Raw genomic sequence first — 243534 nt, 5'->3', positions numbered from 1 at the left:
CATGCAGTGATGAAACTGCTTAGTGCATAACTGGTAGGGGCTCTTTGCATGTTACAAAGGAGAGATTTTGCTGTAATAGACTGCAGATGTTAACGTTCATCAGGATTTTTTCTTGCTTTTTGTAAACAAAAAAAAAGTAGATCTTTATATGATGCCAAATGCTGTTCTGAGATATCCTTACTCGAGGCATTTTCTCCCTGGAAAGTGCAAAATAGGTAATACAAAAGAGCAGAAGAGATGGAAGCTAATCTTCCACTCACTACAATCCTGTAAAAGGATAACACTGCCTGTGTTTTCTTGTTGCCCTAATAATTTTGATGTATAGCAATTAATATAATTAGTTTTTAGGTCATAATGTTCGAAAACTCTGTTGTTTATTGTAATCGTCAAATTTAAAAATCAAAGCTAGTAAAAGCAAAGTATTCATGATGATGCAGTAAAAACAACATGGTAAAAATCTAAAATACCTCTAAAGCAAGCATTTCTCTGTATTACCTTTCAAACTTACTACCTAAATATGATAATGTGAAAATGAGCACTGGATTTCTAAAGTAAAAGTGTAACAATTTGTGACAATGTATCGATTTCAGAAAAATATGTGTGACTACAGAATAAAAAACACGGTACTGATACAATTTAGGGAAAAACATCTGAAATACTGTTTGCAAAGCCTCTAGAATACAATTTAAAAATGCATTAAAGTGCGTTCTGCACCCACTGAGTTTAACGGGACATTCGCTACTGTTCCCAGCATCGGGGTTTTGTCACACAAATGCTGTAACCACGGTCCCCAAAACAGGAGCAATTACTGTGTCTGTTCAACTTGCACTGGGCACACGCTGCATTAGCATTTCTGTGTCTCAGACTCAAGGGTTTCAAAATTTGCTTTGAGAATAATGAAATTCAAAGATATTCTTGTGCTACATATCCTGACTGACTGACAAGGGAAACAACCTGGCGCAGCAGTCACCCGAGCCTGATGTTCAGATTTAGTATTTTGAGCCTACAGGGTAGTAAATACTTCCAATTTCCAGGTGCAGATGGTTTTGATGCATACTTAATGCCCGCTTAATGCTTCCAGTGCCTCAGTAAGATGAAATCTTCAGTCCTGCCCTAAACGGCAGCTCCTTTTTCCCAGCAAGTCCTATGTGCAACTGCCACAGCTCCTTCAGCAGAACACAAAGTACCAAAATAGATACTAATGGAGCCATTTGCAAAAATGCATAGAAAATCCTCTATCTGAGGAACAGAGGAATGAACAGGATACTGATTTTTGCCCATACTCCAGGATAAGTACTCTGGATGGCTGTGGATTTTTCTACATGTCCTTTTTTACCACACTTCTCATGGTCTTGAACCTCAAGCACTTCTGCAAATCCGTACGGCTGGATAGCATGAAGCTGAAATTGTTTTTTTTGGCTCTTGAAACTAAAGAGGACTCAAAGACCAAAGATGATAAACATGAAAAATTAGGTCCTATGCAGAAATGCTGGTACTAGGAGTCCTATTGTGAACTGACTGGTTTAGAGCCCACTCTGTTGGAGGAATGAGATGGAGATGAAGATATTTGCATTTGTCTGATGCTGAGTGATTGGAAGTGGCTGGACAACAGCTTTATTTGGCACCGCTATTCGTGAGCCGCGTGGACTCCAGTGTGGCTCTGCGGAGGATATAGGTTAAATCAGGATGGAATTTTGCGTGCCAGCATTAGCAAAGCTTTCACAGCACCTGTAAGCAGACATAAAGCTGCTTAATTCAACCTGGCGTACTTTCAATCTCCACACTTTCAAACACAATTTCTCCTTGGAGTAAGTCAGTGGAAACCCTGTGCGAGCTTTTAGGCTCCTGGTGCATCTAACCTCACGTTTGGTATGTCTTAGAAACTTAGAATCTTTTATGTGGCTCCTTAGACCTGATCCTTGTGTTAAAGCTGCTGCCTGAGCATCCACATTCCATCCACGGAGTCGCAAACACACCACCCAAGTCTTTTGCTGCTGGGACCAGGGTCCCTTCACCGTGGGCAACCCCCAGGAGCTGATGGGTGCCCCTTCCTCACACACACATTTACTCTTGGATATGCTCCCTCCTTCTTCAGACTCTACCCTTGGTTTCCTGCAGCAGAGCCTCAGGCATCGGGTTTTATGAAAATAAATAATTTAATTGAAAGATACATCAGCAGGGTCAGCCTGGGCTGGGTGCCTCCAGAGAGGGATGTCGAAAGAAATCCCTGGGCAATTATACCCTTGTGCTCTCTACACCCCTTAGGTGCTGTTCATGCATCTTTTAGTCCAATGGTGGTTTTTGGTCTGGGGTCTTCTAACACCTTGCTGGATTTTTTATTGTGTCCAGGCAGGCAGACCATTGACTGCTCTTATCTTGTTGGTTTGCAGTCTCTGCTGAGGGTTGGAGCCTCCTTATCTCCTGGTTTAGGCTTCTTGTGCACCTGCACTCACTGGCAGAACATGGGGAACTGAAAAGTCCCAGGAAAACACTACCAAAACATCAGTGTGTTATCAACATTTTTCTTATACTAAAAGACTAAACACTTCACTATACCAGCTGCTAGGAAAATTACTAAGAAAATTAACTCTATTGCAGCATAAAGGCTTCAGCAAATCTAGCTACTCATGCTAAGTAAAGCTGGGCACACAGCATAAATCACACCATATCATAAACCTAAGTAATTTATTCTAAATAAAATTTACTTATTTAAGCTAAATAACTAATATGTCTCAACACTTGCTCTTAAGCATTTAAAGACTGGCCAGCGATGCTGGACTACAGTTAGAACTATTAGTTGAAGCACACACCTAAATCATAGAATAATAGAATGGTTCGGGTTGGAAGGGACCTTAAAATCTTCAATCTTTATCCTTCTGCTTTGTAGAATGTTGTGGATTGCTGTATTTTTATATTTTTTTTTTTTGCACTGTGTGTAAGTCATGTCTGATGACTGCTGGAAACATGGGTTTCCTTCCCTACTGTCTGTATAGGAATATTTTTAGTTTCATTAACTAATAAGGAAAGTCAGGCAACTCTGGCAGTAATGTGGCAGCTGTATAATCCTGCAGTGTGCTTGACTCCAGAATGGAAATACTTCCTTTAAGATTGCTTATTCTATGGCATTAGATTTCATTTATCAGGGGTATTGATCAACTGCTCGTTTGTCAGTTTGTGGCTTTGAGACATCTCTACGCTCTGATTTCACACGCGCAGGGATATTGTTCCTGCAGCGGACAGCATCTGATAGGCCCTGCCAAGAGCAGATCACTCTTAGAGATCACACAATTCATGCCCAAAGAGTTGGCAGTCTCATTGATGATGAGATAGATTAAAATAAATAAAATTCTAAGAATAGTGGCAAAAAGGGGGAGAAGTTACGTACACTAATGTACACTACAACATTTTCCATTTTTTTTAATACTGAGATGAACAAACCAGACATGAACAGCCACTAACATTTCCATTTAGGTATTTACGTCTGACTTGCTATGTGAGTATGGAGACTCTGCTCCATCAGTCTTTACGTTCCTGGTTACAGAACCTACTCTTTGCTCTGAACAGAGTATATATAACTCTCAAATGTCAGATACACTGAAATTTCTTTGGACATCCAACCGATGGAGGCTTCATAGTCTGGTTTTCAGGATGTCACCTGTGCATGAATCTATTTATCCATCCCAATACAATAAATTATGAACCTTTGGTTCAAAACCAAATGAAACAGTAGCATATGTTTCAAAAACAATTGTCTAAATATTCTCTAAGTATGTGGTTAGGCTCAGGAGATAGGCCTAAATTAATGCTGCCTTTAAGAGAAAGATGTGTTGAACATTGTCTTTAACAGCAGTTGCCTGGTCATTCAGCACACTGAAGCACTCTCAGTGCCTTTTCTCGTCTGGTGGGAATGTCATGGTAGAGAGAAAACTGGAAATACGGTTCTTGGTTTTGGGGGAAGCAAGGATATAAAAGATTCATCTTTGGGGGGGAAAAATTGCTTGTTACTTCTGCTGGTTGTGAAATGACTTGATTCTTTTTTAAATCAGTCTTCCTCAATTACCCAAGGTAAGACAAACTTGACCATGAAGGTAGGAGTGATTGAGACCCATCACTCCCACACAATTGTTCCCAGTGTGGTAATACAAGACACCAGTGAGGACCCTGGACCCGCGGACAAAGGGGAAAACAGGTATGTTAAGTTTGCTGTTTTGTGTCTGAGTTGTTTTTTTTTTTTATAATTTGCATAGGATTAACTAAGAATACTTGCTATCATCTAATTTTCTTCACCCTCTATTAATAAATTAAGTTTTTAAGATTGTGATATATTGCTTATTGTAAATATTTAGATTAAAATCTGTGCTCTTTCAGTTTCCTTAGATTACCTAGTACATGAATAAAATGGTAAGAAACAGTCTGTGACAATTTAGGTTAAGCGTTTTTTTGTATTTCAGCAGATATCACATAACTGTGTTGTCTTGCTGTTCCCTAGGCAACGGTATCTACCCGGTGCGTTTGCACGCTTCAATTTTAACAACAATAGTAATAAAGACGAGTAAGTATCTATCTTTGTCATTTCATAAAACGAGAGTACTGCAATATTGATTGTTTAAGCAGCAATGAAAAGAATGATAAATATCTAACCATTTCTTTATAAATATTTACGTCATTCAAGTAATTCCAAAAGAGACTGCATGTACTTTTAAACTTCATGCACAACAATTATGCTGATCATTCTCAATACCAAAGTTACTGGTATTATATCTATTAATTTAAAATAAAAGTAGTTCTGTGTGAATACAATAAGCAAACCATTTTTTTTTAAGCCAAAGGCCTAAGTATAATGTTATCCTTATTGAATTCAGAATACTCTAATAAATAAATGTGGAAGCAATGGCTATGTACATCCCACGAGCCTATCATATTTTTCCTTTCCTTAGAGAGGAGAAGAAAAAGAAAAAAGAAAAGAAGAGGTAAGATAAAGAGTGATAACACTATTTCTAAGACATTTAATTTCTTTCCAAATATGTTTTAACTTAGTCCGCAACAACTGAAAATGTAAATCTATTTCTTAGCAAGTCAGAAAAAAAAAAGGATGGAGAAACACAAAAGAACAAGGAAAAAAAGGAGAAAAACAAAACCAAAGATAAGTCCAAGAAGAAAGAAAATAAAGAAGAGTAAGTATTTTTCATTTAAGTCCTGCTGTGTTAGTCTAATAAAATTGCTTTTGATGAAAAACCAAATCCATTAATGGACATCCTGTAACCAAGATGCTTATACTTGTAATGAATGAGTTTGCAGACTGCTGTTCTCCCTGGAGTGGAGTTGTTGTGATTTAACTTCGTAAGTGGACAACAGAAATGTGCACACAGGAAATTGATATGAAAAAATTAATCAAGAAAAATCTCCTTTGGATTCTGATCTTCCAATATTTTTGGGATAACACCTTGCAGCAAAAGATGTGCCAGTTACCTTGGTAAATTTATAATTTTCTGGCCAGGGAAAAGAAACTTAAAATAGTGCATTAGGCACTTGTGTTGTATGATTTCATGTTCTTTGGTTTCTTTATCTAAACGATGCCAATGTTTCATCTTTCTCAGAGCTAGACTTTTCCCAGTGAAAAAGGCATGATTTGCCTCACTTATTTAAGCATTAGTAGTCACATAATCATGTTATTTTTTTGAAAGATGATCAAATCAATTATCAGACAAGACAGCTAATTGGGTAAGAAACAAGTTAATTTAAAAAGGTTGAAATTACATGTGCCACTATAAACTGAAGTGGGACTGCCAAGCTGATTTTTCTACAGCAAAATTTGAATTCTAAAGTTTGCATCCCAAGTCACACCTAACAAGCAGCTTCATGTTCTCCATGCATTCAAGCAAAGAAGCTTAACTTTTAATAAAGACCATCTATTTTATGGTAACAATTTCTGGAATGCTTCATTCCTCAAAAACTGTTACGTGTATTTTAAGACTCTCATTAAATCTCCTTTTTTTTTTTTTTTGCCTGCTTATCACTTAGGAAGAAGAAAGATATTTTCATTATTGATCCAGCAGGAAATATGTACTACAACTGGTTGTTTTGCATCACAATGCCGGTCATGTACAACTGGACCATGATTATTGCTAGGTGATGTACTCCTTTAATGACTATATAAAATTTCTGGCAAATCTTAATATCCCTAAATAGACAAAAATTAATTTTTATTCATGCAAGTATTTAATATTCATTTCATGGTAATTTAGTTTTGTCTTTTCCTATTCAGAGCCTGTTTTGATGAGCTTCAGCATGACTACTTAGCCATATGGTTTATTATTGATTACGTTTCTGATGTCATCTATATTGCTGACATGTTTGTACGGACAAGAACAGGTAAGTATACTCCATGGTTAATTACTGCTCTTCATATATTTGTGTCAGGTGGTTTAAAATATTCAGAATAATGCTCTTATTACCTGAGGACCCTTGATGAGGTGCAATATTGAAAAAGACATCGAGACAGATCTCTGAATGACTGTAGTCTGTGACCTGTAAAAATAGGAGAACCTTTGATGTATTACTCAAAGAATACATAGAGCCTGAGGTAAGCTAGGCGTGAGGTAAGCGAGATACAAGCTGTTCTGCCCCCAGCTGATTCAACAAGACAAAATAAACATGCAATGCTGCCAAGTGAGGCTCCGGGGTTCTGAAAAATTAGCACCTAAATCTGGATTTTGTATTTAAGGAGATTCAAGTATTTGCTTGATTTCAAGATCATTGCACAAGAACGACATCCAATTAACTTCAGCTGCATCTTTTAAAATCTTACCCTCCATCCAGAGCTACTGAGTAGATACACTCAATACGGAACTGAAATTCCCATGTTCAAATTCTTTCCCTCACATTTACCACCCTTCCTATAGCCTGTGGAGTTTTGGGGACATTTGAGGTTTTTTTTCAGATGGGGAAAAAGTGGAGGGAAAGAATCAGAGCTAGAAATGTTTAATTTTCAAAGCTGTATAGTTTAGCTCTAGCTGAACGATATAGCACTAAGCTGAATATTTGGAAATAAGAAATTGCTTATCAAAAAGTAAGAGAAGTTATGTACGATCTGGAACTTGCACCCAAAATATTTTTCAGAGTAGATTTGGATTGACATTAAACACAACACAGTTGAAGACATAACACTTTTTTATTATTTACAATTTAATTTTAGGTTACCTGGAGCAAGGTCTTTTGGTGAAAGAAGAACAAAAGCTTCGAGAGAAATATAAGACATCTTTTCAATTCAAATTAGATTTTCTGTCAATCATACCCACGGATCTCTTATACTTCAAGTTAGGACTGAATTACCCAGAATTAAGAATAAACAGACTACTCAGAGTAGCTCGGATGTTTGAATTCTTCCAGCGAACAGAAACAAGGACAAACTACCCAAACATCTTCAGGATCTCTAACCTTGTCATGTACATTGTGATTATTATTCACTGGAACGCCTGTGTGTACTACTCGATCTCGAAAGCCATCGGATTTGGGGCTGACACATGGGTCTACCCCAACACCTCCGATCCTGAATTTGCCCGTCTGACTAGAAAGTACGTCTACAGCCTCTACTGGTCAACGCTGACCCTGACTACTATCGGTGAGACACCCCCTCCTGTAAGAGATTCCGAGTATTTCTTTGTGGTGGTTGACTTCTTGGTTGGAGTATTGATTTTTGCTACCATCGTTGGTAACGTGGGCTCGATGATCTCCAACATGAATGCTGCCAGAGCCGAGTTTCAAGCAAGGATCGACGCTATCAAGCAGTATATGCACTTTCGGAATGTGAGTAAAGACATGGAGAAAAGAGTTATAAAGTGGTTTGACTACCTGTGGACAAACAAAAAGGCTGTGGATGAAAGGGAAGTCTTGAAGTATCTGCCAGATAAACTAAGAGCAGAGATTGCAATCAACGTTCACCTGGAAACACTAAAAAAGGTTCGTATCTTTGCAGACTGCGAAGCTGGTCTGTTGGTTGAACTGGTTTTGAAACTCCAGCCGCAAGTATACAGTCCTGGAGACTACATCTGCAGAAAGGGAGATATTGGACGAGAGATGTACATTATCAAAGAAGGGAAGCTGGCAGTAGTCGCTGATGATGGAATTACCCAATTTGTGGTCTTGAGTGATGGCAGCTATTTTGGAGAAATCAGCATTCTTAATATCAAAGGTAGCAAAGCTGGCAATCGAAGAACAGCCAATATTAAAAGTATCGGATACTCGGACTTGTTTTGTCTGTCTAAAGATGATCTCATGGAGGCTTTAACGGAGTATCCGGATGCAAAGGCTATGCTGGAAGAAAAAGGCAAGCAAATCCTAATGAAAGACGGGTTGCTGGACATTGAAGTTGCAAATTTAGGAAGTGATCCTAAAGATCTGGAAGAGAAGGTCACCTACATGGAAGGGGCGATGGACAGATTACAAACCAAGTTTGCCAGGTTGTTGGCTGAGTACGAAGCTGCACAGCAGAAACTGAAAAAAAGACTTACACAAGTCGAGAAAATATTGAAGCCCGTTATAGAGCAAGAATTTGCAGACTTAGAAGAAGGAGATCCATCCACAGATAAACCTGGAGTGTCAAAAGCGGAATAAAAACACTGGAGGTTGCCAATAAGACTTGGGGTCAAATCCTGCATGGGGCGGACTACATTCATTTCTAATCTTTGTAGGACCTGACTATTAATTATGAAAAAATATTTGTTCAGGTAATGTCACTAATTTCTTACAAGCAGCATATACTTGGCAGGTTTTTGCAAAGAAAAAGAAGAATCAAGAATGAGGGTGGAAGATAATACCTTGCTCTCGCACAAGGAGGTGGTATTATCTGCTAATGCTTTATGTACACTGCTCTGCAGCAAACGCATTCAATCTCTGTACAGTCATACACTGGCAAATATTGGAAGTTTTAAAATAATTTCTTTGTGTTGACTTACAGCAAGAAGGAAGGGTTTGGTAACAATTATATTATCTAAAGTCAATATAGGCATGAACCACAGAATTAAATTTGTGTATAAACAAACACATTTTAATATCTGTTGATTAACATAAGATTAATTATTATTATATAAAAATTAGGTATATCTACAATGCAGATGTGAACACGGAAGGCTGTAAGATTTGGGAAATATTATTACTTTATTGGGTCCACCTTGGCTGATTTCTTGAATTCTAAGTGGGCAGTTTTAAACAGTCCTTTTTTTCGGGATATTACATGCAAAGGCTGGCATAGAGAGGGGAGAAAATAGAACTTTTTGCAAGCATCAGTATGACAAATATGGATGGCTCAAGATATAGCTGTTCTTTCCACAATAATAACAAATACATAATATTGGAATCTGTTCTTCTCCACGTAATCATATGGCTGCTGAAAATGGACTATCAAGTTTTTAAGATCTGTGCTTAAAATTTTTATGCTGGCAGAGTGCAAGGGGCAGACACAACAGAAAGAGGCCAAACTCTTCCTACAGTGTCTTCTGTAGCTGCTGTTGGGGAAAGAACACAATGACTAAATAGGTTACTTTTTTCATTGATGGGGTCTTCTGTTCATAACTACTACTAATATAGTAAAATCTACTGTTTCGTACGTTGTATATATTTTCAGTTGCTTTAAGAAGCATTATCTCCTTGGATTTTTTCCCTAATTTATGTCTTGTTCCATGGGTGAAAATTGGTTTTATTAGTTATGGTCTCAGCTGGGTGTTTTCAGCTGTGTATTTTCAGTAGACTTTGATGATAGCCACTTAACGTTGAAAAAGTCTGATGACAGGGAGTGAGGAAAGGGACTGCAAGGAGAGAATTGTCCATATTCTGTATTCAGGGCAATTTGACTATCCTGGGCAATTGGACTGCCACTCTTTAAAAATACACATGTAAATGTAACTGTCACTTGATAATATCTCCATGCTTTCATTCTTCTCCTTAATAAGATGGAGATATTATAAATCAGATCTTTTGTAAAGTGCATTCATTTCTTGTTGCTTTATTTTTCTTGTAATGTTGACAGGTTTCCAGAATGCCAGAGGTCTATAAATAACTCCTGGTTTCACTGCAAGGATTAAATGTTATGAAGTAATTAATGCATAGGATATATACAGAACAACAAAGATAAATGTAAATATGAAACAGCTGTCCATTGACTGTTGATCCTGTGCTTTGAATGATGAAGGGCGTAATGTGCTGGTGAGGGGAAAGATATTCAGTTTTATTAAAGTTCATTAAAGACTCTGTCAGTGCACACAAGCACAAGCGTTACTCTGGCATTTAACTGTATTGTGAACGTTGGACTTTGCAGTCAGCATTCTTCCAATGTAGGTCTTGAATATAATTTGCATATAATCTGCATGGCAGCAGCATCCTGCAGCGCTGCGTCATATTTCACTAGGCACTTAGGAGCCTCTTTTCTCCTTTGTTGAAGGGTTTTAAGACTTTGTATTAAGAGAAACGTGTGATATGAGTTTTAATTAATAAAGGCAGAGATCTATTGTCCATATTTTTTCTTTTACTGATCCCTCAGTCTACGGCACAAGTTGTAGTCACTAGCTGCCTCTTTCTTGAGAAAATTATTTTGTTTAAAACACTTCAAAATAAAGCAGAAAACCAGAATTGACCTCCAGCAGTTCACTATTTTGACTCATTATTTGGTATCTTGTACAATTTAACTTTGATAATTGTGTATTTGCTGAAAAAAAACCCTAAATGCAGAGTTCCCTGGGGGCACAGCATGAACATTAAGTGCTATCAGAAAACATCAATCAAATTTAAATTATTTAAAGTTGCATTTATCTATCAGTACTTTTTCAGGAGGCACACAGGTTCCTCAATATGTACCTCTGCGCAGCACAACCTGGATGTTACTTCAGCAAAGTTTCTAAACGCGCTTTTAAAATCGCGCCCCCTCTGAGGAGCTGTGCGGAAAAACGCGCCCAACAGCCACACGCCGCAGAGGCGGCTGCCAGAAACACAGCCGTAGCCATCGCTTCTGCGGCCAGAGCGGCAGGCGAAAAGGAAATTAAAGCATTAAGTAATAAAACGACGCCGACCTGGGTATTATCAAACACGTTTCTGACTTCCACGGGCGAGCCCGGCCCCCCCAGGCCCTCTCCACAGAGGGGGAGCGGCGTTCCGTTGAACTTCCGGTCCGCCCGCGCGAGGAGCGCTGGGAGTTGTAGTCGCGCCGCCGCGGGAGCTCACCGGCGTCCCTGCCACCTCCGGACGGAGGGGCCGGGCCTGGCCGGGCTGGGCGGGAGAGAGACAGAGGGAGAGAGAGCTCACTCGCTTCGGGGTTGCTTCAGCCGGGGGTGTGAGGGGTGGCCGGCCTCCCTCCACCGTCCTTCGCTCACTGGCGGGGGAGAAATGGAGGCGCCCTGGCGCCAGGGCCGGGGCCGGGGCCGCGGCAGGCCAGGGGACGGGCTCGCCGGCCGCGCTGGGGCGGCTGCCCGGCCCCCGGCCCCGAGGGCCCGCGGCGGTCCCGGCGTTGCGGCCGCGGGGACCAGCGGCGAGGGGCCCTGCGGTGAGTGTGGTGTCCGCCCCCCTACCCCGGTCCGGCCGGGGGCTGCGGGGTGCCGGGCCGGGCTGGGGGGGGCAGGGCAGCTGTGGCCCGGATCCCGGCCGGGCCTTGGGGAGCCCCTCGTGGAGCCCCGGCACCGTGGGGGAGGGAGGCGGCGGGCCGGTGAGGCGGTAGCGAGCCGGTGTTTCGCCATGTGCCGTCTCCTGCCTGCAGGTACCGTCGGGGGGAGGCGCGGGGGCCGCGGGCAGCGCCGGGGCTTCGGGGCTGACACACACCGGCCCCCCCCCCGCCCCGGGGTGCAGGGCCCCTGCGAGCAGGAGGGTAAAGGGTGAGGTACAGGATGAAGCTGCTGTTCTTCAGTAGGGCTGGAATCCTTCAGCAGGGTGCTGCCCGCTAGGGACAAGCTCTAGGTAGCCCGGTCAGCGTGCCACATCGCCCCGGGCAAGTTATTACCCATGTAACACTGAGGGGCAAATGCTGATCTCTTTAAGTGGCAGCATAGTTTCTTAGGGAAAGCCTTAAAACTAAACTTGACCAAACCCCTGGAAATACGTTGGGTGCAATAGTCTCATACGGAAAACTAGGAGGTACTTTAAGACCTGTGGAAGGTCTTAAGGAAGACTTTTATATCTCCACGGCATGTTATCTTAAAGGCACTTTGGTTTATTATGAACTCTGTGAAGTTATATAATTATTTTTTTTCTCCATGTGAGAATCTTCCTCTATTTCATGTGCAATAACATTGAAAAAAAGCTGATTTTAAAGTACACTGTCACTTTTCATGCTGCCACGTTTGAAATAGCATGAACCCACTATTGCAATAAAATCTTTTTGGATGGAGGAAGATCAATAAAAGTTGTAATTTCAAAAATACCAAATGCTGGGAGAGGTACCTGTAGGGTATCAGCAAATTGTAACAATTGCTCATATTAAGAACTGCCTGATTTTTTTTCCCCTCCTCAGGCCCTGAGAGTTGTGTTTGTGTGGGATGGGTGTGTGGTGGTTTTTTTAAGTATCCTTTTTGTAAAGCAGCATTATAGATAGATGTATTCTAGTATATTTGGTTGGATTTGTCAGCAGTAATTGACAGATAGTAATTCCTGATGTGAATTTTATGGATAATGCACAGTTAAGAAGAAAATACAATTTATCTCATGTGGTATTGAAAATATAGCAATGTACTGCCCTTAAAAACATAAAATCAGCAAGCTCTTTAAAAAGAGGACAGTTGAAAGTGTATAGAACTGAATGTGGTGTTATGATTAACTGCCATGGTATTAATCGTTATTAATTTGTTCTCTTAATAGAATTATCTTCACAGAAGAAATTTGATGAAATTAAGAAGGCTAATCAGGCTGCAGCAAAAAAGCTAGTTGAAGACCAATTTAGTTCCTCATCTGAAGATGATGATGACGACGCTGAAATAAAACAAGGAAAGATTTTGGCCAAAACATTTACCATTTACACCAGTCAAACTGGTAAATTTTTTTTCATTTATCGACTTTTATTTCAGTATGAAAGCATAAGCATGTATTATTGGCTGTGTAATAGCTTTTTTTTCAATAATTTGAGAGAAAGCACTTTATTCTGATGTCTTGTATAAAAAATATTTGTTCCCAGCAATGCATGCTGGCAGTACTTCCTGCCTTTTTATTGCAGAATCAATGGCATAGTTTTGAAACTGTCTTAAGTACTTCTAGTAATGTGGTTTTATAGTAATATACAACTGGCCTCTGTTCAGAGACAAAAGTAAAAACCAACCTTTTACAGCAGTCTCAACATGTACAGAATAGCAGATCAAACATTACTGATTGCTTTAAAAATCCTTATATATTAAAGATGGAGATGCAAGTGAGCTGGAACGTACAAGACAGTACATGAATGAAGCTTTTCAGTCAGGGGCCATGACATGTCTGATCTGCATTGCTTCAGTTAAAAGGAACCAAGCAGTAAGTATTTTACAGTAGTCTTTGTTTACTTAACGTCTCCTGTTTAGCTTTAGTTTTGGGAAGTTAGTTACTGTGCTTTTAGAAACTTATGTTATTGACTTTGTCCTCTGTAAGTTAATGCGGAAATTATCCTTGTTTTCACAGTTTAATAACTTTCATAAGTTATTAAAAATATAAAGAAATTAAAACTTAAATTTTCTGCTGCATTTCTGATGCCAAATTGTTATAGTCATTCTGCGCTGACAATATAAGATGTCGATATGTGGAAAGTACCAAAGTCATAAAACTTCATTTCTGTTACTTAAATTGCTTTTCAGCAGCAGGCTGATACTCTAAGCAAAGTATTGTCATTTCACTCCAGGACTGACAGAAAAGGACACTGGAAGCAAGATCATAAAGGTTTAGTGATAGAGACAGGATACGGGCAAAATCAGCTCTCTCTTAAACATGTTTGCTTTTAATTCTGTTCCGTTTTATACCTCTCTTGCTCTTTGAACAGAAGACACTATGTTGAAAGCCACGCTTCTAATAAAATGTTTTTTCTTACAAGCATTGTATGTGAATCCTGAAGTTTGAAAGAGGGGGAAAAACCCCCATTTTTAGTACTTTTATTACCAAGATGTCTGGAGACCTAGAGTGTGGGATGGAGAGAGGTAGAGGGAGAGCTGGGCTTGTTTAGTCTAGCAGAGAAGCAGCTAAGGGGTGATACGATTGCAGTTTCTGTCCACTTGGAGTTGTGAAGGTGGCTAAAACCAAAGGCATCTTTGTGGTGTAACAAGGGGCAGTGGTACAAACTGGGGCTTGGGAGGTGCAGATTGGCCACTAGAAAGTTAGTACGACACCTGGACCAGGTTGCCCAGGATGGTTATGGAGTCCCCATCCTTCAGGATTTTCCACCTTTGCCAGGCAAAGCTGTGACTGATCAGTTGGCAGTAGTCCTACTCTGGGTGCCAGGTTGTGCTACGTGACCTCCCACAGTGGAGGGAGTGTTTACATCAACATTTCTATGATTATATGAGTATTTTGGACTCCATAAGCCTTGGCAAAAACTTCCCACGGCAGCAGGAAAAAACATTATAAGTATGAATCTGTAACTGTGAAACTGCCTGTATTAATCTACCAATAGGTATAATCTATCTTTGAAAACCCATTTTTTTTAAAGGAAAAATAGCGTGCTTGTATTTCTTTAAATATTATGGATGTTCATCAATGGAAAGAGAAAGAAACCTACTAAAAAGCAATTGGCACTTAAATCTGCTCTGTAGGTCTGGAGCTGTTGTGGATGCTTTTGTATATTTCACCTGGTGTGTATCCAAAAGTGGGCCAAGGACAGCCTTTTCCTTGTGTCTTCTCCTTTGACGGATGATGATTTTGGGAAGAAAGATTATCCCTGGCCATGGTGAGCTATTCATGGGACATTTAGAAACATACTTTTATTGTGAAAAACATGTGAACTGCAGTTACTTTAGAAAGGAATGGTACTTGTAAATAACATGCACACCAAAAAAGAAAAGTTTAGAAGACCGACTTTTCTATTGTTTTTCTGAATTATCTTTAAGTTTTCATTAACGTGATTCAGGAATATTTCACAGTGGTGTCAAAAACCTGCTGTATCAAATTTGTTTTAACCTCTGAGAAGGTAACTTACCTATCATGTGCCTCAACTTCTAATATTTATTTCTGAATGGCTTTACATGCTTGTCACTTTTAAAATTGGCACAGTGAAATAAATAAATTTAAAAAAGCAGTTCTAAAATAGCAAGACTTAGGGATTTATTTAGTTAGTTATTTTTAGTCTCTGTATAACTCGAGCATTAAAGCCGGTCTTGCAGTTTTACATGAGTTTGTATAAAGGAGGAGGTGATATTGTGGCTGCATGAATACCGAAGCTCCCTTTTTCAGTAGATTTGTATTTGAAAGTTCTGTCAAGGTGCATGTTTGTCCTATGCTTTATTTGCCCACCTACTTTCATGCGGAAACTTGTAGTAATATCTTTTAGATGCAATCCTCTGTCAAATTTGGATTCAAAAGCTCTATTAATGTGGGATCTCAGAGAGCAGGTTTGCTTAGGAAATAGGGTGTAAAATTATTGGCTCGCAGTCTCTCAAGTTGATAATGCTTATTCTGCTACAAACTAGTTTTGTGTTTAAGCATAATGTTTATAATGAAAGAACTTCACAGTGAATGGTATTTTATTTAAGTACATGATAAAACTGTGTAGTCACTATGGAGAAATGGTTTATGGACTGTAATTATATAGGGGCAAATTGACATTTTTGATAAAAATAAATACATAGATCTGTCAAAGCCTCTATTATTCTTCGAGGAGGAGCTCCTTGCTTGCTGTCTTTTCCCAGTGTAGCCAGAAATGGGAGCTGCTCCGTTTCTCCTTCCTCGTGTTGCCTCCCTTGTCCATGGCTTTCACCTGAAAGTCTTTAGGGCCTGTGGGCTAACAAGTTCCAGACCTTTGATGCCTATCTACTTTTACTAGTAATGTATTTTTTAATATCTGTCACTATCAAGGATAACAAATAAAGGTGTGCATCTTGTAATATCCAAGATACTGAACTGATACAATCTAAAATCTTTCAGATAATATTTTAATTATTATACATAGTTTTAATAGCATCGTTAAATCTTGCTTTGCATAGCTTATAAATTGCTACTGGTAAAAACCTGGGTTTTAATCTCTTTTTTTTTTGATTGGTTCTTTTTGATTGTTTAAGTAAGTTAAGTCTTTGTTGCATGCACTCCTTTAGACATAAAAATTATTCTGCATGTTTACTAACTCTTTTTTTTTTTTTTAATATATTCTTAGAGAAAAGACTGCAGTGATAGGACAATTCCTTAGACATTCTAATGAATGTATTGTAAAATCTGGCATACAGCAAGAACTTTGTTGTATATGATGAATTTAGTTAGGTTGTTATTGGTTATAGTAGTTGTAAAAATGTTAATTGGTAGCCTGGTAACAGTCTTGGGAAACTGAAATGATAAAAACTGCTTTTCTTTTTAAAAAATTCCTCAAAAAATTGCTTTGTTTTTCACTCCCTTTTTCTCTTGTTGTAGTCCAAAATGTAGGTTTGAATACAAACGGTCTGAAACTCCCAGTAGGTATTACTGCTACTGTGGAAAAGTGGAGAATCCAACACTGGACCCATGGCTGGTACCTCACTCCTGTGGCCAGATATGTGAGAGGGAATTCAAACCTTCTTGTGGCCATAAATGTTTGCTGCTTTGTCATCCAGGTAAATCCATCACGTCTCTCGGTGGTATGACCTGTATTTATGTAGCTGTCACACAGTTTTACTTAAAATCTGCTAACTATGTTTAAAATTCTCAAATAAAACAGACGTAGTCAAGGCTGCATTTGCTGAGTTGATGAGGTGTTGTTTTTCCTGTACTTAGGACCCTGTCCACCTTGCCCAAAGATGGTGACAACAACCTGCCACTGTAAGAAAGCCAAACCGGTGCCCCGAAGGTGCAGTGCCAAGGAATGGTCCTGTCGCCTGCCCTGTGGACGGACGCTGCTGTGTGGACAGCACGCTTGTGAGAATTCCTGTCACGCAGGTAGACCTGCCGCCTTAAACTTCAGAGGGGGAGTTGTTTTAATTGTTAAGATACGTCCTTCTTTTGCAATTCCTACTCTCAATGTCTCTTCGTGATTACGTACAGGAGACTGTCAGCCTTGTCCACGAGTCAGTAAACAACGGTGCATCTGTGGCAGACAGACAGCAGAAAGGCTTTGTGCGAGTCCTCAGTGGCAGTGTGATCAGGTATGTTGAGGCTGCCCTTTTTACCTTACTTCTCATCTTTATAAGATTTGAATAATCAGTGTATTCAGGATTGGAATAGCTCCTTCCGTAGGAAAATAATTTTATTTTTTAGGTTTTGAAAGTGCAATCAAAAACGTAAGCAACGGTGTTTGGGAATGGATCTACTTGGTGTCGCAAGTCATTTCTGACACTAGTTAAAATGTCACCGCTCTGGAATTGTGCTAGGGTTAAGCTAGCAGTGAATTTGACCTTGTATGTTCTGCTTTCTTGCACTTGAGGTTGAAACTTCAGCTGCTATCTTCAAAAATAAGCATGAAACCACAACTTAGTAGATAAGAGTTTCATGCTTATTTACTTCTAGTGACTGTAACAGAATGAAAGCTTTGTGATTCATTCTTTGAAGTAGATTTGCAGCTCATTCTTAGGACCAAGGCCATGGATTTACTGAGTGTAAAAAATAATTAAAAAAATCAAGTGATGGGAGGAGGTTGCACCAGGAGGTACTTGTTCATTATGATCCCAGTAAGAAAGGCGCTCAGCCTCTGTAAAGTGTCAGTTAGAATGTGATTTATTCCAGCTAATGCTATAAGAAAGGGAGTATAATGTAAATAATAGTATGGCCCTTTAGGTGCTGAGAACCCCAAGCTGTGCAGCACTGAATGGGCCTCTGATCCATGTGCAGCATGTGGTGCAGACCCCGCCTGTAAGAAAGGGTTACCCCGGTTTGCTCGCTGAAGCTATTGTAGGATTTTGTTACAAGAAAGCAACTCTGTTCATCGTTTCTACTGTCAAACAGAAAGGATGTTCTCATGGGAACTCCTTGCTGTGCTCTTAGATAAAGGCGAGGACATGCAGGTGGCATAATCACGGGTACCAAGTGGGAGCTGCCTCCAATCTCCTCTGCTACAGTATGTTTACCCTGTGGCCAGGGGGTACGTGCAGCACAACACAGGCCTGAAGGCCAGACTGTACGTGCAGAATGTCACGGGCCTGGGACTACTCAGGCTAACTGTTAATTGAACCACTGGCTTATCAGTATGCAGTGGTCTTCCAGTCAGGATCACTGCACGGGTGATCAGTTTTATTTGGGAAACTCAATGAACATAATATTTGTTAATAAAATTCAGAAAACCTTAAATTCCATCAGATGTCTCTACCCGTAGTTTTTCCCCTTGAGTTGCTTTGTCTTGGTACGTAGTTCCATTACATTGCATTTACTTGGTTTCTCTGAGTTTTCCAGGTGTGTGGGAAACCTTTGCCTTGTGGTAATCACACATGTGAAAAAGTTTGTCATGCCGGTCCCTGTGGAGACTGTCCTCGTTCTGGGAAAAGGTCCTGTCCATGTGAAAAATCAAGTAAGCTGCACTTTTTTTCTCTTCTATTTTTTTTTTTTTTTTTTAAAAAAAAAAAGTTAAAAAGTCATCCAGTCTTTGACAGTGAGTAGTTTAGGTCAGTTCTGCAGGGCAGGGTCCATAAAAAGTTCTTCCAAACAGTGAACTGTGGCAGTTTATATGTATGTTTTTCCTTAATTCTTTCAAAGCTTTATTTACTACCACGGGTTTAATTGGCAAAATGAATAATTGAGTAATTCTAGAGAAGCTTTTAAAAAAATGAGGGAGAATTGGCATTTGAAGTCATAGTATACAGTGCATTTTTTTTTTTTCTAAATATTTTGGCTTTTTTTCTAAATGTTTGCTTGTACCTCTCTATCTTCATCCAGAGTTTACATTGCCTTGCACAGAAGATGTGCCCACTTGTGGCGATAGTTGTGACAAAGTTCTGGAATGCGGCATCCATAAGTGTTCACAGCGCTGTCATCGAGGTCCCTGTGAAATATGCAGGCAGGTTAGTCTTACTGAAGCAGGTTCACTATGTGCCGGGAACAGTGCAAGTCTCCTAAGGAAAATGAAGTCATATCTATCACAAAAACTACGATTTCCTGTTCGTTAAAAACAACATTTTCCCCTTTTCCCATCCCTTGCCCCAACACCATTCTGAATTAGCAGTTGAGCATTATGTATCTGAATTGAGGCACGGGTGAGGGTTTTACTCTTTTGGGTAGCTTTTGTTTTGTTTAATTTATTATGCCCTAAAGAGACTTTTATTTTTTTCCCCAGCGCTTCTAGCTTCCTTCCTGCTTCATCTTACTCTGCTATTTCTTCATTAGTGAAATGGAAGATGCTGTAACATAACTTTATTTCCTTGTTAGTAATAAACTAATATTTAGCTCTGCTCCAAGTATCTGTGGAGTTCCTGTGGTCTGGCCTGTAAAGCTGTTGCTCTATCTGCTCTCACTTGTCTCTTCCTGAACCAGCTTTGGCTACAAAGTCTATGGTGAAAGTACTTAGCACATGATAGCTGGGGTGAAGGTCAGATAAACCTGCTCACCTACTTCTTAAATTGTCTGTATACGCAATGGATGAATCTAGTTTATTATGCAGGAGTGGTACTTTTTTGTGTGAATTTGTTTTGCATTTATGCCTGACATCTTGCACCATACACTTGAGTGGTTCCCTTGAAGTGACTTCCCTCTTGGTGAGACCAAGGCTACAGTGAGGTGCCACCTGGAGCACAGTGTTTGCAATAGAATCATTGAATCATAGAATGGTTTAGGTTGGGGCTTTAAAGATCGTTAGCCCCCTTGCTAATACCGAAAAAAGTTCCCCAAATTGTTGTTGCACAGATAGGTAATCTGCTCAGAGCATGCGATTTACTTCCTGTTGTGACACAATGTTGTAATGTTGCTCTTCCATGAACATTCCTTTACAGCTACTAGTAGAACATACTATTTTCCACTTTTTTTTTCTTTTTTTTTTAAATTAAAAATACCCTGCTTTTTTCTCTATCTTGCTGCCCAGGAAGTTGAAAAACAGTGTCGTTGTGGAAAGCACACTAAACGCATGCCATGTCATAAGCCATATCTGTGTGAAACAAAGTGCACTAAAACTCGTGATTGCCAAAAGCACCAGTGTAGGAGAAAGGTAAGTGTCCCAGAGATGATTTTTCTCAAATGAATTGTTTAGATAACTTCTTTTTAATTAATATATAATATTTTGTATTATATATAAATCAATCCATTGTTCCACCTCATGTTATTGTATAGAAAGAAGAGTTTTATTCAGTGTCATTCAAACTAGTTTGCCGTGTGCCTGAATTCTCCGAGCAGCACGTCACTCAGGAAAAACTCAGCAGCCTTAAAACTGGGAAGGGGGTTTTAACAACTTTCCAGCTCCAGAAGGCAGTTTTGCTTTCAGATACTTTAGTAGTTCTTGATGCTTTATGCATTCTGGAGTAGTTAAATCAATTTATTTCCTTGCTTTGTAAGAAGAGCTGGAGATCTTTCATAGTTTTGTAAGGGACATACTCTTACTTTTGACAACACAGCATTTCATCCCACCTTCTAAAATGCATCACTGCAAACAGCAGTGGTCTGACAACTGGGAATCTGAGTTTTGGTTCCCTGCTTGTTTGAAGTCAAAGGAATAGCTGATAGCTCAGACGTATCTTTTCAGTTTCGTGATTCATCAAGGCCTGGAAGTTGCCTGCTATGTGTGAATTAAGACATCACAAAAGTTGGACTTCTTACCACGGAAAGCCATGAGAAATACAGTTTCATTCTTAGGTATTTTTGAGTATTGAGTATATAACGGTGAATTTACTTTATGTGAAAAGTCGGCAAAACAAGTAAAAGCAATCTTGACGTCTTATGCTAAAAAAATCCAGGTTTCTCTTCCTAATTGCCATCCTTTCTTATACAGTTTGGAAGGAAGGTACCTTTCAAGTTAATAGAAAAAATGAGGTTCTCTCCTGACCTGGCATCCACCATTCAGGTGGTGGTGTGATGCATTGTGATTCTTCCATGTTACTACTTTATGTAAGAACAGAAAGTAGATCCTAAAGCTGTCTGACCTTTACTCAAGGGTAAAAGATATGTTGTTTGTTTTTGTGTGGTTTGGTTTTTTTGGTTTTTTTTTTGAAGAGAGTGCAAAATAATGGGGTCAACTTGGATATCCTGCATATAATCTTCTGAAATTATTTCGGATTAAAATATTATTAAAGAATTTGAACTTTTAAAATGTTTTTACGCTTTTTGGAAGCCCTCTGCCTTTTTAGTGTGTTGAAATGATGCTTTCAAATGTTCGTTGTCTTGTTATTTTATAATTTGAATTTTTAAAAAGAACTTTATAGATGGCCTCCCTTCTATATCTGGCATGAATTTGAGGACATTTGACGAAATAGTGTGAAAATTGTTTTTAAGAAATACTGAAAAATGAGATAGAAGAATGCAGATTTATACCAGAAATGTCTAAGTTTTCAGTTATATAGAGTATTTATGTTTTTTTAATAGTGCTGTCCTGGAAACTGCCCACCTTGTGATCAAGTCTGTGGGCGGACTCTGGGCTGCAGAAATCACAAATGCCCTTCAGGCTGCCACAGAGGTAAGAACAGGTGAAAGATCCCTGTAGTGATGGAATACTGTTTATGCCAGTAAACAATATTTGTGCTTGCATGACTCTGTGTGGTGCTTCATGAATTCTTGCCCTTGTTGCATGTGGGCTTTTTGTGTGGGCAGTGTGTTTGAAAGCTTTTTAGTGCTGGTTAGAGATTAAGGACTTGCATAATGACAACCTGAGTTTTTACCTGGTAATTTTGCTTCATATTGTTCCTCTGAAATTGCTCTGTCCTCTTTCCAGCTGCTTAATTCAAAATCCATAGCTTGACTCTTTTTCCCAAATAATTCTGTTCACTAAATATGCATAACAAAGTCCAACTATGTATTTAAATGACTGTGTTCATTCAGTCTGGATGGTTTTTAAAAATCCTAGAATACAATATGTGATACGAGTGGGCTTAAAATAATAATAATAAAAAAAAAGTTGATGGAATTGAATGTATTTTTGTATCTTACCAGTAAAAGAGAAAATAAGAACTTGTTACTGACTATATGAAGGATAGCAAAAAAGTTTACTTCTATATCCAGTGACCTTGGTTCAAAAGATGCTGAAAATGGCCAGAATTGCCTAGCAGCTTTTATCCTGGCCAATTGCTTTGACATTTGCTTGGTAGGGGATTAAATTGGAATGACTGAAAAAGTGGCAGCCCTCTCAGCAATTTTCCCCCCAGAAGCTGCTGCCCTGCTGAAACGACTGACTACCCTGTGTAATTTCCCTTAGTATTTTGGACTTTAAATTGCAGCAGCTCAGGAACTAATTCACAACTTGTTGGGCCAATCTTGCTTTTGAGGCAGTGATTCTTCAGAGGACAGGATAGGTGGATGTGGTAGTTGGCCCAGTTAACCTGCTATTAAACCTGTCACCACAGACTAGTGGTTTGGTTTTTTTCTCTGTTAACTATCCCCCTTTTCTTCCCCTTCCTTTCTTCTCCCTACCCCATACCCCTCCAAAATCCTGGAAAAACATGATTTTTTATTTTTTTTTTATTCTGTCAGAAGAAAACTCGTGACATTGTTTTTGTACATTAGTTTGATAACTAAATCATAGAATAAAATTCTGGTTGGAAAACGAAGGAGCTAATGCTGCATTATAGGATAAACTTTTAACTTGAATAGCTGTTTATATTTGATAGTGCTTGCATCTTACAGCCTGGCTAAAAGTGACAAGGATATCTAATAACTAATAACAGTATAAAAAAATAATCAGTGCTTATATGAAAACAAAAGCAAAGTTTAAGAAGGTAAATATCAAATATACACACTTTAAAGTGTATGTAATTTATTTAAACAGTACCATTGTCAATATTTAAGTGCTAACTCTTGCCAAAAGTTGCATCTAATGAAGTGAATAACTATGGTATCAGATGGTAAATTTAGAAAATAACTTGTGTGCTTTAACAAATTACAATCTATTACAATTTGTAATATCTTGTCAGAATGTTTGAAAATATTCCTAATAAAGGGAATAATTTTGATTTCAAAATATTTATATTCATGTGTTTCTCCTTATGCTTGAATATTTTAATAGGTGCTGAAAAGTTATAATTAATTACTTTATCTTCAGTATGTAATACCGGGTCAGGTTAATTTTGCAGTGACCTGCCAGGTCTCAGTGAGCACTGATTTCAAAGGAAATAGTGTGAAAATCACTTGCCAGATCAGGTCTTTTAAAAGGTACCTGATCTTCGAATTATTAGAGCTTGCTGATAATAAGCACTTGGCCTTTAGCCGGGGTCCCCAGAAAAAGGTAACATAATCTATTCTGTTTGTGGTTTAATTTTTACATAACTTTTTTTCTTAAGTATTTAGCCATGCTTGCTGAAATTTAGAACGCAGTGCCGGGGAACAGACATGTTTTGTTTCCTACTGTAGTACATTGTAACACTTGATTTGAGAACAGTGTACTCTCACCTTAACTTCAGGTTTATATGCGATCTCTGCCCTTCCATCTTTTTGAGAATGTTGGCAGTTGTCTCGATTAACAGAATATTTAAGTAAATTGTACACGTATTAGCCACTCTGGGCAGCATAGCTTTAGACCTTCAGTTTATTTTTGTAAAAGTAGCTGTTTATGTGTGCTGATAATATATTACAATTTAATTTACATTGCAGTATAAAGACTGTATTCTTCCATCCTTTTTATTTAAGGAGCTTTTTGTCATTGAGAGATCTGCTTCTTGAAGTGTTGCTTCTCAGCTCCTGCTAAAAAGTCAGAATTGCTTAAAAGGTTGTGCTGCCGAGAATGCTTTCAAAGCATTGCTTTCTTTAAAATTTCAGAATGCAACATGAGTAGTAAGCCAGAATCCCTTTTCTAAATTTGCTTTTTTTTTTTTTTTTTTTAGAGGATGCATATTCTTACTGCATATTACTCAATAATAAAATTTAGCAGTTAGCACATGATGAAGAAATAGAGTGGGAGACCTATAAATTAGAACATAGCTATTTTACAAATATCTTTTTAAATATATCAGGTTAGCAGCAGGAGTAACTTTTTAAAGGAAGAAGATCTCTTCAGAAAAGCATTCGTTATACCTAGAATATTAATTTTTCTTTAATATCACATAAAATCTGCAAAACTTTATTCTACCAGTTTTTCAATGTCTCTTTTTCGTCTTTTGAATATGGATGTCATGTCTTCGTATGTATGAAGGCTGAAATATAAACAGCAAATTCTTAAGTGTTGTGTGATCAAAATTTCTGGGTTTTAATAATGCTGACTTCTTTTTAAACTGTGAGAGAGGGATTGTTTCTAACTTGATACCAGTTAACAACTGTAGAATAATAAAGATTATTATTGCTGTTCTTTAAGAATGGTGAAATTCTTTCCCAAGAGGGATTTGAAACTAAGCAGAAATAAAAATTAACAGCCATCTATTGTTTAGATCAAACAGAATAGGACAGTTATACCGTGTGCATATTCAGAGTTACGTTAGTTACCATTTTTTATAATCAATATCTTATTGAGATTATCATGTTGTTAATATATTTATTTCTAGGTAGTTGTAATCCATGTCCAGAGACTGTAGATGTGAAATGCAATTGTGGAAGAACTGTCATTAAAGTGCCCTGTGGCAGAGAGCGCACCATCAAACCTCCCAAATGCAAGCAGCTGTGCAGGTCAGTATAGACACTGTGTGTGTTTCTACTTCCTCAGTGAAGTTTAAGGTATCCTTAAAGAAAGTAGTAAAATAAAAATTTAAAAGGCAAAAGTTATTCCTTTCATATGATTGCAGATATTACTGCTCAGTTTTCTGTATTCTTGACTATGCAGATGGAGTTTAGCAATAATCCTTCCTATCGGACACCTCTCTGATGCTGTGGTTTCATGAGCAGCTTCCTGCTGTCAAGGGGGAGGTTCTGTCCCACTGAGCACTTCTAATTCTGTAGTCTCACTCCCTTCTTCAAGTTGTGTCTGCCACGTTTTGAAGTACCTCCATGAGGCAGTTTACCTAGAAAACTTGATTAGCAGAAGGAAAAAAGAGAATATTTTTTGCTGGGGTGTAGCAAGATGATTACTTGGTGCAGAGCAGAATTAGGAGTGAAATTGCTGTTTGAATGTGCAAACCCAACTTTGATTTTAATTCTGTTTAGAATTCCTGTATAATTTTACTGTTGAAATTAACCACTGCTGAAGGTGAGAAGTAAACTCATTTTTAAAATAATAACTTGTTTGTCTCAGTTCTTTGTGCTTTGAGCATAACTGTCCAGTGACTGGAACTTTCTTGCTGTCATGTTGATTCATTCTTGGGTTTTACTTCAGTCGACCACCTACCTGTCACCACTCTACCCAGGAGAAACACTATTGTCACTTTGGTCGGTGTCCTCCCTGTCGTCAGTCCTGCCAGAAAGCATTAGCCTGTGGTCATCTGTGCCCTGTTCCCTGCCACGATGAAGCACTTGTGAAGCAAACTGGAGTAGTAAGTAAATAGTGAAAAATAGTGTGTTATCTGTGTTCTGAAGAATGAGCAACAGTTGTTTGACCTTAATCTTGTGTTGGAGGGTTTTGGAGCTCAGAGTAAATAAACAATCAAGCACAGAGCTATGCATGTTGCTTAACCGAGAAATTAAGTGGTTCTAGCACCTCTGTTGCAATCTAATTAACTTTGCAATATTTATAATGAACTGGGCAGTTTTCAGCAGCAATAATTACTCAAGAAAGTATAAGATTTTTGTTAGAGGTGTATTACAAATGTTTAATTTCAAATATAAGCAATTATTTTTAACATAAGAATACAAAATAAATTTTAACTCTGATACTTACTAAACCATCAAAATCTGCACAAGTTAGAAGTGAGAATTTGGCATCTTTAAACATGACGCATGCATGCACTGCATGATGATAATTTCACTTGTTTAGTAATTGAAATATTTTTATATTTTTACCTCTATTAAATGCTTGGAATTGTTTTCCTGTTTCTTTTGTTTAGCTTTGGGCCTCGTTTTTAGGAGTCGGGCCACAGGCCTTCATTTTCCTATCCCTAACCATGCTACGGCTGAAATTGTAACTTTTTGTGTGTAGGGTGTGTTGAGATTTCCATTAGTATAAACTTAGTTACTGGAAAGTGGATTTGTTAGAACTGGGATCTCTTTAGATGACATGTTTGTTTATGGCCAAGCAGATAGTACCGTTTGTGTTTTGTATTCAACTAGTGTTGTCTTGTGCTCTCAGCATCAGTCTGCAGGTCCTTGGGAGCAGCCATCTGAGCCAGCTTTCATTCGAACTGCATTACCGTGCCCTCCCTGTCAGGTTCCCATACCAGTGTAAGTATTAAAAAGAAAACAAATAAAAGAAAGTTTTGGTACAGAAAGAGACTTTTTTCTTTGTGTGCTGTTGCAGAGATGGACGTGAGAATAACCATATTTTCCTCTTCAGATGCAACGAGCCCATGTGAACACCATTCTCATAAAACTGGGAGTGCTGGTGGTTGTTCAATAGATATTTTTGTAGTGTGTGCTCAGTGTATGAAAGGACCGATAGTGTTAGTGAAGATTGATTGCGCATGTTTGTGCAATGCTACCTTAAAAGAAAAATATGAAAATTGCAAAGACAGCCACTGTAATTTGATAGGCTTCAGTGGCAGACGAGTTTTTCCATGTAGTTTCTATCTTGTTCATCAAGATGATAAAAAAATATCCATTTAGCTGCCTATGTAGATGTGTTTAGAACTTAATTTCTCAGGGATTGTACTATGTTGTACTTTTGTACCTACAACTTTTTGTACTTCAAAACTGTGACCACTCAGTACTTCTGATACTTGGGCTCAAAGTTCAAAGACTCCCAAAAGGTGACAAATGTCTAGTTATGAACAGTCTAGTTACAGTGTTTGGGTAGATGCGTGAAGAAACTGTCTCATGTAGGTATTCAGCAGAGGTCATTGTGTAACATCATACATTACATAGGGCACAACTCCTAGTTCCTCTGAATTCCAACCTCAAAGTCACTTCCTTTAGTCTGAAGACTCCTCCCCAGAGGAGGTAAGTCTGCTAAGTGAGAAGGAAACCACGCTGAAAAAGTTGTACTTAATTTTCTAACTAGAAGAAGCATTGTTACATTCCATAGTGCTCAGGGCAAATTAAGGTTTTATTAGCATTAGATCACATTAATTCTGGAATATCCTAACTCTTGATTGATCTTTGCAACTTTAATGCTCTTTTTTTCTTTACTTTTTTTTTTTTTGAAAGTGGTATGAGACAAGTTTCCTGAATTAACAAAATAAGAATAGTAAAGAAAACCATAGATATAAAGTAACGTGGCACTACAAAGCGAAATAACTGACACCTCCTTAGATCATTAGATTTTAGATCACATCAGGGCTTTTAGAATCATTGCTAGAACAGTGGCATTTGAATGAGTATGATAATGGAGAATAGTTTCAATAATCCTGGATGGATGGATGGTTGTTAGTGGGGATTCCATCCTTCACCGCTGAAGTTTTGCGATACTTTTTGATGTTTTTTCTAGTAATTTGGACATGAGCAGTCAGATTTGGAATGGTATTTTTTTTGCTGTTTGTTTCTGTAAATAGTTAAAAGGGAGTTTCTGGAAAATTATTTGCTCAGACTGTTTCACAGAACCATTGAGGCTGGAAGGTATATTGGGGTGGCATCATCTAGTCCAGCCTCCTGCTAAAAACAGATCAACACTGAAGTTAGACTAACTTGCTCCAGCTGGACCTTGAAAACCCCGAAGTACATAATTGATTCTACAGCCTATCTGGACAACCTCTTTCAGTGCTTGGTTATACTGATTTTTATTTTTATTTTTTTCTGAATGGCATCCCTGCCCTCAAATGTATTGACTTCAGTGTCCTTTAGTGTTGTCTGCAAAATTGGTGCATTTTGTCTCTTCCAAATTACTGGGTGAAAAAAAAAAAACCAAAAACTAAAACAAGATAGATCTCAAGTTGAAGAATGCCACCTGCAACTGGTGTCCAAGTAGGATACAAAAAAACCTAGCCACTACCCTTTGAGCCCAGAGGTCCTGCCAGTTTTTCCTGCATCTGGTAGTTCATCTGACACCAATACATGTCAACTTGAATGCAGGGTTCCCGTGGGGAACCTCCTATCCGCAGATTTAGTAGTTATGTGGCAGAAGGCAATCAGGCTGGTTAAGCAGTTTCCCCTTACAGTGGAACAGAAATGTGCTACAATGGAATGCAGAGGTCCTAGAAGCCAAATTAACTGGTTATAGGAAGATTATAGCGGGTATAAGATAATTGAGCTGTGTAGAGTGAAGAACAGATTTGTGCTATATCTGCTTCTTATACTGGGTGAAAGACCGATTGCTCTTGTTAATATCCTGCTGTCCTAAAGACTGATAGGTAGCTATTGGTAGTTTCTTTATGTTAGAGAAGTTACCAGGGATATCTATTTTTTTTTAAATATTCTTATAGAAATTTTTAGGAACTGATTTACAGGTATTTTAGCTTGAATATTAGTAATGTTTTCATCACTCTCCCTTACAAGGTTTCAGTAGAGAAATCAAAATAATACTTGAGAAGGAGATGACAGATAAGAAATCAGAGGTAAAAAGAAAAAGATACTTTTCAAAATAAATTGAGCAAAAGATTGATTTAATTTTTAGGAGATCAGCGTTTGAAGGAGTCACCATGTAGTACCTTCACAGTTCTGATCAGTGTGCAGTTTTTCTTTCCTAGGGATGGTAGACCACTCTAAAAGGGATAGAATGGTAAACATAAGAGTAGACTAGTAGTTCTCTGAAATAACTGAAAAATATGAAGTGGTATATTAGTAGAGCCAAAGGAGAAGATATTTGGAAGGAATTCAGATAATTTTCTAAATAAATTTTCTAAAATAAAAATGATTAATTTCATATACAACTATAATTAAATCTGCACATGAAACACTGATTTTGGAATTACTATCATAAAATACAGCAATCCAAACAACTGTTGAAAAAGAAGATCTGCATAGCTAAATTATTTTCTCTTAGTGTGCACTTTTTAAAAATAGATTGCATTATTTTTGTGTTTTACGCTGGTTTAAGTTTTTTTATTAAATAAATGCATGTTTTCTAAATCTCTGATTTTTCTCTCTTTAACAGGGAGTGTCTTGGGCAGCATGAGGTGAGTGATGAAAACTGCCTTAAGCGGAATATGAATTATATCTCAGTCTGCAAAAAAGAGTATTAAAGAGAAATATTATATGGCTTGTTTGTGTTTTAAAACCAGTGAAGTACCTTATCACAAGGGCCTACCTATCAGAAGGTATTTTAGTTCCTTTTTGAAGAATATATAACTGCTTGACTTTTTAGAATTCTTGGACAGAAATGTAAACTCATGATTTATGAAGCTGTTTGTGTATTCCTGCAGTTGTTCAAATAGTGTTTAATTTTTTTGGGGGGTGTCTTTTTTCATTATATACTTCTGGGCTCTTTTTTCCTCATTGTATTGTTATTCTCTCCCTGTCACACAGTTCTCCTAGAAACTGTTGTGTTTATTTTAAAAGGATAAGGAACATAGTGTCATACAAGAAATTTCTCATGTGACTTTCATCTAAGCACGCGTGGATGAAATCAGACAATGTAGTACAAACTTCTTTAGTGTTACTTATTAGCTTGATCTTTTTGGTGTGCCGCCGCCTCCAGTTTTGGATGAAGTAATTGTCTATTTTGGCTTACATGAGAAGAAAATCTAATTGACACTTGAAGCTAAACAATTATCATCATTATTGACAGTCACTTCTAAAAGTCATTAATTGCTAAACTAATTTTTAAAAAAACCCTATTGCTATTACAGCTTTGTCTATTAGTAAATCTTGCATAAATTCACTATCAAAGTGCAGGTAACAATACTGTAACATTGTTACATTTTAACATGTTACATTTAGTTACATTTTAAGTTAGTAAAAAATTATAGAAAACAGTGAATGCTTAAAAAGGGGGAGGTATCTTTAAATATTTTGGTTTTTCTTTGGCCTTATTCAGTAATCTTTTGGTATGTTTTGTAATGGAGGATTGATTATGTGGTGGCAACACCTACAAATGTTGTTAACAAAGTTTATATATCAGCAGTCTGTTTGTGCAGCACATTTATTAATCTGAGCAAGCTGTGAATACAGCTTTCACGGAGCTGCTTTGCAGCTTGTCAGTTGCTAAAGAAAAATGTGCTGTGAAAGTGGATAAAAAGAACAACTGTGCCTGCTTGTTTGTTGTTGAAACAGCTGGGGTTTGGTTTTGCTTTCCAGAGTAAAACTTGTAAGTGTATCATCAGCCAAGGTTTTATCGAGTCAATGAGGTGTTTTGGGGTAGGTCTTATGGAATCTCGCCCTAACTTCTTCATGGATTTATGTACAAACAAAATATCAGCTGTGGTATATCACTTGCTGTAGACAATGTTACTGGTTTTGGTTTGGATGTACGTGGGCATGAAGTTTATATCCCTCCTCATGGCTCTTCTTATTAGTGATAATGGTCCCAATTATTACATATTACTACATATACTCACTACAATTACTACATAAATTCACGGGGAGTATAGTGGTAGGACGAGGGGTGATGGTTCTAAATGTCCCCTCTTTCAGTTTAAATTAGATACCAGAAAGAAATTATTTCCTGTGAGGGTGGTGAGGCACTGGAACAGGTTGCCCAGAGAAGCTGTGGATGCCCCATCCCTGGGAGTGTTCAAGACCAGGCTGGATGGGGCCTTGAGCAACCTGGTCTAGTGGGAGGTGTCCCTGCCCATGGCAGGGGGGTTGGAACTCGATGATCTTTAAGATCCCTTCCAAATCTAACCATTCTATGATTCTATATTTATAACTACTTACTTCAGAATAAGAATTAAAAAAAAAAAGATAATCCCTTCTCTGTTGCCTACTAGTCTTAGAAGAACCAGTCAATGGCTTTGGGTCATGTTTTCTGTATGAGTTAGTAGAGAAAATAAGGAAAAATCCCAGGGAGCCTATACCTAACTTTTATTATTCAGATTTATTGATATTCTAGATTAAACCTTCCTTCTCTCGGCCAGCAGAGTGCAGTGCTTCCTTCCAGCTGAAGTTTAGTGGGTTCTGGAGTGGAATGAAGTGTCCTAACCTTTGAGATTTTTACAGCAGTCAAGGAAAAGAATGATTTGTTAATGTGTGTGTGGGAAGGGGGTGTTTACAGGGTGTGTTCTGTGCATTGTTCGTTTTTTATTTTGTTCTGAGATCCCTAAGAAAACCAAACACGTAATGTCTGTTCAGTGTTTTACAGCCACATTGGCTCTTAACAAGTAATCTCACCTCAAAGTAATTTATTTTTGTTAACAAGGTAGAACACTTGTATATATTTATGAACACTTCCCTCCTGTAGAAGCTTCCTGCCCCTGGGGGATTTTCACTGGCAAATGTGAACTTTTTACAGATGATGAAAGTAGCACTTATCTCAAACAAAGTTTTTTTTTTCTGTGAAGAGGGGCTGATTGCTGCACGATGGTACCACTTAGGTTGGTTTGATTTAGTTCAAGCTCTTACATCAGTTTATCACTTGAAACAGCAGACTTTTCAGACTACTTTTCAGATTATGTAATTCTATAAAATCCATGTTTAGTGGAGGTATGATTCTACATGATGTTTAATCTAAAATAAGATTTTTTTAGTTACGTTCTACAGCCTTCTTTTAAATAATCTTACTGTGTAAGTTTTGGATGTTTTTACATATATTTAGAAAAATTAATAACTCTTCATTCTTTGATTTGTAGGTGCTTAAAAGTAGCTCTCAACTTTGTTTCAGGTTATAGGTGAGAAAACTCACCTATCATCAACAGTTGCTGCCACCCTAAAATGAAAACTTGGTATTTTACTTTTTCTTTGGTTTGCTGTAAGCACTGGCGTTTCCCAAATTATGAGAGCTAATGTTTATATTCAAAATCTTTCTTTATGGGAGAACATTATTTAAAGTCCATACAAGGTAAATGAGGACAAACAAGGAAATCTTAACTGGATGTGGTATTAATTTATCTGCTTTATTTAATTCTCTTGTAGTTGCTTCATTTCATTAACTGTTCTAGGGGAAGGGAAATGTTCTGGTTTTGTTGCTGTGATGAGTACTTTGAATAGCCTGTAATATCAGTCTTGCTGTTCCCAGGCAGATAGAAGTCTGTCTTCTTCTTGGGTTTGTTTTGGGTTTGGTTGGGGTTTTTTTTTTGGTAGGAATTTGATGCTAGGTTTTATTATTCTAAGGTTTTTTTCAGTTGTGGTTCGGTTATAAGAGGAAGACCCATTACTCTGCCTCTAGGTAATAAAATTTCATGTAAAACTTGGTGAGATTAATCTTTATGGCTAAATACCTTATGAATATTTCCAAAATTCCTCTGCCCTATTGTACTTGACTTTTCTTTTCATATTCCAATGGTTGTATCTTGTTAATTGCTTTTGTGCAATTGGGAGATGTGCTGGGAAGCTTCTGAAAGTTGTCTTGTCCTTTTTTCCTTGCCTTCCTTTCCTTATCCTGTGGAAGACCTGTGGTCTGAAAATGATGCCTCCTTATTTTCTTTTTTCCAATCAGCTTTCATAAAATACTTCTGGTTCTCATTTATGTTCTTTATTCTCCAGCTCATCAGCCTCCTGGAGTTTGTGGCTTCTTTGATACTCGTCTTTGTAGCAAGAACAGCGACCTCCATTTAGCCATTTCAAAATGCATTCCAACTATAGAAAGTAAAACTCCTCTGCTTTGTCCTTTGGATTTATTACTAACATCCGCGACAGCTTGACTTGTCAAGAAACGGAAACAAAATTGGAAATATATTGTAGGTTTAAATTAATTGAAATTCTTTTGGTTTTGGCTACAATGTCAATTGATTCCAGAAGGCTCTCTTATCTTTTGTTGGAGTCAAGACTTGGGAAAGTCAGTGAGTGGGGTGAGCTGAAGCTGCGCTGGATGCAGCCAGAGGGCTGGGATGTTCTCTGCAGTTGGCCAGCTGGGAGCTGCTACTGCTGTCTGCTGCCTTTGGGCTTCCCTCCATGGCTTCATTCAGCACTGCAGCTCAGCTGGTGTGCTTTCCCCTGTACTGGGCACCGGTGAGGCCCCACCTCGAGTGCTGTGTCCAGTTTTGGGCCCCTCACTACAAGAAAGAGATTGAGGGGCTGGAGCGGGTCCAGAGAAGGGCAACGAAGCTGGTGAGGGGTCTAGAGAGCAAGTCTTATGAGGAGCGGCTGAGGGAGCTGGGGGTGTTCATCCTGGAGAAAAGGAGGCTGAGGGGAGACCTTCTCCCTCTCTACAACTCCCTGAAAGGAGGGTGTAGCCAGGTGGGGTCGGTTCTTTTCCCAAGTCACAGGCGAATAGGACAAGAGGAAATGGCCTCAAGTTGTGCCAGGGGAGATTTAGATTGGGTATTAGGAAAATTTTCTTCACCAAAATGGTTGAGCATTGGAACAGGCTGCCCAGGGAAATGATGAAGCCTCAGTCCCTGGAGGTATTTAAAAGATGGGTAGATGTGGCACTTAGAGATATGGTTTAGTGATGGTTTTTGTCAGTATTAGGTGGATTGTTGGACTAAATGATCTGAAAGGTCTGTTTCAACCCAGGCAATTCTTTGATTGTATGTCCTTATCCGATGGAAGACTTAACTGTCGTTAAAAGGATTCTCAGCAGCATATTGAACTCTGCAGCCATCGAGCTAGTCTGTTACTGCCCTGATCCGCTGTAGCTGCATGAGCCACAGCAGAACCAGTAATCAAAAAAAAAAAAAAAAGAGTGCAAATCAGGGAGCAAGGAAAAGTATAGAAGTGGGCAGTGGCAGATCTTAATGTTTAGTACAGCTTTTCATTCATTCTTTTACTTTCCAGCATCCTTTGTCTACTTGTGCTGCTACTGAAAGGAAGTTGTGGTTCTTAGGCAGGAGGAGGAGGGAGTTGGAGGAGGATGAGAAGGGACAGGATATTAGGAATGATAGAAGCTTTGGTAATTGGTGTGTGTTTGCTGGGTGTAGTGCTGTTCTCTGCTTCAGACCCACTTTTTATTAGCCTTATTGCTGGTTTTTGCTCATTCGGTCAACAGAAACGTAAGCCATCAGAGACTGAGTTGAAGGATGTTTGCATGGGGAGTATGACCCAGGCGTTTAGAGTTCTTGCTATGGTTGTGTGAGTGTTTTGTGCAGCGCAATGACCTTCAGCTTTGACACAGGGATGGGAGAGTAGTTGGACACGATAGCCTCATGGTTTTCTCCTGTGTATTCCATGTGTGGTGTTCAGCCTGCCATGCAGACTCCTCCTGTTCAGAGTCTCTGTTGGACAGAATGAGAATAGGAGGAGTTCAGAAATTTTCATAGAATCATAGAATGGTTTGGGTTGGAAGGGACCTTAAGGATCATTGAGTTCCAACCCCCCAGTCATGGTCAGGGACACCTCCTGCTGGACTAAGTTGTGAATGAATTGTGTTTTGCGATGACTTGATGTGGAGCACAGTCTTTTTTTGGGTGAAGCCCCGAAACATTTCTATAGGCAAGTAGATTCAAATCCCACTTTGTATATTTTTGCTTTAGGATTGAGGGAAATCAACATGGACGGTGCTGAAAGGGAGAAGGTCTCTCGCTCTGCCCTGTGGGGGAGCCCCCCTCTCTTCCCTTGTTTCAGTTCCAGTGCTCAACTGGTTGTACGACCAATCAACTCACAAACCTAGCAAAAGACAAGGGACTTTTTTTTCTCTTAAGTCCTTTTCCTCCGATTTGATTAGTTGGACTGTCTTGCTCTAAAGACAGGTGTGAGGTAGGACTTGTTCAAAGTAACAGGTAGGAGCGTGCGATTGGGGATTGTAGAGTCGGAAGAGAGAAAAGGAAGGGGGTGCAGTGCAAAGCTGTTCAGTCAACTTAAGCCGTAACACAAAATCTCACCCTCAGTCCAGTCAAAGTGAGTTATGTCACATTATCCTATTGTGTAATAGCATCACAAATAGTTTCTATTTTCCTCTGCGAAATGATCATTATATTAAGAAAAAAAAATCAATTTTTTTGACAGCGTCATAGAAACAAATTTTTTCTCATGTGAACATTATGTAACGGTTGGAAAATGGGAACAGCGAGTTTCCTCTAATACTCGTGATATGGAGGGACTTGTACTATATTCAACTTCAGGAAAGTAACCGAGTTAACCAAGTTAGGAATTTACACTCCATTTCAGTACCAATGAAGATTAAAGGCTTCTAAATAGATGCTCTGAATAGTACTACAGAGCTGTGTTGACTGGAGTGTTAACCTCAAATTAGGAAGCACAAATAGAAGACATCAAAATTTAGTCCTCTCATAAAGCCATTTCTTCTTCCCCTCCGCACTCCTAGGAGTTAGACTTGATATAGTCAGTATTTGGTTTTTAGAATTTCTGGCTTGCAGGTTGTTTTCGTTTGTAGAATTATAAAATGCTTGGGGTTTATGATGACCATAACACAATTAGCCCTATGAAAGGAAACTGTAACTGTCTTCTGCAATAACTATAAAGCAGATTAGGAACATTTAATGGAAGGCACGAGTGTAATTTGGAAAGAAGGAATGAATCACACTAAAAGATTTGAAGAATGTAATAGTCTGTTACAAAAAAACTCCAAAATACTATATTGCAGAAGTTAAGACAGTTTGTTTAATTAATAAAGTGGGGTTTTTTTACCTGGTGTAACCAGTGTAAAACTGATGTGTGTGGTTATGTTGGAATGGAAACCTAAAGGCTATGAAAAAAAAAAAAAGACATCTTTCTGGTTTTCTTCTTTTAACAAAGATACTCAAGAACCAAAATTTCTCTGTAATGGTTCTGTGCCTCTGTGTATGGGTATATATACATAGTGTGTGTGTATATACATGTAGCACACACAGCACACGTGCCATGTGCATATAGATACACTATCTGTATATATATATATATACTTTTATAATGGTTTATTTTTAACTTTTAGGTTAGTCCATTACCGTGTCACTCTGCAAATCCCTACTCGTGTAAAAGATTTTGTGGGCGACTTCTTGATTGTCAGAATCACACCTGTATGAAAGAATGTCACCATGTTACTAAATTGAACGGTAGTGCAGACGGAAAGCAGGTAGGTTGATTTCCTTTTTGTTTTTATTTTTGTGTATTTTATACAATGTCTTCAGTTCTAACTGGAAAATTAAGAATTTGCAGCTGGAGGGCACAGGATCTATTCCAAGTTCCACTGGGAGACTTGCATGTGTTCTGTTCCCATTGATGCAACTCCTTAGCAACTCCCAGCTTAGGTATACCTAAGCTATAGACTTTTTGGAATGTTATACAAATTATCCTACACGTATGGAAATGGAATGACTTAAAGTTTGCTTCTTAAAATCAAGCAAACAAACCTCCCCGCCCCTGTATTACAGAGCAGGATGTCATGACTAAAGCATCACAGTAGCATGGCGGGTGGGAAAAGTTAGTTCTCGATACGAAATTACTTCTTTTTCTAACAGTTTTCTGTTGAGAATTAACAGGTTTAATGGCAATTTTCCAAAACACTAATATTAAGAGGTCCTTTTATGCCCAGGAAGCAAAATAGAACTCTGTGTCTCTGACCAACAAACAGTGGCATTTTTTCTTTTCTTTTAAAAGCATACTGAATAGCTTGATTCCCTTAGCAAAACCACCCCAACTCTTTCTTCTCTATTAAAGCTTGTCAATGGCATCTAACAAACAAATGCTTGGCATGTTCTTTAGTACTTTGTTTTGATTTTGTTAGGCAGGTCCAGAATGTTCGCAGTGTGAAGAGGAGTGTACCAAGCCCCGGCCATCTGGCTGTCCTCACCGATGCGTTCTGCCCTGTCATCCTGGGGATTGCCCGTCCTGTCTCCAGATGCTTAAAATAAAGTGTCACTGCAAACTGTCTGTACTGTATATTGAATGCCTGTAAGTGTCAGAACCGAACCCAGTTTTTCATTTGAATGCTACTAACTGGAAACCATTTGAAATGTCTGGGGATAGGAGCTACTCCTACAGCAAGTTATAAAATTTCTTTTGAAGGCTATAATTTGTAACATAATGCTTTCTCTTTTTTTTCTATTTAAAATTTGCCAGTGTTTTATATGGTATTACTGCTAAAATTATTATGAATGCATGGAGTCTCATGAGCAGAGCTGTTTTTATAATACAGTAATATTTTGAATATTTTGAATTATGCAAATATGTAGTGATCTACGTAATGTTTATCTATATGGGTTTCTTTTACCGTATGTGAAGAAGAATTTTATAACAAGAATTAGAATTAATGTAGTTAGTGTAAAAGGTCTTTACAAGTTATGTCCTTCAATTGTTTTAATTGGAACTGTTTTAATTGGAAAACTTCTTAGTAATCATTTGTACTTCCTTTTTAATCATTTGTGTGTGGATAGAGCAAGCTAGGCTTTACTAAATATAAAATGGGACTTGTGGGTTTAAGCATTATCATCTGCGTATTGCTCTGAAAACCTTCACCCCATGCATGTATGCTCTTTTTCATGGATTTTTTTTTTTTTAAATCCTCTACATTTATGTATTTTTGTCTGAAAAATAGTGCTGTTTGTATTAATCCCCCAAGATGTGGACAGATGAGGTCTACTTTTCTTTACAGAGAGATATACTTAAAATATACCCCTAATTGTATTGATTAATGGTATTGACTTTTGTTGCTTTAAATTCAGAATTTATCACAAATAAGTCTTTTCTTTTACAGAAAACTCACATGTGCTGATGTACAAGAAAAGGAGCTTCTCATTTCCTGCAAAAATCAGTGTCCAAAAGAGGTAAGCCATATTAGCAAAGAAATACATGATTCGATGGATGTGTGGAATTTTGTGGATTTTACTTTCTTTGTAAGATTTTTGATACGGTTTCTTAGGCCAAGCAAACTAGAGAAGCTCGGTCTAAGTGAATATGCTAAATGATAGATGCGCAGGTGGTCAGTGACCTGTACTCGGAGGACAGTTATTAATGTCTTGCTGTCAAATCAGAAGGTTATGTTGAAGGATCAGAGATTTATCTCCAAGGCATTAATGGCTTGAATGTGGAAGCATGCAGATGAGGTTGAATGCGGAAGAGTGTGTCCTCTAACATGGTTAAAAACTGGTCTTGAATTCGTGTCTCCAGAATAATGGGATGCTGTTCGATTAGGAAAAAAGCTGAGATTTGTGCTTGTGATTCTTCTTGTCTTAAGTGCAGGTCTAGTAATCCCTGTCTGTGTGACAATTTGGGGGGAAGGGAGGGGATTTTATACTTAACAAGTGAGATGAGTTAATAATGCCCCACTGCGTTAGTGAAATACATGTTAAGTAGCCTGAAATAGAAGACAAGCCAGTTAATCTTTCTATTGCGTCTGGGTATATCTAAAGGGTTGCTGTAAAGAAGAGAAGAATAATATCCTTACTGCATGATTCTTAGACCATGAACCCCTGTATATGGGCACCAGTAAGGAAGAGTCACGTTAAATACTACTTTTTGAGTTGTAAAGCTTGTGGAGCAGGGGGAGAAGCAGTTGGAGAAGCTGCCAAATTTTCATCCATCACAGCTTAGACGTGTATCCGGATTTGTCCAGTTGTGGATAATACTGCTGTGAGACATGAGAGATGGGCCAAATGACTTCTTCCTGGTCCCTCCTAGTGCTGTTTTCATGGGCTGCTTGTGTGCTTTCAGAAATCCATGCATTAATTACTGTATGTGTGTTCTTTAGTTGTCATTAGTCGCTGTGTGGGTGACAGCCCTTTCTTCACTCCGTTCCCCACCATAGGGTTAGCAAATTTATGAAGTAGGAAAACCGGAATAGTCTGGAATACTTTGGAAAGTGTTTCTACTGCTAAACTCTCCAGCATTTCTGAGAAATTCTCCTTCCCTGCAATAAAAATGCATGTAGTAAAGAAAAATATTTTTATCCCATAATCACTTATTATTTTATTGTTCTGGTTTGGCCTTTTACTGTATAGCTGAGTCTCTTTGTCTCACGCAATGTTTAGTTGTCACTCATAAATAATTTGATTCAACCCATTCTCCTTCCCTGATTCCACTTGGGGTTTATGCGTTGTCTTCCCTCATCTCTTGTAGTTCTGAATTCTGCCTCAGCCTAAAGATTCCGGCTTGTTCCTCTGTTTTTCAGACAAAGTTGTGTTAACCCCGCCAGGAAGGCTGTGCTGTCTGCCTACTTGTGTCTTCCACTTTTTGCCCTTGTAGATGCCTTTCCGATGTCTTTTTTTCTGTAAATGATGTGCCTGTCACAATTTTCTCATCTGGATGTCTGAAAGCTCTCTTCCTGGCAGGGGAACACTTTCGGATATTATTTCATTGTCCTTTTACCTCTTAATTTTGTCCTTTAATTTCCCTCTCTGTTACTTTGGTTTTATTTGCTTCAAGACTTCTTCCTCTTTATTTTCAGGAGTGTTTATAATCTCTTAACGTGAACTATGTGTTCCTGTACTTCAGCTTCTCTTCAAAGATATTTTTTTTTTTTTTTTTTCAGTATCTCATCTTTGACTTTGATTAATGTAACTGTTGTGATTTTTCTGGACATATTCCCAAGACTCAGTCTGGGGTTTAAGATCCATGTAGTAGTGGTACTTAATTCTAGTTTGCATTTCAGAATTGCCTGGTTCCACGGATGATGTCTTTTTTACTTAATGCAGTGTGATGTGAAAGAAAGCTTAGGACAACAGAGCCCACTTCAGGTTTATAAAGCTTTTATTTAACTCTAAAATTCTCATTGCCATAGATGCCTTGAAAAATAAGGTTTTGTGCAACTTCTGCTATCTAGAGAATCCTTTTAGTGTAACTGATGATGTAAAAATGCATGGTCTTCCCTGCCTGTGATTCGAGCTCTTACTGGCTTTTGTGAAAAATAAAAGTATTAGTAGAGTCCTGTTTCAGGTAGTTCCTGTCTTTGTGTTACAGTTTATCCTGCTTTCCTGCTATCCTGCTTTCCTATTATTTTTTTTTGTCTAAAAAAATCTGTTTCGGTTTCTCTGAATATTGAAGAGTGCTAAGGATCTTTTGTCTGTTTTATAAAAATACAATATTTGTCTGCACCTTTGGGAGAATCAGCTACCTGTATCGTAATGCAATTTGTACTGATAGTTCTCTTTTAAAGGAATCATTGATAAACACAATTTGAAGGAGCAGCCTTAAGAGATATAACCCTGCCATCCCCCCTCCCAGCCCCCCTCTCAGCAAATACAAATCAAACCCATTGAGGGGACCTCATGACAAGAACTTACAAACCACTTGCCCAAAAGATGAGATGGATAAGACTACTGAGTTCAGAATGCTTAAAGTTTACAAATCAAGTATGTCTGCTCAAAACTAAAGTGAAAATGTTCTGTGTGTAGTCCTGACAGCCTCGAGTAAATTTCAAATTAGTGTTTTATGAGAGTTTTCTTACTCAGTGTCAGAAGCTGACCTTGGGGCATTAGCAGAGCTCAGCGAAGTTGCTGTTTGCAAAAAATCAGCGTGCACTGTCACAAGCTCAGCACAGTGCAGCTTCAGTTCAGGAGAATACAGTATTTTACTGGAGCCTTAGTTTTGAGATGTTTTTCTTTTTGGTTAATGGAAATTGTTGGTAGACAGTATACTACCATGTTTGAATTACAGGTAGCATGGTACATTTGGGGATGATGAAACTCAGTTATATTATCTGGTGCCTTGAAAAAAAAAAACAACGGGAACTTTGAAAGTCTCGAAAGGTTTCATGCTTTTGTTCTGGCTCTGGCAGTGTAAAACTATAAAAATGACTTCTAGTATTATACAGTACAGCTCACATTTCCTTTCTGCTTTAGGGAGAAGCAGTGTCTTTGATATTGCCACAGCTGTGAGATGAGAAGCTTTAATTAAAATGTTCTTTCTCTTGTTTGGTAGCAATAACAAAATATCCTGTTGAAGGAAATTTAACTTTTTTTTTAATCAGGGGTGATTAAATGCTTGTGATCATGTTGCAGATGTTTTGGGACAATTCTTACGTAGAAGTTTTAACATTCTATTAGTTTTCATCGTTTACATATTCATATCAGTGTTTGTAGATCTGTGTTTCACACTTTATTCTGTGTAGTTAGTATTTTTTTTTGACAAAACTGTACTTCTACTGTGCACTCTGCTACTGTGTTGATGTGAAAGATGGGACCCCATTGTGATAAATTTATTTTAACATGATAGCATAGCAGAGATAATGTCATAAATTTTAAGAGTACGTGAGCTATTTTTTTTTAATAAATGAAATAAAATTTATTTCCAGAATTCTGTAAACACACCTTGAAACTGTGTGTGTGTTGCAAAATGCACAGCTTTGGTCCATAATGAGAGGATTTTCTTCAATGCCTGGCTTAAGCAGTGGAGGTTTTTGTAAGATCCCTGGAAGCAGGGCCACCCGTTAAACTGAAGAGTCTACCCCTTTGGAAGTGATAAACTTATCTTTTGTACTTGGGATTGCTGCTCAAAGGTGCTGTTTTCTTTATTAACAGGGTATTTTCTTTATCGTCGGGTATGTATTAACTACCAGGTTGTGTTTATTACCTTCTGGTGGAAATCAGTTAAGCCTCCATAAATGTTGATGGATTTTATCATCATCAGACATAATGTTAAGACTTAAATGCGTTGCCTACAGGGAAAATACTTGTAGGATTATTCTTGTTCGTGTATTTTTTGTTTTCAGAGCTGTGCATTAAATCCCTTTCTTTTAAAGGTCTTGCCATGTCAAACATAAAGCCTGTTCATTTTGGCCTGTAGTCCACGAGCTGTTGACAGGAGATCTTGTATGGTAAAAAAGATCTATAGGGGCACACACTTTCTATTTTAGCACCAAGTAGCTCAGCAGGGACGCTTAAAAAAAAGAAAAAAATCATTTCCCACTACATTATTTATCCAGCAGAAGAAAGGATTTTTGTTTCTTTAGATCATGTGGCAACGTTTTGCCATTCATTTCACTGCTGCTCCTCTTGATTTTTTTTTTTTTTGATTTTTTTTTTTACATATTGGTTTTGCATTGGAGGGAGTAAGAAGAAAGTTACGCTGCCAGCTTCATTCTTGCCCTGCATCCCTGTGGATGTAAACTGTGCAGTTCTACGTGGAGAACTAAATGTGTAGATTTGGGTTTCAGTATTGGATTAAATGTATTTCTGTGCTATACAAATTGGTTTTGCAAAGATGGTGGTCCTTGGTGAGGAGACTCAGCTGTTAGAGGCCATGGTCCTGGCTGGAGTCCGACCTCAGGAGCGTAAAAGGTAAGTTTCTTAGGTATAAAAAAGGTATATAAAAGGTAAGAGCGTTTAAAGGCAAGTTTCTCCCTTCAGCTTTTCAAAATGAGGCAAAATGCAAGATAGATTTGCTGATGATCAGTTGTGCCTGAACAAACCTAAATTCCTTCTTTGATAAGATGACCAATTTATGTATATTTTTTCCCCACTCCAGATAAAGCAAATAGGTTAGTTCTGCTACACAAGGTTTCAGCAGAGCAACTGAGTCAGTGCCACTTAGCGAACAGCTAGTTCTGATACAGAAGAGGATTAATACAAGGATGAGGGTGGTCTAAAGGAAACAACTGCTTGTATTTTATTATTTAAAAAAAAACCCAGTCACTCCCCCCTCAAAAAAACCAACAACAAAACAAAACCAGCAAAACTAAATGAAAAGTTGGAGCAAGAGATGTTAACAATAAGGAAATTTTCCCAAGGACTGAATTGACACCTGACCTCATATTGTTTTCAGTAGTGACCTTGGCACCAAAAAAAAGTTTGGAATTTTCTGATGAAAATCTGTGGAGCGTTGTCAGTACATGACAATTGAGGAAATGCATCTGCAGTACACATGTATTTGGGGCATGTTATTAGATACAAAAAAAAAACCGGTAAAACCGTGCATGTCAAGGCTAATAATAAGCTCTCGGGAAATGGCAGAAATTCGTATTGTCACAGCGTGATTAGCTGGGGAGAAATGCAAATGAGAGTTGAAGATGTATTGGGGAAGATGTTCTGTTAAGAATAAGGTGCAATTAAGGCATTGTACAAAGTCCTTCCTGCTGAGATGTCATTTGGAATATTACATGCAGTTCTGGCTACCGTATTCAAGAAACACTGATTTAAGCTGGTTGAAATTCAATGAAGGGGGTACTATGGGAATAAAGAGCCTTTTATGAAAGGACAGTAGAGAAATATTTCAATATGAGGATAAGAACTAAGAGGTTTAGACTGGCTAAAATAAACATAAGAAATTCAGAAAAAAGCTCTTGCGCCTTGCAGTGAGCTCCTGGAAGAGCCTCCTTAGGGAAGCAGTAGAAAGGGGGCAGAGTGGGGGACTGTTTTCGTGGTGAGACTTTGTCCAGTCCTAGAGGGGTCACAGGAGGTGCCTGCCTTTGGGAGGACTGGACTTTAGGACTGAACGTGATGACTTACACAGGACTAGAAGGAGCCTCTGAAATGTGCTGAAACGGTGACTGAAAAAAACAACCAACCAACCAACCCAAGCCTAAACGGCAAAGTCTCTGTCAGTGTAATTATAATTTGTGACTGGCATGGACATGAAAATATGTACGTCTGTTCCATAATTTTTAATGGGAAAGTTCTGCATTCTGTTTAGGTGTGTGTTTCACGATACGAGCTCAGAGGCTGAGCCAGTTCCAATGGACTTCTGAGGACCCAAATTTACTAATCAACATGAAGTGTGTACACCTGGGGTTTATAATTATCTTATGTAGTACTCTCATTCTTGTGGATGAAGTGATGTAGTATGTATACATTTTCCAATTTTTAATAAATGGGGAAAAGTGTACCTTAAAATTGTATGTCTTGCAGCATTTTGCAAGTTGTGTTAATCCCTTGATGGCGGTGAAGAGGTGAAATTTCACTTTTAATAAAGAATACTATCCAAGGCCATTTAAAGTAGTTTGGGGATTTTAAAGCTACCTTTATAAATAAATCAACTGGATGTCGTATGGGATATTCCACCTTCAGTTATTAGCAGTATTGGGTTATGTAATTGAAAATGAAAAATCATTATTGTGAAGATTTCTTACGGGTATGTGTATGAGCAAGGTATATTTTCAGTCAAGTTCTTAGCAGAAAGTGAAAAAATGTGTTTGCTTTCTTATCATTTTTATCTACTATAATGCTGGGAGCGCAGCTACATTCCTAACAGTCAGCATTTTTTAATTAGTATCTCTGTTCTTAACACAGCAATCGAATGATAATATTTTCATTATAAATGTTAAAAATTGCACTGGCAGTAAAAAAATGCTCTATCTCACAGATGTCAGAAATGGGATAATCTGCCAAATGCAGGAGTTTAGGATTCTGTGAAATTATTTTGGACATGAAAAGAATACTGGTGACCTGTATTTGACTTTTGCATAGTTCAGAAGGCTCTTGCTTGCAAAAATTTTTTGTGGTATTTTTGCTTCTGATTCTCCCCTATTTCTTTGTTGACTCTGATCTACAAGTCGCTACAGTACACTTCAGTTTTCAGTTTCTTTTTACCTTATCTACTTTTATCCCCCCCCCCCCCCCCCCCAAAATATAGATAGCTAAGGTAATCGTTATATAAATTATTGTGGAGATGACTTGAAACACTTAAAAGGAGAAACTGTTTTTTAATCAAGCTGGGCCAATAACAGATAAATCATTCTACAAGAACCAAAATACAGTAAGTAACAAGCAAACATTTGCCAAAAAAAAAAAAAAAGAAAAATCAAATATTTCACAAGTGGAAACACTGATAAGCTGAATGAGTTTTCTGTTAAGCTGCTATGTCTGAAATAAAACCGGTTCATAGATTCTTTGTAATTTTGCAATCATTTATTGGTGTGGGGGTTTTCTTTGTGTTTCTTTTTGTTCTTTGCAGTTGCCCTGTGGTCACCGGTGTAAGGAGGTTTGCCATTCAGGTAGCTGCCCTCTGAACTGCAGCCAGAAGGTTAAACTCCGATGTCTCTGTAAGAGACTGAAAAAGGTAAATTTTTAAGTTACAAATTTGAGAACAGTGTATTTTCTTTGCATGTTCCTAGGCTTGTATGGATGGATTGTCTCTGGTGCAGATTAAAATAGGTCCAGTTACTCCAGTAGAGCCATAACAATTCACATCAGCTGAAGATCTGGGCTGCAATATCGAAAGATTCAGTGGAGAATATAAAAAATCCTGTTGGTTCTAAACTCTGTTACCTGCCTGATTTACAACGGCTTTATCTTCAAGTGCGCTGGAATTTTTGTAGCTCCATTGGGAGAATAGCCAGATGACCTGGAGTAATTTGAGAAGAAAAAAAAAATACTTTTTTCTGATGGTATTTGGAAAGTTGATAATTATGTAAGCTGGAACAAGCACAGATGTTGTGAATCCCAAACTAAGGTAATCAGTTACGGTTCTCTGCAGGCCTAAAATCAGCGCCCTTAGCTTCTTACCAAGATAATGGACAAAGTCATGTAACAAGTTCATTAGAGCTATATAGCATTACAAGGGGAAGAACAGAAAATAATGTTAAGTCTTGGCAAGTAATAATGACTTAATGAAAAGTATCATTATCTGGCTTAATTAAAAGGTGCTTAAGTTATTTTTCTGGACCCAGTTAACTTCTGAGCCTTCCAAATGGGCTACAGTTCCCCAGAGTTCTCAGCTTCTCCGTGACTTGTCTTGTGCAACCAAAAGTCTTGCAGGTGGGGTGTTGAGCAGGAGAAGGGATGACTTGCACAAAACAAGTGCTTCAAATTCAAATCTCTGCTTACAGACAACCACTTTTTTTTTTTTTTTTTAATTTTTACTGCAATATTAGGGGGAGGGGAGGAAGTGTGACTGATAATTATTTTTTAGCCCATGACCAGACCTTGCCCTGTACTCCCAACCGGTTAAGAGAATGTATATGAAATTCTGGAGTCTCTGAATGCCAGCTTTTTCTGCCAGAGGGCGGAAGGTTATCTTACTTTGTCTTAGGCAAACAACTGAGAAAAGAAAAGAGAAGAGAAATTAAACTGGACTATTTGATTTATTTTTGCTGTCAGCTTAGCTTATCAGGAAGAAGGAAAAGAGAAAAGGACAATTTAATACAGAATTACAGGTTCAAATAATGTTTAATCATTAGCTTTATTTTCTGTGTAACCAATGTTTGACTAAATAACAATGTTTTGTAATTATTTACATAAAGAAATGGACATTATAACTAAAATTTTATATAGGGGAAATTATTATAAATGACTGAAATTATACTTAACAGGAAGTACAGTGCAGCAAGATACGAGAAGGCCAAGTTTCACTGGAATGTGATGCATTATGCAAGGAAATGAAACGGAAAGCATCTGAGGTAATGTATCCGTTGGAGCTATAATTTTGTCTGGGCGCTTCAAGAACCAGTAGGAAAAAATGAGCACAGAATTATTTTTCAAGGCAATATGAGAAAAAAAAAACCAAACAAGAGAAGTAGATGTGCTGTTTACTAGCAGTTGCTTTTTCAGACTTGCATTTGGCTTAGTGGGGAGAATGACAGTGTTAGTAGACAGTGTTAATTAACTTGGTGAAATACTATGTTAAAACAACATTCTGTTAGTTTCCTTTTTTTTTTTTTTTTTTTTTAAAATTTTTAATTTGTTAGAACTGGTTCTTTCCTCTTTGGCTGAGAACAAGTGGTGATTGGGGGTGAGAAAGCGGTCGTTGCTGATGATGAGTGCTGTAGGAGCAGGGCCAGGCCACTTCCCAGGGCATTGTTAGATCTGCTCTTCCCTGTGAAAGGTTTGCAGCTGTCAAACGCTCGGCGTGTCCAGTGTGAGGAGTGTAACCCTGTCACCCTGTCACGCTGCAGGAGATACCCTCTACCAGAAGAATGGAGAGTTTTCAGCAATTTACAGTACTTTTTAGCCTGCTGTCAACATGGCTTCTAGTTCTGCTGGTTTATGAAGTGAAGAAATTGGTGAATGCTGTCACCCAGAGAGAAGGAATATCACGCTTGCTTTTATAAGCCTTTTGTAAAAACATAAGCAAAAAGAATTGGTGCACAACTTGCTTGGGTTTTATCAGCCACTGGTGAGGCCCCACCTCGAGTGCTGTGTCCAGTTTTGGGCCCCTCACTACAAGAAAGACGTTGAGTGGCTGGAGCGGGTCCAGAGAAGGGCAACGAAGCTGGTGAGGGGTCTGGAGAACAAGTCTTATGAGGAACGGCTGAGGGAGCTGGGGGTGTTCATCCTGGAGAAAAGGAGGCTGAGGGGAGACCTTCTCCCTCTCTACAACTCCCTGAAAGGAGGGTGTAGCCAAGTGGGGGTCGGTCCCTTCTTCCAAATAACGGGCGATAGGACAAGAGGAAATGGCCTCAAGTTGTGCCAGGGAAGGTTCAGATTGGGTATTAGGAAAAGTTTCTTCATCGAAAGGGTTGTCAAACATTGGAACAGGCTGCCCAGGGAAGTGGTGGAATCACCATCCCTGGAGGTATTTAAAAGGTGGGTAGATGTGGTGCTGAGGGACATGGTTTAGTGGTAACTTGGCAGTGTTAGGTTGATGCTCGGACTTGATCTTAAAGGTCCCTTCCAACCATAATGATTGTATGATTCTAGTTCCTATTTCTTGCCCCTGCCGTTGTAATCCATGGGGAGGAACGGTCTCGTGCAATGAGCAAAGTTTCTTCTATAAACAATGCTACAGACGTGTACCTTCCTCACAGAAGAACATGGATTTACTTGTTTGACATTTTTTATATGGAGTTAAAAAGTTCTATTTAAATTCTTACTAGGCACTTGGTGTGGAGAAAAACTGCAGAAGGACCCTCCCTGGTGTTTCACTGCCATCGACTAGGCCTGTGTTGACTTGTAAATGACATACTAGAATGATCTCCTATTATATGTACTTGACAGAAGTAGTTTATTATGTCAATTACTGTTAATGCATCAAGACAGGAAAAAGTCTGTTCAACACTGCAGACGTTTCCAAGGATATTTTAGTTTGCACAGTTGCAAAATAACCATTAATTTCCAAAGACAAAGTGTGTTAACTCTTAATAAAACTCTTCGTGTGTGGCGCCTGGTGAGTATGCACTTCTCAGGAATTGAATACATCTTTACTGTACATTTTATTAAAGAAATAGTTCTGAAAATGTTTGTCCATAGTGTGATTATAATCGCAGGGTAAGCTTCCCTCTGCATATGTATTTTATACCTATGTATCTTATAGAAACATGACCACAGTGGTGTAAAAGGAAGCTCTTCTGTGGCTTTTTTCCCACATTTGTGGGTCACTTTTTCTTTTGGAGCTGAAGTTCTGCCATTAGATGGCAGTGAAATACCAGGATGCTCGTTGTGCAGGTTTTTCCACACCAGACTGGGATTTCCGGCTGTGAGTGGCTGAAAAGGTCTTTAATACACTTTTCTAAAGAGAGATTCTGCCATTGTGTCTGGGTTAATGAAATTCTCAGTAATGGTTTTATTTGATAGATGGTTTAGCAATTTAAAAAAAAAATTGTCTGAAAACCTGCAAATAGGAGGGTTCCATTGACCCTGTCCTCAGCGCACACTGTTTGAGCGCCAGCGCGCTACAGCACATGTGTGTGTTTCTCCTTAGTCCTCAAGAGCTCTTGAATTACAAATTGTTTGGAAAAAATTCCACCTGCGCAAACCACATTTAGTAAATTACTGTCACGGTTAGTATGCAAATCATCCGGTTATTAGAATTCAGACTGTTTTTCATTTCGAGTTATCAATTGTATTTTTACATCTAACTTTTCTAAGGTAGTCATTCAGTGGCTGCGGCGCTAAAGGAGCAAGAAATGTATACGAGAAGGCAGCAGACACATACACATATTCCCAGTGTACTCTTCCTGCTGCTACTATTACCCTAGTGATCTCTGACTATGGGAATTCTAGAGATCGAGCTGGTGTCGTTCTGTTTAATGGTCTTTGCTGGATTTATCTCCTGTTAGAGTGCCTAATTGTTTTTCAGTCGACATAAACTTTTGGCAGCTAGAAATGTCCTGTAGCGCTGAATTTCTAGATTTAGCCAAATACTATGTGGGAGTAGAATACTTCCCTCTGTTATGAACCAGCCTCCTGGTAATTTCATTTTATGCTTTTGCTTTTGTCTGCTGAAAAATAATTATTGATGTTTTATCCCTATTTGGCATCTTCACACTCTTCAGGATTTTATGCCCTGTTATTTTCCTGATGAATCCTAGTTATGCATCTCTTTAGATGAAGCCACTCCACCCTCTTGTCTTTTGTATATGTTCAGGCTTTACATGCTTTTGTTATTGCAGAACCAAAACTGAACACAGGAACTAAGATTCAAGTGCATCATGTGTTTACATACTGACACTTTTTTCTGTACCATTCTTTTCCTAATAATTTCTAGCAATTAATTTGCTTTCTTGAACACTACACAACACTTCTATAGAATTATCAGTTTTAACTCGCATGACTTCTTTTCATATGACTTTCTGATGGTGGAACATTTTTAATTACATTTGGTTTGCATTGCACCAAGAGCTTTAAAGCAGTTTGGTTGTGCGTTACCTAATATATGTCGTATTTGGTACAGATATAGAGCTTTCCTTTTGCTCTAGTAATCAGGGAATATTTAAAGTACTTGGAATGAAATATGTATGTGTAAATTATATATAGGAATTACCTGTGTGTGTAAAGTGGACTGAATTGAGAATAAAGTTGCTGAAAACTTAGAATAAATGTCTGTAGGGATTTTCCTGGTTGTTTGTGAAACAACTATTATTTTTAGTCTTTATCTTTGTCAGTTAAGCTTGTCAAGTTGAAGTCAGAAGTTCAATTTATAACCTTGTAGCATCCACTATATGCTTCATGTTTTCCAAACATTAGAAGATGCAGCTTTTTCTGAGAATATTTTGTAATCTGAGTAAGTTAAGAGCTCACTTGTTGGAAGTTTTGCTCGCTTTTGCTGAGTACTATTCTATAGGAGTAACTATGACCCTGTAAGAAAATGGTTTTAGCTGCTGTTTACAATAATTGCTTATCACTTTGTATGTCTGGACAGATAAAAGAGGCAGAAGCCAAAGCTGCTATTGAAGAAGAGAAACGAAGACAACAGGTACCAACCTTTCTACTTCCTCCCCCACCTTGTTCCTGTTAGTAAATCATTTCATTTACATGCAACTAAAGATGCATTACATCTTTAATAATATAATTTGTAATGCGATATGCACAGTCATTCCTGTCAGCTGTTACCTTACTCTCATGTGTGCTGTGGATGATTTGCAGTAGCTAAGAGCCCACGTTGTCCAAAACAATTTTCATAATTTTCTGCAAAATGATGGTTAATCAGTTTAATCTTGCATTGCTATACCTGTGTTATAGTATAGTTTGGTTTTAAAATACTAAGCAGTCCTGATTTTAATCCCTTTATAATGCCATAAACTCCACAGAACTGCTGAATAGCCTCCATAGAGATTTAAATATTGGGTGAAGCTTCCCTCCTGCGTCCCATCATGAAAGACTGAAGAAGCCTAAATGAGCCTTTGTCCTTTAGGGTCTCTGGGCGGGGGGAGGGAGGCTGAAAACGTGTATTTACTGTAGCTGCTGTTGTGGTGACCCTATGTTGTCAGAATTGTAATCCAAGAAACTTCTGTGCCAGCTGCCTGGGGACGCTAATACTAATTGTATTTGAGGCAATAACGTTAAGCGTTGGTGATGGGTAGGTCAGGTTTGTCATCTGGAGGCTACAGCAGTAATGCATTCCCTCCAGCCAGTTCACGCGTGTGCCTGCGCCTCAGCTTGGGACACCAAATCATATTCTAAATCTAGTGTGTGCTTTGTGACCCTCCTTTTACTCAGTTATCCCAACAGTTCTGTAGTAGGTCATACTTGTGTTTTCACCTGGATGTCACACTCCATTTTTACCGCAGTGCTGCTGCTTGAAAGGGGGCACAGGACGCCTACTCACAGAGCTGATCCCCATGTACTGTTCTCCCGGTCTCATTAGGGTAGACGGTTTCTCTGTGGGTCACAACTTCTGTTATGCATGCTTTGATTAATTGCCTAGAGATGTTAATAAAGCTTAACATGAGCCCGCAATCTGTGCTCACATCCTGGAAAGCCAGCCGCATCCTGGGCTGCATCAAAAGCAGCGTGGCCGGCAGGGTGAGAAAGGGGATTCTGCCCCTCTACTCTGCTCTGGTGAGACCCCACCTGGAGTACTGTGTCCAGCTCTGGGGCCCTCAGCACAGGAAAGACTTGGACCTGTTGGAGCGAGTCCAGGGGAGGTCACAAAAATGATTAGACGGCTGGAGCCACCTCTGCTGTGAGGATAGGCTGAGAGAGTTGGGATTGTTCAGCCTGGAGAAGAGAAGGCTTCAGGGACACCTTATTGCAGCCTTCCAGTACCTAAATGGGGCCTACAGGAGAGATGGGGAGGGACTCTTTATCAGGGAGCGCAGTGATAGGACGAGGGGTGATGGTTTTAAACTGAAAGAGGGGACATTTAGATTAGATATTGGGCAGAAATTCTTTACTGTGAGGGTGGTGAGGCACTGGAACAGGTTGCCCAGGGAAGTTGTGGATGCCCCATCCCTGGAGGTGTTCAAGACCAGGCTGGATGGGGCTTTGAGCAACCTGGTCTAGTGGGAGGTGTCCCTGCCCAGGGCAGGGGGGTTGGAACTAGATGATCTTTAAGGTCCCTTCCAACCCAAACCATTCTATGATTCTGTGTCTCCCAACCAATGCTCTAGCGAGGCTGGCTTTTGTTTCTCAAGGGGGAGCGTGTCTGCTCGTTGTGCTGGAAAAGTGTGCAGTTACGTCCCTGTTGTCCAGCAGCCCCACACTGTTTCGTGATCATCTTGTAATGTTTATTGTTACGTTCATGCGTCAACCGTCTACAACATCGCTCACGTATTCCCTCATACAACTCATAGACAGTCCATCTAATTCCTTGTGTTCTTGCGGTTGGCCTTGGAGGTGTTAATTCTGGGAGAGGGGTCTGGAAGTGTAGCTTGCACACAGATGGCTGAAACGTGGTGTTAGGCAGAGGTAATCTGTAACGGATGGTTCTGCAAGCAAAGTACTGAGGTGTACTAATGGGCATTTACACATGTAAGGAACAGGCTTGCAATTCTAGAGCTAGAAATTCAAAGTTGCTGGTGTTTGTATTGCACTGATTGTGTGTTCATGCATTCCAGAAGGCATCCTGCCTCAAAATCCCTTTAACTTACAGTCCAGTAATGAGGCTCCTCTCAAACTGCAGCAGATTTGCTCCACCAGCATAGCGTGCAGCGTTATTTTTGTCTTGGTTCTTCAGCAGTGACTGCTTCTCTGCAATTGCACCACTGTTGCTTTCTAGTGTGTGTTGGCTGAAGTCTCATGGTCAGCAGTTCTGTTGTGCAGGCAATGGCAACTGCTTCTGCCTACATGTTTTGGGATGGATGCAGCTTCAGGGATAGAAGACATTAGGACAACAACAGTAAAAATAAAAATAGGACAAAACCAATAAAAAAATAGGGCAGCAGTAACTAATAGATAAGCTCTAGAACTGTACACAAGTACTAACCTCGGCTACTGCTGCCTTTTATCTGGAATGGATTCCTTTCCAGTTTGATCTTGTAATCTGCCATCTGGTGATGCAGGCTGGAGGACGTCACTGTCATAGGGTGTCGGGTCACATTAAGGGTATATATGTATTGAGTAGACTCCCTTCTGACAAAAGTTTGCATCTTGTACCACCTTCCTGATCTCATTAGCACGTTTTTATATAGAGAGTCCATCTGTTTCTCAAAGCTTCTTGAGACCTGTTTTGATTAATACTTCATTAAATCCTTTAGATACAAACTAGTTAGTGCTCTGGTAGGTCTGCACATTTGTATTTTAGTATTTGCTATATTTGGTAGCAGCTTCTGTTAATACCATTTACAGATGGAATCACTTGTTTCTTAGTGGAAGGGAGAGGGTTTGGTTGGGCTTCTCGTCATGGCACGAGCAGCCAAACTTTCCCTCTGCTTCCAATTCAGAGGCTCCGCGTGAGGCCAGGGTGTTCAATTTTCGAGCCAACGAAAATTCGTAATAGCTGAGAGTTTCAATACTGAAAATGGAGGTCTCAAACCTGATTCTAATTTAAAGAGTTGTATGAAAGATTTTATTTCCTTTTTTCATAGAAAGAAAAATGTTTTAACAGCTCCTCAGAAGTTACAAAAGTCGACTGCCCCCTCCCCTTGCAGCCCCCTCAACCCCTGTGCAGTGCGAGAGCTGCAACTCCAGGATATATGCTTTGTGTCTGTACAGTCACTGTTACTTGCGGTCATTTTCCCATGGGGCTGCTACACCTTCAAGTGCAGAAAGAACACAGAGAATATCATCACATGGAGGAGCAAAATCCAGTAGCCGAGCAACATTAAACTAGACATTACCTAACATAAAATTGTTTTGAGTATACAGTTCAAATAAATGCATTTGGTTTCACTTCTAATATGTATATACACAAAGAAGTTGAGTTCTTACTCTAAACAAAAAGCTTGAGCTTGTTTAGCTTGAAAAATTAAGGTAGTCTGAAAACTGGGCACAACCATTAACTTCATTATTCAGAGATCATTGAGGTGACACTTTGGGAACGGTGACAGTTATATAAAATCCGTAGGTAGCTTTTCAAGGATAGTGATGGCTTCTTTCTCGTATTCTGTGCCCACGAACCTTTTTTCATTCTGTGTTTTGTTTTTTTATAATGTATTTATTTTTAGCAGGGTTTTTATAAAGAGCACTAGGAAAGCAATTCAGTACCCATTATATAATTGTTCGAGCCCTATATTTTAATTCCAATTACTGCAATTCATGAAGCACACTGCTTTTAAAACTTACAGATCGCAAGGTATATAATAACTAGAGAAGCCCCAATTTTTATTTAAGGTCTGTGTAAAATGAAATACTGCCATATTATCTGTAAAACCTTAAGAACTCTGCACTAGCCTTCAGATTTTGGATTTTGAAAAACTGTTTCATTAAAATACTTTGCTTTTCTAAAAGAGGATTAGCGGGTTGAAAGTAATCTTGTTTCAAATAGCAGGCTGTGGAACTTTGTCTGAACTCTTCTCCCATATCGTCAGAGAAACGCCAGCAATTTCTGCCTTTATTAGGTACAAAGGAATAGACATCAAAATGGGTCCCTTTCTGCTGCTAACAGTGGTGTCTGGCACGAGAAGGGAAGGAAGGTCTGCTTTGTGAAACGAGTATTCTGACGAATATTTGCTGTCAGTAAAGGAAGGCCAGACATCGGGCAATCTGGAGTTCCAAAGGAAAATTGTATTTACTGAACGACTTCTCTGCCCATTTCCCTAAACAGTCTTATTCTTGTTTTTTTTAACACACGCGCCTTATTGTCTTAGTCCCGTTCCTCCTGGCAGTGCTGCAGGAGTGGGGATGTGCATTTATTTCCTCTCGTGGCCAGGCTTTGTCTTTCTTCACTCTCCACGTTTCCTCAGCTCAATCTTGTGCCTTTTGCCCAGCCAGTCCTGCTGCTCCCATCTCTCCGCTCTGCTCCCCAGCTCCTTGTTCCACACCTTCTCTACTTGCTGGCAATTCTACCCAAAAATCCAGGCAATCATCAGACTGACCTTTTCTGGGTTTTGGTCTGTCTCATCTCTCCTTTAGAGTATCTTTTCTGGTTCTCCCTAGCAGTTAGATGGCTCCTCATCGGCCTCTTGTTCCAGGCTGCCTAATTCCAGTTTTATTTCAGCTTTTTTTATTGTCTGTGTTCTCCCTTTTAAAAGGATGCGGAGAGGGGTGAGGAACAGGGATCAGAGGATCCTACTGTTCTTTCCAGGCATCACCCTGAAACTGCTGCTCTGGGTGGAAGCTGCTTGTTTTTCCAGTTGCTTTATTTTTTTGCCTAAAGGCACATGATTTCTTTTAAAGGATGCGATGTGCCTACTGCAGTTGTATGTGAGTGACTGTTAAGTTACAACACTTAACAAAAGGAATCTTTTTGTTCGTGTCTAAGATGATAACTATTAATCTAAAATTCAGCTGGGGATGCAAAAATATAAAGAATTGGGGGACAGATTATTAGATTTTTATTTATATTTATTATAATATATATTATATTTTATTTAGATTTTTATATATTAATTTATTTTTAGCAGAGAGCACATCCATATTATAGGGGGAGGTCTGAAGATTTCAGTGTATGCTCTTTTATACTTTATTGTAATAGCTTAAATACTTATGAGTGCTTTTCTTTAACAGGAAAAATAACTAGTTTTAATGTATTTCATAGAAATAACAATCTCCCTTTGGCTTAATGTATTCAGCCTGAGTTAAAAGTCTAATGTAAAACTCCAGTTGGTTGCATTTTTGGCAATGTTTTTTTATAGAAAACTAAACAATGGTTTAATACATGGAAGCAAAGTGGTTTGTAGCTGTGGGATATAGTGCTCCCATCTCATCTGTAAGAGATGTGTAACTTCCATTGGCTGCCAGTTATTTTTATAAAATGTTTTTTGGGGTTTTTATTTAAAATCTGCACAATTCCTTGTTTTTAATTCTGAGACAGATGTCAACCGCTTCTATTTTATTTCATCTAGGCTGAACTGGAAGCTTTTGAAAATAGATTAAAAGGGCGAAGGAAGAATAAGAGAAGAAAGGACGAAGTGGAAGTTGAACAATCATCGTGGCAAAAATACAAGAACCTCATTATGCTGCCAGTGTTGGGAGTTGCTGTTGTGATGGTCGCGTGGCTCATGGTCTACAATGACTGAAACAACTCAATATTTAATATACCTCAGTCGGGCTGTAGGTAGCTTACTCCTAGAATGTTAGTCTCTGTGTAACAGATCTTCATATGCATAGATGATGTATGGATGTATGTGTGCTGTTTGCCTAGAAAAGTGCAGAGGAGGGAAGAAATGTCACCTTTTGTATTAGTACATTCACAGCACAAAACTGGATTCAGACACCGACAGTAATAGTAGATTTTAGTCTACACTGAAGTGCTGATGTAATCCGTCTGACTGAGAGCCGTTAGCATCTCTTCTATTTTGTTATTTTTCCTTGTCTCCATTTCATAATATTAAAAATAGCTTAGTATAAAACGCTTTATTGAATATTTGTTTCCTGTAAAATCAATTTAGTGGTTTATAGAAGATTAGTGTTCTTATGCTAGTCTTTATGTTGTATCATACAATAATTTCTGTGCTTCCTGTCAGTCTTAATTATAACAACTAACGGGGAACTTCAGATCACTGAGGCTTGAATATTCTGGGGCCTTATGTCAGAACTTTGTTCAGAGAAAGGAAATGCGACCTGGCTTTCAAGTCAACTGTATCACAAACAATAAAATGGCCCCTTTACAGGCTGTGGGTTTGGGGTTTGGTTGTTGTTTTCCCCTGCCCTCTTTCCTCAGAATCCAACCAGTTGAAAACTTCACGTAATGGACACGCTGCATACGCTGAGCGTGGATGTGAAGTAGTTCCAGGGTACGGGGCTGTGTTCTCATCGCTGCCAACAGCAGAACAGCAATTTGAAATTGAGCTTAGAGCATCGCTTGACTGTTTGTATAGATAAATAGCACGTTTGGATATTTGCATAGGTGTGCGAAACCATAATTGAATAGCCTAACAATACGATTATATGTTGTCCTGAAGCCATCTGGATGGTGCTTGCTAATCATGTATAAACTCTCTCTAGCTAATATTTTAAATGTTTAAATATTTTCTTACTGACGGTTTTGGAATACCTTGCTTTTTGGGGTATCAGTGTTGGTTGGTCGAACTGAGAGGTTTATTTACACAGCTACAAGATTATTTGAGAAGCTACACTCCCTCAGCTGAGGGGCTGCAAGTTAAATTCAGAAAACTGAATTTTTAAACCTGTGCTGGGAATTTTATGCTGATTTTATACTTAAGTGGGTAACGGAAGAAGTGCTCACAGGATCCTGTGACAGATGAGGTACAAAGCCAAAGGGCATTAGGTTGCCCTTGTCATTCAGGCATACAACTCATCGCAAACCCTGCAAAAGCAGTGGGACTGTTTGTGTGATAGAGAGGACTGCAGTTTGTTTGAAAGCTCATTGGGTTGATTTTGGCCCACTTGTCAAGGGACCCAGTATTAATTTGAGCTGATATCCAATTGTAATTATGGTTCAGCAGCAGACAAAAACAGAAAAGCTGCAAAAGGCAGTAGCTTTTAGATTGCGTAGATTGACAAAATGGGGAGAAAATAACTTTCTTTTCAATTTTTCACTTAAGTTTGGTGAAAAAGAATAAAGGTAAGGAAAACTTGGCAATATTTAGCATGGATTGGTGCTATTTGATAGTATTTTATGGGGTTTTTTAATTGATTTTTAGAAATGCATACTGCTGTCATGACGTGTCATACATTAGTATGTAAAGTAGAATTAATTGAAATTGCACTAGGCAATCATAGTTGCATCTCTGTTGAGTTCTCTTATTTTCTAGTATAAGGAATAAACTGTTTTCTCTATTGTTGCTTTAACTCTTTTCTATAATATTAATGCCTGGAAGATAATTCCATAGAAGTGTTAGTTTCTTAGTAAGTGAGGTGACGCTGCTGTGTGACTGCTTATGCCAGTAACTCCATCACTAAGAGAAAAGGAAGAGAGATTTTTGTTCAGATGAAGTAAAACGTGATACATTGTCCAAAAATACAACAAAGATACCTTTATAGGTGAAATACGCAGATCAACATGAATAAGACCATTGTGAAAACAGCTTTTATCTTACATGACTATAACTTATTTTTCTATTTACTGCTAGCTTTTTCTTTAAAACAACTACAGTGTAAAGTTTCTCGTGGCCTCTACAGCAAAGAAAAGAAGTGTCCAGAGCTATAAAAATGAACTGCACTTGAGTTATACATTTGATGTAGTTCTTACTGCTCTTTTCTGCATATTTTGTGTATTTGTGTGAAATATTGGAGAGGAAAAGACTTTCTTCTCAGTGATAAACTTTATTATAATAAGAAAGCACACCAATCTTTAAAGATTCGTTCCATTCATACAAAAGCATGTATGAGTAGGCATATTCCCGTTCTTAAAGGATTTGTACCTCCCATATGTGAGACATACCTATTTTTGAAATGTTATTCAAAATAGCTCTGTGTATCTTACCCAACCATCTGAGTCATTTGCACTCTTGGTCTGCCTGCTGAACCAGATATTTGTTTCTTGGCATTAAGAAAGTGTGTGGGTTCGAGCAATCTGCAGTTTCATAAATCACTGGTTTCTATTTGCTTTTTAAAATTATTTTTACAGTTAATTTTTTGCCCCCTTTTTTTTTTTTTTGGTTGGAGCTGCATGTTGCAAGCACGACAACCTTTGAAGTAAAAGCTGCATATAAGCTTTATACATATAAAGTTCAGTATACGTGAAAAATTGTAATTCTAGAAAGGAAATACTGAACTGAAGGTAGGGGTTTCAGCAGTTTAAATGTAATATACTGTTACATAGTGTAATGAGCAAATATTTTTTAACAGTTTACCAAAAAATGTATACGTTAAAAGAAATCATATGATCTGACCTGCTGTTGAAGGGCAATTATAGAGCCGTGGTGAGGATACGTAGCATGCAGAATATTTAGCTATGTATAAAACAAACAAAAAAAAAAAAATTGGGGAGTTTTTCCTTCTTCTGAATGCATTCTGGTGAGCGTTCATCTTTCCGCTGAACCAAGGTGCTTTCAAGTTGTCAATATACTGTGGATTGGAAACTCCTTGGACAAGTTTGTTCCCTGTAACAATAACAAAGCCATTGTGTGTGTTAATTTAATGTAAAAACCGAGTCAGACAATAAACGCATCAAAACCAACTTGAAAACCTGTTTGTTCTGAAGGACTGGTGTAGCAGAGCAGCAGACTTCTCCCGGGCAGGGAGGAGAGACATAGTGCAGCGGAAGTTTTAGGCATGTGTTTTGTTCCCCTCTCTGGCGGTGATGGCTCTTACTGCTCGGATTAATGCTGGGATTACAGAATCCCGTTCCTTCATGTTACTGCTCTGACAAAACTGCAGGAATGGGTTGGGGAAGTAGATTAAGATGAAGCAAATGGGAATGGACTTAATAGATGGGGTTTTCTGGCCTCGTGTAGGGAAATAGAGCTGATTTATTAAACATTTGTCCTGGCCTTAGCTACTAGAGAGGGAAAGGTTATTATCCAGATAGAAGCTTTTATGAACAACTTTTGGTGCGATGCTTGATTGTGGTGTTACAGCACTGAACTCTGAATTTACAATCTCAGGAGTTCTGGCTCACCTGCTATATGCCCGCCTCTCTGAGAGGGATGAGCCTGTGCGTGGTGGGGTTAGAGCAAGCCATGCTGGGTCTGAATGTCATTCCTGTGCCAGGCAGCAGAAGCTTGACGCGTGTGGTGGCCGCTCTCTGGTGTGTGCTTCAGGGTGGAGCATGTTTGTGTGGATGGTCTCTGGGGGACCCCGTTCTCAGTTGCATTTAGTTCAGATAAGCCCTCTTCTGCTTTCTTTTCATCCCATTACCAGTTGTGATCTATGGGCATTTAAGTCGCTCCCTTTTACTTGCTTCATGAATGTAAATTTGTATTCATGTCTGCCCTTATCATTCAATTAAATCAACTGATTTCTCTAAAGAGTTATAAAATATAGATACTGTAGCGGTCTGCATTTACTAGGAAGGGAAATGCAAGGTAAAAATTAGAGAAAAATCAAATTAAGTCAAAATCAGTTAAAAGATAACGAGACATGCTTGCTTCTTTCCACTAATGGTTACATGTTAATGAATTATTTGGACCCTGCATTAAAATGTTTATATGCCATGCTACCAGAAAACAAACTTCTGATATGGGTAGTGTATCAATATGAGCTCTGGGATATATTAAAGTCAGTCATAAAGCAGGCTAAATGGCAGCTGCCTAGAAATAAGTCATACTCTGAGGGAACTCGGGCTTAATTCAACCAAGTATTATTTAATCTCAAGAATTGTTTCTCATGCAGTGATTTCCGTAAAATTGCCAACAAAACCAGAACTGGGTTTGATTTCTCTGTGCGCCGAACACTGGGGCTGGATCTTGTGGCTGTGACACTGCAGTTTGAGTGGCTCCCCCGCTTGAGGGAATCAGTACGAGATTAGGAGTCGAGACTGGTTTGGGGTCTGGAATTCACAGTGTTACTGCTGAGGAGAATCATATCACAGAATATCATAGAATGGTTTGGGTTGGAAGGGACCTTAAAGATCATCGAGTTCCAACCCCTAGCCCTGAGAGGGGGTTGGCCATCCGAGGCCAAGTTGACTCTGCAGTCTGAGCCATGCGCTGCCCCTCAGGTTTCAGTTGCTCCTATTTGTAACTGTTCACAAGGCTTATCTCTGTAGAATACTGTAATAAGTAATGAATTATGGTTTGATTCCTCTTTTTATCAGCATTACATCTTGAAATATTTGTTGGTTTGCATTAAGCAATTTGAAGGCTTTGCGTAAATGCTCTTGCTTCTGTCTCTTTCCTATTTGTGCAATTGTTTTAAAAGAATTGTTTTAAAAACAAAACCACCGCTTTCCTCTAGAGTGGACTTTGCTTGGTTGGGCAAGAAAACACAGGACCGAATTAGCCTGAGCTAACTGATGTACAGTGGCACTCCAGAAGCACAGAGCACCCAGACTCTGCCCCGAAAAGCTTGCGCACAAACAACTAGTGACAGGGCCTAAATCTGAAGGTATGGAAATAAGAATAGCTGGAGAAGCAGCTGGAAAAAAGCTGGGAAGATGTACTTGTCTTAGACATATATAAACAAACTCTATATATGAGGGGTATCATCCTTACTGATAGCCGCAAGTGGTGATCAGGGATAGAAGCTACATTCTTGTCGAGGGGGTTGTTCACATTTTTGGGGTGTCTTCTGACTCACATTTTGAATGACAGCATTTCAGAAGCACTGAAACATGCACAGTAAAAACGGGAAGCCTCTCTGGTTTACACATGTCATCTCAGACCCCAGTGACAGCTCTCCGTAGCTCCTGGAAGGGTCCTGAACCGCTCCTGTTTTGGTAGCGCCCGCTTCTGCCCATCAACTATATGCTTTTTGTGCTGTTGACTTGATCGTTCTTGGATAGCGCTCGTGAGCTCCGTTAAGTGCCCAGACCCGGGCTTCGGTCTGACTCTGCATCTTTGGATGCGGTTACAGGGAAGAGAGGAAAAAAAATACATCAAAATGCGAGTCTTAAAAGCCGATGTCTCATGGGGGTGGGGCATTTGCGGTGTCATTTGCAGCTGCAGGCGGCACTTGCCTCCAGGCAGGAGAGCTTTGCTTCGAGAGGTTCGTAACAAGCAGCGCACCCACCCCTCCAGCTCTCCGGTCGTCGGGGTCGGTAACGGCCGGGACAGGTGCACTGTCCCCGCCACCGCCGTCCTCCGGCGCAGCGCTTCCTCGCGTGGGAAGGACGGGGCGCGACAGGCTCGCCTGTACCCCTGCCGGGAAGGAGCTGGAGAAACCTGTCGTCGGCTCCGAGAGCTTCCTCCTGCCGGAGCCCCATCCCCTCCGCTTCTGCTGTGCCGGCGGCAGCGCCCGGCGCCGCTTTCAGCCTTCTTTTTGGAGACAGGGGGGGATCGGCCGGGGAAAGGCGAGCCGCTGTCCTGCGGGGGAAAGCGCTGCCGTCCCTGTAGGCGCCGAACTTCCTATCCCCGGGGTGAAACGAAAGCCTTTGCATGACCGTAACGTAAAATAAAGATCATCCAGCGGGCAGGCGGGACCTCCGGCGCCACGGAACCGCGGATGGATGGACCCGGGAGCTCAGCCCGGGCTCGCCACCCCCCGCTCTGAACTCCGCGCACCATCCGACTCGGCGGGCCGGCAGCGCCGGTCGGTGCGTGCCCCGGGGTGGCTCCGGATCGCTTCAGGCGCAAAGTGCGCATCCGGGCGGCCCGAAGGCAGCCCCGGCGCCCGGCCCGCGCAGAGCCCCAGCGAGCTAAGGTAAGGGATGCGAAGGGCGAGCTCCGCCGGTGTCTGGCCCGCACATCGTCCCTGGCTCAGGCTTCTCTTGCCACCTGAAGGAAGCCCTTCGCGGCGTGACGAGGCGTCCTTCATCGGCGGCGGGGGGAGGGGGGGCAAGGGCTGTGCCCACCTCATCCGCCCTCCCTGGGGGACGGCTTTAGGGCGAAATTAGCAAGTGGGCTGGCTCTTAGCTTGATCCCCAAGGGGTAGAGCCTTGTGTGCAAAAGGGGTGGGGATGTGGCGGCTTTCTCGCCGAGGTTTATTATTATTGGGTGGAGGAGGGGGGAGGGGGAGTCTGCCGAGCAGACAAAATGCGGAGCCCCCCCGGCCCCGCAAGTGCGTGTGTGTGCGGGAGGCGGGCGGCCGCGGCTCCTCGGAGACCGAGGTAGAGAAGGGTGTTGGGGGCGGCCGAAGTGGAGAGGGCTCAGCAACAGCCAGAGCATGCTTTCCATGCAACAGTTCCCTGCCCTGCCTGCGGAGGAGGAGCGCTACCGGCAGGTCCTCTCCGCTAACAGGGTAAGGCGAGCCCGAGGGAGCTCCCCTCCGCGGTGGGGCCGCCTGGGGGCCACGGGGTCCGAGCCTTGCGAGGGTGGCTGCCTCCGCCGCTCGGCGACCCCCCGGTGCCGGACGGGAGAAGGGGAGCGCGGCCGCCGGTCCGGCGGAGAATCTCCCTGCGCTGCATCCCCCTGCGCTGCCGCCGCGGGGCCGAGGGGCAGGTTGCTGGGGCAAGCGGAGAAGGGGCGAGCCCCGCCATCTGCCCTAGCGAGAGCGGACCCGTGGCTCGTAGGCAGGGACGGTGCCGCGATAGGGGGAGGCCGGGGGGGGCGAGTGACCGCCGGCGCCCAACCTGCCCGTCCCAGGGCGCTCCCGTGGCGGAACTTGCGCGGGGATGGCCGAGCTCGGGGGCGCGGGATGTAGGTGAGTCGCAGTTAACAACCGGTCGGCGTTAGCGTTTCACCAGGAGCTTAGCGGCGCCCTCTCCCCTGTTCTCTCGCAAAGTCAGCGGCGAAGATCATCGGTACCGGTGTGCCTGTTCCTTGCTCTGGCGCTGGAAGGAGCGGGGAGGAGGAGTTGCGCCGAGCCCGACGGCAACAGGTCCGGCCGGGATTTGCAAAAGCAGAGTTTGGGTTTGACCTCCGGCAGGACGGCCGTGGCGGTTCCACCGGCGGTCGGGCTACCGGGGAGCCGCCGCACCGCCGCCTCGTCCCCGGCGCGGTAGCTGCCTCGCCTGGGATGCAGCCCGGGTTCGGGCGGAGGGAGCGGGGGGCAGCGCTGCCGGTGGCGGTGCGGTGCCGGGAGGGCGGGCTCCTCTCCCCGCCCGCCGGAGCGCTGAGCCTGGCGCTGTAGCACCTGGAGAGGGCGGCGGAGCGTCCCGCGATGTCACAGCGGTCCCCGCGCTGTCGCAGCGGTCCCCGGCGCCACCGGCCCGGCCCGGCAGCGGGTTTCACAAGTTTGCAGACACGGCACTGTATTTTGGGAGCGTCGCCGCTCCTCTTGATTTAAAATGCAGAATCCTTGGACGCGTTTCATGGCAGACGATTAATTAATTAACCTTTATTTTAAATTATTAGCAGTCTGGCTGAGATGGTGAAACTCTTAAGTGAAATCAAATATCTGGAGCTTTTAATGCATTCACGGGGTCTCTTGGGAAGGTTTAGCTTTCAGCAGTAAAAATACGGGAATGGATTTTTCCATATGGTCACTTTCACCCTTCCTGTGTTCCTAAAAGGTGGACCAGGCAGCAGGACTAAATTGTAATTCTGTAATTTTGTTTTTGTAATGGAGTTGGAGATCTCCGTTACAAGCTTCTCAGGTACTGCGACATGATGCTGGATTAATATATCACTGAGGTAACCCAAACAACTCTAAAGGAATTGCAGAACCCCTCTGCTTATGTGTCCCTGGGAAGGCTGGTGACATCTCCTGAGTGTTTTGGACATCAAGGTTCTGCAGGAAGCTGGGGGCTCCTCCAGGGGACAGGGGAACCCCGAACAATGTCCAGTCCTCCCGTAGAAAGGAAATGCTTGTGACTTTTCTTCCCTCTTCCACCAGCCACTTATGGGGTACCCCAACAGCCGGGTTTTTCTGTCAGTGCGGAAGCCCAGACCTTCAAACTCACACATAATGGTCACCCAGCAGGCAGTTTTTAAGCCAGCTGTACTCATTTTCCTGAGGAGGCTCTTGGGGTGGTGACCCAGGCAGCAGCGCTCACTTGCCCTGATGAGAGGAATCTGCTTGTGCTTTGTTAGTATCCCTGATGGGACCATCAGGGCAAAACATTGTTTTTCCTTAGTCTTTTGGAGCTGGGACTATAAAATACTGAAGGAAGCATTCGCTTCTTCTGCAGGGATCTTTGCTGGTGTTCGACTGTGTGCCTGTGGTAGATAACTTGGGTGTGCAGTAAACGGAAAGTGTAAGATGGTTTGAAATGTGTCATGATTAAAGGTGCTTTATAAAAAGTGCAGTGTGCACACAGCAATTTAATATATCTGTGTTATTGTTTAGCTGTTAACTGTGTATTAGATGATGTCTGCAGATACAAATGAAACGCCAGGACTGTTAACAGTGCCAGTAATTATTTAAAAATGCAGGCTTACTTGAAGGTAGGAGGGGTTTTTTTTGGTGTTTTTATTTTTTTCCTAAGCTGGTATGCATTTTTAGGTCTTAGCACTCGGCTCCCTCGAGGAACATGACTGTCCTGCTGTTATATTAGGTCCATGTATTGCCAGAGACATCGTTTCTTGTCATTACTTGCATGGCCAAGCAAAGAGCGTGTGCAGAGGCCAAGGTGGAAAAGCACCCAGACAGAAATCCTATTTACCAGTAGGGAAACGGTCCTTCCAGGAGAAAGTGGAACAGGCAAGGGAATGTTGGGAAGGGTACACCCAGCGGAGAAACCCAGTGGCTTCTGCTCTCACCTCTTCTCAACTGGTCTAACCGAAAAATGCCCTCCAAACAAGCCCTTTGTACACAAGCGGGACGACAGCGCTTCCATTGGTGTGGCTGTTCGGGCTCTGTGAGTCTTTGCCACACTGAGACCCAGCAGATTCAGGCCATCTCAATACAGCAGGCACGATATCAGCACTACAGGCACTTCCTTAAGAGATGTGAGCTGGTCCTCACCTGGACCAGGAGGCTGTGGATACCAGTTCATCTGCTTTCAGACTGAGCAGCATGCGCTGTGAGGCAGTTACACATGATGGCACTGTCTCCTGGTGTGGCCAGGCTTTAAAAGATGGTGGCTACTGCTACACCGTGTGGGAAGACCTGAATCCTGTCAGCATGTCAGGTATCCTCGGCAAGCGCTGTTTACAAGGCCAGATGAATGCCTTGTTTCTGAATGCCAGCCAGGGTTTGGCAGGGGTGGGTGTCAGCCCACTTGCAGCTGGGCAGTTCTAGACTTGCACATGTAGCCCAGGCCCTGCCAAATGTGGCGGCCAGCCACCTCCTGATTTTTAAATGCCTTCAGGATGAAGCAGCTGAGCAGCAGGGCTTGAGGGAGGAAGTCTGATTACAGTTTGAAATACTGATGTTTCTATCCTGTCCCAGTTTCTTTCCCTACTGAAAAGAAATGGACCTCATAACTGGCAGGCTGGGTAAGTACAGCTCTCCAATGCCAGGGGAGACCGGTGGATGATATCCCTTGGTGAAGTGACGGGTTGTCACAGTAGGACAAGAAAAGCTTAAATCCTCCTTGAAAAGGTCTTCACGCACAGAACAACCTCTGAAGACAGTGGCCAGACAGGCTCCAGCTTGACTACCCTCGTTGCCTCTGTATTTTCAATTCTAGTGATCCTTCGCAGTCAATTTTTTTCACGTGAGGAGGTGTGGTTTTGTCTTGAACTGTGCTCAGCCTCAGTCTGGGTGCCAGGGTGTAAGAGTCTCCCTCCCCTTGCTGGTATCTGTAACTGAAGCAGTTAATAACGTGTGTGAGGTGGGTCCTCACTTCCCGAGAGGAAAAATGGGGGGGAAAAGAGGGAAGGAAGAGCGCCGGGGCCTTGCCTAGGTGGCTTGCCTCTCTGGCTCAGGTCGCAGCCTCCGTGTCCTCCTGCCGGCCCGGGCTGCCCCCTCTCCCCAGGCGGTGAGCGGCGGCGGGGCGGGCTGGCGTGCCGCGGCGCTGGGGGTTTCCCCGCCACAGCCGCCTTGCCCGCCTGTCCTGAGGGAGGCGGCGGAGGGGGGAACTCGTTCATGGGCGCCTCTCCCAGCCCGCAACCCCGCGACAGAAGAATATGATGCCGGTCGCATCCCTTCCGTCTGTCCTCCGCTCCTCTATAAATAACTCTTGCTGGACTGACCTGTCAGATTCCCCCGGCAGCGCGGATCCCCTGACCCGGGGCCGCCTGCAGTGGAAAGTCTGAATGCAAAAAATACCGTAGTAAAAATAGAGCAGCCGGGGAGCCCCGCCGGCAGGTCCTAGCGCCGGGGCCCGGTGGCTCTCGGTGCCCCACCGGCCCTGGCACTGACGGCTCCTTTGGCGCGGAGGGCTCCCTCACGCTGACCGCTGTCCTCACGCGAAGGGCTCCCCTCACGCTAACGGCTCCTTCGGCGCGAAAGGCTCCCCTCACGCTCGCGGCTCCCTTGGCGCTGGCCACCCCCTCTCACGCCGATGGCTCCCCTCAGGCTAACGGCTCCTTTGGTGCGAAGGGCTCCCCTCAAGCTGAGGAGTCCCCTCACGATTATGGCTCCCCTCACGCTCACAGCTCCCAGGTGGTGACCACTCCCTGTCACGCCGATGGCTCCCCTCACGCTAACAGCTCCTTTGGGGCAAAGGGCTCCCCTCACGCTAATGGCCCCCCTGCCGTGAAGAGCTCCTGCCGCCCAGGCCTGTGCCGCCTCAGGTCTGCATGGCGTACGGCACTTCCCTCCCCGCATCCAAATCGACGTGCGCTTTAATACCCTAATGGTGACTGCTCTTCTCCTTTTTTAACTGTCAGATGGAAACATAATTCATTTCTGCTATTCTGCTTGGAACAGGTAGTTCCCTTCCAAGTAGTGTTTCTAATTTCGGCCTGTCTTTCTAATCAGCAAACACGAAATAGGGATAATGGTTTAATATCCTAAATGTAAAAATAATAATGAGACAACAATCAAGCAGGAGCTTGCTGTTCCAAAAAGAGATGGGAATCTTTCTACCTCTGAGGTCTGAATTAGATTACATCCTGTGCCTGCCTCGTGCAGAAGACTGTTCCCCTGAAGGGATAGATTCTTCTCAGCTGCAGTTTCAAGCCACTATAAGGTGATGCTTGTAATTATTTATTTATACATATGCTGCTGTTTCTGATTGTTTTACCTGTGAAATCTGAGTCTCTGAAGGTTAAAGCCAGTGAGAGATACCAGAAAGCATTGTCTGATTGCTGCCACGTCTTCTCCTTCTGGTGCCTCCATGTTGCAGCTCGGCTCCCACTGGAGCAGGGCCTTCTCTGGGTGTGGTGGTGGGGAGGCTTGCTCACCCTCCTCTGGCCTGCAGGATGGGGGGGAAAACAGGAGGAATGAGAGTGAGAAAGCTCATGGATCAAGATAAAAGGCTGGGAGACTGCTAGCCAGTTACTGTTGTGGGCAAAGCAGACTCAACTGAGGAGTTGAGTGAGCACCCCTGAGGAGAAGGACTTGGCGGATGAGAAGCTCAACATGAGCCGACAATGTGCGCTTGCAGCCCAGAAAGCCAACCGTGTTCTGGGCTGCATGAAAAGAAGTGTGGCCAGCAGGGTGAGGGAGGTGATTCTGTCTCTCTACTCTGCTCTGGTGGGACCCCACCTGGAGTACTGTGTCCAGCTCTGGAGCTTTCAACATAAGGACATGGACCTGTTGGAACGGGTCCAGAGGAGGGCCACGAAGATGCTCAGAGGGCTGGAACACTTCTGCTGTGAGGACAGGCTGAGAGAGTTGGGGTTGTTCAGCCTGGAGAAGAGAAGGCTCTGGGGAGACCTTATAATGGCCTTGCAGTAACCTGAAGGGGGCCTACAAGAAAGCTGGGGAGGGGCTTTTTTACAAGGGCATGTAGTGATAGAATGAGGCGCCATGGCTTCAAACTGGAAGAAGGTAGATTTAGATTAGATAGCAGGTAGAAATTTTTCGTTATGAGGGTGTTGAGAGACTGGAACAGGTTGCCCAGGGAAGTTGTGGATGCCCCATCCCTGGAGGTGTTCAAGGCCAGGCTGGATGGGGCTTTGAGCAACCTGGTGTAGTGGGGAGGTGTCCCTGCCCATGGCAGGGGGTTGGAACTCGATGGTCTTTCAGGTCACTTCCAACCCAAACCATTCTATGATTCTATGACTGGAAGAAATGAGTTTTTTACTGATTAATATAAATATTTAATTACTGATTCAGGTATTGTGAAACAAAACCAAAAAAAGAAGCAAGCATTAAAACACTTGTGTAAAACACCTCTCCTGCCCCATTCCCAAGCTCAGCTTCACTCTAGACTCCTCTTCTCTCGCGTTGTTATCGCTGCAGGTGGCACTCCGTCCCTTCAGTGAGGCAACCAGCGGTGCAGGGGAGGACTGTGGTTCTTCTCTGCTGCTCCTTCCTTCTCACTCTTCCTCTGCTCTGGTGTGGATCCTCCATGGGCCGCAGTCTGTTTGGGAATACTTGCTCTGCGATGGAGCACCTACTTCTCCTCTGACCTTGGTGTTTACAGTGCTATTTCTCACTCTTTTTCCACTTCTTCTGCCCATGTGGTGTTTTTTGACCTTTCTTAAATATGTTTTCACAGAGGCATCACCAACTTGGTTGATGGGCTCAGCTGTGTCATATGTTGTGGAGCCAGCTGGAACTAGCTGTGTCCAGCAGGGGACGGCTTCTGGCTTCTTCTCATGGAGGCCACCCCTGCAAGTCCCCTGACTGCCAGCAACTTGTCACCTACACCGAGTACAGATGTGCATGTAATCAGGGGCAGAATTCTCTAGAAGTGGTGGCCACCTCATCATAGCATCAGCTTGGGAAAGTATGTTTGCTCGCAACTGACCAAAGTAGCATTGTTACCTTTGTGATTGCTTGCTCACCTGTCCCTCTTCCCTGATCCCCAAATCATGAAGGGATGAAACGAACCCAGCCATCCTTTGGTTCCTTTTCACCATCTTTGTCATTAGAGTGGAACCCCTGCAGCACCTGCTTCTTTGGGTGCCACACAGTTTATAATTCTCTATTTTTGTTAGTGTTATTGCCAGCATAAGGTATTTTTTAGTGTGTTGCCCTGTAGAAAGTGAAAAGAGGCTGAAAATCAGATGCTGCCAGAGCTGCTTTGGAATGGTGAAGTTTATGCTTTGATGGCTCAAGACCTGTCCCTTGCTGCAAAGCATGTTTCCCACAGCAATATGCATTCTGTGGGACCTCAGTTTTTGCATATGTGCTAAATCAATGAATTTTTTTTTTTTTTTTTTTTTTTTAGAGAGGACACAGAAAATGACGCAGTTTTAAAAAACTTTTCCCAATAGACTAGTCCACGAGGGACAGCTCCTGTAAACCCATGGCAAAGCTGCCTGTCAGGTTGCATCATTGCAGGTCCTCCTGTAAGCTACTGCTCTTCCTGAATTCCAAGGCTCACTTTTCTTGCAAAAGAACTTTTTCTATATCGAACTTTTAAGTCATCTTCACCCAGCCCTTAGGGGAAAGGAAGTGAATGTAGACATGAGTTTCCTTCTTTGGGACGGCATCAGACTGCATTTATTCCAATTCAGGTTTTGTAGTTCAAGGTCAATGCTCCGTGAATGGTGCTTGTACTTTGGGACTGGCTGATCAGTGATGGTCAACGTCCGTCTTTCCCTCTTCTCTTCCTCAAACCTGTAACACTCACTTCTGCCATATACAGAATCCAGTGTTTTAAAAACTATTGTGCTAGAGTCTTCCATGTCTAATCTGTTTGATACCAGAGAGAGATGTAATTTAACAGTGATTTAACAATAATAGTAATTGCCCAGAGCAATTGCCGTTGCTCATCACCTCAAACATCTCCTAGTTTCAAAATAGCCTATACTGTCACTCCAATATTACTGAAAGTTACTTGAGAGCATCTCAGACTCAGGAAGCATTTCCTAGGAAAGGAGACTCATTTTTTCCCCCTTGGTGCCTCTGAATGAAGCAGTAAGAAATCACTTATGTGATTTCATCTCATTAGATTTCAGAAAGCAATCAGTGCATTCTCTTGGAAATAAAGCCACTGGTAGCACTGAGGAGCTTTCCATCCCAGGTGTCTCAGACCTGCAGCTTTGCATTCATGTAATAATGTAGTTTATATTTGTAATTTACAGTAATGTCTGCTCTGGACTTCCGTGGGCCAGTAGTGCGACACGGAGATTTCTTGTATTGCTCTTATTTCAATGTCAAATCTTTTTCTGGGTGGATTATTTTGCCTATGTTAAAGTTGTCCCAGAACCAGTGGGACCTGGAGAGTATAGAAGCAGGATATGCTACAGTTGTCAGGCTTTCCCCAACCCCCTGCATTTTCGCATCTTCAGAAAGAAACACAGATGGCTGAGTCCACCTTGCCTTAACTGCCTGTGCGTTTTTGCCATTGAACGGTGTTGAGGCACAGACATTGCTGAGAGCTTCTTGTTTGAAGGATGCTGGTTCTGTGCATGTACAAATATTGCCCAAATGGATAATATATCTGAAAGAGTATCAGGAGCTGTAGAGTAAGTAACTATTTTTTTTTTTCTTGCTTTTTTTTTTTGATTTCTAGCAACCACGTAACAAAAGAATTGAGTAGCAAATGCCTTATTTAAGCTTTGATTTTAAAGCTGCTCAGCCATTTTAAAGATGTAAGTTTAAATGTAAGTTTAAGTCTGAAATGACGACTGAATGTGTTTAGACATTATTAACAATTCTCCTTTTCCCTATAAAGTGAGAGTATATGGAATAGTGTTGATAGTGGTCTGGAAGGGCTAAAAACCCAGATGGCTTCCATTTGTTTTTTCCTCATCGTAGAGAGGATTATTATGTGATTCTTGGAGATTCCCAAAGAAAATGTGAATGGGAGGAAAGCTGGCATCTGTTCTAGGGATGACAATTAAATTGAATAGTCCTAGCGATAAATACAGTAGGATTTTTCTTATTTGACAAAATAATTCACCAGATTGTTATTGTTTCAGTGACTTAGATGGAAGTGTTTGTACTACAAATCCTTATGTGTTCCATAAACTTTTGATACTACATGGAAGTCATAGTCAAACATGTACACCAATGTGCCTTGTTAACCCACTTAATCTTGAGTTTTCTGAATTAGCTCATTGTTTCATAACTTTGAGACATTGTGTAAGTCCATTTTCATCTTTGGGAAGAGGACAAATAGCCAGCTATGCTGAACAGATGAAGCTTTTCTTTGACTGTAAACCCGGTCCTTTCCTTTCATTAATACTGCTGCTGCTCTTATCCTTGGTCCAAGGGTTAGTATCTTTTTATTTACAGTTCAGAAAAAAAGTCAGTCATGTAAAGTTAACATTACACATTCAAATCCAAAATTTTAATTTCTTCTAGGCAGATGTTTATAGTGTAAGCATAACCTATACATTTTAGAGAAAAATGAATAAGAAATGCGTGAAGCGTGAGGAGACAAATGCTTCTAAGAAGATTCCTGCCATTTGTTTAGCTTGCATTCCAGTTTAGCATCCCATTCATGTCATTGAAAGCTTCTGAGTTTAAATAGGTTAAGTAATTGTATAATCAGCAATGCGCATGGCACATATATAACGTAACAGTCACCTTCCAGTTCAGAAGGCTAAGCCTACTGATCAGGCATTAATGGCAAAAAAAAGGCATGTCCAATTATGAGGTCTAGGTGCCTTGTGTCGGATGGGGTTTCTAGTGGGATTTCTACACAGGTGGTCATTGATGCACATGGGAGCCACAGGGCAGACAGGATTTCTTTTTGTCCCTTCTAGTTTTCCAGGATTGAAAGCTGCTTTTTAACAGGAGGTTTTCCTCTAACTTTATCCCTTGACCCCCTCAAAATGTTTGGTTTTTTTTTTTTTTTTTTTTTTCAAAACCTTTTTATTGTCACAAATTGGGACACACAGATTTTTTTTTTTTATTTAGTTAGTTTTTTTATGGTTTCCAATTTTGCTTTCTGGTGCTAATGGCTCTTGTGCAGGCATCTGCTTACTGAATTCCTAGCAAAGCAGGAGCCTGAGGCGAGTACTGTGTTACTCCCCTGCCTGTTGAATTGTGATTCTCAGCAACATATAGCCAGGGACTTGCCATCGCTGCTCTGCTTGCTTAGCAGACCTCAATGCAGTGAACATCTGGGTAGTCGGGAAGGCATTAGAGCAGTCTCTGGGTGTGTTCAGAAAAACAGCATGGCACTGTTGAAACTTTCATGAGTAATTTTTGCAAGCCCTAGAAGCTTAAAGAAAACTAATAACCCCCAAAGCATAAATTCTGCATTCATTAAAGATTAATTTCCCCCAAACACTTTCCCACTGCCTGCTGAGGTGGGCTGAATGGATGTTCATGTTCTGGTATTGAGAAATATCAGATAATGCTAACCATAGTCTAGTTTGTAAAATTAATGTCTTCCATAGACACTTCCATAGACACTTCAGTCTTTGATATCTTCCATATGTTTACTAAATCTTGCCCAGTTTATGAGACATGGCAACACACACATCTTTGCCACCAGCTGTTAGTAATAAAAAAGAGCTTAGAATTGTAGCAAGTTTGCCATCAGCTGAACTATTTCTTAATCTGAATGTTCTTGAAGATTCAACAAAGTTCCATTGTAAATATGGGAAACGTTTATTGTTGTAGTTGCAAATTTACATCAGTGAAATTATAAATAATTGTAAATATGTTTGATACATAAGGAAGTATCTAAACAATTAACATTTATGCCAAAGTGGAATCATTATCCAGCAGCACTTCTTTTGAAAAAGGAAGAAATGAAAACATACTGCTAGAGAACAGATACTACTGTTCTCTAATAGTGGTAAATATATTTTTTTCCCCTCTCTTCCAATTCAAATTTTGAAGAGTGATCAGTACTGACCTGTACGATGGCTAAATGGTGTGGCTAATTCTCATTTTAAATGAGGTGGAGAGCATTATTAGTATCACACCAGATACATGGAATCAAAGACTGACACAGTTTACTTACTTTAAGTAAAAATTTAAGTTGGGAAGTTTAAAGGAGTTTCAGGTTTCTGCTTCAGCCAGAAGAATCTGGCTGAACGTGGCATCTAGCACCAACCAAATACTTCTTTTGGAAAGGTGTGCCCAGCTTTATATGACATCTCCCTTACTGGGATACTGTGTATTTCAGATTGGCATGATGACTCAATATGTTTGTATTTCAGTGGTTAAAATAGGGGTAAATCAGGGTATTTTATTTCATGGATGGGAAAGGAGATCTGGTCATGAATATGAACTTTGAATGAATTATGTCAGCAATTTGTAATTAGTCTGAGGATACGGAATTCCCTGGCAGAAGTTACAGAATTACAGTGAACTTTAACTATCAGGAAAAGTAGCACATTTCATTGTGCAAATAACAATTCACGTGATAATAACATGCTTCTCATGTTTGCTGCCTTTCTGTATGAAAATTGTTGGGTTTTTTGCTGCCTTGCTGTATGAAAAGGTTTTTTTCCCCCCTGAATTGCACTATTTCATTTCAGAATAACTATGGCACTTTTGTTCTTAAATTTGTGTACACTGGAATTTGAGTATTACTTGTATTTACAGACAAAAGCTGCTTAGTACCCAATTTCTTATGCTGCCTTAATGTTCATTTGTCAGTTGGTCCATTTCAGTTTGGCTCTCTGAATCCTCTAACACTGAAAATGAAAGATTATGCAAAACCTTGTTCCTGGTGACTTTTTGCCTGTCCCTGTTTTTAGCGTGTGACTTTGCCTGTACCTTTGAAGGATTTAATCTTACACTTCCTGCTTTTTACAGTGACTATTAAAGCATGGTGTTAATATTTTTTGGATGATAGTCAAATAGAAGTGCATTGCTGACTCCCAGATTTTCATGTGAACAGGACAGAACTGAGAAAAAATGTAGAACATTTGCAGCTTCCCTTACTCACTTCCAGGCGTCTGAATATTGTGAGTCAGTCAAAAGAAGCTGTAAGAATGAGTGCGTTTAAATTTCTTTATATATGCTGCTGTGTGTTTAAGCATTGGTACTTCACATGTTCAGTTTTTTCTCTGTAGCCATGAGAACTGGGAACCATCTTCCCTTACATGGAAAGGAAAGCTGCAATGGATGGTATAGTCCTTGTGTATCAAATATCTAGATGTCGTGGTCTTAACACCAGCATCATGAGAGTTGATAAAATCACAGGAGCTGACAGTAGAGCCCTGCTTCAACATTAGAAGAGGAACAATATCAAGGGTATGGAAAGAACTACAGATGGTTTTCATAATCTGACATTTTTTCTATACGTGAATATTGCTTGGCTGAATAGCAGATTCCTCAATGGAATTATGTGGACTTCTACAAGGCCACCTGTTTACTGCCCCCTAATGACAGTCTTTCTGCATTTCATGGTAGTACTTGCTGCCTTTCCACTTCTTTCTGGCATAAACACTACATAGTACTTTGGTGTATGGCTTGCTCAAGATATTTTGATGCTTCTGATCCAACAGTTGTCTTCTACATTTGTAGAGACCCATCATGCACAGAAGGTTCTGATGGTAGGCTGTTAGCCCTAATGGTATTTCTTTATTGGGAGAACATCTGTTAGGTTTGTGGTGACAACAGCAGGAGATATTTTTGTCAAGTGCTTATACCATGATTCAGGCTGTTTTATAGACTAGTAGTTTAGATACTTCTGCTGTCTAAAAGGAAAATTGCATGCTACCATAGGGTTTTCACCCGTAAATCTTAATGTAATTTGCCATTTCTGTGCTTTAATATGACAAGCATGTTATTGAAATGACACCCATGAGATCAAATTCTCCCCACATCTCGCAGAAGATAAGCTCTGAATTTTGGTCCAATGAATTTTTAGTCAGACGGGACAGTATTTTTTTCCATCTTACTTTTTTTTCTGCCTCTGTGGTTTCAGAAAATCCACTGTCAGCAGTCTGATCCAGAAGTCCTAGATAAGCCTAGGTTTTTTTAAAAAGTCTGCACTGAAATTAACTCAGACTTACTTCATGGTGTATTTCCTTTATTACAGTCATTACTGAAAGAATGGCACTCAGGTAAGCGGTGGTTAATGGCATTTCATTAGGGACAGAATTTTTTAGCTGCCAGAAGAAATTATCTGATGTTCTTACGCATCCTGTATTCTGGCTTTATTCTTCTTCAACACAAAACCTGATTGCATTAAAAGCAAATGACTTGCCTTAAAAACCAAGCACCGACATCTTCTAACTATAGCGCGCACAGTATTTAATTCAAAGAAATCTTTCTTGAATCAAGCTTTCTGACAGCAGTGGTATGAAGGGAACTTGCACCAGTATTCCACAAGTACTGAGAATGTTTTGGTCCAGTGCTGTGCTAAACCTGTCTTATGCCAAAATCTTCAGCATTTAGGGGTTGGTTTCTTTCAGTCTGCCCTCAACGATTCTGCTTCTAAGTCTTCTTGCCCTTCCCTTGTAAAGGGAGATAAATGTGTATCTACAAGGTACCTCAGTCTTACAGACTTAGAGAATGATTCAGAGAAACTATTGGCCACAGGGAGAGTTGAAGGAGACTGTTTTCTATCTTGGCCATTAATCTGGAAGCTTGAAGTGAGCCAAGTGAATAAGTAAGTAGCACCCCTGTTTTCTTCTAGAGGCCCATTTTTTTCTCTGAAGATTCCATTATTTATGTCTCTATTCCGTTGTTCATTAGAACTGAGAGGACAGAGTACTTCTGAAGTTTATGCAGATACCATTGGTATACTAGAGCACTTAAAACTGCTGCATATATTCTTTGTGTATTGCAATATTTGGTGGCAAGAGGAAGAGAAACAGTATCAGGGAATATATAAAAAACAAGTAGAATGCATTTATGCTTATCTATAGGACACTTTATTAAATTCTCATTGATGAGATAGGAATGATTAGCACTATCTCTAGTTTGATTTCATATTCACCACAGAAATTGATGAAAAAAACCTCATGTAGGTGTTCAAGCGATGGAAAACTGGCAAAATTGGAAAACTGTCAAAATTAAGTTTATGCTTGCTGAGTCACCGATGATGATTTTAAATAGGTTTCATGTTTTTCATGAGGTCTTTTCCTGTAGAAAGGAAAAATAGAACATGCTGTTTAGTTGCATATAAATATTTGTACAAAACTAGCAATTCATGGTGTTTAAGAGAAGCACGTCTTTCACAATCCAACATTCTTTTCTTGAGTAGTCACTGAAAGCAAATTTGGATACAACAGTCCCTTTAAAAATCTGTGGTAGTAGGTTATCAATGCAAAGACTGAAGCTTATTATTGCTTTCGGGAGTAGACAAGAAAGAATATGTTTGAGGTTCTCCTTTAGTATGATCGTTTGCCTGAAGTAGCTGTCTTCCCCAGTGCCAACACACTTTAGGAAAAAATTCTCCCAGAAGGAACACAAGCAGCTCACTCTTTTCATTGGCACATATTTAATGTTTCTCAAAGGTTAACTCTGAGGCATCTGTACAACAGTGGTGGTAACTGCTCTCAGTTACACATTTGTGCTCGGGATGATTAAGATCTCATGGATCTCCAAAATATTCAATATCACCTCCTTCTCACAAGAAGAGTCAAAAAAAAAGAAAAAAGGTGATGAATACTATTTCTGTGTGTTTTCTCAATTATTTGATAATACAATTTTGTTGTTTATAGAAAACAATGTTTTTTTATTCCTAAAACAAACTCTTTGTGGAGTCATTTACCTTGTATTAAGCTGGGTAGAGCTGGGCACTTTTGCCTGAGATTTCCAAGAAGCGCATCTTGATTGGTAGTTGTTCCTTTAGGAAAACGAGCTGGATCTTATGTTTGTTTGTCTTGAAGAAACTCAAGAGTCAGCTCCCGAGTGCCCTCATCACTGGGCTGTGTAATGATGGTCCTGCTCCCTATTTTCTGGTCCAACAGAACTGTGGGTTTTTTTATAGAATATCGTGACTTCAAGGGATAGTGTGCTCTAATTCAGGAGGAGTCTATGATCAGATGGCTGTGATACTCTACTGAGTAACAGATCTAATTTTTAACTGCTTCCGGCTGAAAAGGGAATTGAACTCAACAGCCCTATTTCCTGCAGGAGCACTGTAATCACTGCACTGTTAGAAAGAGCAATTTTATGCCATTTTTCTCTCTTTTTCTTTTTTTTTTTTTTTTTTTTTGGCTGCGCTTTCAAAAGTAGTTACAGCAGCTGTGTTTTGGGAGATCTGTATTCATAACAGAGTTGTGTTATTCCTGTTACCTGTGCGCTCAGACCTCCCAAGGGGGCCTAATACAGGCTGTATGAACCAGGGTTATGGAATTCAGGGAAGCCTGCCATGAGTAGCTGCTAAGCTGCTATGTTCCAGTGTTCCAGAAGCAAAACTTCAGGCAGACTTTGAAGACTTTAGTATGAAAATGTAGGCAAGTGTGGACTGCAGGAGGTTATATAGTCAAGTAGGGATTGTCTAAATGTCACCTAGATTTAGGTTCCTAAAAATCACCAAAATCCTTATCTGGATATGCCTGGATATTTTAGGTGTTACTTGCGGATAAGGGCAGTAATTTAGCTGAGATATCCTGAAATCTTGGATTGCAGCATTTGCAACTTCTGAATAAGCTTTTGATTAAGAAAAACACTTCTGACAACCAGTTAACTCAAAACCACTCTTACTGTTCTTACCCTGAGCTGGCTGTTTCAGATGTTCAGATAACTCCACCGTCTTTAAGCTGACCATCAACTTACATCCTGGTTGCTAGACCAGGCCCAGTAGGAGGACAGTGTTGAGGCAAAAACACTGGAATAGGAAGGTTATCAATTGAGATACTGCTAGCACCTCACTCCATACTGGTACCATATGCATTTTCAATGTGATCTGGTCTTTATTTTGAACAGTGGAAGTAGCAAAAAAAAGTCCTCTGGGACACTGCACTGGACAGGTCTCAAGGAGGTCAGATGACATGTGATGCTTAGCACTATCAGAACAGGTACATACATCTGCACAAATGCAGTTTGGTTTCTGCTGTCTGTACAGTGTCTTCAGTGTCTGGTAACCAGGGGTGTCAGAAATAGATGATAATTCTAATATTACCAGCAAGGCAAATTTCCTTAGAAATTGTCCTGCCATGCTGGAACAAGAGACATTGCAGAACAGTGGAAAATGATGCTCTAAATCACATTTATGCCTACAGTCTTCTCAGTCAAGGCAGTAAATTGGGCAGTGAGGTTGGGGGGGATATAAATCTAGTCTCTGTGCAGCAATTCCTTAAGAAATAGTTCAACTTCCATTTGTGCCAATCAGTCTGGTAACCTGTTCTTCACAGAAGGGTGCTTCCAGCAGAGCCAATCAAAGGGATAACCCACAGAGACTGGCATTTACAAGACTAATAATATATATGTTGTAGACCTCAGTCTCTTCACGTTCTTTGGGAGGGCTGTCAGGGTAATGCACACATTCATGCTCTTGTGTCCTGTCACGACCAACTTCAATGTGACTGATCTTCCTGACAAAGAGGTTAAACTATTAGTCTTCCTTTGGGAAGACATTATTTGGAATTAATAATTCCATTATCCAATTTCACCTTATCATAAGGAAAGTTGTAATTATTTTTTGAAGAAAGATGTATTAACTTCATAACAAATTTCAATCTTGCTATTAAATATTAATTTGGAGTTTTGTTTTTCTTTCTGTTTAAAAAGTATATTTTTCCAGTATGAGATCATAGTCTTAATGGAATTATGTTTAAAAATATATGTATTAAATACGTTTAGGCTTTTGCAAAGGTTTGAATTTTTGTACTTTGTGCAGCTCAACTGAATTACAAAAATAATTTTTCTCTGATCCTCTACATTCCATCTATAGAATAGAATATATTAATTGCAAACTTCACAGAATTCTGTGATGTTATGGTTTTGTAAAGTACTTAAAAAATGAAACAGCTTTACTGTGCATAACAGTGGAACGGTCCTTGTCACTTCTCTTGTCACATAAAACAAAGATTGTAATAGTTGCTTGATTCCTTAATAAAAGAAACTTAAGAACATGGAGCTCTTGAGTAATTAGTAATGGATTATTTCTAATTATAGAATAAGATGTATTTAGCCTTATTGCTTAAATTTATTATTTTACATTTTCTCAAATGAAATGCCTATCCAACTTCTACATCTTCAGAAACATTTAGAAATTTCAATGAAGGTGTAACTCTGTGTCTATTGGGTGAACTAAACTAAATTAGATGGATTACCCTAGGCTCTCCCAAAAAGAAAGTTTACATACAACTTCTCATTAAGAATCTAAAAGCTGTATGATTGAAATCATATAGCTGTTGTGTGTAATGGGAAGGACTGCTGTTGAAAACATAGGAGTTACTAGTTTACACGAGAATGATAAAACTGTGCTTTTTTGTTTTTCAGGTCTTAGGAACAGATGAGGATAATATGGGGGATGGTTGCTCTCAGAAACTGGCTTCTGCCAAGTTCCTTCGACTTTTGCTCCTAATTCTGATTCCGTGCATCTGTGCCCTTATCCTTTTGTTGGTGATCCTGCTTACTTTTGTAGGTGAGTGCTAATGGAGTAAATGGACACATTTTGAATTCAGGAGACTAAAATTGAGAATGCATTCTCAAATACTAATTAAAGATATATCATAGTACATATACCTAACAAACTAATCTCCCTTGTGGCTTAATGTTGTGGTTTGTGGCAGAGAAATAAGTATGCTATTTAGATTTATATATTTAGAATGAATTTAAGGCATTGAAGAGGAAACCATTTCTGAATTTCTCAAAACAGATTTTTAAGGAGCACGCTACCTTGAGCATGTAGTATGTAGATGGCTTTCAGCAGTCATTTTACAAGTACAAAAAGATATTTATGTTAGAACTTTAAATCACTATCACTTGAATGGCATATTTATGTCACACATTGATGTGCAAATCTGATTTTTATTTTTAAGTGAAAGTTAATTATAAATATATAACTATACAAATATATAAAAAAAAAAATATATATATAGCCACAAATCTTTCTGAACAGCCTACAAAATATTACTGTTTAACTACAAAAAAATATGTTTATTTCTTCTGAATATGAATTATGCATCAATGAAGAACCCCAAGTATTTTTTGAGGAAACTTGGTGCCAGGTATATTAGATTTCATAAAGGCTTAGTCTGTTAACTAATTCAGTGTTACAGAATTAAAAGATAATAATTTATTATAAAAAAAACCCCAACATTTAAAAAGCCTTCCTTTGTTACCTTTCGAGAAGCTGACATATCTTATCATTAAATTGCTTCAACTGTAACATGAGAAAGACAGTAATGTTAGGTTATAGCATTACTTTCTCAGGGAAAAAAAAAAAGTAAAAAATCATCTGTTCTGCTTTAAGTGCCAACAGTTTCTGGGATTTTTACTACTTTTTTTTGCTAATGAGAATATTTTTTAGTTGAACTTCTTTAAGTAATTCAGAAGCACATCTGTAACAGGTGGGGTAATGTGTGAGGTGTATAAATATAAATCTGTGTTCCTATTTTAAACCCTCAATTTCAATACACATCATACAATCAAACAGCAAGCACAGGGAGAAACCAAACACTTCTCAATAGCACCTTCAGCACTGTCAAAATCAAGACAATTGAAATCTGTTTTCTCAATTCAGTCTGTAAAGGATTTGCACCAAGACATTGTAGGCCTGTTTTTTTCATTTAGCTTGTTAAGGAAGTAAAAAAACCCACAAAGCTAGTGAATTTTGTGATTGACAAGTAAGTCTTGGGATGTATCTTTAAACTAAGAACAATCTGAAGTGGATTAAGATCAAGTAGGTCTGGCAATTAGGAAATATGATGCCATTCAATTTACTTTCCTTACGTTTAGCATTCCATTTGTATCCTTCATATCCTCTGCCCTAGATTTTTGTTCTTTGGTGAGAAAGCAGATAAAAAAGCAGGTGTATTTACGTCATCTCTACTCAAATCTCCTCCTCTGAGGCATGTTTCGACATAACACTCATTAAAATGTATGAAATCCTCTGGGGAAATGGGACCTGCTCTGATCCAGCTTACGTAGCAAAAATCAGGACTACCTCCTCTTAAGTCAATGTAATTGTTGTAGGGTGAAGAATAAGGCTTGGTATTATTACCCAAATCTAAAACTGGCAAAGCTCTCTTCAGCATCTTTTGATTAGCATGATTATAATTTAGTATTCTTATCTCTGTTAGAAGTTTTCATTTCATGTGCATTGATGGCCTAGAAACAAATATATCTGATGACTGGAATTAAATAAACAGATTCTGTGAGCATTTTTAAAGTGTATGTAATATAATATAGTCTGTTCTATTTATTGAGAATGCACTATATCCAGAAAAGTAGCTCATATTAATTTCAGATTAATAATAATTGAATTCTGTTACAGTCTAATATTGGTATGATGCCTTACAATGTAAGAAATGAGTTGATAGTCTTGACTGGATAACAAATTATTCGATATATAGGAAATCTTGTTCTCATTTTTTCACAAAATGGGTGAGTTAAATTCTGTGGTTGTCATTCTAGTATCTTTCACTGGTGCTTAAAACATAAATAGTGAGCTCCAGTATATCAATTAGAACCTTATGAACTTTTTTGATTTGACTTTGGCAACGAACTAATCAGAAAATTAGGCCATTTATATTTTGCAAGAAAATATTTTGTTTCTTGTGGGAATTTTGTAGGTAATTACTCTTTTCCTTCTGTAATATGTTTTAATTAAATGAGGTATATACACATGAAAAAGTGTGCATGCACCTTAGAACTTCAATTCACTTCTCTTAAATCTGCTTTGTTGCCCATACATGTTTGCAAGCTCTGATGTTGAAGAAACTGAAAAGTTGGTATGGGTGGAAGGAGACAGGTAGAGCAGTTATGTTCTAATAGAGAATATCCTACTTGAGGTGTGTCACGGGGGCCTGTTTTCAGAATATTTCATTAATCGACCTTTTAAAAATTACTTACCCTCAAAGTATTCAAAATGCAGAGCCCTTGAAAAATCTATTTTGTTAGAACTGTATACAAAGAAAGGACAAAGCAAATTCTCAGTAGAGATACACATTATTTTGACTAAAGATGATCTTTTACAGTCCGCAGAAGAAAATACCAAGCTGAATTGTTTAGCTTTGACTTCTCTTAAGTACTTAGACTCTGGCTTTGCATCCTCTTCTGTCTCTTACCAGGAGTATAGAATGGTTGTCAACCAGTAAAAGAAAACTTTGTAATGAATGAATGTTGTTTCACTCATTGAAGTAGAGGCAGTACCAGTTCCTATGGAGGAAGTCTAACCTTTAGACCGTGACCATAATAATTTGTTGATTGCCTATGTTACATCAGAGGACAGGAGGGCTTAGTAATGGTGCTTGCTTTGGACTGTTGATGACCTAACATGCAAGACCTTGACCACGAAGACCTAACTCAGCAATATAAATTTGAAGGGGTGAGAAAAGGCTAGATTATACATGACTAAAATTAATGATATATTGCCATTTCATCTGACCCTTCTAGACATCAAGAGCCTTCTAATAAGACTGTTCCATATTTTTCTGGGGATTATAGTATAGTAAATTTCATTACTTTCTAGAAGAACAAACAATGACTGAATCCATGGTTTGAACAGCTAAATCTTTCTTTAAAATGGAGACGGGTAAGATCACTTTCAACTTGTGTTGGAATCTGTAGTCTGTGTCCCATTTTGCTTACACAGAAAAAAAATCCTTAAGTAATGAGTATTATGCAAATATCACAAAGGTGAAAATTAGCATGTTTGTAAGAATGAAAAACCTTTGGCATTTTCATTCTTTTCCTTGCAGAGAGGAAATATTCTAAACCACTTGAAACACTGTTTTTAAAAAGTCCTTCATGGCTGGTGGGCGTTACAGCAAATTAGATTATATTTTTTTTTTTTTTTATTGTATCACAATTGCTTACCATTCCAGTTATTTATCTGGGAAAACAAAATGCTTTATAATTAAAGTTCCATAAAGGAAAATCAATTATATTTATTTTATAGGGATAAATTCGTTCCATGGTAGTTGTCCCATTCCTTCACACCAGTATCCTCAGTTCATACTTGTGTGGTCTTCTACCACCTCCCATTAACAGCCATTTACAACTACTGCTTTGTCTATTGTCTTCTGTAGAATTCAGAAGAAGTTTTGTGATTCACAGAAAGAATAGTTTCATGTATGTCAGACTTTTAAAGTCCAGATGTAATTTTTGGGCATGTGATCACACTGCAGGACCACATCAGATAAGGCTGCCTTTCAGGCAAGCAGCATACCCTTTTATCTATGCACAATGTTAGGCATTCATGCATTTTGCAAAATAGTATTTTAAAAATCTGTTAGTTTGTCACCACTGATGGGAATGAGGATTAGAATTAAAGTCTCTAAAATGCACTGTGGACTATGGATATGCAAATAATTGAGGTTTTGGTTCTCTCACCGTCCTTACATTATCAGCATGCAGTGTTTATATTTTGGCTCTGACATGTATTCTGAGATTAATTTTGGTTCTCGGTGAGAATTATTACAAGTGTTATGTGTGATGGGTTGTTTTTAGCATTTTCATCTTACTCTCCTTAAAAACAAATCTCACTCTAGTAGCTGCATTTTTATTATCCTTTATTACCCGTAAGTATGAGCCAGCCTGGGCAGTTCTGAAACCATTGTGTTGTTTGGGAAATCTGTGGCAAGATTCTGTCCCCCTGAGAGATCCTGCTGATGTTCTTGCATGCCAGTGGTTGAACAGTGATCATTACTACTATATTACCTGGAGACCTGTATTCTCTTTTCCCTTCCCCTTCTGAGAACACAGAAGGAGCTGTGTCTCCTTCACAGAATAAACATTGGGAAAAGTACATTATAGTAAAACTTCTAGGCTTAGCTTTGTGGCTGTTGAATCCTCCACATTCATAAGGTAACATGCATATGTTAAGAGTCCTGTATCAGTTTAGAAACCCAACTGTACTGGCCCATAAAGAACTTTTTGCCATGCGGAGGAATTTAAAGTTGCAGGGAGTTATACCCCAGAGTAAAAGGAACTTGATCCCCGAATCATTTGGAGGTGCTGGTAATTCTCCAAATGATTTCGAGCCTCAAGGCATATGATGTGTCCTCAAAATCTAAAGTGACTAGCAGCATGAAGATCCAAAAGTTATAAATGTGAAAGCAACATGAAATATTAATAATTCCATTGTCAATCAATGGCAATATTTGCTATAAGACAGGCATCTGAATTTAGGAGTTTAGCATATAAATAAACCATTAGGTCCCGGGATGTTTTCTGATGGAAGATGGTAATCATTGGCTAAATGATTTGCCAATTCTTTAATTTGATCTTGCCAACACAGCGATATTATGGGGCATGTCCAAAGGAGTGTATCCCAGAGCAGCCTGTATTTCACCCATTTCTAAGAACTGATATAGTCTAGCAAGCCTTCCTTCCTGATACACCTGGTATGTTGGGAAAAAAAAGATGCTGTGAATACAGCTCCAGGTCAGAATGTCTGCTGTGAGACATCACTGAGGTCAGCGGGGAATTTTTCTTGGGATCTAGAGAATAATAATGGACAGAAGGTCACAGTGGTTGAAGCAAGGATTCTGGTGCGGCATAATTGATTCTGAAGGAGCCCATAGAGCTTTATTCATTAGCTAGTGCTAAGTGAGTGTTTAACACAGGCACAGAGGATTGGTTTCTGAATTGCAATAGAGTCATTATGTGTATGTTACATTTAATTTCTTAGGTTAAGAAAAGCTTTATAAATAAAAATTTCTAGTTACATGACACATCTTGCTCAAGAGACAGGAAAACAAGAAAGACACCAGATAAGATTTTTTTTTTTATTAGACCACAGTTTTGTGACTATAACTGGGAACTTTCAGGCAACAATCATTGTTAATACAAAAGGTAGCTACTGTTTTCCCCTCCAGCCATTTAGTATGATGCTGATATTTTTGCTGAGACCTTGTTGCCTGAAAACCAGAAGTTGATGAAAGGGAAAACGTCTCCTTTCTGCACAGGACCTTAGGAGCCCAGTTTTGTTCTGCAGCTTCTTTAAAAGATGCCTTCCACAAAATCTACTTCGAGTTCTGTTTTATCTGGGAACTGATCCATCATTTTCATAAGCCACCTGTTAAGTTGAAAAAAAAAAAAAAAATTTACAATTGACGTCCTTCTTGGCCCCTTGGGCAGCTGGTAAGCAGTTTAAGGTAATGTCTTCACAGGAGGAGCAGGATAAAGTCTATTACTGCAGCTCAGATGATGTGCAATGGTTTGGTGTATGTTGTGGGACTTCCACGTTATCAGTGACTTGCTCATTTCCTCAGAGTGCAGAGTCACGGGGACAGACCCTGCAGAAGAAATCTCCGTGGGTACATGCTGGCTAGTTATAGTAGTGAATCAGTATTTTATTCCCTGTGTAACTAACTGCCTCATCCATTACACATGCTTTGGTAGGCAGCTTTACTCTGTTTCATTATCTTTTTAAACAAACTTGGTCTTTTTGAGATTTCCTGCTGTGAACTGCAAGAGATCACCCACAGTACACACTGCCAAAATCTCAATTTAATAGCTTGAACAGTGTGACTATTTCCTAGACCTCATAATTGTCCATTTCAGTCTTTAAATAAAACACTAATTCCCCCATAGTGAACAGGAACTGGAAAATGATCAGTAAAACTGTTGGCAAGGCATCGCTTGGAACTGAATGAGCTTGGTGCCAGTTCCTTGTTGTTGTAGCAAGCACAGTGAAGGCCAGCGTGCTGTTTATTTCTGTCGTCTGGACACGTCCAGCTGTAGCTGGAGACACAAATCCAAAATGGTTACAGCTGTTTCTCACTAATTAACTATCCAACTTATGTTTTACTGTCTACAGCTCTGTATGAACTCACAGATGAAGAATAGTTGGGTATAGTATGCAGTATACATGAATAATATGCATATTCTGTATGTGTTGTACGGCTGTTAGCAGACTGATGGAGAGTAATTCAATTCTCGTTACTGAAGGGATTAAAAAATAATTGTTTTAAAGCATCACACTGTTTCCTTAGATATCTAAAAAATTAAATAGTTCCTTCAGGGCTTTTGATGCTATAAAAATCTTCAGTAAGCTTAATTTAAGATTAAAGATATACAGTAGTATTTTTAGGGAAGGAAAAGGACGAGAATCAAAGCAAATGGGAGCCTAACTCAGAGAGTGGACTCCGTAGCCTGGAATTAAGTGCTTGAATTCCCTGCCGTGCATTGGGAAGACAAGAGGATAGGAGGAAAATGTGGGGGGAGAACAAGGTGACCCAGGAAGGTCATCCGAAGCCCTCCCCTACTAAATGGAAACAGAGTTACTGTCTAGAGCTGCCAGAGGGGAATGCCAAGCAGAGGTCTACACCTACCTCTCTCAAGGACACATGCATCAGAGCCCAGGCTCATGTTATTTTGTGGGGCAAAAAACTGTTAAAAAGAATTTTAATACTACTCATTGTCAGCTGAGCTGGTACAATTGGGAAGGTATTTTCTGTAGAAGAGGTTCATTGTGTGGTACACCTGTAAAGAAGAGAAGGGGAGCTGTTATCACTAGGAAACTGTGAAAATAGAAGAAAAAATATTATTGTTGGAAAGATGGGTTGAAGAAGCAAACAAGCATTTGGGGATCTCAGTGAAAGAAGTAAATGGCCCTATGGGTAGTGACAGACATAGCTGTTATTTATAGTTCCAGAAAAAAGAATGAAATAAGGCTGAGTGTGGTGAGGATAGAATCCAGTGGGTAATTTCAATATTTTCTTTAACAGTATGTATTGGTCCACTGTATTAAACCAAAAGGAATTTTTAAACTTCTTTCAAGAATTTACCTGTCTTGTAACATATTGCCTGCTATTCCACTGAGTGATATATAAATAGCTAATCGTTTTTACTTTAATTTTAAATCATTATTCATAGCTCTTTGGGACCAATGTTTTCCAGGCTTTTTCTATTTTTGTGTTGAGTGGAGGAGAAGAGAGGAGCCTGGGGAGGAGGAGAGAGAATGTGAAAAAAAAATCCCCTCAGCTATTCTTGAGTCTCCACAGGAGGAAAAAAGCTCATTTTAACTTTTTGAAAACTACAGAAGAAACTACTGAGGTTTGAAACTTGAAACAAAGTAGGCTTCTGAATCATAGAGATTCAAAGCTTTATTTGGAATCAAAGCATCCAAGTAAAGCTACATATGAGCGAGCACAATTTCTGAGCATGATTGGTCACAGTTCCTTAGATTTTAGCAAAGCATATTACTACTGGTCCCTATTTGTGAAAACAGAGCACATTAATTTTTCCCGTTTGGCCTGACCAGAAGACTCACACAAAAAAAATTGCTGCTGAAATAATTTGCAGGTGGGAGATTTTTAGTTGCTTCTGTAAAATATACACAGTAAATTCCTCCAAATCCCAGTGAATTACAACCATTTGCTGGTGGAAAACATGTTTAGATATAAAGTTCCCTTAGGTTTTTCCAGCAGAAGTTAGACACAAAGATTTACTTACAGTTAGTGACAGTGGAGCTGAAACAACCCAGGCTGGATAAATGAGGATAGGGTAAACCTCAAATGGTAACTGTTTCATTGAACCCCATTACATTTCAGGAATCTTACAATTTTTTCTTGCTGGTTCCGGTTGCTATAGTTAAAGATTACTCAATGAAAAATAAAATGCTAGTTCTTTTCTTACCTCTAAAGCTTTCCAACCCAAAGTGCCTTCAGATTGTAACTGGGAGTTGGGTTCTTCTGGCATTGTAAGTTGTTTGTAGCTGTGATTAATAAAGATTTCCTCCTGCCCAGTCCTTGAACTTCAGACCGGTAAACTGATTTAGTCTAGATAGAGAGCGCATGAAGGGGTGAGAAGAGGGATTCAGTAACAGCAGTGGGAAGGGGCTCAGGATACCCGAGTGGGCACAGTGTGGTGCCTGGAGCTGGCAGAGCAGTGGGTTTGGTGAGGGAGAGAGCCTGGAGTGGCGGTGGGGGACCGATGCCTGGCTGAGAGGTGATCATGCAACCAACCATTTTGGTAAACACAATAACCAAACTGAGAACAAAGTTCAGGAGCGATGGTAGTGGGTGTTGTGGGTACTCAAGAGTCATCTGTACCAAACAGCTAGTGAAGGATCAAGTCAATATGAAAGCCTAGGGAAAAAGAGATTTACACATCAGAGTGGAAAGAAAAATATGTGTGATTTGCCTTGAGTTCAGAGGGTTTGTAGAGAACAACAGGAGATGAATTCTTGCTAATGTGCTTCAGGTGTAACCATCTTTTTGGCTTGAGGGCCTGTAGGTAGCAGTAAGGGTGAGAGAGAAGAAAAGGAGTTGAAAGGATAAGCAGAAAACTCTCTTCTTTCCATACGGAGCCCAGCTGGAGGACACAGTGGTTTTTGCCTTTTCTTTGGATTTTGGCTAAGGAAAGGCTGTTGTATTTGTGTTGCATTGTTGAAAGGACAGATACTCTTCACTGCCTTGTTTTTATATTATTGTCTTGAAACAATGTAAGAGGAGTGCTTAAATATCACTGTTAGGAGCAGACAACATGAAAAGCTATTAAAATTATCAATTATTGCCAGGGTATTTAAAAACAGTTGGAAGATTTTATGTTTTGAGGGATTGCTTTTAATTATTTGTAATCAAGTTTATTATAATTTTTGAACTCTTTTACGTGACTAGCTGGTGGCAAAAATTGCTTTTGCTGTTTACCAGAAATTTCTTATATTGTGATACAGAGTGGTGCTTCTCTTGTAGCATTAAATATGGCCCTAATATATTTGGTTAAAGAATTTAAGTTAGTATTTCTAGTTTTTATTATAAATAACTAAGTTATATGTCCTATATATGTTTGAGATGCCTCCTTCATTATTTGGATTAACTAAATATTTCAGTAATAGTCACAGGTTAAAAATAGATTCTCTTACTATTCAGTTTGAATTCCCTGATGCCTATGGGATGCATCTCCTTAGTGTTATGCAGCTGGTTTGATTTGTGAACTGTAATTACTTGCAACTGTTCAACACATACAACTAATGAAGTCTGTGTCTATGATATAATAAATGAACAAACAAAAAAATACAGCAAGTGCCTAAAATCTTGGATACAAATACATATTTAATATCCAGTATCAGAGAAGAATGAAAAAGAACTCATGGACCTATATTTAGCAGTTGTAGTTAAATTACATAATCCTGCATAGAGAAAACAATACCTCTTTCAATTTTAAATGTTAGTGAATGTAAAATATATTAAAAATGTATTGATTCCCTTGAAGGTTCAGAATTAGCTGTCTGAAGATGGTAGTACTATGAAAACAAGAGATGATGCAATTTAAAAAGAGAAAAAAAATAGTATTGCCAATCTTGTTAACACTATGATAGAATGAATGCATGCTGGAGCTCCCAAAAATTACATTCTATAGTTATAAACATGTAAGAGTTCGGTGCTTACTACAAGTAAGATTAAAACATTTTTAGTTCATAGAAGTGTTTATTTATTTCTCTCTTTATATGTTTCTCTATTTATCCTACAGTAGTTACGGCTTTTGTTTCAATGTGCTACTGCTATTTTGCTGCTACATGAAATTCTTAAATTTAGTTCTCTTTAATTTTGACTTTGAAATAAATATTACTTTATTAATCTGTGCCATTATATTTAGAATCATAGAATAGTTTGGGTTGGAAGGGACCTTAAAAAGGGCATCTAGTCCAACATCCATTTATTAACCTTCCAAAACAAATTGGTGACACTTGTCCTTCCAGGTGATGGTAATTTTGGTTCTTTTTTTCCTTTCTTCCAGGGGTGTTAGAAAAAACATGCTTTTATTCAAATGGAAGTGAGGTCCTCACAGTTAATGGTGACATTGAAACATCTGGTGTTCTTTTGCCAAACATGGTTGAAAACAGTTCCAAGACTGATACCACAATGGATCTCAGCACACGGCCCTCTTCCTGGACCACCACGTCTTTATCCCACATTGACCAAATGAACAAGAACTCAAATATATTTAGAGAGACTTTCCAGGAAAATTCATTTGCTCTCACAACTCAAGCCACAGTGCTCAATCCTCATCCTACATATGATGCTGCTTTGGTAGAGGGCTCTGAAGACAGCACCCAGCTGTTTGCCACTGCAGAAGAGGCGACTTTGTGGTCTACAGATGCATCCTTTAACAACACAGAGAGGATGACCACTCTGCCACTAATAAGTTCTACCCACCCATCTGTGCCACAAAAACCGGATCAGACAAAAAGTAAGTTTACATTTTATTTGGCTCCATAATTCTGACTCAAAAAGTACAGAATGAACTCTTGGCAGTTCTAAGGAATGTGCTCCTTTTGATAATTTATTTTGTCGTGCACATTCCATGTTGCAAGCAACTGGTTTCTTATCAGAACGTTTGATCAACCCCATTGAGAAAGACGCATTAAATTCTTTCAGGTATGAATACTTACAGTATGTTCTTCAACTGGTGATAATCATGCATGTTTACGAAGGCTGAAAATGAGTTATTGCATACTGTATTCAGTTTATAGATTTAATTTTCTATGTTTCTTTAAAATTATGTATGTGGCAGGTACCTTCCTGATCTTGGGGAGGTAATTACAGTTACAACTCTTTCTGTTTTAATGGATAAATTTTTCTCAAATTTGAAGCCGTTTCTCTATGTAGCAATATAGTTCCAGTGTCATTTCTGAGGATTATAATCAAAATGTCTAGAGAGAATAGTAATTCACTGTGATCAGGGTTTTTTTTGGGTTTGACTATGAAAGTAGGTGCATTACACTAGTGCCATGGTAATTTTATTGATTCATCATGTCAGTGGTAGTGAAAGCTTCCCCGATACTGTTTTGTTAACAGCTGAAACACTAGGATACCATATTAAAATTGTTTCTCTTGAACTGCATATCATTCCTTTGCTCTTGATCCCACCAGAGCACAAAGCAAAACTTATTCCAGGTCATGGAGAGATCTGAAATAGATGAAAGGAGGTAGTCAGTGGCCTACAAGTAGCATACTCAATATTAAGTGTATTGTTAAAATTTCTTAAAAAGAAAATAAAGAAATGGTATCTGAGAGCGGTGATCACTTCTGAAAGGCCACTGAATTGTATGTTATTTTGGGGAGAAGGACTGTGTGTCTCTGGATTCAGTTAAGTTATAATACCTGATATTAGTTATCTGAATTTTTTTTCTCTGCTGTTTTTTGTTTTAAGCATTCTCCCTCCAGGAGTTTGTCTCCATCCGCCCCAACATCAAAAAGGCTGACAAAAATTGGGAAACATCTCTGATTATCTCTTTTCCTTGTTCTTTATGAGTGAACTAGGGAAAGCCTTTGAATAATACTTTCTTTTTTTAAAACCTGCTACACAGAGGAGATTGCTTTTGAGGGCATTTCAGTGATAGCTTATTTTCTCGCTCATAAATTAGCTTTCAAATATAATAACTTTCTGGGTATCAATGGATTTGTCAATATTTTCTTCTGTTCCCTAGACTGTAGTGACCCCACAGGCCATTTGAATGGTGCAGGGTTTCTGGAGGTTCTGTTTGGTAAATGGATTTTCTTAAACAGATTTATCTCTTATTTTCTCCCCCTGCACCCCAAATTCAGAACAAATGTATATAAATGCACACTTGTATCCTATTAATGATTCATTTATTTACTTCTTTTGGTAATTTGGTTAATTATCACGGTGCCAAGGTACACCATAAAAGCAGTGTACTACACTGCAAATAATTCAAACCCATAGGATTTTCAATAATTACTGTAGAAAAGGACACCTCATTTTAGTGGCCTGATGATTAATGTTGAGCAAAACTGTAGGGCAATGTACCGCCAGTTTTTCTTAACTGGGTCTTCTTTGATGCATGGTGGGGTCGAACTGTCCCATTTTAGAAGATGGTGTCTTTGCATTGCGGTCTTAGTAACTGGATAGATACAGTATAGATACACTGTGTAAGATTCTGTGTTTGTATTTTTATTCATCTGCCTAATCATCGTATTTGAGATACCTGGAATTCTAGGATATATAGATGAAACCAGTGTAAAACTTTTTACCCTTTTCTTGTCATGTGGGAATGAACTCTTTTGAGATGGATGCAGTATGTGTGTGTGTGTGTATGGGAGGTGACAGCTTTCCCTCCTAGGGTGCTGATGCAGCATCAGTGCTACAGTGGCTCAAGATGACCTTAGGTCTGGATTTCAAAACTTTCAAATATTTGGGGTTTGATATTAGGCACTTGTAGTCTGTGAAGAAATTTGTAAGTATGTGCTCTGTTATGGTATGTGCAGTTCATTCCAACAGCGTGCATATTCAGTAGGCATGATAATTTGGGATTCTACTGTGAGGTGTTTCTTCTTTGTAAAGAGAGAAGGATAAAAGATTTTCAAAGACAAATCTGAAATACCACAGGTTTCTTTAAAAAACAGAACACCAAGAGAAACCCCATCCGAAACCGAGATACGTCAGGTTAGGTTTTTCTCCCCTATGGGATACATCAGGAGCTGGTGTGTTACTAATCAATAACCTCAGTCTTGAATTCCACTTTCAGGTGTTTTGCTTATCTGTATTCATGTGGATGTTGCCTTGATTCTGTATGTAGATACATAGAAAATGTATATATGTTTTGGGGATGTGGAAGAATTTGGTCTCGGAATAACTATGTGTTCCTTCCCATGGCTGTCCAAGGCGTGGAGGACTAGAAAGCAGGGGATTTTGACAAGTTCACAGGGCTCCTCACTACCTCACTTGTCCTGGCCTTTGCAAATTAACTACTTACAGTCGTTCTCAGTCTCTTTGATCTCTCCTTTGCCACTAACCTTTGCTTGGAGAGAACTCTAAGGTAACAGAGAACATGGTCTGATGTCCACAGGAAGTTCTTATGTATTCTGATGGGGAGGGAGATGGGGAATAACTGGGAGATGAGATATGAATAGGTTTTGGAATAGTGAGACTGGAATGGCTTTTTGGAGTAAAAAGTGTTTTTCTGGGACAAGTAAAACTTAACAACCTCATGGGAATGGTGGTACTAGATCAAATCAAGTCTCTCTCTCTTAGTCTGGATCCAACTGCGATCATTAGCACATGCCTAAAGAAGAATAAACTAGGGCTAGCATACACAGACATTTCAACATTATATGGTAGCAGATTCCAGTGATCTGCAGTGAGTCCTGATGAGCATTCTCCCATGAATTTATGTAATGACTTTTGAACCCATGTATCGTGGAGGTTTGAGCTTTTTAGGCATATCTTATAAGGAAATTAATCTCCAAATGGAGTGTGAGGCTGATGTTCCGTCATTGCCAATGCACACTAGCAGATCATCCATCAGTACAAGTTTCGTCTGGTTCAATGCGGGCAAGCGAATGCATTTCTGTTGATTTAGTAAGCACGCATAACTTGGACTTTATGCTGGTTTTACACAGGGTGTTAAAAGACAAATGATGTCACACAACACAGACTGCCAGTGCAAAACCAACCAGACAAAATTCTCTGAATGCATTTGAACAGGCATTCATGTAGCTGTAATGTTTTTGGTCTGGTTTTAGTATCCCTAGCACTGGATTTGCTTTACTGGTGAACCACGGTTTCAATAAAGACTTTAGAACACATTAATAAAAGAAATGATAAACATTGTGACCATATGGTATTCACTCAAGACTTTAAAATAACACAAGTAAAATATTGAGAAGTTACTAACGGGAGAGGAATGAAATTTGGCACATATGACATCAATTATTTAAAAAGTCCTTGAAGCAGAAAGTTGTTCTTTGGCAGAAATTCTAGTAAAGAATAGATTAGTGGGTAAATGGAAATGCGTGATACAATAAGGAAGAGATGAAGAAGTTTATTTTCATTTTACAAGGGGAAGCAATGCCTCACAAATCTATTGGAAAGTTCTTTGAAGGAGTCAGTGAAAATGCTGGTTAATACAACATACTTGGCTTTTCAAAATGCTGTTAACGAGTCCTCACTGAGAAGCCTTAAAGAGACTCTTCTCACAGACTCATTAAAAGACAGAAGGATAAAGAAGAATGAATGGTTAGGCTCCACAGTGAAGAAGGCTACTGATGGAGTCTTACAGGGTTACCTATCTGGGAAAGCAGTGAATAGTCAAGTAACAACATTTCTGCCAATACAGAATTATCTGTCTAAAACGAGTAACTGGGAATGATTCCTAGGAATCGCATAAAGGTCTCACAGTGGAGAGAGTGACTGATGAAATGTTTAGATGACTTTGTGCTGATAGGTGCAAAAGAATGGTGGAGGGTGGGGATCAGCCCTAACTCTTATGTAATACAGTGCTGGACTCCCAGCTGGCTGTGCCACCAAAACAAAAGACCTGAGGGTTTGCTGCAGACAGCATTCTGGCTCTGTGACTGTCAAGAAGGTAAATGGAGTGTTAGGAATCATCAGGAGGTCTGCGAAGAACAAAACAGAAAATCTCATTACATCAGTGATGTTCAGAAAGGGAAGTTCAGAAAGATAATAGTAGAATTGGAAAAGGCAAATATCAGGCAACCAGACCAGTAGAGACGTGGAATGGCTTAGATGAGAGGAGGCACTAAATAGGAGGAAAACAGATGGCTGAGGACTAAGTGGTTGTGGTAGCTATCTGTACCATTTTGAGTGTCCTGGAGAAATGGAACAGGGAACAGTTACCAGTTACTCACTGTTACATACATCATGGAACTCATTGCCACAGAATTATGAGAAAACAAGAAAGTATGAAAATGCTTGGAGAACTTCTTAAGAAGTTGGTCTGTTGGGGGCTTTTAATCACAATAGTCCAACTGCAACCTCTGACTTGTGAAGGCTCAAGATTTTAGGTTGCCAGTTGTTTTTGTTATACTCCTAGGTGGTTGTTCCTTATATTTGCCCTAAATTCTTAGAATTTTTCTTGAATGTATAATGCTGGCCCCTACCAAAGACCACCTTCTGAGTTAAATGTATCCTGTGTTACATCTCTGATGGAAATCAAGTGAAGGAACCCACCTTTCCTGTTGAGGGATTTGAGATTGTGTGAGTTCACGTTTAAATGTTTGCTGAGGGCATGGGCCATGGTCCTAAGTCACTAGGATGGTTCATTGGAGAGTTTTCTGATAGCAAAAACATCAGGAAGGGGGCTTAGGTGAACCAATAGGTTCAGTAGTGTATATTCATGGAATTTAGAAGTATATGCAGTAATATTCTGTTCATCTGTCAATCAATGCTTAACAGAAAAAGAAACCTATACTAAATAGTAATTATCTTAAAGAATAAAGGATGTTTTTTCAAGATAAATATCAGTACAATTTTATTGATACTTTTTTCTTTTTGAAACAAAAGTAGGCTGCAGTTAGGCAGTAAAGCGGGAGACTGAGCAGGAGAGATCTCCAGTGTATGAGACTGAGTGGGATGTTTTCATTTCAAATGAAGCAGACTCCCTGCTCTGTAATACTGCTGATTTGAGGAGACAGGAAGAAGGAGAGCGAGCGAGGGCTGACAGTATTCCTAGAAAAACATCCTGTAAACTAATGGAATATGCACTGGGACAAGAGGTATTAATATCTGATTTTGTTTCTTCCACTCACTGATGTTTATGTATACGTATATTTAATATCCTTTTTTTTCTGTGCCAAGTCTCTCTTACTTCTCTCCTAGCAGACAGTCTAGTAACCCCTCTACAGGCACAGGCCTCATCTGCTCTGAGAGAAGGGGAAGTGGCAGCCGTGGAGATGGAGAGGGAGGCACCCCCATGTGTTAGTAGGAGATGGCACTGGTGGTAGAAGAGATGGTCCACAGGGGCTTTCATCTGAGGAGCAGCCTGACTGCATAACTCCAGGCCATACTGGGGAGTCCAGGGAGAGCACTGGGCCTCTAGATTTTTTCATTAGGAAAAGAACTGAGTAAAGAGTAAGGTGGATAGAAATAAGGTACATGTTTTTTCCAACTCTGGGTTGTTTTGAATGTGCTTGACAGAGTGCTAGGAAAAGGCACACATCCCAAATGAACATGGATGTGGTTCCTGTTCAGCTCCTCCCTGCACTTGTACAAATGTGTAGGAGGGTGAAAAAAACCCTAAGCCCTAAATGGTTGCTTAGAAGAATGAAGTAGAAAAGTGCCTTTGCAAAAGCGAGTCACTATATCAGAGGACTTCTTAAGCATTTCAAAAAGCATAGTGTTTATGTTTGCTTGTTTGCATCTTTTACTCTTTTCGTAAATAACAAATATTCTTACAATGCAGAGGACCCTTGGGTCTTTTCACATTTTGTGCACATCTTTGAAACTGAGCAATTTAATTTCTTTGCAATCCCCTGCTCAGCCTAGATGTTTTCCTAATCCTCTCTATTGTCATTTAACTAAGTTTAATTTATACATGAAATAAATCTCTTTGTTTCTACCCAGCATTTCTTACTTTGTATTTGGTGTTCTGCCACTGCTAGAATCTACAGAGCACTAGTCTGGCCCGGCTTTCTGTTTGGTAGAAAAGAGCAATATGAGAACCACTGTGGGAATAGCTGGACGGGATATGTCACATGTGGCACAAAAACAAGAAATTCCCTGCCTCTCTTTCCTGCCTTGTGCTGCTTGTACTAAAGACATTTTTCTTCTGCTGAAGCTAAGGTGTCCCGTAACTGCGTCCCAAGTCAGACCATAGGCTTGCATCTCCCTAATCCCCAGCGTCTCAAGCAGTGATCTAATAAATCAATTTGTCTTCTAGCTCAATTTATGTGTAATTACTCATAAAAGTTGGAATACATCCAATTATGTAAGGAGTAATAGCAGCAATAGACCCATGGCAGATCTTTAGGGGTATTCTTGTCCTCAAAAAAAATAATATTCAAAACGTCGTTAAAACATTATTTTGTCCTGAAGGGAAAATGGTTTTGGTTTTTCAGATTGCCACAGAAAAAAATAAACAGTTCTAAACAGAACTAAATCCCAGGCCAGGAGTTTAGCCACTCAGCTGTGGTTTTTTCATGCAAATGCAGGCATGAGTAGACTAACAGGGTATTTATTAATTTTGTTGGTGCTTGAGTTCATGCTTGAGAGTGTTTTCTCTTCCAGCAGTAGCTTCTGTTGCTTTAATCTCACCTATACTTAACATTTTCTCTCAAAATTGAAGAAACAAAGTGAAAATAGCTGCCCTAAAATTTTGGCAATGCAGTCCTCATTAAAAAATGCATTTTCTTTCCCTAGTCAAAATAGTCACTAGAGCCATTCAGGTTTTCTTGCCTAGCAGAAATTTAAAATTAAATTTTCAGTTGACATGGCAAAATTAGTGACTTAAAGGAGAAACACATGGTGGGTTTTCACTAAATTTGATAGAAAGAACCTGGTTTTCATCAGTTTGCCTATTCCACCATTGCTGTTTCATATGGGTGCATGGGCATATGAACGCCTTGGCAAGGAAACCATTAAGTTTCTGACATATAAGATGTATTAACTGGAATCCAAAAGATTCTTAAAAGTCATTATTCTCTATATAGAATATAGAGAGATGTTTTCATTACAACTTACATATATAAGGAAGAAAAACCTTACAAGTTTTTCTCACCTGGTGCATTGCTGCTCTTGGGTAACTGTAAGCTTGGCAAAAACTTCAAATACTTTTGTGAGAATTGTAATGAGGTTGCTAACACTTTCATACCTTCAGCTCTAGCTAAACTTGTGATTTCAATTCCCTTTAATAAATTAATCTTTCCTTATTGCAACTATTTTGTTAGGTTATCATCTTTGTATCATGTTTGTAGGTTATCACCTGTCCAAAATCCAGTTTGATGGAACAGTGCTCTGTATGAGATATCTAGCAGACCTCAAGTATCTGTTGGGATTAACATTGTAATGAGTACTATGAATAACTATCACACCCCCCTTGCAATTCCGTGTGTTTTCACTCCTCGGCCTTTCAGCAGCGTGGTTTACTTTAGAGTGGCAGATTCCCTTCTTGGAAATAACTACAAAGTCAGCTTTGTTCTAGTCTTTAAATGATGTGTGTGTCCTTCTAGAGTTATGGATGTGCGTACCTTCAAAACTTTAAAGAACAGAAGTCTTTTCAGCTTTATGCCTTTTATGCATCCATTATGTTTTTTTATGCTTTGTTGCTTGTAGTTTAAACAGATGTTTGTTGTCAAAATTGAACCATGAACTGACCAAGAGGCTGAGCAAGAAGTCATATGCCCAGCCTGGCATGAAGCTTTCAAGGATGTGAACAATGAAACAAGGCATATTTTCAGATAATTGGCTGAGAATTGCAGCCACTGACTTCCTTTTCAGAACCATCAGCTTCACTGAAACTCTTCTAAAAATAGTTATTTCTGTGGTTATTTCAACAAAAAGATGATGCTAATACGTGTTTTGTTCTATATTGTGATTGATCACTTTGTTTCCAAAGGTACACATCTGGTAGCAGCATGTGACTTTACATTTGATTAAAGTTGATCTGCTTTATGCTTCTGCATGGTCTGTTATGGTTATAATAGAGTGCAGCTAGGTGTGGGTATAAAGCCAGCATCAATATAAAATGATAAGATCTCAACTTTTGTCCAAAAACTGGAACGTCAAAGTATTGATACAACGGCAAGTGATTTACAGTCACTGTCATCTTTCGCAATCATGTGAAATTCAAGAACAACATAATGAGTATGGTGATTTGAAATAGTTATGGGGATGTGAACTGGAGAAAGTGGTAAATAGCCCAATACAGTTAAAGATTAATTTAGCTACTAATCTCACAAAATTTGTCTTTCTCACCTTTATTATGACTGATAATTTAAAAAATCCTAATGATATTCTCCAATGAAATAAAATAGTGGAAGTTCAGACTAGAAATTTGGAAAAGCCTTTTCACTGGATGGGTCGTTCAGCAGTAGAACCTGTTACCCATAGAGGCTGTGGGATCCCTATCATGGATGACAATGTGCTGATGGCAATTTCACTTGGAGCAGCAAGGTGGCTAGAGACCTCCAGAGGACTCTTGCAACCAGTATTTCTATGATTATAAGGTAAAAAAAAAATTATTTGCACATAAAGAGTAGAACGTGAGCATTTTGCATGGTTGAAAAAAGTTTAACATTACAGCTTGTTAACAGTATTTGAGATAATTTAGTCTAATAATAATAATTTTGTCAAATAATAATAATAATTATAATAATTATCTGAGATAATTATCTCAAATGGTATTTTCTTGGGGAAAATTATTGTTTCTAATACAGGCAATTAAACAATGAGCTATAAGAGAGAGCATTGTAGGAAGCTATCTGTATTTATTAGTGGAATTATGGGAAAGAAATTAATGGGTTTTCAATTCTGGGAAGAGCAATTGAAGTGTGAGGATTTAAAAATTTCAGTTTGCACAAGCAAATTGCAAGCATCATGTTCCTAAGATTTAAATGCAAGCTGAACTGACATACAGTTAGAGAAAATTTCATCATAGTTATGTTAAGCTCATAAACACCTGTATATTAATTCAATCCTTTTACACATTAAAAACCAGGGTGGTTTTTGACCTCTGATTTCTCAGGCTATGAAAGTTTGTCAGTGTTGTACTTTGTTCACACAACAATCAAATAGGGTAACTGGTACTCTAAGGAATAACACAGTTAACGCAGGTAGCTAGGCTTGTCTGTGAACAGAAACATTCGGACTCTAGTGGCAGAAACAGAATTAGGCCACCACTGAATATTTAAAAAGTATGATGCTTAAAATAAAATTCCAGTGTTATAGACAGGAGAGTCAGTAGCAGCCCCTCAGAATAAAGAAAAGGCCCAGGAAGTTGTATATCATGTTCTGCAACATATAATTTGCCAGACGTGCTCTCAAATTTAGAAGATCTAGGCTGCAGTATTTCTGACTAATGCAGATGATCTTTTACAGAGAATGCAGTAATGAAACAAGCACATACATACCTCTGAAAGACATAGTTGTGGGAATTTTCCATGTGGAAACCAGTAATTTTTTTAGTCCTGAGTTAGCCAACGCTTTACAGATCAACACCTGGATCTTAAGCTCCACCTGCAAACTGCCAAGCAGGAACTGCTGTTGCAAAGCATGGGTTTCAGGTACTTGCAGTGTTCTGCGTAGCAGGTGTGGTGCTGGGTTCTGCTCTTAGTTTCTGGACAGATTTCACAGGGATGGATTTGCTGTGTTAATTTTGTCTGAAAGTGAGGTGGGCATAACTTACCATTGTGAGATAGACTTGGAAAAAAAGGATCCTAATTTCTTACTGAACAGATCAGAAGAGTAATTTGGCTATTCTGGAAAGGTAGTTAATCAGAGACAACTAGGACAGCTCGGGTGCAGACTATTTCTATGCTGACCTATTCATAGCCTGTTGAGTGTCTCAACTATTGTCTTTTACAAAGCACTGTGTTTTTTTGTTTTGAACATAACAGTATTGGTGCATAATTAAATGTTGTCAATCAAGCTAGCATTCATTTTCACTTATTGAAAACACATTTGTTAAAAAAAGCCAAAACCCAAAACAACCAACTAAAAACATCTGGATGCCTGTCTGGGTCCTGTGGAAGCTACCATTCCTTTTTTTTTTAATAAAGCCTATCAAGGGTACTAAAGTCAGGCACATGTTTCAAACAATAGCAAAATCCTGTCCAACCTAATATGCCATGGAAAATAATCTCTAATGATAGATCTAATCCTAAAGTTAATTACATATTGTGCCTTTTGTTTATTTAATGGTAGGTTCTTAGAAATATGTCTCCAGTTTCACTAAAGAATCCTGTAATTAGGAAATGACTAATCAAAATACCGGATCTGGAATACAGGCCATCTCACACCTCATGGTGGTAGGTGTTCAGCTTCAGCTTTGGCTAATGAGCTTACCTGCTCTCAGCTGTGCTTGCCCAAGGGATTAAAGAAGCAAGTATGTGCCTCAGCCAAGAAGGGCAGCATCTGGAAGCACATTGGTTAAAGAAGTGGGGGTCCAAAAAAATGAGGTGGCTTGATGAAGCGTCCAGCCTTCCACAGGATTCTTTGGTCAGGAGAATAACTGAGCTAGAATTTATGACTGCTTTAAGCTCTAAGCAAGAAGTGTCTGGTGCAGACTGGATATGGTGTTCCACTGTACAGCAGCTGGTATAGATTGCCTTAAAAAAATTATGATAACACTTCAACTCCGATCTAAAATATGAGTTCTGTTTCCCTCATGGCTAATCCCCTCTCTGTGACCTGGGAGATAATGAATTGTTTTTCTCTTTACTGCAGGTGGTCAGTAGCCTTATCACCTCTCCCTTTGGTACCTGTGGAGCACAAGGGGGAGTTGAGAATCACTCATTCCTTTCAAATTGTATAATTCATTAGCTGAACGAAGTTAAATGCAGAGCAATTGTTTTCAGCTAAGTCTTGGAGTCTGACTTCTATTTCAGATCTGCAGATGGGGTTTGCTGTTCAAGAGCTTGTTTCCCACTTCCCCACATAAGATATTACGAGTCAGCTGGGCTTCATTTAGAGGTTAGTGGTGCTGAGAAGGTGGCCACATTCTCTTTGCTCACAGCCGTACAGTGCTGTACGTGTCTTTTTATGTGCTGGAATTTGCTGTCTCCTTGATGAGCTGACTCAGTTCCAACACTGGCTGAGTTAGTTCTTGGCTGGTTTGGCACCACAGTTGTTCTAAAGGAAACGGCAAGCACACATGGTTGAGAGGAAGCAGTATTGCGCCACTGCATCAGTTCAATTGTCTTGTGAAATGTTTTTCTGAATGTGTCAGTTGACCTAAGAAAAGTCATGACCTTCTGTTAGAAACTTACTCTGACAGTATCTTGCTTACATCTTTAGGCTACCATGGCTATTACTGAAATATGAGCATGAGCCCTTGGGAGACAAGAGTTTGTCAAATGTCTACCCACACATAAATGCAACAAACTTAATACTACTTCTCTTGAGGTTATGGCTACGTGACAGAATCGTTATGGTTGGAAGAGACCTTTAAGATCATCGAGTCCAACCGTTAACCTAACACTGCCAAAACTGCCACTAAGCCATGTCCCTCAGCACTACGTCTTTTAAATACCTCCAGGGACGGAGGCTCAGCCACTTCCCTGGGCAGCCTGTTCCAATGTTTGACAACCCTTTCAGTAAAGAAATTTTTCCTGATATCCAATCTAAACCTCCCCTGGTGCAACTTGAGGCTGTTTCCTCTTGTCCTATTGCCTGTTACTTGGGAAAAGAGACCAACCCCTGTCTCGCTACACCCTCCTTTCAGGTAGTTGTAGAGAGCGATGAGGTCTCCCCTTAGCCTCTTTTTCTCCAGGCTGAACAACCCCAGCTCCCTCAGCCGCTCCTCATAAGACTTGCTCTCCAGACCCCTCACCAGCTTCGTTGCCCTTCTCTGGACACGCTCCAACCCCTCAATGTCTTTCTTGTAGTGAGGGGCCCAAAACTGGACACAGCACTCGAGGTAGGGCCTCACCAGTGCCGAGTACAGTGCTAAGGGACAATCACTTCCCTAGTCCTGCTGGCCACACTATTTCTGTTACAAGCCAGGATGCCTTCTTGGCCACCTGGGCACACGGCTCATATTCAGCCGGCAGTCGATCAACACCCCCAGGTCCTCTTCTACTGGGCAGCTCTCCAGCCACTCTTCCCCAAGCCTGTAGTGCTACATGGAGTTATTGTGACCCAAGTGCAGGACCTGTCACTTGGTTTTGTTGAACCTCATACCACTGGCCTTGGCCCATAAATCCAGCTTGTCCAGATCCCTCTATAGAGCCTTCCTACCCTCAAGCAGATCAACACTCCTGCCCAACTTGGTGCAGACTTACTGAGGGTGCATTCAAAAGTGCTTACTTAAGTGCTTCTTAGTCCTTATTTCCATTTTGCATTGTACTGTAGAGCATCTCAGTTCTAGCAAAGGAGAAATTTCTGTTCCTCACAAATTGAAAGGAAGCTTCTTTTTACATTGTTTTCCATCCCTCCGTCATTTTTTGCATTTTGATACTGGAGGTATTGCTGTTTGTACACACTTCCTTTTGCATTAGCTGCAGACGCAATGTTTACCAAAAATTTATTGACTGTGGTAACAGCTTAAGACAGAAGTATTTTTCAGCTCGTTAATGACATTTTGGTCTTGTCCAGAGAGACTTGTAGAAATGGTGACACTGCTGTTGGCAGTTGTTAGTAATATTGTGCTTTTACAACAGAGTGTGGAGTCAAGTATTCCCATTGTCTTTTCCTTTACTTCCTGAGCGCTTAATGGGTACTTTTAGATACAACCTTTTTGTTTCCATGGTACAGCTAAATAGTTTGTCTGTTGCAAAGGAAATGGGAAGCATCACAGAAGTGATGATTCTGTCACTGATGAACTTGTTCCTATGCTAGCTGGGAATTAATTAATTTCAGTTTGGCAATTCTAGAAGGTCAAAAGGATCAAATCAGTGCTCGTGATACAAAATCTGTGGAATTTTTTTTTCTCTGAAATTTGGTTTTCAAAACACTTTAGATGATTCAAAACAAACTGGAATTAACCATAGGTTAGTTCTTATAGAAGCAAACCTACAAAAGATGTGCTGAACAAGCTCATTTAGCGTGACATTGCTTTTAGTTTTCAGAGGCGTCAGGAACTTAAAGTGTATGTTATCAATCTTGATTGTGGCATTTTTAGCATTTTTAATGGAGTCCAGCCCAACACAATTATTTAACAGCCCAAACTTACATGCAAACAGAGTCTTCTTTCAGCAGTTTAGAAAGGAGATAGATACCTCATTTTGAGCAAAAGATCTTACAAACCTAGTAGCTTTAAAGACATCTTGATGTGTCCCAGCCCTTGAATGGTGTACTTGCTTTCTAAATATAAATAGGATGAGCCATAATGTTCTGTCTTTTTCTGTGCTCTTATATCATACCCATTAAAGCTTTGGTAGACTTAGCACAGATATGGAGGATTTACTTACCTATCAGTAACAAAAAAATCGTCAAAACTAAGTTACCTAACACTTTCTACCATCTTAATTTATCTTATCATAATTTTTGGATAATAACTAGTTTTACATATTAATTCTACTTAACATAGGGTCTGTCATGATACAAATCCTTTTATTCTCGAAGTATATACTTAAGCTAACTGCACAATATTGTTGTGGATTGACCTTGGGTGGCTGCCAGATGCCCACCCAGCCGCTCTCTCATTCCCTCCCCTCAACAGGACAGAGGGAGAAAATAAGATGGAAAAGCTCATGGGCTGAGGTGAAGATGGGGAGATCATGTACCAATCACCATCAGGTGCAAAACAGATGCAATTATTTGAACGCATTGCTAATTAAAAATAGAGTTGGATGGTGAGAAACAAATACAAGAACTAAAACACCTTCCTCCCTCCCAGGCTTAACTTCACTCCTTCAATCCCATCTCCTTTACCTCCTCACTGGTGTGAGTGGCACAGGGGAGATGGCGACTGGGGGTTGTGGTTGGTCCATAACAGTTCATCTCTGCTGTTTCTTCCCCCTCAAACCTCTTCCCTGCCCCAGCTTGGGGTCCCTCCTACTGCCTGGAGTCCTTCCAGAGCAGCTCACATGTGGGTCCTCCCCATGGGCTGCAGTCCCTCAGGATAAGCCTGTTCCAGCATGAGTCCTCACGGACAAGACCTTGTTTCAAAGAATTGAGAGAGTACTCTCTTTTTTTTTGGTGTGAGACATCTAACATGTTTCACAGCAAAAACAGTTTGCTAAAGTTAAATTTGTGAAATCTTTCGACAAATCTTCATGTTTTAGACAGTAAAGAATCTAACCATTTTGCTGAGGTGTAAAAAGGACAATTTAGCAATATAGCTAAGTCAGACCATGGCATGTATGCAGTGTGGGAATAAATTTGTGGATATTTGAGTTCCAGTGATCTAGCGATAAAGAGTCAAAATGGATGGGTGGAAAGGAATGCTTTTGTCGTGTAAGAGGACCTTGGTTTTAGCTGTAAAACAATGGAAAATGTTGCCTGGTGTACATCAGTAAAGAAACTTTTGGGCTGTTTGGTAAATAGCTGGGGTGAGGTTGTAAAAGTAAACCATCACTGTGGTATAATCCCCCAGTACATTGTTTTAGCAGGAAAAAAGCAACTGCTGTAATTGCCTTAGGGATGTTGTAAAATGGCGATATGGCATAAGAAATAATAGTTGGGGAGAAAGGAGGTGTGTGTGATAATCCATAAAGATGTGGCCTCTATTATGAAAATGCTTGAGAACTTCTGCTCTAAGAAAGTATTTCTTAGCTGTATTTGTATTATTTCTCCTATTATTTACATACTTGGGTTGCTGTACGTCAGGATGGAAGCACCAAATGCATTGATTACACTGGAGCTGTTAATAAAACTTCTAAAGCCTGAAACTTAAGAAACAAATGCTTTTGAACCATGAGATTCTTATAAAACAAACTTCTTATTGACTACAACTTCTTTTTTTGCATGGAATCGCTCTTAAAATTACTCCTATCCAGATATCCTAAAATACTTATTTAGTACAGTTGCAGAAGTGAATTGGGTCTGCTTTCCTAACAGAAGTTTTGAGCTAATTAAAGGCAGATGATATGAATTATGTACATGATGTTCCTTTTTAATAGTCAGTTTGAGTGGAAGTTTGAAATAATAGTGTTTTGATCTTGTGCAAATGTACCTCAATAGATACAAAAGGAATACATGTATTTGAAGAGAATCCTAGCAGGAACCAGAGATGAGTAAATGGCATTCAGCTGTTATTCATTCATTGTGTTACTTTAATTTCTTTCAAGCCACTTTCCTTGTCATGAAGAATTTGGAAACTGCTTTGTTTACAGATGTCTCTTTAGCAAGCTTCTTATTTTTCCAGTATTATGGTGACAATATGCCTTGGCTCATATTAAATCTTAAGGAGCTACAGAGGACCAGAGAGCGACACATTTAAAAAGGGAAGGCAGCTATTTAGAACAACACTTGAGCATATGCTAAATTCATCCCTATTCAGAAAGCACTTCAGCACGTGCTTGAAAGATGTTCTCAATAGAGAAGCTCTCCAGCCTCAAGATTGAAATTCCAAATATGCAAAAGTTAGTGCTTTTCAAAAAGTAGTTGGCACCTACCTCCCCTGTTGATTTGAAGGGGGTCTGCTGGTGTGCAGTAGTTCTGAAAAAAAATGTCTGTTTATTCTGTGGCTACCTTTTTATCCCCATATCCAGGGATATGACAAGTTTTAAGCAGTTTCTTATCAGGATCTTAAGCACAGCACTAAACTTAAGAATTCCCTTAACTACCCATGCTCTGCCAAAGAGGGTCTGCCACGTTTCCCAAACCTATGACATCTGATTTGAGGCATCCAACTAGTGCCTATTATAGTAGCGCACTTCTAATAAGATGAAGCTTTAATTTAATACTTTGTGTGCTGTGAATGTTCAATACCGTTTAGAACTGAGTGTCTCACTTTGGATATCCAATGAAAGAGGTTAAACCTTGATATGGCAGTCTCAAATATTCAGTTTAGTGCTTCAAAATACATAGACAAAGTTAAGAACAGTCTTTTCATTTGTCATGTTTTCATTAACATATATAGTTTTGAACTGCTTATCAAGCAAATGTTATCCTCTCATTTAGAAAGATTTAATTTTGGAAGGATGACAAGGTACCATGGTTACAACAACTGTTTAGTATGTTATTTAAATAAAAATGCATCTGCGGTATTTGTATTCTTAGTGTTTCAGCATTCCACGAGGGAAAAAGTGTAACTGAGGGGTAAGTGACAAAAAAATGTAGTGGTTCTTTAGGCCTAAGATAACAATGCAAAAAGAACCCCCCTAGCTAGTATAAATTTTAAGATAGGCACAAATGATTTGTATCTGAATAGCTTACACCCTCATAAGTATTTTCAAAATTGATGTGTAAACAATTTTTAAAAATCTTACCTAAACCATAAGACTTTAAGTGCAGAAAAGTTGGATAAAATCCAAATAGAAGAAAATAACAAAGAAACACAAGCAAGGTGGGACGTGTTGAAAGGGAAATTGCGCTCATTATGATTGCACTCATTATTGAAAGGTAATATGCACTCATTGTAAGTAATGATTGCTGTGTCTCGGGTAGAGAAGAAAGTATCTAAGTAGGGACATAGAAACTATCTGAAAATAAGAGCTGTATTGACAATACAAGATTGTAGAAATTACAGAATGAAGCTGACATTGTAATGCAGAAAGTGAAGGGAAGGTGAAGATGGAGAATGAAAGGAAATGTAGTTACTCGTATAAAGAGTAATTTCCACTGCATCCAGAATAAGAAAGATTCTGGGGAGAAGACAGCAGGGGTTTCCCACAGATGGGAAGAATCATTCAGACACTGAAGAACTTGAAATCGTTGAAGAAATGAAATGCCTTCTTTGTCTTACTATTTACAATGGCAAATTTAGGACAGATGTCTGAAAGACAAGCATTTTCAGGAGTCTTGAAGGGGAAATATTAGGGGAAAGCAGAAAAAGAAATAATTAAAAAAAGATCTTTAACTGGTTGATTTAAAACCAAAACCAAGTGAACTGGATCCAACCTGAAAGTATGAAGAAAATTTTTACTTAGTTTGGTATATTTTTAGTACGGTCAAACTGTAAAGCTTCTTTATTGATTTCAGACTGTGATTCAAAGTATGTCCTGACACAAACAGCTGCAGAATAGCCAACAGAGTACTTTTTGGAAGAACTGAGATTTTCATACAGAGGGCAATAGTGCAAATGATACAGAGATGTTGATCAGATCTGAAAATAATTGAGGACTTAGGATTTTTTTAAAGCTATTTCCTTCCACAGCATGATTTTGGTTTTCTGTCCGTGTTATGCCTGGTTCCAGTTTATACTCCTATAATCAATGTAGCCTGGCACAGAGACTCATCAGGATCTTACCCTGTAGTAGGAAGCATCCAAAGGACCTAATTCTGTTACTGCATCTTCGATGTGTCCCTGTCTTGTCCTTTCTAGGAAGAATGTAACCTTCCATACAAAAAGACAACTTATAATTTCCTCTTCTCTTGGGCTTCCTCTCCCAACTTCACTTTTCCACATGACTCCGAGTCCAGTGTCTCTATTTAAGGTCTACTTGGTTGGTGTGGGGTTTCTCTGCCCTGTCACAGGCACCTTCGTGCAGTGAGAAGCATGTAAAAATTATCCAAATCTGATGTGGCTAAGTGGGATCTGGGTGAGCTAAAGAAAAGTTTTAAAAAGACAGTACAGCAATGCATGAGTTGAAACTAAATCTCCTTTGTAGAATAGTTTTAGTGTTTTCAATTATTCTTTCACGTTACTTGAATTTGAAAAGAAAGAATATTTTTATAAGGTTATGGTGGGTTGCCCTTGGGTGGCTGCCAGGTGACCAGCCAGCCGCTCTCTCATTCCCTCCCCTCAACAGGACAGGGAGAAAATAAGATGGAAAAGCTCATGGGCTGAGGTGAAGACAGGGACATCACTTACCAGTTGCCATCAGGTGCAAAACAGACTTGACTTGGGGAAAATTACTTGCATGTATTGCTAATTAAAAATAGAGTTGGATGGTGAGAAACAAATACAAGAACTAAAACACCTTCCCCCCTCCCCATCCTTCTTCCCAGCCTCAACTTCACTCCTTCATTCCAATCTCCTGTATCTCCTCACTGCTGTGAGTGGCACAGGGCGGATGGGGACTGAGGGTTGTGGTTGGTCCATAAGAGTTCCTCTCTACTAGTTCTTCCTCCTCACACCTCTTCCCTGCCCCAGCTTGGGGTCCCTGGAGTCCTTCCAGAGCAGCTCACATGTGGGTCCTCCGCATGGGCTGCAGTCCCTCAGGATAAGCCTGTTCCAGCATGGATCCTCCACAGGCTGCAGTTCCTTCAGGACATACCCACCAGCTCTGGCGTGGAGTCCCCCACAGGCTGCAGAGCAGATCCCTGCTCCACCAGGGTCTCTTCCACAGGCTGCAAGGGAAAGCCGTGAAAGCTTTTGGCAGGAGGGTGGTGGGGTATATTTTAGCCAATGGTGGAACTGTCCAAGCCGGAAGATACTCGTAAACCACTACAATCTATGAGCTGAATTTTCCTTTGATGGAAATGCTAGTAATACTTTATCTGGATCAGGTGTTGTAATTAAAAATACCTTTTCCTTCAGACCTTACTTTTCTTGTAGTGTTAAAGTTTATTAGTACAACACCACTACTACTTTGATTTTATTAATCTTCTGTCTTATAGTTAGTTTCTTAAATTTCTTAATATCTGCTATCCTGCATTTAACTGTACTTTTTTAAGGGGTTAAAAGAGCACCCAACTAGTGCTCTTCCTAGCTGTACAGATGTTGGTGGTTTTCCTCCAGAATTTGTATGTATCTTTTTAATTTTCTTTAATAATGTAATATGACAGTGGGCTGTACTGTAAGGATTGGTTGATGTTTTATGTTACGGTATAATGTGTCCTGGAAGAGAACAAATACGCAGCTTTTCTAGGAGCATGGAAAAAATGCAAGGAGGGGCCTGAGAATGTGTTTAGAAGGGAATAGTCACCTGGCATCACGCTGGGCAGCTGAGCTGTCCTTTGTGTCAGGAAACAGAGGCTGCCCCGAGTTGTGGAAATCATCTTTCAAGGTAGTGTTCATGTGAAAAAATCGCAGAGATTATGCTTTCGTTGTGAAATAGTTGATTTTAGCTCCTCGATACTTGAACTAAGGAAAAAACAGTTTGTAGATTTCCCTGCTGGGTGGATTCCAAAGGAGAGATCCTAGTACCTGACACCTATTGAAGTGAAATCACTTATTGGAGTGCTTTTCCTGAGTTATGGAGAAAACATCTGAAATGCTATATCAGATGTTCAGTCCGAAGCGGACTGTACATGACAAATTCATAGCTGCATGGAGCCCAAGAAAATCTGTCCGTCTTCTGTTTTAGTTGAAATGAAAAATGTACCAAGATATCATAGTAAATTGAAAGAGGTATTCAAGTTTTTGAAGACAGTAATGAGTTTTGGAAAGAAGTTTTGCTGAGAGGACCAGATGCTAGGTGGAATGCCATGCTCCTTTGATCTGGAGCAAAAGTCCATGACAATCCAGATTTTCAATAGCAACAGGACAGAGGAGGTAAAAAAGGCATTCTATAACTTCATATGTCTCACATACGAGATTGTGAATCAAACAGAGTCACAAGATCCTCTTAATGTCAGGAGAACTTGGCAACTGGGGATTGGAAAAAAATTGATTTGCTGGTAGTCATTCCCATATCAAGAAGTCTGCAAATTGCTGCTGCCGGCAAGGTAGACAAGTTTCTAAGTTAGAATGGATGAGTTAATGTGGGCTTGCTCTTTTTAATGGGATTCCTAGAAATTTTAAAAACATTTTACGATTAAAGATGAGATTTCATTCCACGTTTGTAGAGCTTTGGCTATGGAAGAGCCAGGTGAATGCTGCCATTTTTCCTAGGGTTTACAGAGGCTTTACCAGTGAATTTATGGACTGCAACTGTTCAACTTACTAGTGAGAGTGTACTAAGCCAAGTTCTGTTATCAAGGTGGGTGGTGATCACTGCTGCAAATTGAACACTGTTTCATTTTCCATGAGCAGCCTAAAGATGTTCTGTAAAAGTTGCTCTGATTAAAAAGATTATTTACTAATTGAAATATCAGCAAACGATATGGGATATGAAAATGAGGCTGCATATGACAGATGTTTTTGCTGCCAAAAAGCTATTGAACCCAATAATCTGATCCAAGTGAAATAGTTGGTGTTTCCCTCTTTCTCTCCTCTACTCTGTGCCCACCAGAAAGTTAAAAAATGCAGCAGGAGAGGAGAGGAAAGGCTGTTTTTTTCAGGGAGGTTAATGTCCAGAGCTAGTTCATTGCATGGCCTCAAAAACATCCAGACATGGCAACCACCGTTGGGTGAGGAATCGTGACCTTATCATTACAGGGATGGTTGAGCATTTTAAAACTAAAATGATTAATCAAGCTTAAGCTGCAGTTCCGGTTGCATTGCCTTTGGGGAAAGAATGTAGGTGGTTATTTTCAGTCATCTCAGCCCTTTAGTCCAGTTCACTTTGTGCAGATGCAATCCATAGGTACTACAATCTGGGAACAATCTGAAGAGGAGAGAGGGAAAGGGAAAATGTGTTGTTTAAATTAGTTTCAGCAGCACTGAATATGAAACTGTAGAGTTGCATTGCAATTGTTGGAGTAGAAGGAAGCCCTTTTTTACCAGTTCAGTCCATCTGGCAGTAGCTGGTGATAAACAGAAAACTCTTAATTTAGATGAATGTCAGAAATGACCCATATAATTAGGAACCATGCTGTTCTGATCAACGGCTTTTTCACATGTTGTTATTCTAATTCACTGCTCTTTTTTTTCACCCCTTAGGTATTGCCAAAACTAGTTTATGTGCCTTGTATTCCCCATAATTAATGAATCTTTACTGGAGAAAAGAAGTAAATAGGTTGAGGTTTTTCTATGTGTGTTGGGCATTTATCTTCTTCTCTGCTCTGTTTCCTGCTTGGTTTGTAACACGTTCAGTACTAGTGTGTTATACCATCGATCAGGTTAGCATTCTGGCGCTGCAGAGCCACATAGTTTATAAAACGCACTTAGCCTGTACATATGGAGCAGAATTTAGCAATTTGGTATAATAGTTATGCATTTTGAGGTTTACTGCATTCTTTTCTTATATCTGTGGCTGTTTGTCAGTGTAATTATTCAGATTTTCTGTTTATTTGAAAAAACCCAAACTGTGATTCTTACTAAAATATATTTTTACCTTACCTCTTTAATCTTTTTATTTAAATGCCTACTTCTCATTAAATAAGCAGTCCCTTTTGCTTGCATTTTAAATAGCTTTTCTGCTACTTTTAATGTCCTTTAAAATAAATTATTCCTTGCTCTGTAGAACGCTGTGTCTGTGTCACTGTTTGCCTACGTACAGAGCAATTTGGCACTGAGCAGACTTGCCTGTCTGAAAGGTACGTTCCATCTATCACAAGCTGTTGGGCTTGATGCAAGAATTAATGGAGGGACTTGTTTTGTGCAAATGATCAGAACAGAGAATCTTTGAGTTTTCTTCTGGTCTCAGTTTAGGTGAAACAACCTTGCTCTGTAATAGTGTGCTACTCAGAATTATGACCAACTTTTGCAGTTGTGTGGAACTCGAGAGGTCCCTTGCAAAGCACTGAAGATATCTCTCTGCCTGCTGCTGGGTTAGAGGTGGGCTCTGGGCCAGCTTGGGGAGGGCTGATGCGCCTGTGCTCTGCAGCTCTGTGTGGTGAGAGCGAGCCAGTGGGGTGCTGTTCCTGAGATTTAGTCCTGTGCAGAACTAAATGTGTACGAACACAAGATAGCATTCCTTAATATACTGGAGAAGGTTTTTGAGAACTGTAGCGCTGGTTAGTACTGCAGTGAGGGTCTGGGATGTATGTAACACTGTGATACAACAGTTGCTATTACCCTGAAATTATGCCTTTTGACTCAGAGATGTTGAGGGTATGGGACGCTCCCCTGTCGCACTGTAATTTACTTGCTGGTTGAGTGATGGAACAGAAAATAGATGAGGTGGATTGAGGACCCGTGTTAAAAAGACGGGGTTCTTAACCAATGCACCTGCTTTCCAGAAAACTGTTCCAGGATATGAATGTGCCTGGGATTAATGCTGAACTGATGTCATTTTACAGGAATGTAACATTCACGGAACTGAAGATGGATCATGATTCTGTTGCAAGGACAAGTCTTGCGTTTAGTTCCTCCTTCCATCTCTCTTTGTTTTAAAAATTCTTGTAAAACTGCTAAAAAATTATATCTTCATGGCTGTGAATGTTGAATTCGGTGCTGTGTTTTCCAGCCACTAAGTACTCCTAAAAGATCAGATAGCTCCAAGGAACTGTAGCCCTTCCCTGTCAGGATTGTGTGAATTTTAAAAGGTCTAAAGCAGCCCATGCACGTGATCTTAGCCAAAATGTCACTGCTTCTTGGCCCATGTCATGGCAGGGACTATTTTGCAATTGTACCTCAGGAGATACATGATGATTTTGTAAATCATTTTGTTGAAATTCCACTTGTGCGAGCCCTGTGTGTCCCCTCTCCCCCCAATTAGGATAATTTGATTTATTTAACTAACTTCAGTGTGAAATTTTTGTGGTTGGGGGAGACAGAATTTTGCGTGGGTATGTTATCCTCTTATCACAACAGTTACTGAAAATGTAGTACAAGCATCAGCAAAAGAATGTAGGCAAGAGGTAACTGCAGGGAGGTTAGCAGTTTAAAGAATTTCTCCTTAAAAGCTTCAATATTTTTAATCTTTAAATCAGAACTTTTGTGTTTTCTTCTTAAGCTTTCCCAAGCAATAAAAATGTTATATAAAAAAATACCTTTGCAGTACAAATAAATGGCAATGAGTTTGTTCAAGTGCAAAATACAATGTGAAAAATGGAGGGAGTTTTTACATTTTTATAGCAGGTCAAGATGTTGTTCAAAAGTCAAAAGGTAGTAGTCATAAAAGAGATGGCATCTTTTAAAAGAAAACTTTGTGATTCTGAAGTGAATTTCCTTCCCTTCCCTCCACTTTTTTTCCCTTTTCTCTGGAAAGCTATTTTAGTATCACTAGATTTTGTTGTCACAGCCGAACAGGTAGATTTGCTGATCATCCAGGTGGTATTTTCAAAAATAGTTTCAAAAACCTCAGAGCAGAAGTTGCACTGAAAAATCATTGGCATGTGGTACTAACTCATAAAGTCACTTTTGAAAACTGCACTCTGCAATTTTGAAAGCTCTCTTAATTTGGAGGCTCACTACTTTTTTGTTAATCTCCCAGCATTTACTTTTAATTCTGAATGGAGAATCTGAACTAAATCCCTGAATTATATGGAAAAATGTGATTCCTGGGTGAACAGATCCGTTAATCACTGTACTGTGGGAGTGAGAAGAGAGTGTAGCAGAAAATGGGTGTACACTGGTGCTAAGATTTCTCATTGGCAGTACTGGGAAGGGGAGGAATCTTAACATGGGGACTTGTGGACATAGTTTTAGCTTGATTAGAATGAGGGGAGAGACTTGCTGTTATTTAAGTGGGGCAAGATTCAATTTCTTAGTTTTTGTTGAGATTTCTGGTGAGGGAGAAGACAAAAGGGGGTACTTTGAGTATGCTCATCAGGCACTGAAAAAATACGGATTGTTTTTGACCAAGTCAAGCTAAAATTTGAAACCCACCTTTTTTGTCCATCCCTTCAAAGACATTGCAGCTTGAAAAAGCTCTAATAAATTTTTTTTGTCATTATGCTTTGCTTTCCCTTACTCTTACGTGAGGTTGTATTAGTTCATATATACCAGAATTTGCCACTAGGGCACTTAGTGAGGACTGTGTTTAGGCTGAAAGGTGACAAAGAGAGACTTGCTGAACCCTTGGAGCTGCATCCTCTGTGCTTTGCATCCCCAGCTTTTATCAAGTCAGGAGGTCTGGTGTAAATGACCCACACAATTCTTGGAAGAAGCCAGTCCCAAAATGTCTGATGATGGAAAGGATCTACCCCATTTGGTGCTACCTATGTCCAGTTTGCTCAGATAATGAGAACTTCAGTGCTAAGGCTTGAATGTGCTCAAGAGTTCTCCCCCTTCAGAAGGCTAGAGTTGGGATGGTCATTTAGCATGAGTTTGATTTGTTTACATCATGATTAGTGGCAGAGTCTGGTCTTGAGAATGGGCTGAAATCCCTGCTTATTGTACAATGTAGATATGCTCTGGGTGTGAAGAAAATGCTGCTGGAGTCTGACTTAATGGCCTAGAAAGTTGTTCATCAAAGAAGGGAGCTGTCATAAATATTAGATTTTTATACTTTGTTCTTAATGAAAATTCTGAACTTAGTGTATGGCTTGTGAAACTCAGTCCTAAGAACTTTGTGTAGTAAGTTAAGCTGCTGATTGTGCAGAGCTGAGAGAGCCCACTGCATGTGACAGTGCATGAGCAGAGAAAGGTTGCTCTGGTAGGTTGAGAGTGGGACAACAGTTTAGGACAGGGTAGGTGTTCAACCTGTAAAATCAGATAATCTGATGTTGGTCGGATAGAGAAGAAAGACTGTGGAGGTAAGACCGTCGCCTTGGGAAAAATAGGTAAGCAAGTTGATGATTTTGGCAGGAAAGCCAGCTGCAAAGTAGAATGGTAGCAAAAAGAAAAAACTTTATTGAAACACCCAAACCAGAGCAGATTCAGAACTCAATTAGACTTTCTTTTTCGTATGGTTTCTGTTCTTAGTTTCAGCCAAATTTGGCTGTAGTCAGGCTATTCTTATTGTATGTTCATCCAACCAGTGTCAGAAAGTTTTGTGTTATTTCCAGTTTTGTAGATCAGAAGACTGTGAAAATATGTAAGAACCTAAGCTACCAAGCTTCTCCAGATTCCTTTTTTTCCTTATTTTTTGACAGTATTGTAATAGCATTATGGAATGTTGTCTTTTCTGTGGGGTACAGGCATTGCTTATATATCATATGTACTGACTAGTCAATTCAATAAATGCTTTGACCCAACTAATAAAAGGTGATATTTTTGTTCTAAATATATTGTTTTGATTTCACAGGTGCCTGCATAAATATCACCAACAGCCAGTGCCAAATCCTGCCATATAACTACACCACTGTAACTTCAGTTCTTTCCATTGTCAAAAGTATTGAAATGGAAAAGTTCCTGAAGTTCTTCAGTTATCTCAGTCGTCTCAGCTGCTATCAACACATCATGCTGTTTGGCTGTAGCCTTGCTCTTCCTGAATGCATCAGTGACGGTGATGACAGGTATTTGGGAATGAAAATCAGTCAATGGCTAGAGCCAATTGTGGTAAAATACTCTCTGTCTAATCAGACAAGGGAAGATCCAAACTAAGCCTATGACCTTCTCATTGCAAAACTCCTGTCTGTCAAAGCTATTCACAACATTTCTGCCATGATAAGCCAACTACAATAGAGTTCTCTTAGAAAAAACATTGCCGCTGTATGGAATAAAACTGTGGTATCGGAGCAGTCAGGGTGATTTTCTTAAAGAGGCCTGTCCAAAATTCTTGTACCTCATTTTTCCAATCTGGATGTGCCAAAATGGAATGCTTTGTAACAACATAAGTGCATTGGATATTTATAGTATTGGCATAAGGTGTGGTGGCTGTTAGTTAAATTAAACTTCAAATTTTTATAGTCTTTTCCTTCAGAAAAGTTGATATTTTAAATATATTTTATGGTATTAGTTTAGCAGGATGGATTCAAAGTGACACAAACTGTTTTGGAAGCTTAAGAAGCATGTCTTGTTTTTGGCATTTATATAATTAAATAGCACTAGTATTATATGTATGCAGTTTTTTCATTGAGTTTGATTTGAGAAAGGATCAGTGAATTTAATGGTGCTAAAATCAAAATAAAAGGAAAAGTGGAATTTTTTTTTTAAATATGTACACAATCTCTGTTGTTTCTGGATGGGGAAAGAAAAAGGGTAGAGTTCTTTCTCCTAGTTTTCATTTCTCCTTATTTCCACTTTCTCCACTGTGAAATTCAGTGGAAGAGAATATGGCAATTGAATGAGTGATTAAATTAACAGAAGAAGAACCAGGAAGCTGAAAGCTGTGCGGTTGACAAGGGATAGGATGCTTTTGAAAAAAGTTCTATGTGGTGAGGTAAACTGGTCTAAAATACAGGTGCTAATGAAAGATACAGTCCTGCCATTTCCATTGTACCAGAATGATTCCTGGATTGGCCAGTTAAGCTCACTAAACTGGCAGAAAATTAACCCAGGAAAAAAGCGTACAGATGATTATATGTAAAGGATTAGGATGGAGGTCAGGCAGCATGGGTAATGGTGGAACAAGGCTGACCATTAGACTGGCTGAGCTGTTTAATCCGAATACATCTGTGTGTGTATCTTTGTTAGATTACTGAAAACTATATTCAATTAACCCTGTTTAACTCAGTGCATGATTAATTACAGCTCCCCCATTCCAATTGAGTATTACAATTGTTGCAGTTAAAGAACTGGTAACATACAGCCTTAAGCTACCTGCTGTCTCTAGAAATCATAGAACAAAATGAGAAAAGTGGGTTCAGGTAATAAACTGATGCATTTAAGCATTCAACAACAGAAGAGGCCATTTCTGTGTTGCTTCACTTATTCCCTTGTTTGGAATTTGACTTTCACAAGCCTTTTGAGAGTGAGCGGTGTGTGTCGAAAGTGCAAAGCTCATAAATCAATCAAATAAATAGAGTTGTGAAAGGGTAAGATATTTACCTTTCTTTTTCTGTTTGTTTTCTAAAGACATCTTTATTGGAGGGCTTACATTATGACAGCTGCCTTGCTAATTTAAAAAGAATAGAAGTTAAACTAAAGTTTAGAGCATGGAGGTTTTTGCTCTGGCTTTTGGTGGCAATCAAAATACTTTGATATTCAAGAGTCAGGGTTTTTCTTTGTGTGTGTCGTTATTGTTGTTTTTTAGTTTTTTTTTTTTGTTGTTGTTGTTGGTTTTTGTTTGTTTGTTTGTTCTTCCCTAGCAGCAACCTTCTCCCATTAATTTTTAACGTCAAAGCTGGAACGGGATTTCCTCTGTTCTTATTTTAAAATATTGGTCGTGGAAACTCTTCTGGCCCCTGCAGGCTGATTGGGAAGAAAGTCCAATATGAGACACTAAAAGATGCAGAATTATGTTAGAATCTGATTTCACATTAAGGAATCATATGTCTCCAGAGTGTCTCATGGGTGACACTGAAATGTAGGCTGAGTGGCAACCACAGGAAGAACCATAAGGGTGGATTCACAAAGTGCTGGTTGTTAAATCTGGTTTACTAAACCTGAGCTGTCCTAGTTTAACTTCTGCTCTCTTCTATAAAGAGAATACTTTTTTTCTGTAGGCAACTGAGTGATATCTGTGATTACAGTTTTTCTTGTAGCACCCGATTATTGCAGGCAAACAGATGTATTTCAAAGCCAAGAATAATGATTTGAAGAAGCATTATATCTGCATAAAGAAGTTACCGCCTTCCCTTCCCCTCCTCCCTCAATAACTCGTCTCAGTGAGATCTTGTCCTGGTTTGAACGCAACAGATCTGGAGAAAGCTCTTTGTTGGTATGAAGAGCTCTTGGTATCACAGGGGGAAGTTACATGGTGTGTGTTGAGTGCAGATATGGAAGAGACAGACCTGTTCTAGGTCTGCTGAATAGCAGGGGGAATGTGGGAGGTAGAAACATACTGAAGGAGAAGCAGAAGAGCCGCTGTGGACAGACAGTGATGATAATGAATGGGAATATGTCCATATGCTGTAGCCCTTTTATTGGGACTATGCTTTTTTTTAACATACAGTATCAAAAATATACACTAGTGTGGAGAAAAATTGTTACTGATGTAGTCACTAGTACCTCCAGTCAATTACAGCTGTTTCATTCTAATTGCCAGTGCATCTCTGATCATAATTTTTCATCTATTGATATTTATTTGTTTTATAGTGCAATTGTTTCAAATTTATGTAAAGCATAATTTGACAAATGCTGCTAACACTGGAGAAGAAATGAAACTCATGTGATGCTCAGATGTCTATTCTTAGGTATTGTTGAGGGAGTCTGTGTTGGCAGCTGCAGCCATGGGAGCAATAATTATAACAATGTGTTAAAAGAAGCAACAAGAAGGAAAGCTACAAACACTAATCTTTGGCACCCAGTGTGCTGTCATTACATAGCTTTGCTCTGATATTTAAACTTATGTCTGTTTCACATTTATCTTTCATGTGTTTATAAACATTGTATTCATTAATGCTTGAAGGAGTTTAAGTTTCTAGGCAGAGAGCATTCTCAGTGTTTGTGTAACACACAATGTAGTTAGGTACTGGGATTGCTGAAAACTACCACGATATTGTTGCTCTCGAAAATTGTTCATAGAACCATAGAATGGTTAGAGTTGGAAGGGACCTTAAAGATCATCAAGTTCCAACCTCCCTGCCATGGGCAGGGACACCTCCCATTAGACCAGGTTGCTCAAAGCCCCATCCAGCCTGGTCTTGAACACCTCCAGGGATGGGGCAGCCACAGCTTCTCTGGGCAACCTGTTCCAGTGCTTCACCACCCTCACAGGAAAGAATTTCTTTGTGGTATCTGATCCATTGGGAGACACTAAGAGTGGGCCAAAGGTCAGTTACTGCAACATCGTGGATGTTTATTTGTAGCAACTCACTTGTACTTGATTCTGTAGGTCCCTATGGACTTCAGATATTGCATTTCAAAAAGGAAAAAAAAAGTCTGAAAAAAGTTAGTGTGCAGTATTTTCTGATTTTTGAAAGAAAAAAAGGCTGTATTTTAAAACCAAAATTAATGTAAAATTTAAATATTCAAAATCAATAGAGAAGTTCATAGCGGGTCAGCCTATAACTGCATATTGCAGACAAACTCATTGAATGATGCTTTCTAATATTTCTTGCACTGTCTGAATACTCATGTGTCATCCAAAAACTTGGTAAAATAGGCAAACTGTGTAAAATCCTGAAGGCCTAGGTACATGGCTTATTTTGGACTTTTTATCATGGGAATAAATTTGAAGGTTATGGATTTTCATAATACCTCTTTGCTGTCATACTGTCTCCTAAAGCAGAAACAAATAGCTTGAGTACTTCCGCTAATCCTCTGTGTAGAAGTGTATTCCAGAAAGCCGAGGAAATGTCTTCCAGTGATGGATCCTGAGAGTCTCAGATCTTTGGACGTCAAACTTAATTAAAGCTCTGCCTAGAAAATAGTATTAGGGCAATGCAAATTAAAGTGTAACATGCTCTCAAAGTAAAATTCTGATGGACCTTGCGTTTCTCCATCTGTTTACTCACTATGCTTTTTTTCATGTCAGACGTCTTTGAAAATAAAGTTGTGAAGTGATTGGTCTTCAGTTGGGGCTCAGAGTTTCCATCTGAGATCAGGGCTTTTTGTGCTGGAAGCTGTACAAACACGCACTGAGGGGCACCCTGCTGCCTCTCAAAGTTTATAGCCCAGCTGAACAAAACAACTAAAGGATAGGAAGAGAAAATAACAGTGTCACATTAACAGCCAGGGAAGCCAAGACTGAGCAAGAAATTTGCAGTAGAGCAGGGAACTGAACCTGTAACACTTATTTCCTGTGTCTTTAAGCATAACGTTATTTTTCCTCTTGCTTAAAGTCTGTAAATTCAGTTGACTCATTATGATTTATTCACTTTAGATGTGATCTAATACCTAAGAATGTAAGAGGAAAAAACTCTCCACTGTGATTCGACTTTTTACTTTTTTGCTTTTTATTTTCTCTCAGGTTCATCCTAAAGGAGAAAATAGTGTAATGAAGGGAAAATGCTTTCTCTGATTTTCAGGCTCGTTCTTACAAAAGAGTTTGTCATGGAAGGTCTACATGTAACAACTATTTTTGTTGTTGCTGCAATACCTACGCTACAGACAACAGTAGCCAGATAAAGACTTGTAGAAAGTCAAAGAGGTCAGAATAGGGCTATATGGTCTGTTGGGGATGGGGAACATTAACTAGTGAAAATTAGGTTAATAGAGAAAAGGTTCTAAGAAGCTGTGAATAGTTTGAATACAGTCAAATATCCTTTGAAGAGCTTCTCTGTTATGACTCATAGCGGCAAATCCAATTTTGTGGTATTTTTCTTGTACTTTGGCTTCATCTATTTTCTCTAATTTATAAAAAGGAAGAAAATAAAATGTCTCATTAAGGACACAATCTAGGATGAAATATTAGGTCCAAAAGACAAATCCAGAAATACGTGTGATGTCTTTTATTGTAAGCCGAAAACAGTTTAAAACAACTTTGGGGTGAGGTACAAGAAGGAGAGGAAGAAAACTTCTTTCAAGTCCTCTTAGAATATGGAAGTGAATCAAACTTCATAGGGTCAGGGATCTGTCTGTCGTGTTTTGTATAACCTATGAATGAGGTCAGTAATGTGGCTATTTTATTTCCCTTTTCCTGCTTTTCTTTTTTCCTGCTAAGCTTATCCATGTTCTTTGTTTCTCCTGCTTAAAGTGAAATTAATTTTTATTTGATTTTCTTTTATCACAGTGCACACTTAGACTTTAAAATAACAAGACATTATATAAAAACTATCTTGTAGAGTTAATTGAGGCTTTTGAAATGCTTAGGAGAAAAAGTTGACTGAGTCACATAGATCTTGTTTACATAGCTAACGAGAATTTTTATTTTAAGACTTTGAAGAGGAAGCTATCAGCATACATTTAAGTCAGTGTCTATTATGCAAAGTCCATAATGGGTTTAATTGTGTATGAATGATGTATGAATATGTATGAGTTTGGATAGGCAGTCCTTCACTGATATGTTTCAGTCTTGTTTTAATCTACCTAATTTTGGTAACAAAAGCACGTAAATATGGCAAGAGAAAATAGCAGCTGCTAGGAACTCTGCGTAAGCAGTCTGATAGGTAGCCTGTGACTGCTGTGCTATCTTTTTATAATGCACCTGTGAGGAGATGCCAAATTATAGTTGCACAGACAGCTTTGCCATTCTGCAGCTTTTAAGATGTTGTGAAGTTACGGTTTCAGGCTCCTTTTTGAAGTAACTGTGTTAAGAAACCCTCTTGGAAGCACATTTAGAATCCCCTGTCATAATCCTGTCTGGGATGGTTTTGTTAGAATAGGTGCTACCTGTTTAAAAAGTTAAGCCACAGCATTGGTGACAATCACTTATGAGTCCTCTGCGGAAGAAGGTGGAATGATTTTCTCCTGTCCCCATTACCTTGTCTTTTTATGCTCTTCTCATGACTGAATCCAGTGTATTTCTTGCCATGACCCAAGCACATGGGGTGGAGGCTGCTTTCAGATACTTATAAAGTGGTTAGCAGTTGTTTCCTGAGTTTCTGGTATGGCTTTTTACACCCTGTGGGAGTTGCTTCATCCTTTTAATGTGCATTCTTTTTGATGGTGCCTCTTTAGACCAAGCAAGTTAACATGACTCGAAGAGGCTATTCCAGCTTGAGTTTTGGCAATGGTGGTCCAATCAATTCTATTCATAGGCCTTGAAAGAGAAGATTATTAACTTAAACTTTTTAATCACGAATAAAGCAGAAGTGATGTTCAGTGGATCAAATGAAGTGAAGCATCTGGAGCACAAGTCTTAAGAGGAGCAGCTGAGGGATCTGGGGTTGTTCAGCCTGGAGAAAAGGAGGTTGAGGGGAAACCTTATTGCTCTCTACAGCTGCCTGAAAGGAGGTTGTAGAGAGGTGGGGATCAGTCTCTTCTCCCAAGTCACAAGTGATAGGACAAGAGGAAATGGCCTCAAGTTGCATCAGAGGAGGTTTAGTTTGGATATCAGGAAAAATTTCTGCACTGAAAGGGTTGTCAAGGATTGGAACAGGCTGCCAGGGAAGTGGTGGAGTCACCATTGGTGGAGTCACTTAAAAGACACGTAGGTGTGGTGCTGAGGGACATGGCTTAGTGGTAAATTGGCAGTGTTAGGTTAATGGTTGGACTTGATGATCTTAAAGGTATTTTACAAGCTAAATAATTCTATGATTTTAAGTGCTTTGTATCTAGAATGTTTGAAATCACGTGTTTTAAATATTGCCATGTTTCCACTTTGAGCCCTTGAGAATCCAACAGACTGGTTATGTACAAGAAAACATACTGTTGTAAAATCTGTCTTTGAACACACAACCGAGTCATAACCCAGCCTTCAGTTTTTGAATTTAGTTGTGGTTCATTTAAGCACATTTGAAGCACATTGACTCGAACCACACAACCTCGGAGATCCAGCTAATGAAAAACACGTATAGTCAAATCCTGTCAAAAGTGAACACAAAAATTAGAGAGGAGGAGGGAGTGATAAGTTGTGAATGCCTCCCCACACAAATAGTGTGCTCCATCTGCCACTGGTACTCATTTTTGAGGCTTTCATTGATTTAACGGTTCCTGTAATGGAAATTGATGTAATTCTTACTGTTTAGCAGAAAAACTGAGGAACACACACGGTGTGTGAAGGCCCAGAATAGCAGAACAAATGAATACTTTTTTCTTTCATTGTGCCCTTTGTGCCAGTCAATATGCCTTCCGACAGCTGTAATTTCACCAATGGCTATAATAATAGTAATTGCATGATCTAATTCTTTCAGAAGTAAAATGTTGAGGATAGAGTTGCTAATGGCAGATAGTCAACATCTGAGAAACATTTAGTAAAGTGTTTCCTGCACAATGTAAGCACTTAGTTTCAGCTTCAGTCTGCCCTCAAATTGATAATGCGCTAACTCAAGGTGTAATAGAACTGATTTATAGCAACAAGTGAGTGAAGTGGTTGGCAGGTGTAACGCACAGGGTAGAAATTCAAAGTAGTAAAATTATCTGCTTAAGATATCTGTAAAATAGCACTAAACAGTTCCTGTGTACTTTTGGAAGTACAGATGTCATAAGCAAGGTCATGATTGAAACCATGTTTCAGTGAATGTGCTGAACATACCTGAATTCTTTTACTACGTAAAAGGACAGTGAATCAAATCAGAGATAATCAAGCAGAAGATTGAGTAAGTAATAAATGGGTACATAAGGACAAAGAAAATCTACAGTATGCAGATTCAGAAAGCGATGGAGTATTTGCATGGAGAAAGAAATGAGAAGAAAACAAATCCTCAAACCCCAGGTCCCACTCCGAAGAAAGATAACTGTTCAAGAAACAAAATTTTATTTCTGCTGTCCTATGACTCGAACATGTTCTTCATGAGATGCAAGTAAGACGTTGAGTTAATGAACAGCTGGTTTACATCTGACTTCAAAGAAAGGAATGCTCACATATTTCTGAAAGGTTGGTGTTGACCATCTTGCCAAGAAAGAAATGAAGAAACTTGAAGAAATAACATTCAAAAAGAAACATTTGTGAAGATATATTTTTCTTCTCAATGCAGCCTGTATTACTCATGAATAATTTCATACTTCATGAATTATTTTATTAGCATTGTGTTACTTATAAGGCAGAAAAAAATGTGCTAATGAGAATATTACACTTTACATTGTCCCTCAGACCTTGAAGTCAACATGTCACATTCATCACCTTAGAAGCCATTACTACTTGGTCCCCAGCTGAGACAGTATAAAGGTGACAAATATAAAGTTTGTTTTTGCAATGAGTGCTAGGGAAAGTGTAGGTAATGATGTGGCAAATGTCTATATCTAAAGTTGATTAACATGTTTTCTTAGAGGACCCTTTCTCCAGAGGTCTATAATTTTGGAAAAAAAGCACCATTTCAAGTTTTTTATGCCTAATATCTGTTCTGGGCAAAAACAGAAATAAAAGTGGGTTGCTTGTGAAAAAACATTCCTGTAATCAGTGAGAGTTCCTAGTATCTCCAAGTATTCAAGCAATGGAACTTGAAGTTTGGCAGGGAGGTTGCTCTAATGAGTGGTAAGCTCTTTATCATGGCTGTTGGAAGCTAGGAGGATAAGGGAAGTAGAAGAGAAAATGTGTTTACTTAAGGGGAACTTCTATTTATAAAGTTTATGTACCTATGGATACAAGAAGTTATTCCCCAGATTTTGTCTTGCATGTCTCTGAAAAATCATAGAGTCTCTGAAAGCTTCTGTATCAATGTCATGGCTGAGGTAGTGTGGATGGGCCTGAGGGACTCCCCATGTCACTGACCCTCCCAATAGCCAGGGGTAGCACTGGAACTGAGGTACAGGTCCTACATAAAAAAGGCCTGACAGTAAGTCTCTTGATGCCAAACTCTTTTACAGTAATGTGCCAGTAGATGGCAGATGCAGTGTAGGGGAAGGACAAACCAGGGACAATATGTAGAGAAGTCAGGACAGAAAAATTACATGCTGGAGCGTATGTTCCCCCCCCTATTCAGAGAACTGTCCTTTCCCTGCCCAGAAATAAAGGCTATTTACAATTACTCGTATGTATAGTTTGTAAATAAGTCAATATACAGAAGGAAGAGATTGCTTAAGAAATTAATTAAAAAATTAAAAGCTAGAAAAGTAATATAGAGAGAGGCAATGGCATGCTGCATTGGCCAGAATGATGTCTGTGGTCTAGTGGGTGTGAAGCCAGCTTTTGCCATAACAGGCAGCATCAAAATTGCATGCAGTGTTTCACCCTCTCCACTGATCTGATGTGCTCACCATTAAAACTTTTCCAAATCACAGAAGAATCTTCTTTTGAAGTGTATGTTGGGGGGAGTTACAGATAAACCAGAGTTAAAAGGTTATCAAGCAGAGAAACATTTTTGAGAACAATCTGGGCATGGGAATGTCCCTTTGAAAACATATTTCATTGCTGCTCAGGGGAGTTAAGAGAAAGGAAGGAGCAAAAAAGAAAATCAGGAAGACTGGTTATTTTGTGAATGCATATTTTACTGATTGATTGCCTCCAGCCCTGTTGTCCTAATGATTTGCTGTGTGTTGTATCTATTATAAGCTGTGGTTTCTGATTTCTAAGTTAGTATATTATCTAGGAGTCACAGGTCATCCTCCTGCACATGCAATATATTATTACTTACAAATAAATACTAACCATTTAAGTAGTTGAAATCATTGTTTAAAACAAATCATAAAATGAATATGGCTTTTTGTTAATGTTTTTTTGACAATTTAATATATCTACTAGAAAAATATACCTTATTTTTCCAAAATGAGATTGATTTCATTTAATAAATTGCAGTAATTGTAGGACAGGAGCTTTCAATAAAACCTTGCATTTTCACAAATGTTGCAGGAGGATTAACACTGGTAGGAAACTATCAGACTTGTGCACCTGGACTCAAAACCAGAAAGGTGTGGATGAGGGAAGTTTTTATCTTTCTATAGCAAAACTCCTGTAGTAGGTATAAGTACACTGTTTTCTGCAGAAGTTAATAAAAAAAAGGGGTTTGGGTTGAATAGTGGTTAAAGGATTATTCAAGAATTCATAAGCTTTTCAGCTCACGCTTAGCCTCTTTTAGTGACCAGCTTATTAACAAATAACTTTTAATCCACCTGCAGTTAAAAAGTAATGAGAGTTCAGTGAGTGAGACATACTAAGCTTTCCTAAGTTTGTCTCTCCTGTGAGCAGTTGTTGTCACCCTGGTGGAGACCGTAGTGGTAAGTACCGTACTACTCCCAGACTGAGCAGGACAGGCAAATTAGAATCATGGGATCACACAGGTGGGAAGGGACCTCTGGAGCTCTTCTAATCCACCCGCTTAGCTCAGATCAGGGCCAGCTTTAAAGATGAATGAGGTTGCTCAGGGCCATTTCCAGTTGAATTTTGAGTATCTCTAAGGATGGAGTTTCCACAGCCTCTCTGGAGAACATGTTTCAGACCACTGTTTCATGGCAGATTTTAAGTTGATATAATTTGGTAGCGCTGCTGGAGGAATCAGTCTTACCCTGTTTCGCTGCTTGTTATTCCCCAGCTCAGCAGTGCCCTTTCCATGTTCTGGCAGGAGTATTTGTTCAGTTCCAGGACTGGATTGGATCAGGACATATTGGACATCAGGCATATTGGATCAGAAAACTGATCTGAATTAAATTGGGAGTGACTGATCTTGATTCATTGTGTAACAGCATAAAGTGTCATGCTGGCACAAGGAGGGAGGGAAGAGAGGTGGGGAGAGGTTCAGAAGCCGAGCTGAGGAGGGGTAGGACAGCTTCTTTCTTTTGATGACATCTGCTCCTGCCAGCTTGAAGTCTTTGTGAAACAACTTTAATGTGAGGAAGCAGCATGATAACGGCTTAACAATGAACTCGACGGAGAGGAGCCTGGAGTGTAAATGAGTGATAGATGCTTCTGTGGTTCTTTAGGATTCCTGATAAGGTGCAGCTCGAAAAGTTTTAATCTAGACTGATTCTTGAGGTCTTCCTTTCGGCGGTGCTCTGAAGTGCACAGGGAAGCATGAGTTCTGGAAAGCTACATGAAATTAAGGGTACCTATCATGGTGATCGGTGGAAACGGGAGGCTGTCCTTAAGGTACAGCGGTGTTTTGGGTGCCTTTATTATCCTGGTCATACAAATAGTTAGAACAGCTGCGCAGTATGTGATTTACTCACTGTTATTCCAGAATTTGTGTAGCAGTGCTGTGGTTGAAATAGCATTGTGTGATTCAGAGGACTTCCATTTCACTAGGACAGCTTGGGTTTGCCAAGTGTGAATTTTGTTTGCCAACATCAAAAGATCTTGTAACCTGGATTCTCAGGCATATTAGGAGCTTCATTTTTGCAAGAGGCATTTCTATAGGGTAAACGAAATCTACAGCATGTTCAGCATTTGCAGACAAATATCAGGCGAGAATTTTCAGAAATTTGACTTAATTTAGGAGAAGTTTTGGGCAAATAATACAAGATTGTAAAAGTAGCTCATAATTGTAGCAGCATTCTTAATAATATTTATTTAAAGTTATTCCTGGCTGAACTATAGCTTTAATGAATTCATTTACTGCATCTCTTCCATTTTCACTGTCATGTTTGAATCAAGTGATGGGATCAGTAAGAGAACTCTGGATAGGATGGATGCTTTAGTCAGGACAGTTCCCCTCAGCTGATTATGGTCATAAAAAAACCCCACATTAAATCATTTTGCTAGCTTTTTTTGTGGTAATAATTTCAATGCTGTATTCTGCTGTACAGGGTATACGTGAGGTGGTTTTGATTCTTATGGTGTTGTAAGCTCAGGTGTGACATATGGTGCTGTCATATCCAGAAAGGGACTGAAGGATCAGAGTGGATTTCTGGATTTCTGTTTTTTGCTGATTCCAGATAGAAATCACTCCTTTTTTTTTAGTCAAAATAATATATCTGGGCTTTTTCTACAAAATAAATTATTACACTGATGAAAAATTCTAACCTGCATTGTAGACACTGCATGTGTCCGTCCGTATGGATATCAGCTGACTTTGGCCGCATTGTCTGAAAAGCGTTGCTAGGCCTGGAAGAGATGTTAAATTCAACAGCAGCTGCTGCTTCCTTTATTCATTTCTGGGTGGATAAGAGGAGTCTTTTTAATCTAATGGTATCTTTGGATTTGTTCCCGGTTCCACTTTCACTGGAATCAGGAATTTATATTTCCTTCCTCTGACTGAGCAGCCTTCAGAGTTCTGTGTGAGCTCTTTGTTAAGGATGGTACTCTTGGATATCAGTGATCTGTTCTAAGACTTTTACAAGTGTAACTCTTTAGCTGTCTCTTTTCTGTTGCTACCAGATACGGCAACTATTAAGAAAAAGTTAACTGGACCTGTAATCTTTAGAGGAAAAAAAAATAAGGCATCTATGTGGACCCACAGAACAGATTCCAGTCCAATTTTTTCATATTATTTAGTTTAGAAACTTTTGTTTTCTCGTAGCCTATATACAGATTGCATGCTCTTCCATGCTGCAGGCAATCCATTCAGGACCTCCATCTTTTTCATTCTCATTGTATAAACCAGGCTTTTTTCAGTCTCTTGGGAAGGGCATTCCTCTTGTGGCTCATCTGTAATTGCCAGCCTCATGACAGCAGATAAAATATTTGTGAGTGTATGAGTGAGAATGGGCTTTCTGCACTAGCTGTAAATCCTTATACTCAGTCCCTGCAGGCAGATGAGTGGGCATCTACCAGCACTTCAGCCAATTAATACTAGGCATAAATCTCATGTAAGCAACTGGAGCCATTCTTCAATCCCCCACCTCGGGGGAACTGAGCTGCTGCTGCCTTTTGCCAGGATCACCTCTGAGGCCTTTTTTCTCCATTAAAATGTTAGGTGTTTCTCAGGCACCCTATGTAGTCCTTTTACCTGTTAATTATGCATCTTTGTACCTGTACACAGGAACCTGCTTCATGAGAACAGTACATGCATTTGAGCTAATAATGAGGTGGGAAATCAGAAACATCTGTGCAGCTAGCTCTGCATTCACTACTACAAATTGTTGCACGGAGTTGAGGCTCCTTCCCTAAATGTTGCTATATGGATTCAATATAATTTTGTCAAGTGAAATAACCACCAAAATCTGAAATAATCTTGCTTCTTTTCAGATTTTATTACTATGTAAAGAAGCAAATTTCAGTTTTAAACCCATCTCTGGAGACAAAATAGAAAAGAAAATGCACTCTTTCCAAATGATTTCCAAGATAAAGATGAAAACTGAGCAATGAAAGATGAAAATACGTTATTTTCTCCATTATGTGAAACTGAAACCTTAAACAGCCCATTTATTTACATGAATCAAAAAGTAGTATTGAGATTTTGATGAACTTGCCTCATATAGCTCTATTCAGTGGCTTTGAATACGCTGCTCTGCATGTTGGAGTGCTGTGAGAGGGTATAGAGAAAGATTTCACAAGAACTGTCACTCTAAAAAACTGTAAAGCTGGGTGTGGGTGTTTGCTCTACTGTAGAAACTTCCTTCTGTGACATTTATATTCTGTGGAAGTCTTCATTGTTAGAAAATCCCAAAAAATTTAATGACAATTAGAACTAACAATGACTGGTGTGTCAGCTTGTCACTTCAACTTGTAATGACTCCAGGACTGTAGAAACACAAAGGACAATCTCAGTTTTCTTCTTCCTGTAATTTTTGCATTTTTCCTGGGTTTTTCAGTTTGTCCCCACCACCTTCCCCTCCTGCCCCTCTGTCTTTCACAATTTTATTACCTGTTCCTTTATTTTGCCTCAGATCTATCATCGTTCTTAGCCTATATGAATGATACAGTGGATTACACCACAGTGGTCTGTAGCCAGGCTGCAGTATGATTAATATTTCCTTTGGTAGCCATGCCAGTTTAAACTTTCACTTAAATAGATTTGGCTGAAAACGGAAAAAAAGCCCAGCAAAATACCCTACAGTTGTTTTTAACTTGGCTCAATACCTGAATACAACTTACTGTATGGCCACAGAAACAGTTATCCTGGAACAGCTGAAGGGATGGAGTTGGGGAAAGAGGAGTGATGGGGACCAGCAGTAGCTGAACATGTTCATCAGTCTGCTGTCAGTCAGGGTGTCTGCTGAACCGCAAATGTGACCTTTAGCCAGGACAGGTCCAGCCAACAACTGTGTTCTAAGAGTGATCTTCGTGCTGTATTTGCAGCTCTGGTTACACCAACATCATTTATAACCTCTTGCAAGTCATTTACCCTCTATTGTTTGAATCCATAAAATTGCAATAATGAATTTCTCAGTAGGGCGTGGCTGTGGCAGTGCTTTTACCAGGGGAGATACTAATGTGAAGACACAAAGAAACGCCGCAGAAAATAACGAGCACTAGATATATGAGCATTAGCTATATTGTAGAATTTACCAGGTTGCATGGAGAGTACCTGCAGGATGGTTAGTTGTATATTTTATCTAATGCTTTTGTCAGCTTTAGCAATTTCTACCTCTCCCTCTCCTAACGGCTTATTTCTGCTTTGTCTGTATCCGTGTGGCACAGCCAATGCAATTGTCAGATGAGAAAAAAGAATACTTTTTTTTTTTTGATCACATTACTTTTCAGCAGAATCAGTTACTTGACCTGGCTTTTCTGTAGAGCCTGCAAACAGCTGTTAGTGCAAAACTGAAAGCAACACAGACATTTAGGAGCAAGAACTGCATATGCTGCTGCCGCTTCCAGAAAAGACATACCAAGAGCTATTGCCTCAGTGGCCGCTGAGTTACCTTGAGTTACTTTGAACAACTCTTCCTTAGAAAATCTGTTAAATTCTGCAGCAAGAAGAAAGTAATTGCCTAAAAGATCTTCCCTCTCCTTACTGCTTCTTGTTGCATACTTCTTTGATAATTTCTAGTACTTGTAACAACCACTTAAGTGACTTACAGAGCCTCTGATGAGCCTTGTGCATGGTAATGTGATTGCAAAGAAGAGAAGTCAGTATTACAGAAGCAATAATTTCTGAAAAGAATTAATCTAAAAATGTAAACGTCTCTAAGTGAGATCAATGTAGGATTATAATCAGGCAATTTGAATTCCAATTTAAATGAACTCTAGGTGATTGGCATGAAGAGGAAGTCAGATCATCTCTGTCAGGCAGTGTGCACCCTCTATGGAAGCTTAAAATCAGTTAACGTAATAGTTTCAGAGCATATATTGTATTGTAGGTATCTGCTTCAATGAATATTCGACATAAAACTCTTAGCTTCTCTAAAGATACCTTCTGCAAATTAAAAAAACCTTATTTATTCTCTTTATCATTAATATACTTTGTAATAAATTATAAAGAACACTTTTATTTCTTTTGATGCCAAACGATTCTTAATGTTGATATTTCTATGCAGCTGATATAACTGAAGTACGAGCTTTTAAGTATGGGGAGACCAACCACAGAGTTAAAAATATGCCACATATCTGGTCTTTCATCAAACTCCATCTTCAGCAAGAGTTTTTTCCATGAATATCCTGAAGAGCAGAATCGCACCCTAATTTGTTATAACCCGCTTCTGTGCCTACCACTGGCGCCAAATAAATTATGGTAAGATTGCCATAGACCTGCCAGTTTATTTTTAAAATGATTAGTCTCTAAGTAGCTGTAAATAAGACTAATCAAGATGGAGATTTTTAATCATCTTTTAATCCTTCAGTAGGTTAAGACTTATGTCCATACTAAACTTGATCATTATCCAGAAATATTTAATTTATGGAGCACACATGACTGAACATTGAAACTGGGCCAAATATTGCAGTAATTGCTGGATAATCCTACGTTTTCTGGTTTGTCAGAGCTTCTCTAGAGACTGCAAATTCTGCTTGGCTTATTTAATCACTATGCAGTTGTCTTGGAGAAGCCTAGCAATTTCTAAATTATTTTTGTGCTATGTATATATCCAAACATTTACATTGCACCATAATATTCAAATGGTGGATGGCATAAGCTAAACAAAGGAGGTGAACTCTTTATATTGGTGATTTTCTCATATAGATGTAGACAATTCAATATGAGATGAATCTTCTGAAAAAAAAAAAAAATTACTCATCTCCTAACATTTGTAGAAGCTTTTTACTATCATGTATAAATATAATTGTGCAGAGTTATATTTTAATATAACTTTTAAATATTTTTATTTGTAAAAATTGTTGAAAGACCTTTGGAAACAATAACCCATATATTGAACTTTGCTATAGTTCAATATAGTATTTGAAGAAATGAGCATACACTTAAGTGATGGCTATATGTCAGGCTACAGCTGCAGTGTGGTACTTTGGAAGTTAATGATTTAGGTGTGGGTGAAGGAGAACATGGATCATACTGAATACTTCACACTTGTATAAAACTTCATCTGAGAGGCTTCAAGAACTGTTTGTAGGTTTTTTTTTTTTGTTTGTTTGTTTGTTTGTTTTTTTTTTTTTTCAAATAGCAGTCACATTTGTACAAATCCTAAAAGCAGTATAAATTTGGTTAGCCATGGAAAACTCAAGTACATCTCAGTCACAGACTTGTTAAATTCAACTAATATCCCTGCTTTTACTTCTTTGGGGAGGAAAAAAAAAAGTCAACAGAATATACTGCCTTCAAATTACTATTTGTGATGATCAGGTATGCTCCATTGGACCAGTGGGAGCCATTTACAGTTAATGAGGTAGAATCCCTGTTTATGTTTCTTTTCACTGTAATGTAATTTTGTAGTGTATTGTGTGTTTTCCTAAAAAATAAACAAAATGTTAACTCTAAGCATATCAATCTGAATAAATTAAATGGCTCGCATCCACAAATAGATCAAATCAACACTCCATGCTAGTTATGTGGCATCTTATTTCCTACAGATCTCTTGGAACTCATTCTCCTTCCATAGTAAGTAGCAGCTTTTCTTTTGGCATTTTCTGTATTAAGGAGCCTCTGTTAAACCAGTGGGTCTGCTCATATGAATACCTCTACCCACATGTGATTACGCTATTATAAAGTTTTAGAAGTAGTTGATTAGTTAAAAAAAAAAGCTAAAAAATGTCCAAAACCCTAAATGAAAGCAACTGGAGACAATCACTTGTCTTGACAAATCCCCTTTGTTTAGGGAGTTTCTCAGGCTCCAGTCAGGAGCAGTGATGTCTACTGCAGAGCTGTTGCTGTGCCCTTTCTTTCTCTCCATATCAAATAGGTCCTGTGAAAACCAGAAGAGTATTTTAGAACATCTTTATCTGAAGAGCCATTGCAAGTCAGATAACAGACTTTTAATTTGCCAGTACAATGTGCAGAATTATTAAGTGGCAGCTCTTCCTGTCGTCAGGAGGGACCATTTGTTCTTGGTTTTGTACACAGCCAGATATGTGCTTTATGGTGCTGAAATCTTCCACCTTTCGACACATCCCAATCTGGTGGTGAAAAGTACTATTTTAGAATCTATCTGTTTCTTTCCACAACAAGTAAGCAAGCTGCCAACTAGGAAGCTGCAAGAGGCAATTTTAGAGATAAAGGTCCTTGGCTTGTTTCTGAGATAACTTCAGTACTGCAGCATGTAAAGTGCATTGTGTAAAAGTCCTTAGCATTACCTGGAGAATATATCTCTAAAGATATCTTTTTGAAGCAGTGGTTCCAACTAGAACATGTAACGAACTCGGTAACAGCACTGGCAGCACATTCCTCTTGTTAGGTACTAAGCAGAGAAAGGCAACCATACTGACTTCAGAATACATACGCAAGGGAATATTTTTCTTTACACCAATTACTTCATGTTACCGCTAGTAGTCAGGCAGCTCTGGCAGCTTTTTATTCCTTGCTTGTGGGGTTTGCTGCCGTATCACACAGTTGCTAATAGTACTGTGTTTTTCTCTATTACTGTAAAATGAAACACTAAGTAAGGGAGCTGTTGGGTGCTGTGGGCTTTTTCAGTTCAAGCTGCTTGTGCCTAAACATGGGAGTTCTAGCCACATTTTTGGGGTGGGCGGGTGCAACCATGAGACAGACACAAAGAGAAAGATGGTATGATCTAAGTGGGGTACTAGGAATTTTCTGTGGCATTATGAATGAAGCAAAATTACATTTGCTAAATCCCAAAAGGTTCTGCAGTCATTTAGGTATAAACTGCAAAAGGTTGTGTTGAAAATTTAACCAGTGTAGGGGTACAGGATAAAACATGTTAAATGTGGTCTGTGGGATCTAAATGTGGCCTCAATGTGAAGACACAAAATGAAGTGCAGGCTGACAATGATCCTCAAGATGCAAACCTGAGTGACAGATTGACTTACTTCTTGAAATAGCCCTTCGTTTCTCCTCAAACACTAAGGAGACTCTGTATCCTTACAGAAAAGAATATGGTAAGGATTCAGAGTCATGCATTTATACTTTTGCAATAAATTAGCTATTTCAAATATGACAACTTTCATTAATGACTAGACTTACTATAATCTACTTTAAGTGAAATGATATTTGGAAGCGTCTGTGCATGTGTATGTGTGTTTGTGTTTTTATATGTACTTATTTCTGAAACTTCAAACAAAATATCAGAATACTGGATTGTTCTTGGCTAGGCAACTTATTTTCTTTTGGGTAACTACTTCTGTAATAGTTCTTCAAGTTGTTTCCAAAGTCTGGTAAATCAAGAATTTGTAGTTTACCCAACATTATGAAAAATTTTAGTATATTCAGTTCAACTTCTTATTTTGTGTTAGTTTGTGATATTTCTTTCAGTTTTGTTTTCATTTTCTATGTGAATTTCCCTCAACAGACCAAATTTAAATAGCTCAAACAGTAAATAATTTCATTTTACTGAAACTGTTCATTGTTATCATGATATTCCTTGCCTCTTCAGTGGAGCGGAAGTACATTGATTACGTAGTCGGGGCTTTACCTAGTTATGTCTTGAAAACATGCAAGGATGGAGACTACACAACCTCTTTGGGTAACCTGTTTCACTCCCCAATCGGTCAGTATTCAGCCTGCATCTTTACAGTGGGTTCTTTCTTCCAAAGTGCAGGACTCACCCTTGTTAAATTTCTTAAAGTTCCTCTTGGTCCATTCTTCCAGCCTGTCTAGGTCCCTCTGAATGGCAGCTCTACCATCAAGTACATTGATTACTTCCCACAGTTTGGTGTTATCTGCAAACTTGACAAGAGCACACTTGGTCACCTCTTCCAGGTCCTTGATAAAGATGCCAAACAGGACAGATCCCAGTATTACGTGTCTAGTTATTTTATCATAACAGGCAATCAGGCTGGGCAGCCATGATTTACCCTTGATAAATCTATGCTGACTGCTCCAGATGATCATATTCCTGTGCCCAGAAATCTGTTCAAGGAGGACTCGCTCTGTGATTTTCCTCAGGACTAAATCCAGCTGATCAGTAACTTGAAGTTACCCCGCTTGACCTTTTTGGCCTTTTTTTGAAGATGGGTGCAACTTTTACCTTTTTCTAGTTGTGAACAACCTCCCCTGATGTCCTTTCAGAGATGACAGAGATAGGCCTTGCAAGAGCACTGGACAGTTTGCTCAGCACCCATAGATGCAGCCTCTTGGGTCCCATGGACTTGTGCGGGTGAAGTTCTCTCAAGCATTTCTGAATGTGTCAGCTGTTTCTGTAAGAGCGCCGTACTTAACAATTACAGGTATTTCTAGCTCTCTCTACGTGTTGTTCCTTCCATTGAGAGTCGGTTGACATTTTCCACTTTAAGCACTTTTGTTTCCTTTCAAAATACTGTGCCAAATCACCTCCCAGGTCAATGTAATGTTTGTTTAGCTGAAATTCACTTCAATTACATCACTTTCTCTGTGGAATCTTTTTGGAATTTAACAGTCATGAATCACGTATGGTATTGGTGTAGGCAGCTCGTGATTATGATAAATGATATAATTGTTTAAGTACAAGTAACTCTCTGATTATCTTTATTTACAGTGCTGTTGATGATCTCAGCAGATGACCCTGAAGTTATAGACGGTTAAGACAGTGGAGACTGTATTTGTAAATTAGATAAGAAAATGAATAAAAAGCAAGGCATGCCTTCCCAGTCTTGGGGTTCACCAAGTTCTTGGTGTTCTTGGTGTTGCAATATTTTGTAGTAAAGCAAAGCCAGCAATGCATAATAATGCTTTCAAAAAAAAAAAAAAAAAAAAGACATTTTACTTACAAGTCAAAGCCAGAGTTATATTTTTTCATTATATACTTAGGAATAAGTGCCCCAATTGTATTAAAAAAATACAATTCAAGACATGTTGATATTTATTGCATTTGATTTAACACTCAGTATGGTTTGACTACTCAGGGGAAATAGTGTAAGAGCTCATAATTGCTAAAAAGGGGTGATATAGTGCTCTCTACTGTGGGTTTCTACAGTTTGTGTCTGGTGGTTGTTGATCCTCTCCATGAGCAGTTTCAGCATAGTTAAGTTCTCATAAAGCTTACCCAGTCAAAAACATGAACAGTTTTCTGCCAAATTAATGATTTTTTTATAAGCTCATGACAGCGTTTGCCAAAGTCAGAGAGGGGCAGGTCTGCAGAGTTGTGGGGAAGGAGAGGATGAAGAGCAAGCTTTTTCCTGTGTGGTGTCACTACACCATTACACTGGTTCAACTGTTGATGAAATCTCGGCTTCAGCTTGCACAGAGTTGAACTTAGAAACTGTCGCAGGAGGAGAGTCAGAGATCACTCACATCTGCTCTGGTCATTAGTTTATTAAGTTTTAATCAGAAATTTTACGTATGTAAAATATTTAATAAGTAGAGATGGATTGGCCAGTCAATATTCTGCTATTTACTACACTTAAATTTAGGGTGGGATACAAAGATAACCATGTAAGCTTGCTTTCTGTATCTTAAAGGTTACATGCATGCAAAAAATGTCACTTACCAACCCACTGCTGTCTGGTGTCAGGTAAGGGATCTCTCAGCCTTGGGGGGTAACCTTGAGAGGTGTCCCTACTCAAGGGAAGGTCACCACTGCGCAGCCAGCTGCTATGGAGGGAGAGCTCAACTCCCCGGATGGCTGCAGATACGTATGGCGTAAAGTGTTTGATTTATAGTCAGATTTTCTGCTGTGTTAATGCAGTTTTGGCTGCTTCTCAGCCCAGTCTCCAGCTGAACCGTTTATTGGGGGTTTGGTGCTGAGTTCTCACTGATAGCCTTACGCAACAACATTAACTTCGTTTAGGCATACTTGCTGAGCATCTGGTTGTACCAAAGTTCAGTTAGTTCAAATAGCAGGAGTGCATCCGTCCCACTGTTTTGAGCTTGATTTCGGCTTAAATTCAGCCTGAAAGCCACAGCTGATGTCACCTTAATAGAATAATGAAGATTTGGCACCTTTTTGGTTTAGCTCTGTAGAATGTAACATTCTTCAAAAGTGTTTATTATTACTTTTTTCTCTTTTTAATATGTTTTTACAATCTAGTAGAGTAATATTCCTTTGCATTTTTGTTCTCTGTCTCTTTTCTCCAGCCGAGGCCTCTTACCCTGCAGGACGTTTTGTGAGGCAGCAAAAGAAGGCTGTGAACCAGTCCTGGGTATGGTAAATGCTTCTTGGCCGGAATTCCTGAAGTGCTCTCAATTCCAAAACAAAACTGAAAATGACACCACGACAAGGGTATGCTTCTCACCACACCAAGAAAAAGGCAGGCAGTGTATGTTTCCATTCTTAACTGTTACATTATGTTCATGAGTAATAATTTATTTTTTTAATGTGTAGGGAAAACTCTGGAATGAAATTATTATTTCTTGTTCTGTTACTATGTTCCTTTATGTCACTGTGATAAAGTCTGGTTGTCAGTTGGTTGTAGTTTTGCTGTGCTTTAATTGTTTAAGCTGAATTTTTTTCAGACTTCTATGGATTTGAGGCTTTTTTGTTTTGCATCAAAAAATCTGAGCTGTTTCAAGGAAAGAAGGTAGGAGAAAAGTAATATGCCCTTTAGAAATGTTTTGCTGACTTTTTCTTTGCTAAGCTCTAGTAAATACAGGATTGTCATTTGGGCAGGAACCAAATTTCAGGTGTATCTTCTTCTTCCTTGCTGTAAAATGAGCCCAGAACTGATCGAGAGGTAAACTTTTCAAAAATTGTGGTATATATACATCCACTCATAGAATCATAGAAACTTTTTAGGTTGGAAAAGACTTGAGGTGGGGCCTCACCAATGCTGAGTACAGGGGACAATCACGATCACTGCCCTAGTCCTGCTGGCCACACTATTTCTGATATAGGCCAGGACACTACTAGCCTTCTTGGCCACCTGAGTGCACCGCTGGCTCATATTCAGCCAGGTGTCAACCAACAGCCTCAGGTTCTTTTCTGCCAGACAGCTTTCCAGCCACTCTCTAAGGCATTACCATCTCCTCAGAGCTGCTGCTCTGTTCTCTAGATCCAAATCTGGGTAAGATCAGACCTGAGAGGAACAAGCCTGACTCTTTTTTCTCATTGACCCCGTTGCTGGAGTTCTCTTGCCGGTGTCTGAGACTTTACTGTTGATATGCATCATCCCGTGAGCCTTAGTGACAGAGGCTTGTACGGTCCCTCTGTGGGTTCTGACTTTGTTAATGACTTCTGGGTGGCAATAAACAAGAAGAAATGATATGATGAAAATTGTTTTTCAATTTTGTTTAAAAAACCTAAGAACTTATACACTCAAAACTACCTTAAAAGATCAGTGAGGTTATATAGTGTATCTTTGAATGTTAGATAATGCTACAATTAAGATTGTTTGTATATCCTGGGTTATCTCCTTTTGCTTTCTGAATATGCGTAGTGATATAGCCTTAAATTATTAGATCAAGTCTTTTTACCAGTTGGATTCTCTCCATCTGTTAGGGCATGTTTTGAGGCATCATGAAGTAAAGGGTGCTGTTGCCCATACCTACCTTCACCTGTGGGAACATTTGTAATGGCTGAGGTGGGGAAATACACAAAGAGGAGTTGTGTCTCGTTGAAGGCAGTTGAATGCTTTCCAGGAGCACTGAACAGTATCTACAAGTCTTTTTTAGAGTTCCTATGGGGTTTTGGGCAAGTTGCTGTATTGAAAGTCACTGGGAGCTGGGTTTTAACCATACAACGTATGCTAAAAAGTTAGGTCTAATGGATCTCTCCAAATAAACAAGTAATTATAAAATGCATAATTTTTTTCCATGCCTCAACTACTCTTTGTAAAATGAGAATAAAACTGCCCTTGTAGTTCACAAGGATATTGTAACCATATGTGTGTTGATGCCTTTGGCATCATAGTAATAAACATAATTGGAATTAGGAGTACAATAATTTTGTCTTTGTGGCAGGTTCAAATAATAAATAAGGTAAGAGTCTGTAGCATAAATGCATAGGGAGGGTGAAGGGTTGTACATTGAACAATGAGAGTAAGTAGCAATGAGCAGTGAGTGACCAGCATATCATTAATTGAGCATGCTCCTCCTGGGCACAGAATGAGGTAGAATTCTAAAACCAGAGACCTGGGTTTCATGCACGTGTGGTACACAGACTGAATGGCAGGTATGATACAAATATGCCTATTAAATTTTGACAAACTATAGCTGGCCAAAATGTTCAAAAGCCCCACCAAATCCAGATAGCTGAACTTTTAGATCAAGCCAGAAGAGATTGCTGCCTTCTGAAACTTTCAAGTTGCAGAATATCTTCTGGCTAAAATCATGTATTTAATACTGCTAGAGAATAAGTTTATTAGAATAGTGCCTGGTTGATGATTCTTCTGTAATCTGTATGGCAGGATTTGCATCTGTATGGTAGTGAACTGCATAAATTACATAGAAGTACACAGTGGAAGCTTGCCATTTCGCACTAGGGGAAGATATCTAGAGCCACTTGTGAGATTCACTGCCCCTTTCTGGAAGACTGTGGAGATCCAGGCTGCTTATTGGAAGTTTTGACATCCTGTATATAAAACAAAAGGCATTTTTAATTCATTTTTTCATGAACTACTGTGCATGATGCTTGGATATGAGTAGTTTTCATGTACAGTGATAGACCATAGAGGTATTTTGACTTTTCTTATTGAAAAGAACAGTTCCAATGTGATTCCTCCATGACTGAAAAGGGTCCAGGTTCACTAGGCTGTTTCTCCTACAGAAATAAATTATGCTGTAGTTGAATATTTCTTTCTGAAATTTGTATATTTGAAAGAATTTACTTCTCTGAACACATTAGAACCAAACAGCAGGAGTTGATTCACTGTTCCAATCCCTTTTTACTCAGCGGTCAGCCCAAAGCACTCTTCACGCTTTTCGCAGGGCTCAGTTCCTGGAAATTCCAAGAGCGTGTCCTTGGCATATGGCTGCTTATGTCTCAACTTCATGGTTTCTTTTGGGGACTAGTGCCTCCAGGTTACGTGCAGCGAAACCCTCCCTGCCCACATATGCCTTGCATATAATTTGTTTTGTGTGATGATGTAATTCTCTTTTGGGGCTTTAATTATTTCTTGTATTTATCAAAAAAGTGTGGCTGCTCCACCTGCTTGTTTTAGCACAGTATCACCCAATCCAAAACAAATTTTTCTCTTCTTTATTTTTTTTTCTGATTGTGACTAAATAGGCATTATCCTCCACATTTTATGAATTGAAAATTATCACTCCTCCAAAAAATTCTTGAACCTCATATACTTTTCCAATCTCTGTTGGACAATGTGTGCTTGACTGATCTAGTTAGAATCCAGAGCGTTTATCCTGGGGACAATTACCAGCTTTCCTGAAAAATGTTTACTAGAATTGGGATTATCTAGGGATTATCTAGTGGATATATACTTGTTCATGTGTCACTGCTGATATTTATCTCTTTGTCTAGATTTTTTCTCTGTAGGCTTTGCAAATTGAGTGCACATTACCACTATGGAGAAACTATTATGACATACATTCCTGATGTGAGCGTAGATGTACTGAATGTACTGGAAAATCTGAGCCATGTGCTGTTGTAGTAAAACCATCCGAGTGTACAAAAGGAGTCACAGAGAAAAAGGTGCAGTTCTGTAGATAGGGCTGTATCAGTCAGGTTCATACCCTTTCACACAAGTGACAAGTGAATACCCAGCAGGTGAGAAACTCAGCTACTCTGAAAATAGTTTCAGGAATCCAGCTGTTGAGATTTAAGATGGGCGGTTGGACTGGTTTCACAGTTCTAATGAGTTGTGGGCATGTAAGGGAGTAAGGAGGAATCTTCATCAGTCAGTCATTCAACGTGAATCCAGTAATGCATTCTGGGGTGGAGAAATCTCAGAAACCTTCCTGGGGGCTGCTGTACATATCCCTACTCACAGAAATATTCCAGCTCTGTTTTTCTTTCTTTCAACTGTCACTGTGTTTTCCTGTCATTTTATTTACTTTGACTAGCCAACATAGCTGTTGCTGTTAAAACTGTGGAGAAAAAAACCACAGTAGCTTGAATGAGAAGTAAAGCAACACAATGAGCTGATTTACATGTGGAGCTCTCACAAGAGCCTTGAAATTATTATTCTGTTAATTTGAATGGTAAAATGCTTTCAAAAGCAGCAGTGAATATGATGCTTCTGCTCTTTATACAGCAAAACTATGTAAGCAGCAGTATGGAACTGTCAGAGGGTGTTTACTTTTGTATTGTTATTAAAGAGGCATTATGAATGTCTGTTTCTGATAAAAAATGATGCACACGAGGCCTGAGCTGCACTTCATGGCCATGAGATTTGTAATAAATAATACTATTTGAGTTATATAAAAGACATCGTATATTAAAATTTAAATATAGAATATAAACTCTATTGCATTGTTATGTTGGATATTATTTATACTGTTAGTTCTTAAATGTAAAAAAAATTACATGACAAAGACCAATGAGACCTTTTTTCCTGTGAGAAACTGTCTTTAAATAGCTAGCAGTTGTGCCAAATTATGAAAATATTTTTCATATCATTTTTTCCAAGAACAAATTTACAGTTTTGTCTCAGGAGACTTTATCTCTCCACAGAATTTTTTTCCAATGTTTCAAGTAGTGAAAGTTAAGTATATGAAAGTAAATTTTTTTCAGGTACCTTTATTGCAAATCCTCCTGTGATCACAGTTTCATTCCTATTGGAGTGAATGTTGTGTCCTGACTCAGATTTAATGGAGACATTAACTTACTTTTTTTTTTCCTTTATGTTAGTTTCTTCAAAAATATTGCTCTTTCCCTTGTTTGCTTGTTTGTTGGTTTTTTTTTTCCTTCACAATGTAAGAAAGGGACTTTCCATGCTGTAATGGTTTCTGGGTATTCTAATAATTCCTATATACTACTGATGCATATGCCTTTCTATTAGTAGTTAAACTTTAAGTCTAAAAAGGAGTGAATAAGAAAAAAAGGAATCAAGAAAAGGAATGAAAATTAATAAGTATGTGTATAAGTAACACATGACATTAAAAGTAGCATTAAACTATAAGTAACAACTTTTCTGTTCTGTAGGACAAATAAATCTGTCAACTTTTAATTCACTGGTTATTGCAGCAGTTTTTCAGTTGGATACTGTATTTTAATTAGTTCTTTTCTGGTTAGAAAAGTTATAGTAGTTGGTAACAGGGAAGACCATTGCTGATAACCTGGGTAATCTCCTTTCTTGGCAAAAACATAGAAATTAATTATTGTACATGTTGATAAATGCCCTGCAATGGTCAAGGGCATGGAAGGGCTAAATGCATGTATAATTGGAGTGAGGTCTTCCGGCTGTTTGAAGACGCCACCACAGGAGCTCTTAGCCTGTTTTAAGCTGGATAAGAAGCATTTAATTGGAGCAGCACATTAAGAATATTAGCAGTAGTCATTAATGGTTAATGCATAACTTTTTAAGATACTGTAAAAACAAATAGTTAATAGATGTATTAACACCACAACTATAGATTTTAGGAGTACTTCTCTCTTATGGTAGCATTGCCTTTACCCAAGTTTAGTTTTGAGTTTTGCAGTAACTCAGCCAAACAGTTCAAACTTTCTTCTAGTGGCTGTCATCATACGTTACCTTGTCCTGCATAAGCTGTGATAGTGGAAACAATACAGAAAATACTCAAGAGAATGTACAGAAGGAAACTACTAATTTTCTTAAACAAATATGCTTAGCTAATGCAGATCTTGGTTTTGTTTTGTTCCAAGAATAAAACACCAATAAAAATTGTTCTGATACTGTTTTTTGCCGTGGTACCCAGTTCCAGGAATTTTCACACTGGTATTAATTTGGAGAATTGTCTTCGAGGAATACCTTTGACCAGAGATTCAAAGGCAGTGTCTGGTTACAACCAGGGATTTATTTTTCTGTTGGCAATGTGAAGCTGATTATACACATCCAATACATAATTTATTTGAGAAAGCTTTTAAAATTGGGAAGACATTGTCTTTCTTTTGTGCCCTTGCATTCACTTAATGCAGTGAAAAGAAGAGAAAGATAATCTGTGTAACATTGATACTGACCAGCTGCAAAAACAGCAATAGTGGAATAATTTTTTGAGGGAGATGAAGTGGTGTGATGTGATGTTTCGTGTGAGGAAACGTTCACAGTTGAAAAAACCATTTCCCCCAAGCACTCATTCTTTATTTCTGTTGACTCTGCATTATATTTTGTGATGTCTTTTGATATTTTTTTTCTTCCACTCTGCCTCCCCCACTGTTTATCTCTACTGTCTTTCCTGTTCTTTGCCTGTTTCTTTTCCAGCTTGGAGTTTCCTATGCGGCCTTTTTAGGCCACTTCACTTGAGTGGAAGAGAAAGGTCTTTTGTGTTCCTTCTCCCACAGTGTTTTGCATCATAAAGAAATAGAGAAATGGACAGTTTCTTGAGGGGAAGGAGTTGCCAGCTTTCCCAATTCTGTGATTGTGATCCTAATATCAAAACTTTCTAGAATTGACAGCTACAAGATGCATACACTATACCTCAGGGTACATATGGTATGGGTATCAGGTGATGAAAATTTTCAGGCAAGAGAATACAGAGATTCTTCTGTGTCCCACTGTGCTATTGTGACTGTATTGAGTCAAATGAAAAGTCCATCTTTCTTGTAATGCTGACTCCAAAAGCTGCCAAAATCAGATGCCCAGAGAAGAATAGGAGAGCAAGGCAAGGCTATGTGGCAATACTTTTCCAAAATACTCCTGCATTGTCCCATCTGTTTGAGATTCAAGGACTTTTCCGTAATTTGTGACCCACCATAGATTTTTCTTCTATTAATTTGTCCCTTCATTTCATGAATCTATGTACATTTTAGCATGCATAGTATCTGCTGCAAAGCGTTACAGCTGATCTGTGCATTGTATGATGAGTACCGCTTTTTGGTTGTTTAAAAGGCAATTTTATTTGATATCTCCTAGTTCTTTCATGGAATCACGGAATTCTCAGAGTTGGAAGGGACCTCTAGAGATCATCTAGTCCAACTCCCCTGCTAAAGCAGGATTGCCTAGAGCACATTACTCAGGACTGCCTGAGCATAGCACTAGACAGTGGATGTTGTCTTCACTTTGAAAAAAAATTAGCAGCACTTTTCATGGTCATTTTCACAGACATACAGTGCTTTATCTGCTGCTAGACCTTGAAATGCAACCAGATGTCAATCTTGAGGATGGTAGAATAATGTGTTTATTTCAGTCTGTGCCATCTGCAGCTTTTCAGGGGCCTGCCCACATATCTGTAGATGGCATTCCAGTAATCTAACTGGGAAGTACAGCACATAAATGGTCCTGGCTCCTGAGGGACACTTTTGATAGTACACCAGATGCAGGTGCAAAAAAAGCACTTTTTGCCACCAATGATGCTTAGTCAAGGATTTTGGAAGCTTTTCCAGACACTAAACCTTTCTGGGAAAAGTCTAAAACAAGCAAGTTTTTCTGTCAGCAAGGTTTGCTTCTGTTTTCTTTGGATTCCTTTTACCTAACATTGTTCCTCTTCAGGAGTTTTGGTATGTGAATATTTGCAGGATTATATTAATAAATGTGTGAGTTATTGACAGACGTATGAATAATCAACATTTTCCAGCACATTGCTTTATAATAACACCTTTAAAATTTTTAATAATTTTAGCGAATTTGAGTGGTATGGTGCATAATTTTTTTGTTTCGGACATCTGTTTCAGGCTTTATTTCTTCTGCTGCTGCTGCTTTATTTCAAACAGTCGCAGCATTTCTGAGTACGCAGCTGTTTGCCTGTGTTCAGGAAAGTCTTATGAATGGTTGCAGATCTAAATCCTGTAGGTTTCAGATCAAATGTCAAAATTCAGTGTTCAATGAAAGTGTTTATTTTACATCATAAGGAAAGGCTTTTATAATTTCCATTAAAATCTGATCTTTGGAGGTATGACTGAATTGTCAACCTTCTGAAACACTCTTCTTGCACAAGCTCAGTAGAAGCAGAAGTTGCATTCACTGGGGGTGCTGTTCACAGTGCGTGTGCTTTCCTTGCCCTGGACACTGCACTGGCTGGACCAAACATATCCAGTCATCACCTATTAGAAGGTGAGATTAATTTTTCTTAAAATTCCTTCTGATTGCTGCTGAGCGCCAAAACTGAGAGAAGAAAAACTGATTTCATTCTTCCTCTTGGTTGCATATAACATACAAGATAAGTAGGAAGATACTCACTTTAAGTAAGAGGAAATGGAGAAGTGGATTGGGATGGAAATCAGGATGGACAGGAGCCAGAAAAAGACAGAGATGTATTAGGAAGGGAGAGTCATAATGACTTATAAGTGCTTGAACACACTTCTGTTCACAGCCCAGAAGTGAATATGGGACTCCATAATCTTTGCTCTCTGGTCTCTAGGAAAAATGGTCAGATAAATATCCTTCCTGTTTTTCACTTGTGTTCTCCCAGGCCAAATAGGCGTATTCACACAGAAGGTAGAAGTCTGTTATTGTTGCTGTCTTAGTACCAGTGAAGATCTGTACTGATGGCAGAGATCCGTAAGAAAATCAAAATGGTTCCTTTAATGTTTTTTTTTTGATCTATTTATGCTGTTTTCTTTTTTGGACATGCAGGAAATTGCATGAAAGCCCAAGTTAGAAGAATGTAAGATTTCCAAGTCAGTTAAAGCTCCTTGTATGATGAATTACAATCTTTTGATTACATTACCATATTCTATTTTTACCTGACATCACCGTCTGTGGGATAAACACTGGTCTTGTACTGAGGAAAGCCATTGTTTCTAGGGCCCCCTGTAAGACTCACTGATTGTAGCAATTGGAAAGTGCAATGCATAAAGCAGGGAAATGGAGAAACAAAAAGATCGGCTCATAATAAAGTAAATGTGATGTTATAATATAGAATGGGATTCTTTCCCTGTCTCTGTTACAGAGACCACGTGTAATGTTGAGCAAGTCACTGGAATAAAAATTTTCTCAACTGTTCTTTGCACACTTCCAATTAACTGGACTCATCATTTGTATAGCTAGGGTTTATTTGCAACTGGAGCGTACACTTGCAGCTACAAGTAGAAGTAACAGGTGTTATTCTTTGAACATGTGAAATAACGTCAGTCTTTACTCTTCAGAAAAAAAAAATTACGTACTGACATGTCTTAGATTGGGCAACTGAAGTTATTATTCATTATTTCTTATAACTTTCACTTTATTATCTTGGTGCCTCATCTTTTTTTTTCCCCTGTAAAATGAGAATGTGAATGCTATCTAATCTTATGTTGCTGTTAAGAATATTATATTTTGCAGTTTGTAATACCCTTCCAGAAATGGTAGAATAGGGGTGAGGCTGTAATTCTCCAGTTAGAAGTTAGGAAACGTCCAACCACACACTGGGGAGTGAGGGAACCTACTGAGGAGCATATTATAAGAGTGTGCAAAAGGATAGGGCTGATGGTTTTACCCTACCTTACTTCTGATTAAGAGGCACAAACATTAAATGGCACAAACTAGTTGAAAAATTTTGTTTTAAAGTCTCCTACATATTTTGGGCAAACATTCTTTAAAATTATTGCATAAGTAGTTTTCACTGCAATAACCACGGTCCGAATTACACAACTGGAAAATAATGTTTTTGTTGCCAAATCAAGATCATATGCTGCCCAAGTGGAGAATGCACCTGGGAATATAATAGAAAAGATTTTGAAATTGTTCATATAAGTTTTTATTGCAAACACATTTTTCATACAAGGGGATGTGTGTTTGTTGACTAAGTCTAAGATTCCCCTGTTTCTTGGGGATGATAAAATAATATTTCAGGCTTAGAAAAGCATGTAAATATGTTGAAAAAATAGTCTCCTGCTGCCAAAAGTTAAGTGTAAAATTGAAGGTACTGAGAATGTGTGTGTGTGTCAATTGCCATTCTGCAATAGACAGGACTTCTATGCTAGGACCACAAATAAAATTGGAGATCTGGATAATTAATTGCATTTGCGGTCAGTGCAAGCTGGAGCTATTTGTCATATTTGAAAAACACACTCTGCGTGTTTAGGCATGTCCGGTGCTCAGTGGTCCATCACAGCATCCACTGTGCACCTCGTGGCTTGGCAAATTGTGAAGAATATCACGTTGCTACACAGAAAGGCTGATCGTGAGCAGAAATTATTATGGTTTTTGTAGGTGCATTAAAGGCTGCTTCTTTAGTCCCAAGGGCAGATTTGACAGGTGTGATAGTCTTTTCATGACTGCCTGCTGAGTTCTTTTAAAATGGGTCATTCACTGATGGCAGTTTTAAGTGGCTTTGCTCTATCTCAAAAATTGCATTGTTTCCAGTGAGATTTATCTTTCTGATTTTCCTCTTGACCTTCTTGCATTCAGTGATGTTTCTTTGAGTGCTATCCTGATGTTTCCCAGAAATATATTTCGATCCCTGTGGGAAAACCTGAATATCAATTTGTCAGTGTGAAAATAAGTTCATAAGACTCCTGCAGCATTAACTTTGTAGTACTGTGGCTAATATTATTTCTCCTCAAAGAGCCCAAGAAAACAGAGAAGTTTTTTCGTCTTTTTATAGGTAGAGAGCTAAGGCACAGATTGCCTGAATTGTCCAAGGTGATGCAAAAAGTTTGCAGCACAGCTGGGAAGAGAACCTTTATCTCTGGAACACATAAAAGATTCCTTATTCCTTATATGTAAGAACATCTTGCCTTGCCTCAGCTTTTTTTTCTGGTGTTGCTTCAGAGTGCTTTTATAAATGAGCTGATTTTTAACAAATAAGATTACATACGTATTTGCAAGTGGCTGATTTTTCTCACTATTGAAAATCAAGTCAAGTTTATGGTATTTAATAAGACAAGGCATGAAATTCAATTTTACTAGAGAAAGTAATGAGTTTTTTGAAGAAATTTTCTGTCTGCTCCTCAACCACAAAATAATGGGGGATTTTTTATAAATCAGAAAACAGAAAAGAAAGAATTTAAGGGAAAATGATGATGGAGATTTGTACTGTGTAACAGAATATTAGCTGTATTTGTAAGTGGGATTTTCCTTAAAATGAGGGATTTGCATTTCCCTCAGATTTAAGAGCACTTACCATGAGAGAGAGATAATACTCTGCAAATGCGAAAATGATAATATACCAACAACAGACAGTGATTTTGCACCCTACTGAAAACCTAAATCAGCCCTTCTAGATGTCAAAACATGACTGTTCACTTTTAATGAAGGGAACAAACCAGTTACTAATACTCTACCGTCTAGGAGTTGGGTTATTTATAGGGTGCTCAGGAAAGCGTAGTTTTAAAAGAAGTGAATGCTCACTTTGCAAATAGTGGAACACCTAACACACTGCGCAGGGACAACGGCTGTGCTGCTTTTGCGGTGAGAGATGTCTTCCCATGTATACTGTGAAGTCATGGAAAGGCAGAGGTGGCATCTGGGATAGCTGAAAGAATAATGGAGAACTGAGGACAAGGAATACCTGCCTGTTGATATCACATTATTTTTCTAATATAGCTGGCCAGAGGCATCAGACAGCTGTTGGAACTTGTGGTACGTCTTTGACTGCCAGGTAGCATCAGACTAACACAAATAAGGCACCACGAGGAGCTAGGCTGAGCAATCAGCCTGCTGTAACCTGACAGCCAAGGACCTGAGGTGTCACCATCAGGTGAGGGAGTGGGCCTGCTCCCTCCAGACAGGCAAGCTGGGGGCTGAGGTCAGGTTGCGCTGGGATGCAGAGCCTCAATGCAGCAGGCAAAGCTGGCCCCAGATATGGCAAAACGATGAACCGGGTCCAGGGTCCAAGCAGAGAGCGCAGTCAGGTTGTGGGACCAGAGACAGGACCGGTGACAAGGCTCCAGTGTGGCTCCAAATCCATCTAGGAACCAGGGCCCAAGTTAGGGCTGCAGATCAGCTGTGGTGTATGGACGAGGGATCCGTCTAGGAGATGGAGCTGTACCTACAGCAGTGCTCAGGCAGGGCTTGAGCCCGTGGCCAGGGTGTGGGTTGGAGGCTCCAGGTGAGGCTGGTCAAGGTCATGCAAAGCCATTCAAGGCCTATTTGTGCACTTGTGGCTCTGACAGTCACTATGGGTGGGTTATCGTGGTGGATTCAAGAATGGCAAAAAGTTGTGTTCTAGGATGTAGCTTGTACCAGGTAGTGGCGGATTAAGGACAGCAGTGAAAAGAAACCCAATGCAAGTGAAGAATAGCACAAAATCTTGGAGATCTCAAGCCTAGGTCTGGAAAGAGTCCTGGCTGTCACTGGAAGTGCTTTAAGAGAATGAGAAAGGAGAAAGGTATTGGAGTAACATGGAGACTGACAAACTGTCCCTTGCCAAAGTGAAGGCAATAGAAGGGCTGAAGGATACTGGTCTCCCACCAACAGCCAAAATTCCTGATAAGAGACTGTTGCGAAGACCAACATACTTCAAGAAGTAAGAGGCTTACTTTGTCAGAACAGGGAGATAACCAATTTATTTTTCTGATTTAGGTTTAGATTTTTAGGAATACACTTCTATAAATCACTTTGAATTGTTCACCTGAGTCCTTGTTTGTCATTGGACAAAACACTTGGGCCTCCTATCCTTCAGCTTTTTACATGTGGAAAAAACAGAGGCATTACACTTGCTACCCTGCAGGCTAAAGCACTGTAAGATAAAAGTAATGTGTTTGAGATATGAAGAAAATAAGTTTACATCAAGTTTTCTTTTATGATACACTTATTAAATTCAAAAGATACATCACTAAATAACGAATTCCTGAAATTCTATGAAACAGTATGGCTTAACAAACAAATAAAGCAGATAAAAATTGATGTAGCAGCATGGAGAGTCAACATTTATCGGTTCATGTTTCTCATCTCTTTCTACCTTTCATCTTTTATATCCTTGAATTGTATCTGCATGCTTTGTGAAACTGCCAGGTTTCATCAGCACCACTTTGCTTTCCATTTTGTTTTTATATTTCTATGCTTCTGAAGACATATAAAATGAGATTACTTTTATGCTCTGAGTTACTTCATGACAGACTGTTCTGTTGGAAGAAATTAAAAAGAACTTTCCCTCCTTTTGTAAATGAAGTGTTGGCTCCAGAAAGAGGAGTTTAAATGGGACATTAGCAGTGTGTGAGTTTAGGATTGATCTTTTTCACTTAAGCTCAATTTTTATTTGCCTAAGAATGTGCTTAATCAACACATTATTGTGGTTAATACTTCACTGTTAAGGATAATTACTTATACTAGGAATTCTGCTGAGTGCAGCACCAAGTAAAATGTTGGCACAAACATCATCATAGTCATTGATTTATGAATAGCTTCGTCTGAAATCCAGTGTATTACCTTTGTGCTATCATTTACTGCAGTGTCAAACTGAGGTCATAAAAGCTCATGCTACTAAAAAAACAAATATCACTAGATATTTGGTTATTTTTCCTTAATTTAATTTTTAACTGCATTCTGCATGAATATGCTTGTTGGTAGACATGTTATGAGGAATACAAAATTATGATGAGAATACTCAATATGCATTTTTTTGCTTTTGAGATGTGGATTATAAATATACTTTCCAGACTTTGTTAAGGATCAGGTTCAGAGAATAAAGGGAGAAGAAATACGAACTGAATTCTCCTATAAAAATAGGAAAAATGCGTATTTAGGCATTTTAAAATGTGAAATGTGGAGCTATGTTGTGATCAGATGCAAAATGACTTTAATGGAGGAAGAGATTCTGTTTTTTCATACCTGGTAAAATTTGAAAGCTACTATTAGAGATATTTATTCGTGGCAAACTTGGAGGCAAAGTTTGAATTACAATGGAATTTCTATGAGTAAAATTTTGAACTTTCATGAGTTTTCATTGTTTGAACTTGCTGTTCTCACACATGGATACATTTAATAACTTTACACTGGCAAAGTGACAGGATTTTTTTTTCTCCATCTCTGAAAGCTATTTCTCATTTCAGATATGTATCCTTGAAGTAAAGTTATAGGGGGTATTTTGCTGATTTTTTACTGGAGGTGAAACTTTTAGCTTGAGCTTGTTTTGTTTAGCTTGAGTAGCCTGACAGTTAACTGTGGCTTTTGAAAAATCACAACCACAAAATCCATCAACTAGGTTCTGTGCTGAATATTTGCTTTTCTTCTTGACATCTTTACTTTGCATCCCCATGTAATTTTCATTTTATGTCTTTTCCCATCTGTATGTTTTACAGGGATTTCTCTCAGCTAATGTTTTTTAAAGCAAAGATTTGGAAGTTGGGTTTCTATTGCGTGGACTAAGATGTAAACAAATTGATGGTGATGTGTATCGTTATAATTTAAGTGCCTTGAAGGACTTGAATGGGAAGGTGTTATGAGTTCCCTCCCTCTGAATATAATGGCCGTGCAAGGTATCTCCAGTGGGATGCCTGAAGTTCTAGAGGTTTTTTGTCTCTTTAGGTATATCAATTCCCCACATATCCAATAGCAACGATGACTGTCTTCTAGTGTTCAGGGAGTTACAAGAATGTCTGAGGAGTCCTTATCTTCTAGAAATATGTCTGTAGTATGACACTGTTAAGTCTGGTAATCTTTTGCCTGAACACCCAGGCTGGGAAGATCCATCTATAGTAACTTTAGTTGAATATTTAATCCAACTCATCTATTTAATTGAAAAAAAGAAGAACTTGTTTAATCCCATCCTAAGGTCAGTTTCTAACAATGACTTTGTGTAGCTGCTTTTTAGAGGTAATGAGAGGTGGGGGAGATCATCTGTCGTTTGCTTCAGTGGCCAGTCCAACCCAAACCATGACAGATAGATTGAACCTTGCTGATTAACACAGCCTAGATATCTATTTTTGAAATAAAAAAATTAGATGAAAATGTCAGTTTGGATGTGCTTGAATTTGATTAATTTGGGGTTTGTTGCTTCAATTAAGATTCATTGCTCTAACTATCTTTCATTTCCGCTTATTTCTTCTTACCCTGAAAACTTTAACACGCATTATTTCTATTCTTCTCTTTTCCAGCACTGTGTGGAGGAGAGGAGAGCTTCTTGTGTGCCAGCGGGATCTGTATCCCAGGAAAACTCCAGTGTAATGGCTACAATGACTGTGATGATTGGAGTGATGAGGTCCATTGCAGTAAGTTTCTTAAACTTTGCAGTGTTCCATTGAAGCACTGAATCCATCCAAGGAAACCTAAAAACTAAAGAATTCTATTGGTACAGAATAGGAGCTTTGCATAATATTTACACGTATTGATGTTTGGACTCTCTCAGTTGCCATTGAATGTGTTATTAAAATATGGATCAATGACTTTATAGGGACTATAGTAGGACATGATACCACAAACCGGTGCTGTGCATTTAGACTTTCGGAAATGTCAGACCTGGGGTTGAGTTCCAGACTGCACAGTTTAGACTCACCTCAAAAGTTTTGCTCTTATTAGTGATTTAAGAGGTTTAGATTGGATATTAGGAACAATTTCTTCACCAAAAGGTGAAGTTATCAAGCACTGTAACAGGCTGCCCAGGGAAGTGGGGTATTGAAGTACCCTGGAGGTATTGAAAAGACAGGTAAATATGGCTCTTAAGGACATGGTTTAGTGGTGGTTTTGGCAGTGTTAGGTTAATGGTTGAACTTGATGATCATAAAGGTCTTTTCCAATCTAAATGATTCTGTGATTCTTGTTTCCTTATCTTTAGATCAGGTTCTTATTCATCTTCTTGCTGCCTGATCATTTAAATGAAGTCACACTTACAGTGCTTTGTAGCAATTAACATATAGCATTCCTTTAAATCTTGTTCTACTTGTGCTTCTGATGCCTTCATGCACACATATTTCCTTTCAGGTTTAATTCATGCTAATCTTAATATTTCTTTTATCCATCTCTACATTTCCTCCCCCATCTTTGTTTTTTTGCTTTAGTGCCAATTTCAGTAACCTGTTGGGTGCATTGATTTGTGCTTTGTAATGCCGTGATCAACTCTTTCGATGGCAGGATGAGGTGATGAGACGAAGCCTGTTCACCTCAATACCTTTGGTTTGGTTCATGATTTCAGATTAAAAAACTGTAAATGCACCCAGAGGCATCTTCCTGGGATGTCCAGATTCCTGTCAAAACTCCCCCCATCTGCAGTCCCAAAATACAGGACTTCTTATATTTGTTTTAGATGCTACCAGCTTGGAGAGATGTCTCTGTTTTTCAGTTTTGAAGGAGGGAGTCATCTGTTCCTGTGCAGGTGACCTTATTTGAGCTAAATGTCTAAACTGGCTGTATGGGGAGTCAGCTGAGAGAAACAGAAACTTCTGATGCATGATTTGTCTGATTTTAAGCAGATATTTTAAATGGGCTATGTGCTTTAGAAACTAAATGATGTAAATGTTACATGAGTGAATCTTACAGCTGTGCCTCCTTAGTTTTAATATTGAAAATGATATACATTATGAAATGTAGACGTCTCTGGTTTTAATCTTTTTCATATAAATAGTTCTTTCTAGAATCTACTTTCAGGATTCTGCATCAAGAAATTGATCACATAATGCAATCACTTTTCTACTCCTGGCTGTTGACATGCGTTTTTCTCTTTTTCTCTTTGAGAGTCCATAATAAGTATGCAGACAATAGTTAGGCTTTAGCAGAATCCATCCCTCTTTTTGAAAGTATAGTTTAATTTACTTAGCACTGTCACTTTTTACACAGCTACAGCCGAAAATTGATAGTTAGGATTTCACCATATTGCTTATACCATTTGCTCTGGGACTTTGTGCAATGGAAGGTACCAGCTGAGGAATTCAGAATTCAGCTCAGGCAGCTATCACAGAGGAATATGAACAGGAAAGAAGCTGTAACGCTGCTCTACGAATGCATAAATTCTTGGTGCCTAAACTTGGAACTGTTGAAGTATCCTGGTGACCAAGTTTTACATGTAACGTACCAAATGCAACAGGCTCTCTGGCTGTGCTTGTACACCTCCCCAATACATACACTTGCTTTCTCTTCCTCCTCATGTGACTTTCTCAGTCCTACTTCTCTTTCACAAAGGGTGAACAAGATGAAGACCTCTTTAGTAATAAAATACAAAAGAGAATGTTTACACACATGCACCACTGCATGGCACACTCCAGAACAGACCATCTTGTTGAATTAAGGTCTTATTTACTCCTAAGAAGTCACAGAATTTGTACATTGAGTCTGCAGGTATGTCTTTAAACAGAAGTCTTTTAAAATGTAGCACTCCTAAAATGACCTAGAGTGTTGGGCTGAGGTGATACACAGTCAGAAGGGCACACGGTGCAACAGTGAAGTGGTGAAAACAGGGTGTGCATGAGCAGAGACCAAAGGGGTGCTGAATGCAAGACTGACCAGGCTTTATTCGTGTTTAGTGGAGTACAGAATAGGAGTTTGTATTGTAAATTTATGTAAACTGGGCTTGTCTCATCATTAACAAAATTTAAATTAAGCCTTTTACAAATGGCAGCTGCAAAGTGTTCATCTTATTCTGATGGAAGTAACTAGCTACCCTGTACTATATATTATTGCCAATATCTTGAAGAAAATGTGTGTTAAGACTGTTAGATTTTCATAAGTGAATCTTATTTCCTTCTAAGGCAGTTTGTATTCTTTTTGTTTACCCTGTCTGTGTGGGCCTGAGAGCTGCCATACCCTAAAGGACGCTGCTGCAGCTACAGAGGTATGAATGTAAACAGGAGTGGGGGTATGGATGGAAATTAAACCAGAGGAACTTATCCAGAGGAAACAACATAGAAAAAGACAGCTTTGTTTCATTTGCATGAGGAGCAGTGGAAGCATAGAAACTGTCAGAGTTACAAGCTGAACAATAAGGATAAAGGTTGCCAGAGTAATTCATACTGTTGCATACTCAAAACAAGTAACGTTTAGAGTTTTACTCTCAGCTGGCTATTGTTCTGCTTACACGAATCTAGAACTTAAATATTTTCATTTATTTTGAGGTTTTTGGTATTTACTGTTTCATGCCTTTTGTTCTTTTAAAGCTAAATTAATTATTGACTACAAAGCTCATGGCACAGCCATATTATTTTACTTTATGTCCTGAAGCATTGTCCTTCACATTGTGTTATAAATTGTGTTTGGACTTTCTAAGATGATGTAAAACTCACAGAGAGCACGAATACTTCTGTGTGGGAAGGGGAAGAAGTGATTCATGTTCAAGTTCTAGAGTTGGGGTTGGTAAAGCCTTGAGAAACTGAAAGCTAGAGCACTCACCTAGGAGGTGGAACACTTGGCTGACATTGAGGTGGAGGGATAGAAACTCCACTGCACCTTTTGGGAGAGTGCTGTACCTTTCAGTGTGCAATATACTTAGAAGGACACCCTTCTTTCAAAGTGGGGCCACTGCGCAGTCATGAACACCGGAGACACATGCCAAGACAAGAGAAGCAAGCGGTGGCATGATTCTGTTGTTAGTGGTTGAGCACCTCAGCTGAGGGGAGAGATTCGTGCTGAAGCCCCTGCTCTTGGAGCCTTTCTGTATGTTGTCCAGGAAAGAGCTCATTTAAAACGCCCACATGTCCCAGTAAAGGGCACAAAGAACTTCCTTGGTTCCAGTGGCATAGCTTCAACAGGAAGAAGGCATTATTTACCCAGCTGTTCTATATATCCCGGCATTCTCCCTGGAAAAGCCAGATGTGAAGCAAAAGCCTAGAGGAAGGCAGTGAAAGTTGGTCAACCTCTACCCAATTGTGTGTTTTTTAATCAAAAGTTGTTACTAACGGGACCAAATACCACTAACCCTAATTACTCTTCTTCTCCCTTTCCTAACTACGCTGTAGATTCCAAGTATTTATCAAACCTGATACTATTCAAGCATTTTGGATATACTCAAGGAATATTTATCAGGACTTTACTGAAGGCCTGAAAGGCTAAACCCGCTTAGGGCTGACAGTGCTAAAAATTCCTTGATGAGATGGCATCAGGGCAAATTCTGAGCTCAAAACTTTGTAAAAGATAAAGTTCATTTGAAACCATTGTAATAGCAAAGGCAGCCTCGAAAGGAGGGTCTGGGGACCGTGATTTTGCTGTTAGAACCTTCAGCTCTACCTAATATCCACATCAGCTGCTCAAGATTGTCCTACTAATCTACCTGATAGAATGCACAGCCTTTCTTGAGAACTTTATGCATATAAATTAATTAAACATTTTGGTCCATATATGTGACCAGAGCACTTTATCCTTATAGTATTGATCAAAAAAGCAATTGGTAAGAACGGAGTAAAAGTGTCTAAAAATTGCTTTTGATTTTTCTTCTTTTGATTCTAATAAACTGGTACACATTGAGGATTATAGCAGACCTGTAAATCGTACAGTATCTTTAATTAATCTTGTTTTAGTCAATACATTCCAGTGTTCATAGTTGATATGAATGTTCCATGTTAACATTTTACAAAAATTTGTTTTGTAGACTGCAGTGATGATGAATTTCGTTGCAACACGGGAAAATGCCTAAATTATACCTTTGTTTGTGATGGCTATGATGACTGTGGAGACCTTAGCGATGAACAAAACTGCGGTAAATGAAAGTTTTATGCTTTTCTAAAGTCTTTAAGATAGCAGTATTGCCTAAGCCAGCAATCTTTTTCCTTAAAATACTAAAACCCTGCTATTATTCTTTTGGGGCAAAGTAAAAACCGCTCACAAATTCTATATATAATTTGAAAAGGTTTAAAGGAGAGTTCTTGGTTAATGCAAACTTTGAAGGTAGTGGTATTTTTAAGAAATATTCTGATTTGCAATTTGTTTTAAATTAATTCAAGATGTTATGGTTGCTTTCTTGCTAACTTTGCTGATTTTAACTGAGATTAAAGCAAACTAACAGGCTACGCACTGGCGATGCCATCTGTTTTATAGCTGAACTGATTTTACATAAGCTTCACAGTGAACTTGTATGTTTTGATGAACAAATTCTGTTGCTTTCAAATTCTGTTTTCAATCAACTTTGTGTGTTCTGCCTCCTTGTACTTGTCTTTCTACCCACACTTAACTTTCAAAGGAAAAAAAAATGAAGTTTTGCCCTAAGAAAGAATAATCTTCACATGTAAATATTGGAAAATTTTGAAAGCCATATTTTTTCCTAACTTCTACTCCTGGTACTATACCTGAAAAAGGTGCTCTAAAATCAATATTTAAACATTAAAATATTATTTCTCACTTTTTTTTGTTTTGTTTTTCTAAGGAAAAGCACAGAGAATCGCAAAAGCAACAATCAAGGCACAACTTATTCTCAGATTTTTTTGATGTTTCTTCTCCAAATTAAACATACTCTAAGATCTTTCTCTACTTTTTGTCAGTTTTGGTTGTTTTGTGGTTTTTTTTCATAAAACGTCTTTGCTATAAGACTTTTTTAAACATTAATCTGACTCCTACCATTCCTATCTTGAGATAGCTTTTTGTATATAAAATTTAAGATCTATTTTTTTACAGGCTATAAATGGGTTCCACAGCAGATTTTGCAGACTGGACTGTGTCTACGTTCCCTGTTTATTTTGATGTAAAGTCAGCCTGCTCAAAAGAATGCTTTTCTTTATTTGTGGAAGCATGTGGGTAGAAAGAGTAAGATGAAGATTGGAATAGTTTCTTCGTAGATCATTCTTATGGAAAATTCTGAGCTTATGCAAAAAACATAGTTTCTGATTAAGTCCCAAATATGGCAGTTGAGAAACACTTTTTTTTCTTTTTATTTTTTTTCACTTCTTAGTGAAAAGATAAATGTAGGGAATGATTTTCTTTGATGGCAACTGAAAGTGTTGGTTAACTGAAAATCATTCGATGAGAGTGGGAAGCCAGAGGATCTTTTAATCTGTTTAACAAATCTTAGAAACTTGTTTATTTGAAAACAGAAACAACTGTGCACCTGACAGAAGGAATGAGTGCATCACTATCTGTATAGGCAATAGAATTCAGAATATATGTAGCTACCATTTGCAAAAAAACCTGCAGGTACAGAAAATCTCTGAATGATTACCTTACAGGCTATAGAAAAATTGATCAATAATATAAATGGAACTTACCATCCTTTTTTTTTCTCCTCAAATTTGCATTTTATTTAGATTGTAATCCAGTGACACATCATCAGTGTGGAGATGGGAGATGTATAACAGCTGACTGGGTATGTGATGGTGACCATGACTGTATAGACAAATCAGATGAAAACAATTGCTGTAAGTTCCCTTAGTCTCTAAATTATTGTGTTTCTTTCTTTAAAAATAAAAAAATAAAATGTAAGATAAGTAGTAAACTTACTTATTACTTGTAAGACAAAACTATAAGCTTATTTGATTCACAAGTTTGCACTTGACAAATGTCCCTTCTGGAAGACAGCTGCAGCAAATTAAACATTTGTTGCCACTGTTGAGAAGTACCAGCATTGCTTTGTGTTTCAGCTTCTTGTTAATTACAGAATTAGCGTTTTGTTAATTGTAACGTTCTCATTAAAGAGTAATGAATGAATTTATATAACCTCTTAAACCGTAGGTGTTCTAAGTTTGTGACAGCTTTCTGCTATGTCTATATGTGACCTATCACACCTTGTCAAAGTTGGACTTGTGTCTGCTCCAATGATGATGGTGTATATCTGCAAAACAACTATCCTAGAATATTGCTGAGGTTGCAAAATGAAGTCTTGGAGAACTGGCACACGTTTTAATGAGATCAAGTTTCTCATAAGACGTACACTTACGATGCTTTGATTCTTGCTGCTGTTCAGAGCTTGACCTTGCAACCACTATCCTACAATTTTGCCTGAAATCTAAGAACCTAATCTGAATAAAGGAATGTAAGTAAATGGGCAAAGAAAAGGTGACAATTTTTATATGAGTAAAAACGATGGGGCCTTTTTCTTGGAAAAGCTGAACTTTCATCTCTGCCTGTTGCTAATACCTGACATAAATAGTTTCAGTCCCTGTAGTTAAAGACCAGCACAGCTGTAGGCTATTGAAAACACTGCTTACACACGATGAAAAACGTCTAGTGACCTTCAGTGCTAAGCAGTGTTATCTGCTCGTCCTAAAATAACTTCAAGATGATGTTCAAATGATTAACCTAAATTGATCAGAATATAATATTTTTTTTTTTTTCTCTCTAGCATGTCATAGTCAGGGTCTGGTGGAGTGCAGAAATGGGCAGTGCATTCCTAGTGCATTCCAGTGTGATGGAGATAATGACTGTAAAGATGGAAGTGATGAAGAAAACTGCAGTGAAAGTAAGGATATCTCTCATTTTACTCTTTTTACTGAACCTACTATTGAGTGCTTTTATTCTGAAGTGTATTTAGCTAAAACCGTGTGCCAAATTTACTTTCTTTGCCTTTCAAGTAACACTTGCTGAGGCTGGTTGGTGCCTGGTTTCACACAGGAAGTTGTAAGCAGAGTTTTATTAGTCCTTAAAAATATAAAAAGTTAAAGAAAAGGAAGTGATACTTTGCATACTGTTTGGTTATCTGACATGATCAGCTGTTACCTGAAAAAAATTTATGCATAGTCACGTTGTCTCCAGCAATTAGAAGCTACTATCATAGGAATTGGTCTCATCTGAGGAGGAATTTTCTTATGAAAATCTTTTTTTCATCAGAACTTGGGAGTCAGAGAAAGGACGTTTTCATAAGTAAACTAGTGATTTAGTGTGACTACGGGAAAATATATGAGAATGTACGTTTTCACAGCTACGTAATAGCAGTCTCATGATGGATTGTATGAAAGAAAAGGAAACCAGTTTCTTGAGCCCCAGAACATGTTTTCCCAAGGACTTGTGTCCTGTGGTACATTTTGACGCTCAGAAAGAGATGTTGTCATGTTGTCACAGTTTCAGTAATTGAAGTATTTTTCACATGTAACTCTCCTGTCTCCGGTAAGGTATAGATTCAGATTGCAGCCTTTCCTTCAATGCAAGAATTATTAATGTCTTTCTCTTACGAATCTTATTTTTAAGAAATAAAGGAATTTGCTTTGTTAGAAAACTCTGGTGCTGTCATATGTAGTGGTAATAGGAAAACCTATTCAAAAATAATTAGAGCAGAAAAGACCTGTTATCATAAGATAAATACAGAATGTGGTTATATAAGCCTCATTTCTTTAGGAAACCAGTCTAGAAGAAATCCTTTCATAGCATGTCTACTCGGTCCCTTCTGTTCATATTAAGTTCTTGGGATCTTTCTATTCCAATTTAAACATCTGCATTCCAAAATATAACCGAGAAGTTGAAACACAGAAATTACCATTATTCTTGTTCACAATTAATGTTTGTGCTGCAAAAAGGTCTTGCATGAAATTTCTTCCAGTTCTGACTGTGGCAATCTAAAAACTAAGGACTAAGTTTTGTCCTTAGTTCTGACTGTACAATCTCGTGAAATGCTCGGGTTTTATTCTTTATCTTTCCTGATGTCCAACCTCAGTCTTATTCTCTGAATTCCACGATCCCCTGTTTCTCTTACTAATATGAAATTATATTTTTTAATATAAAAGACATGAGACAGGAGAATGGGATAAGATGAAAAGTACTTAGAGCATTCTATAAGCAACCATGTCAACTTCTGAAATTCACTTAACTTAAGCGTCTTAAATTTGTTTATCACTAGTAAAAGAGAATTTAACTGAAATCATTGATGCATGATCTAGGCTAGAAGTCAGTGATGTGTTTTGGTTTCACTGCTTTTTGCTGCTGTGGATGTTGAAGAAATGGTTAAAAATCTTTTTGGTAAGATGAACAGATAGAGATTCAAGGATGCTAAATGCAGAGGAGCAGGCTGGGTTGATAATTATGTAGTAAATGATCTTACTATATGCTAGACATTTTTCTGCTTAGGATTAAACTGCAAAGCTTTTAAATGTGAAAATTTTCCTTGTTGTTTTTATTCATTCTTCAATGTGCAAACCCCACTGTCTAACAATTTGTGATATTGCATAGAGCAAAATGCTTCCTTTATGCAACCATATCCTGTCTGTCCTAAATTTGCATGAGAATATGTAGGCAGAATTTGGACTTCATTTGAATTATTCCTCTTTAGTTCACTGCAAAGTCCGTGTAAAAGCCAGGCAGAATTCTTGGTTGAACTTTCTTTTGCATTTCTTATGTGGTGTTGATTTCAGCAACTACAGAAAATGTAATAGGCCATACAATTAATACAAAGACTTCTCTGCTGTACAAATCGAACAATTTGGATATGCCTAACAGTGAAGTTAGGGCTAAAGTGATCTGGAATATCTGTTTTGTTACAAACACAGTAAATATGTGAAATCAGCATAGAAATTTGAGGTAAAATTGTGCTTTGCCACTTTCCTATCTAAGGATACAAGCACCTGGTATAATAGTACAAGTATATACATATAGGGATTGCAAATGATCATCGCTTCATCTATATGCAAATGAGAAAAAATGGTTTCCTACACTACATACCTTAAAGAAATTTAAGGTATGGCATCCATTAACATTACTGCTGTCATTCATTTTGTGACAATAGATGTCTAATACAGATGTACCCACAGCTGGTTCTGTGATCCCTTCAAAATACAGAGTAGAGTGTGTTTATAGAGATTCAACATGGACTGTGCTAGGATCAAAAGAATCTGCACTGAAGCACAGGGATTTTTAAAGAGTTGAGAAACTCTTCCACTGCGGGTTGAGAAGGCATTGGGGAAAACTTTAAAAATGAATTTTAATATAAAGATTTGCGATAGCTTTGGAAGTTGAAAGTTTTTTGCTACCTTTCAAGTTCCATTTTGTGATCCAGATGCACCTGTAAAATAAGACAGTCGATTGTTAGAGAAAAAGATAGTACCTCCATTGCTTCAATATATAATGTGTATGAAGGGAAGTAAATCCACATAATTATGAGTAGATATGACTACAATATCAGCCATTTGGGACAAGGCTATTGTCAAGGTCATTGAAACAAGGCATTTCTTCAGCATCTTCTGTGTCCCCAATATAAAGATGCTATCACTGAATGATTAATGTTTGTGGACAGTGGTGCAATATAAATACTAAGCAATAGTTCCAATAAACCATTTTAAACAGGATGAGAGGAAAAAATCCAAACTGTTCAGCGTCTGTGCACAGAATAGTAAATTAAATGACTGATTTTGCAAAAGTCATATGGATCAGAGAATTTAATGGTTTGGAAAGGGGCTGTCACCACTATGAGACAGAGGGAAGTCCAGCGATTTGTCAAGCAACTAACTAACCAGGTATCGTGGTCAGAAACTTTTTGATGAAGTGCTGCCTTTATTGATTCCAAATTCCATGTTTAGGACCAGAGCCTTTTTGGCTTTCTTGTTGTTGTTTTTTAACCAGCCAAAGGAGGACAATAAAACTTCAGCTCTGACGACCTTTCTTCAGGATGGTTTTTATTGTCCACCAAAACAATCATAAAATGAGAAGCAGATCAACTGAATGGCACTGAAGAATAATTCCCAGAGGGTATTCTCTTTCAGCTAGGACTTATTGTTCCCTTTGAAATGTGATTTACGTGTCTTTTTGTACTCTGTCAGAGGATTGTGGTAAATGGCTTTCAGAGATCAGAAATTGAGATATAAATTCTTATATTAAACATGGGGTAAAGAAAGCTGACATTTTCCTTACTGCACTTGAAATGATGTAGAATGCTTATTCAACTATGTAAAGGAAATACTTAATTGTAAAGTAAACTCTGTATTTTTCACCACTACACTCCAGTCATTTTTGTAAGTCTGGCAAATAATTAAGATAGTAAATTTCTGTTTTCCCCAGGTCAAACCCTCTGTCAGGAGGGAGACCAGAGATGTTCTTCCTGTCCTGATCCCTGTGGAACTTCTCTCTGTGAGATGAGAAACAGTCAGACAAACTGCAGTAAGTAGGTCTCATGCTTCATACTGTCACACTTTTAGGGTGTTTTAGAGAATAATGAGAATGCAGGGTAGGACACAGTAAGTAATAATTTAATTTACTATCTAATGCACACCTGTAATGATTAAATATTGAAAAGGGTGAAGTTCAAACAAAAGTTTCATCATAACTCTTGATTATTGATGTTCTAAGAGATACTCATAACACTTGATATTGAGATATTTTCCCTGCTGTGAATTTTTGATATGTTCTTTATGGGTGTTTACACTTGCACTTTTTCTTAACATTTAATGACATTCATTGTTCACATGAAGTAAACAACATAGTGTTAAGTGCAAAAACAGAAGCTACTGGTTTATTTTCAAAATATAAAATGTACTGTGTTTAGTAGCCTGGAGAAATTTTAGCCCTTTTATGAAGGAATAATTTTGATATTCAAAGTGGCAAAACTCGTTACTCTTCTGACCAATACATATTGTAGAGGAGCGGGGTCTTCAACTCTGTGTGTCTTCATTTCTATGTCCTGTACTATACCACTCCGTGTGAGCCTCCTGTACCCACTGTACACTTGCTTCTCAGTAGCTCTCTTTCTCACTTGTGCAATGCAGCACTGTGAACAGATATTTGACGTATATTTGGCTGGGTTTTGAAACTGGGGCAGAACTGTATTCAGAATTATTCAGAATTAATTAAAACTTGGTGATGTGTTAATACAGTCACATCAATTCAGGTCACCTCGGCACATGGGCAGGCTTGCCTTTACTTACGTATGAATGTGTAGACTTATCCTATAATTGTTTTGTGCTGAACTGTTATCTCTGAAAGGTATAGTTTGGTACTATATGATAGCTTGTTTCAATAATGTTATACCATTTAGGTTGGAATGGATATGGGAAGGTCAACTCGTCAAAACTCCACAGTCTCTCTGAAGTTATAACTGTCACCCACAAGTGGGTTTTTTTGAGACAGGCACCATTCATGCTGGGGCCCTTAGATGCTGCTGAAGTAAAAATACAAGATACTTTGGCATATATGCTTTGCATGTGCTTCTATCAATGCTTCTCCTAATTTTTTGAAAAGGGACAATCCTAAGTACCATGTTTAGCATTGCAAAGAATTTAGTTCATTTTTGGTTGATTAGTCCAAACTCCTAATCAAAGCAGTGCCAGTTAAGCCATGTGGCTCATTACCTTGCACAGCTGAGTTTTGCTGATTTCCAAGGATAGAGATTCCATAGTCTTTCTGGGAGACCTGTTCCAATGTTAGGCCGCTCATGGTAAAAACCTTTTTTCCATCTATGTAACTGGAATTCTCTGTGTTACCACTTATGTCTTTTGCCTCTCTGCACACTTCTAATAGTCTGGCTCCATCTGCTTTACACCTTCCCATTAGGTAACTGTTAACAGCAATAACATCTCCCCTTAGCCTTCCTTTTTTGATGGCTGAATAAGCTCTCTTTTCCCAACTTTTGCCTGTAGATCATGTGATCCAGTCCCCTAACTTGCTTAGTGGCCCTCCACTGACCTCGTTCCAGTATGTTGATGTCTTTCATGAATTGAGGGGCCAAAAAACAGGACACAATACTCCAGATAGGTACCAGTGCTGAATAAAAGGGAATAACAGCCAGTCCTCTTCTCAGAGACAGCAACCAGATTCATCAGGCATGATTTTCCCATGATAAATCCATGCTGGCTGTTCCCAGCCAACTTTTTTCTTCATGTGGAGACATGTCTTCCAGAAGAAACTGGTCCATAATCTTCCTGGGGACTGAGGGTAGACTGAGTGGACTGTAGTCCCCTGGATCCTCCTTCTTGCCCTTCCTAAAGATGGATACGATCTTTGCCTTTTTCCAGTCATTGGGTGCCAGGGTTGCCATCACCTTCTGAAGATGATATAAAGTAGCCTTCCAATGACATTCCTCAGTGGAAACTGAGGCAGAAGAGACATTGAGTACTTTGGTCTTTTCCATGTCCCTGGTCACTAGTTCTCCTGCAGTTCAGTGAGCAGCAGACCCACATTTTTCCTTACGTTTCCTTTTGCTGCCAGTGTACTTACAAGAGCCCCCCTTATTGCCCTTCACATTGCTCAGTAGTTTCAATTTTAGCTGAACTTTGGCTTTCCTAACTACATTCTTGTATGCTTTAGAAATGTCTCTGCATTCCACTTAAGTGCTCTATCCCCTCTTCTGTATATTTCTTTTTTGTGTTTGAGCTCGGTCAGGAGATCCGTGTTCAGCCAAGGTGGCCTTATGCCACACTTGCTTGACTTGCTTTGCATTGGAATGGGCTTTCCTTAAGACCAACTTACTGTCCTTCTAGCAGATATCAGCGTGATTAAAACTCTCACAAGTACCAGGGCCTGCAATCACGAGGCATCTTCCAGCTCTCTGAAGAAGCTTTCATCTACCTGCTCTTTTTGCTATGGTGGTCTGCAGCAGATGCCTACTATGTACATTGCCCATGTAGGTCTGTCCACTAATCCATATCCATAACCAAACTATTCAGGTGAGAAGGAGCCTTCTGAGGTGATTGGAGTAGTAGGTGTTGGATTTTCTTACTTGCCTTTTGTGAACCAAACCATCATTCTCCCCCAGGAATTACTTAGAAAGGGTTATGAAATGGGAAGGAAGGTATCCATATAACACAAAACTAATAACAATCCACTTCATTTTTAAAAATATCTTAATAAAATCTATATTTAATTTAATATCTTTTTGGTTGAAATCTCAGATATCTTCATTGAATTATCTTGGTCATTTTCTCATCTATGTATTGAAATTCATGGTCAGATATTACCTCCCGTGAGAGGTTGTCCCTCTCCTAGTGAAAAGGAAGCAATATGTCTTGGGATACATACACTAATAAGGGAGAAATCAAACATGAGATGCCACAACAGATCAAATTACTTTTGTTGTTGACCACATCAGCAGTTCCTGCTGAAATCCCTTCGAACTGTAGGTATCTGACATCTGCAAAGAAAACAGTTTTTCAAGTAATCTTTTCCTGTCTTTGGTGAGATTTAAAGGTTGTATTCTCCTGATGTTTTAAGTTCAGAATAGATGAGTATTCATTGAGATATAATTACTGACTTGAATAATTCCATTCTAGCTAGTCACAAATCTAAATGTGCGTGATTAAGACTGATTCTCTGTGGGCTGAAGGCCCGTGGGAGTAAAGGATGTTTAGTCCCAGAGCTCTCTGCCTGCAGGAGAAGCAGCAGCTTTAGCAGCCTGTGCCCCTAAGAACAGGTGTTGCTTCTCAGTTTCTCCGTTTGAAGATTCAGCTTTTTTATTTGAGCATTACTATCTTTGCCACAAAACTGCAGCTTGCCCAAGAGTGAGGGCTTCCATATTTCTATCTGCTGTTTCAAAGCTTCTTTACTCATAATGCTTCTAAAACTTATCGGGCGTTACACTAAACCTTGTTTTATATGTTTAAAACTGTAGCAACTTTACATTTACTCAGGTCAGAAAAAAAGACAGTATCTTGTAATTTTATTTATTTTTAAATATGTATAACTTAAGCTGACTAATAAAGAACACATAAAATGTATCTGATACATTGTGACAGGATCAATATTGGCCTCACAGCTGATGGCTGTGTAGTCACCAGTCGTGCATTAGACAGGTCCTCTATTTGGCTGGCAAATGAGGCACCAGCAGCAGCTTTACCCAACAAGTAGGAAAATACGTAAATTCCCACAGTAGCCTCTGTTTCTTACATACTCAGGGAACAGTTCTCTCTTAAGCAAATTACCTTTCGTAAACAGCACCTACAGTCCTGTAAAAGGCAACAGTCTATCAAGCACTGTGACTGCAATTCAGTCTTTCTCACAATAAGAAAGCATTGAAAGTCTACTTTCTTTCTCAGACTCATCTTCCTTGTGGATAAATCAGTATGAGACACTGTGGTCCAAAGAGTTTGTCCTGTGATCCAAAATCTTCTCCTGATCAATGCAGATTTTTGTATCCCATTGTATGTATAAGCAGCAATTTTGGAAAATGTTTGAGTGGCTAAGACTATGCTACAGGATAATGAAAATTTTTTTTTGACATGATATTTAAGTTCTAAACCAATGTTCATATTCCGTGTCATGAGAAACCCAAGAGGTTTTTAGTGAGGATGTTTCCTCGTCGTATTATGGGCAACAGTAATTCTCAACAGGAGTAACTCATAATCTGAATTAGACTTCTGGATCATCTCTCTTTCTCCCTTTCTGGTCCAGTGACTATTTAATTGTTCATACACAATGGAACAGCAAGAGAATTTGGGAGAGATTTTTCTTGTATAACATCTGGAAGTACTATTGTCTTCTTTCATCTTATTTTCACAGTTCGTATTCTGACCAGAGTTATTCCATCTTTGGTAAGAGATGAGAATTCCCGTGGAAAATTTCAGTTTTGACAAAGCAGTATTTTCTGGCCCAAATAACTCTTTGGTTGGAAAATTCCAAAGGATAGGGCACATTTTGCAACATTGAATGTGATGGATGTTCTCCACGTGTAATAATGTCTGATCAGTTTAGGCTGGCATTATAATGCAGTTACAACATATTTAGGGTAACAGAATAAATATCTGAAGGGACAATGTAAAGAAGAAAGACCCAGGCTATTTCAGTGCCCAGTGACAGGACCAGAGGCAATGGGCCCAAACTGAAACACAGGAGATTCCCTCTGAACATAAGGAAACACTTTTTTTACCACAATAAGAGTAGTAATAAGGGAGAAGCAAGATCTCTTAAACTGTAGGACAGACATCAGAAGGAAAGATTAACATAACATTTCGGTTACTTAAATTCAGATACTCCCCTGCAGTGTATGTTCTGTCTGTTACTCCGCTTGTGAATTGTAGGGAATTGGGTGTAAGAGTCAAAGTTATTCTTTTCAAATCTACAACACTTTTGCACATAATGTGATAGAAACTTTCTAAGCACAGAGAAAATTGTAATCATATTGAAAACATGTAGAGAGCTATCCTACAGGGGCATTTCAGTGAATTAGAATTCACGTAAACCCCTATAAATATGAGGCAAAACAAAAGAGAGAATGATATATGTGCATTTCTATGCTCTAATCTTGAATAACGTTATGTTCTGCAAACACTTAGAACATTGCATGTACTTTTGTGCTCATTTACTTGGGTTTCATCATGAAATACTGATGAACAAGTAATATTCCATACATATCAAGAAAAGATGCTTGCTGGGGAAAAATCAATAGATAAAACCAAACTGATCTGGGGCTGAAGTGCGGGAGGAGAAGGGAGAATTCATCATGAACAAAAGGAAGCGGCAGTAATGTGAGGAGGATTGTTGAAGTCTTTAACCTCATATACCCCAAAGCTGGGATTAACTGGTTTGAGACAACAGACATAGTTCAGTATTGGCAGTATGCAAGGATTTAGCAGAGAGGAAGAGCTGTGTGTAAAATGAGCTTTGTGATCCCCAGATTAGAAGTAAATACTAAAAGATGTTATAACAGGGAACTGGCCAAGAAAGACTGGACAGTTCTACTGATCAACTGAATAATTGACTGTTGGATCCTCTTTCAGCTTTTTCTCAAAGATCCGGCTATAGGATCACACAGTTGCCACACTGTGCTCGCAACTGACCCTAGCAACTGGCTGGCGGAGAATATTAATCTTGTAAAGATATGTTTACTTCCAGAATACGCAAATATATGTGGTCTTTTTATAACAAGTGACTTTTGAATAGTACACATTTTCATGGAAAATTTTCTCATATTTCAAAAGTAAATAAAATTAAATACCTTTACATTGGTCTCAGTGCTAAATAAAAAGCCGAATTTCAGTCTGAATTGAAGTGAAATTCTGTCTATTGCTTTCAGTTGTGGTAGAAAATTGAAAAATAAATATTTCTGACTACCAATTTGGGAAGAAATCCAAAAATTCTTTACTGTTATGAATAGGCTCATATGGGATCTTGAGCTCTGAAACTTGTAGTTTCTCAAGCCTGAGAGGAAAACACCTGACTGATAAATTTGTTAAATGCTTAAGTAATAATTCGTTCTGTATTTAATTTAATCTCACGCTGTTTGTGTTTCTTTTTTTTTTTGTTTTGTTTTCTTTCTGTGAAAGGTCAGTGTGAACCAATTACTCTGGAACTCTGTATGAACTTGCCTTACAACTATACTTATTACCCAAACTACCTGGGCCACAGGACGCAGAAGGAAGCCTCTATCAGCTGGGAGTCTTCTCTTTTCCCAGCCTTGGTTCAGACCAACTGCTACAAGTACCTTATGTTTTTTGCCTGTACAATCTTAGTACCAAAATGTGACCCCCATACAAACCAGCGGATCCCACCTTGCAGGTACTATACTATACTTCATTTAATTCTTGACTGACATTGTCTGTCATATTAGTCTTTCCCAATTTTCTCTTTCTATTGAAAATACCAGAAATTTTGTGTTGGAATTCCATCGCCAAAGGTAGAGAACCATATTTTATAGGATCATTAAATGCAGTTCGTTACATGTGTGTGATTAGCATCTGAAGTAAGTGTGCAAGCTCTGTTTCAGGCTTACTTGCTTGAAAATCAAGTCTTTTGCACTGTTTTCTTAACAAAAATAATAAAATAAATAAAAATTGGGCTAGCTTATTCTAATATAGAGGGACAAAAGTAAAGTTATAGGCTCTTTGCTTCAGCAACTACATACCTAGCTAACAGATTTTAGGAAGTATCACAACACAGTTGAATAGGTATTAAGCAGCTCAAGAGGAACTCATTGAAACTGTTATTTAGTTTGAAGGGGACCTCTGGAGTTCATCTGGCCCAACTTCCTGCTCAAAGCAGGGTAACATCACATTTAGATCAGATTGAACACCCAACATAAAATTTTAAATCTTAGGAATCAAAGCTCTACTTTTATAACTGTTCCTTGAAGCGAAGTGTGTGCTGGGTTCCCACTCAAGGTACAAATGGAATTTTATAAATGAAGAATATATGGAATAAGCCCAGAAACTCCTGTTTCCTTATAATTACAAACTGTCTTTGCTATGAATTGATTCTGAAAGGTGCTGAGCATCTTCTGGAGATTCTGGGTCTCACAACATTCCAATAAATCTATCAGTGTCCCTTATTTTGAGACCAGTAGATGCCTTCCTAGTCACGTTAGCCTATAATGATATGAAGATTACACTTTCAGTAGTCTTCAGATGACTTTGGTGTTGTTTAAAACTGTGACGGATTAAAAAATAATCCTTGTTAGAGCTCATGCCCCTCATGTGTTGGCGTCAATTTAGGCATCCCATTACTGTATTTGAATTGGGAGAGTAAAGAGAGAGTGCAATTAACTGCTAAATATGCTTAATGTTCCTAAAAAAGTGCCAGATTGGATTCCATTGCAGAAAATTACACATTTCTAGGCTACATCTGGTTTTGACTTTGTATTTCTTTCTCTTACCAAGAAGGGGGAGATACCCCTGCTTTGTGATGCCTGCTCTTGTTAACTGCTAACTTGGTAGATTGATTCATAGACAGTACCACAGATGAGATTTGATTGAGAAGTAAATAAAGAAGTCTGATACCAAGGTATTCTGATACCCCCAACTGTGAGACTTGGTATGGGAATATAGGAAGGATTAAAAAACAAACATCAAAGTACCAATTGCTCTTCCAGTTTTCCTAGAAGCATTGCAATAGGCTTCCATATGTGCCGTGATGGGCACTACTTTGAAGTCCCTCACCACAGACTGACAACTAAATGGCTTGCAATAGCTGTTGGAAAGGCTCAGCTTTGGCCAAAGATTTGAGTGTGCAGGGAACACTGCACACACTGTTCTGGACAGAAATGGCTTAGATGTCTCAGCTAACAACATCAAATTTTGAAAATGTATTTGTCATATTATTGTTGTTGGTTTTGGGGTTTTGCTGTTGGTAAATAAAAATTCTGGCATTCAGAAAGCTGAGGTTATAAAATGGTATGAGTCAACTTTTTTGATCTTGAGGAGGATCTAAAAGGAAAGAAAGACTGCAACATGGTTAACTGATGTCAATCCAGTCATCCATTCCTTCCAGCTGCTCAAGTCTATGGTGAACCATTTGGTGTGAAAAAACATTGATGACTCTTCAAGCAATCACCCAAACCAAAATTAAATATGAGAAGATTAATAATGTATTGTTTTCTCAAAGGAGCATAAAATAATTGATCCTAAGTGGATCTGTTTGCTTGGGTTTGGTCACTGCATTTCTTGAAGCTTACTAGGGGGGAGAAAAATGGTCCATTGATCAAAAGGTCAAAGGAAAATAAGTGGAATAAAATGCCTTCCGTGAAAGGAGTCTCTGGTCCTAGAAGAAAGATCTAGAAAAATTAATCAAATTAAGTAAAAGGCAAGTTAAAAGTGACATGAGGGGAACTGAAGGAAAATAGAAATGTGGGGGATCCTACTGCTGAATATTTTTCAATCTATAGGAACAAAGGAGAATTTTCTTTGACATGGTAGGAGAAAGTCCAAATGATTATAGGTTTAGAAAATGGGATCTAAAAGGTGCAATTAAATGAGTTGCGGAGTCTAGAAACAAGAGAAGACTTGGGGAGACACCAAAGCCTTCAAATAGGTTAAAGTGAGCTTCTGTGAGAAAAAAAATGAATTGTTCACTATGTTCACTGGGGCTAAACCAGGAAGCAATGAATTTAAAGTACGTCAGGAGAGCTGTAGGTCAGATATAAGGAAAATAATAGATATCTGTGTATGAGAATGAGTGATAGGGAAGTATATGAAATCTTGCTAGCTGAAGGGTTTTTAAGAACAGCTCAGACAAATACCTGTTAAGCGTGATGCATGATTCTGTTTGGAGAAAGAGATGAAAAGGATCTAGAGGTTCCTAATCCCATACTGCCTAGTCAATATTCCACAAAAAAAAAAAAATTTAAAAAAGGAGAGGTGGGGAGACAAACAGGGATTCAAAATACCACAGATACAAGAGAAGATTACTGTATTGAACAGCACATCAGCTATGATTCCAGGCAAAAATAATTGCTACATGTTTAAAATAATGCTTAAAATAATAGGAGATTTTTCTATTATGCATTTTCTCTTTTTTGTATGGGGAGTCCTATCTTTCTATGGTAAAAAAAAATAATGCAGAAATGCAGCAGGAGAACTATATTCATGCCTTTTTCCAGCTGTGAGACAAGCTTCTGTTGCTCTAACTGACAGCACCCTCAAGACTAGGTTAATCTGTGCTTTGATTTTCCCCAAACTTTTAATTTTATTGAATTTCCCAGGGAGTCCTTTACTCTTTCGTTTGCAGGTTTAAACAGTTTGTCCTTCTGAAGCCACGTGATTTCTGAGGTAGCATCATCAGAAAAGGTAGCATTTCACTGGCACAAAATGTATTTTTTCCTGAAGGAGCGCAGTTAGTGCATCTTAAAAAAGGTTTTCTGTCATCCCTTACAGAGGAGAGGATGTTTGTAAGGAGTTAAGTGTGGCTATTATGTTATAACTCAGGTAATAGTCTGCATACAGTAACTTAAAATAATGTCTCAACAGAAGCAACATATCTTTCGATGGTTTTTTTTTTTTCATGTAAAGAAATCTGATTGATTTTTCCTTAATCTTTGTCTTTAACTTTGGCTGCAGTTATTACTCCCAATACCTGAGAATTTGTAAGACTTTCACTCAGTTGCTTTGTGCAATTCCACTTTGTCTCCTCAGGACACTGTGTGTACAGTCTAAGGAGCGCTGTGAGTCTGTGCTTGGGATTGTAGGTCTGCAGTGGCCAGAAGATACTGACTGCACTCAGTTTCCAGATGAGAACTCGGACAACCAAACTTGTCTAACACCAGATGAAGATGTAGAAGGTAACTCCTATAAATACCTATAAAAGGAAATTAAAGATTTAATTAGGTTCCCAAAGTCACTGTTTTTTTCCCCCATGCCTCCTCTTTAAATTATAATATTTAAATTGTGGAAATTATTCCAAACTGAGTTTCAGGGAATTTGGATGCCTTCAGTTTGCAGATAAGAGGAAGTGCTCATAAGAAATCTCTTCAAAAGAAGGATCAATTACCCTCAACTGTGAAAGTCATTGTTTGAGATTTGTTGCTAACACCACACCTACTGCTTACTTGTGTTTATGCTTCAATTTTTTTGCCTATTTAGATGATACAATAATGCTTTTCTAACCAGGAAGTGGACTCTTGGCAATCTTAAAAAATCTGAGCCCCATGACAGCTCTGAGAAAAATACTGTAATGTTAATGTCTTTGCCAGCTATTGTCTGCTCTTGGTTTTTGTTGGGGAAAGTTTTGTAGAGAGTTGTGCCAAACCAGCTTCAGTAGCAACTGACAAATTTCAGGTTTTGAGTTCAGCCATAATACTAATCATTGTGGGTGTGAACATGGGACAAAAGAATGAATTGCCTTAAATGCTTCTAGATGTTTTTTGTATGTATGAAGAGAAAAGCTGTACGGCTTCTCCTTCTGCAGTGGTCATCAGATGTGAGATCCGTGGGGATTCCGACATGCCTTTTCTTTTTCTTGCCAAAATGCCAGTAAAGTAGCTGGGAAAACAGTGAGATGGTGTGTGCTACAGTGCCTGCAACCTGCTGATCGTGTTCAGTTCTCAGTCTTCTCCTCCTGCTCACCTACATGATCATGACGGTCATTCCACAGTCTTGATCTTGCTCAGAGAAGGCAGTGGGTGAAAGCTAGTTATGGCCGATAGTTCTTTTAGTGAAGATATATTGCTGTGAATATACTGAAGGAATCATGAAAAACCAGTGAAGCATATAGAGCAGTTAGTACTATTTCTTCAAGCAAAGTCCATGTGCATGTATCACTGTGAGGATTTTATAAAGATGTGCAATACCATAGTAAGGAAATCCTCTGTCATTCAACTCTTGAGAGGCAAGGAGGTAATTTCCCTCTACAGCAGTGGGCTGATGGAAGGGAATTATCCAGTATTACACGGAAGTGTGTAGGAAAGGAAAAGTAAGATTTTGGCACAAGGTGTGTTAAAGAAAAATAATGTGGTTTAATTTTCTCAGGTATCAAATGCCTTTTAACCTTCCTTCCTGTGTTATTAGATCATTTGGCTGTGAAATGTAATATAGAATGGTTATATTTTAAATATACTACTGCATACAGGACTAGTGTGTTTCATTTCTAGAGATAAATTTGGTTCACTTATAAAAATTATAATTTAAAAAAATTCTCACTTTAATTAGAGGGATTCTGCCTGTCTGGTAAGTTGATTCACTGCTTATTGGTCATTTTAGCACTGAAATAGATATTCCTGGAAAACCAGTGAAAAAGGAGAGGGTTTCAATATTCTTTTAGAAACAGCATAACTAATTAAAGAGGTCTTATCAGAGTTGGTTTGTATTCACTTACTGCTAGAATGTTACGTCAATTTAGTGTCAGATTTCTACTGACTACCAATGTTGATTAGAAAGTCTTCCCCGGGAAGTTTAAAATCATATATATATATTTCTGAAAAAAACACATGTAATAAAAGAAATTAAGCTTCTGAGAACATTTAAAATGTTTATGATTACAAAATATAGGTGATTTTCCAACTTCAGCTATAATTGACAGAGTTATTGCAGTGTGCTGAATTGCTTAACTTCTCTTCCAGTCAGTGCTGAACGCAAGAAATACTGCTGGCCAAGACAGTATGCGTTGTAAACTTAGATATAACGAGTTATTCTTAAATGTTGGCACTATAGTTCACATACCTTTTGTCATTAGAATGTTATTTTCTAAGGCTTCTGAGTTCATTGATGATATTTTTGTTAAAAATGTTTATTGAATCCTAAAGTTTACTCAAGGAACTGCATGGTATTAAATATCTGAGAGACTTTGCAGGAAGGAAAAAAAGAGGCAACATATGATGAAGGTTGTACATCAAAGTCAGTGACATGTACAGTGTGAAAAAAATGGGTGGGTTTTTCAAAGCCATCTAAATAAAGCCTCAAAATGGTACTCTGTAAAATGAGGCAAAAGGAATCCATGGGTTAGTTTGTGGACACTTATAGGTGGTTTTATTAATTCAAGTAGCAACAAAATTGCCAAAATGTATATTTTTTTTATCCTGGGGATCTCTTATACTCATTTCAACACATCAGATTATCTATTTCTGCTTCACACAACACCATGACAGTGAGAAAAGTAGCTAGAAAATCCATGCCCACAATCTAAATATTGTATGCCCGTTATTTGGCAAAGCTTTGGAATTTGAGAGGGGGGTAGCACGTGAGGGAGAGCTCTGGAAAATATTTCTCCATCCCATTCAGAGTGCCATTGTTAAGAGTCTTGCCTGCTACATAGTTCCAGTTCAGTATCGCACAAGCTTTCTATTCCTGTCATTTACCCTTCTGAAACGGCCGCAGTGATAAATAAATAAGTAACCATGTGATGGTTAAGCTTGGAGCTCATGGTGTCTTGTTTCTCCCTGTTCCTTGTCATTGACAGAATGCTCACCCAGTCACTTCAAGTGCCGCTCCGGGAGGTGTGTCCTGGCATCCAGAAGATGTGACGGTCAAGCTGACTGTGAGGATGATAGTGATGAGGACAGCTGTGGTAAATAAATTCCATGAGCTGGGTCTTTTGAATAAGGAGTAGTTGAAGCATTAGAAAATGAGTTTTGTTTTTCCTTCCGTTATTTGAACCATAGCATGACAGTTCAGAGGGTAAGCCCCTTTTTCTGTGGAAAAATGTTGGGAAGTGTATTTTTCTTTTCTAAGACTAGTAGCAGTAAAACTACTTTAGCAAGCACCCTTCTTGATTAATGTCAACACAATTTATGATGTTTGATCGTTTAGATTCAGCTAATCGTATTCCAGGATGTTTGAGTATTCCTTCAGTAATCAAGATAACGAATGCTGCAGATTTCATTATTTTGATATTGCTGGAGGTTTTACTAAGCTGAAATATGACTTCCTGACAGTTTAAATCTTGTCATAAATACAGTTTTAAGTTTATACGTGGTAATGTTGTCATTTTGATGTGTTGACAAAAGATCTGTGTTGCTGAAGTGGATTCTGTGCTGCAAATGTTAAAAATTACATGTTTTTTCAGATTAGTCAATCTCAAGCTGTAGGTGCAAGTATGGTAACCACAAAGTTTATCCTTGGGTATATTTCTGAGTTTACTTACAGTAGAGATGCTCTTGTCTTTTAACTTAAGGGGATGTATTGAGCTTGAGAATAACGAACAAATCTCTTGGTCGCTATTTATCCGTGTACATGCTGGCAGGAGAACTTTGAGAAGGAGAAGGAAGTTCAAACTATTTCCTTATGTGACTAATGTGTGGCTTCCATGGACTTCTGCATGCTGGCTTGGCATCCCCAGGGGTAAAGAGAACAATTATAAATCACTAAGGACTTAGAGAAGACGTGTGAATATGAGTAAAGGATTACAAAACATTCCAGCACAGTTGGGCTAAGGTGGATAACCTGGCTTTTTTTTAACAGAGAGCAGGTTAAGATGGAAGCACAGTTTATGTGGGCAGCAAAACTGTGGCAATAAAAGACTTTATACTCAGCTGCACAAAAATAAAATAAGATCCAACACCTGAAAGCCTAAGCTAGGCTAAAATTCAAACTTGAAAGCTCTATAAATAATTCTTTTTTAAGAGTAAGTTGTTTTAATGATTGGAGTGCCCAAGGGGTTATTTATCTCTAAGGCACAATGTATTCTCAGTCTCTGGGAGTTTTCAAATCACGCTTGTATTCTCTGTACTCTTTCTGCCCCATTCCCCTCCCCCTGCTAAAAGAAAGCAAAACCAAAAAAAAAGAGTCTCACTGAAACAGAATTTCAGACTATGTCATTCTCTTGTTTGGATTATAAAGGAAAGGCAGGGCTGATGATCACAGTGACTCTTCCGGAGTTTGTCATCTCTTTACCTTTGAATCAATTGTCTCAAGTGTCCTCCTGCCAAATATTCTTTGTTGCCGCCTGTTCTTAACTACTTAGAACACTAATTGCTATGCGTCTTGCAGGATAATTTTATTCTCCTAGACATTAACATACGAAATAATGCTCTAATAGATAACATTCATGTCTCGAGTGGATCTCTCTCTGTCTCTGCAGTCTAGACAGAATGTCACTAGCAATCAGCAGAATTCTTATCAGTTTCTATAAATATGGAAGACTGTATCTGCTAGAAAATTACTGCTGTCAGAGTGACATTACATTGACCAGGGGTTTCTGAAGAACAGAAAGTCCTTGTAGAGCTCCAGAAGTAACTGCCTCTGACTCATTCATATTCCATGTGCGCAGGACAGAATCAAAACTTGGTGATCTTTCCATGTGTAAATGGCTAGCTCATATTTTATTAGATTTATCCTTTGAAATTGGTTTCATACCATTAGATAACAATCAGCATTTAAAATAAAAACACTGTATTTGAGATGCCTTAAATAACAAGCATGGAACAACTTAGAGTGCAGGGAGGAGGCTGGAAAAGACTAGCTGCAGCTCTTGGATGCTCGAGCTACTCTGGCCAAAAATGTAAGGTAGAACAGTGAAAAGGGACTAAGGTGTAGCCATACTCTGCACCCACTGTCTCCTCCCGTTAGGAATCCCTGTAATGCTTTCATGTGATCTTTGTGAGAGGAAATTTCACCCATGCAATTGCAGTGAAATCCTAAGACTTTAGTGCCGTTTAGACTAGGATTTGGGGAGAAAATTTGACCCAGATTTCTGAATGTGAGACTTCTGAATGTGCATTTCAGTAAAGTGTGAGGAAAATAATTTCTGAAAATTATTATTATGATAGATGTCAAGAGAGTTTGTGGTATTAAATATGCTTGATTGTAATTGATCATATTAATTTACTGGCTGCTGAACAATGCCTCTGGCAGAGAGCAGATGAGGGTCCTAGAAGAGTACTAAAGAAATTGAGGACAAAACATTCAAAACCACTATTGTCCTTCTCTATTTTCTGCAATCTGAGTTCTGACTGTAGTACTTCAGTTGAGGGAAAAACGTGGTGGTCTTAATGTTAATGACTTAATAATAATTGCATGGAGAGTATACGTGTGAATAACAAATGGTAACTTGCTTAATTTTTTGAAGAAGAGTGAAGGTAAGATCATACCTGAATCCCTATCTCTTGCCAAAACATACGTTTGAGATGCGAGAAATGTAAATTCCTCCATTTTCCTCCTTTTTCACTTCCATTTAATTGTCATTAAATTAAAAATGTATGTCACAAAAACGTTTAGAGAAGAAATAGAAACACACCAAATATTATATAGCTTCTACCAACTGAACACTGAATTCAATAAGTAATGAATTTTCCTAGGGAAGCGTCTCTCTATTTGTCTGTGTTGTACTCAAACGTAGATTTTGGAGAGTCATGGTACACTTCACAGTGTAACACTATAATGTGTGATGAAGGAGAAAAGCAAACATGTATTTAATTAATTTTAAACACTCTGCTAAAAAATTGCAAGGTTCATAAACTATATTTTTTTAAGCTTTTTTATTTTATTTTCATATCAAGTTCCTACCTTGACTGACGTTCTTTATTCTTTATAGAGTAAAGGTTTTGTTTGGTTTCAATTAATTTTTCATTAATAGTTATCACAAAGATTGTCAAGAAGGAGACCTGGAAAATGGTGATACCCAGGAAAGTTCTTTGTTCATGTGGAGTTAGTCTCAAGGCTATTTATTTCTCTGTGCTCTAAAATTTATTTACATGGCTTTTTTAATCTAAACAAAATCAAGCACTCCACACATCCAGTTACAGTTAAAACATGAGTAGATTTTTTCAGTAATTAAATGAGCTAGTAGTGTTTCTCTGGTTCATGTTTGTGAAACACTCCTGAAATAATACTTCTTGGAAACAGCCTATCTTCCTAGTTATTTACTGCTGATTCGCTGCTGCAGTTCCAGGACAAACAGAGGTACTGCTTGAAATGCAGATTGTGAGCTTATACCTCCACTATTTGTGTGTGGGGCCATCAGGGCTGTCACCTGAGTTTGAACTTGGGTTAAAATGAAAAGCCAGTATTATCATCTGTAGAACAGGCCAAACGAGGCAATCAAACTAAAACTAAAAATGTTTTAGTTAGGAGAATGCATTGTTTTTATGACTTCCTATAAAACCAGAATGTCAGATGTGCAGGACATTGGTACGTCAAAGTACTTAAACTGATATCACAGTGAAGTGCTTTATTAGTTGATGGAAATAAATAGTGAGGTAAACAACAGAAAACACTTTTCTACAATGTACCGTGGACCATTCTTATTTCCTTGAGCTGACTAGCAGGAATAAGGGTCAAAGCGCTTTGGCACAGGTTTATAAGTATTCCTCTGAAACCAGAGAGGCTGGTTAGCAGGACTTTGAAGAGACAATAATGGAGTGTGTTCCATGCATTAATAATGAACCCTCTTGAAGATTTGTACAGCCATTGGGTCCTTCTAATCTTTTCCAACTGCTTTGGTCTCAGATTATGGAACTCGGAAAACTGTTTGGGGTCAATACTTGTCAGCATCTCTCTCCCTTACATTGTGATCGGCATTAGGTTCTGTATCAGCACTGCCAGAAAAAAACTACATGTTTCTACACTGTTGCACGGAGATTCCAAGTCATAGGATTTGCTTTTGAAAGACCTAAGGTCTGTGTGGTATGCTTTTAAAGGAAAGTCTACAGACTTCTAGATTAGAAAAGTTTATACAGCACTAGTAAATGTATTTCAAGAGTAGTGGTGTATGGGTTTTGAGCAAATTGAGCTAATGCCTAAACCATTACTTATAGATATGTGTAGCATAATATAAATTATTATTTAAAAAGCATTGAAGTATTATGAAGTGTTATATATTTTATAGCCATTTATCAAGTGTGCACTGTGACAATCTTATTTCCATTTCTTTGTTATTAACTATTATTGGTACCTTTTAAAATTTATATTGCAAGTGAAAATATTTTGGGTATTTCAGGATTATTGAGGAAGAAGAAAACAGTTGATTTGATATTGCCTGCAAGTGTTCCAAACCTCTGCTTCTCTGCCTCCAGGTTGTAGAGAAAGGGGTCTTTGGGAGTGTCCTTTGAAGAAGCTGTGCATCAAACACACTATGATCTGTGACGGTTTCCCAGACTGCCCTGACATGATGGATGAAAAGAACTGCTGTAAGGGCTTATGCAGTTTTTTTAGTGTCCCATAAGGGGCTGATCACATTTTGGGGATCTTGGGGTGCAAATTAAATAAAAGCAAAAAGGTTTTCTGCAGACAGAAAGGCTTACTCATTCCCTCAGTTTCCTTTTCAGTTTTTCTATGGCACCAATTTATCTCTTTCCTCGTGTCGTGTCCTCTGTTGTTCACATCCTTGGGTCCTTGCTGCATCCTTGGTCACTCTGGTCCTCTCTCTTTTTTTCTCTCTCTGCCTCTTCCTTCTTGTGTCTTCATGCTTCTTTTCTTTATTCCTTGTAGCTTCTTGACTCCTTTTCCCAATTTTTCTCAATTTCATTCAATATAGGTATAGCTGCTTACTGCTCCTTTCTTCTTGATTTCCACTTGATTTTCCTTTCTGATCTGTTCTTCAGTAAATTTCATATGTCTCCCTGCTTTGGTTGGTTTCTCTTCTGCTTGACGTGTCTTAGATTATTTTTTTTTTTCTCCCCACTTGGCTCCATAGGCTTCTTCCACAATCCAAACTGTGATAAGTATCAGAGATAAAAAGCTTAGTATAGTGCACTGGCCATGCACACAGTGTATATATGGGCTCAAAGTGCTGATAGTGTGCAATAGGCCCTCTGGTCCCCTGCAGGAGCTGCCCTGTGTTCTGTTTCCACCACACACCCAACTGGTGGGATGGGAAGAGGTGGAAGACCTGCAAACAGCAGCTGCTTTGCAAGCTCCCACCCTGCATGTGAAGCTGGGATTGGGTGCTGGGAGATGTTAGCTTCGCTTTCATAAATATAGTAGTGGTACTCTGAATTCTCTTCTTTTGAGAAAAGCTGGTGTGTGGGCATGTCCTCAAGATGAGGAACTAGGAAAGACATATTGGGTGACACTCAGCCTGCACAAGAAAGAAGAGATGGTTGGTAAACTTGGTTGAAAGCTGAAATTTTAGAGCTCTCAGCAATCCGGTACTTCAGCATTTTTGCTAGAAGTGCAGGATATAATTTTACAATTTAAAAAAAGTTGCTCCCGAGTCTCTGGAGTTCTGTTGGCAGGGACAGGATGGTGGGCACATTTCATGTGCAATGTGGAGCATATGACTATATTTACCAAAATGATTGGCAGCCTGCACATAGCACTAGATCTAACTGTTTCTTTTGGGGAAGAGGCATCTCATGGAACATCTCTTAATCTGCCTTTCATTGTGAAGATTAGACCATTTGACTTCCAAGCAGTTTGTGTGCTGTAATCTAAAAAAGGAAGGTGGTATTAAAATTATTTGCTCATGATTGCACATTATGATCATGGCAGAGAAAAGATCTTCTCAGGTCTTAGGTTAAGCTAGTCTGTAATTATCAGACTATAATTCCTCTCTGTTTTTGTGTTGGGGCTCGAATATTCCAAAATGGCAGCAAAGTATCCCCAGCTGAGGGATTCCAGCTTTTCTAGTTTCGCACGCTTTATTCCACAGCCAGAAAGATTACTTACATCAGAGTAGGCAGCACTGCCCGCTCTATCTGTATGATTTTCATTGGGGAGTACATTTTTTACACTGGTGCTGCAAATAAATGCTTGGTTTGTGTGGCACTATAGATGCTACACAACAGCCAGAGACAGGCACAACTGGATGCAGCTACCTTCCATGCATTCTCTCCCTCTCCACCCTCCCCCAGCTCTCAGAATTCCCCAGTGATGAGGTTTATAGAAGCTGGAAGAGAAGTGCGTTAGTGAGGAGGGTTCTGTAATGCTACACAGCTACGTTTTGGGAAGGGGTTTGTTATAGGTGGGGGAAAGCTAAAAGTCACTTGCAAATGGAAGCTCTTGTGGTTTCTGCACTGGAGAGAGATTCAGGAAATCCCTATTGAATGCTGCCAGCTGGCAACCAACTGTGAACTGGAGCATGTCTACCTGTACATAAGTTCCCCATCTCTAAAGTGGAGATAAAAATAATTCCATGATTTTAAATAGCAAAGGAGGATCCAAAAGTGAATATAGAATTGCTGTGGGTGAAAGGAGATACATTTGCATTAGAGTAAAATTTTTTCAAAGAACATGAAGAAATAAACAGATTTGGAGAAATCTCCTAAAAAGCACGAAACAAAGTATTTTCACTTAATGCTTGTGAAGAGGCATAGGCAGGTTTCATATGACAGGACCACAAATGATACTAAGTAATCACAGATCTTGCCATTTCAGACACCTTTCCTTCCCTTTGAGTTATGATGCCCTCTGTCACTGTGGGCAGCAACCACCTTCTGCCTCAGTGATGTCCATCCTGAAATTTGTTGCAAATCTGTCTCACTTTCTTGCTCCATAAATCTGATCTGTACCTGCCTTTGCATGTTTTTCAGTCTCAATGTGAATTTCACGTTGATGATTTCTTTCTCAGAGTGAAACGTGTTTTTGTCCTTGCAGCATTTTGTGACGAGAGTGAACTTGAATGTGTCAACCATGAATGTGTGCCACGGGAGCTCTGGTGCGATGGGCAAGCAGATTGCAGTGACAGCTCAGATGAGTGGGACTGTGGTAGGTTTCCGCCGTGGTGCGCTTTGCCTGGAGGAGATGTTTGGGTGATGGTGGTAATCACTGGTGATTTGATTGAGAACGCAGTTGCAGTGATGGAGAGATGCTCCCTTTATTACCAAAGGGAGACTGGGTTGAGATTGGGAAAGCAGGGAAGAAAGAAGGCAAAAGAGAAAGGAAAGGCTCAGTGTGAAGTGTCGCAGCGCAAAGATATAAGAAAAGTGACATGGCAGGGAACTTCTAAAAGGTGTAGATGGTGTGTAAAACCTGGAAAGTGTTGTGGATAGGAGAGAGAGTAGGAAGATGTTCAGATGTAGAATTCATTTGGGCAGAACTTCTAAGCCCTGATTCTGTACTTGTGAAATCAGTGTAAAATTCCCACTGACTGCAATGGTGCAGGTTCAGAGCTTATGAGAAGAAGATAGTTCTACCAGGTCAAAGCAAAAGTCAGAGGAAAAGTTGAACTAAACCCAGTATGCGTTTGGGGAAGAAATGCACACAATGCAACATCTTTTAAGAGATCCTAGAAAGGGGGGATGTAAATTTCCATTTTGGGCCATTTTGAGAAGATTTTTGGGTATGATAAAAGCAGTTCACACACTTTTATACGTGGATTATGAGAGAATCATCATCATCTTTCTTTTAAACAGTAGTTGTTTTTCTTCCTCTAATGACACCCACATATTGTTATGAGAGGAACAGTGCATATTACTGAGAGTCAAATGATGGTATCACTCTTATGTCAAGCAGCATTCATTCATCCCAAAAATAACTGTAGTGATTTCAGTTGGACTATTTGTGGGGTAAAACATCATTTAACAAGATTAAGGTTTCAGAAACCCATGTGAACCTGTGCTGGTGAGTCAAGAGTATTCTGGCTTATTTTAATCCTCAAGATGGCTTTGTTGTTTGGTGCCTCATACTGTTCAATGTTAGCAAGGTTTTGACAGCCATGGTTGTCTTGATTTTCAGTTACATAGCTATTGAGCATATAAAATGGGCAAAAGTGCCAGCATCTTGAAAAACTCTTTTGAATGTAGTTGTGTGTTTTCAGGATGCCATTTATAAAACTAGCTATGTGGTATAATAGTGAAGTATTGTTCTTTTTCTTTGCAGTTACCCTGTCTAAAAACACGAATTCCTTGATGTTCCTGACCATTCACAGGTCAGCTGCTGATAACCACGTTTGTGCTGATGAGTGGCAAGAAAATTTAAGCCAGCTGGCCTGCAATCAGATGGGTTTAGGGTAAGGTCAGTAGTGTGTAGCATTGATGAATTTCTTAGGACAACTGGAATGCTGGAGTTAGATGTGAATGATCATTGATCACTGCAATGTTAGACCTAGTGTGGAAATGGTTCACAGAGAAAAGAGAGAATGAAATTTTGTGAACTATGGCAAGAACAAAAGCTCAGTAAAATCTAGGCACTCTCACAGTAGAAATAAGACAGAAGTAATGAGCTTAAAACACAGGTAGGAAGATGTAGAACAAATATTAGGCAAAAATTCCTAAATGGAAAGCTCAAGATTCTCCATCGTGAGGGATTTTTACAAACAGGGCAGACAAAAATCTGTCAGAGAGAATTTAGATATAGTTGATCCTGTTTTGGATGAGGGGAATGGATCAGATGGCCTCATAAGATGTTTCGTAAGTCTGTTGTGAATTTCTTTAACTTATGGCACTTTAAATATGGTCTTGGAGAAGTCCATAGACTGAGACTACAGGCACCCTAAAGTGTGTTCCTTGAGTGTTACGTTTAAGCGGTTTGAGCTCGGAAGATTTAGCATAGTTCTTTATAGATCTGTTCACAGCTACATAAAATATCACTGTACACATATTTGCCCACAGAAGATCACAAGGTAGAATGTCATCTTAAGAAAGAAGAGTTTGTGTATGTTTGGTGGGAAAAAAGAGTGGGAAATTAAGAGAGGAGAGTTTTATGTGTTTGCTGTAAGCGGGCACTGAGGAAGAAAGCTCTTTTTCCAGTTTTCCAGCAAACACTTTTCTCTAGATGAGGAAAAAGCAGAGACTTTAAAAATGCTTGTTAATATCTGCCTGCACATTATGAGTAGTAGATCATGGAGTGGTATTTGTTTAATATGCCCAGAGAAAGTTCTGAAAAATAAGTCATGTAACAGGCAGGATCCAGGGCCATGACCTCAGAGCCTGGTTAATTCTGCCAGCCCTGCTGAAAACATTTCCATATGGTTGCACTGACAACTTTACCATAAACCAGAATTCTTTGACCTGTGTTAATTTATGTAATCAAGTAGATAAAGGATGCTGCACTTTTGTAAATACTTAAAAATAAATATAGTGCTGCACTTTTATAAATATTTAAGAAGAAATGTAGTTAAAACTGAAAATTGGACTTAAACTAATGACCTGGCTGGCATTAGTAAAGGTATTGCCATGAGAGATTGGATTCAGAGGCAAGCTTTAGGACACATCACATTTTTTTCTGAAATTTTCTCACTCTCCTTTCCATGAACTAGGATTTACAATTTGGCTTGTGCCCAGCGTTCAGGAGAGCAGTCCTTGAAAGTCGCTGTCATTGACAGGGATTAATGGCTAATCATGGATGGTTCTGTGCTAGAAAGTTCCATGGCTTGTAAAGCGATTTTAAAAATACGCTCTTTTTTCCATTTAGCAATTGAGATTTACTAAAACAGCAATTTCTTAGGTGGCTTGAGTCTTTCAGGCAATAACTAAACTGAGGAAGTGGATATATGAAAATATCTCCTGGTGGACCATTCTAACTTACTTTCATATTCCTGTTAATTTGCTGCAGAAGGACAGGTTTGACATTGTCACCCATGATTTGTTCTGTTTCACAAAGCAGACGGCTTGGACTTAGAGATACTGTCAAGTATTATTAACAAGACCCAGACTGCTCTTTACTGTTAAATTTTAATGGATTTCCAAAGATAGGAATGTAAGAATGTTCTTTTTTTCTTTTACTTCTTGTACATATGAAGATCTGGATTTTGTATTTTTGGAGGCAAGAAACTGTGGAAATGGCATGTTGATGTATGCACTACAGTAAATGCCACCAGAAGACTCTTGCTGTTCCCGATTCCAATTCTGGTTCTTATCACAAAACACAATGCGAATGACAGTAATGTGTTTGCTGGCCTGGCTACTTTGGGAGGATTTTATTCTCCTATGTTTCTGCCACACGTGGCTTTGACATAACACTCAGGCGTACATCTCTGGAATAAAGAGGGGGCATTAGGGCCTCTTAACCTTCAGAATTTTAACATAGAAACCTACTGGAAGGTCTATGAATGTCTTTCATTTTTTTCAGAGGCCCATCCAAAACAGAAATTGTAATAGAGAATGAGGGAATGCAGCATCAAAAATGGCTGAATCTACACTCAGACTGGAGGAATAAAAATGCATCCACTTTACATGCACTTCTAGTGAATGGGTAAGTAACAGGTAAAGGACATTTATTTCACTGCTGTGGTAGTCACCAATGGAGGATGACAAACTCCCTTTGGTAAGCTCTTTTTTTCCAAGATATCTGTGTATAAATCCCAGCACACACCACTCATATGAGTTGTTAAGATGCAGTCTATAGCGATTTTAGTGTCTACTACAACTGTAGGCTCCTTTGAGTCCACCTTGTGAATCCTCAGGGCCCATTCTGCTAGACTAATAGCATTTGAGTGACATGGAGGTGATGCCCTTGAAGCACCTGGACCAGACAGCTTCATTAAATTGATGCTGACCAAGAAAGTCCAGTAAGTACTATATTGCAAAACATGCAGCAACATCTTACCATCCTCTGCAGCCCATGTAGTTTGGCTTCAACCATTTGGAGCCACCACAGCTGCTTCTTCAGCAAAAGCTCTATCCACTTATAGTAGGTTTCCTTAGCAGCTCCTCTGGCTTCAGATGGTGGTATATTCCTTTTAATTAACGTGAGTAAACAGGTAGTTGGTATTGAGAAGACAGGATCTCATGGTTGAGGCATTCAAAGTATGACTTTGAGACTGAAGAGCCAATGATTTTAAACATCTAGAACAAAACTGGGAGAGCCGTCTAATCCCCATCTGCAACTGCATTCTTCAGAAAGCAGATTCCTTGTTTCCCTGTTCTCTTTCAAATGCCTAGGAGATTTCAGAGCATCTTTCTTCCATAGAAATTCTTTCTGTTTCACAAGGAAAGACTGCCTTGACTGAATGTAGAGGTACAACACATGTGAAGACACAAATCTGAGGAATACACCTACTTTTCTTTTTGCTTGGCTCCATTATTTTCTGTAGTGAAACTTTGCTGTGATGGTAGAATGCTAAAAAGATTCTGTCTGCAAGTGCCTACTTTTGCTTTCCTACATCTCAGCTTTGTACTAGTTCTGATTTACATTAGTATGTTCCCCATTCATTTAAGTTCATTCTTATTTCTTCATCTAGAAGAAGGACCATTACAGGATGGTGCCTGATACTTGAAAATTTTCTTCTTAACTCTTTTGTTTTCTTGTCTCTTTCCACTGACTTAATGGTATCTAAATGCTTTTCTCCAGAGTAATACAAGAATAAACACCTTGGGTTGTGACCAGATACACAGACAGGTACACAATCATATTTTGTTCAGTCACTGAAGTGCAAAGCAGGAATGTCAAGGTACTTTGCCATTTTTGAAAGTGGTCTGCTAGGTAATGTGTGTGAAGGGATGGATTTGGAGCCTCTGAGTTACAAGATCTAGTAGAAAAACATCTAGTTTTGCCCAAAGTACAAGTTAAAGCAGGGAAAACATCAGTAATGAGGATTACTGATAAAGCTATTACAGAGATGAAAGTCATATGAAGGCGCAGCTGTTGCAGTCTCCCCAGATTCAGAGAATGGGTAACAAGAAGAAGTGAGAAGCTAAGCCCTGGCATAAAGATTGAGGCTGTTCCTGTTTTGGCTGCGTCAGGCATCCTGGCTGGATGGCTCTCACTGGCTCTGCATGCGCTGCAGGGCTGGTGCACCCCATACTGAAACCCAGGCTATGCATACATGAAAGCTTAAAGTTTTCTCTTTTAGAGCTGGCTATTTGATAAGTTGAAGAAACAAGTGTGAAACGTGAGTGTGGCTGGTCTCAGTTACATCTGAATATTGTTTTTACAGAGTGCAAATACCCCTCAAAATTGTGCATGGAATTTTCTTTCCTGAAATTGGTCGTCTGTCTCTAGAAACTGAATTTTATGGTCTGTGTTTTCAGGAACAGAAAGTAGACTGATTTGCACAGTATATGAATGGGGCATAAGCAATCTAAGGGACAGAGATCTGGTCAAATCACAGATCCAGGCCTGGGCCTTTCAAGCTAATGTGGTGAGCTTGATGGCACTCCGTTGTTGTCCCCACGTTAGTATCTATTACTTAAAATCAAATGCAGGCTATTTTTACGTGGTTGCAATTTTAAAGATGCTGCCTACTTACTGAGAGTACAGCCTTCAAAGCATTACCTGGGGAACAGCTAATGTGTGTAGCCAGTCTAATTTAGCTCTGCACCTGCCTCAGAAAAGCATGTAGATGGTAGGAATAAAAAGGGGTAGAAATACAAAGGCAGTCGGCCAGCTGAGCAACACCACGCTCTGTTTTAACAAGGATCTCCCTTCCTTTGACAAAGAATCACTTCTTCCCTTGTGGAAAATTTTCAACAGAAATTACAATTTTTTTCTTGTTTTAATACTTACTTTTGCAAATTTTTCAAAACGTCCAAACTTTTAGGGCATGAAAGATCATCTGTTATCAAAGACATTTCAAAGAATCATAGAATCACAGAATGCTTTGGGTTGGAAGGGACCTTAAAGAACATTGAGTTCCAACCCCCCTGCCATGGTTGGACCCAGCCTTCCACCAGACCAGGTTGCTCAAAGCCTGGTCCAGCCTGGCCTTGAACACCTCCAGGGATGGGGCAGCCACAGCTTTTCTGGGCAACCTGTTCCAGTGCCTCACCACCCTCACAGTAAAGAATTTCTGTCTAATATCTAGTCTAAATTTCCCCTTTCAGTTTAAAGCTGTTACCCCTCATCCTATCGCTTCACTCCCTGCTAATGAGTCCCTCCCCGTCTCTCCTGTAACCCCCTTTAGGTACTGGAAGGGGCTATAAGGTCTCCCTGGAGCCTTCTCTTCTCCAGGCTGAATAACCCCAACTCTCTCCACCTGTCCTCAGCAGAGGTGCTTCAGCCTTCAGATCATGTTTGTGGCCCTCCTCTGGACCTGCTCCAACAGGTCCATGTTGAAAGACAATTCTGTCCTTCAGCTGTAAGGAAGAAGAGAAGGGCGATCTCCGTGCTTTCAGGTGCCATAAATTAAGACTTGACAAGACTGTACATCCCAGCTGACCTCAGCGCTGGAGTGGTGCCCAGAGAGCGAGGCTGTCTGCAAAATATGTAGCACCCACTCATGAAATGTATTGTAAAGCTGAACTAACATTTTGAATTATCTCCAGGAGGACTCTGGAAACCATGGATGATCTGGCATCAGAAGCTCCTTGTGTTTCTTTTTACAGTTTGGGGGAATTTTTAACAGCTGGTTCACAACGAGTACAATACCTGTGCTGATTTGCAGATTACCAAAAATTATGTCAATTAATTAAGATTTCCACCATCTTCTTGTTTCAATATTTAGACAGATGTGTCGAAGCAGAAGCAAAGTGGCTCTCTTTTGCACTAAAGAAGGTAAGAGAGAAGTGTATCTAAAACAAAGATGTTTTTCAAGATGTGTTAAATCACTTTAACAAATGCAGATGTTTAGTGCAGATTCATTCTGAAATTTGACTAGAGTTCTGCAACACCCAGTTTTGCATTATTTGATTGTTGTTTTTTTCCCTACTCTATTCAGTTTCATCAGCTTTTCTTATTTTTTGACAACAAGGCTGTGTGTTGCAGTACCCCAGTCCCGCTCCACAAAACTTCCTGCTGAAAATATGCTTTACCCCCAGCGTGGTTGCAGGCTGTCCGCCTGGGAGCTGAACCTGTGATCCGGTTAGTTGTGGAGCTCAAGGGGACAGAAGAACCTGAAGTAGAAAGCTACAGACCAAGTCTGTAGGCACAGCAGATTGTGCAAGTTCAAGTGGTTTGTAAATGCAGAAACTCTTCATCTTCAATGAAACCGTGTCCCACAGACAAGGAGAGCTTTGCTGAAGAACACTTGAATTATGAATTAGCTTGACACGGGGAAAATCAATCACAAAGCATGACCTAAATTTGGGAAACTAATCAAAACATTTATTACTCATGAGGAAAAAAGCAGCTCACAGGAGCCCGTCAAAGGTGTTTGCTTCTGACATACGCTGCTTTAAGCACACTTAAAACCCCTTGCCCTCTGAAGTGAATTGAAAACAGTAAGAATTCCAAGTTACAAATAACCATTGCTCCAATTTATTTCTTTGCCACTAAATTCCCATGGATATATGCAATGGGAGCAGCCGTTGGGAACCTCCCATTGCAGGCTGATTGCAGAAACTGGTGTCATTCTTTTGTTCTCTAAATCAAACTGAGTATAAACAGGATAAATAATGTCTGCCATTTTACCAATCCAGAATATAAAGTGAAGCAAAAGTAAAGGGCTAGGTATTTCAGGAAAATGACTGACTGGCATATGGGAATCTGGTATAATTTCCAGTGGAAGTGGCTTATAAAGTAGAATGGAGAGAGTACTGAATGTCTTCAAATCTTCAAATATTCTCCCTTAGTAATTTCCCCAGGCGACACAAACTTGGTGCCCTGTAACTGAATAAACAGTGTGATATTCACCTCACACCTGGCTTAAGAAAAGCCATATTACTGCTGGGCAGATTTTCCAGAAGCATTTCTTATGGCTAGTACAAAGTAGCCCAAACGCGTCGGCTACCTGACAGAAAGACAAGGACATAAACCCGGGAAGCCTTCCCGAGGGCAGCCTGGTAAATCCCCAGAGAAAGCAAGTCAGGATCCCAGGCTTAGCTTGGAGAGTATTTCAGGCTGAGCTGGTCAAAATTGGTATCAGGAGGGAAAAATCCTTTGGTATAAAGAAAGGAGGAAAACGGCTGAATGTGTTTAATATTATTGTGTGGTTGTTGATGACTTCATTTACTGTATTGTTCGGTGTCGTTTCATGACTCCGTTAATACTCTGTGCCCAGTGTCCTTGCAGAAGATCTTGTGTGCGCGGCCTTTGTGGTCACAATTAACTCCCTTCTGCATGTGTTCCTCACTAGACTGCGGCCGTCGCCCAGCTGCTCGTATGAACAAGAGGATCCTCGGGGGCAGGACCAGTCGCCCGGGCCGGTGGCCGTGGCAATGCTCCCTGCAGAGCGAGCCAAGTGGACACATATGCGGCTGCGTTTTGATTGGCAAGAGATGGGTCTTGACAGTAGCGCACTGCTTTGAAGGGTGAGAGGGCTCGGACAGTTTTACTGTTCGTGTAAACTGGCACAGATGAATTACCAAGTCCTCCCTCCTCTACCAAACACACTGGGGTAGGCGATGACCTTTGCAGAATGGCAGATGACAGGGGCCTGGTTTTAAAAGACTAAAAAGGAAAATAAATGGTATAAAACCAGCATCAGCTTAGGTTTTCACATGCTTTGTTATTCATTGCTGGCATCTCTACTGATGAAAGCTAAATGAAGATGATTTTGAGAGCTTTTGGCATTTAATACAGCAGCTACTAGGTGGTTATGTATCTTCTGAAGGTGTGAGCTTTAATTTGTTTGGTAACAGGCGGGCAGGAAACAGAAAGCACTGTCTTTTGTTGCTCAGATCTTAGCTGTAAGCAACGTGTTTATAACGATTTGTTTTTTCTTGTAGCATTTGTCTGTGCAACACTTTGCAAAGTGCAATGTGCAAAAAGTCAGGGAGAAAAAATTCTCAGGTGTTTTAGCTTAAAAGGACGCTCTTGATTGAAATTTCCCATTTTTTTCTTTTTTACAAAGGAGAGAAAATGCAGCTGTTTGGAAGGTGGTGTTTGGGATTAGCAATCTTGATCATCCATCAGGCTTCATGCAGACCCGACTAGTGAAGACCATTATCCTCCATCCGCGCTACAACAGAGCAGTGGTGGACTACGACATCAGCATCGTGGAGCTGGACGAGGAAATCAATGAGACAAGCTACGTGAGACCCGTCTGCTTGCCCAGCAAGGACCAGTTGGTTCGGCCAGATACCTACTGCTACATCACAGGCTGGGGACACATGGGCAACAAAAGTAAGATGGGCATTCCTGGGACTCTTGGGAAAACAGGTTGACCTTCTGCTGAGTTAATCAAATACGTGATCCCATTACAAAGCTTTAGCCATTTATACTGCTACTGGACCTTATTAAATATTAGGGAACTGTAACTACCCATGAAGGGGTCTGGCTGTGACTAGAGCCTTGCTTTTTCAAATCAGTCACCTGAATTTATGCTCCTTAATCCTTATTTAGACAACTGGCTTGATTTTCAAAAATGTTGAGCATCTAGAAACTGCTATCAACTGGTTATCATTTTACTGGTGTAGGTTGTATTCAGAACTGTGTTGAGAAGGTAGCAGATCATCGGGGACACATACACACACAACATTCTTAGTTCAGGGAAAGCAGAAGGCACTGAAGGCATTGGCACAGAGGCGGAATGAACATTTTCTTGAATCAACGCTCTGTGTCACGCTTTGGACTTGCGACATGATTTATTCCATCCAGGCATAATCACGAGTGATGTTTTTGTCTCGCTGAACAGAACATTAGTGTGTTTTCTTGTTCTGTGGTCACTGTAATCCTCGGGTCCCATGACGAGAACAGTTGTGTTATGTAAATCTTTGTTTAGACAAAAGGATTCTGCATGCATCTTATGCAAATTATCCTGGCCCCAACTCCATTAATGCTCCGGCCAGTGTATTTCTCCCTTCGCTATGATAGTAGTTACTAGGGAAGGCCGTCGCTCGGTACACTGGAGAAGGAAATTGGCCTTTGTGTTGCTTCAGGTGGGACGGCACCTCTGGTGGCCAGGGCAGACGTGGCAAAAATTAAATTGTGTGTGTGAAGGACTGGCTGCTTCCCAGCAGCTCTACCCATCTAAAAATACCTTGTATGTAATGGCAGGAAAAAACCCCAAGAATGCTTTTACATTATTGGTAAGTGGAAAATGGTTCTTTGTTCGCTGATGTGGTTTCAGCATTGCTTTTTGAGGCTTTATGTCATGAAGCATCCAAAACCATTATGGCTGCACAGTATTTAGTACTCCATGCCCTGGGTTGAACAACTTGCCTTAGAATTTGAGCTGTTTAGACTAGGAAGAAGTCCTTTATTGTCTCCTGAATGCACTAAAATTATTTCAATAACCTTTGAATTCTGATTACCTGATACACTAAGACAAATTTACCCAAACATATCTCAGAATGGCTGTGATTATACCAAGCTTTACCATGAGAGACACCAAGAAACAGGGAGATCTTGCCACGAAACAATGAGCCAAACCTCTCCTTCACCTCCCTCACAGTACTGGTTCCCAGCCACACTGCCCCCATCTTAAAAGTCCCATCCCGTATCAGGTAAAGGCGCTCTCCCTCCTCAGTCTTGTGCAAAAGGGGGAGTCTTCTTATATTTAATATATATCTGTATTAAGTAATATTCATAATCTATCCTAATGGAAATATTTATCATATTTCAAGGACCATCATAGTTAAGTATTCGTGTGTTTGTGTGTCTGTAGTTTAATGCTTAATTATATTTTTCAGTGCCTTTCAAGCTTCAGGAAGGAGAGGTTCGCATCATTTCCTTAGAGCAATGCCAGTCGTATTTCGACATGAAAACCATCACCAGCAGGATGCTGTGCGCTGGATACGAGTCTGGCACGGTGGACTCTTGCATGGTAGGTCTCTCTCCAAGGGGGAGCTCACAGCCACACTTGCTTTTAGAAATCAAAGCACTATGATGTTTATTAGGGGTAGCATATACTTCGTCTACTGTAGGAATGACAACAGCTGTTTACATCTTTTAACCCAACATTTATCGCTATTATTGGTGTAATCAACTTTAGAAATGCTGCTTGAAGACTCTAAGGTTTATCTCTATTGGTTAACTATTAGGCTGATTATTTTTTTTAATTTGTATGAGGCTTTTGCAGGTAATTTCTTGTACGAATAGTGCAAGGAATAAATACCAGTAACGCTGTGTGCTGCTACACAGTCAGCAGAGCAGCCAGTTGTTACAGCCGAGTTACTTATTAAAGGCAAATCGCTGTAGGAACCGAGACGTAGCTTTAACCAAACGCCTGCTGGCCACGTGTAGCCCCTACGGACTGTTTTTTTCCTTTCATGTTGCAGGGTGACAGCGGAGGCCCCCTTGTGTGTGAGCAGCCTGCGGGGCGCTGGACTTTGTTTGGTTTAACATCTTGGGGCTCCGTCTGCTTTTCCAAGGTTTTGGGACCTGGAGTTTACAGTAACGTGTCACATTTTATCGAGTGGATTGAAAGACAAATATACATCCACACCTTCCTGCTAAACTAACTCCAGATGGTGAGAACTGTGCTGACAGACAAGAAAAAAGGAATCAGCACTGAAGATTCTGCAGTCCAGGAACTCGGTGAAATAGAGTTTCAAGCTCTATCTGTTCTTGCTGTGGAGCTACGGAATATGCAGTGTATGTTAAGGGTAAACCCTCCGCTGGTGAATATACTTTGGGGTACAATTAATAATCCTTTCGACTTTTCTTTTAGCTGTGTTGTGGTGCTATTCCAAACACAGCAAAAGGCTTAAAAGAAAAGAATCAGCCACTTTCTGCCTTTCAGCTCTTCGAACTAAGCAGTAGCACAGACTAGAAAAACCTTTTTAGATGATAACCTATTTTAATACTGTTCCATTAGTAGCGCGTGCATTTTCACTCACTCCTTGTCATCAGGAATGAACTCGGTGCATTTGGACGGGACTGACCAGGCATGGCCGCATCCCACGCCCGAGGGTGCGGGAGAAATGGAGTTTGTCTGTCCATGTGGCACAGGGCACGTCCAGGTACACACGCACGTCTCCAAAGGACAGAACGTGTTCTTGTCCCTCGGGGTGGCCAACTGGCATGGGAAGAACCCTGTGCCATCCCGACTCACAGCTTCTGTTCCCAGAGCCAGCCTGGGTACCTCTGCGGGGCGATGGAGGGACCACCAGACCCGTAACTACCACCTGAGGCACTGAGGCCAAACCTTAGCTGTTCAGGCTCCTTGGGCAGTTTCTACCACTTAATTTTCTGAAGCTTCCAATGTCTTAATGTGCCCGGGAAACACCCACCCGTGTCTCAGCACTACACCAATTAGCCCAGCTATCACACCTATGCCCCACCAGCTTTCTTCCCCATTTTTGTGTAGTGTGTTCAGCTTTCAAAGCATACATTGAACATCTCCAGTCCTTTAAAAATGCAACAGGGTTGGCAGTGCCACTGCAATGGTTCCCCCCGCCCCGTAGAGTCAGCTGCTTTGAAAACTGAGACGTGGAAAACGCATAGTTAAAGTGTAGAAGATAGAGTGTGAGCAGTCCAGATACTGGGAAACTGGGTGGTTTTGGCTGGGTCTCTTCTATTTTGTATTCGAAGTTTCATTTTGCTTTGCAAGATTGAACAATTGGGAGAAATCAATCTGAATGATAGAAGAGTTGGATCCTAACTTCTTTTGAAGGGAGCAAAGTAGAACAGAACAGCTTCATCAGCAAAGGCTCGAGGAGCCATGCCGGGTGCTTGGGAGCCAGAGGGCAGTGTGCTCCGTGCAGCAGGCGAGAGGCTGAGCCTTCACCCGGAGAGTCTGGCTGAAAAACATTATAATGGCCCTTGGCACCTCTTTTCGGTGCTTGAGGGAAGGTGGGTCTCATCGACTGCTGCAGCGGACGTCCCCCACAGCTTTTGGGAGGCCAGAGTAAGAGGCGTCGGGCACCTGAGGATACAGAGCGAGTTCACCGAGGTGCAACGCGTTTAAAATGTGTGTGTTTTCAGTGCTGTGCCTGGTCCCCTGTGACTCCAGCCTGAGGCATCCAACGACCCTCTCTGCTACCTCTGGCACATGGCAGGGCCTTGTCAGTACCATGACTGCCGTACGTGGAAACGTGCATTAACAGAGCTAACTAATGGACACGTCAGGTACTATTAATCACGTTACAACTAATCTACATGGATCTGACTATTGCTTTAGTGAAGGTTTACCTCTTCTTTCCACATCTTCTCCTTTAACACGCTTAACATTATACATACTAGACAGCTCTAGGCAGCATTATTAAGAAATATTCAGTATTTATGTTATGGATTCTGAAACTATTTAAGTGACTATTGTATCACTGTTTCATGCTCAGAAAGAAAACCCTTCAAGGCTTTGCTACGTTTGGGTTTGTTTTCACTATGACATATAAATGCTTTTTTTGCCCCAGCTGTAAGAGAGAAGGCAGCTGTGACCATGTTTTTTTCAGTGGGAGCAGGTTACAGGTGAAGCAGGATATGAAGCTGGAGCTCTCAGTGCCTCACTTCAGCTTTTCTGTGGGGCCAGATCTGTGCAGCTGTAGGGCAGCATCGTTTAGTGTCCCAGAGCTGGTTCTGGAGCAGGTGGCCCAGGGGCTGTCAGAGCCAGCCCGCTCCCCTGTCCCTCCACGGGGCTGGTGATAGACGGGGCTTCAGCGAGGTGTCTTCTCCAGAGGTAAAACCAAAGAGGTGCTGTCATGAAATGAACAGCCCAGCCCGACACCACTCCACCAGGTGAAGCAGTTCTGAGTTTTGTAAAGCACCTGGAGAGCACAGAATTTCATGTAGCTATCAGCACTACCAAACGATAATGCAGAATTACACATTTTAATTAACTGGGTTTGGCCTGCCACCAATTTCCAAGCAGTCCCTCCCAGGAACCAAGGCAGAATCCTGCTTAAACACATGGTCCAGCTCCCTCCTGTGTGGGATCAGGCTGAAGATATCACAGGCTGAGCCCCATCCCAAATGGATTTAGGAGGGAGCAGTCGGGTCTCTTCCTTCCCTGGAACGGTGTCTGACACAACATTCCATGTAAAGAGGAAATTTGTAGTTTTATAAACGTATTTTTATACTGCTTTTTTTATGTGCACATCAAATAATAGACAAACGTACTCCTCCTCCCGCTGTATCCAGCCCTTCCCTTGTGCCGACAGACCGGCTCCGATCGCAGTTACGCTGTTTCTCTGACAAGTGTGGCCTCACCATAAGGTAACAATTGTTGGTTTTACTTCTGCCACGGCTGTAGCTCCAGCTGGAAGCGATGTCGCGCAGTCAAGCAGATGTGTTTCTTTCTAGCTGTATTAATAAAAATTTACAATCATTTTCCAAGTAACTTTCCTGTTGAAAACGTGTTTTAATCTTTCTGAGAGGGAGAGACTCAATGACGCTACGGAGGTGTGAAGTTATAACACTAGCAATAATGCCTAAAAATACCCTTAAAAAGATAGATAAATAGTCCTATCTAGCTTTTTTTAAGCAGCCCTCATAGCCCTCTTAACACCACACCACTTGCAGAGGTTCTGGCACTACCACCGCTGGAGAACGTTTAGAATACGACCAAGAACACCACTGCCAACAGCTGCTCCGGACCGAAAAAATGTGGAAAAAACTAAAGCTGCAGTTCAATTTCCCTGGACACGTTTTGTTCTACGGTTTTCCTCGGGAATACAATTATTTTGAAACAACCAGCTCCTTTTCACTGGTGGCACAGCTTTTTAACAGCTTGTACACACGCTGAAATCAAAATAATAAGCCTGCAGAAACTCAAAATAGGTAAAATTTGCCTTTTCGCTGCCGTCAACAGGAAGGTCCCCAGGACCACGAGGGCAAGAGTAACGCGCCCAGAATAAAACAGGAACAAATAACACAAAAACCAGGCTGAAATTCAGCTGTGAGAAGGTTCTTAACACGGTCGCCTTCAGAACTTGCCCATCGGCCTCCGCAGCGAGCCAGGGCCGGGCTGGCCGGCAGCGGCAGCAGAGCCACCAGTGGGAGCGGTGGGTGCTCTGCCCGAGCTGGTCCTCAGCCCGCGGGGCTGGGGCAGAACCACGGCCTGGGTCACGCCTTCTGCAAATCCAGTATCGCTCATCAAAAAGCGAGTTAAAGCTGCCCTGGGTGTAGCTGCAAAGTTCGGGGGAGTCGAAGGCGGTCGTTTTGCTTTTGTTTTAACCTGACAACCGAAAGCGCAACCGCTGTGCTTCCCGTCGGGACATCTGGAAGGCACCTGGGAGATGAGCTTAAAAAGCTCCTTTTCAAAATGGCAAAGGCAGGTCCCGCTGCGCAGGAGGGCAGGAGCAGGGGAGCCTGATGTCTCCAGTGCTAAAAAAAAATAAATAATAAAGGAAAGATTCAGCTGTTGAGAAGCAAAGGGAGAGCCATCGCTTGCACCTGCCATTTGGCACCACTTCAGATACGGCCAATTAACATTTGGAAGCTTTTGTTAAAGACTCGCTGCCCCCCCCCCCCCCCCCTCCAGTAACTAATAGCAAGTGATCACGGCAGGCAGCCCTTAGATACTGCTGATGGTTTCCCACCAAAAAGATCAGGTTTTACACAATGGATCATTTTATCACTTAAACTGCTTGTCAACGTCCTCTAAAAGAACACAACCTATTTTAAGCAACGCACACCACCAGTGAAACGACCCGCCAAGAGAAAAATAAAGCGTGTGTGTATTATTTTATACCACTTCAAGTGCTACAAAAGTACTCACAGTCTCGGCACAGAGGCACTTTTATAAGGGCCTGAAGTTCGAAAGCAACGCACGGGGCCTGGCACTTTTGAGACCTGGATGAAATCATCCTTCTTCCAATGTAAGAACCCACCCAGAAGGCCCCACGGCACCACGCGGGCAGTAGTGGGGTGACCAGGCTAGTAAATAGCCGCACAATGGCAATTTGGGTGTCCCAGAGGGGTGGTACAACTGGCCCCACCTCTAACAGGCCACCGCCACTCACTCCCGTCATTTTGATGCCAGGGCTTAGAGTCACAGAGGCGACTGGAAGATCTTGCTCTAATAGGTTACAGCTTTTTTGGGAACTCCTGAGGCTAACCCATCAGCCACCTGCCAAATCCAGGAGTAGGGGCTGCTCCTGCAGCGGAGGCAACAAGAGAGCAGGGTCATAGGCTGGTGCTGTCCCCCCAACTCTGTTTTATGGTGACAGGAAGGGGAGAGCTGAGCCCTGCACTCCTTCAGAGCTCAACGTACCTCAGTGGTAGAGTCAGACACCTGGAGAACCACAAAACTGCTCTCTGCGGCCACAAGTGAAGAGAGGCCATAGTTTTAAGGTGTAGAAACATTCAGGTGAGACAACAGAAATGGAAACAATATTTGACTTGGAGCGCTTTACACCAGGAGAACATCTGCTAGGAATGGTCAGGGTAGAGCCCAGCCTGCCTTGGGGCTGTGGGGCAGAGCAGAGGACTTCACCGAGTCCCAGCAAGTCTGTTCCTGTAGGATCCTGCCCTTGTACCAGCTCATCTCCCACCACAACCCTGCCGGTCGTTTTGCATCTACTTCCTGGACACCTCGCAGTTCCCGCGGCTGGTAGAGAAAGCCGAGATGTTTCACCCAGGACACGAGGTGTCCCCCGCAGCAAGAAGGATGCTACAGACAAACATCTGAAAATCCTAACTGCAAACCAACACGCTCGACATGCTCTCTTAGAATTTGACCGTCTGCCATCACTACTTCAAAGGTCCCCACTAACCTTCTGTTAGAACATACCCAAAATATTTTGTCATATGTTGAACAAAATTAAAAAAAATATTTGCAGAAATGGCTGTCATCACTGGCTCCTTCCCCTGTTTTTCTTCTCCAGGCTAAACAAAAAGGATATTTTTCTCCTCGCTAACACTAGGAACGGAGTCAACCTTCATTACGTTCTACCTTTGGAAAACAGACCCGTTTTAAACTTCGGGTAACATGTGGTGACCTACACTTGAATGAACTTGGCGCGCCCTCGGTATCTGCCCTGCGCAGCAGCAGCTGCCTCGGACCTCACAGCGTTTGTTTAAATTCCTTCAGAGATCTCAAGGAGATGTGGAATATGTAATGTTGATCGTTGACATGGAAAGCTCGTGGTTCAATTAAAAAGCGGGGCCCTTGCCCCAAAGACGGTACCTGAAAATAAACACACGGATCTTGGCAATCTGAAAGCCAGAAAGTTTTTGAAGGAAACAGAACCAAAAAATGGGCTCAATTCGTACATTTCATTAGCAGCTACAGTTTGAGGAAACTGTTTATTTGAACAGGTGCTAGTGGATACAAACAATTTCCTAAGTTCCTCCATAAATTGGCCATGTAACTTTTTGGGGAGGGAAGTTAAAAGGAGGCAATACTTTAGAGAGTCTGGAATCCAGAGGTAGCCACGTGCCCCTCAGTGCAGAGCGGTGGGAAACTGGCAGAGGTGGGACATCTCCAAGACAGAGGAGAAAGCTCAAATATGGGACGCGCAATGGGCTATACCTTCTTTGGAGCAGCTTTCAGAGATACTTCAGATGTTTATTATAAAAGCCTGGAGGAAAAGACCAGAGAGGGAAGAAGAGTCACGTCGTCAGCCAGATGCTGCTATTTGTTAGAGAAGACCTGAGGACAGACCGGAGGTACCCATGGCCGTGGGCAGACAACTTTGCAGTGCAGGCGTGAGGTAGAGTTTAAAGTCAGGCAGCCAACATGGGAGTCGGGCAAAGAGGAAAAGAAGTCCAGTCAGTGGCGACTGACATGAAACAAAAAGGAGGAGATGACATGGAGACAAAAAGGAGGGATGCAGCAGGAGGATGAACCATCATGGAGAACCAAAGGCTGCACCAGGATTCGCTCTTGTTGTGGAAGATGAGGGAGAGACGTGACACACGTCTCATCTGGGCCGCTCTTCTGATAGCCAGAACCCTGCTTGGCCAGCACCGAGACAGCCTATGCAACAGCCCACTGACCAAACTGGGCCGCAATGGTTAAAACAATTACTGTACAAACACACCGGAGGAGTCTTGCACCAATCCACCCAGTGACAATGCCACATCCCAGGCCTCCTGCTTCCTTCCCACTCCAGCAAGTGGGGAATCCCAGGGAACGCTGGGATTTTAGGATGCAGTGCAAGGGAGCAGCTTGGCTTACCTGAACGGGATCCTGCAAATCTGTGGTGAGGGAATGTCCTGTCCGTAACACCACCAGGCATTACGCAATGCTGCGCACAAGAAAGTAGCAGTGTGTGAAGTCTACTGTGTGAAAAAAATATAAAAAAAAGAGCAACCCGGCCATTTAGATGTTGAACATCTTAATAAATTACTAGAAAAGCTTTATAAACAAAAAAGCTTTTAAGAAAAGCTGAAGCTGAAGAAAACAAAACCACAACATCACATAAATCAGCAGTTATTACTCTTGGGTTTAAAACAGTTAGCATTCCAACTTCATAAAATACATTGAAGCATCTTCTTCACACAGAGCAGGGTTCACACCTGCCCCGTGGGCCCGAGAAGCAGCGCCGCTGCCCTCTCCAGAAGCACACGCAGGGACTGCGGCACGCACGGCATCATCACCAAACGCATCCGAATTAGTCTCCTTTGACGAATTCAGAAACACGGTCATCTCGGAGTTCAAGCCATTTGTATTCCCAGGCTCATCCTGAGTGTCTGGTAAGAAGGAGGTGTCCTCCGCTAACCCAGCTCCTGGACGGGCCTGAAAAGGTGTTTTAGATGTTGGTGGAACACTGGCAACGCTTTCGTCCCCCGACACAGCACCCGCGGCTGAGCGGGGAGAGCCGGCAGCAGCCTGGAACTCCGCTCGGCAGTTCACAGCGCAGTCGTCTCTCCACCTCTTAATCGCTTCCCGCTGCTCCCCGGGGGTCAGTCTGTCAAGGTGCTTGGCTCTCAACACCGGAGACGGACACAATGTTCCTTGGAGAACTCTCAGCAAATATCTACAAAATAAACACAGGTTCAAAATAAGCTGTTTAGAAGCAGACTCAAAACTGTTTCCAGCCACGTTGAAGGGAACCAAACACCATTCGAGTAACCCTGCGGCTGCAGCAGCCTCCGGAACAGGTTTTGCAGGTGCCGTTTCGTGTAAGACCAGCAACTGCACCAGAACGTGTTTTAAAGCTGGCATTTTCAAAGACAGACGCTGATCTCAGGTGCTTCCGTGTTTCTGTCCTGGGCACGGTTCTCCTACAGCCTGGTTCCTGCAGCAAAGCACACTCCCAACTTGAGCGAAGGGCTGTGGGGTCCCAACTGCACCGAAAGCGGAGCTTTCTGCGTAGGTTGCCAGGCCCCAGGACAAAGGCATCCAAATCAGGAGCCCCCGTGACTCTAGTCAGCGTGCTTCCGCTCCACAAAGCAGCCCGTTCGTGCATTCTGCGTCCTGAATATTCTGAGATATTCGTGACATCAATTTCAAGCAGAAATTGGTTTCACAAATAAACACAGACTAAGCACAGTACTTCTACGTATAGTGCGTGGTCAACTTTGATCACTAATTTAACCGATTTGTATATAAATTATAACCTCTGTGGTTACAGAGATTACTCTTTTATCCCTCCAAAGACAATATTTAATGTAACATAAATAATTTAATATAATAAAAATCATAAAAGATTTTTTTTGTTTACTGGACTTGTGAGAACATGTCACTAAAGAGGTGTCCCCACATGCCTTGGTCTGGCAGCTAAGAAATCTTCTCTACCCTGGGGGTGGGAGGGGAAAGAAGACCTCTAGCCAGAGAGATTTACAGCATCACTGGCGCAAAGAAAACTAATTTTGTTAAGAACAACAAGAACAATCTGCAATTATAAACCAGAAGCGCACCTGGGTAGCAGAGCAACGCACGTAGTCAGGAGGCAAACCAAGTAAAATATCGGATCCATCATGTGCTTTTCCATGATCCAGTAAGGATTTGATGACGGGTTGCGGGTTTTGCAGGTTGCCCCAAAAGCCAGAGAGAAGACAAAGTACAACAGGATGCTGCCAGCTATAACTGCTGCGTGTATCCAAGTCTGCAATTCAGAAAGGGAAAGAAATCCAATTCCAGCTGCGAGCAGGAAGACCAGGAAGACCCGTAACACCCGTCTGCGTGCACACGCGCGTGCACGACCACGCACACTCCTCCTCCAAGGACAGCTGCTAAATGTAACAGAGCATAGATCTGTTCAGATAATATTCCAAATTTTATACAAAGCATTCCAGGAAGAATGGAGCCTTCTTCCTATGGCTCATTAGGTAACCCAGCCATTTAATGTTTTTTATTCAACTAAACGCTACATTCTATGAAATCTTTTTATTCCTTTGTGAAAGACATTTTTTTGTGCCATTTGCCTCAGATGACCACCTCATCCCCTGGCAGCAAAAAAGCCTTCTCAAGCAAGAAGGAGGCGAGATCTTCACATGGGACCACCCTTATTTACGTACCTTGCTTGAGACACTGATTAACTGTTTTACATTGGAGTTTTCTGTAATTTTATACCTAAATGGCTATAATAGTTGCTACAGAAACAGCTCTATCATTGGTCTGACAGCTTACATTCAAAAATGCCAAATAAAACCCATTTAAGCCATGTTTTACTACATGTTTTACTAGCGTGGATACACTCATGCTACCCATAAATTCTCAATAAAGACATTTTTATCACTGCTGCCAAGCTCCCAAAAGAACAATGAAAAGATTGAATCACAACTTGAAATTTCATCTGTTACGAAACAATCCTAAAAAATATTTTTCAAAAAAAAGAGTAAAAAAAAACAAACATCAATCTGTGTCCTTCTACTGTAAATATTACTGTATTTTCTTTAATATTATGCAAAATAGCCAAGTGTTACCCTTGTAAGGGCTGTAAATTTATCCAAGCTAATGCAGATACTTTAGCTTGCACAGACTTAATTGGAAACGGGAACAGCATTCCTGTAGCATATCGGTTCTCTAGTTCTGGCATCAAAATACACCTCGGAATCATTTCTCCTGGCCACAGAGCAGATCATTAGTTCAAAAATCATTCAAAATCATTCAAGCATTCAAAAATCAACAGTTCGTGTGGTTGTCATCGAGATGCAGGCTCTGGGAACTGATGAAGGGTCAGTAGGTCACTTTGGTTTTGTTTTACCATTTGCAAAACTAAACTGGCATCCCATAAACCACCGTACCCTAAAGAGGCAGGATCCTTTCACTACTGACAAATAATTCCGAGGCCAAATTTTGTTACTTTTAGTCATTCAAGTCATTCTATTGGCCCTCAATGACAGGTGCACTAGGAGACCTCATATAAGCAAAATATTTAGGTTTTGGCTCCTCTATACTTACGCTGTTTTGTATACGAAGCTCGCTCTTCCCTTTCATTTTAAGGAAAGCAGTCTGCACAAACACTGCTAGGAACGTACTCTTCTGGAAACAAAGTACTCACCACAGACTTGCACTCGATGAGAAGGTGGAACAGTATGATGAAGAGCGCTGCTGTGTTTATAGGGTTTCCGAAAGAAAAAATGTCTATGTCTGAGCCATAGTAGGTCTGTAAAGAAAGACAGAGATCAGCGTTATATACTCTTTACGTATAGCCCTAATACACAGAGTGGCATCAATAGTTTCGATACCATACACGTTCGCATGCACACAGTTCAGCTCAGCTCCAGCGATGATCCCGTTAGTACACATTTATATACAAGGAAGTAAAATCAAACACTTCATTTCATTCTCTAATTTGCCTGGGTTTTTAGTACATCAAAATGTACGGAAGTATTTCATATCCAGCACTTACGAAGTAAGGCACGAAAAAGCAAACGAGACTTTGGTAAAAAGCATCCAGCAAGGTTATCCAGAAAGCTGAAGGCAAGTAAGCCTGTAAGGAAAAAAAAAAAGATAATGTCATTGAAACAAATTGAACAAATTGCTGCATCTTTAATTAGCATTAATTTGGATTTGGGGAAAGATTATCTGCAGAAGTAATTCCAGCTAGTTTCCCAATGAAGAGGCATCTTTTGTGTGATGACAGTAAGAATGAAGAGCTCACTCCACACCCGTAGCCAACTGTTGGTATTTAAACCAGCAGCCAGATCTGGGAACGCTGATACTACAGCGTTTCTGCCGGGACACACCTGCCAGAGCCGACCCTGAGCACTAAGGCAGGGAGAAGGCTGGGGGACAGTGAACTGCCACCGCTGAATGCCAAGTCCCACTTTCTTCTATCTCCACCCCCTTTCTTTATGGTACACGTGCTTCCGCCTCGTAATTGCGCTGGCTGATTGCTGCCTGCAGACCCGACTCCTCTGTGAGCTCCCTTAACTCACTCGAATGTAAGAAATCTATTTCTCCTGGAATGACACGTGGCTGTTTCAGTGAGTTAAATCAGCTCCTGGAAGGATCTGATGGGACAGCCAAGCTGGCGTGAGGAAGGCAGTTTAATTCTGTGGGTGAAAACAGGGGATGGGAAGAAAAGAAGGGAGAAGAGGAGCAGGAATGAACCTTCCTCACTCAGCGGCAGCAAAGCGCCACGAGAGCTCAGCCGCTTAGGAAAGCGTGGCTGCCTGTGCCCTGGCTCAGATACATCCCATTCCATCGGGCACTAAACTGAGAGACACCCGTGAGCAGTCCGGTCACCCAGGACTTCCTCTGCTATTAGTGGAGGTAGATGGCTTTCTCCAAAAAGCCATTCGGCCGTTTCAAGAACTGAACTGCTCTCCGGAGAGGGTGTGGGAAACCTATCTTATTTGCCTGTCAGGGAAGGGCTTTAAATTACTGAAGATGAACCCAAGTTACTGCCCATTGCTACAGCTGGTACAGAGCTGTGCGATGCATGAATTCTCATCATGTTGCCTCAGAACCTTCACCTCAGCTCAGGTGACCGTACGTGTCCTGGAGATCAAAACAAAAAGCCAAATCCTGAGGCTTTGTCATGTGTACTTAATCAAAACTCCCTGTGACTGGCAAAGCACAGACCTGCTCCTGCCAGTCAGCAGAGGTTTGGACCGGTACCAAAAGAATACTTAGTTTTGCAAAAATATCATAAACCAAGAAACATAAAATATTTAAGAGTATGTAAAAAAGAAATGTAAAAGTCTGCAAACAAACCAAACGAACTGTCCCCTCGCTGTATACCCTTCCTTCCCTTCTAACGCAGACCTAGACTTCTGCCAGGTTGTGCAGATGAGACTGCACAATGAACACACAACATGTCATAGCTTGGTTTTTTTACTAGTATTTGATAGACTAGACTAGACTACACTAGACTAGAATAGAAGAGAACATTTCAGTCGGAAGGGACCTACAACAATCATCTAGTCCAACTGTGACCACTTCAGGGCTGACCAAGTTAAAGCGTGTTATTAAGGACATTGTCCAAATGCCTCTTGAACATTGACAGGCTTGGGGCATCGACCACCTCTCTAGGGAGCCTCTTCCAGTGCTGGACCACCCTCTTGGTTAAAGAAATGCTTCCTAATGTCCAGTCTGTTACTGAAAGGATAATGATCATAGACAAAATGGTGAGTTTTACGTGACTCATATGCTCAACGTTTCCTCCCTCTGGGCTACTAGTATCTGTACTGTCTCAGGCTCAGTATGGCACTGCCTTCAATTGTTATAATAAAAATATTATTTTAATTAAGTGTTAAATTAAAAAAAAAGATAAAAGTTAAAATTATGCTAGAATTCATGCTAGGCAAAGCAGAAACCAGGAAAAAGCTTGCTGATTTATATAATTTTGGTTTAGAAACTACCCCCTGCTCCCTGCGGTTTTCTTTGTTAAATGTTTGGATGGAATTTACTTATAGAGCAGATATGATGTATAATGTGTTCAGATGGGAGAAAAGTGCCACTGGCAAATTCCAGAACATACCCATATGGGGAAAGAACTCTGAATGACGGAACTTTCTTGGGGATTATTTGAACCGAATCTGCTCTGGTTCTTATCCATTCCTCATTATTTTGGCAGATGAGACCCTTATATGACAGTGAAAAAATAGTATCTAGTGCCCTTATCTTTAAAAGTAAGCCCAGATGCTCAAAAGAAACCAATTTTGAGGAAGCAGGTTGACAGCTGGGGCAGTGAATGAGGTGAACGTGCTGGTAACAATATTTATCAGTACACTGCTTCAACTGAAGTCCTTAATTTCTCTTATCATCCAAATGTCCAATAAAATTGGGTGTACGGCTGAGAAGAGCCTATAAAAAACTTCTGAGAAAAAACAGCTTTTATTTGTGCACATATTGCACAGGCCTAGATGTTTTTCTAATAGAGAAAGTGGTTTTAAACTTCATGTTTGCCTGAAGTGAACCATGAAGGAGGGAAAGGCAGAAATGGCTCAAACGCTGACCATTTCAATTTGCTTCAGGCCAACCATTCTTCAACCTACCACAGATTTCTGGCTCATCATGTAGAGCTGTGGGAGCTGCAAGAGTATCTCCGCAGACACATCTTTGTCCAAGACACCATAAATGATGGGTGGCACCGACGTAAAAAGGAGATTGAAAAGAATCAAAATCCAGTAGTCAGTCATGGATGTGCCCGAAAACCCACAGAAGAACTGGTACCAGAACAGGAGATTCACATAGGCCTGAAAAGTCAAAGATGACACGGTAAAACGTGACCTCTTGACAAGTGTTTTAAAAGCCAGCAGGAAAATGGGTGGATCTAAGGTCTGGTTACAGTAATCTGTGGAAAATTAAGTATAAATGATGTGGAATTCATGCCAATCCCACGCTTTGGAATTACATTTGACTAGCACACAGCTTTACATTTCAAAACTGGACATGACTTTTTTTAAATAGTCATGCTGCCACCACATCAGTGATGCTCGTTACCCACTGTTTAATCAAATCAGACAATGGCTTTGAGTGGGAAATTCAGTCCAAGGAATAAGAGTCTCTGGTCTCTGCAGACATAAGTGGGAAACTAAATTGTTTGACATATGCTTTTCGTGTCTTTTTGAACACATTCACAATAGAAACTTAAAAAGAATATAAAGCCCCACTAAACCCTTCAGCGTTCCCAAACAGGCAGACCGTGATTTCTCTGAACGAGACAGCTACATACCACGTTCTTGTAGAAGAAGTAAAGCACCATGTTGGTAAGTCTGGTGTAACACCAGTGACCATGGACAAGCAGCAGCTTCCTGAGGTGTCGGAACTGAGAGATTGCAAAGTCACTTGCCATCACAGCCTGCAACGCACATGAGGGAAAGGGTATAAGATAAGCTTCAGATACTGCCAAGTCAGCAACTTGCCTACTGTTGGAAATTCTTATTTTATGATTTTTTATACATAGTGCTTACGGTCTTATCCTCACTCAGCTCTGAGTCCCCCCACACCACGTTTTACACTAACACACACGGCTCAGCCCAGCCCAGCATAGGCAGGAACACGTCTGTCTTTATTATCACCCCACAATTGCACAGAAATCACTGATGCCTCGGCTGCTTGTTTCCTGGCAGGACAGGAGTAACAGGGAGTTGGATGACAGGCAGCAAGCTCTGCTGTTTGGAACCTGAACCCCTGCAGCATTCAGCTTCCGAGCGCTCCTGGAAGAGCGCTGAGGGCTGGGTGTGAGCTCGGGCTGCCAACTCTCGCCCGTGTAGGGTAACGGACCGTGGAGCCAGTGGGCCTCCAGGGTAAACTCTGAACTGACTTAAAATGGAATCTGATGTCATTTCCAGCTGTCTCTGTATACGCTACCTGCATGCCTTCTTGGCCTGATATCCCCACACCAGTATCAGCCACCTGGATCATACTGACGTCATTGGCACCATCCCCTACAGAGAAAAGGAAAGAGGGAAAACAAAAACTAACTTCCCTTATTTGGAATGCAATCTGGGGACAGCTTTGCTGACTACCACATCGCCATGGAGGTGGCCGGAAAAGACAAATGTACAAGAACACCAGACGCTTCAGAGAAAAACATCTTTATGGCCAGTGCAGCCTATGGAAAACCTACGGAAAGCAGGATGAGGAAGCAGAAGGCCTGACTCAACTGAGCTACATTCTCCAAATGGACATTAGCTGCTCTTTTTGTCAGAGTTTAGCTGGTATGCTGGAACAGAAAAAACCCTCCCTATTTTGGGGGGTTGTGGAGAATGACAAGGAAAAGCCCCTTACTTGCTCCTTTGGATGTGTTACTTAACACTGTGCACGGCTGCTGCTTTGCTTCAGATTACCATGAGTAAGTATACGGACAAAATTTGCTAGTTCAGAAGACTAACATCATCTTATGGCAGAGACAGCTACGATTCAAAGGCTTATCTTCCTTGTGAAGGAAATTTTGTGACAGACATTCACAAAAACATAGGAGAGAAGAAACTGGCTTCTACTTCTTTGCAGAGAAGAGAAGGTGACCACAGGACTCACCTACAGCCAACGTCATTGCCTTTAGTTTGCTTCGCACCAGCCTGACCAGGACACTCTTCTGCAGTGGCGTGGCTTGGCAGCAGATGACAGCCCGACATTTTTCTGTGAGTTCCAAGAACATATTCTGTAGGCTGTCATGAAGGACATGCTCTAAAGTCCTTCCATCAATAACCAGGCCTGCACTGAACCCTGGAGCTTGGGTGGAGAGACTTGCAGAGACATTCCCTAGTTTCTGACTGGGCTTTTTTTCTGCAGAAGTATTCTTCTGGATGCCCTCTAAAATTTTGCTCATCACCAAGGCGCAGGCATCCTAATTAAAGACAAGAGAAAGGCAACTTATTAAATACTGTTTGTGTTCTGGCTTCCATTTCAACTTATAAAATACATATGGAGAAAAGGTCAAATGCTGCCCTTGTGTAGCGTTTCACTTGAATCCAGAAAGGCTCAGACATGAGGCTGAATAACACTTTAAAAATCACAAAAGATGCAGTCTGTTGTTAATAAAAGGGCCTGTGATTTAACATTGCTTAAGTAGATCGGCTTGGGTATTGTACTAGGAGAAGGGAAAAAAACTGAAGCAAATCAGAAAATGTTCACAGACAAGCAGAAAGAAACAACCATCAAGGATTCCGTAATATACATACAGCTTTGACAGAAGACTCCTGCTCTCTGCCTTTTTTTTTGTCTGGCATGAAAAGCCAACAGTGCATTTCCAATCAGATTATAAGTGAGCTGCAATGAATTACTGAAGAACTGGCCTTGTGGAATTTTTTACCTTGTCAGAGTCAATATAAGACGCCCAAAAGACTCCTGATATCAATGTATGTAATGCACGCCATGTAGAAGAAAATACATTTTATTAAATATTCTCATTATTTTACTTTGAAATGCAACAGTATGAAATCCTGACTATTTTTTACTTCGAAGCCCTGTTAGAGGGAGGATGAGCACTTCTGCAAAAGGGGCTCAGTTCTCACTGTTAATTAAGACACTCATTCCCCAGTAAGAAAAAAGGAAGAAAAAAGTGTTAGTGAAAAATCAAACCCCAAGCTTTCCTCAGACACAACTAGACTAGAAATCCTTTCTTTTTCACTCTATTTTCCTCACAGTTACCACCTGCCACACAATCTTTGACGGCAGATATAAACTGGATTTCTAAAGTAACATATAAGCAGAGAAGACAAAGAGAAATGAAGAGTCTTAGAAAAACCCTCCAGTCCTTTAGAGAAGTCTTAGATTTCATGTCTCTGCTCGGAGGAAAGACATTTCATATGTCAGCTTTACCAGTTACAGTAAGTTACATCTTACGAAACCCAAAATTGATAAAAATCAAAGATTTGGGAAACAGCTGGTTATAAGCATCCGCAAGAGGACACAATGAAGAAGTAGGATTAAGCTTGTCACCCAAACCAGCAGCGTTTTTAACCTCTCTTTTTCACATGATTCAGTTACTGGGTGGTGGGGAGAAGGTGGCTTTTTCTCTGATAAAACTGTTGGCAGATCAGTTTTCTTGAATAGCGTGTGATGTACTTCAATGAGACAATTCTTTGCACATTTATGCAAGACAAGCAGGGCTGAGGGAATATATTACATAAAGCAGCACAAAACTTAATTCAATAGAATTTGCATGACAATAATTCTTAAATTGCTAATATGCTTTAACTCACAGCCGTTTGAAATCTCTAATAAGATGTGAAGCATGTCAACTCTCTAACCTACCACAAAGAGAAATTAAGCAGTCTATTCAATTAAAATAATTAATCATCATTTAGGGGCAGTATATAAAGAAACAGATGTTACATACATACAAAGGATTTCATATTTTACCCGCAAGGAAGCAAACTGTCAGTTTTCCAGTACTTTCATCTTCCAAGAAATTATGCTGCCTTTGGTCAGTTGGGAAAGCAGAGAACATTTTAGGGTTTTATTGTGCCGCCCTGTGATATAGCCTGGCTCAATTATTCAGCAGAGGAAAAAAAATAAATAATTAAAGAAAAGTGTAATTTTCCACTCACCCTACTCTGTGATTTCAGAGTGAAGATTCTGTCATCTGGTTCCAGCAGTTTACAGGCATAGGCGATGTTGACAGCTGTCTCTCTCTTGTCACCTGTCAGCATCCATATTTTTATCCCCGCTTTCCGTAATGCCTGTATTGTGTCTGGAACACCCTCCTGCAGGCGATCTTCAATGCCAGTGGCACCTTAATTTAGATAAGCAGGAGGATCAGTGCTGCTCTATTTCCAAAACCAAAATGCTGCAAGAGTTACAGGACAAGATGGTCCTCTGTGTGTACCCACATCCCAAAACGGACACCCTACTGGGACATGCTTGGGAATGCCTCCCTTCCACATCTTTCTGTCCCAGAGCCCACCACATGTGAGATGGATGACACACACCCTCGGTTACAGCCTCAGGGGCCTCCAACTCTTCATAAGACTCTTTTAAACCAACTTTTCACATTCTTATGGTTGTTTCATCCTGTAGTGGCTCTGGGGGACAGACTCCCAGGCTTCTCATGACAAATACACTCCATTATTCCCTCTCCCTCCTACCTCGGACTACCCCAAACTTTCTTTAACATATCACCTCAATCTTTCCTACCTCAAGGCTCACTGCTCTAGGACAAGAGGAAATGGCATAAAGTTGCACCAGGGGAGGTTTAGATTAGATATTAGGAAAAATTTCTACACTGAAAGGGTTATTAAGCATTGGAATAGGCTGCCCAGGGAAGTGGTGGAATCACCATCTCTGGAGGTATTTAAAAGACAGGCAGACGTGGTGCTTAGCAATATGGTTTAGTGATGGTTTGTTGTCAGTGTCAGGTTGATGGTTGGAGTCAATGATCTGAAAGGTCCCTTCCAACCCAGGCAATTGTATGATTCTATAATTCTCTTCCTTATTCTCAACTCCGCTCTAGGCTGAACTCTATAACTCTTGTCCCAAGCCTTCACCTTTTCCACACCAAAGTCCCCTCTTCTTATACTTTTGCACACTGCTGCAAAGACCTGCCATTCACCATCAGCTTTCCCAACTGCTCACGGCTGCAGTACCTCCTGCTCCAGGTCCTTTCAATCCACAGCACTAAACTCTGTGTTTTGCTCTCCCTCCTGCCCACACTGCCTACCTTGACATTCTCCCCCTCGGGGAGGAAACCCCTGCTCTAACACAGTGGCTACAGAAAGACTTTCAACAAAAAAATACAGAGACTTTAGCAGAGATATCCTCTTTTCCGGTGTGCGCAGCAGGCAGACCTGTGTCCCTAAAACCAGCTTACAAGATCATCTGCTCTGGTAAGAATGAGGTAACACAACATGAGCATAAAGCAGAACCATCTCTGAAGAGCTGCAGTGCCAGTGTTTTACTACGGTACAGGCCATTTTCACGGCTTTTTCACAATACAAATGGTACTAAATCATAACCAGGAGACGTGGTTTGGCTTGTGGGATTCTGAGGCTAAGAGAGTTTCTCAGAGAGAAACTTCAGCCAGTTGCAGCTAGGTTCAGTCTGAAAGACAAACAATAAAAAAAAAAAAAAAATTTCCAAGCAAAGCTTTCCCTCTTATCGCGTTTCTGGCACGGGACTCCAGACAGCAATTCGTGCATAAAGCGCTGACTGTCACGTGGGGATGGGTAAGAGCCAAAACATCAGGCAAGTTTCTGACGCTGCAGCGATTTCTTCAGTCAGTAGCTGCCAACAGGGCACAGAGCTCACGGTCCCTGGTCACCGGGAAGATGAAAACCTCCAGGACCTTGCTCTGCACTCTGCCTACATTTTGATGCAAGTCAGCAAAAGAGGCAGGAAGGAAGATGCTTGCTCTATCTGATGCAAGCTTCTTTGAGAGACGCTGCCAGGCACCGAGGGAGGGCAGAAAAATGTTGCTTCCACTTGGGCGCTCTATACGCTTAACACTCCCCTTCTGAGATACTTGATTACTTCCTAACGCAACGGAAGCCAGTTTCTATATGTAAACTAAGCATAGATCTGGATCTCAGCCGTGAAGTGCTGCACATTTAGGGCTATTCTTTCCAGAAACAAGATTTCCATTCAAATAAAGGCCTGAGGCTTTATATACAGCCATACAGGTTTCACACTTGCCTACGCAGTGGACTACAAGCCACTGCTGTCCTCCACGAATCTGGCAATACTGAGATGATTTGACTTTTTGCTTCTTGTTCTTTGAGGAAAAAGTCTTCATTTCTCAGTCCTAAGAGGACAGTCAGAGTTAGGGCTGCAGCTACACCAGGTAATGCTTATTTAGAAAGCAGAGGAAGGCTCAGAGAAGCAGAGTGAGAAGTAGTATGTTCTACTTTGTAATATAAGTAGTTCTACTCTGCAGATCACAATGTACACATGCCCCAGAGAGGGGTAACTAAGCTGGCAGAGGTACTGAAAGCCAGCACCTTGGCAGTATGAAGCCATTTATCCTTCTTATTCTCACTCCTATTTAATGTTAGAGCTAACCCATATTGCTTGCTGTTCCACCACAGACATGAGATGAAAAAATGCCTTGGCCTGCAGGACAGCAGGGCTCCACAGCACCAAGACTTCCTTCTGCTGACTCAAGGATACCTGTATAGCACATCATCCCTTAAAGCTACAGCAGCTGGCAGCACTGCTTGGGCTTCTCTCCAGAAACTGTAGCCAGTAATCCCAGAATTCCTTTTAGTATCACGGTTTATGGCATTTGCCCTGAGCAGATGCGGCACAAAATGAGGGAAGTAACACCTTTCCGCAAAATAAGATCTGTCTCTCTTCAGCTTCTAGCATAAGCTGTCTTTACCACCACAATCAGACCTTTGCACTTTGTTTTCCAAACATTATTTCCTGGGCGGTCCTCCAGAGCTATTATCCCAGGCTGCCTGCAGTTTACCTTTTTACACATCTACACCAAACATTTTTCATTTCGTTTTGGCCTCCCCATTTCCGCGCAGCTGAATGACCATCAGAGGAGCAGCTCCTGCAGGAGCAGGCCTGACTTCTCATCTCCGTGTTACTACAGCAGGACACAGCACAAGCACATCTCCTGTGCCACACATGCAACAGTGATGGAAAACATGCCCAGAAATGGGATCCCTGGGAATGTTCGCCCAGGCAGGCTCTGATTTGTTATTATCACTTCACGTGCTTATTATGATGACACTTAAAAACTCTGGTGAGTACAAAAAAGAAACACAAGGGAAAAAAAAAAAAAGGTCAGTAAAACTTTACCCTTTACAAACAACAGAAGAGCACTACCTGTCTTCAGTGTTTTACAACTAGAGCAAACTTACCAGCAAGATTTATGAAAATTCGGGAGTGACAGTAAATTCTAGGTCTGTAGAAAGCTATGTGCTACACAAACTGCGGTTAGCACAGCTCTCTGCAAGTAAATTCCAATTATGAACATCATAAGCAGTTTCCTGGGAGTTACTGCATTTTCTACCTACCGAGCAAAGTTAGTTCAGTCTCAAGCTTGATGGCAGATTCAAGCAGCAGCTCCTCCCTATTGTCAATACTGGTTTCTGCTAAAAAACGATGATTTAACCACTCTGCATATTCTGCATCACTCATCACCTACAGAGGGAGAGAAAACATACGGCATGTTTCTATACTGTATTTTCAAAGGCGCCTGAAAAGCGTCCTCACAGTTACTTCTGCTGCCCGCGTACCCCACCCAGAAGCACAGCCCCTGGCAGTGCGTTATTTACGTGTCCCAGCATTTCCATGGGTTTAGTACGATGGTCACAGTGTTGGATCACTTTGCCAGGCTTCATAGCCCAGGTCACCCACTGCACCCTGCGGGTTCCTGGAGCTGCCTGACAGATTCCTGTGTAGAGGGAAGGTAGGCAGGCCCATGAGCGGAGCATACTCCCCCTGCTGCTCTTTCATTGTAGCGCTGACACCGCCACGGAACCACTGCACAGCCGAGTACAGCTTGGTGAGTGTCCCGCTACACAACCTGTACTCGCACTTTGCATAAGGCTTTGTAAAGAGGTTTCTTGCCTGTTTCAATCCCTGCGGAATTTCACTTCTGAGCAGCTTTGAATTTAAAATGGAATCTCAAATCTTCACTTAAGTTTTATGTGTGACACTGCAAACTGTTTGTGAAACCCAATAAAACAGGTCTGACTTCATTTGTTTCCTGTGTCTGGAATTCCAATCAGGGAAAGTTGCAGACAAGGAGACTTGCTCAGGACTCTCGAAGAAAAATCAGGCTATTTGACACCTCTGTTTTAGAATTAGGCTATTAAGTTCCTTGGCATCCTAAACTGACAACAGCTATGACAATCTAACAGAAGTCAGGAATTGATGCCGGTCAACTTACAAACTCCTCCAGAAAGAATATATGGATAAACAAAATGTGGCAATGGAAGCACCTGTTTAGAAGCGGTGATGTCTGCTCCACTGGTGATACCACTCAGCCTGGCCACAAACTGTAAACATTCTTAAAAAACACGTATTAAAAGGAATACCTTCTTAGCAATGCACAGAGTGCGCAGTCCTCTTCTGGCATAGTCATCCAAATGCTTCTGAGTTCTCTCTTTAATCTTCTTTTGTTCCATTTCTGAATTATTAGTACCTACACACATAAAGCAAAGAAAGCAAATTAAATGTGCATTCTTAGGCTAAATTTAGTGGAAAATTTTGACAGTCTAAGAACATGTTTTAAAAATACCAAAACATTAACAGGTTTTATTTTAACTACGAATGTATCTTTATGTTTGCACAATGTACCGTGGCTGTATCTACAGTGAGCATACAGTGTGCCAGTCATCACAAGCAATGAGGGGGAACCCATCTGGTACTGAGAGATCTTTGGATCTATCATCTTTGGATGCCACTAGCATATCAAAATGTTTCTCTAAAATAGAATTATTTTCCAAGATGAACTGGGCCACAGACACCTAAGCAGCTGTACTGTCACTGGTCTAATGGGAGGGAGCTAAAAGGGCAGTAAGCAAGCCTTTACAAATAACTTCTTTATATTACTTTCCAAACCATTAAAAAAAATCCTTGGAACATCTTCTGAACGTAAATATATTTAGGTATTTATTTCTAACATACACAGATAATACTTCCTCTTTACTGTCTTCAGTTAAAAACCAATGACTGTTCGCTACAGTGTATGAATAAATCAGTTAGTGCTTAAACTACAGGGTACATCCATCCTGTGGCATATTCAAAAAACGTTCATCCCTGAACAGGCCCACCAGGAGGCACCACACAACTTTACAGATACTATTGTTACACCTAGAAACACAGAAACAGTCAGTAATCGAGGGGAAAAAACCTCAAAAAGCACTGATAGGCAACATCTGCTACCGATACCTCTCTCCAACAGCTCAGAAACACGAACATTGGTAAAGGCTAGAAAGTATCTCATTCTAATAAACACGTCTCATCATGTAGCAGATGCCAATTATTCAAGCAGATGACCTTACTTTATAACGGGAAATACTTCAGTTGGCTCCAAAGGCTCTGCTTAGACACCATTAAATCCTTTGAATAACAGCTGCTTCTCTCTTCTCAGCCATATCCAGGTGACAAGCAACACTACCTTTCTGGGTTCCCTCTAAGGAACTATTCGCAGATAATAGTTCTGCTGGGTCACTTGTCTCTTCTCATCAATCAGGCCACCTGTTCAACTCTACTGGAGAATGACAAAGGTGAGCAAAGAATTACAAGTTCTATAGATACCTTCAGATGCAGTTCTCAACAAATCCATCATGACTGAGTCTGCACCTTTTGTGTACACCACCACTTTACCGGAGACTGGATGCCGAACCACCACTGACATCCTTTTCCGCACCGAATCAAAAGGCAGGATATGCAAAAGCTGAAACGTTAAAGATCCCAGACCTGCAAAGTCCACAGTTACCTGATCTGGAGTCCTAGACTGTAAAATACATTTGTAAGCCCTAGCAGCATGAACCAAGGCAGCTTCATCTGGACTCTCGGCTTCATAACACAGTTTAGACAAGGGAGACAGTTCAACAGAGGAGGCAGCACTGCTGTCTTCACAGCCAGCAGCTACATTCACCATATCTAGCTCTTGAGGCACTTGGGAATTTTCTGGGCTCTCAGCATCGTGAGGCTCAGCAGCCCTTTGAGCAGCTCCATCCAAAGCAGGTGAAGCCAGTTTCATCCTGAAAATAGACAGTTTGCTCACAAAACTGTTGGGGCTTTCAGGTGATGACTCTTTCACACTTGGAGCTGGGGAGGAACTTAGTCTCCGGACTGACAATCTCTGGAACATCTGCCTGATTTCCTCAAGTGATTTAAGAGGCATCCTACCCAGCGAGGAGATTCGCATCTGGGACAGAACAGTTAGAGAAAACATTTATGTTAAATTCTTCATATTTTATTACAAGACAAATTACAAACTATGAATGTTTCTTAACGAATGTAGTATTTTAAAATTTACCAGGAGTTTGATTCCTTGTATTAAAGATAGTCAGTTCAATTAAACATATAACCACGAGCACACCAAACAGCCTCTGTAAGAGCTTTAATATTGCAACCAAAAGAATTGTAAGAATACTTCAGATCTGAAAATTGTATGCATTCCAAGTCTGATTCATGACTCCATGTAATAATTCTCTTTAGAACTGTTTCAGTAATGAAAGTTAGTATCACAATATAACTTTTAAAAGTGGCACATGGAGCTAAACGCTTAAAACCTTGTTCTGAATTAGCAAGATATTTGTGAAGAATAAACCAGCCCCATACCCTTCACAGTAAATAGCTACAAGTACTGTTAAAAATACAATACCTTATCAATACTTTATTTCCTCTCTTTTTTTTTCTACTAGAGGAGAAAAGAATAATTTTTTAAATGTCCATTAATTGTTTTTTCCTTTTGTAATCAAAGCAAAGGGAGCTCATTTATTTATGTACATGGCCAAATAGCCAAAAATAAGGCCTTCTTACCTTCTGACGTGGCTGATTGGGGACTGAAACTACAACAGTATTACAGATTGCCAGAGCAAGAAAGAAGTCAGCGATGTACATTGTCTCCAAAGATGACTCACTGCTACCTTCTGATTGTTGATAGGAATGAGAAGAAATTCGGCTGAACTTCTCCAGCAGATGTGTGTCTGGTACAACATCCGTTTCCTATTGATGAAATGAACAAACATGCCCATTAGGATATAAACTTAATCTCAGTCTCTGCAGGCTGAATCAGTTACAGATGAAAGAAGTGTAGAAGCTCATACAACTTCCCTCCTGTTAGATGCTGAGTTGGTTACACTAAGAAATAGAGGAACACTCTGGTATCTTCACTGCCTTGTGCTCGCCCATTAAAAATGGCAAACTTCGTGCCCAGAGAGGTCAACAGCAGAGCCTTAGTTCATAGACACTTCAACAGAGACTAAGTATGATGAATGCTACTTAGACACCTTCAGGTACAGAAGCCTGAGTTTTAACCTCTTGTAACCTCCAATAAATATTGGTCACCTAGGTATTTTCTTTAAAAAAAAAAAAAACAAACCAAAAGAAAATGCTAGAAACTTCTTACAACAAAAGAACAAACTGCTATTAAGATGAAGCTGGTCATTTTAGCTGGAGTGGTCATGGACTCACAGCAGCAAGAACCAAAGTATACACCTTTGTGGCCTAACAAAAATCTGCAATGCCAGCTGCAAATAGGATGCAGCCAAGCAATCATGGGAGGCTCTGGTTTTCATGGGAGAGAGAAAGGATTTCTTAAGTGACAAGCACCCTGATCAAATGGCGGTAAAAAGATATTCCGTCATGAGTTACTTCATGAGAAGAGAAGGCTCTGGGAAGACCTTACTGCGGCCCTTCAGTACTTAAGGGGGTCGTACAGGAAAGACGGGGACAAACTTTTTAGCAGGGCCTGTTGTGATAGGACAATGAGAAATGGCTTTAATCTGGAAGAGAGAAGATTTAGACTAGATCTAAGGAAGAAATTTTTAACAATAAGGCTGGTGAAACCTGGGCCAGGTTGCCCAGAGAGGTGGTAGATGCCCCATCCCTGGAAACATGCCAGGTCAGGTTGGATGGGGCTCTGAGCAACCTGATCTGGTTGAAGATGTCCCTGCTCATTGCAGGGGAAGTTGGAGCAGGCGACCTTTGAAGGTCCCTTCCAACCCAAACTGTTCTATGATTCTGTGGTTCTACTTCAGACATCTAGCACCAAAACCAAAAGCTTTTACTTACAATGGGGCTGCTGAAAGCAACGTGTCCTGAGCGGGGAACATCACCTGCTCCATCTTCCCTTCCTAGTGCAGGGTAGCTCCCAGACAACTCATTCAAAGACTTTCTGTTCAAAGGTTCATTCACAGCTCCGCAGTCGAGTCCCTGCTGTTTTGACACGTGGGTCGAAGAGCCACACTGACGATCAGCTGAATCCTCGTCCTCTGAATCCAGCTCTTGATAGGACTCCAACCTCTTTGCTATGGAAAAGAAAACGATCAATTATTGGCCCATAAGAAAAAAGACACTTGTCTAAAACATTGCCTGGACGTTCAGGAAACAAAATTTTAAAGTAAGGAATTTAGTACATAGTACATGTGACCTCTGTCCGAAGCAACATCTGTGGCACCTCTTATAACACCATGCTGCACTGCTGCCATGGTCTAAAAGGCACATGTTGCTTTAGACAGAACAGTGCATGGGGGCACCTACATGGAGGATTTTACTGAATCACAGTCGTTGCTGTTGTGTGCTGCCCTCGTGCATCCCTGGGCAATACAGATATAAATACAGAAATATATGTGCAGACTAAGTGGCTTGTATGCAAAGGACTGTGCTGTCTTGTACTGTAACTCTTACCACGTGTAGCAGGAGCCTTGCAAATAGCAGCTCAAAGCAACTGAACAAATGTAAAACAGGACTAAAACACAGGACCTGCAAGATATTTCAAACTGATTTTCAGGACTTACATAAGTTCTAGATTTGTTAGGAAGAAGCACATGCTTACCCTCCAGCTAAAAGATAGGGCAGAATGGGAAATAATTATGAACATAATTAACACACTAATATTTTTGGAAGATAACTCTAAGTGAACTACTAGCAGAAGTACATGGTAGACACACTTTCCCTGGCACAATGAGACCTGGATCAGCCACAACTACATCATTCACACTGCTCTTTAATTTATGTCTTCTGAAATACTTTTACTTCCTTTAGGAAATACTCTGAAAACACATTCTACTTTTATTTAAGTTGTTCATTCACCAAGTTTGAAACTTAAAAATATTTCTTCTCACTTTGCTGTTGTCATCCTTCCCAGTATAACTAAGCAAAACCACAGAAGCACCTGGACACTCGCACCATAAAATGTTCAAAATATGTGCAGAAATTACTGTAAAAATGGATGTCACCATCTGCTCCTGTGACACAACAAAAAGAAGGGCTGAATCGATTCATTGACGTGGCCAGCAGGGTGTGCCTTTCGCTCGCAGTTGTGAGCAGCTCTATCTGGCAGCAAAGCCACCAAAACCACAAAGTGGGGTTTAACACACAGCTGGGCTTCACATGTCCATCTGTCAGCATCTCACCTTCGATCTCACATGAAATACCTGCATTGCCCACCAGCAAAACAGCAAACATCTGCAGCCACTAGTACTTACATAAAGTAATAAAAACTTAGTGGTTTTATCTAATTAATAAAATAGCTAATTGAAGACGAATTTTCTCTTCTGTCTGGAGTTGCACCTTCTCCTGTCTCCCAGAAGGCTCCAAGTAGGCTCTGATGAAATGCACACTGAAAGATGCTACACTCTCAGACAATGAGCCAGCAACTATCCAGTAACACTGCTTGTTGACTTTCTGGCTAGCAATAAACAGGTGTGTAAGATAAAAGTAAGAATACAATAGTCATTATTTTTGATGGAACTGCTTATCTTCGCAGTGTTAACACATACGTGTACACACATCTGCTTGACTTGCACCTTAACATTACTGTTAAAGCTCTGACTTAAACATGTATTTTATCTGGCTTACTGTATCCTCAAGGGCAACAGTATGTTGAATGGAAGCCTTAAGATATACTCCATAAAGGTGGCCAACAGGACGTTTGAACCCCAAAATGCCAGGTAAGCTTTGGGACTCTAGTTAAAAAAAAAAAAAAAAGAGGAAAAACTAGATGGGCAATTTTCCAATGTTTTGGGTTCTGGATATTGCAAGGAGAGAAACAAAACACAGTAGGCATTAATTCCTCCACAGGGAGTAAAGAATATTTTGTTTAGGGTATCAAGTATTTTGGAACTTAAGTAGCTGCAAAGCAGCCCCTTAAGTACAGACTTCGAGTCTCTTAACACACTATATATGAAGGGATCCAAATAATGGGGAAAGATGCACGGCTATTTGTAGGATCTCACACATTCCATGACTGTGTATTGTCACACAAACCTCATCAAGTCCACCAGACCCCTATCAAAACTTTCAGCTTCTCTGAGAGAGAAAACCAACCCATTGCGAACACAGGTTTAGCGTCTTACCATTTTCCTCATGGCAATACTCCTGTCCTGCAATGCTGCATCTCCGAAAAACCATCTTATTTTCAGTGAGGGTTCCAGTCTTGTCAGAGAAGATATACTGAATCTGGCCAAGGTCTTCAGCAATATTCAGTGCTCGACACTGAATTGTTGAGTCTGTTTTCTCATAGTAAAAATCAATGTCATTCTGTATTAAATAAATTTGTCCCAATTTGACAATTTCAATTGAAACATAGAGAGAAATTGGGATCAAGACCTACCAAAATAAAATATGGGAATTAAATAAAACCAAACTCTTTGGCCAGTTGCAAACATGAAGTAGCTCTACTGAAGTTGTAGAGTTACTTCAAGGATATAAATGAGATCAGAATATGACCCATGTTCAAAGCAAAGTTACCTGTAATAAAATGATCATTGTCCAGAACATATTGAACCCTGCTAACGCTGGAGGAATTGATTTCCCATCTGGCTCAGCGATGTTAAAAAAAGGTATTTCTGAATACCTGCTTAACCAAATTCCATGGCCTTGAAAACAAGAACAAGATAAAGTGAGTCAGTTATATGTAAACTGTGTCACAGTTCAAGGTCATGGTGTTACCTCTTACACTCTGCACTTCCTTCTAAGCTTTTAATCTACCATTTTACCTCAAGTTTTTCCTCAACAGGAACACCATTAAAATTAATTATCAATGCACACATGAATAAATACCTTACATGCATTTCTATCAACAGCACATCTCAGACTGAAAGAAATACTAACTACACTTGATAAACATTTTTTCCCCCCAGAGAAACCTCTGGCAATTAATTGTATTATCCCTGCTTGTCCAGATTTTAGTGAAAATGTGAGCACTATGTCATCACTATTAAGTGTAGTCTGAAGAAGTTTTTTTTAAACATTTTAAACACCTTTTTGACTTGTCATAAAAGTTAGTCTGTTTAGATTTACTCAGGCTCACTATTTAATCAGTTCCTAAAATAGCAAGTCCTTAAAACTCCCCACAATGCTGTACGTGCATCTCATGTTACCTGAAAAATCCCAAGAGAAAGTAGGAGTTTTGCAGAGCAATTAGTGAGAGAAAAGAGAAACAGGTTCCAGACCTAAGAACTCACACCAGGAACGTACTTCTTGACCACACTCCAGATTAATCATGATAACATCAACTAAAACCTGGCAGCATCCCCACCTGCTAGGGAACTACACACGGATAAAGAGAGTTTCCGAGATGGGCTGCTAAAATAAATCAGCCTCAAAATAAAACACTAAGCATTGTAGGCTGAGAGAGAGGAAAACAGCAGGAGGCTGCTGATTCTCACTTACCTATTGCACCTGTTAAACACATCAAAATTAGAAGCAAAACACACCAAAGAATATCAGTGTTCACTTTTCTTTCCAATTTACTGCGCTTGTAATGAGGGCCGCTATTATTCAGCATGGCTTTGGTTTCATGACCTGTAAACACAACACAGGTTGGAATTCTCTACTAGCAGACGTCAGAACCACAAGAGATTTATATTTCTAAAGCTCTGGGACACGGGACATTTCTGTTAACTAAAATTTGAACAGATATTATTAATATGAGTAAACTAACTGCTGCTACAATATATGAATTCTGTCCTAAAGAAAACCGAACAAGCTAAACTAAAATCTGTCACGTACACATTGACTTTTAGACTGTCAATAACACTCCTTCCTACAGAAACAATCCAATTTTTGACATTTTCTATATTGTTTCTAATATTTTCTAAAAAACTGTGCACATGCATTACAACTATTGGGCTGGATACATCAAACTGATTAGTTTAAAAACCTCTGCCCTTTGATAAAGAACACTGAAGAACAGCTCCAGCTTCAGTTTTGGAACAGAAAAGAGCGAGTCATGTATCTCCATGTCCATGCAAAACCTGGGTTTACCACCATAACTAATAGATGGGGACAAGGACCTGTTCACATGCAGGAGCTGGTCTCCCATGGATAGTCAGACATATCAGTTCTTTACATTGCTAAAATAGAAACAAGCTTAATCCAGACGTGCATTCTTAACATTTCTAGCTACAGCGGCCTTCTCCTGAATTCAGGCTTCTACTGTCCTAATTCCCCTTAGCATGATACTGTTTCTTAGGGCACATAACTCTATCTTGTTCGCAAGGCAATCTGTGAAAGCCGGGGTGCTTCACTAACCTGCATATACCACTATGCCTACAACAGCTTCTGTGTTTCTTACTGTGCATCCTCGGAGCAGTAAGTTTTCCTTGCTGAGGCCCACTCGATCTTTGTTTGAATGCTCACTGAAAAAAAAAAAAAAGCACGTTACTTCAGCTGTAGGACTCCAGCAGTTACCAGCCAGGCTTTGCAAAACCATTAGGGAGCAGATTTTCCAAAGAAGCTGCTAATCACTGACTGCCATTCTGATATTTCTGATCGGACTTTTCAAAAGAACGGAGTAACATGCATACACATCACCTTTGAAAATCCAGGCATGTAGGCACTGTATAAAATTTTCTTGTGTTTACAAGCCTAGCATTTGCCAGCTGGCATACGAGAAGTAGGCAACACTACTGAAAAGAGCTCAAGACAAACACTGGAATTCTGAAAGCCTATGGCTTCGACTCAGGAGTGCCAACATCAGAAAAAATTGGAACAAAATATAAGATCACGTTTTAAATATACTGTGAGCATCGTTACTCCTGTGGGATACTTTCAGTACAGGTAGGCCCACTGTTTGTCAAGCTATTTCCTCAGAGACTAAAGTTTATATATATTTATTTTTCTTCTCATATTTCTAATGCGTCAGTGCCCACAGGGAAGAATATGAACATTATAACTCTCAAACCCTAAAAATCAGTCACCCCATGAAACAGCATTTTGTTTTCCTACTGTCTACAGAAAATCACAAAACTGCAAGAAGAGACAGATAGGCATATTTGTCAAAAGGAGTTTGATCAAGTGACTGATAGTTACACAAAACAAATCAGATAACGAGAGGAAGCCAGTCCATTTCCAATTCTGAGCAACGCAGCTTGTCCAATCAGGCCATCGTCCAGACCAAATACTGTAGATAACATATGTTATTAAGAGCAGACTGAAACAGCTATTTCAAATATGGAATGCACAATTGCAAAACAGCCTGAACTAAGATGTTGAAAATATCCAATACAAAATAAGAAGCACTAGTGAGCTTTCCCAGTCCCCAATCAGCTGCTCAGAAAGCCCTTCTGGAGCTCTATCTGTTGAGCTGCACTCAGAAATGCAGCAGTGCAAACTGACTTATATACATATTGTCATTATTTTCTAAATCAAACATTACGAGTTCTCTGAAAATTACTAAGAGCACCAAAGCAAATGACAATAGTTTGAAGAGCCACCAAGGGTACTCACACAAAGCCTCGGAAACGACTGAGGTCATTGTTAGGACTTTCACACTCTATTCTACTGGAAAATTTTTCTGGATCAATTTCAGAGACCTAAAGTCACAGAAAAAACAAACCCAGAGAACTCAGACAAAATGTGATGGAACTTAAAAACATCATAAATTCATAAGTTCAGGTATTACTATCTAACAACTTAAACTAAGTTGCCGGTGTTGCTGATGATCTGCTACCCAGCGTAAACCAGACTTAGACAGCATGGAAGGACTTCCTAGTAAATGCCAAACCCTGGCAAGTATGAGTTGAATTACTGATATTTTGAGAACACTGGGGAGGAGAAAATGGGTGGAAAAGTGGGAAAAAGGAAAAAAAAACTTGCAGTAAGAACATTTGAAAAGCAGAGATTTCCCATACTTTTTTTTTATTATATGGAAAAAAGAAGAGGCACTGTCTTCTCTGCAATCAGAATTTCTTCCGAACAGCCATTGTTTCCAATACCATCACCAGGATGCTGTGTGTGCTAATGCCAAGAAAGGGCTGTTATGAAAGACTAGAAGTACACGTGAATAAAGAGCAGTTGAGCTCTTCAGTGGAGCGAAAAGCCAAGCGAAACAAATATCCTTTATTAATAAAGAACGAAACCTGGCAAGAAGTAAGAGAAAAACCAAAAGGCCTTATCTTTGGAATTAAATTGCAATTGCACTTGCAATTTAATTTCAATTAATGGCACACGAGTATGCCTCTAGTGAAACAGAAAGTAGCCTCTGGTATAACAGAGCCATTTCCAAACTGAGCACCTTCCACTAACTCTTTGGAAAATCACTTGTTCTGCTCTTTAGAAAAAAAGAACGACCAATTTAAAGTTTCAAACTCCAAGGATAAATCTGTAATTCAGAGGTGTAACTGAATACATCTTCTCCATAATCACAGGTCTCCGAGAAGGCTGCACTCCCACAACTGGGTGACTTCACATCGGCAGAATAGCAACTGTGAGGTTAAAACACAATTCTGCAAGTAGAATTTGAAACTCAGAAGAGATATTATTATTAACAAAAACTTCGTTGCCTTGATTAAAAAAGCTTTTTTTTTTTTAAATGTTCTGCTGTATTGATTTGTTGCACTGTATTAACTGAAGTCAATATGAACCCAGCCTTAGACAGACAGACACCTTCAGTCTCTTTGTAAATTTAATTATCTATGAAAGACCTCTCTCTGCTGATCTTTCTCATGTTTGTTTGTACAGGTAGTACAACATTTCTGTAAAATGTTAGACAGTATAATTGATTCATGCTGTTCAAGTCTTTCACATTGTACAATAATTACAAAAAAGAGAGAAGAGAGTAAGAACTAACCCCAAAGGAAGTAAAATAGCCAAAGCAGTCGATTCTTTTCTTCCACAGCCTGGAAACAGTCTCCAGATACGTATTTCTGGTAAAGCACCTCATTTTTGATGGACAACTAAACCATTTGACTTGGTCAAACAATTTGTAATAGCAGTGAAGGTGTTACTAGAGTACAGGCTTCTTGCAATATGACTTCAAAGAGCAATCACAGAAAATCTGAGTGTAGCCTATAGCGGGCACAGGATAATCTATACTATGCCAGTATAAAACAGAGTGACAAAAACTATGTCCAAAAGCAGGTATCTTGATATGGGAACTCAGATCTTCCTGGACTCTAAGTTTATGGTCTATATTAATTCATTATAGTCTTAACTTTGACAAAGCAAATATTGAGAGTAGAAGATTTTGCACCTTATTTCTTGAGATGCTTTCCTATTTTTCCTGGCAAAAAAAGAAAATATTTTTCTACAGCAGAATTAAAATTACTTGGATTTTGTGTAAAGGTCCCTAAAGAAAGGGGACAAGAAAGATGGGAACCGAGTAAGGTAGCTGGGAGTGACAGGCATTGTGTCAGAGTCTCTCACTGGAATGGGGAGCAAGGCAGCTTCCCAAGGCCGTGCCTGCTGTTTTGGCCGCACTGTGCTCCTGACAAATGGTATGATTGATAGCGTGGCATGGAACGGAATAGGTACATGGCCAAGGTGGAAGAGGAGAGCTGGCAACTCCTTTCATCAGCTTGGCTTCTGAAGCTACCTGGGAGAAAAGGATGGCACTTTCATCTCCACTAGGTTTGAGGATGCCTCAGTTAGGACTGGATTCAGTCACTGACCAGGTATCATAGAATCATCGAATACCAGGTTGGAAGGGACCTCAAGGATCATCTGGTCCAACCTTTCTTGGCAACAGCACGGTCTAGACAAGATGGCCCAGCACCCTGTCCAGCTGAATCTTAAAAGTGTCCAATGTTGGGAAAAACAAAGGCTGAGAAGGAAATTACCAGTGCAGTCCTGTGGCCTCTCTTCTAAAGTAATGGAAACATTCACTGCTCACAGTGACTTAGTGCTAACAGCAAATTAGCTCCTCCACACCAGTGAACCTGTGCTCAGTTCAGCTAATCATATGAAGGGTGGAAGGAAAAAGAGATTAATCCCTTCTTAATGAAAAGCAACATTTGCGTATCTGGAAAGCAGCAATGTCAGCTTGTTCACTAAATAGCTCATTATCCTCAGGGAGCCGGTTTGTGTATTTCTTTATGAATGCCAAGATGGTTGGAGACACCGTGTTCTGTTCCTTGTTACCTGCTGTTACCTAAGAAGCCTCGAGTTACTTTCCCAATTTCTTTCCTATTGTCATTTAAGCAGTTAAAAAAAAAAGCTTGCTATTCTAAGTTGCCAAAAAATAAGTTTGGCTACAAGAGTTTCAGCTCCTGTTTCACGCTTTAATTTTGCCTTGCCTTCTCTTAAGGGAATCCCAAGTGCAAGAACAGGTGGCCTCATAACCTTTTCCATTGCGTTTCTACATGCTCAGTCACAAAGAAGCAGGACAGAACACCCTTGCAAATAGGTTAAGTCTTTTTAGTCCTTGTCTTCAGATGTTCTTTAATCTGATGTAGTTTATTCCTATTCTTCTGACCTTAAGAAATGGAGAGGTCAGGTGGCCAGCTTCTTACACAGCACTGCCAGTCTTATTCAGCCTGAGTTTGTAAGGATAAAGCCTCTGCTGAAACTCAGCTGGTGGGACACTAGAGGTCCATGAAGCTGAGCTGGCTCTACATTAAGAAACCATGCAGTCCTGACAAGAAAACTGTACCATGACTTTTTTTTTTTTAACTTATTTTGTATTTGAGGACAAAAATGAACAGTCTCGAATGCTGAAGGAATTGTCACCTGGGTTTTTTTGGACACTATGACTCTTCCTAGAATTTTGGTGCAAGTTTTCTGGAAACAGAGAAAACTCTCTCTTGTTGAGTGAGACTGAAATCAGACCTTGGTAGCAGGAGCTGGTATGAGATCAGAGCCACCTCAGTATGATGTAAACCTGTAGAACCACCGCAGTTTTACCTTTCATAATGATATGTATACACAGAAATATCAAACAGTCCTTGTTTTAAGATTAAATCAAGGTAGAAAAAAAGACACCAAAACCATGTCACTCAATGTAAGGGGATAAGAAACAGCTCTGTTCATGGATATCACATCGTGCCTTTGGTATTACAATACTCGCTAAGTAACAGCGGAGTCTTAATGCACAACAAGGTACCGCTCCTCACCTTCTCACCACTGCTGACAATTCAGAAGCAGTTCAGGTAATTTTATCTCCTGTTATTATGAACAGCAACGAGTCTCCCTGCTGTTGTTCCCAGCATGGCGTCTCAGCAGCAGAACTCAGTACCAGGCCTGCTGAAGATTTTAGAAATGCCAGGATTTCTTGTTCTTTTGTCTGCTAGGTATAATACTAAGTATTGTATGGAGGTAAAAATACATTCACAATATGAAAAAAAAAAATGAAATAGAGAAGATAGTATCTGCTCCTCTCTCTAGATGTTTATACAGCACAGAATTCCCTTCTAGAAAATTCCAATTTCTCACCCATGACATGATATGCACCATAAATGACTTCTTACCTGAATACTTATTTTTACTGGCTTGCATTACTTGAAATAGATCTCTCTTTCTCTGGGTTAAGTGAACACGTAAAGATTTGCTCCAAACTAACTCAAGCGACAAATCCGAACTACGTTGCCCAGTTATTTTATTTTCAGATAGGGATGGCTCAGCTATCAAGAAATAGGCAATCTAGACAGCTGGGTTGTTTGGTTTGTTTTTTTTTTAGTTGACCATCTGCCATGTTAACTTTGTTACAGCACTAGAAATGCACAATCATCACCTGCTCTGAGTATCCTCTCACCACCTGCCTCTGTTTCAGATTGGTTTCTCCATCGAGGCCTGCCGTTTCAATGTAACAGATCCCATCCAGGTCACTAGAATATAACAGCACCATGTCTGCAGGAATGATTTCATTACGTGACAGCCGGATGAAGTCCCCAACATTGACATTTTTCCAGCATTCATCTATGTATTTCTTCTCCTTTCTGAAATACAGATAAAAACAGTAATTCTTTTACAAGCATAAATTGAAAGCTCAGAGTAACACACTGTAACTAGAAAATTAGTCTAATAGTTAATTTATTCTCCCAAGTCAATAAAAAAAAAACCCTCTGATGATAGCTAGTCTATTTGCTCAAGGTGAACATAATTACAAAGAATCAGCTCTGGGGTCCAAGCCCTGTTTTTCTGGGAATTACATTCCAGGCACCCTCCCAGAATTATTTTAGCTCTATTCAAAATTCAGCCCACTTGCTTCCTGTATTTTTGTTATTCCTGGAAAGCAAACATTGTTTTTAGGATTTCTCTTTGGGTCACCATTTTTCTTGCAATTATGCAACCAAGAACAGCATCTCTTTTTTTCCTTCTGACAGGGCCTTTCAAAAATCTGTCTCCCAAGATGATGAACATTTACCAGTAAGCAAGGAACATTCAGCAACCACTTCACTGATGCTCCGAATATAAATACTTGTGTTTACAGGCTTTTAAAATATATTTTCCATTAATTTTGAACATAATGTACCATGACTCTATGATACTCAGGGAAGTCAATAAAGGCTCAGGACTGTCAGCACTGAGTTGAAATTCTTTATTAATATGAAATATCCAGGCATGTTGTATGTAAGTTTGAACTGTTTTCAACTTTCCATTTATAGCTGCTGTTCTGTCCTCAGCTGAGACGAAGGACCTTCCTTTAATGCAATCACAGCAGTTTATTGCAAGCACAAACAGGTACCCAGTGCTGAACAGGATGTAAGGTAACAAGCAACAAGGAAGCACAGAGTATACTGGATGCAGTATTCCAGTTGTGGCCTCACCAGTGCGGAGTAGAGGGGGAGCATGACCTCCCTTGACCTGCTGGCCACACTCTCCCCTACATTTCTATGATTCTATCTCATTCTAAGCTGGCCAAGCAGCTCACTTGCACGGGCGAGCTGGGAAGTGCTAACAAGCTCAGCAACACGGCCGTTGTGGGTAGACTGCCACTTACTTATCTACTAACTTTAATCAAAGTGCTAGCTATGTAAAATGCTTCTGACAAATCATGAAATAGAAAGACACCTCTAATGACAAAAGATATGAGAAAAATACTCCCTGTATCAAGCTTTGCACCCATACCTTTCAGACCTGCGGTATCTGACAAGAACCCTTTCCAAAATGCTTGTCTACAAGCAGAAGGCTCAAAGCCCACGCAGTAAGTCAGTGTACTGATGGCAATTTCTCCAGTGAAGATAAGGTGGAGGTAGTCATACTGCTTTCAAAGTGCAAACAAAGCCAAACCAGGAAGCAACAAAAGCTGACATAAAAATTAAACCAATACAAGATGCATCTGCTTTCTTCTTAAGATGCTCATCTAGTTTTCTACACAGATGGAAAACCAGCACAAAGGAAAGCATGTAAAAATTAATGCTACAGCCATGGCTATCACAAGATGGATGGACTCAAACAGCACTGCAGGAATTAACTTTTCACACCAGTACATTTCCTTGAAAATAAAGAAGAAAAAAAAAAAAAAAAAAGAGTTGAAGGAAAAATTTCTAAAGTAAATTAACAAAAATTAACCTAATAACAGAGGTAAACAGGAAAAGGGAAGGAAGATTTGCTGAAACTGGATGTGACTCTCAGTTACTGAAGGTATGACTTAAGCTTTGATAGCTGCAAAGCTGCTGGCAAAGTAACTCTATTCAGGAAACTGAGCGAGCTGAAAACTAGCCATCTTTTTTTCTTTTGTTTAGAACTGCCTCTCAGGTACTGAAAACTACATCAGTGCAACTTTTTGTTTAGGCCAATTTACCCCAGTATGAAGGCCAAGTGAGTCGAATTAGGGTACACCACCAACTGGAGCAGAATGCCCCGGTCACTCCACAACAGCACCCTTTGACCTCACCCTCCAAACAGGATGGAAGGGACTTGAGAACCCAGGAGGGCAGTGGGAGAAAATTACTTCCACAGCCAGCTTATGTCTAGAAGAGTTAGAGAAAGCATGGAAACAGAAAGGTAAGCAAGACAAAGTAAGCTCAAAAACAAAGCAAGCAAAGGCATCACTAACCTAGTAAGATAAAAATATCAGGTGAAAAGCTGTCAATTTCTGCCACTGAATCCTACGGGAATTTTTCAAAGTGAATTGGAATTTGTAGAACCACAAAAGTATTTGGAAATTAAGGATTTTGTGACAAAGCAACCCCTTGATTTATCCCTGAAGTAATTATTTACCAGAGATTAAAAACAGGAGAAAAATGCTGATACTCTCACATCTTTATGTTATTTCTAACTATCGCATATTTCATTGAAAACTACAAAAACCTATTTGTCTGTGCTGCCAGTGTTGTGATTAGTTCTCAGGAGATGGCAAATATTTCTCTTTTAAATCACTATCTATTTAATAAACATGAGACCAAAAGTATATGATGCTTCTTTTTACTTGATGCACCTGGAGGAGTCCCACTTTCCTTTTGCCAGGCTGGAGTCTGAGAGAGGAAAGGAAAGCTCAAGGTAAGGAAGAATCTTGTAGAAAGGATTATTCTTTCCAGATGGCAATTTCATAAAGACAAATTGGATATGAAATTATATCTGGATTTCAAATATATACAATGATCATCATTTGCATAAACATGCATTTGTAAAGAACAGTAATTATAACACATCTACATGCGAGGCTTGGAATGAAACAGAAATACATTTGAGAGAGAAGAAAAAAATACCAGCCAGCAAAGTTCTCCCTCCTGCTGCTGATGCAGCAGATGGATCATGCACGTGTTCTTTATCCAGTTCAGCACAAAGTCAGACAAAAAGTTTAACCGTCTTAAGTAGTAGGTCAGTAGGGGAACAAACGGATTTTCCCATCATAATCACCTCACCACAGTTCTACTGAAATGACACAGACTACATGAATTTAACAGATGCTCAAACAGAAGTGCCTTATAGTTTGGGATTCACGGATATTTATATAAGATCCTACTACTTCAAAATGATAACTTACTCAAAAGGCACAAGGACTTGATAAGTAAGTATTTAACATCATAGCAACAATTAAAAACTAAATTAAAGTGTATATTAGCCCATTTTATTGTTTCTTGATATGTTTTATTACTCCACAAGGGAAAGATAGACAGAAAAAAGCCCACATTTTAAGCAACGTTATCAAGACAGAAATAAACTTTCCTGGAAAAACCAGGTTCAGGCTCCGTATAGTTAAAGCCAAATACAGTAAGTCTGATCTATCAAATGGATAATTCCAGAACTCCAAAAAGTAGCAGGCTGAAAACTCTGAAACTATGGATGTGAGACAATTGTGATCAGCAAAAGCAAATAAGGGCAGAAGAAGGAATGAGACTTGTCAAAAAGCACAGAAAATAGCATCCAGTTGCTCAGATAGATGATTTATCAAGGCACTGAGACTGGCACATTTTGTCACGGACAGAACACAGTGAAACTAGTTCCTATTACGAACACTTAACTTTGTATAAAGGCAAACCTCACGAGAGTTCAAGAAGCAAGGATCACTGGTCTTCCTGAAAATGCTTCAGCCAAATTATCTTCAGACACAAACAGGCAGCTACCACCTTCCAAGCATGACTACTATGGCTTAGTCAGATAGCAAGAAAAGCCATTATATTGGGCAATTGTTTCAGCAGCCGTGTAGGTATCAGTGTCTAACATGTAAGTAAAATCATACAGACAGCATGTACAACTTCTACAACTTCTCCAGATGAAGAAATGCACAGTAAGAAAATAACTGGAAATTATATTCAACATCAGCTAGTTCTTCATCATGCTTACAATTGATAGGACTATTCTTGATTAAATGCATGCACTGGAAGTGTCATTACAATTTCTAAGGGATTCTTGTTAAACAAGTTAAGAAATTCTGAATCCTAACGTGACATTAATGGAAGTTTAAGATAAATCAGCTCACACACAGTGAACAATCTTTTTTGTACCAATAAGATTTAATTCTCCTGAACCATGTCTCCAAGCTTATTTTTAAAACCAGACTATACTATATTAAATAATTCCTGATAAAGGAACTAAGGAGAAAAAAAAGTTACAAAACCTAAATACTTACTGGCACAAGAAGGAATTTTTACAGGTGACTAATATGGCCACTGATTATTACACATTTTTGGTGACGGGGAAGGAATCAAGCCAGAAAAGAAGAATAGAAATCAATGCTGCTTCATTGACATTGGCAGGAGATTGCAAGTAACACAGAGTTTTCAGGAACGTGGATATTGAATACTTCAGCTTTCTGGCAATGAATTCTTTCAGGGTAGAAGACAATTTATAGCAGAAATAACCCAACTTCTCCTTTAAGCCTTCTCTGCAGACTTGAGAAAGAAAGAAAATGTTTATCTGCCCTAATTGCCCAATTACTTGTGTCAAGCTCAAATTTTTGTAGGTTGAATAGAATGTTTCTGGGAAAGCTGCTACATATAGTCATGTTTGCAGAAGAAAAATCTGATTGTTTTTACTTTGATGATATAAAATGATACTCCAGACTTCTTCTATGGTTATGAGCTAGCTCTTAAAATACCAACAGAGTATGGCAAATGCCAAAAAGCTGGAGATTCCATCTTCTGAGTAATATCACAATGTATTTAATGGTTATGTAGCACCAGATTGCATGCACCTGCTGCATGAGCTGATTAAGGTCACATCTACAGTACAGAGTTTAGGGTTTGGCACAATGAGTTAGCATCTTAAGATTTTAGAAAAGTTTATTTTCAGTGTATTGTCTTCACTAGGAAAAGGTGTATCTTTCATGAAAAGATAATGTCGTTTAAATGTGGTTTGGCACTACAGCAACTAGTGTATGTCACTGCTCGGACCTTACTGAATTTGTTAAAGTGCCTAACTGCCAATCAGTCCTCTCCTACAGCTGCTATTTGTGATGGCTACTACAACACCTGAAAAGTGACATTTTTCAAAATACTTGTTTCCCTGCATGACCACAGAGCATGCAAGAAAAGATAAAGGAAGTATAGTGGACTCTTTTTCTTGTATTTTACAGGCTTTGAATGAGTCACAGAATATCTTTTTACGACATATAAAAGAAAAACAATGATGCTGGCAGCACTGACGTGCACTAAACGAAGTTTTTTGCTAGATAATTTAGAATATGATCAGTTTGTGTTCCTGTCTTTGTATTATCCATGCATAGTAACTGCCTGCCAGCAAACCCCTCACCACCAGCATGGTCCACTCCTGACCCACACCTACAGCCTGTGATACTGCCGTCCCACACCGTGGAACAGATGCTAACATGGATACCAAACTACGTGATGCACTCAAATAGAAAATAATCTCATCCTGTTTGGGGAAGTGTTATTACATTATCAGTAAATCCCGATACCATTAATGAACTTTACCAATCTAGTGATAAATTAGCAACCTTTGAATTTCCGTTATGCTTACAGTGATTTTAGAGGAATCAAAACCACACCTTTCAAAACAAGTGCTATGTACAACAATGCTTAACTAGTCAAACTACCTTGCTTAATACACTACAAACTAATGCATGAACACTCTTGCCTCAACCAAAGAATAATATTTTTCAGCAAATTTTACACTAATTTGATATCCATTTAACAAAACTCAGCTAGACTAGTCCCTGAGCAATCTGATCTAATTAGACCTGTGTTGAGCAGGGGTTGGACTAGATGACCTCCACAGACCCCTTCCAACTTTATTTCATGATTCTGTGAGTAACCAGAAGGCAAACCAAAAGATTTATCAACACCTTTTTTACATATACTCATAATCAAATAATAACAATAAACCACAATGACTGTTGTCTCTTACCTGCTATATACTTTGGTTAGTAAGTTGTTTATCTGTTTATCCATTTTGTACTTTGAGTAATCTTCCAGACCGTCTTTCACTGCAATAATTGTCAGAACCGCTACTAGAGGTAGCATTGTAATTTCTTTTTGGAAGGCTTCCACCAGAGGAATCCAATTTAGGACAACTAGAAATAGGAAATACAAATTGGCAACTCTGAAACAAAGAGAAATCATAGGAGTTAGCTGTGCAATCAGTCACCCTTATTCCCTCACTCCATAATACATAGACACTTATGTTAGCAGTAATTTCTTTTCTTCACCCCAACTTTAATTTAAGAACTACATATCCACAACTCTGTTTTCACTCTCCAGTCAATAGACTACTTGGCTGCACAGTTGCTTAATACACATCATCAGAAGATACAGAAACCAAGAGTTTTCCTGTATTTTCAAACCTGTCCTCCAGGTTTGGACCTGTCTTCCAGTGAGGCTTTGGTGAACTTGCACTGTCTCAAATTTCCAGGTCTTTTAAACTTAATTTTATCATTTCCTGGTGGAGATGGCATGTTTTTAAAAGGGAGCCATCCTGTAACCTCCCTGCGTAACTTTACAAATCGGCAGTTCTCCAAGCAGAAAGATAAAAAAAATTGGCAACAGAGAAAGACATGAGGGAAGGGGAGAAAAACATTTGCAGGAAACAAGCTGAAAATCATCCTGTAGATTGCTGTGTGGCGGTGCTCCAAATGTAATGAATATTTCAATAATCTGAAGAACAGAATGAGTGGAAACTATATGTGCTATGGAGAAAAGGATTAGCCCCACACTGATGATACTCAAGAGACTTTGGCCAAACAACACAGATCTTTTCAGAAATGACAGGCAGGTGGGGAAGAATAATAATTTTTGAATACCTGTCTATATAGTAACACACACATTTAAATAAAAGGATTCCACTTCAGAAAAATTACCACAATGAACAGGAGTTCATTACCTGTGAAATTGTTCAAATAAATTCCGCGGTAAAAAATTCAGTAATGTATACTTAGTAGTCCGTATTTTGTTGTTCATGTACAGTTTTGATACTTTTTCATACTCTTCCTTAAAATGTCCCAAACAGGGTATCACTATCCTGTGTTTGCCAAGAGTTTTTGATGACTGATAGCACTTGTTACTTGAATTGCTGCTGCTGCTACCTTCTCCGCCCTCTGTGGATATCAGTCGCTGCCAGCGGTATCTGGCCCAGCGGATGGGATCTGCCATTGTGCCTGGAACGCTTTATAATCCACGGAGCGTCCTCTACCTAGAAACATGTTAAAATACAGCAAGTTCAGTAATAATTCTGTAAATGCTTTTCAACTAAAAAGTCACAGTTATGATTTTGAATAAGCCTAGGAAAAAAGTGATTTCCCTATTTTGATTAAAAAGAACCAGACAGTTAATAGGTTATGTGAGGTCAGGAACCTCTGCTTCAAAGCTTGAATTTCATCTACCCTTTCAGGATCCTAGAGTTTGATTACTCCATTTAAAATCCACAATATTTTTGTAATAGCACCTCATGTAAGCAGCCCTCCTACCAGTTTCTCGTGCTGTAGTATGGTGAAAAAGCAGACAAGCTGCTAATTCTGCAGAGAACAGCACTTTGAAAGGAATCCTTATCTCAGACACTGCCAGTCTTTGCTGACGGTTAACAACTTTTATTAAACTCAGGAGTCAACAACATAGCAATAGGCATCTGCGTACAGCCTTAGACCCGAAGTGAGGAAGTGCCAGCAAAAGGCACGATGTAGCTATCATGAACAAAAAAACCTCTTCCCATTGAATTAGAAACAGGTTTGAGAATTTTTACCAGCTGATAGAGGATAAATAAACTTCATGCCAACGCTCCAGCAATCTACCAAGGAATTTGTTTTCCTAAAGAAAGCCCAAGTTCATAGGTACAGGTGATATTCACTTTATCAAACCAACAAATGCAGTCGGAAGACAACTTTTACACACACAAACCATGTTTTAATAGAAACTCAGAACTTCTGCTTTTTACAAGTTTTTCTACAATTTACAATGAGTTTTTACAATTAGTATCTGCTACATTTCTTGTACTACTTCCTCCATAGAAGAGCTCATCTTGTATTTGTTTAAACCTATAACTTGTGTGAGCCCCAAATCATCAATGCAGCTACTTCTCACTGCAGATTACATTCCCTCCATGTGGCATCTTACTATCTGCATACACAATAGCAAAATTTTTTACTAAACCCTCTTCCTAAATTCTCACACAAAAGCTGCCTCTAAAATTTGCTGGGTCTTTCTAAATGTCTTTACTTCAGACAACCTTTCAGGATCAAACTAATCCTGATTTTGTCTTGAGCCAACTCAGAGGTCTATTCAGGTGGTATCTCCTTCTCTGATATTGACAAATGTCACTGTGCTGCTCAGATTAAAAAGTAATTTTCCAAACTATTTCCAAACCACCACACCTTCTCTTCTTCATACCTTCCTTGATTTTTCATTTCTTCTATTACAACTGCAGAAATCTTGAAACATTGGCACAGTGTCCTCAGCAGATCCTCTAGCAATGAGGTAATATTAATAAATCTACATCAACCCATTCTGTTCTTAAAAAGAAGATTCTGCAAACTTCCTAAAAAGCCTGGTCCACTGCATCACTACCTTTTGGCTAGAAAGCTTTCTCCTAATGGCCTCTTCGTCTTATCAAATGAAGATGGTACATTCTTGCCCCATCATCATTGGATGTGGATAATTATTGACAATCATAATGTTCATGTTTCAAATCATAATGTCTTGGAAGACTCATCACACACATGAAACTCATGTTTCTCTTTAGAAACCATGATTTGCATAAGAAGGAAAAAGAGGAACAAGGAGAGAAAAACAAATCTGTATGTAACATCTCCTCTCAGCATCCCCCAGCAGTTCCCACGCGAACTACTGTTCTGCCAAGGCCCTTCTGCAGCGCTTCCCCAGGCAATGTACGAGACCAGTCTGAGAAAAAAGAGACTTTCCGTGAGTGCTAAACCTCATGGTCCCAGTAACCATCAGACTACCACAGCCAAGCAACTGCTGCACAGGAAGGCAGCTGTGCCCGGGGGCTTCTCAGCGGAACAAGAAGGAGGTTTTGAAGATTTTTCCAAAATATATGGCATCCTCTTATTTTGACAAAATATGGCATCTTCATACTGTGCTCCCTCTGATCCTACTGCCCAGGGGATGATCCTCAGAGGGAGTGCCCTCTGCATAGAGGCTACTGTCCCATTTTAGTTAGGCTCAGTCGTTCCTCCAGAGATGTGAACTCTGTCATCCAGAAGTAGCTACTTCACAACAACAAACTACTTTTAAGGTATGGCTACCATATAACCAGGCATATGAATACTGATCCAAGCACATGTGAAAGAGATGCTTCTTCAACTCATTTGCCCTGAGTCTGAGAGCAAGTCTAAAGCTTGGGAGGTAGCCAGGTCCTCAAGTGTTTAGGGACCGCAGAAGGTGCTGCTAGTGGAGTCCATACTTGGCTATGCAGAGCTCTTCAACGCACCCAGAGCTCCTAAAAACCAAATGAACATCGACCCATCTACATGAGTCAGGACTGAGGCAAAGAACGAAGTATTGAAAATTAAAGAATTTTGAAAAGCTGACCAGCTGAAAAAAGGTACTTTCTTCTTCTGCAATCACAAATTTTGGCGGTTCAGCTCTTAAAAAAACTCCAAACATAGATTTTGAATGGCATCCTTAAGGCTTGGCCATTTAGGGGAAATAACGCTCCTCCTTAACTGTCTCTGATGTGACAAATCAGTAATTTCACAAACAGATCTTATGCAATGAGGGGCCTTTTTAAATAAATGATTGCTTTAATTAACAATGTGCTGGATTACCAGGTAGCGTTTTAACATGATTTTCCCTTTGTCCTGTTAAATTTATCCGTCTCTTTCGAGCTTCCACCTTTAGCGTGAATCATACAGGGTGTGTCAATTCACCACACTTTTGCTTGAAACGATAATTCTTCGCGCAAGTGCAGTAATCTGACACACGTCTATACATACTGTTACAACGTGCAACATCCTTGCAGAAAACTTAAGTAAACACCACAAAATTTTTCAAGATGCCATATGAGCCAGGTAATTGAGAGCAGGTTGGATTTGTAGAGAAGATCATGTTTGTTTTTGTAAGACCATCAAACAAACATCTGATACTGGGGACTTCTGTGACCAGAGGCAGCAGAAAAGTAAAGAAACTCTCAGGGCTAATGGGAATGCAAAGGCTTTAAATGGCAGATCCTGTTCACTCAGCGAAAATTATATAGGCAAAACAACCTATAGAGCTAAAACAACTTAAAAAGCTTAAGAATTACATTATCAGCAAAATGCAAATAAAGATGGGAAGAGAGAGTTGAGAATCGGGAAGAACAAAAGGGAAAACCTGACAAATTTTAAAACCTCCTAAATTCTAACTCTTTTTGGTTTTCATAATTTATTACCTTTTGCAGCATTTGATGCCCAATGATCACTGTTTAAAAAAAAAAAAAAAAAAGGGGGCGGGGGGTGGGGGGGGAGGAGAAGAGTACTGGACATTTTAACACGACAGCATGTTAAGCCAGAATTCCTCACGGCTGGATCTGCAGCCCAAGGTTCAAACTGCAGACGCAGCGCTGCCGAAGAGCAGCCACCCCCTCACCGCATACGCACCCCTGACTCCTGACACAGCCCCAAAACCTCCGCCCCACCCTTCCTCATCCTCCCGCAGGGGAGGCACAGCTCAAAAAGGAACAGGAAACCTCAGATTCGGTTGTGTCTATCTGCCAGTAACCCCAGCATTTTATTTTGATTTTATTACTTTTAAGAAAACTCTGAAGGAAATTATATGGACAAGAAATAACTGACACAGGACCACCGCAACCACACCACACTGGAAACACTGTATGAGAGGCAACAGGTAACCTCCTGTGGCCAAAATCAGACAATTAAGCATCCTGGGAAAAAAAAGCACCTGGATCTCACACTCTGCCACAACGCCCTCTGACTCACCTGGCGTTTGACTGAGCTACTATTTGGAAATGAGTTTTTGGGTTTCTTTTAATCATTTGCATTTCCATTTTAAAATAGGATTTATGAGACTTCGAACTTCAAAAATTACTTTTTTTTCCTCTTTTGAATATTTTTCTTCTCCTTCTGCATTAAATTTGGATCATAAAGGAATGAGCACCTTTTCTTTGGTTAGCAGGAAGGAAGTCAAAAGGAGGTTCAGCAACCTCATGTTAGATATTCTAAATGATGAATTTGCCAAAGATCAAATAAAGGTGTTTTAAACAATTTTTCTAAGAAATTCCTTCTTTTAAAACATTATTTGACCCTCTTGTCGCACCATTTTTCACAGTAAACTCTGGAGTTCTCCGGTTAAAGTGAATTTGAAGTAGTAATACAAAATGGCAGATGCTTCTTTAAACACTGGCTAAAGACCAACAAGACGAGTTACTTTGAAGCAGTATTTTTTAAAAATAAGTTTATGTTTTAAAAAGCCAAGAATAATGTTCACACATTTGAAAACAGGAAGCCCAAATGATCGTACTCTGAGTGTTGAGGACAGGGTCACACAAGCTAGACGCTGTTCTCATTTTCACAAGAAACACTCAAGTGAACACTACTTGATCTTGCTACATGGCAATAGCTGATACAGAGATAATCCAGATACGTCTCACATGCAAAAAGGCAAGCTTTTGTATCAAGCTCAATAAAGTCACATGATCACAATGAAATGTGGAAGGGAATTCTCTGACACTGGACACACTACTTGCTTTTTCTGTACTTCATTGCCCTCATGTGCTTCGATTCTTTCCTCTTCTGAAACTCTGTCCTCTTCATAAACTGTCAGCTTCCAGTTCTGTGAAGTGTCACTTCACGTCTGCATGCAAGCCTTCACTCCTTGCTCTCCTGCAGCGGGATGGACCTGAGACTATAAATTCCTTAGTTCCACCTACATTATTCAGTAGCCTTTGGCAAATCACTTGGCAATCACTGACCTCTCCAATACCAGATTCTTTCTCCAGATTGTCTGCAAAACAGATGTGTAAATAATTTAGCCAATGTTTATACTGTTCTGGGACTGCACCTTACTATTATGTTGAGGTCATTCGCTCGCATGTCATGTGAAGTGACCTACCATTTACCCCGGCTTCTCTTGACCACTTCCTCCCGTCTGACAACATCCTTCTCTTTTGCTGTGATCTCCAAATAGTTAGTCCTCATTCTTCTCTCAGAAAATTATTTGTTAAGTACACTTGGTAAATGACATATTTCACAAGAATGCTCCTCAGACCCTTGGCACATGCATGTGTATGGTGCACATTTCTATCCTGTTCCTGCTCAGGCACAGTCTTTAGGGATAACGTGCAGGAGGCCTCCTGTGTCATCTGGCCCTATTTCCAGCAGGAAGCAATCAATCGATTCTGGGCAAACATAACTGCAATCAATAAAATTGCATTATCTTACCTGAAAAATGTCTACAGCACCTTAAAAAGAAGCAATTCAGACAATGGATCTCTTCAGCAGCACCGCTTTTCTTAGTTCCCTATCTCAATATTTCAGGATGTTCTGCAGCTCTGAGGTTCTGGGGTGTCCAGGGAAGATAAAAAACACTAACCCAGATGGAAGTCACACCACACAAAGCTGTGGAAGAGTGGATCATCCTTGATCCACACAAAGTCCCATTTAATGCTCTTCGTAAGTGTTACTTGCACGGGCTCACTGTTGCTGGTGTTGCTACGTCATGACCGCAGTACACTATCAGTACTATACAAGGTAAACGTTAAAAACGCCTCCTAATCACCTTTGAAAACTCAGAAGCTATTAGACAACGGGTAAGCTTAAGGGAACCATGGCCTAAAGACTAATTTACACACTGAAGAACAGTTCTTTCAGGGTTCGCTACTTTCTCTGTAACATGCAAATTCACAAGTTTGTAATACATCTTTGCAAGCCAATACGAAATCTGCAGAGACGCACAAATATGCTAAATAGATCTGGATAAGAGACTTGTGCTGCCAATTTATAGGACAAACAGCCAAAACCCTGCAGCAAAACTTAAATTCTAAGAAAAATATGTGGCTATTTGCAACCACATATTCTGAGATATATTCATAAAAGCGATGCTAAGAACTTTTGAATTAAGAGTGGAAGGCAGATGTTACTACGAAAAGTGAAATGCCATGGCAATATTTTTCCATGCACTCCTACCTACAAAGTCTGATTTAGCATGGCCAACGCTGAAAACCTGCTAGCCCTGAAATGCCTTATTTTGGAAAGGAAATTTCTTGATTGTGAGGACATTAAGCCAGCCATCGGCAGCTCTTCGCAACTAAAAAACAACCAGCAGAACGAACTGAAACACAGGAAGTGCCAAGTCCCTGACACAAGGTCAATTACAAGGTAATTTAATAGTAAACCATACATGCAGCAGCACTGATTAACTGTGCTACAGTGTGGGAGCAGTACCTAAAAGCAAAAAATCTCCTTTACCTTGGGTAAAGTTATTTAGGATGCCAATCAGATCTTGCACCTACAGACACAACTGAATCATACAATACCAAAATTTAGGTTTAAAACTCAGATGAATCACTTTCTGCTCATTCTCTTATTTCTGCCACAGGTAACCAGTTTAAAAGTAAAACTGAGGACTGCTAGATTCGTGCAAACATTTTCCATTCTCTTCTCCATTCATCAGAAAAGTTCTGCTTTATGTCCTGTTCTCATGTGCCACATGGGTCTCTCAAAACTGCAAAACAAAACCTTCCAGCTTAATTCTTACTCTTTTATGACCGTCCTTTCTCACAAGTACATCTTTAGCTTATGGTCATGCAACGTTTAATCACTGCAAAACCTTTGATATGTATGAAATTCAAATTAATTTCACAGTAAGACTTAAGGTGTGGGCCACGTAAAAAAATTTACACTGGTGTTCATATGATGCAAAAGGATGTGATTTTTTTGTATTCAGTGTACGCTCCGCTGCCTTAGTTACAGTACAGTTTTAAAGGAAATTGATCCATATTGGCAGTATTTCTGGTTTTTAACTATGCTGATTTCTTTAAAGGGCCAAAACTCCTTTGTGTAGACAAGGTCTAGGTTAGTAACTGAAATTGATACTGAAAGTACCTGTTACAGCAAGAAACTGTACTTGAGATCCCAAAATCCTAGGTTAGGTCCCTGAATAGTCCTAAGACACCTACATTATCTGCTCTTCAAGAGTTCCAGAAACTCCCAAGGCACCCTGACAGGCTTTCAGGTTTAATGCTCCAGGGTTCTTCAAAGAACGTGGGAAACGAGGTTATACATATGTGTACAAAAAGAGCACAATTCCAAATCCAAAAAATCCTCCACAGTTCACTTTAAATTAATATACTAGATTTGATTTTATCTTAAAGACCTTCTGGTTTTAAATAGACTTCTCGGCCAACACTGGAAGCCAGAAATGTGGATGCTACACATGTGGGCATAACCTGAGCTAAATATCTAGATAACTAACAGCAGTAAAGCCACAAAAGTACAGATTTCCATGAGTAAGTACTGTGCAGACTTAGATGGCTCATGTCAAGGCCTGTAGCAGTGCAGC

The 243534-nt window shown here is 39.7% G+C and overlaps 4 protein-coding genes across 4 annotated transcripts; 3 read left to right on the top strand and 1 right to left on the bottom strand.

Annotated features, from left to right (window-relative positions):
* The first annotated feature begins 4082 nt into the window (after positions 1–4082).
* CNGA1 (cyclic nucleotide gated channel subunit alpha 1) lies at positions 4083–8613 on the top strand. Its single transcript, XM_074155002.1, is given in 7 exon segments — positions 4083–4198; positions 4490–4556; positions 4945–4970; positions 5073–5174; positions 6022–6129; positions 6266–6372; positions 7196–8613. Coding segments are annotated over 7 exon segments (1944 nt in total).
* A 2760-nt stretch (positions 8614–11373) lies between these two features.
* On the top strand, positions 11374–58849 carry NFXL1 (nuclear transcription factor, X-box binding like 1). Its single transcript, XM_074154538.1, has 22 exons — positions 11374–11530; positions 12835–13005; positions 13367–13476; positions 14742–14875; positions 16546–16724; positions 16885–17046; positions 17152–17252; positions 18493–18607; positions 18973–19097; positions 20111–20233; positions 21601–21691; positions 24702–24822; positions 25466–25622; positions 26375–26466; positions 29270–29291; positions 36080–36220; positions 36872–37038; positions 37841–37910; positions 44971–45075; positions 46328–46414; positions 50095–50148; positions 55619–58849. Exons 1-22 carry the CDS (start codon positions 11374–11376, stop codon positions 55790–55792), a joined length of 2658 nt encoding a protein of 885 aa, XP_074010639.1. The 3' UTR covers positions 55793–58849.
* A 3345-nt stretch (positions 58850–62194) lies between these two features.
* On the top strand, positions 62195–196886 carry CORIN (corin, serine peptidase). The gene is made up of 22 exons (XM_074154492.1): positions 62195–62516; positions 79476–79620; positions 89889–90341; positions 115574–115784; positions 137286–137467; positions 152176–152289; positions 156591–156698; positions 158236–158346; positions 159270–159386; positions 162908–163006; positions 169099–169330; positions 172678–172823; positions 175436–175543; positions 179988–180101; positions 182509–182619; positions 183733–183862; positions 185923–186045; positions 189236–189285; positions 190805–190979; positions 191522–191793; positions 193302–193435; positions 193890–196886. Exons 1-22 carry the CDS (start codon positions 62442–62444, stop codon positions 194070–194072), a joined length of 3393 nt encoding a protein of 1130 aa, XP_074010593.1. The 5' UTR covers positions 62195–62441; the 3' UTR covers positions 194073–196886.
* A 2893-nt stretch (positions 196887–199779) lies between these two features.
* Positions 199780–236205, bottom strand: ATP10D (ATPase phospholipid transporting 10D (putative)). Its single transcript, XM_074154840.1, has 22 exons — positions 235910–236205; positions 234938–235132; positions 228918–229122; positions 224699–224784; positions 223502–223608; positions 222641–222772; positions 221717–221844; positions 221323–221575; positions 219038–219273; positions 217784–217969; positions 216551–217166; positions 215326–215432; positions 214300–214426; positions 210889–211073; positions 208874–209183; positions 208205–208281; positions 207567–207692; positions 206887–207087; positions 204294–204374; positions 203943–204047; positions 202357–202544; positions 199780–201473 (listed from the first exon to the last, which is right to left on the bottom strand). Exons 1-22 carry the CDS (start codon positions 236176–236178, stop codon positions 200951–200953), a joined length of 4443 nt encoding a protein of 1480 aa, XP_074010941.1. The 5' UTR covers positions 236179–236205; the 3' UTR covers positions 199780–200950.
* Between the last annotated feature and the right edge of the window lie 7329 nt (positions 236206–243534).

Source organism: Numenius arquata, chromosome 10 (assembly GCF_964106895.1).
Source record: "Numenius arquata chromosome 10, bNumArq3.hap1.1, whole genome shotgun sequence".
NCBI classification, from domain to species: domain Eukaryota; kingdom Metazoa; phylum Chordata; class Aves; order Charadriiformes; family Scolopacidae; genus Numenius; species Numenius arquata.
The sequence above is the reverse complement of the archived record's forward strand: the minus strand, read 5'-3'. Positions and strand labels throughout refer to the sequence as shown.

Coding starts and splice junctions, on each gene's coding strand:
- CORIN (XM_074154492.1), top strand. CDS start 62,442: ATGCTTTCCATGCAACAGTTCCCTGCCCTGCCTGCGGAGGAGGAGCGC. Junction 152,290..156,590: donor GAGTGATGAGGTCCATTGCA/GTAAGTTTCTTA, acceptor TTTGTTTTGTAG/ACTGCAGTGATGATGAATTT. Junction 169,331..172,677: donor CAGCGGATCCCACCTTGCAG/GTACTATACTAT, acceptor TTGTCTCCTCAG/GACACTGTGTGTACAGTCTA.
- ATP10D (XM_074154840.1), bottom strand. CDS start 236,178: ATGGCAGATCCCATCCGCTGGGCCAGATACCGCTGGCAGCGACTGATA. Junction 223,609..224,698: donor AGTCGTTTCCGAGGCTTTGT/GTGAGTACCCTT, acceptor TTTTTTTTTCAG/TGAGCATTCAAACAAAGATC. Junction 209,184..210,888: donor CTCTGAAATCACAGAGTAGG/GTGAGTGGAAAA, acceptor GTCTTTAATTAG/GATGCCTGCGCCTTGGTGAT.
- NFXL1 (XM_074154538.1), top strand. CDS start 11,374: ATGGAGGCGCCCTGGCGCCAGGGCCGGGGCCGGGGCCGCGGCAGGCCA. Junction 24,823..25,465: donor AAATGCAAGCAGCTGTGCAG/GTCAGTATAGAC, acceptor GTTTTACTTCAG/TCGACCACCTACCTGTCACC. Junction 37,039..37,840: donor GTACTGTATATTGAATGCCT/GTAAGTGTCAGA, acceptor TTTCTTTTACAG/AAAACTCACATGTGCTGATG.